This window comes from Camponotus vicinus, unplaced genomic scaffold (genome assembly GCF_025532165.1).
Source record: "Camponotus vicinus isolate PSW18456_S1 unplaced genomic scaffold, iyCamVici1.0 SCAF_3, whole genome shotgun sequence".
Lineage (NCBI taxonomy): Eukaryota > Metazoa > Arthropoda > Insecta > Hymenoptera > Formicidae > Camponotus > Camponotus vicinus.
In genome coordinates, this window is record NW_028141967.1 from 7,980,307 (window position 1) to 8,268,664 (window position 288,358).

Sequence of the window (288,358 nt, forward strand, 5' to 3'; positions counted from 1 at the left end):
TACGAATACATCGATTCCGTTGACAAGTTGCAAGATACGTGTTTACCACCGCGCGAATCATTTTACAGTTCCTTGACCGGTGACACTGTATCCGAGAGCGATTACGCGCACGCAGAGAACATCTGGACGCGATTCTCCATTCGGACGCTAGGCGAATATAGCGACTTGTACCTCAAAATTGATGTCTTGTTATTAACCGACATTTTCGAAAACTTTCGAGATAAATGTATCGAAAGTTACGGACTCGACCCCGCGTATTACTATACTCTCCCCGGATACACGTGGGATGCTATGTTGAAGCATACGAAAATTACGTTCGAGTTGCTTACAGATATCGACATGGTTATGTTCATCGAACGTGGTATACGCGGCGGTCTGAGTCAATGTTCCAACAGATACGCTCGTGCTAATAACAAGTACATGGAGTCGTACGATCCGTCGAAACCATCATCGTACTTGATGTACTTTGATGTAAATAATTTGTACGGATGGGCAATGTGTCAACCGTTGCCTTACGCCGATTTTCGATGGGTCGATGACGTGACCAATTTTGACGTATCATCAATCGCGCTAGATTCGCCTACAGGCTATGTTCTTGAAGTCAATCTCGAGTACCCGCAACATCTTCACGATGCGCACACTGACCTACCGTTTTGCCCGACACGCGACAAACCATCTGACAAGCGAGAGCTCAAACTGCTCGCAACGCTATACGATAAGAAGCGTTACGTGATACACTATCGCAACCTGCAGCAGTGTATACGTCACGGTCTTCGCGTTACAAAAATACACCGAATTTTACAGTTTTTTCAATCTCCATGGCTTCGAAATTACATAGAATTAAATACACATTTTAGAACATTGGCTAAAAATGATTTCGAAAAAAATTTATACGAATTGATGAACAATACAACAATTGATGAAAAATACCAGTATTTGGCAAAACAATGAAAAATGTGCGGAATCGTGTAGATGTAAAATTACTAACACACTGGGACGGGCGGTACGGCGCAGAGGCAATGATCGCAAAGCCAAATTTCCACAGCAGAAGCGTCTTTTCAGAAAATTTAATAGCTGTGGAATTGCGCAAACTCGAGGTGAAATTCTACAAACCGATTTACGTGGGTATGTGTATACTCGACATATCCAAGACATGTTTGTACGAATTTCATCACGAGTATATGACGCCAATGTATCGCGACAAATGCCGGGTAATGTACACCGATGCGGATAGTCTCATATATCACATTGAGTGCGCGGATGTGTATGAGAATATGAAGTGTGATATCGTCAGATTCGACACGAGTGATTATGCGGTGGATAATGCGTACGGTATACCGCTTGTAAATAAAAAAGTACCGGGCCTAATGAAGGACGAAAACAACGGCGCCATAATGACCGAATTCGTCGGGCTCAGAGCAAAGATGTACGCGTTACGAGTGAATGGGAAAAAGGATACGAAGAAAGTTAAAGGTATCAAGAGTAACGTTGTCGCGAGAACGATAACGTTTGACGATTACACGCGGTGTTTAAACGAAGAAATTGAAATGACGCGTCAGCAGTCGTGTATACGATCTAAACTGCACCAAGTATACACGATCTGCGAGACAAAAATTGCTCTGAGTCCGTACGACGATAAGCGGTATATCGTACCCGAAACCACCGATACATTACCGTGGGGACATTATAGAATACCATTGTAAATAAATGTATATTTTGTACATAACCATGTATATATTTTTATATTTTATACATTTTATATATTTTTATATTTTAATAAATTTTATATTTTTTATACACATTTTATATATTTTAATATTTATAATACATTATTTTTATGTATCCAAGAGTTGTATGATTTATCCATTCCCAACCATTTCACGTATACGTCATCACCCTTTTCTCGCAAAATTTTTTCCACGAGATATACGTCGGGATTAGCGACGCGTTGTAATTCGTATTCGTAGAATTCTCCAGCGACGGGATCTCCACGCGAATCTTCGAGTATGAATGTCGCGGGATTAGTTTTCTGCACCTCGACAATCTTAAAAACTTCGGTCGTCCAATTAGGTGTGAAACCTTTTTCAAAGATGGTCTTGTATTTGCTCACGCGTACCGAATTGCCTACCTTAAATTTTGTCGGAGCCGCAATTTTTACGTTGCTATACACCGTATTTAAAAGTTTTTCGGCGATCGCTGGAGTTACATCGACAGGTCTCATACCGATGGTGCGATGTTTTCGCGTATTGTACTCTGCAACGAGTCGAGATAGCTCGTCGATCCATTTGTAATTTCCGTTGAGCGTAAACATTTTCCACATATTGTTTTTCAAAGTACGGTTGAATCGTTCCACGACCGAGGCTTTCATAACGGAATATGTCGAGTAATGATTAATGTTGTGTTTCTTCATGAGTTTCTGCACACTCGCGTTGTAAAATTCTTTTCCTCTGTCGGTTTGAAAATTTTTCGGACACCTTTTATCGTCTCCAATAATCTTTGCAATCGTTTCGGACATTTCGTTTCCGCTCTTACTCTTGAGCGGTACGGCCCACGCATACTTGCTCAACACATCGATAACTGTAAGTATGTATTTATGACCCTTGTTGAGTCGAGAATACGAACGCATGTCGACCACGTCCGCCTGCCACAGATCGTCGTATCCGCGTACAATGACGCGTCTTCGTGGAAAATTTCTTCTCGCCGGAGCATGTAGTTCCTCGACTAGTTGTCGCTTTTCGGAGGTGTTTTTCTTCTCTCGCACGTTTGATCGAGGCATAATTAATATTGCGATAGTATGTCTCGTTTACTGTGTCGAGTCAGATGTTGTATATCTCAGCACATTCTTTATCTCATCCATCATTATTCGTAGCGCCTGCACGTGTGTTTCGAGCGCGATAATTTTTTGCTCAATATCTCCCTGTCGATCTCTCAAAAGTTTATCCACGTATCGTTTGTTGACGGCGTCAGTATCAGTTTCCGGTTGCGCTACACGTTGAATCTTGCGCGACCTTGCGTCAGAGCCGGTAGTAGTCTGGCAGAGAGCGTTATCGCGAACGTAATTTCTCAATAATCCATTCCATTGATAGTACAAATTATTCGACGTTCCAAGCGATAATCCAAATTTATTAATCGACATTTCGGTACCGAGAACTTTGACCGAATGACACGTATCGTCGACACATAGTTTAATTTATAATAATGCCGGCCTCGCGAAGTTCTTCGATAATTGACAAGATTTCATTGTCGTGAGCATTGTTGCCGGCTCGACGCGAGGCGTTCAGCAATCGAAAACGATCTACCAATTCGTTGGGATCGTTCCAATGCACATAATCGATCATGTTGTCGCTTAGCGTCATGGTGCGTCTATACCTCTTCCCACCTTTCTATCGGCGAATAATGGTGCAATTATATATTTGTACTTGTATCCTTTATTACTTTTAATAGGATTATTAACTTTGTTGTCACGTTTATGCGCATTTGTTGCTTTTAATATACTCTGATATTTATACAAATCGTCTTGAGTATATTTTTTATGATTGGGAATATTTTTAAAAATCAAATCGTAGATACCTTCGGTTCCCATATATTTTATTCCATCGATAATTATATTATCTTCCATGTCCACATCGAAACGTTTATCACCGAGCATCATTCCTTCGCTGATAAATTTAACACCGTAGACGTAATCCATACTCTTATTTTTATCAACACTCATGATAGCTCCTATATATTTTTGCGCTAGTGGACCAAAATGATCTCGGAACGGAAATGATCTCTTTTTTGACCTTCGGACGTTTCTAATTCATGTCGGACCGATGTTACAAACGAATCGGACGTGGTCTCGTAAATTTCGTCGACGGACAGGGATGGCATTGTTTGACGCGGTTGTACTTTTATCGGAGTAGAAACAGTAGCCATATTAGAAAATTGTTTCCTTCGTTTTGATCGATTCGGTGTCGAATATATCGGCGAATCGTTTATCGGCATATTTATCCGTGCTCGCTTTATTCCTTGCTTTCATTCTTTTATTTTTTCCTCATGCTTCTCTCCGAACGTCAAACTCAATGGCTCGATTTTCAGCGCATCAGATTCCACAGTATTTTCGATAAGCTGTTTTAAAGGTTCGGTAATTGGCTTAAATTGTCTTTCCAATGCAACGTCTTCCTCCATTTTACCAGTTTTCAAAGCGCGATATTTTTTACGAATTGATTCGCTCGTTTTTGCAATCTCTATCGCAATCTTTTCACGATCACCGTTCATGATGCTCGATCGATGTGTCGATGACGACTGATCGCTTTACGGTATCGCGAAATCGTTAAATCCTCTTCTATATCGTCCATTGATCAACATGCTGTCTTTATCAATGACTACGAAGCTATATTTGCGTTGCCAACATTTCTGACACAATGCGCGGAAATCGTCGTAAGACATGTCGGTATTTACATGATCGTTGTACACATGTTTCAAGTTTGTGCCGTCTTGTTTAAATAAAATCAAAAGATTCGCATTGTTGCGTATAAGATGCTTAGGTATCTTGGCATACATTTGACAAAGATAGAAACAGTCGACGCTCGAGTGTCGACCCATTGCAAAGTACTCTCTTATCGTATCTTGCTTGTCGCATGCCACGTCGTCAAAGATAAAGATGGAATTCGGAAGCGCCTCGCTCGGTGGAATGACATCGCTGTTATTAGAGAATGTAAAATAACCAATTTCGTCTATAGGTGCTAATAAATTTTCCAAGTATCTATATTTCGGTTGTTGAAGCGATTTCGAGTATACGTACACGTTCTCGAAACGTACACCGTACAGACTTCCTATCAAACTAATCAATACGTTTGTCTTACCGCAGTTTGAAGGGCCGCAAACGATACCGCGTATAGTAGTCGGTAGCATGTTTCCATGCTTGCTTACTTTTTTCTCCGATATTAGTCTATCGTCGAAATTTGATACTTTGATTATCCGCGCTTGTCGCACGAACCGCATGTTTTCTCTTTCGAATCAATTTTGCGAATGATCACGAGGGGGAGACCTATTTATAGAGGTGTCTCGACTTGAAACTGCTCAGTATCAAAAATGTTTCTCCTTCTGTCGGATAACAGAGACATTCTCTGGCTTACCGCCGAACAACTGCAGTATATCCCAAAGATTGTTTTACTACAAAATTTTGGTGATTACGTGGAACGATTGTGGGACAAGCTTCCAGAATATATAAAGGCTGATTCGGAGGTTCGACAATATCGTTCGTGCATGCGACGTTACAATCAGCCGTGGCAGCGAACGCACATCGACGGTCCGCCACCGTTAATAAAAGATTGCTACGAATGTCAGCGAGAATCGTAAGAGGTAGCGGTCTCTTAAATCGTGCGATAAACGCGCTTCCCATCGAATTACATATTCCCGGTTATCAGTTTTGTGGCCCGGGAACTCGATTAGAGAAACGATTGGCTAGAGGCGATCGAGGCATCAATCCATTGGACGCCGCTTGTCGCGAGCACGACATTGCTTACTCGCGAAGCAACGACCTCGGTCAACGACACGTCGCGGATCGCATACTAGCTGCAAGAGCGCGAGAACGCATTACCGCGAGGGATTCGACTCTTGACGAAAGAGCAGCCGCTACGACTGTTTGGGCGGCAATGAAGGCAGGCCCGTAACCAGCCCGTTATGTTAGAGGGGGCAAATAAAATTCTAGGTGGGGCAGTCTCAAAAACTCTTTTCCAATGCACAAAATACATTATTTTTTATTATTTAAATATCGATGCAATATTTCATAAGAAATACCAATAATATAAAATTACAATCAAGTAAATGTTAAAATATTAAAATAATTGTAATTTTCGAGTTGTCTCGTTATTGAAAATTCTTAAGAAAACATTTTGATCGATTGATTCAGTTTTTTTTTTTCAAAAGGTAATATTGTCAGATTGGCCTCCCGACCAAACAGCATAACTTGTCTGTGTGGCGTTAGTACTCTATTTAGAGTACTAAACGAGGCCTCACAAGTGGCTGAACTACAACCAAAGACTGTAATTGTAGCCAGCAAATTGTACGTGTCTTTAAAAGCAACTTTTTGGTGAAATAATTTTGAAAAATAATCTTTTTTTTTAATATTATTTTCTTGGAAAAACTTTTTTACACAGACAAATTCTTCTTTGCACGGAATTGTAATATTCAATTTTGTAAGTGCCTGTATCTGTAGTTCATTTATGTCATCAAAATCGAAATTATAAATTTTATCTATAACATTAATTAAACTATTATTACTGAAAAATCGAGTATTTATCTCGTTGATGACTAAATCAAATATTTCAAAATAAATTTGTTGATAATTGTTGGTTGATCTGTTACTATATAAACCAGAACTTTCCATTAAAACAAAGTTTGAAAAACGATCATTTAATTTTACTTTTCTTTTTAAAATACGATTATTATCAGCTGTCTCGTCAACATCAGGAAGTAAATCAGTACATTCTTTCATAACTCGTTCAAATATTGTGTCGGAGCGATAATCCTTAATACAAGAATATACGGAATGTATCAGAGGTAGAGCAGTTGCCAGACCATTTTCTCTTGTTTGTAAAAGCTTATCTGCAGGCTCGATCGTTCGCAATAATTTTAATATGGCACATAAAATAAATCTAAACATTCTGGTTTTCATAATTGTTAGTAAACCATTACATTCGACCACTTCATTGCCGTCTAATTCATTACAATTAGTTAGACTGTTGCTTAACGCTTCGATCATTTTACTGTAATTATTATATATTACTTGTACAACATGAAGATGACCTGTCCACCGCTGTTCTAACAGTCGAGTGGTTGTATTACCAGCATAAAATGACTTAAATTTAAAAGTACTAAAAATTTTGTGAACTAATTTACAATAATCAAAAAACTGTTGTACTTCAGAAATACGTGATACGAGAGCAATAATAATTAAATGCAACTGATGATTAAAACAATGAACGTAAGGAATACTGCGATTTAATTTTTGTTGAATTAAAGTTTGTATTCCACCTTTATGACCACTCATTACAGCCGCACCATCATAACACTGACTTAACATATGTTCACAATTTATATTATTTTCTCTTAATACCTGTAAAATTAATTCTGATAAATATTCAGCTTTTAGACTGACAGCTTCCTCAATGCTTAACAGAGACTCTTTCGGAATACCATTTTTAATGTAACGTAATACAATAGAAATTGCTTCTGCATTATTTCTATCCCTTGTTCCATCTACCATAATACAGTAAAATGGAACATCAGCAGTGTTTATTTCTTCTGATATTTGTTCTTTTACGCATTTAGCCATAATATTAATTACGTTATTTTGAATGAGAGGTGATGTGTAAGTAGCATTTTCCGGGATTATTTTAACACATTCTGCCAAGTGTTTATCTTTTTTAACCGTGTACTGAAACAGTGCTTGGAACAAACCCGATTCAGATTTTTCATCTTTTTTATAACTACCGCGTAGAGGTAATTCCTGTATAACTAAGAATTTTATAATATCAAATATAGAAGAAATATAGTAACGATGTTTTTCTAAAACAGATTCATTAACCAAAGTAGAAATTTCTTTATTTTTGCTGCAACGTTGCTGCTGCTCAGTCCATTTACTTATGCATATTTTGTGTGTTTGGGTGGAATCATGTTTATAAAAACCTTTCTGCTTGTCTAATGCTTTTTTCCATTGACAAAAGCCAGTTTTTGTAAAAATGGTCTCTTTACTTTCAGTCGTTCCAAAAACGCGACAAGGATAGCAAAAGCAAACATCTTTTTCAGGACAATATTCAAGCCATTTGAATAAGTCAAACCACTGACTACGAAAATTTCTATCATCAGTTTTTGGATACTTCTTTAAAATGATACGATTAATCTTACTTTCATTAAATTCTGGTATAACTTGTTCAAAAATATTACGTTTATCTGTAAAAATTACACAATCACAGAAAATGGAAAAATATAAGTTTTTGTCGTTAATGTTAAACAATTAAAAGATAATTTAATAAGAATGATACCTGATGCATTATTCAGTGATATATACGATGTACTGGGTGCACATACTGACAATTCTGAAGTACTGGAATTGGACTCTGTACAATTAAAAATAAAAGAACTGCGGGAATCCTTATTTGATGTATCTCCATCATTTTTCGATTTTGCTTTGAAACCTTTTAACCACTTTTCCATAATTTTGAGAAGGGAATTTTTAAAACAACGTTGTCCAAAAGTGGCACACGATGACAGTTTCGCTATCACTACCGCGATTCTATACAGACAATTGCCTATCTAACTGTTAGATAAGCAATTGTTTGCAGTTAGAGTCGCGGTAGTAAGGCCCTGCGCACAATTTCATTTAAGGAAAGTAGGCAGTTAAATAAGGCAAAAAGAAAATCCCTCTTCCTTTAACAGTTTATTAGGCTCATAAAGTATAAACAAATATTACTTTAATTAAAAATATGCATTAAAAATGGAGCTGCAGATGACAGATCAGATATGAATTTTTAAGATGTTTGTTTCTTTTTGCAGTAATTTTTATTAAACGCAAAAAGATATAGTGATCTCCTTGTAAATTTTTCTTCAGAATATATCCGATTTTACACTAAACCTAAAAAAAAATTAATTTGAACAAAATTTTTAAAATAGTGAGCTTGTTTTTTGTCGAAAAAAGTGAGCTGTTTGATTTTTTTCTCAAAAACTAGACTTTTCCCAGACTTTTTAGAAGTTCAGTCCGAAATTATATGTGTTGTGAACATACTCAATTTTTTTCAAGTCGATTCGAACCTCTATATTTGAGTTATCACTACAAAACAAAAAAAATGGGAAACGGAGAAAAACGCATTTAAAGTTTCGAAAGATTTCAAAGTATGATTATCAATACATACCTTGTCTACAAAAAAGAAATAAAACCGCTCTTTTTTAATATGCAATTATATGCATTGTCTTATTCTCCGAAGAATAACTAATAAAAATTCTTGATAAATTCTTGACTAAAAAACATAAAATAACAACCTGCATTCGAGCGAAAACGAATTCGTGCGGCGCTTGATCTTTTTGACTGCTAAATTCGCATTTTATGAATTTTGACATAAATAAAACGGCATTTTACTCAGGAAACATAATAGTTTCTAAAAATGAAAAAAAAATTTTTTTTACTGCCTAGTGGCCTTAAATATGCAGAGCATTAGGAAACAAATAAGATAAAAATTTGCCAGGGGGGGCAAATGAAGTCCCTAGGGGGGGCAATGCCCCCATTTGCCCCCCCCTGATTACGGGCCTGAATGAAGGCAAAGACAAAACTCGGCATGGGGATGAAAAAGCCGTCGACGACAAAGAGGAGGAAAAAACGAATACTTCCAGTAGCGAAACGCGGTGGTATTTTACCACTTTTACCGTTGTTGGGAGTTGTCGGTTCTTTGGCCGGCGGTGCGGCGGGAATCGCAAAGGCGGTAAACGATAGCAAGGCGGCGCAACGTCAGCTGGAAGAGTTGCAGCGTCACAATCGCGCTATGGAAGGTCGCGGACTTTATCTCGCTCCGTACAAGCGTGGACAGGGATTCTCAACAAAGTCTAAGAGAAAAAAAAAACGTCGAAAAAACATTATAAATGCCTACGGGTGCGACAACTAACGTGCAATTGGAACAATTGGCGAAACGTATGCACATACCGTTCTTTAGAGGTGTTTTCATGCGCAATAATTTACCAATAAGCGGTGTACGACGAAACGAGAGCGGTATCGTCAATTTGGATGACGTTGATGGTCCCGGTACTCATTGGGTAGCGTATGCAAAAAGGGGAGATCGTGTCGTATATTTCGACAGTTTTGGAAATCTTCGACCACCCAAGGAACTTGTGCGATATTTCGGACGAGTGAAAATTGAATACAATTACGCATCTGATCAAAGTTACAATCAGAGCATCTGTGGACAGTTGTGTTTAAAATTTCTTCAAACAGTCGATGATCAATTTAAAGCCTAACAATCCATCGTCACGACTCAGTATTCGTTCGACATGTCACTGACACTTACGTTGACTGGCAAGAGCAGCGTTCTCGCTGTAAGCTATTTTCCCGCTATAGATTTGACCGATGCCGATTACGAGCTCGGATTAACGGATTTTGAAACTTATCATACGATTCCGAACGTGAGTTTTTCGAATAATAAATTTTACTTTGGCAACGATGACAAAGAAATTACGATTCCCGAAGGATCGTACGAATTGCACGCTATAAATGACTATCTCAAACGCGCAATTTTGCAAGATGAACACCTTTCCAGAGATGTTGAAAACGATTATGATGAGGAATATCCAATAGCGCTCCGCGTCAATCATAGCACGCTAAAGAGCGAAATCAAATGCGCCTACAGAATAAACTTTACCAAACCCAACAATGTAGGATCCTTGCTTGGATTCTCGTCGAATCGTATATTGCAACCTCGCAAGTGGTACGAATCGGACGAACCGGTTAATATTATAAACGTAAATATTATTCGTATAGAATGTAACGTGACTACTGGTGCGTACAGCAATGGCATGCGCGTACACACGATACATGAATTTTCACCGAGCGTACCGCCAGGATATAAGATATCGGAAACGCCGGCACAGATCATTTATCTGCCGATCATCGTACGGAGCATTACGGATTGAACGATACGTATTGTGGATCAAAGAGGTCGGTTGCTCGATTTTCGAGGAGAGGAAATTACCGTAAGATTGCATATACGATGGCGACAAACATAGTATGCTCGTGCTGAACGAAACGGAGCACGCGAGATACAACACTTTTACGAGGGACAATACTATTGCGGTATCGGGTGATAATAATAAAATAGCCGTTAAGAAGAAGCTGAGCGCGTTGAATCGTGAATTTTTAAAATCATTGGGATTCATCGTACGAAAAGAATGATTGATATTTTGAATATCGGAGGTGAGCCAGTCTTTGACGATCGCATCGTCAAGATTGAGACCACGGTCGTATACACAGGTCTGGAAACTCCGATGGTGGGGGTACGTCGTTTATTGAAGCAGTTTCATTTGCTTTGTCGCCACGAGAGGCATTGCGGTAGGGTAATGCATGTGTAATGCAAGAAAAATCCTTTATGACGGCGGAAAAATTCTACAAAAAATAATCTACGCAAAAATTACAAATTCTATTGGAAATAATTTGTACAAGTTTTTATTTATTCGTAGAAATAGTTATTTATTGGTAGAAATATATCTACGCAATAAATACTAAAAATTATAATATTCTAAAACCCAAAAATTGTTGTAAATAGTATTTCATACAAAATACTATAAAATAATATACTAAATACTACATTTATACTATACTATACTAAAATCTACATTTTTTTTATTCTTTTTAGTTTTGCGTATTTATTTTTATTTTTTTTTTTGTAGAATGTTTTCCGCCAGAGTGGTAAGAAAAATTATTTTGTCTACTTGATATAAGAGATGCTTTATTGATTTGTCAATTTCGATAATTTTTTTTTACGTACAAATTGTTTTTCCATGTTTTGATTTTGTTGATGAGTGTATTGTCTCATGCGTAACCTAATATAATAAACTATTGCGTATGAGAGAATTTCGGAGGCATGTTGTGTACAAGGAAAAGAAAATTTATGTGTAGAAAGTACTTCATCGACAGTTAAGTCAAACACATCGAAACGAGAGCAATACTTCGTAAAGCATGCTTCGACTTGGCGGATAAGATTAAAAAATGTTAAATCAGCGTGAATCAGTTTGCCGCGGGATTTCATGTCGACCAACTGAGACACAGGAGAAGGACTTGTTGATTGGGATTTTATAGCTTCTTCGCAACTCACACAGGACTTATATTTCTTAAGTATCTGTTTGCACAAATACCCTACAAGCACAATACCGTAATGTTAACATGTGATTAAAAAGCTGAAAATATTAGCAAAGGAGCGGACATCTCAATAAAAAATTTTTCATACGTACGTTTTTTAATGAAAAAATTTTTTATCGAGATGTATTTTATATACATTGAATATCTACAAACGGAGCAATGTAAGCAATAAATCACTAAGGTTCGATTGCGAGGGGTGTCTGTAATCATAGTCCCTTCAGTTGACTGGTTAACGGGAGACTCAACGGGCATAGCTCCATCATGATGTACAGAATTGATAACAGGGATCATTAAAGACGATTCAGTTGAGGTTTCATTGTTTGTCTCATCGTTTGAGAATCTTGTTGGTACAGCAAGCTTACTAAGCTGTGGATATTTATATGGGACCTTCAATGAAAGAAAATGTGATATTTACGCTTTCACATACTAGTCATTAAATTTATTTCATTAACGAACCTGTGCAATAACGCGTCCACTCTCGTCTCGTTTAATCCATTCGCGAATAATATATTTATCTTCGAAATGCTTGTCACATATCACGTGCGTCGGCTTCAGTTCGACGATCCCAGGAATGATTTCTATCCATTTTTTTAATCGTTCAATGTCCTTTGGTACGCGAAATACAGAACGTTTCGATTTTTCGCTTCTGTTGCCCGTTTTGCATGTCGGCACAGCACATGGCTTTGTCATCGCCAAATAATAATTTGAAAATAAACTAACTAAACGACGCGGATTGAATGACTGAACGGACTCATCATAATTTGTTGGTTACTTTTGCCAACATTACCCGATCGCAACGATCCTCGTGGCGGCAAAGCGAATAAAATTGCTTCAATAAGCAACGTACCCCCACCACTGAAAATTGGGCGAATTTCCAGACCTGTGTATACGACCGTGATTGAGACTCATACGTCCAATACGACGCTTGGATACAGCGACGAGATACGAATACCTATACAACATCAGGATTTGTACACGTTACCGTGCGAAAGCTTTCTTTACATCGAGGGAAGGTTTAATGTGCGTAAAGCGAATGATGAAATGAAGGTTGTATTGGGAAACAATTGCGTCGCATTCATGTTTGATGAGCTTCGATACGAACTCGACGGAGTAGAGATTGATCGCAACAGAAATGTTGGAATAACTTCGACGCTCAAAAATTATGTCTCTCTAACGCACCAGAAAAGTATAAACTTGAAGAACGCTGCGTGGGATTTGACGTACAACGGTGACAAAAATTATTTCAACTATTGCGTACCGCTCAACATGTTGCTGGGATTTTGCGAAGATTATAAACGCGTTGTGATTAACGCTCGTCACGAATTGATTCTGATACGTTCACGCAACGATAATAATTGTCTATTTGGACATCCATCGTCGGAAGCAGAGATTGAATTACTCAAGATACAGTGGCGTATGCCTCATGTAATATTGAACGAGATTAATAAATTGTCGATGTTGCGAATGTTGGAAAGCGGGCGATACTTGAACATGAGTTTCCGATCTTGGGATCTATACGAATTTCCTCTGCTGCATAGCACGACTAAGCATTCGTGGACCGTGAAACCCGCCTCCCAGTTGGAAAAACCACGATACGTGATCTTTGCACTGCAAACTGGTAAAAAGAATTTAGTGCCACAAGATGTTACATTATTCGATGACTGCAAATTGACCAACGTTAAACTCTATTTAAACTCGGAATTTTATCCCTACGATGATTTAAATTTAGATTTTGAAAAAAATAGATTCACCGTCCTATTCAACATGTACTCTCGTTTTCGCAAATCTTATTATGGATGCGATGATGATGCAACGCTATTAACCATTTCAAAGTTTCTACATTGCGGTCCTCTCGCGGTCATTGATTGCTCGCGACAAAACGAGTCTGTCAAAACTGCTACCGTGGACGTGAGAATAGAGTTTGAATGCAGGGAAAATATACCGGCGAATACTACCGCCTATTGTCTCATCTTGCACGATCGGATTGTCGAATATAATCCATTGACCAATGTGGTCCGCAAAATTACATAAGTCAGCAAATATCCCCTCCATTGCATATGAAAAAAATATAAAAGATTGAGATGTTTGACGATCGACATCAGTCTGCGATCGGATCTTGTCATCATGGCTCCACCAACGTTTGTGGATCTACAAGGATTTATCGTTGGCAAAAATTTTGTCGTGAAGGAAGCTGCGGTTCTGAGAAAGGGATCCGTACTTTCTCATTACATTTTTACATGTCCCGAACCATGGCACATGCTCACAAAATCTGAGAGATGCCAGGTTTTATGGCTGATGAAAAATCACCATGGATTATCGTGGAATGATGGACACGTTTCATATTGAAAATCGAAACGTTTAATTACGACGGCGGTGATGGGTGCAACGGGGGAGGATGATGATGCATCACCTCTCGTGTACGTTAAAGGACACGAAAAACGGCAATGGTTAGCTGATATACTGGACAATGATGCGAGAAACGATGTGATTATCGAAACTTTGGATGCAGACTATGAGGATGTAGCTTCTTTAAATAAGTTAGATATTAAGAATACTGTACGTTGTGAAAATCATGTAAAAAATTGCGCTTTACAATATTTAAGATTTATAATTGGTGGTTGAAATATCATGATAATGATTCATCGAATCCATATTTATAATAAATTGATGATGCAATATACTTTTATCGTCTTTCTTATTCTCTCCTTTCTTTCCTCATCTCTATCTATGTACGTGTGCAGTATCGTGTTTCCGTACGTGACACAGCTGCCGCAGATATTGTATTTCGATACTACATTGTGGTACATGATAAAACATTTAAATATTTGATAATTGAATATAGTTTTACGTTTGATAGTCGTTGATTTCCGTTCATCAGTTGTTCATTTCCGTTCGACGAGCGTTCGTTTCCGTTCGACGGGCGTTCAATTACCGTTCAATTACCGTTTATTTCCGTTCGACGAGCGTTCGTTTCCGTTCGACGACCGTTCGATGACCGTTCAATGGGCGTTCATTTCCGTTCGACGAGCGTTCGTTTCTGTTCGATGACCGTTCGACGGTCGTTCATTTCCGTTCGATGACCGTTCAATTACCGTTCGACGGTCGTTCGTTTCCGTTCATTTCCGTTCGACGAGCGTTCGTTTGCGTTCGACAACCGTTCGATGACCGTTCGACGGTCGTTCGTTTCCGTTCGATGACCGTTCGATAGCCGTTCAATTGCCGTTCGACGGGCGTTCGTTTCCGTTCGACGAGCGTTCAATTGCCGTTCAATTACCGTTCGACGGTCGTTCGTTTCCGTTCGATGACCGTTCGACGAGCGTTCGTTTGCGTTCGACAGTCGTTCGATGACCGTTCGATAGCCGTTCGTTTCCGTTCGACGAGCGTTCGATGACCGTTCAATGGGCGTTCATTTCCGTTCGACGAGCGTTCGTTTCCGTTCGATGACCGTTTGACGGTCGTTCATTTCCGTTCGATGACCGTTCAATTATCGTTCGATAGCCGTTCAATGGGCGTTCATTTCCGTTCGATGACCGTTCGACGAGCGTTCGTTTGCGTTCGACAGTCGTTCGTTTCCGTTCGATGATCGTTCGATGACCGTTCGATAGCCGTTCGACAGGCGTTTGATCAGGATTGACGCATTATATTATAATGTTATATTATATCATGCTAATTTGCATGGGAACATGCATACTTTTGTCTTACGACGCGTTTTTGGTAAAGCGATAATGATATGTCCCTATTCTAAAGTTTCGTGCCGAGACGACTGTCTTCTCACAAAGTAGCGATATGATAATATTAATATTATATTATATACCATGTTGAGTTTCATGGGACCGCGTATACTTTTGTCTTACAACGCGTTTTTGACATGGTGATAATGCCACATCTCTACTATAAAATCTCGTGCCGAGACCTCGTTGCCTTGTCATAAAGTTCTGAACAGTGTGCGAGTAAAGTGTTGAAGTATTAGGTATATTAAGTAAAAGAAGTTAAATTAAAAAAAAAATAATAATAATAATGGATCGTACAAACATCTACCCCCAGTGGAAAAGAACATTTTTTGACATCCTGTGCGTTGTGTTCTTAAAACTAACCTTCCTATGGAATGTAAGTATTGAATGTATTATGATTATTTTATAAAAATTGTTAAAATTGTGTATTTTTAAATAAATATTTTTGATATAGTTCCAGGACGAAGTAGAAATTCCAGGCTTCATGAACATAGAGCGTCGACAATGGGTGCGGACGGTGCGTCGGGCTAGGAGAAGCCACTTTTCATATATGTGGGGCGACACCCCGGAGAGTCACCAGGTCGAAGATATTTTCGACCTGCGGCGGCTCTTCGGGGAAGAGCCCCACGAAGAAATAGAAGAGGAACAATGGATCATAGAAGAAGAGGAGCAGGAAGAGGAAGAGGAAAGAGAAGAGGAGGAGGAAGAGGAAAGAGAAGAGGAGGATGGGGAAAGAGAAGAGGAGAATGAGGAGCAGGAGGAGGAGGAAAGAGGAGTGGAGGAACAGGAATGGATCGATAGATGTAAGTGTTTTTTTATAAATCTTATCGTAATATACTTCTATTAACACATCATTTTTTTTCTGTTGCAGGAGCGGCATCCCCCTAGCGCGGCGCATCGCCTCTTCCCCTATATATATATTTTTTATTTTTTTTTATTTTTATATTTTTTTATATTTTATTATATTTTTAAATTTTATATCTTTTATTATATATTAAGCACATACACACACACACACACACACAAAATTGTATTACACACATTTGAAAATAAATTTTATATTTTAATTTAAAAAAAGAAATGTATTTATTTACGTGCCTCTCCTTGCGCTCCCATCCCTTGCGTCTCTCTTGCGCTAGTTGTAAGTCTCGATATCTTCGTTGCGTTCTCTCTCGCGCGTTAGTTGTAAGTCTCGCGCTCTCTCGTTCTCTCTCGCACGCGTTGTTCTCGCGCTATTATCGTTCTAAGTCTCGCGATATTATAGTTCTCTTTTGTATGCGTTCTCTTTGCGCTATCGTTCTCTCTCATTCATATGCTCGTTGCTATCACCCACTCACTTACCTTTGCGTCATCCTTCTCCCACCTATGCAGCATCTTACAATGCGTCGTCCTTGTTCCACGTTGACGTCATCCTTGTCGTATGTTGATGTCGTCCTTGTCACACATTGATGCCGTCCTTGTTGCACTGTCCTCTTCACACACTTTACACTATCCTTTTCACACAACCGTCTTCTTTCCGCGGATCCCCCTTCCCCGCGCGGACCCCCTCGTCCATCGCACGCGCCGCGGATCCCCGCTACCCGCGCGGACCCCCTCGTCCATCGCTCGCGCCGCGGATCCCCCCTTCCCCGCACGTGACGTCATCGTCCCCCGCACGTGACGTCACCCCCCCGCACGTGACGTCATCATCCCCCCCGCGTGGCGTCACCCCCCCGCGTGACGTCACCCCCCCGCCCCTCACCACCCTGAGTTAGAAACCTCCTAGTATCACTACTAATATAAATTAAACTTACCGATCGCAGATATATTTTGGATTCTTGTGTTTGCTCAATTGCGAGCTCACGAGCCGGGATAAGTTCTTGATCCACGCGAAATGTCCTACGTTGTTGCCGTCTTCCACGTATAGCAGATTCACATGCTTGTCCCGCTTCTGCTGCGAAAGACGTATCGGGACAATGCTGTTCTTGTCTTCGATGCTGTACACATTGATCGAAACGTCATTGGCAAGTTCAAAATTTTTTATTTGGTTCACAGTCACTGGAAACTCAATGTCCCGGAGATTCAGCACTGTCGCGTAATGCGGGTACGATGATTCCCGTTTCGCCTTTCTTTCAGCGGGGTATAGTGCGGTGACCACTGCCCACGCGAAACACGCATTGTCTTTAGATTGCACGTTAATCTCCGCTCTTTTCGTCATAATCTCCCGCGGCAATTTAATGTGGCATCCCGCGCGCATAGGATTATACTTATTTATATTTACAGTTAAATTTAGTATTCGCGACAAAGCCCACCCGCTATCGCGTTCTTGAAATTCTTCCAGCGACGCTAGAGTGGGCTCGATAACGCGCCGTTCGTACCACTCGCGTAAATCGGACGTGCGAAAGAGTTCATAGTTTCTCGTATTGATAATTTTATTGGCACGTTTATCTCCGGTCACGAATTCACCATTAAATATTGTGTTCACTTTCACATTATAATGTTTCTTCATAATGTTCTATCACAATGTCTTAGGCGTCCTCGAGAAATTGACGAGGTTCGATGTGATTATAGTTTATCGCCGCACCAGTCGATACGCGACTCTCGAACGCCGTATCAATCTCACGCCACACAAGTCCATTTTGACGCGCGCTACATCCGGCACCCGCGTGTATGAAACGTCTACGTACCGAATTTTTCAACCCTTCGAGGCGCGCGATCCGAGCAATCAGCGATTGTCGATTTCCGATCGATAATCGCGGTCGCTTGATGCGACTTTGCTCTTCCAACGACTCGATGTACGTATCGCATCGTTGCTCCCACACAATGTAATCTTCCAATGAATTCACCAAAGTGGATTGCTCTCGCAAATTTTGTTCCTCCATATTGTAACACACTTGCGAAATTTAGCGTTTCCAATGACTGTTCTGATGTACTTTTTAGCGAAAATAATGGCGGGGTGTGCCTCTTTATCATGATTTATATCCTGTCTCATACATTGTTTTATCATCGAACATTCTAGAATGATTTCATCTTACAAAAAATTCCCCGGAGTAGCGTGTGCAATTTAACCTTGATAATTTCATGTTTTGTCACGTACATTTGAAAAATCTAACGTGATTGCATCAGGAGCAGCCGTAAATCGGCGCTCGATTTTAGCGCATTCAGCTAAATCTTTGTCTAGGGGTGATGCGCATTTCAACCTTGGCGGTTATTTTTTTCGCGACTTGTCACGTACATTTGAAAAATCTAACGTGATTGCATCAGGAGCAGCAGTACATCGGCGCTTGATTTTAGCGCATTCAGCTAAATCTTTGTTCTGATGCGCAATTTAACCTTGAAAATTTCGCGATTTGTCACCTATAATTCGCATCGGGAGCAGCCGTACATCGGCGCTTGAAAATTTTTGTTATATTCAGCTAAATCTTTGTTCTGAGGATGATGTCATCGCAGCCGTACATCGGCGCGACAAAATTTTAGAGGAAATTAAAATGATGCGTCGGCAATAATCCCCTCTACATCGCAATTTGAGATACTATTTGAATTGATATTAATTCTAATACGATCAGTATTACATCAATCGCGCGTGTAAAAGGTTCACTGCTGAAGAAATCAACATGAATTTTTACGTTCCGATTCGAAACGGTGAAACTCCACCGTGTAAGAAGCAAAAATATGACACGTAAGTTTCGATCGTTTAAAAATTTTGTTATTTATTAAAATTTTCTTAAATATTGGTCTAATTTATATATATTTTTATAGCATTCAGCTTCGTCGTGCGGCTCGCATACTTGGAAGAAGATACGCTCTAACCCCGACGTCGTATAAATATTTGGACATTGGAATAAGCGTTGGAGCTGTATCGTACGTGGAGCTGATTCTCGGCGATAATCGAGGCAATCAAATAGTGTTGCCTTTTTCAACGTGGAATTTGTTGATGCAGAAACAAGCAGACATTGACTGTTTTCTACAATCGACTGCTCTCCCATTAAGGATTGGAGATCTAACGATCGAAATGCATCAATCGAAAATTGTAAAACTCACATTATGTGACAATTCTTTGTATATGAAACCACAAACATTATTACATTTATTTAATTTTGAAAATTTTATCGATCATATGCACAATTGGTTATGCGAGAATCCTATCTCGTAAATGAAAAATTTAAACAATTTGAAACTGTATTACAACGTAACAATATTACTACTGTATGCGATGCTGTAAAAACGATACGCGAGAGTGATGTCTTTAACAGCGAATCATTAATTGATTGTGAATTATTAACATGTGCTGTAAATGATATTCTTTACGATGCGTGCAATAAATAATTATTTTTATTCCATCTGTGATTTTAATTCTTTCCTTCCATATAAATAAGAATAGTTGATACTTTTCTCAACACGCTCCGCTAAAGATGTAGAGAAATGCTGAGGTAGATGAGACGTGATGCTCTAGTTGGAATAAGATAAAAGATATTAAAAGATATATAATGAAGAGGAATCTGCAGCATTAGAATATTATTTCTTTCGTTGTTCTTTGCGTTTCATTAGTCTTGTGTTCTTCTGTGTCTCGTTGGTCTTGTGTTTTGCTGGTCACGTATAATGGCTGAAGAAGACGTTATTATAATCGATGATGATACGGATGATGATGATTATTGGATGGAGAGAGAGACAGAGAGAGGAGAGAAATGGAGAGAGAGAGAGAGGAGAAAGAAATGGATGAGATGGAGAGAGAGAGAGAGAGAGGAGAGAGAAATGGAGGAGGAATCATCCGATGGGGAACCTGATTTCCGTTTTCGGATTAGTCAAGATGAAAAATTACTTCGATTAGAGCGGGAACAACTTTCAAAGAAGAATCTGGAAACTTCAATCGTTCAGTTTATAAGAAAGCAAGAGCTCGGCTTGGAAAAACCTTGCACAAATTCGTTGAGGACATTTCTCCTAGCTCGAGAAATATGTGCGCGAGAATTTGTAAAATATCATGGATGTAAATGTTTCAATATAGAACCTAATCATTCTAAAGTAAAATGTATTGGAAACAAACTGCGCGTGAAAATCTCGAATTAATAGAAGATTTTGAAAAACTGGAAGAAGATGAGCATGAGAATATACTACGGCGGAAATTGGAAACGTTGAAGGTAAAATATTTTTGTCGATATGTAATAAATTTAAAACACCAAATTAATATGTTTGATTTTAGAGTTTACGCGATGATATGAATGGCCGACGAGAGGATAAACAGATATGTGAATCCAAACCTGCATCAAAATATAAATTGTGCGTATTGTATAACGATGAATGGAAAATGCCATGGAAAGTATTGTAAGTAACTTTCAATTTATAATATATCAGAAAGTATCTTAAAATAAATAATTAAATAATTTAAAAAATAATGAAATGTATTTCTGTTTTAGGAGCGGCATCCCTCAGTCCGGCGCATCGCCCCCTCCCCTATATTAAATTTTAATTATTTTTATATTTTTATTATTATTACTTTTATATTTTATATTATTATTATTATATTTTTTTATTATTATTCTTAATTTTAAGTACACACACACACACACACAAATTGTATAGTACATGCACACATTTTAAAATAAATTTTATATATTTATATTTTGTAATTTATAAAAAAATTGCAGTTATTTACGCGCCTTTCCCTTGCGCTCCCATCCCTTGCGCTATCTCTCTCGCGCGTTAGTTGTAAGTCTCGCGATATCTTCGTTGCGTTCTCTCTCGCGCGTTAATCTTAAGTTCTCTCTATCTTCGTCACTGTTCTTTCGCGCTATCTCTTGCTCTCGCGCTTAGATAGAATAAGTAATCTCTCTCGTACTCGCTATGACACAAAAAAAATGTACACACTTGTGGGCCCGGGGGCCAAGAGGGCCATCGGTCGTAGAGCGGCGGAGTGGGTCCTCGTGGACTGGCAACGGCAATTAGCCGGGCCGGCCCACGAGAGTCAAAGAGTGGTGGAGGCCGTTCTCCCTGTATTCAGGGAGTGGATGGGGAGGACCTGGGGGCGCATCATCTTCCGGGTGGCGCAGGTGATGACCGGGCATGGTTGCTTCGGTTGTTACCTGTGCCGCATCGGGAGGGAAGCGACCCCTGGGTACCACCACTGCAGTGGGGACCGGGACACGGCACAGCACACTCTCGAGGCCTGTCCGGCATGGGAGGTGCAGCGCCGTGCCCTGGTTGCGGTGGTGGGGGAGGATCTCTCCTTCTGCGCCGTGGTGCGGGCTATGGTGCGGGGGGAGGAGCAGTGGCGGGCAGTGGCCTCTTTCTGTGAAGAGGTCATGCGGAGTAAGGAGGAGGCGGAGAGGGACCGGCGGATGATGCCCCCCTCGGCGGGGACGCGAGGAGAGGCGGCTGCAGCCAGGAGGACCCGGCGAGGGAGGAGGAGGCTTCTTGGGCCTCTGGCCCCCCCGCGGGATGTGACCTGAGTGGGGGAGGAGCCTCTTTTGAGGCTATTCTCCCCCCTCACTGCAAAGAACGAGGAGGTAAGCGGGGCGTACATGGGGGGAGGTTTCTGGGGCTGCGGGAGGTCCTGTGACCTATTCGTGCGGCCCCCCTCCTCCCCCCCGCCCCGCCCAGCAGTGGAAGAGGCCCCGTGTCTGAGGACTACGGCGAGGGGTACCCGGGGGAGCGGGGAATCTCCTACCGGGACAGACCCCAGGAGGCGGTGCCGGGAGGTGGACGGGTGCCCTCCCTCCCGGCTACAACGAGGGAACGCGGTGGGGGGGTCGCGGAAGAGTGCCGGTGGCGTACCCGTGGCCCCCCCGTGTCACCGCCGTGGAGGACACCCGCAGGGGTTTTAGCCGGTAAGAGTCCGGCATAATCCCCTCTCCCTCCCCAGGGAGAGGGGGTATCCATGAGGATTTCCCCTGCGTACAAAAAAAAAAGAAACCTAGTATACCTACTACATTATACAAATATTAAGATATCAAAGGCGTATAAGAGCCAAACGCGGGTGATCGTGTGACAGTTTCACAGAAAATTAATTTTTCTGTGAAACTAATATTTGTGCACAGGGCACGGATTTATCTTGGTTAAACCAAGTAAAATTTATAATCTCAATTCGAGATTCTTATAATACCCCTCTTACCCCCCAAAGAAGTTATAGGCGAGAAAAATATCACCCGCGTTTGGCTCTTATACGCCTTTGATATCTTAATATTTGTATATTTGCAATTTAGAGCCTTACTAACTACCCTTCTTAATTATTTCCTATAGATTAATTTAGTTGAAATAGATTTAATAATTAAATTTAAATTATAGCGTATAAAGAAAGCTATTTCCACTAGTTATGATTCTGTAAATGAATTTTAAGTAAAGCATTTCAAAGCATAACATACAGCACACAAAGATTGCATACACATTGCAGCAATCTTTCACCGCAATATTGTAACGTTGCAAATTCACTGCAAAATGTTGCTGCACCATTATTGTGGGATTGCAGCAACGTTAAAATGTCCGCTTTTAGGAATATTGCAATGTAAGATTGTGGCAATGTTACGGTGCAACGTATTTGTAATATTAAAACGCGTTTTGCTACAAATGCAGACACCGTTTTAAATTTAATAAATAAACTTTGTAAATATAAAAAAATGTTTAAGAAAGATAGGAAAAAATGCCTTTAAAAAAACATCTATTAGTGCTTTTTATTAGATGTTTCTTAAATATTTATCTCAATATATACATACAATTATTTTACATACATTCGACACCAGAATATTTTAATTCGTGCAATAAATGAACTATTTCCTATTTACCCATTCAATTGAGAAAAATCTGTTTAATATTCTGAAACCCAATGAGAGATCCAGATTATTAAACAAATTATTTGTTTAATAATCTAGATCCCTCATTAGGATTCAGAATATTAAATAAACCAAGTCAGTTTATCAGAAATTAAACTGACACAAGACAAGAAATATAATTACATTAGTCCTTTGTAGACCTTATATCCACTTTAGATGACTTCGAATACGAGTTAGTTAAATTTGGTGTCGCCGCGTAGCTGCAAGTAAACCCTGGCGAAAATAAAATGTAAACCGAGCGTTAACAAAGCATGAATTGGAGAGTAAATCTAATGTAACGGAAAAGTGACGGAAGCGTAAACGAAGCTATTAAAAGGCGTATATTGAATCATCGGAACGTAAAGAAAGCGGCTATTAAATGTTAGAAAAGCGTTAACGAAGTGTCATCAAACTCTCCGACAAGCGTGAACGAAATATCCTTCAAATATAAACGGAGCGTCATCAAACTCCTTAAGGAACGTAAACGAAACGTTATCGAACTCTCCGACAAACATGAATGAAATATCTAATATAATTTTTAAAGAACGTAAATGAAATGTCATCAACCTTATTGGCGAATACGAATGAAATGTTTATACTCTACTATATTTATACTGTATCGTTAATATTGCACTTTACATTTTAAATAGGTAATAAACGGATTATTTTCGTTTATTCACCAGACATTTACTTGTCCGACTTATAAAATCAATTTAATATCTGAAGCTCCTGCATCGAGATCAGAAATTAAATTGAAGTATATCTTTAATCTTATTTGTTACTCTTTGTAAACTTTATATAATTCTCATAACTAAACTTAAATACGAGAAAGATGGCGCATCGCACGTCGCGTAGTGGTAAACGAACGAACTAACAGATCCTTGCGTGCTCGCGCGAAACTTTGACGTCCTTAAAAATATTTCTTTAAATTGTTAAAGTGTATGGAAAGTATTTCATACATGTTTTGTGCAGTGTTTAAGCGTTGAAGAAATGTGGATGAAGAGTTTCTAAGTTAATCAATCATTGAAGTGTATAGGAAGCGTATTGGAGTGCTTCGTTCACATTTTATGGAGCGTTTAGGAAGTGTAAATGAAGAGTTCCTAAAATGTCAATCATTGAAGTGTGCGGGAAGCGTATTGGAGTGCTTCGTTCACATTTTATGGAGCGTTTGGGAAACGTAAAGGAAAACATGAAATATTAAAGTGTAAGGGAAGCGTAACAGAATGCTTCGTATACACTTTATGGAGCGTTCGAGAAATATGCACGAAGATTTAAAATCGCGAGGAGTTAATGGGAAGTCAATGAAGCTTCTAAGGCTGCGATTTCATTACCTATCTGACGCTAGCGTCTAGTCGATCACGTGACCTCTTTTTGGACGCTAGCGTCAAAAGAAAAAAGCTGGATTTGTTCAGCTTCAAGCGTCAAGCAGTGCCTCAAAAATGTCTGTAGAAAACGTAAGTAATATTGTTATTATTTATTTATTTATTACTCATTACATTTTAATAATAACAATAAATTTGCATGAATATATTTATGATAATTTCACGACGTAATCAGTTAAGTATTTTTTTTTAAATGAGTAGAAAATTCAAAATACATTTTTAATGAAATAAATATTTAATTGATCTATGAATTGATATATGAATTGATCTACTAACTTTTATGTAAATCATTAATATTAAATAGCAATATTTATAATAGTTTAATTTGAGTTATAATTCCAAAGACCTAACCTAATCATATAAATTACTTCCAAACATTATGTCCAAAAATTTCTTATTTTAACTATTAACATCAGAACATGTAATATTGTAATTTACTTGTAATAATAAAGTGTATAAAATAATATCTATTATATTTTAATATTCAATAGGAATTTGAAATGGTGCAAACATGTGGGCTTTGCGAAATGGTCATTCCCATTGAAAATATTAATACTCATCCTTGCTTAGAAGGATATTCTAAATATTATGTTGATAATTCAACATTATACTTTTATCCAATGACAGGTACATATAACAATCATAATGACAGTGCCTGAGGATTATGCAAATTATTTCTATATGACGCTTTGTTACAGATGACGGACAAAACATAATAAGAAAAAGTTTAATTGAGAATGATGAAATAGTAGTAATAGAGGCAAAAGAAAACAATAAAAAAAATTTATATAATAATTCTAATAAGGAAAATTTGTCAAGTAAGAAATATAAATTGTAATCACTTAAAAATAAGATGTAATATTAAATATATAATTTTATTTTATTTTTGCAGATAATATTCAACATTTAAAAAGGAAGCTCCCAATGACAACCAATATTCCAGAACCAAAAAGAAAATTCAAAACAGGTTTGTCATTCGACGAAGAAGAGCTGTTGATTCTGGAAGTACAAAAACGAGAAGCGTTATGGAATTTCCAATTAGATATTAAACAAAGAAATCCGAAAGAAAGAAATAAATTGTGGCAGGAAGTTTCTGACGCATTAAATGGTAAAAATAAAAAAGAGAGTCTTGTTTTTTAAAAAGCTTTATATATTTCTTCCAATGTTTTTTTAACATTTTATATCTAAGATGTCATTACATTTTTTTAGGTGTAATTAGTCCAGAAACAGCTAAAAATAAATTTAAATCTTTACATGATACTTATCGTAAAATTATTCAATCTGAACAAAAGGCAAGTGGATCTGCAACACCAAATACTACTCGCTTGTGGCAACATTATAATAATATGGAATTTTTGCGTGACTCTTGTTTGGTCAAAACGTAAGTTTTGCTTTCGTATTTATTAAAAGAGTGCATATGTAAAACAAATATTTAAAATTTTCTATTAATTTTGATATTATTAAAGAATATTCAAATTAAATTTGAATTATGAAATTTAAAAAATTTACATGTGTGTACCTAATAAATTATATACATATTTAATTATTCATTGATACATTTTAGCACAGCATCAAATATTCCTAGAACAAGAGCATCGTTCAATGATTCGGATCAGTCATCAGAAGAAACTAGGAATGTTCGGTCAGGTATATAACATTTATATGAAAATTTATATTTGTCTTTTATATATGATTGAGATTGAAAAAAATATTTATAAATGTGATTTACCTATTGTAATCTATTGTATACACGTACAATACATTATACGCACACGCACATATATATATATATATATATATATATATATATATATATAATTATTAATCTTTATTACTTTACAGCTAAAAAAACAGATAATCTCAAAGAAAACAGTGCTATTGAGAGAATTGCTAATGCTTTTGCGATACTTCCAACGATGAAATTATTTTACCGCCTCCACCTCAGCCTGATGACATCGACTCTTTTTTAAATTTGTTGGGGTCTCGAATTCGTCGTTTATCCGAAGAGCAAAAACAGGAAGCATTTCAAAGACACTTACAGTTGTCATATGATATGCTAAAAGAAAATAGTATATAAAATCAAATTCTAACTGTTATTATGAAACTAAATTATCACAACTATTGTTTTGTTTGCTACATTTTATTGAATAAAGTAATATAATAATGTTCTTTATAATAATGTTCCTAATAATGTAAAATTTTTTATTAAAAAGTTACAAATAAAAGATTCAATATAATTAACTTATACTTAATATTTATTTATATATTAATACCTATTTACGCAATTAATACTTATTTACACAATTAATACTTATTGACATTATTAATTATTTTATTTCTTTATTCTTAATATTTTAACAGTGCTCGAATTGCCAGGGAACTGCTCCTTCGCTATTAAAATAGTGACAAAATGTATCTCTTATCATCATGGCTTTACGTGAACCTAAATTAGAATCACATTGAGTTATATTTCGCAAAGCACCTTCATCAGTTATATCTGAGCTCAAAGTATCAGATATAAAACTGTATGAATTGTCTTGATCAATTAGATTGGATGGTATATATTCGTTATGATCAATATCTTTAATTCGCAGCCAATTGTGTAAACAGATAACAATTTTCCTGAACAATTTTCATACATGTATCAACTGTAGTGTCAATGGGACGCCTTAATATCCGCCATTGGCTACATAAAATTCCAAAAGAACTTTCGATCATTCTTCTTGCTCTACTTAGTCGATAGTTGTAGATTTTTCGTTCTTGATTTAAACCTCCTCTTCCAGGATACGGTCGAAGTAAATATTCTGATAAAGGAAAAGCTTCATCACCCACGATTACGAATGGTAGAGGTATTTCATCAGCTAATATAGCTTGTGGTTCTGGTAAATTCATTTCCTCATTATGAAATTTTTGTCCCATTAAAGAAGATCGAAAAATGCCACCATCACTACGTCGACCATATGCTCCAATGTCCACAAAAGTAAACATATAATTTGCATTACATATTGCCAGAAGTACTATGCTGTGAGAATTCTTGTAATTATAATATGAAGAACCTGCGTTATTAGGACACTGAAAAAAAGTATTTCAATTGGTGTAAAAAAAAAACAGTTTTTAAGAAAAAATATGTAATTTGCAATTAACAATTCCATATTTTTTCTTAAAAACAACTGTATGTTTTCTTTACACCAATTGATTACTCTCATTATTTTGTACATAAAAGTATTAAGGTAAGATAGTCGAAAAATGAATATTTTACTAGATATTTTACGGTTTATATAAAATTAAGAAATTATTTCAAGCCTCATAACTCGAAAAGTACTCAATGAAGAAATACTTTATTATAGTGTTTTGGAAAGCTCTCGAGATAAGCTACAAGAATAAGTAATAAAAAATAGGGGGTCCCGTTTAAAAAATTCTAGGTGACCTTGCTCTGACCTTGGCGACGCCACCCAAGGTTAAACTCATAGCACCAGTAAATAGTTCTTTTGAAATCCTACAACTTTGGTTCGAAACATTTTTCTCAGAAACGTTTCGTTTTCGAGATATTTGACCGTTTCCAGACTTTTCTAACACCCTGTATATGTATATATTAAAATTAAAATTAATAATAGTATAATTGATAATAATAAGTAAAATTGAATTATAAGTAATAGAATTGAATATTCATTCTTATTCCATAGATATAGTAAAGAAATAAGATGGGTAAGTGAATCGCAACTAAATCTAGGAATTTTAAGATGGCGGGACGTCACATATGGTTACTTCAGAAAAATGGCTGTGACGGTTTGGTCAATGACGTCTAGTAAACTATCCCAGGTCGGGTCAAACTCGACTATTCGAAAACGCCATTATGGCGTTTTCAAGTGATCGGATTTAATCGCTCCGGGCTAGTTTACTAGATGTCATTGACCAATCACAACCATTCCTCAGAAGAATATAACCCATTCTTCAGAAAAATAGTTGTGATTGGTCAGTAATGTCTAGTAAACTATCCCGGAACGATTAAACCCGACCACTCGAAAATACCATTAGATTCACGAATTTTATAACAGTTGCAAAGTGACTTTTTCTGCTGAACCATTGGCCGCATTCAGCGGACTCAACTGCTAAGTAGCAATCGAATATGATTGGTTTCTAAGGTTTATTTTTTATTCCTGCACTAAACTGAACTAGAACTGAACTTGTACTGAATCAGTGCAAGCGAGAATTGAAAGAATAGGCGGGAATAAAAAACGCTCGAAGTGCAAGAGTAACATGGCGTCATATATTAAATAAAATAAAATAAATAAATAAAATAATATTAATAATATTATGTATTATATTATTATTTATTATTTATATATTATATATTATTATTTATTATATTATAAATTATGAAAATGTTTATATTATAAATTTGAAAAAATTTTAATTTTTATAATTTTTTAATAATTTTTTATAAATTTTTAACCTATTACATTTTAAATATTATAAAATTTTTCAAATATTATAAAATCTTTTTTATTTTAACCTTTAAGGGGATCCTGTACTGAACGGCGAACTCTTACACGATTACAGCGCCCTCATCTAATCCTCATCCCGTATCTCTCTCTATCACGTTATTTATAAAGAAGATGCACTGCTTTTTCCACTCTACTTTAGCGATATTTCAGGTACATACGGATTGAAATTTTCGGAAGAATGCCATTTATTAATTAGGCAATTAAATTCAGTTTTTATAGTTCGACAATCTTCTACGGTGTAGTACACAATCGTAAAAACTACTGTTTTATGCATAAAAGCTATAAAACTTTTATAAGAAGCTAATATTTGTACAAGTTGACAGTTCTGATGCCATGTTGCTTTAACATGTCGATAAATAAAAATGTAATTTTATACTTATTTTTTTTCTCAATATAAAATCTCGTACTATATAGAGTTTTCACGTGTCCGTTTGCGTGTATACTTCAATTCTGAAGAAGGATTTTTAATTCTATACAGGCAATAAAAAATGGCACACTTCCGAAAATTACGGTGTTTTCGTCGATAATACAGGCGACTCCAGCATCCTCTTACAGTTCTGGAATAAAAAACGCTTTAAGTGTACACTTTTTGAACTAGTTCAGTCAGTGCAGGAATAAAAAACAAACCTCTCTTTCAGATCTGGTCAATCATAAATGGTCTGTTCTTTATAGTTGAACTGGCTGCACTGGGCTGCACTTCAGAGGTTATTCTTTTTACTCTACATTGAGAGGACATTAGTGCGGCCCAGTGCAGCCAGTTCAGCTATAAAGAACAGACCCATTGGCCGTATTCAGCAGACTCATGGCCATCACACATAAAATTCCATAAGCACGTAAGTCCCGATCAGGGCCACTAAACTTCCATGTAATTTTACGTGACCAGCATTTGTGACGCCCTCTGAGATATGTTCCCTGGTAAAATGGAACTAAATATCAATATGGCGTCCATATATATAACATTGGACGCCATATTTGATGTATATATGTATATAATTACTATTTTACAGTGCTTTAATTTAAATAAAATTAATATTAGACAAAATTTTTTTTTCTATTATAATACTTTATTAAAATATATATAAAATAATGTATATATAAAATATATGTGATGTACATATACATATACGTATACATATATGGGATGTACTAAACCAGCGCACTTCCTCTGTATATCTTTTACAATGGAAATTTATAATTTTGATAATTTTGCATTATATTTAATTTAACAAAAATAAGCAGGATTTATTTTTTTTTCTTAGAATGTTTTAAATACATTCTCCTAGCCTGATTATAAATAAAATTATCGCATACTTCTTCTATTTTTTCAGATAATATTTTATTGATAAACTTGCACCATTGTAAAATAAATATTTTTGCAGTTACATCTATGATAATATTCTTTACAATAGAACAATGTATCATGGACAATGAGAATGCTTCAGTCAGAATATTTTTTAATTTTTCTATTATATGTATTTCATGACAAAACTGAGGAAACTGTAATTCTGCAAGATCTAATGCATGCTGAACACTTTCTAAAATACAATTGTTTTATAATTTTAAAACATATTTCACATTCCATTACAGGGTTTTTTTTCTCAATCATTATTAATATTTTTTGTGCATCTACAAACATATTTTTAGTTATTACTTCCGGTATAGCCGCTTCAACACATTCAATATCATCATCATTTTTATCTATTTCTAACTCTATTTCATTAGCACGACATATTTTTAATAATGCTAATGATGTGCCTTCGTTACTTTCCTCACAATTTGATGATATACAATGATTTGATGTCAAATTTGTGGTTACAATTGTTTTAAACGAACCAGTAAACTGAAAGACTGATGGATTAATATTTCTATGCCCGTTATCTCTAATTTGACTGAAGCAATTCTCTAGCACATCTTGATTAATATGTTTTAAGTTAAATGAGGAAAATTCAGCTGTTTTGAGCACATACCATAAATATGTTGCGCTCTAAATAGTCCACATCCAATTTATTAAACATTTTGGTGGATTTCTTCGGATTACTTTATGAGTCTTTTTCTCAACAAATTCCATCTGGCGAAGTTTATTGTATGCTTCTTTCCAAAATTTTATATGATTACTTGTATTATTTATAATACTAGTAAGTCCTTGTTCTTTCTTCCCATTAAAAGAATCGAAAAGCTCATCAAAAAATAATATCGTGTCTGATGTTGCGACAGCATTTTGTGATAAATGCATCTCGCCCTTTTTTGTATTCATAACACCTGCAATAAAATTCACACAATATTTGGATATCATGTATAATAATATTTATTTTCATCATTTAAGTATTTTATTATTTATTAATATATAAGTAATATATTTTACCTTGATTAAAAGTCAACACCACGTCCATAAAATTTGCTACTGTATGACTAATAACTTGTGTAGCATATTTAACCTTCATTTTAGGTATCATATTTAAGAAAATATGCTTATCATTAAGTTTAGGCATCTGCCGTTGCTTCAAAAATGAATATTTGTCCATTTCGTATATTGTAATAATATCATCCCACGATGCGAATTGTTCACTATCCTTTTTTATATTTTTATTAATAAGCAAATCCTTTGTTAATAAATTATTACGTATTCCTTTTTGCAAATATACGTAATCATAAAACGGAATAATTTCTTGTTTCGCTATAAGGAACGTATTTTCTACAAACATAGAAATAATATTTATATTAAATATTGTGCAATTATAAAAAAATTATTATAATGAAAATTTATAATTAAGAGATTATATACATTAGATTTACTTACTGGGATTCTTATGTGTCATGCGTCGTAAACGGTTGGCTTCTTCAATTAATAAATTAATAGCTGCTACATTTGTAGCTCCTTGATCGCATACGGTTGCTACTGGTCTGAAGCCACACTTCATAAGTATTGTTAACCACTTTTTGATGCACCTTACAAGCTGTATTGTATTTGTTGTGCTTTGACAAAATCCATATCCAATAGGCATGTGATTACCCGATACAAGACACCTCATATAAAACATTATTGCATGATCTGCAAATTTTCTTGTTCGTTTCATACCCCAATCTTCAAAGCCAATAATTTTATCTTTTTTCGAATCGTAATAAATGGCAGGTTGTATAGACATTTCATCCCAAATTAACAAAGAATATAATTCTTTATCTTTGACTTCTTTTGCAACTAGTTGGAGATATTTAAAAATGATATTGTTGCATCCAGAATTTAAAGGAATATGTCTGAGTTGTGTGTCTAAAGTAGTAGCAGAAGGACATAATAAATATTTTGAGAGAAAGTTATATGAAGAACGAGATCTACGATAAATCCCTATGCAAAACATTTTTTCTCCATTGTATAACGTCTCGCCTATTATTGAAAAAGAAGATAATATTTACAAAAACAAGATAATATTTACAAATAATTTTTATAATACAATAATTTGTAAAATAATATTGACAAAAATGGAAATGGAAATAAAAAAATTTGTAAATGAAAAAAGATGGACATAATAAAAGGAAATTGGGGGGATTAATAAATTCTCATTAAACTAGATTGTAATTATTTTGCACATTATTTTGGATTTAAGCTAGACTTTAATATGTATCTATTTTCATCTCTCTCTTTTTTTCTAAATAAGGACAGATACATATTTAAGTCTCGCTTAAAGTCAAAATAACAGCAATCAGGTCTTAAACTTTAAAGTTATACCTGTGGTGCTACATTACTGTTCCGTAAAATCATGTTTATAAATTGCTGTTGTATATTTGCAGTTTTATTAATTCGGCCTTTTTTATTTGTACATCGTTTTACTTTTATTTTTGATGTACTTTGTTTCATTTCATTAATGCGTCTCTTTAGACGTCTTTTCTCTTTTTTCAATTGTACCGTCTTTTCATAAAATTTTCTGGCTTTTGGGGTTAATAAATTTTTTCTGCTTATTTCTTCAAGATCAGGTCTTGTATACGATTTTAGGTTTTGTTGAAAGTGCGTAGTAATTTTATCTTTTAACTGCTCAATTTCTTCTCCTTGCTGCTTTAATAATTGTTGTTGTTGTATTATATGTTCTTCATGCTGTTGTAATATTAATTCTTGCTGTTGCTCTCTCAATGCTTGCTACTGCTCTTTCAATTGTTGCTCTTCAACAAATACATTATAATCATTTTGATTTTGCAAAATGAGTTGTCTTTGTTCTTGTAACTGAGATTCCAATTCTTAGTATTGTGCTTCAGAACAATTCTTGTGTATTCCTTTGTTATTTGAACTCACTGAACTTGAATTTGCTGTAATTATACTTTTTTCTATTGATAGTATATGTATTGATGGAATCGCAGTACTTTTTAAGACTCGTCTAGTTGGAGAACAACTATAATCATCATCAAGAAAATGTTTGTAGCATACTCGCAGCTTTTGCATTTCAAGTTCTTCTACTGACTTTATATTTAAACTTTCTAGCCATAATTTGCGACGTTCGATATTTTTTGGAAATAAATGGGATGGTACATTTTTTCCAGAATGACAATCAAAAACACAACACGATCTTACCATTTTTTATAAAATGATATTGGTTGTGATGTACGTAATATTAAAGTAAACTGAATTTTATCTATAATGCAATATAACGTTATGAACCTGTTGTATAAGCGATTTCCTATTTTTAATAATAATTTGTCTTATGTCACTACTTACATGAACAAATTGGATGCAATCAAACCAAGTATTTATACTGAACCACGTGTTACATTACGCAGAAAATTTTAAGAGGTTAGTTATGTCTAATGGCGGAATACTCACACGTACTCACTCACACATCCATATTTAGTTCATATGCTGAGGATCATATCATAGAGGCGCCACTAATGCTGGTACAAGGAGTTTAGTGGCCCTGGTCCCGATTTACAGTAGATAATTTAAGCCCTAAGCCTTAAGAAATTGACCAATCACAGCCGAGTATTCTCTTCATACTTGACTGTGATTGGTCAATCTCTTAAGGCTTAAGGCTTAAATTACCTATTGTAGACCCGGCCTAAGACGTAAACGTAAGGAAATCGACCAATTACGGTCGAGTATTGGCCTCTTGGAGGGGCCAATACTCGACTGTAATTGGTCGATTTTCTTACGCTTACGTCTTACGTGCTTAAGCGGTGTCTACAATGAGATTTTAAGGAGACTTAAGGCGTAAGATTTAAGAAATTGACCAATAAAAACCAAGTATTAAGAGAATACTCGACTGTGATTGGTCAATTTCTTAAATTTTACGCCTTAAGTCTCCTTAAAATCTCATTGTAGATGCCGCATTAAGGCGTAAGACTTAAGTCTCCTTAAAATCTCATTGTAGACGCCGCATTAGTCCCGATCTACAATAGGTAATTTAAGCCCTAAGCCTTAAGTAATTGACCAATCACAGTCGAGTATTCTCTTCATACTTGACTGTGATTGATCAATCTCTTAAGGCTTAAGGCTTAAATTGCCTATTGTAGACCCGGCCTTATGGAATTTTATGGGTCTGTTCTTTTTAGCTACACTGCTGTACTAGTGCAATAAGTTAGAAAGAGACAAACTTACTTTCTTTCACTCTAACTAATTGCACTAGTGCAGTAGTGCAGCTAAAAAGATCAGACCCTATGTGTGATGGCCATGAACAGATCTAAGATTTGTTCGCGTCGCATGCTCCAATGTACACCAGAGAACACTTGGATCACAGGTAAGATGGCGGTTAGAGCAGATGAGTTTATGTGTACCAACTCTTGGTGACACGAACGGACTTGAGGCATTTCCCTTTCCTTTTTTGCTTCCAACCAATCGCACATTACAATCGGCCATCCATCAATTCATATTTTATATATTACGCATGCGCGCACATTTGCCCCAACTGCACCACCTTCGAAGGTGAGGCAAATGGAGCATCCTAATTGCTCCATAGAGTATGTTCTATCGCGACGCGAACACCTAGTCGCCATATTAGTTCCGGTGACGCGAACGTATTGGAGCGCATTGGAGTGAGTAGGAGTATGTTGGGGCAGAGAGAAGCCTGAGAGGGGCCATGCCGTCGTTTTTCGTGTGACGATTTCACTAAGCCGCGCAGTGGCGCCCCGTAGATCCATTTTAGAGCGGACGAAACTACATGGCCAGATCCACTTTTCGATGCCATGATAAAACCATCGATTGGTGCGTGTCCGGACTAGATCCATAATTGTGGATCAAAAGTATGAGAATATATTATGGGTTTATTAATTGTTTTATTACATATTATTAACTGCGTGTAATCTCTATTGTTTTAATACATATTATAAATTCGAATAATTGATCATATTAGAAAAAACTATTTCACACTAAAAATATTTATTTATCATAAAATTTTGCGAGACATCTTTATACATATATGTGTGTCGTCACGCACATATAAAGACGTTTCGCAAAATTTTATGATAAACATTTTCAGTGTGTGAAATAATTTTTTTTCTCATGTAATCAATTATTATTCGAATTCATAATATGTATTAAAACAAAAGAGATTACGCACAGCTAATAGTATGTAATATATATATGTGTGTGTGTGTGTGTGTGTGTGTGTTGTGTGTGTGTATGGTATGTACGTATGTATGTGCGTATGTATGTATAAAAGCGATGCGAGAGTTACATGAGGAAGCGAGAAGGACGAATGAAATAACAATAAGAGCGAACGAGATAGAAATAGCACGAGCAACGAGGACTCGAGCCTCGAGCTCGAGAATCGGATTTTTCTTGCGCGCTATTATTTTGCTCTCGCTCGCTCCTATTATTGTTTCGCTCGTTCTTGTTACTGTTTCGCTCGCTCTCGATTCTTGGGTCCGCTTATCTTTCCGAGCTGTCTATCACGATTGTCAAGTGTGACAGAGAAAGTAAGACCATGAGTAGAGAGCGAGGGAGATGACCTATCATCAAAGAGTTCCGAAAGTACTCTTACAATCGGTTTCTTCGCATCCTCTATTCATTCGCAATTCACGAAAATGTAAACATCTTATAAAATAAAAATTAAAACTTTTATTTTTAATTTCATCGGTTTGAAAGTAATTTTAATGAATTAAAGAGATTTTTGCGATTAAAATATCAAACACGACGTAAATCGGATAATTTTTAATTAGTCTGATAATAAAAATTTTATAATTATATATTTAACTAAATTTATGCGATTTATATCGCGTTTGATATTATTTTAATCGCAAAATTCTCATTATTCTATTAAAATTACTTTCAAATGAATAAAAAATGCATTTCATTTTTTGACATATATTCGTGAATATTATAAATGAAGTCTCATGTAAGAAACTTCGGAATCTGCGACATCGGGAATTTTTTCGTTATTTATAATAATATACGACTTTAAATGACCATAAAATAAAAATTAAAGCTTTTATATTTTATCTTTTATATTTGATCTTTTTGATTAAAAGGGATTAATGAAATTTTTGCGTTTAAAATGACATCGAACACAATATAATTCGGATAACTTTTATTTATTGTTATATAAGTAAAAGTTGTTATATAAGTAAAAGAATGTATCTAATTGAAAATTATTCTAATAAAATATTGGGTTTAATGTGATTTCAGTCGTAAAAGTATTAATTCTAAAGTTATGTTCAGTAAGATAAATTAAGTAATGTAAAAATTTTACTAAATAACTGTGTTATAAGATCGACACTTGACTCGTATTGCCATTAAAACTAATTTGTTTAATTTTTATATTTCGAGTCTTATATTTTTAATAATTGTAAAAATTTTAGTTTCTAATACATTTTCAATGTTATCAATTGTAGTGTTTACATGACGTCTCCTGGTCTAAATATGGTCAATATAATTAATATTAAATGGTCTATATATTGTGCAGTGAAACAAATTATTTTAATTTATTATATATATTAAAATAATTTATATATTTCTTTCACATATTTAAATGTAAAATGTTTTGCATCTTATTTTCTTATTTGAAATATATTATAGACAAATTTGTAATGAAATAGTAATTTTTGTTTTTACAAATAAGTACACACACATACAACATATATATACTAAATAATTTATACAATGCATTAAAGTGTTATTTTCACAATTGCAGTTTAAATCAGATTATTAAAATTTATTAAAATAAAATTGTAAATATAACATAAAATTAAGATTATTATAATCCCGGGTGAAAATTAAGATTATTATAATCCCGGGTGTCCCATGGGATTGTGTTGAAACTGTAGAGTTGGTACGCTCCTCCGTGACTTCAGATAGGGTCTTACAGTTAACGATCGACTATTTGAAGGTTCGCAATTTTATTTTGGCTGTGGTAGAAGCAAGTTCGAGCGTCAAAATGAATAATTTAACTACGGAAGAAAAGGTTTACCTCATCGAGTGCTTCTTTTCTAGAGGAAAAATATATAGCAGTGCTTTTAAGGGGTTTCGTTCTAAGTACGGATCGCATAAAGTTACGAGCGAAACGACACTTAAGAGGTTAGAATTGATCATTTATTTAAATTTATGCGTTACATTACTTCATTTTTCGGCAATAAATTTCCATTAAAATCAATTTTTGTGTTGTTTTTGACAGAATTATCGATAATTTCATGCAATATGGAACAATTCAAGACCGTAGACATGATCTGCCAGGCCCGTCTGCATCTATTGCCGTAGAAAAATGTATTGACAAGGCTAAGAATTATTTCGAACAAAATCCAAATGCATCCATTCGGAAAGGTGCTCAAGCGCTTAAAATATCGAAAACAACGTTGCACAGGATTTTAAAACATTTCCTGAATAAGCATCCGTATAAAATAACCTCGCATCAATTGCTAACCAAACGCGCTATGGCAAAACGAGTCGAATTTTGCAAAACAATAAATGGAATGTTTGAGGATGGAGAACTATGCAAACATTCTGTTCAATTCAATTTATACCCATTCAAAATCGCAGACTTTCCTTTTTTCAACGCAGCTTTAGCCATGTCAATGACTACGTTTACACGACTCGATTTACGCCGAAGTTCTAACATTGATGTTATAACTACTGACGTTAGATGCCGTGTAAACGCTCGTTTACGATGAAGTTATTACATCGATGTAGTAACTCAGTCGTTTGGCGAAAAGGCTTAGCGTTACTACATCGACGTAAAAAGATCGTGTAAATGGCCGCAGTGTAACGATGGCAATGATGCCAACCGTCAAAATTAAACATCTTAACTCTTTCTTGTTTGCAAAATTGGTATTACGCCATAGAACGTACAGAAGAGCATATTAAAGAAAGTAAAAAAATGGAAACCAAAAAACGGGAAAATTGGGAAATCGAGGAAACTCGATATTTTCTCAAATTAATGAGAGAACGACAAATAATGAATAGTTTAGACGGAAAAAGATTTCGGGCAGATGATATTTTTAAATATTTAGAATCGCCCATGAAGGAAAAAGATTATAACAAAACGTCAAAGCAAATGCAAACTAGATTTCGAACTCTGAGGCGTAAGTAAAAATATATTCTATGGGAAGTAAATACATGTAATGTAGTTGATAATTTTTTTGATTTATTGAACAATAATTTCATATTGTAACGTTATTTGCAATTTAAATAATAGTTCAATATAATTGTTTTGATAAATTGTGAATTCGGATCAAAGTTTCGAGAGAAACACAATGTGCCAAGAGATTGAGGGATCTTATATTCAATTGACATAAGCTGATATGCAGTCTAATTTATTAAGATCACAGTGATGTAACAGTTAATTAATTACAAATCAGTCATAAGAAGTAGATGGCGAAACACAACGAATGATCGCGTTAACGTAAACTGAAAAGAGCATTTCGGAGCACGAGATTGCCGCAATAATGGCGCAGAAAGTCTAGTCGTTGCCACGTGTTCGAAAGTCTAAGAAAAGAGCGGAAATTAAGTATTTTAATGAGAATACCTGTTTCTAGTAACGGGCACGAGAGTTGTAACGCTTTGTTAGCATTCACTTCAAAAATTTGGATACAGATCAGTCAGTTATATTCGCACAAGAGTGTTTAGCTATTTCACAGAAGATCGCTCTTTTACAAAGAAGGCTCGAAACGTTCTGGCTCATTGCTAGAAAGACTTCGTCACGTAAGGCTAATTTCGACTGTCAATTGCGCGTAATTGCGTACTGATGGAGCCATCGACTCGTACGTGGATCAATCGATTCGATCATTTTGCGTGTGACTTATCGACACGTATATTTCAAGTTTAGTCATTCTGTTCGGCGTTATATGAATAACCAAACATACCGCCCGCCTCGGATAATTTATCCGATCGTCGTGAGTATATACCGCCCGCCGTGCTTAAGACTGTTATCGTATCGGAGAGTGAGGTCTTATAACTAATAACAAAAATGATAAACGAATGTAATTTACAAGGAATATATAATGATGTAGAGAAAAACTCGAATTGAACATTAACTTAATCATTGAGAACAAGATTCATAAGAAATCGAAAGGAACAAAACTTAAGTCTAATTAGCTTATCCTATTGATCATTAAACAATTTTAGTTTAAATGAAACGGAGTTTACGATCACTGACCGTCATCCATTTTAGATTGATCTGCTTGATTGTTTACATCAACCAGTAGAAAACACAATTTTGCTATTGATCGTTTGTAAGTTGAACGTGCCGTTTTAATTGTTACTACCCGAATCAATCCATCATTGCCGGGTTGACAATCAACAATACGTCCCATTTCCCAATTACTCGGAGGCGTTAATGAATTTCGCAGAAGAACTAAGCGTCCTACCTGAGCTAAGCTTTGGACTTCGCGCCACTTTGGGCGTTGGTGTAAAGTATGGAGATAGTCGTTGGACCAAGCCTTCCAAAATCCATCACGCATTTGATTAAGTAACTGCCATCGAGTTAGACGAGTTTCCTTTTCGTCAAGAAGTGAACAGTTAGGGATTGTATAGAGAGCAGTACCAATCAAAAAATGGCCTGGTGTCAAAGCGGAGTAATCGTCGTAATTATCAGAGAATTGACCGAGAGGTCGAGAGTTTAAACATGCTTCGATTTTGCAGAGTAAAGTATTCATTTCCTCGCACGTTAAAGTATGAGAACCGATTACACGTTTAGTGTGATATTTCACGCTCTTAACACTAGCTTCCCACAATCCACCAAAATGTGGAGAAGCGGGAGGGATGAAGTTCCATTGAACCCCTCGTTCAACCAATTGATTAATTACGTTCGGATCTCGGGTGGCGTTGTGCCATGCATTGATTAACTCGCGTTGAGCTCCTTGAAAGTTAGTCGCGTTGTCTGTATAGACGTGAGATGGAGTCCCGCGGCGTGCACAAAAACGATCGAAAGATGCGAGGAACGCTGCGGTTGAAAGGTCGCTCACTAGTTCTAAGTGTATGGCTTTGACTGTCATGCAAACAAATACGGCGATATACGCCTTACGCGAAGTGTGTCCTCGGCCTGGGTTCGATCGGACTTGAATTGGTCCGGCATAGTCAATTCCGCAATGCAGGAAGGCTCGAATTGAAGGACGAACTCGACATTCTGGTAAATCTCCCATCAATTCGTTTTGAATTTGAGCCCTTTCTCTTGCACATACAACACAACGGTAAAGCGTTGCTCGTATTGTTTGTCGAGCGCGCAAAATCCAGAATTCTTCTCGCAGTAGGAATAATGTTAATTGTGGTCCTGAATGCAACGCGCGTAAATGCGTGGCTTGGATAAGTAAGGAAACAAGTGGATGGGCTCCTAAAACTATCGGAGTTTTCGTTTTTGCTGGTAGATCAGCATTTTGGAGTCGGCCACGTATCCGAATCAAACCTTGTTCGTCGATAAACGGATTCAAAGAGTTGAGTTTGCTATTCTTTTGAATGTTAACCTTTTTTGACAATGAAGAATATTCCTTCGGAAAAACCTGTTGTTGAATGGTTCTTATCCAAAATTCGCGAGCGTGTTGGATGTCGCTCGGAAGCAAGAATAAAGATGAACTGTTGAATGTCTTGTTCTTTATATCCCTTTTTGAACTGGATCGAACATGTTTTCGAAGTTGTTGCGTAAACTTAATTACATAAGCTGTTACGCGTAGTAATTTTGGCCACGAAGAAAATTTCATTGCTAGATCCCAATCATTGATGTATTGAGTAACATGCATTGGCAATTTGTTGCGATCTTCTAAGCATGATTCAGCTGATTTAACTTGAGGCGTTTGAGGCCATTGGTCTGAAGATAATTTGAGCCAAGCGGGGCCTTCTCACCATAGGGCTTGGGTCTTGAGATTAGAGGGTTTAACTCCTCGTGAGGCTAAGTCCGCCGGATTTTCCTTTGACGGGACGTAATGCCAAATTGCATAAGGCAGTTGAGTCTGGACATAGTGGACGCGATTCGCGACAAAGATCTTCCATCGTGACGAAGATTGATTTAGCCAAGTCAAGGCAACAGTCGAGTCTGTCCAACAATGACAGTTTGCTTGTTTGAGATCAAGAGTGGTTTGAGTAAATGTTAATGTGCGAGCTAGTAACACAGTTGCACATAGCTCTAGTCGGGGGATGCTCATTGGTTTAAGTGGAGCCACCTTTGATTTGGCTGTTAAAAGTGTGATGTCAGTTGATCCATCGATTTTAATAAGTTTTAAATACACGACAGCTCCATACGCTGAAGTGGACGCATCAGCGAAGCCATGTAATTCAATGGCAATGGTGTCTGAACCATGCCCTGTCCATCTGGGAATGGAGAAGTCTCGAAGGCATTCGAGTTCAGAATAATAGTCTTGCCATTTTATTCGGATGTCATCGTCTATGATGTCATCCCAGTTATAGCGATGCAACCATAATTGTTGCATGATAATTTTTGCTAAAATAACAACCGGAGTCAATAGCCCAAGGGGGTCGAAAAATTTCGCGATTGTTGACAAGATAGAACGTTTTGTGGTCGGAAATGAATCTGGAAGCGTGACTTCAAATTGAAAAGCATCGTTACTTGGATTCCATTTGATGCCTAAAACTTTGACGTGATCGTCAACTTGAAGAGTTTTTTGAGAAGCTAAACCGTGATCAGTAGGATCGATACCTTCGAGGAGAACCGGTGTATTACTTGCCCATTTGCGAAGTTGAAACCCAGCTTTGCTAAGTAACGATGTTAATTGCTCTTTTGTACTTAATGCCAATGGTATATCATCAGCACCAAAGACGCAGTCATCGACGTATGTGTGCTGTCGTAGAATAGGAACGGCTAAAGGAAATTCGGAACCTTCGTCCGTTGCAAGTTGTTGCAATACACGCAAAGCTAAATAAGGAGCACTTGCTGTCCCGTAAGTCACGGTAAGAAGTTTGTAATCTTGCACTGACGAATCTACAGATGGGCGCCATACGATTCTCTGATAATCGTTGTCGAATGGGTGAACAAGAATTTGCCTGTACATTTTTGTAATGTCAGCAATGTAGACATAGCGAAACAGACGCCATCGCATTAAGATTGAAGGTAATTCTACTTGTAATTTCGGACCGATGAGAAGATGGTCGTTCAGGGACTGGCCATTTGACGTGGGGTGTGACCCATTAAAGACTACCCGAAGGTGTGTCGTAGTACTGCTATCGCGGATAACAGCGTGATGCGGAAGGTAGATACTCTGATCTTTAGACTTGTTTTGAGTTTGAACCTTAGCCATATGGCCTAAGCGTTCATATTCAGCTAGGAATGCGTTGTACTCTTCATATCTGTGTGATTGAGATTTTAAACGCGATTCGAGTCGCAATTGCATCGCGAGAACTGATGGCTTGGATTCGCCTATGTTAAGAGGAGGATTGGTCTTGAAGGGCAATCGAACTATGTATTGACCCGTTGAGGAACGAGAATGTGTTGACAAGAAGTGTTCTTCACATCGTTTCTCTTTAAGTGAGAGATGTGTTTGATGAGGGACATCTTCGATTTCCCAAAAACGTTTTAATTGGTTATTAAAATCCTCGTTCACTGTGCAGTGATGAATCGGAATCGAAGCTACGACCGATGGAATATTCGAACTTATGGGTCCGGATAAGAGCCAACCAAATATAGAATTTTGAGCAAGAGGTTCATGTTGCGATCGCTTGTGCACTCCGGGTAATAAGATCGAGCTATATAAGTCCGCTCCGACAATGATGTCTATGGGATCTGAACTCGTTGGATCAGGATCGGCTAATTCAAGATTGCGAAGGTACGTTAAATTCGTAAGACAGTGCGATCGAGACGGTGCGTAACTAGTGAGTGATTTCAATACCAACGCGTTTACGGAAAGGACTGGGCCTTTAACGATGCGCGATGTTATGTTAATTTGTGTTGCGTGTCGCGCTTGTGACACTGTTTCATCGACTCCGACGATGGAAACTGAGACATGAGTGCGAGATAAGCGTAAGCGTTGCGCTAATCGTTCAGTTATTATTGTAGTAACTGAACCTTGATCTAACAAGGCGCGAACGGTAGTTTGTCGACCGCTTGATCCGCTGACTTGAATCCATGCAGTTGCGAGCAAGATTCCGCATTTTGAAAAACTTGTGTTAGCAAGTAAATGTGAATTGACAGTTTCGATGTCTTCGCATTTTGTTGTTTTGACAGTGTTTGACTTATCAGTGTTCGAATTAGTATTTTGATTAAGATGAAGCAACGTGTGATGATTTTGTTGACAATGGCGGCAAGTGTGTTTGCTTTTACAATCGTTTCGTTGATGACGTGAACTTAGACAATTGAAACAGCAATGTAATTGTTTAACCAATTCACGTCTTTGATCACCAGTTTTTCTTTGGAATTCTGGGCAAGCGGAGAGATAATGCGTCTTTTGACACAGGGGACATTTAATGGTCTTAGTGTTTGCAAGGTGACTTTGAAGCGAGACGGTATTCCTTTTGGATTTGGTTCCCGTTGGAGCAAGATTCTCAAGAGCGCGTATTCGCGATGCTAGAAACTGTTCAAGTATTTCGTACGACGGATATTGATCAGTATCACCGAGTTGAAGTTCCCAAGCCTTTCGCGTTGTTTTATCGAATTTTTGTACGATAAGGTATACCAATATATCATCCCATGTGTCAACAGATCGCCCGAGGTTTTTTAACGCTAGTACAGCTATTTTAGATTTATCACGCAATGCAGTAAGCGATACTGCCGAGTCCGAGCTTGCTTGGGGAAGCGTAATTAAGACATGTATGTGTTCGTGAACTAATCTGCGTTGATTGTCGTACCGACTCTTCAACAGAGTCCAAGCTACTTTGAAATTCGAATCAGTTAAAGTGAGATTTCGAATGACATCGCTAGCTTCTCCTTTAACGCAGGATATCAGGTATTGTAACCGATTGACATCAAGGAGATCTGCATTATTAATTATTAAAGAAGTAAATTGATCGCGAAAAGCTTCCCACTCGCTAAACTCGCCCGAAAACTTTGGAAGATTGATCCGCGGAAGTTGGAAGGTTGATCTTGTTGTAGTGGGCTGATCGGGTTGGCTGCTGATTGCTGATTGCGGGTGCGTGGTTGCCTTAGACTCCAGTTTGGTTTGCCACTCGGCCATGTAGTCGGAAGATGCCAGGAACGTCTCTTCACAGACCGAAAATCGGTCTTGTGTGAAGTAGCTGTGTGTTTCACGAGCTTCCTTTGTTGCGATCGCCATGATCCTGCCGTGTAGGTTTTGACATTGTGAGAATGAATCCTGCATTTGCTGCAATCAATTCCGAATTATACTCAGTGTAAAATTGGACTTTCCAACTTTTTTTAAATTGTCCAGCGAGCGTTCAACAAAACGCATTACGACATTTTGCTGATTTAACAGTTCTTCCATTTTGTTATTATTGTGAGATGATTGTCCAGGCAGTCAATTGAACCTTTAGATGAGGTTGATTTCTGTTGACGAAGCCGAGCTTTGCTTGTCACTGCGTTGTACGGAGCCGAGCGTTGAGTATCGCTGCTTGGTACGGAGCCGAGCGATGAGTGTAACTGCGTTGCACGGAACCGAGCGTTGAGTGTCACTGCGTTGTACGGAGCCGAGCGTTGAGTGTCACTGCGTTGTACGGAGCCGAGCGTTGAGTGTCACTGCGTTGCACGGAGCCGTATAATGAACATCATTTTACACCGATTTGTTAATTAAATGTTAGTTGGCACATCAATCCGGCTCGAAGGACCAAAATGTTTTGATAAATTGTGAATTCGGATCAAAGTTTCGAGAGAAACACAATGTGCCAAGAGATTGAGGGATCTTATATTCAATTGACATAAGCTGATATGCAGTCTAATTTATTAAGATCACAGTGATGTAACAGTTAATTAATTACAAATCAGTCATAAGAAGTAGATGGCGAAAGACAACGAATGATCGCGTTAACGTAAACTGAAAAGAGCATTTCGGAGCACGAGATTGCCGCAATAATGGCGCAGAAAGTCTAGTCGTTGCCACGTGTTCGAAAGTCTAAGAAAAGAGCGGAAATTAAGTATTTTAATGAGAATACCTGTTTCTAGTAACGGGCACGAGAGTTGTAACGCTTTGTTAGCATTCACTTCAAAAATTTGGATACAGATCAGTCAGTTATATTCGCACAAGAGTGTTTAGCTATTTCACAGAAGATCGCTCTTTTACAAAGAAGGCTCGAAACGTTCTGGCTCATTGCTAGAAAGACTTCGTCACGTAAGGCTAATTCGACTATCAGTTGCGCGTAATTGCGTACTGATGGAGCCATCGACTCGTATGTGGATCAATCGATTCGATCATTTTGCGTGTGACTTATCGACACGTATATTTCAAGTTTAGTCATTCTGTTCGGCGTTATATGAATAACCAAACAATAATAAAATTCGAAGACAAATGGGAAAAAGTGGATCTGGCAATTGCATGTCTTCATTTCCATATGCCGAAGAAGTAAGCCAACTTTTGGATTCCCGTCCCATTGCTAGAGGGAATGTTATAGACAGCACACCATTACAAGATTTTTCTGAGAGCAATGACAATAGTTGTAAGTGATTTTGTTATATACATAATTTTTATAAAGTATAGTACGTAAAAATCTAATGAAAGCATATACAGGGTGTATCTTTTTAAGTGATGCACAGCTGAAAAAAAAATATATATATATATACAGGGTGAGTTTTATTGCTTGTGTCAATCTTTTTATCATGCGGGAGATTACCGATTGCATAATAAATTGATCGGTACATAAATGTCAATTATTTGGATCGACCGTATCGAAGGCCCAAATATAATATGTATAATAATAATAATAATAATAATAATAATAATAATAACAATAAATATGTAGCTTTAATAATAATAATACTAATAAATCCATACTACATAATTTCAGCTTTTAACTTGCTTTAATTGTACACATTATATTCGAGTCTTCGATACGGTTGATCCAAATAATTGACATTTATGTACCGATCAATTTATTATGCAGTCGGTAATCTCCCGCCTGATAAAAAGATTGACACAAGCAATAAATCTCACCACAGTATATACAGTAGCGCAACTCCCTGTCGGCACCTTTGAAGTTTGTGTAGCATAAAATGAAATGCGCATGCGCGAAGTCAGCGAGTATACTAGTACTGCCATCTGTACTTTCCTCTCATTCTCTCCTTTGGTTTTCGTTCTCTTTCTAACACATTATAATATGTAATATAAATTAAATTCAATAAAACTTGAATATATGTACATAAAGAAATTGTAAAAAATATAATACAAAATATATAATGCAAATATATATAAAAAATAGTATATATGACATGATGTGAATATTAATTAACCATTTTATATGTCATATATAACTGATAGCAGAAAAGATATATACTCATAATACTCATATATAATTTATAATATATTTACATATTAATACTTATATATATAATTTTTAATATATTTATATATTAATTGTACATACGTATATTTTATATATATATTCAAAAACTTAAAATTAAAAAAAAAACATTTAGATTGAGACTACAATCACTTAAATTTTATTATATAAAATATATATATTTATGAGCAAAATGAATAAAAAAACAAGAAATATATATTTGTTAATAATATATATTTATTTATAAACAGTTGTATTTCGTTAAAAATATTTATTTCACAAACAGACATAATCTTGAAACTAAACCTTTTCTCTCTCAAATCATCTGACCATACCTCAGCTACTCGGTCCACCTCAGCATGAATCAGAAAGAGAGAATGAGAGAGTAGAAGAAGAGAAACAAGAAAGTGTTTTACATTCAATTAAAATACAAATGTGTGAAATACGTTATAACATATATGTCATATAAACGTTTGATGTTTACATCATATAAACATAATCGAGAGCGAGCGAAACAGTAACAAGAACGAGCGAGACAATAATAGGAGCGAGCGAGACAGTAATAGGAGCGAGCGAGACAGTAATAGGAGCGAGCGAGAGCAAAATAATAGCACGCAAGAAAAATCCGATTCTCGAGCTCGAGGCTCGAGTCCTCGTTGCTCGTGCTATTTCTATCTCGTTCGCTCTTGTTGTTATTTCATTCGTCCTTCTCGCTTCCTCATGTAACTCTCGCATCGCTTTTATACATACATACGCACATACATACGTACCCAGTAAGCAAAATGTTAACAAATTGCGTGCAAATTGGCAGCAAATTTAATCAAAATTCCACACCAAATCCATAGCCGTCTGTGTCCGCATTAAGCTCGTGTTTTGCTAGCAAACCTTGCTGACATAACCTGACAGCAGATTGGTGACAAAACCCGAGCAAAGCTTGCTGACATGTTGACATCAAATTGTCGGCGAAAACCGAGCAAGATCTGCGCGCGCGCAATCTGACAACATATTGACGGTAGAAACCGAGCATGATCTGCTTTTGACCAAAGTGCAATAAAATTTAATATTACAGAATAAGTTTTATTGGTAAATTATAATTTTCTTTTCATAAATAACTATGAAATGTAATGTTATATCATAGTTATATCTCACGTAGCAAATTCTATTTCAACTTAATTAAATTAATAATAAAGTAAATTGTGAAAATAATTAAATTTAATTTATAAAATTGAGACATAATTTATATGATAATTAAACTCTTGCTTTATGCTTCAAATAGGATATTTTCCATTTATCCTGTTGATTCTAATCAGTTTAATATTCTCATTAGGCTTGTATGAGATATCATAAATTAAACCAATAGAAATATACTTTTGATCTTTTATTAATAGCCACTAGCAGGCTTTATATCTACTTCTAACAGAAATTTGATTGCGAGAAAGCGTGCATCGCGTAGCGGAAAGCAAAGGAACTATTGAATCAAGGCATCTAAATACCGATTATGCAGGTTCTGCTCGGTTTCTGCCACCAATCTGCCGTCAAATTATGCGCGCAGATCTTGCTCGGTTCTTGCTGCCAATTTGACGTCAAGTCATGCAGCAAGCTTTGCTTGCTTTTTGCTGACAATTTGTCATCAGACTTTCCTGCACAGATTTTGCTCGGGTTTTGCCGCCAACTTGACGTCAAATTTTGTGCGCGCAGATCTTGTTTGGTTTTTGCCGCCAATTTGACGTCAAGTAATGCAGCAAGTTTCGCTTACTTTTTGCCGCCAGTTTGTTGTCGGATTTTGTCAGCAAGCTTTGCTCGGTTTTTGCCACCAATCTGCCAGCTCAATCAGGTAATAACAACTCTTGTAGTAAAATTGTAGCCTTTTTGCTGATGTGACGTCCCGTCATCTTAAACTTACTAGATTTAGTCGCGATTAGCTTACCCATCTTGTTCCTTTACTATACCCATGGAATAAGAATGAATATTCAATTCTATTACTTATAATTCAATTTTACTCACTATTATTAATCATATTACTATTAATTTTAATTTTAATATATGCATATACGAATTCTAACACTTAATATATTGATTATAACAATTGCTTACCGTTCTTATTCTATACGGTTATTTAACCTGCTAATTAAATATGTACTCCCTCAATTAATATATAATGAGGACTTTATATGCACGCTAAAGTTTAAATTTAGACTTTAACCAAATGCGATCGAAAATAAATAATTTAGGTAATAACAAGTAAAGCATTTCAAGGGAATTGTTGAATTGACCTTAAATACGAATAACTACGAATATATTTAATACTTTGAAATACTTTATTTAAAAATTCATTATGGAATCATAACCAGTGGAAATGACTTTCTTTATACGATATAACTTAAATTTAACTATTAAATCGATTCTAACTAAATTGAGCCGTAAATTTCTGAACCTTTTTCTAAAATATAAAGGATGATTCTGTAATCCTAACACCGCTAATGATAGATATTAAATACTAAATTAAGAGCGCATAGTTTGACGCGTGAGGTGATCTAAGAGGAAGTCATAAATATATCAAGCATTGATTTACCAGAGATGTCAACAGACACCTCCGATGAATTCACATACTACTCTTTGATCATCGCCGTGCTTTTATGAAAGAGATATGTCAAAACAATTGATAAGTAATTCGGTGGTGCTTCCGAGAATGACGTAGCCCGACGTAGGGATCATCTTACTCAAGGATTCCTACGGCTAAAAGATCACACAAGGAACAAAGAAATCACCAGTATATAAACCCCGGATTTTAAGCGCGAGCGTTCATTCATTCATTACTAACTAGCCAGTAAGACAGACTCGCTGTTAATCGTTATTTTTGTAATCACTTTGTCACTCTTCTTTACTATTCGTTAACCACTCGTTATAATTAAAAATCAACACTTTGTCCAGTAAAATTCAAATAAAGAAGTTATAATTGTGCAAATTCACTGTGTCAATTCTTGAAGACTCCCAGACCTTGCGTAAACGAAGGCGAACGAGACCAGCAGAAATCGACATCTGAGTGGTGAGTACAAGATTCTTTTACGCCTGTATATTCAATATCCGTAGGATAATATTCACCTCCCTCGCATTCACAACATTTCCTGAAACAAGACATCGAGGATTAAATAAATAATTATACTGTCAAGCACTAGCACGTCACTGGCAGTATTCCTTCCTGTTACTCCAGCATAAGATTTATTATAATTCATTGTTTTATTCTGACAAGCGTCAAGCCAAATATTAATTAGAATTCCACATATCGCCTTCATCAATTGAGCGTCGTTTCTTTCCTTCTCTGAAGATTCCCCTATCTCCGGGCATCCTCTGTTATGCCGGAGACATCCACACCCTCCTACTTTTATTCCTAAAATTCATTACCACATTTTAGCCAAACCCAGGTCTCCATCGTCTCCGGGCATCCACTGTCATGCCGGAGGCATCCGACATCCTAATTCAATTCGCTTAACCGACGTTTCGTTGAATATATCAAGCGATATTTGGATCTGCATGAGTTTTCTAACGTTATTATCAGCATAAATGTCTTTCCTTATACCGGAGTATAGCATCTTAGCGGTGCCGTACTAAGACATTATTATCCATTTCCCCATTCTTCCGTCGCTGCCGGGCATCCACTGTTATGCCGGAAGCATCCCAAGTTCCTTGCCCTTATACGCAAATTCCGCTATTATAACTTTATTCTGCCCTCAAGTTCCATCGTCTCCGGGCATCCACTGTCATGCCGGAGACATCCACATATCCTTATAATTAACTCCTTCATTGACGTTTTAGTTAAACTAAAATTACAGAATAAATGTATAATGTGTTAATGTACATTGACGCTGATTCAGTCAATAATAATAATAAAAATAAATCAAATACCAATTTTCCTAACCAATACTATATTCTACCTGCCTGAAGGAATATATATATATATATATATATATATATATTTCCCTTAATATTACCTCCTTAAATGGTAAAACCACAATCAGAATTTAAAAGGAAAAAGCATAGAGCAGGGAAAATAACCCGTGAATATCGTGACGCTTCCCGATTCCGTCGAATCAAGAGATTAGAATTTAACTCAAGACATAATCTCGTCAAATCAGATAAAAGGGTTTTCCTTCCAGAAAGTTTTATCTCAGCTTTAAAGAATAAGGCTAAATTCCTCTTTTACTTACCGGAAAATTTTACTTCACAGAAATTTCGCCAAGTAGTTACCTCAAACATAGAATTTGACTCTTTCTACAACTACTATTTGGAAATTATACAATATAAGGATACGATCGAAAACCCTTCATTAAAATCAATAGATCTGATAACCCAATTAAAATCTCAGTCACCGGGAAATCAGCGTGAAATAGAGAATTACTTACAGACTCTTCAATGAAACCTTCTTGTAACGATAAAGATTTTTTCGCCTTAACAGACGACGAGCAAGCTCGAATTCTTGAAATACTCTTAGAATTCATAGATCAATATATCGCAGGTAATATCGATATCGACCAGTTAATAGATTTGATAGAAAATATCGAAATTCCATTTTAATAGATACCTTTTACATATATATATATTTCAAGAGTCACGATTTATTTAACATCATCCCATTATAGAGTTTCGCGGTTTTCTTATATTTTCCGTAATCGATAAGTCAGATCCTCGCTCTCGGCATCCCCAAGGTATAGCCGGTGTAAGTAGGTTGCCTTGAAAATAAAGAGAGCGCACTTTACTCTAGAACTGAGGTATCTAGGGGAAAAGTTCGTCACTGAGACGTGACACTGACAACAATTTTTAGCAAGCACTTGGCGAAATCTGTTCGAGCAGACTTGGCTAACTGAGTACATACCATACACACACAACACACACACACACACACACACACACACATATATATATATATATATATATATATATACAGGGTGATTCTAAATAACTTTATGCTTTTGCAAAAACATAATCTTGACCGAATTCTAAGACGATTTTTCCTTTGGCAAAATTACGTCCGAAGCTTAGTTTTTGAATTATTAAAGGAAGTAGTTAACGTATGACAGGTCGAATACAAGAGGCAGGCAAGGGTGGCGCGATTCACCGTCAGACGCGGGTGCTTACGCGGGGCGCCTGCTGCGATCAGCTGGTCGCTATACACATACAGACACACATGCGAACACATACATTCTCTCTCTGTCTGTCTGTCTCCGTCTCTCTCTCTCTCTCTCTCTCATTCGCTCACTCACCTGTAATTTTTTTTTTTTTTTTACGAGAGAGGGGAAAATGCATTTTATGCATACCCACCGGTCGATCCAGTGAGTTATGCGGGACTCGAGTACCAAGTCGAATTACCAACTCGGTACTCCCTACCCACTAAAAACCCCTCTCTTTTCACGAATTTCCTTTGACACACTGTCCCTCTGACTTCCCGAGATCTGTTTTCACATAACGTCAAAAAATAGTTATTATTACCTTGTTCGATGACTTTTGATGTATTGCTGTAATTGCTTGAAGGAGAAATGAATTTTCCAATAGATCGTACGTTCTCAAATTTAACGTAGATATCACGTTGCAAAAGACAAGAAATCCACACTAAATTATTAACTGAAAGTTTTTCTTCTTTCATGAACTGTATTCTTTTATAAACTTTAACGTAATCACATTTATTTACTCACTCGATGAGACGAGAAATTTACTAATGACTCTATCACTAATCACTATTAATCACTGTCAAATAATAACTGTTGGCGATTAAAAATCACTCGATGAAAGAAACACGCGCGGACACGTTACTACACGACGCGACGACGCGACAATGCGACGATAATTACTCGGCGACTGCAAGCAGTTTTTTGTCATGGTAGGTTGCGGTAGGTTAAGGTACTACTGGCGCAATCGAACGCGATCATGTGTTCGATTGAAGAATGCGGTAAACATAATAAACATTTAACATATTAATATTATTATTATCATGAATGTGTGTGATATCCATACATCGTATGATATCTATTTAAAAATTAATTAGATTAAATAAGTGTTTTTAAAATATTTATTACTTTTACTATTATCATATAAAATATTAATATTAAATATTTATTTAAGATAATAGTAAAAGTAATAAATATTTTAAAAAGACATTTAATCTAATTAATTTTTAAATAGATATCATAGATGTATGGATATCACACATTCATGATAATAATAATATTAATATGTTAAATGTTTATTATGTTTACCGCATTCTTCAATCGAACACATGATCGCGTTCGATAGCGCCAGTAGTACCTTAACCTACCGCAACCTACCATGACAAAAAACTGCTTGCAGTCGCCGAGTAATTATCGTCGCATTGTCGCGTCGTCGCGTCGTGTAGTAACGTGTCCGCGCGTGTTTCTTTCATCGAGTGATTTTTAATCGCCAACAGTTATTATTTGACAGTGATTAATAGTGATTAGTGATAGAGTCATTAGTAAATTTCTCGTCTCATCGAGTGAGTAAATAAATGTGATTACGTTAAAGTTTATAAAAGAATACAGTTCATGAAAGAAGAAAAACTTTCAGTTAATAATTTAGTGTGGATTTCTTGTCTTTTGCAACGTGATATCTACGTTAAATTTGAGAACGTACGATTCATTGGAAAATTCATTTCTCCTTCAAGCAATTACAGCAATACATCAAAAGTCATCGAACAAGGTAATAATAACTATTTTTTGACGTTATGTGAAAATAGATCTCGGGAAGTCAGAGGGACAGTGTGTCAAAGGAAATTCGTGAAAAGAGAGGGGTTTTTAGTGGGTAGGGAGTACCGAGTTGGTAATTCGACTTGGTACTCGAATCCCACATAACTCACTGGATCGACCGGTGGGTATGCATAAAATGCATTTTCCCCTCTCTCGTACAAAAAAAAAATTACAGGTGAGTGAGCGAATGAGAGAGAGAGAGAGAGAGAGAGACAGACAGACAGACAGACAGAGAGAGAATGTATGTGTTCGCATGTGTGTCTGTATGTGTATAGCGACCAGCTGATCACAGCAGGCGCCCCGCGTAAGCACCCGCGTCTGACGGTGAAACGCGCCACCCTTGCCTGCCTCTTGTATTCGACCCGTCATACGTTAACTACTTCCTTTAATAATTCAAAAACTAAGCTTCGGACGAAATTTTGCCAAAGGAAAAATCGTCTTAGAATTCGGTCAAGATTATGTTTTTGCAAAAGCATAAAGTTATTTAGAATCACCCTGTATATATATATTACATACTATTAGCAGTGCGTAATCTCTTTTGTTTTAATACATATTATAGTCCATATTTTGAATCCTCTTTTAACGATAAAAGTGCCTCTAAAAGTGGCGTATAAGCCTTTTGATTGGCTATGAGCTACTTTTAGAGGCACTTTTATCGATAAAAGAGGATTCAGAATATGGGCCTATGAATACGAATAATTGATTATATGAGAAAAAAAATTATTTCACACACTGAAAATGTTTATCATAAAATTTTGCGAGACGTCTTTATACAGAGAGAAGAATGAGAGGTGTCACGGCCCGCTTTTAGGTGATCCCTGAAAACGGTACGCCCTCTGTGGACCTTGAAAACGTGCACCTAAACTACGAAGCCAAGGTGCACGAATGTTCTCAGAGGGTAACATATAAGGTGCACAATTTCTGGTTCTGTTCCGTGCTATGTGCACAAAATGTCGGTAGCACCAGTGCTGTATAGCAAGGTGCTCACGTATATCAAATAAATTTTAATATAAATGAGAAATGACGAATTTGCGATCCTCTCTCTCTCTCTCTCTCTCTCTCTCTCTCTATATATATATATATATATATATATATATATTTTTTTTTTTTTTTTAATTATATGAATGCAATGAGCAGCGACATATTGTTTAAGAACAATCATGTTTTCTTTACATTAACTGATTCCTCTTATTATTCTGTGCATAAAATTATTCAAGTAAAATAATTGAAAAATGAACATTTTATCAGATATTTTATAATTTATATAAAATTATGTCAACTTAAAGAATCAAATATCTCGTTAACTATTCATGTGCGTGCGTGCGTGCGTGCGTGCGTGCGTGCGTGCGTGCGTGCGTGCGTGCGTGCGTGCGTGCGTGCGTGCGTGCGTGCGTGCGTGCGTGCGTGCGTGCGTGCGTGCGTGCGTGCGTGCGTGCGTGCGTGCGTGCGTGCGTGCGTGCGTGCGTGCGTGCGTGCGTGCGTGCGTGCGTGCGTGCGTGCGTGCGTGCGTGCGTGCGTGCGTGCGTGCGTGCGTGCGTGCGTGCGTGCGTGCGTGCGTGCGTGCGTGCGTGCGTGCGTGCGTGCGTGCGTGCGTGCGTGCGTGCGTGCGTGCGTGCGTGCGTGCGTGCGTGCGTGCGTGCGTGCGTGCGTGCGTGCGTGCGTGCGTGCGTGCGTGCGTGCGTGCGTGCGTGCGTGCGTGCGTGCGTGCGTGCGTGCGTGCGTGCGTGCGTGCGTGCGTGCGTGCGTGCGTGCGTGCGTGCGTGCGTGCGTGCGTGCGTGCGTGCGTGCGTGCGTGCGTGCGTGCGTGCGTGCGTGCGTGCGTGCGTGCGTGCGTGCGTGCGTGCGTGCGTGCGTGCGTGCGTGCGTGCGTGCGTGCGTGCGTGCGTGCGTGCGTGCGTGCGTGCGTGCGTGCGTGCGTGCGTGCGTGCGTGCGTGCGTGCGTGCGTGCGTGCGTGCGTGCGTGCGTGCGTGCGTGCGTGCGTGCGTGCGTGCGTGCGTGCGTGCGTGCGTGCGTGCGTGCGTGCGTGCGTGCGTGCGTGCGTGCGTGCGTGCGTGCGTGCGTGCGTGCGTGCGTGCGTGCGTGCGTGCGTGCGTGCGTGCGTGCGTGCGTGCGTGCGTGCGTGCGTGCGTGCGTGCGTGCGTGCGTGCGTGCGTGCGTGCGTGCGTGCGTGCGTGCGTGCGTGCGTGCGTGCGTGCGTGCGTGCGTGCGTGCGTGCGTGCGTGCGTGCGTGCGTGCGTGCGTGCGTGCGTGCGTGCGTGCGTGCGTGCGTGCGTGCGTGCGTGCGTGCGTGCGTGCGTGCGTGCGTGCGTGCGTGCGTGCGTGCGTGCGTGCGTGCGTGCGTGCGTGCGTGCGTGCGTGCGTGCGTGCGTGCGTGCGTGCGTGCGTGCGTGCGTGCGTGCGTGCGTGCGTGCGTGCGTGCGTGCGTGCGTGCGTGCGTGCGTGCGTGCGTGCGTGCGTGCGTGCGTGCGTGCGTGCGTGCGTGCGTGCGTGCGTGCGTGCGTGCGTGCGTGCGTGCGTGCGTGCGTGCGTGCGTGCGTGCGTGCGTGCGTGCGTGCGTGCGTGCGTGCGTGCGTGCGTGCGTGCGTGCGTGCGTGCGTGCGTGCGTGCGTGCGTGCGTGCGTGCGTGCGTGCGTGCGTGCGTGCGTGCGTGCGTGCGTGCGTGCGTGCGTGCGTGCGTGCGTGCGTGCGTGCGTGCGTGCGTGCGTGCGTGCGTGCGTGCGTGCGTGCGTGCGTGCGTGCGTGCGTGCGTGCGTGCGTGCGTGCGTGCGTGCGTGCGTGCGTGCGTGCGTGCGTGCGTGCGTGCGTGCGTGCGTGCGTGCGTGCGTGCGTGCGTGCGTGCGTGCGTGCGTGCGTGCGTGCGTGCGTGCGTGCGTGCGTGCGTGCGTGCGTGCGTGCGTGCGTGCGTGCGTGCGTGCGTGCGTGCGTGCGTGCGTGCGTGCGTGCGTGCGTGCGTGCGTGCGTGCGTGCGTGCGTGCGTGCGTGCGTGCGTGCGTGCGTGCGTGCGTGCGTGCGTGCGTGCGTGCGTGCGTGCGTGCGTGCGTGCGTGCGTGCGTGCGTGCGTGCGTGCGTGCGTGCGTGCGTGCGTGCGTGCGTGCGTGCGTGCGTGCGTGCGTGCGTGCGTGCGTGCGTGCGTGCGTGCGTGCGTGCGTGCGTGCGTGCGTGCGTGCGTGCGTGCGTGCGTGCGTGCGTGCGTGCGTGCGTGCGTGCGTGCGTGCGTGCGTGCGTGCGTGCGTGCGTGCGTGCGTGCGTGCGTGCGTGCGTGCGTGCGTGCGTGCGTGCGTGCGTGCGTGCGTGCGTGCGTGCGTGCGTGCGTGCGTGCGTGCGTGCGTGCGTGCGTGCGTGCGTGCGTGCGTGCGTGCGTGCGTGCGTGCGTGCGTGCGTGCGTGCGTGCGTGCGTGCGTGCGTGCGTGCGTGCGTGCGTGCGTGCGTGCGTGCGTGCGTGCGTGCGTGCGTGCGTGCGTGCGTGCGTGCGTGCGTGCGTGCGTGCGTGCGTGCGTGCGTGCGTGCGTGCGTGCGTGCGTGCGTGCGTGCGTGCGTGCGTGCGTGCGTGCGTGCGTGCGTGCGTGCGTGCGTGCGTGCGTGCGTGCGTGCGTGCGTGCGTGCGTGCGTGCGTGCGTGCGTGCGTGCGTGCGTGCGTGCGTGCGTGCGTGCGTGCGTGCGTGCGTGCGTGCGTGCGTGCGTGCGTGCGTGCGTGCGTGCGTGCGTGCGTGCGTGCGTGCGTGCGTGCGTGCGTGCGTGCGTGCGTGCGTGCGTGCGTGCGTGCGTGCGTGCGTGCGTGCGTGCGTGCGTGCGTGCGTGCGTGCGTGCGTGCGTGCGTGCGTGCGTGCGTGCGTGCGTGCGTGCGTGCGTGCGTGCGTGCGTGCGTGCGTGCGTGCGTGCGTGCGTGCGTGCGTGCGTGCGTGCGTGCGTGCGTGCGTGCGTGCGTGCGTGCGTGCGTGCGTGCGTGCGTGCGTGCGTGCGTGCGTGCGTGCGTGCGTGCGTGCGTGCGTGCGTGCGTGCGTGCGTGCGTGCGTGCGTGCGTGCGTGCGTGCGTGCGTGCGTGCGTGCGTGCGTGCGTGCGTGCGTGCGTGCGTGCGTGCGTGCGTGCGTGCGTGCGTGCGTGCGTGCGTGCGTGCGTGCGTGCGTGCGTGCGTGCGTGCGTGCGTGCGTGCGTGCGTGCGTGCGTGCGTGCGTGCGTGCGTGCGTGCGTGCGTGCGTGCGTGCGTGCGTGCGTGCGTGCGTGCGTGCGTGCGTGCGTGCGTGCGTGCGTGCGTGCGTGCGTGCGTGCGTGCGTGCGTGCGTGCGTGCGTGCGTGCGTGCGTGCGTGCGTGCGTGCGTGCGTGCGTGCGTGCGTGCGTGCGTGCGTGCGTGCGTGCGTGCGTGCGTGCGTGCGTGCGTGCGTGCGTGCGTGCGTGCGTGCGTGCGTGCGTGCGTGCGTGCGTGCGTGCGTGCGTGCGTGCGTGCGTGCGTGCGTGCGTGCGTGCGTGCGTGCGTGCGTGCGTGCGTGCGTAGCGTACACGGGAGTTATGTGAGCAAACGAGAAGGTAATAAGAGAGAGCAAAATGGCAATAAGAGTGAGCGAGATAGCAATAGCACGAGCAACGAAGACTCGGAAATCGAGTGTTTCTTGCATCCTGACATACTATTTCTCTCTCGCTCGCTCCTATTACTATCTCGCTCGCTTCTGTTATTGTTTCACTCGCTCTTACGTACTCATGTATTGTCATGCTCATCTCGTTATCAAATCTGCCGCTGGCAAGCGGACTCGGCTTCCTCGCGAATGTAAACATCTTATAAAATAAAAACTGAAACTTTTATTTTTTATTTTATCGATATGAAAGTAATTTTAATGAATTATTGAGATTTTTGCGATTAAAATGATATCAAACACGACGTAAATCGGATAACTTTTAATTAGTCTGATAATAAAAATTTTGAATATATATTTAACTACATTTATCCGGTTGATACCGTGTTTGATGTTATTTTAATCGCAAAATTTTCATTATCCCATTAAAATTACTCGCATACCCTTATAAATATATCTTAAAATGATTAACTTATTTATTTGTCACAATTTGTCATCGGCCGCTTGCCAGCGGCAGGCTTGATAACGAGATGAACATGACAGTATATGAGTACGTAAGAGCGAGTGAAACAATAACAGAAGTGAGCGAGATAGTAATAGGAGCGAGCGAGATAGTAATAGGAGCGAGCGAGAGAGAAATAGTATGCCAGGCTACAAAGACTCGATTTTCGAGTCTTCGTTGCTCACATAACTCCCGTGTACGCTACACACACACACACGCGCGCGCGCGCGCGCACACGCACACGCACACACACACACACACATTGAATAGTTAACGAGATATTTGATTCTTTAAGTTGACATAATTTTATATAAATTATAAAATATCTGATAAAATGTTCATTTTTCAATTATTTTACTTTAATAATTTTATGCACAGAATAATAAGAGGAATCAGTTAATGTAAAGAAAACATGATTGTTCTTAAACAATATGTCGCTGCTCATTGCATTCATATAATAAAAAAAAAAAAAATATATATATATATATATATATATATATATATATATATATAGAGAGAGAGAGAGAGAGAGAGAGAGAGAGAGAGAGAGAGAGAGAGAGAGGATCGCAAATTCGTCATTTCTCATTTATATTAAAATTTATTTGATATACGTGAGTACCTTGCTATACAGCACTGGTGCTACCGACATTTTGTGCACATAGCACGGAACAGAACCAGAAATTGTGCACCTTATATGTTACCCTCTGAGAACATTCGTGCACCTTGGCTTCGTAGTTTAGGTGCACGTTTTCAAGGTCCACAGAGGGCGTATCGCTTTCAGGGATCACCTAAAAGCGGGCCGTGACACCTCTCATTCTTCTCTCTGCTTTATATGTGCGTGACGACACACATATATGTATAAAGATGTCTCGCAAAATTTTATGATAAATAAATATTTTTAGTGTGAAATAGTTTTTTCTCATATGATCAATTATTCGAATTTATAATATGTATTAAAACAAAAGAGATTACGCGCAGTTAATAATATGTAATAAAACAATTAATAAACTCATAATATGTTCTCATACTTTTGATCCACAATTATGGATCTAATCCGGACACGCACCAATCGATGGTTTTACCATGGCATCGAAAAGTGGTTCTGGCCATGTAGTTCCGTCGGCTCTGAAATGGATCTACGGGGCGCCACTGCGCGGCTTAGTGAAACCGTCACACGAAAAATGACGGCATGGCCCCTCTCAGGCTTCTCTCTGGTTGCGGCATGCGACACGAACGAACCTCTATGAAACATATATTGTGATGGATAATAATACGGATGAGAAAATACAAATTACAGTATTATTTTTTGCAAAAGCACGTGAACTAACTGGAAATAAGGAATGTCAAATTTATATTCCGAGAAAATTATCCGCTGTTGATCTTCTTGATCAAATTATTTATACTTTTCAATTAGAAACAATACGTAACCAATTAATATTAGCTGTGAACGAGGAATTTGTCATTCCAAATAGTATTCTCACGTTATCAGAAAAAGATAAAATTGCAATTATTCCACCACTCAGTGGAGGTTCGTATAATAATATTAATGTCAAATTTAACCCGCTCCTTAAAAAAATAAAAAAAGACCAATAATAATATATACTATAATTATAATAAATGTACTTTTAACAAAATTTAAGTGGAGCAGATTAAATATGACAATAAAAATGATAAAATTTTATTATATTATTTAAATTTTTTTAGGATAATATGGAAACGTCAAAAAATTTTGTCAAATTACAGCAAGATGAATTAAATATTGCAGAAATCATAGATCTAGTAACATTTCCTAACTGTGGAGCGATATCTAATTTTATTGGGATCACTCGAGATAATTTTGAAAATAAAAAGGTAAAATATATTACACGCAGAAAATAATGTAAAATTTTAAATATTTGTTTATAATGAACTTTATATATGTATATAAATTTTAATATATTTATAATTTATCTGCTTAGTGTAAAGTTACATGTGCCTTATTTTCAATCTCTTTTATATCTTAATTTAGTAGAAATTTTATTCTGTTAGGATTTTACAGATTAGTTTTATCAGAAAAAAGCAATATAAAAAAGTACAAATTAATGTTGTGATCTTAAAATCAATTTCGATTTTTTAGGTAATTAAGCTAGAATATGAAGCCTATGAATCAATGGCTTTGAAGGAAATGATGAATATTTGTACCAAAATTCGTGCAAAATGGAATATAGAAAGCATTGCTATATATCATCGTATTGGAGAAGTACCAATATCTAAAGCAAGCGTTGTAATAGCAGTTTCCTCTCCTCATAGAACAGAATCATTGAAAGCAGTGGAATATGCTATTAATGAATTAAAAGCTTCGGTGCCTATTTGGAAAAAAGAAGTATATGAAACAGGAGAAACACAATGGAAAGAAAATAAAGAGTGTACATGGATAAATAGTAAATAATTTTTTTATTATGTTTGAACTTTTCCGAAATATGTATATCTTTTAAAATGCATGCAACTATATTTTCTGAGTTATATTTATATTATATAAATAGAAAAAGACTAGAGTTTACAGCAATAATATTGTATCATCTATATTTGTACTAATTCTTGTTTACTTTTATTTAAATTTTTCCTACAATGTGTGCTTGTATGCAAATTTTACTTTTATTTATCAATCTCTTTTTATATAGGTATATCTCGTTATAAAAATCGTATCTATGTTATAAAGATATTTTTCCTTTTTATTTAAAACCTTTAAAATTTATTTTTTTCACAGATTTTCTATTTTTAGCATTTTAGTAAATTATTTCTTTAAAAAAAGATTTTATCAATTTTTGAAAAAATAAATTTTTAATATTTATTGCATATATGAATATTTGCGTTTGTTTATAATAGTCTGTTTAATTATTAAGAATTATTTGCATCTTGACCTTCCTTAATTGAATATAACTTTAATTAAAGATGTAACATGTTATTATTTTGTGTAATCTAAAGCTTTTAATAACTCACTAACAGCATATTGAAATAAAATGTCAAAAGTGAAAAATCATATAACTTCCTGCAAAATATATTGAAATAAATTAGTTTTTTATATGCTATTATATATATATATATATATTAGATAATATGAATTAATAAAATACACTAAAAAACTTTTTAGTTCGTCAATTAATAATTAATTCTAATCTTAATCATCATAAATTACCATAAGTTTAATTTTGTTGGAAATGTTAGATATGTGCAGATAAGTTATATATGTGCATTTACTAATGCAAAATGACGGAAGTTTCTGGAAGTTTTATTAATCCATATATATATATAAATAGGATACAAAAAATTTAATTAATATCAACATATTTTGCAAAAAAATTCATATAATTTAGCTTCTGATCAAAATTCAATATTATTATAATAATGTCACAGAAGTCTTAAAAGTGATGTAATATAACATGTAACATAATATTAGATGAAATATGTTACATGTGTGTAAAGTTAAATGTAATATACTTTTATTAGTATTGTTTAATAATAATATATTAAAGAAAATATTATATGATCTATAGCTGTGAAGAATGAACATGTTAAGGCGACTGCAAGTATAAATGAAGAAGTAGATAAAATTGTTATTGATCCAAATCTTGTACAAATTCAAGCGGACTCAGAGGAATTGAATCGTAGGATAAAATCATTCATTGAACGAAAACGTCAGCAAGTAAATACTTTAAATGTGCAAGAGTTTTGTTGCCACAGGTTCGTTCATTATTATTATTGACATGCGAAAATTGCATGTATAACTAATAATCATGTGAACTAAACAGTGTAAAAGAATTCATAATTTTATCATTATTTCAAAAATAATATCGACTATAAAAATATATGATAAAAGATATGAATTTTAATTGATAAATTCTAAAATGATCTTGATATGAACTTAAATTTCAAACCAAAATCAAACTAAAAATTTATTTTTGCTTTTGAAAACTAAGAATATCTTGTTTTCCTGTTATTATTTAACTGAAATTTGATGTTTGCTATTTAAAATATATTAAAATATATTTATGTAAATTTACTATAACTAAATTAAGTATAATTGTTATAACTAGTTACTACTTTAACAATAAATTAATTAATTAAATATTCACAGTGAAAAAAATGATAATGAAAATTCTTGTGCAAGAGTAGATGCTGTTCTTGTCCGATGCAAAGATTCCAAAAGTCATGTGAGAGGTAATATAAAATTACTTGATGATTTTGATATTTATTTGATATATATTATGATATTTACTTAGTATATATTTTATTTCTATTCTTTTTAATTTTTTTATTACTTTTATTTTTTATTAGTTTTTACTAGATATATTTTAATTTTTACTAGTTTCTACAGATATATTTTTATTTTTTATTCATTTCTACAGATATACAGTTTTGTTTAATGCTAATTCATTAGTTGTTATAAATATAATTTAATTTATAATTTAATGTTAATATAATTTTTTTTTAAATTTTTATATAAGTCTAGATTGTATCAAATTAAATTAATTAAATTTTTTTCTCATTATATATAAAAATTATTTACAATAATTAAATTCTATAATTATAGTTACGTCTTAATGTTTTAAAAATATTAATATCTGTTTCTTCTTTTTCTTTCTTTTTTTGTATGTCAAAGATAAAAGCATGTGTAAATGCTCAATGAATAATTCTGTATTATACATATTCATAATAATAATAATAATAATAATAATAATAATAATAATAATAAATATATATATACAGGGTTTAGCAAAAGTGTGGAAACCCCTCAATATTTCGAAAAATACGCATTTAAAAAAAAAATGTTTCATACAGAAGTTATAGGGTTTTATGTGGCGCATTACACAGCAACATTATTATGACCTCGAATAGCGTTGTCAAGGTTATGTGAAGGTCACCTCCAACTTTTTAAATGGGACACCCTATATGCTTTTGCATATTCTTGTAGCTTATCTCGAGAGCTTTCCAAAACACTATAATTAAGTTAGTTTTCATTAAGTACTTTCCGAGTTATGAGGCTTGAAATCATTTCTTCTTAATTTTACATAAACCGTAAAATATCTTGTAAAATATTCATTTTTCGATTATCTTACCTTAATACTTTTACGTACAAAATAACGAGAGGAATCAATTGGTGTAAAGAAAACACATAGTTGTTTTGAAGAAAAAATATGTAATTTGCAATTAACAATTCCATATTTTTTTCTCAAAAACAACTATGTGTTTTCTTTACACCAATTGATTCCTCTCATTATTTTGTACGTAAAAGTATTAAGGTAAGATAATCGAAAAATGAATATTTTACAAGATATTTTACGGTTTATGTAAAATTAAGAAATTATTTCAAGCCTCATAACTCAAAAAGTACTTAACGAAAAGGTACTTAATTATAGTGTTTTGGAAAGCTCTCGAGATAAGCTACAAGAGTGTGCAAAAATATATAGGGTGTTCCATTTAAAAAAATTGAAGTGACCTTCACGTGACCTTCAAATGACTCTTCAGTGTCAAACCAATGATACCATCCTATGGCCCCCTCGAAACCATAAAACTTTTGTCTGAAACATTTTTCTCTAAAATGCTTTGTTTCCGAAATTATTGCGTGCGTTAATTAAAATGGCTCACCCTGTAAATATATATATATATATATATATATATACAGGGTGTCCTAGACCACCCGTACTACACCCCTTTTCTTTCAAAAACTAAGCATTTTAGAGAAAAACGTTTTCGACAAAAGTTGTATGATTTCGAGGGGGCCATAAGATGGTACCATTGGTTTGACCTTGAAGAGTCATTTGAAGGTCACGTGAAGGTCACTTCAATTTTTTTAAATAGAACATCCTATATATTTTTGTACATTCTTGTAGCTTATCTCGAGAGCTTTCCAAAACATTATAATTAAGTACCTTTTCGTTAAGTACTTTTTGAGTTATGAGGCTTGAAATAATTTCTTAATTTTACATAAACCGTAAAATATCTTGTAAAATATTCATTTTTCGATTATCTTACCTTAATACTTTTATGTACAAAATAATGAGAGGAATCAATTGGTGTAAAGAAAATACATAGTTGTTTTTAAGAAAAAATATGGAATTGTTAATTGCAAATTACATATTTTTTCTTCGAAACAACTATGTGTTTTCTTTACACCAATTGATTCCTCTCATTATTTTGTACGTAAAAGTATTAAGATAAGATAATCGAAAAATGAATATTTTACAAGATATTTTACGGTTTATGTAAAATTAAGAAATTATTTCAAGCCTCATAACTCAAAAAGTACTTAACGAAAAGGTACTTAATTATAATGTTTTGGAAAGCTCTCGAGATAAGCTACAAGAATGTACAAAAATATATAGGATGTTCTATTTAAAAAAATTGAAGTGACCTTCACGTGACCTTCAAATGACTCTTCAAGGTCAAACCAATGCTACCATCTTATGGCCCCCTCGAAACCATACAACTTTTGTCGAAAACGTTTTTCTCTAAAATGCTTAGTTTTTGAAAGAAAAGAGGTGTAGTACGGGTGGTCTAGGACACCCTGTATATATTTATTTATTTATTTATTTATAATTTTTTTGTAATTACTTTCAGTTCACAGAGTATTAAACACATGGGGACCTCAAACAATTGATCAATCAATTTTACCCAAAGCAACTATAAATAATACTACTTATAATAATAATAACAGTAATTGCTGTTCTGTATTGGATGATAGAATGTCCACAATAGAAAGTATAACAAGGATTAATAAACCTGTGCCTAAAGATATTTACAAGAGATTAAAAAATATTGAAGATAGAATATTATATTTAGAAAGTATATCACCAGAATACAAGGAATTTTGGGTATTATAAGAAATTTTATCTTGCATATTTTAATTCACAGTTATATATATTCCAAAAGACAATCTATACATATATTTTACATACATTTTATGTGTGTGTGTGTGTGTGTATTAGTATGTATAATATCATCACCATCAACACCATCATCATTTGTGATGGTGATGTTGATGATGATGGTGCTACAGCCCTTGGTGAACCTTGATCTTTTTTAATCGTCCATTCTTGCAACGTGTGCCAACTACTCAAGTCTTCGGGATTTTATAAATCTTATTACGTTTTTTCTTATTCCCTCTATTAATTGATCAATCTCATAGTGTATTATGTATGTGTGCCATCTGTTTCTCTGTTCTCTTCACAGATTCAATATCTTCCTTATTGTTTTCCTCTCAAAAGTCAATAATACTCTATTATTCAAAGAGATCATCCTCTACATTGTACACAGCTACTGGTCATATTAGCATTTTATATATTATTCTAATCTTATATAAATTAGTTTTGCTCTTTCTTCTTTCCAGCAATTTGGATGTGAGAAATCCTTTGAAGATATAATAGCATCTATTCTCTACCTATAATCTTTCCTTTATTTCCTTGTTTTTGTTTATGATTGTTCCAAGATATTTGAAATTGTCAGTCATTTGTTTTCAAATCTGTATCTTTCTATTTTTATATTATTCACATTTGTTTTCTTTCTTGCAAGTTTTATATATCTTATCTTATTTATTCTCAATTCCATTTCTTCAATCCTCTCCTCCAACTTTAGGAATAATTCTTTTAGTTTCATCTCGTCCCTTGAGATTATCGCTATTATCGCTGTCATCCACATATACACATATTTATGTGATTTTGTGTATAATGCTTCTTTTGTCTAACTCTCCTATAATCTTCTGTAACACCAAAAAGCAACATTAACAATATATCCCCCGTTTAAGTCTAGCATCTATCTTGAAATGCTCTGACATTTTTGTAAGGCTACTTTACCTTTGTGGCCTATATATGTCATTCTAACTTGGATAGTTTTGCTAATTCCCATCCTTGTCATAGATTCTTGGTAGGTTTATGCTATCAATGCTATCAAATGCTTAAATAAAATCGATAAATAGATAACGTATGTCTATATTTTTCTCATAGTATTTCTCTAGTATTTACCTTAACACAAAGCATTGATCAATTGTGGATTGATTTTTTTCTGAATCTACATTGATACTCGCTTGTTAGTTTTTTGCATGTTTCTCCACTCTTGTATGTATTATTTTTACTAATATCTTTATACAGTATTCTTAAGAAGGTAATATCTCTCAAAGTTGAAACGTTATTTCAGAAAAATAACGCGTTACCGTTACCGTTACTTTTCGTAAAAAGTTACCGTTACCGTTACTAAGAAAGTAACAATCCATTATTTTTTCGTTACTTTTTATAATAGTAAAATTAAATATGTAATTTATTTTAAAATATAATTATTATTCTTACTATATTTGATAATTAAATTATTCTCCATATTGAATTCCAAAATATTTTTTATATTGAATTTTCCATTTGTAATTTAGAAATTTTAGATTTATTAGTACAGAAAAACGCATATATAATTTTCCAAAATATTTGCAAGATATTTTGCAATAGGAATAAATTTTTCAATTAGAGAGATTTTTCTTTTCCAAGATATCAAGAATTACAAAATTATGATTGAGTTGATTAATGTCATAGGTATATTTTATTTATAGCGACTAGATAGACATATTTTATTTATAGTGATTAAATAGCAATAAAATTTGATTAATCTTTGTTTAATCACTTAGTAAACGGTCGTGCCACTGAATACATTCACATTGTTACAACTAATCGTTGATTTCTATCATTGATCATGTAGAATCAAAACATCGATAAGCACTTACTATGTAACTATGTATATTCAATATTACAACTGCTCATGCTGATTTATTAAACAGATATAACTAAAATAGCGGTTAAATTCGTTAATGTAACGATATCGTTATAGACAGAAAAAATAACGATCGTTCCCAAAAAAAGTAACGATAACGACGTTACAAGTAACGCATTACTTCCCAACTCTAATATCTCTGTTGTTGTTGCAATCCCGTTTGTCTTCTTTTTTGTATATTGGACATATGATACCATGATACATATGTTTCATTCCTCTGGCATCCGTTTCTTTCTTTATATTCTACATAAGATGTTATGTATTGTTTTCCAATTTATGTATTGTTTTGTTGCTGCTCCTCTATATTTTATCTTTGCTTCTTTAGCTATTGTCTTCTCCTGGAGCTTTCTTTTGCTTCTTTATTGTGTAGTTTAACTAATATGTTAATTCAACTTCGATCTCACTATCGCTTGGCCTATCGTCTTCTTCATAAATTTGTGGATCTTCATTCTTTTTATTTCTTAGTGTTTTTTTTCCTTTTTAGTAGTTTCTAGAAGTATTCCGCCTATCTTTCGATAACTTGTTTTTCATTTGTTATGACTTTGCCTTCTGTTCTTGTATATACATACGGCTCATATTCTGAGTCCTCTTTTATTGATAAAAGTGTCTCTAAAAGTGGCTTATAAGCTTTCTGATTGGCTACGAACCACTTTTAGAGGCACGTTTGTCGATAAAAGAGAACTCGGGATATGGGCCATAAATTATAGGTTTAAATTCTATATTTTACTCTTTTTATTCCTAAATAAAAGTCTTTTATATTTCTAATTCTAGTTTTTCTATTTCTATCATTTTTTGGCGGCATCCTTTTTTTGCAGATCTTATGGTCCATATTCTGAATCTTTTTTTATCGATAAAAGAGGATTCAGAATATGGACTTATGTATCTTCTTCATATTTCCAGTAATTGAGTCTTTCCATACAACACAGAACGTTGCAATATTGCGGCAATATTGCAATGTTGCTGCAATGTTACAACAATAATAATAATATTGCTGCAATATTCTGTGCTGTATGGGTTCTTTTTGTCTTGCTTCTTCTATCAATAGTGATTATTTTTTATCAAACCAGTCTTCATCTCTCTTGTTCTCCCTCTCTCTATCACCTCTATCGCTTTGGCCATTACTCTGCTGACAAGAGGAACACCAGGCAGTAGAATCGATTTCGTTCAACTTGAAATATATTATAGTTTCATCCTTACACTAATTCGTCGTAAGATAATACGACCCTCATAATACACCTCTCAAGTATTCACAAGAAAAACGTGTATAAAAATTTACTTGCTTGTTATGTACCGAACGGAAAAGATATATTTTAGATTTAGGTAACGGCGTAACGTAGCATGAGGCGCATGACTAATACGCCGCATACCACGAACGACGGTTCGAATCTTTTAAGATTTTGACTTTTGAAATTTTTTTTCTTTAATCTACATTGAAGCGAATTATTATATTACATATTTTTATTATTTTAATATACAAATTAATGTTTTAATTATAAAATTATTATATTTAAAACTCATTGAGATTTTATTTATAATTTATATAAATCCATACTTTATTTAAACCTTAATACATGTACTCTTGTGAATCTGATATATTTAAAACTCATTGAGAGAGAGATTTTATTTACAATTTGTTTAAACCCTAAAACGTGTACTCTTGTGAATCTGATTGATTAAATGCTTTCATGAATAATATATTTTAATTATTAAAAATAAAAGTCTTTTTTATATACAATGAGTTTTATGAAAAGAGATATAAATTTTCTTATTGATTTCCTGTCTACTTTCCTTTTTGTAAAATGTTTATTGCATAAAAATAAAATTGATTAATAATAATTATTATTTATAATTCTCATTGCATAGCAAATAAATAAAAAGATGAGTTTTAAATATAATTTTATAATTAAAACATTAATTTATATGTTAAAATAATAAAAATATATAATACAATAATTCGTTTCAATGTAGATTAAAAAAAATTTCAAAAGTCAAAATCTCAAAAGATTTGAACCAGCAATACTCAAGATGTTAGTTATGCGCCTCATGCACTACGCTACATCGCTTCCTGAAAATTTGTCTTTTTCGTTTGGTACATAACAATCGTGTAATTTTTAAACATTTTTCTCGCGAATATTTGAGAGGTGGGTCGTATTATTTTACGACGAATTAGTGAAGGATGGAACTATAATATATTTCAGTTTGTGCGAAATCGATGATTCCACTGCCTAGTGTTCTTTTTGTGAGTTGTTTCCATTCCTGTTCAACATTTTCCATTTGGAACAGAGTGCTATTTAATGCTTTCTGGTATCATTCCTTCGTATTCATATATTAGTTTTTGTGTAGCCCATTTGCTTCTTTTTTGTCTTTTCTTCCCTTGCATATTGAGTATTTTAAATCTGAAAATAATTCTCACTATAAAGTTCCTAAAGTCCATTAAAATTCCGAATCCGCTCCTCTGTATGTCCTCACATCTAGTATCGACGTAGTGTGTCGTTTGTCGATTAGTATGTGGTCTATTTGTGGTTTACCTGCTTTCCAGGATTTTCCATATTCCTTATATATTGGTGGCTCTGTGTTGATAACTTCAGCTTTTTTTAAATCTTTAATCCGTAGTGCTCATTCTCGTTACTAGTTGACATAATCTTATTCCATTTTTGCTTGTTTTATTACGAAGCGAGTATTTCCCCGCTACTTTCCTTATCTATTCTTCTCTTCCCTTTTTCACATTGAAGTTATCCGCTAAGATGAATGTATCGTGTTTGCTTATCCTCCTATAGAGTTCCACTAATATTTGTTGTAAAATTCATCTTTGTCCTCTTTTGTGCTACCTATACAATTGTATTTTTATTAAATTTTAATCTTATTAAATCTTATTAACTTTTAATTTTATTAAATTTTCCCCTCATTCTTAGTTTTACTAATTTTTCGCTTACTGGTTCAAACTCCAATTCTGCTTTTCTTGTCTTACTATTTACATAGAATCATACTCTGTGTAGTTCTCTATTGTCTTTATAACCACTGTATACTATACTATATTATACTATAGTATACTATATTATCTTCTTTCTATTGTCCCGGCGCCTTCCCATGTGAGATGGGAAAAAGTGAGTTTTTGTATTATAGCTATATCCCCCCCTCTCCATTTTATATTTTATTAATTCATTTACTATTTGTTACATCTTGCCAGTTTGACTCTGATTGTTTTAACCTTTCTTTCCATGTTGCTATTGTCGCATGTCTTTTAAGTATTTTTTTGGTCGCGGTATATTACATCCGTCTCGTATCCGAAGCATATCCTTCAGTTTCATAACAGTTTTTCTTTCGGAACCATGTTGTTAGCCCAAAGCCCAATCTTTCACAAAAGAATTGAATCCTCTATTCCTTCTTTTCCTTCGTCTTTATTGATGTTTTCATCTAGTCTGCGCAAAGGGTTAATAGTGTCATCTCATGAAGATAGAATAGGCAATTGAGAAAGAGAGGTATGATGCTTTATCTCCTTGCATCTGCAATTCAAACTTTATTCTCCTGGCATCATATATACAAGGTGCTTCATTTTAATCACCTTAGACTGTTATCTCGTAAAATAAGCAAGATAGTGAAAAATGTTGCAAACAAAAGTTTAAAGATTTCAAGAGGAATATAAAATAATATCATTGGTTTGATTTTGGATGCCAAGGTCATATGAAGGTCAACTCTCTCTCTCTCTCTCTCTCTCTCTCTCTCTCTCTCTCTCTCTCTCTCTCTCTCTCTCTCTCTCTCTCTCTCTCTCTCTCTCTCTCTCTCTCTCTCTCTCTCTCTCTCTCTCTCTCTCTCCCTCTCCCTCTCCCTCTCTCTCTCTCTCTCTCTCTCTCTCTCTCAAAATAGAACTTGCTTTTCATTGTATATTTTTGTAGTTTACCTCGAGAGGTATTCAAAACACTCCAATTTAGTATTTTTATTAAGTACTTTTCGAGTTATAAGACTTGAAATGATTTCTTAATTTTATATAATAAATTATAAAACATCTCGTAAAATATGCAATTTTTTCAATTTTACCTTAATGTTTTTATACACAAAATAATGAGAGGAATCAATTGATATAAAGAAAACATTGTTGTTTTTGAAAAAATATGTAATTTACAATTAACATGTAAAAAAGTAGGTAATTTACAATCACATATTTTTTCTTAAAAATAGATGTTTTTTTATACCAATTGATTCCTGTCATTATTTGTGCATAAGAGTATTCATATAAAATAATTGAAAAATGAATATTTTACGGGATATTTTATAGTTTACATAAAATTAAGAAATTATTTCAAGTCGAATATATAATTCGAAAGATACTTAATAAAAAATATTTTATTATAATAATAGTTTTGAAAAACTTTCGAAACTAGAAGATTATGTAATGGAGAATAAGGGATTTTACTTAAAAAACATTGTCGACATCCATACCTTTGCAAGTTCACTCAAAGTCAAACCAATGGTACCATCTTTTGTCCCCCCTCGAAACTTTTATATGCAACATTTTTGGCTATCTTACTTATTTTATGAGATAACAGTCTGAAGTGATTAAAATAAAATCTTGTGTGCGCGCGCGCGCGCGCGCGCGTGTGTGTGTGTATGTGTGTGTGTTGTGCATACACACAATATTTTAGAAATCCTTTAATAAGAGTCTGGACATTGGCGCCTTTGTGTTGATTGATGAAAAGATTATAAGAACGAAAATAACGGAACTCTAGTAAGAAGTTGTTAAATATTTGGCATTATCATTTAAAATATTTAATAATAACATTAATAAATAATAAAAATTTTTTATAAATTTAAGAAGTTTGGGTAATTATACGGAAAGAAGACAATGTATGACTCATTGTATGACTCATGTATGACTTTAACCTTGACATATATTATCAAGGACATGATCCTGAGTAACTTTTCCTTATAACTTAATAGGCGGTCTCTTATAATTTCTAAGATATTTAAAGTTAAAGTTGGATTCGAAACAAAAATTTGGTGTTATATAATGTAACCCAAAGCAAATTTTAGTTTTAAATCAGAAATAGGTTTGGGTTAGGTTATATCTTTCGAAAGAGAAGCCCTCCCGTAGGGGGGGGGGGGGCGGAACCCACTGCGTCCACGCATACAATTTTCCACCCATACATGAATTGTGGGATGAACTTCGCTTCGCGTTGTAAAGTATATGCGTGAACGGAGTGGGTTCCGCCCCTTCCCCCCTACGGGGGCTCCACTTCCGGAAGATATAACCTAATCCAAACCTATTTCTGATTTAAAACTAAAATTTGGTTTGGATTACGTTATATAATACAAACAAAATTTTTGTTTCGAATCCAACTTTAATTTTAAATATCATTATTTGGTGAGTAAGCCCCGTTCATCGCTTCGCGGCGCGCCTAGTATCAAGTTACAGTGGGATGATGGCTTTTCTCATCGCACGTTTCTACTCACGCAGATTGGCCGATCTTCTTTAATTAATTTCTTACTAATTATTGCGAAGATCGCGAAACAGTAGAGGACTTTTCTTCATAATTTGAGCCAACCTTCATATTTCGAATGTGCAAAAAATTATTGGACACCCTGTATATACAGGGTATTTGATAAAGATTGGATCAACATTGGGCGGTAAAGCACAGTAAACTGAATAGAAAAATTCTTTATCATTTTGCAATTTTTACAATAATTATCAAAATATTAATTAAAAAGGATTAGTGAATTACCGCGCGTTCTACGCGCCTAAATTATAAGATGTGTTCTCTAGATATATCAATGGCGAGTGTCATAAAGTTTCGTCGTGCATTTCTTTTTTCACTGCCGTTCGACACTCGCTGTTGCCACGCCTAGAATACACATTTCATCGTCTAGCTGCACGGAACGTGCATTTATTTGCCAATCCTTTTTAATTATCATTTCAATAATTATTGCAAAAATTGCAAAATGATAAAGAATAAACTTTTTTGTTCAGTTTACTGCGCTCTACCCACTCACGAGCGTCGGTTCATTCTTTAACAAGTTAATTAATTATATTATTATTAATAATATAATTAATTAATATTAATTATCATTATTAATAATATAATTAATTAATATTAATTATCATTCATATTAACTTTACCTCTTTATTATTTTTTCAATTCTTAATAAATGGAATTCTTAATAAAAGGAATAAAATTAATCTTTTGAAATTATTTTTTTCGAAATATATGTATAAAAATATTAAATATATGTAAAATTATTAACAAAAACATTTTTATATTTTATATTAATTAAAAAAGACCCCACGCATTTTATATGAAAAAAGTAGCTTCGGTTAAATTAATGTGGTACGGATGGATTCTGTCGCTGATCAAATGGGCGTATAGACACGTCTGACCTCCTCCCACATACATCCATATCTTTTCTGGAGACTTGCCACGGCCCTATTTAGGGTCCATCCGCCACTGTTATTGGCACAGTGGGGATATTAGTATTTACTAGAGGGATCTTGGGGGATGTGGTCACTCTACGGCGTTGTGCTCGTCGGTGCCGTTTCTTACGGAAGGCCAGTCGGAAGCCAGCATGCAGTGCACGCGAATACCCCCACCGGCACTTATTTGGTCAGCGAGCGACCTTTCAAGGATCCTCCATGGCAATCGGCATTGTATCCATCGAGTGAGATACCAACATCGCTCTGGAGTCGCTGTGTTAAAAAGCAGCATTAGGTGTAAGGTCTGGATAGCTCAGTGGTCTAGAGCAGTTGCCCGGAAAGCGAAAGACTCGGGTTCGATTCCCGATCCAGTCACTTGCACCTCACATATTTTTCTAGTCCGCGAATATTGTTTTCTAACAATTATTCGTTAAGCTGAAAAGTGTGTGAATGCTCTCTCCACAGGATATGCGTCGATGCCATTGCCACGGATGGATTCTGTCGCTCGTTGACCAAATGGGCGTATAGACACGTCTGACTTCCTCCCACATACATCCCTATCTTTTCTGGCTAAAATAATGTGAGGAATCAGTTGGTGTAAAGAAAAAACATAGAGAGTTGTTTTTGAGAGAAAATATGTAATTGTTAATTGCAAATTACATATTTTTTCTCCGAAACAATTATGTGTTTTCTCCAATCGATTCCTCATTATTTTGTGCATAAAAGTATTAAGGTAAGATAATCGAAAAATGAATATTTTACTAAATATTTTATGGTTTATATAAAATTAAGAAATTATTTCAAGCCTTATAACTCGAAAAGTACTTGATAAAAAAATACTTTATTATAGTGTTTTGGAAAGCTCTCGACATAAGCTATAAGAATATGCAATAAAAAATAGGTGGTTCCATTTAAAAAATTCAAAGTGATCTTGCCCTGACCTTGACAACGCCACCCAAACCAAAGTCAAACCAATGGTACCATCTTATGTCCCCCTTCGAACCATATAACTTATGTCTGAAACATTTTTCGATTTAACGCAGTATTTCTGAGATGGTAATTATTTACTTATACGGACCACCTCCCGATTTCAGTAATTCTCACATATGTTATCAAGATCACTCTCAATAATGTGTGAAGGTTTTAATCGGCGGTCATTGTTTATTAAAAAGATATAAACAAAAGAAGTTTCATAAGTTCATTAATACATTTATCGAAAGAAAAGTCAATTGTTGCATAATTTCACATAAATTTGTAACTTTCTATGCAAAGTGAAGTGTATCCCGCATCACAAACACGGGTTGGGTTAGGTTATATCTTCCAAAAGTGGAGCCCCCCGCAGGAGGGCGGAACATACTGTACCTACGCATGTACTTCCTAAGATGAAGCAAAATTTACACTTAATGGCGGTCAAAATTAAGTGAACTTTGCTTCATCTTAGAAAGTACATACGTGGACAGTGTGTTCCGCCCTCCTGCGGGGGGCTTCACTTTTTCAGAAGATATAACCTAACGCAACCCGTGTTTGTGATGCGGGATACACTTCACTTTGCATAGAAAGTTACAAATTTAACATTTTTCGCGCACAAATAGTTTAATAACTCATTATATTTTGTTGTTAAAGCGAGAAACTCGTAGAATTTCATATTAACTGTACAACAATCTGTCTTGTACTAACTCACTTTTTCTTAAATATTTTCAAAGTCATAAGAAATATCAAAAACATAGAAGCCTATCATTGTTCCACTATCTGATTTCAACATAAGAAAGGTAAACAATGTCAAACGACAACATAGTTTATATATGGTGTCATAAAATTACATATTATTCATTAGACATTTTTTGTTTATAACTTTTTAATAAACAGTGACTAAAACCGCCGACTAAAACCTTCACAACATTACTCGGAGCGATAACCTTGATAACATATGTGAGGATTATTGAAATCGGGAGGTGGTCCATATAAGTAAATAATTACCCTAAACTGCAACATATTTCAATTTCAGCCAATTTGATCGAAGCCACTTTTTTCATATAAAATTTGCGGGGTCTTTTACATTATTGTCGAAATTTAAAAAAAAATAACATTTTATTTCATATTTTTGACACATCAAACAAATTCTGAGGAACAAAATTAAAAACAAATTAGCCGCCATTTTTTTAGTATTCAGAGAGAGACTCTTATTAAAAGAGGTCTTTAATATATACATAATTTTTGACAACCAAAAGAATATGCGCGCGTATTCTCTTTATCAAATATCATAAAGTTATTCAATTAAAATTGTTTCTTTTAGAAATTTTAATTATAAATTGTAGTATAATACAATCTTTTAAATTTGTTATAGGCAACTGAAGATAATTTACAGAATATTTCAACACGTATCCAAAAAAGAGTAAGTGTTATAAATATTGAGTACAACATACCCACACGGAAAAATTTATCTAATAGATATCTAATAAATGTCTAAATGTCTATATGAGGTCCATATCCTCTATAGATAACTAGTAGATGTATATATAACATCCACATATCTATATCCACTAAGTAGCTACCAGAAATATCCACTGGATGTACACATATTATCCATATATCTACATTCACACACAAAAAATACGGGCCACTAAATTTTAGCACAATTTTTTAACATCTTTCAATAACAATAAATCAGCGAAAAAATCATCGTATTAAGATGAAACAAAATTCAAATTAAAGTCTGAACATTTCTTTTAAAAAGCAAAAACATAAATTTGAGTTACAAAAAATATTTTACAAAAAATATTTTAAAATAACGGGCGTTGAAGATAGACTTTGAGAAATGAGAAACAAATTCTTTTTTAATTGGTACAAAAATTTTACAAAAATTTTTGCTTCCTGGTACAAAAGTGTATGGGTTTTTAAGCTCATTTATTTCCTAATAAATTCATATTTTAATCAATTTTCTACGATCTTTTTTGATATAGTTATATCGTTTTGAGGAAAGAATTTGAATCTGACTGTCTATCTCTATGAAGCATCTTGGATCGAGTTACACTTTAATTTCTTTTTTAAAAAAGTTTTCCATGATAATTTGTTTCTGAATTGCAGATTTTACAACGATAGTTTCATTTCGTAACATTTTCTTCAAAACGGTGTAACTATCAAAAAAGGTAGAAAATTTATTAAAATATGGATTTGTTAAGAAATAAATAAGCTTAAAAACATTTTTGTACCAGGGAGCTGATTTTCCTGAGCTATGCAGCGGTTTAAAAAAAAATTTGTTTTCTATTTCTCAAAGTCTATCTTCATTCAGCATTTGTCATTTTGTAAAACATTTTTTGTAACTCAAATTTTGTTTTTTTAATTTTTAAGAGGACTGTTTAATTTGAGCTTTATTTCATATTAATACGGTTATTTTTTGCTGATTTGTTGCCATTAAAAGATGTTAAAATATTTTACTAAAATTTAGTAGTCCGTTTTTTTGAGTGTATATTCACCAGGAGGCTACCAAAGATATCCAACAGATATTCATACATTTCCACGAGTTTCACGCCTTGCTGCTAGGTGGCGAAAAGGAAAACGTCTAACCCGAAAGTGAGATCCATCTAAGACAGTATATGAGGCCGCGGCACTGGTCCCGCGAGTCATGGCTTATCGGTCGAAGAGCGCATTAGCTCGAAGACTGTTATAGCCGTATCTCTTCTTTTGTGAGAAGAGCCCCAGAGCTCCAAAAATTAAGCAGGCGATTAATTTTTTTTGATGGCGAATTCCGCCATATATGTATCATAGAAGATAGAATAAATATCCATGCAAAAAATAAATATCAATACATAATAGTAAATGTATCTACACTACTCAAAAAAATTAAAGGAACAAAAAATTTTTAAAATTTTTTGGGTCATTTTTGAAGCGCTGTAACTTCTAGACAAATGATCGTACAGAAACGAAAAAAAAGCATTTTGAAGCTTGAAATCTCTAGTTTATAACCCTTACATTGAAAATTTTTTTGGAGCTTCCGTCGGAGAGCAAACAAGAGAAATATGCCGATACAAAAATTTTCGAAATTTTGTTTCAATTTTAAAGGCATCCACGGACTTGAAAAAATTTTTTTGGACTTTTTCAATACCAGGGTCAGAAAGCCTGATCATTTAGTTTCCACGTGGTACGCTGTAGGTAATGCTAATGGTGGCGGTCAAATTTGATAAAAAAATGAAAAAAAAATTAGAAAAATTTTTCTTTTTTTTTTTCGAAATTTCACAAGTGATGAATGTGAAATCGTAGAGGAAAAACAGGAAAAAAAAAGTTTTTTCCATGTCGATAATCATTAATTGATGTTTTAGGGTGATAAACGTGTTCCTTTAATTTTTTTCAAAAGTTTGATCATTCGGGAAAGAAAAACGAATCAACCGATCGCTTTGAAATTTTACAGGGCTATTGGGGATACATTAAGCTTAAAAAAAACCTGAAAACATTAGCCTTTTTGTGATTATTTGCAAAAGTGCAGTAGCTTCACTGAAAAAGCAAAAAAAGTCTCTTTTTTGTACTTTTTTCAAACCAATGTGAGAGGTGAAAAAAATTTTTTTTTTTCAAACGCAATGAACAGTTCTTTTAGAGAATTTATTCAAGTTTTCAAAACCGTCCTTAGATTTCCTGTAGCGTTATTGGTTCATGAGATATCAGAGATTAAAGACAAAATGGTCACTTTTCACTCAATCGTCGATATCTCCGGAACAAATGGTCGTACAGAGTTCATTCAAAAAGCAAATTAAAGCTAAATGATCAGGCTTTCTGACCCTGGTATTGAAAAAGTCCAAAAAAATTTTTTCAAGTCCGTGGATGCCTTTAAAGTTGAAACAAAATTTCGAAAATTTTTGTTTCGGCATATTTCTTTTGTTTGCTCTCCGACGGAAGCTCCAAAAAAATTTTCAATGTAAGGGTTGTAAACTAGAGATTTCAAGCTTCAAAATGCTTTTTCTTTCGTTTTTGTACGATCATTTGTCTAGAAGTTACAGCGCTTCAAAAATGACCCAAAAAATTTTTAAAATTTTTTGGTCCTTTAATTTTTTTGAGTAGTGTATATTAATAATAAATGTATCTATATAAATATCCATTAAATGTTGTACGAATATCTACAAGATATTGATTTACATATCCTGTAGATACCCAGTAAGCAAAATGTTAACAAATTGCGTGCAAATTGGCAGCAAATTTAATCAAAATTCCACACCAAATCCATAGCCATCTGTGTCCGCATTAAGCTCGTGTTTTGCTAGCAAACTTTGCTGACATAACCTGACAGCAAATTGGTGACAAAACCCGAGCAAAGCTTGCTGACATGTTGACGTCAAATTGTCGGCAAAAACCGAGCAAGATCTGCACGCGCGCAATCTGACAGCATATTGACGGTAGAAACCGAGCATGATCTGCTTTTGACCAAAGTGCAATAAAATTTAATATTACAGAATAAGTTTTATTGGTAAATTATAATTTTCTTTTCATAAATAACTATGAAATGTAATGTTATATCGTAGTTATATCTCACGTAGCAAATTCTATTTCAACTTAATTAAATTAATAATAAAGTAAATTGTGAAAATAATTAAATTTAATTTATAAAATTGAGACATAATTTATATGATAATTAAACTCTTGCTTTATGCTTCAAATAGGATATTTTCCATTTATCCTGTTGATTCTAATCAGTTTAATATTCTCATTAGGCTTGTATGAGATATCAAAAATTAAACCAATAGAAATATACTTTTGATCTTTTATTAATAGCCACTAGCAGGCTTTATATCTACTTCTAACAGAAATTTGATTGCGAGAAAGCGTGCATCGCGTAGCGGAAAGCGAAGGAACTATTGAATCAAGGCACTTAAATACTGATTATGCAGGTTCTGCTCGGTTTCTGCCACCAATCTGCCGTCAAATTATGCGCGCAGATCTTGTTCGGTTTTTGCTGCCAATTTCAAGTCATGCAGCAAGCTTTGCTTGCTTTTTGCTGACAATTTGTCATCAGACTTTCCTGCGCAGATTTTGCTCGGGTTTTGCCGCCAACTTGACGTCAAATTTTGTGCGCGCAGGTGTTGCTTGGTTTTGCCGCCAATTTGACGTCAAGTAATGCAGCAAGTTTCGCTTGCTTTTTGCCGCCAATTTGTTGTCGGATTTTGTCAGCAAGCTTTGCTCGGTTTTTGCCGCCAATCTGCCAGCTTAATCAGGTAATAACAACTCTTGTAGCAAAATTGTAATCTTTTTGCTGACGACAATTTTTAGCAAGCACTTGACGAAATCTGTTCGAGCAGACTTGGCTAACTGGGTATCTATGAAACTTCGAATTGCGGACATTTGGATATCTATAGCATCTCTAATGACTATTTTTCGTATATTCATGGATATCCTTAGTGCCCATGAAGGATATCTACTGGATATCTAATACCAATTATTTTCCGTATGGGTATATATATATTATATTGTATGTTATTGTAAATTGAATGGTTGTATGAACGCCACAAATTATTCTTCTCGTTTTTATTATAAATCTTTAATTGTGGCTATTATATTATATTGATATATATATATATATATATATATATATATATATACATATATATACAGGGTGTCCTAGACCACCCGTACACCCCTTTTCTTTCAAAAACTAAGCATTTTAGAGAAAAACGTTTTCGACAAAAATTGTATGGTTTTGAGGGGAACATAAGATGGTGTCATTGGTTTGACCTTGAATGGCATCGTTAAGGTGAGGTCAAGGACACCTTTAATTTCTTAAATGGAACCACCTATTTTTTATTGCATATTCTTATAGCTTATGTCGAGAGCTTTCCAAAACACTATAATAAAGTATTTTTTTATCAAGTACTTTTCGAGTTATAAGGCTTGAAATAATTTCTTAATTTTACATAAACCATAAAATATCTAGTAAAATATTCATTTTTCGATTATCTTACCTTAATACTTTTATGTACAAAATAATGAGAGGAATCAATTGGTGTAAAGAAAACACAAAATTGTTTCGAAAACACAAATTTGTTTCGAAAAAAAAAAATGTAAGAGGTTAATTTGCAAAAACAGGAAGAGTTAATTTGCAATTAAGAATTACATTTTTTTTTTCGAAACAATTATGTGTTTTCTTTACACCAATCGATTCCTCTCATTATTTTGTACATAAAAGTATTAAGGTAAGATAATCGAAAAATGAATATTTTACTAGATATTTTATGGTTTATGTAAAATTAAGAACTTATTTCAAGTCTTATAACTCGAAAAGTACTTGATGAAAAAATACTTTATTATAGTGTTTTGGAAAGCTCTCGACATAAGCTATAAGAATATGCAATAAAAAATAGGTAGTTCCATTTAAGAAATTAAAGGTGTCCTTGATCTCACCTTAACGATGCCATCCAAGATCAAACCAATGACACCATCTTATGTTCCCCTCAAAACCATACAATTTTTGTCGAAAACGTTTTTCTCTAAAATGCTTAGTTTTTGAAAGAAAAGGGGTGTACGGGTGGTCTAGGACACCCTGTATATATATATATATATATATATATATATATATATATATATATATATATATATACAGGGTGAGCCATTTTAATTAACGCACGCAATTATTTCGGAAACAAAGCATTTTAGAGAAAAATGTTTCAGACAAAAGTTTTATGGATTCGAGGGGGCCATAAGATGGTATCATTGGTTTGACTTTGAAGAGTTATTTGAAGGTCACGTGAAGGTCACTTCAATTTTTTTAAATGGAACACCCTATATATTTTTGCACACTCTTGTAGCTTATCTCGAGAGCTTTCCAAAACACTATAATTAAGTACCTTTTCGTTAAGTACTTCTTGAGTTATGAGGCTTGAAATAATTTCTTAATTTTACATAAACCGTAAAATATCTTGTAAAATATTCATTTTTCGATTATCTTACCTTAATACTTTTACGTACAAAATAATGAGAGGAATCAATTGGTGTAAAGAAAACACATAGTTGTTTTTAAGAAAAAATATGGAATTGTTAATTGCAAATTACATATTTTTTCTTCAAAACAACTATGTTTTCTTTAGACCAATTGATTCCTCTCATTATTTTGTACGTAAAAGTATTAAGGTAAGATAATCGAAAAATGAATATTTTACAAGATATTTTACGGTTTATGTAAAATTAAGAAATTATTTCAAGCCTCATAACTCAAAAAGTACTTAACGAAAAGGTACTTAATTATAGTGCTTTGGAAAGCTCTCGAGATAAGCTACAAGAATATGCAATGACAAATAGTAGGTTCCATTTAAGAAATTGAAGGTGACCTTCATGTGACCTTCAAATAACTTTTCAAGGTCAAACGAATGATACCATCTTATGGCCCCCTCGAAACCATAAAACTTTTGTCTGAAACATTTTTCTCTAAAATGCTTTGTTTCCGAAATAATTGCGTGCGTTAATTAAAATGGCTTACCCTGTATATATATATATATGGTATTTATATATATATTTATATATATTATATATATACAGGGTGTCCCTGAGCATTACCTCACGCATTTGTGAGGAGGTAGAGCGTAGTAAATTAAATAAAAAAATCCTATTCCATGTAACGATTTTTGCAATAATAATAGAAACATTAATTATTGAAATCGGACGAATGAGAGAAGCGCTCGACCGCTCTAGCTATAGCACGGCCCACCGTGTCAGACATTGCCTGCTGGCGTGCGGCGAGGGGAGGGACAGCGCGCTGCTACCCGTGGTTACCGCCATCGCCATTATCACGTTTTGCCACGCGCCGCCAGACAATGTCTGATACGGTGGGCCGTGCTATAGCTCGAGCGGTCGAGCGCTTTTCTCATTCGTCCGAGTTCAATTATTAATATTTCTATTATTATTGCAAAAATCATTACATGGAATAGGACTTCTTTATTTAATTTACTGCGCTCTACCTCCTCACAAGTGCGTGAGGTAGTGCTCAGGGGCACCCTGTATATATAAAATATATATAAATTTATATATATATATATATATGGTCATATATAATCATTGACGAACATATTTCAGACATATTCCATGGCAGAACTTGACTTTAAATTATATGAATTAGAAGACAAATATGCTAAGAAGATAAAATAAGAGTTATGTATTATAGTTATGTAAATATATATAGTTATGCAAGTACACATAATTTTATACATATGCGAAAATATAGTTAAATCTAAAAATTAAATCTAAAAAATTTTTCTCATTAAATTTCTTTGTTACGTCCAGCCGACTCCACGATCCTTTCTTTCACGAAGTTGTGGCAACGATCGTTCGATTAGCGATAAGCAAAATCATTGATCAAATAGAACCTCTCGTGCCTCATAATAATCTATATTTGTCATCTAATGTCTATGAGTAATCACGAAAAAACACACAAGAAATGCTAACAATGAAGCAACACCGATCTCTTTAACAAATAATTACCTGATGTTCATGAATTAATGATAGTTTATTTCTTTTCGTTTTATTTTATAATTTTGTGATTCGAGTTTGGCGCTCAATTCCTGCCAGAACGAGGGAGCGCTAGTATCGTATAGAGGGCGCGACAATAGTTAGTTAAGGAAAACGACTGTATTACACGCAATTGTATCGGACGAGGGAGAAGAATTTCGTCTTTACTCGAGAACAATAAAAGTTTATATTTGCCTAACCGTGTCGTGATTCATTAGCTCAAACAAATATTCAATCAACACGTGCATTTCACCGGTCCTCAGTTGAGGACACTTACATATATTTTGGTCCTTCGAGCCGGATCCTTCCGGGATATAAAAAAAAGGCTATTCTCGCTAGCATCGTTACAGTGCGACGCCGGGATAGTTGTCTTGCGTGCGGGTACCGTGAGTGAACATTGAGCATCGACAACGGGCCGCATCGCCATATATTCGAAAAACGAGCTAACGTGCGAGCGTCGGTGAGCTGCGAAAACGCCGAAAAAGAAAAAAAGAGTGCGGTGTCTATGTGATACAGCGATCGTAATCGAACGATCGAGATCGGTCCGTACACTCAAGCGCTTCGGATTCTCACATGCGTGAAACAAAGCTATGGGAGAAAGACGTTAACATCTCGAACTATTCGGGCATTTGTTGCATTCGTGGCATATCGTAACGCGAGTGGCCCGAGTTTCGAGCATTCGTGGTTTGTCACAGTGTGACTGTCCGCCATTTTCTCCGCTTCGGGAAGACAGGCAATCGAGAGCGCACGCGCACGGTTAACGGGACGCACGCGCGGGAACGTGAGATACGGTCGAGGCTACGCTGCTTTACCGACCATTGTTTCGGCAGACGCGAGAGTGATATATACGAGATTCGGGCGGCGGCCGCGAGATACCGTCGTTACGTAATCGACGATAAACAGAAGGAAAATCAACATGGCTGAACAAGCGTCAATTCTCAGAACGCTGAAATCAAATCGTACTACGATCAAAAAGACATGCACGAGGTACGTATTTGACCGCGTTAAACGAACCGGTAACAACGATTGTCGAGTTACGTCAACGGTTGCAAAGATTCGTCGGCATTTGGGACAGCTTTAACGAAGCTCAGTCAGGTATCGAAGCAATTGAAAGTGCCGATGAATTCGAGCGAATTCACCAACAGGAAAGAGAATCATTTGAGGCGAAGTATTTCGAGATAACCGTCAATCTGGAAACGCTAATCGAGAAAGAACAAGAAATGCGATACAAGCCTGAGCAACATGGGACAGCTTCTCCACAATTAAGAGGTGGAAATCCGAGCACGATGAGTAATAACGTTGCAAATGATCATTTGAAATTACCTCGCGTTACGATGCCAACATTTTCCGGAAAATATGAAGAGTGGATTCCGTTTCGAAATATTTTTCTGAGCATGATTCATCAAAATCCCACGCTTCCGAGTATTCAAAAGATGCAGTATCTTCTATCAGTTTTGAGAGGCGAAGCACACGATGTCGTCAGCTCTCTTGAAACCTCCGAAGAAAATTATGCCGAAGCGTGGAAGGTGCTCAAAGACAGATATGATGATGACAATCTGATCATTCAAAAGCACGTTAGAGTGTTATTTGAGCAGCCCGTTCTCCACAAGGAAAATCACGTGGCTTTACGTCATATGCTGGACACAGTGTTAAAACATGTACGAGCGCTAAAAGCTCTGAAACGGCCTACTGATCAATGGGACGATCTCTTGATGTATCTAGTCATTAGTCGGCTAGATCAAACGACGAACAAAGAGTGGGAAACGTCGGTAAAAAAAGATGAGATACCAAAATTCGATCAATTAATAGATTTTCTAGGTCAGCGTTGTCGAGCATTGGAAGCATCCTCGCGCCCACAAAAATGCGCAACGGGTACTTCACATCAAGGCAAACTGGAGCACAGTAAAAATACAACGGCTCACGTAGCTACGACAAACGTGATGTGCGCATTCTGTGGTAAAGAAGACCACCCGATATACAAGTGCAATGAGTTCAAGCAGCTTGAGGTAGATCATCGAATAAAAGAGGTGAGATCGCGTAAACTGTGCTTGAATTGTTTGAAGGCTGCATCTCATCAGGCGAAGCAGTGTGGAGCGGGAGCGTGCCGCAAGTGCAATAAACGTCATAATACGTTGCTCCATTTGGAGCAAACTCCAAAAAGGCAAGACGAGACTGACTCAGCGAGCACTATTGGCACAATTGGCGAAAAGTCAGTGGCATCGAGCGTAAATCTTGCGTCGGTTCGTCAAGAAAGACAAGTGCTTCTCGCAACGGCGATCGTCAATGTCTTGGACTTCAGAGGTAAGCCTACACCGTGTCGAGCTCTTCTCGACTGTGGGTCTCAATCTTGTTTCGTGACGACTAATTGCATGGAAAAACTCGGAATTAAGCCAATTCCTACGAACATTCCGGTCTCTGGCCTTGGAGAATTGTCAACGCAAACTCACAGATTAGCGAAAGTAATGATACGATCGAGAATAAACGGATATCAAGCCAGTCTCGTGATTCAAAAAATTACTCAGTTTCTTTCAGCGAATCAACTCGACCTTGACGAGTTACAAATCCCGGACGGTATTACGTTGGCGGATCCTGAATTCGATCAGCCGTCAGCAGTAGATCTACTGATCGGAGCGGAGATATTCTTCGATTTATTATGCATCGGAAAAATTAAGATTGCAGAGGATCAACCTATCTGGCAGAAAACAGTACTCGGCTGGATTGTTTCCGGAGCGTTTATGATGCGAGATCGATCAAGAAAGAGTACATGGTGTCATTTGGCTATCAACGACGAGCTCAACGCAAATCTCTCACGATTTTGGCAAATCGAGCATAACGGGCGACAAAACACTCGAATTCCGGTGGAACGTTTCTGCGAGGAGCATTTTGAACGGACGTACAAACGCAATTTAGAGGGTAGATTTATAGTAACTCTCCCGACAAGGAACGAGCAGCTCCAAAAATTGGGAGACTCGAGAGACATAGCGCTGCAACGATTCAAGACTTTGGAACGCAAATTGGAACAAAAACCTCGACTAAGGAAAGAGTACAGTGAGTTCATGCACGAGTACGAGAATTTGCAGCACATGAGAGAACTTTGCAGAGACCATCCATCGTGGGACGTACGACCGCACTTTTATCTTCCACATCATTGCGTGATAAAAGAACGAGCACTACAACAAAGTTGAGAGTAGTATTCGACGCATCGAGTAAGACAACGAGCGGTATTTCACTCAACGACACATTGATGGTTGGGCCTGTTCTTCAACAAGACTTATTCTTAATATTACTTAGATTTCGGAGCTTCGAATATGCCTTGACTGCTGACATCGCTAAGATGTATAGACAGGTACTACTGGACGAGACTCAAATACCGCTGCAACGTATTCTCTGGCGCGATCAAGCGACCGATGACATTAAAACGTACGAATTGGTCACGTTGATGTATGGAACAGTATCAGCTTCGTTTTTGGTGACCAAGGTCATTCAACGACTGGCTGATTTGGAGGAAAATGAATTCCCGATCGGATCATCGATAGCACGAAGAGATTTTTATGTAGACGACTTGATCACAGGCGCAAACTCCATAGAAGACGCGCTGATGATTCGTGATCAAACCACAGCATTACTCAAAAAAGGAGGATTTGTGCTTCGACAATGGGCTTCAAATAGCCAAGAGTTGCTGAAAGACATAAGAGGATCACCTATCACGAATGCGGTTCGCGAATTGGACAAGGATGGAACTTCTAAGACTCTGGGAGTCAAATGGAATCCATCAAAAGACGTATTGCAGTACGCAATTTCAATAGAGTTGACAGGAGCACACTCTCACACGAAAAGATCAATTCTATCCGGTATCGCCCGAATATTTGACCCGTTGGGTCTACTGGGTCCCGTGGTAGTAGTCGCGAAAATCTTGATTCAGAAGCTTTGGAAACTCCAAATCGACTGGGACGAATCTCTTCCCTCAGATATCCATACGGAGTGGTCAGATTACGTCATGAAGATTCAAGCCCTGAATGATTTCAGCGTACAACGAAAAGTCATTGCTAGTGGCACAGATGTGCGCCTGGAACTTCATGGTTATTGTGATGCGAGCGAACGGGCCTACGGAGCCTGCGTTTATATACGTAGCAGCAAGTCTAACGAGTTTCTTCAGGTGCAATTATTGTGCTCAAAATCGCGTGTCGCTCCTCTGAAGGCAATATCTATACCACGATTGAAGTTGTGCAGTGCTCAGCTGCTAGCCCAGCTGATGGTCCAGGTAAAGAACGCACTGGAGTTGACGATAACCAAGACGTATTATTGGACAGATTCATCTATCGTCCTCCATTGGATTAAGGCGACTAACAAAAAATTACCGGTCTTCGTTGCTCATCGCATCGGCGAGATTCAGGAATTGACATCGATGGACGAGTGGAATCATGTGGGAACTAAAGAAAATCCTGCCGATCTGGTATCTCGAGGTATTACTCCGAATGAATTAAAAATTTCTCAGCTGTGGTGGAGCGGGCCTCAATGGCTACAAGACGACGACGTCATCAAATGTTACCCGGAATTACCAAAAGTCGACGAGAGTCAACTTTACGAGTCTGTCGGATCAACGGTGATTGCGATATCCGTGCAAAGGGATATAGACTCTTTCGATAAATTCTCAAAGCTCAGCAAGCTCATTCGAGTAGCAGCAACGTGCATACGATTTGCGCAAATCTGCAAAAAGGAGTTTCAACAAAAGTTTTCCGGTCCATTATCAGTCGATGAATTGGAGCGTGCGAGAAAATGCCTTATAAAAAAAAGCAAAAATCGGTGTTTTTCGAAGAATTGATGGCTCTAGAAAAAGGGTGCGATATTTCGAAGAAAAGCCGTTTGAGGGACTTGAATCCGTTTATCGACGAGAACGGTTTGTTACGTGTCGGCGGCAGATTGCAGCATTCAGAACTTCAGCATGATGCAAAACATCCCGTGATATTACCTCATCGTTCGCATCTCACCGAGCTCATCATAGAACACGAGCATCGCAAAAATCTGCATACTGGACCTGATGCAACTCTAGCTGCGGTTCGGCAGATGTATTGGCCTATCAGGGCGCGCGGTATCGTCAAACAATTGTGTCGCAAATGCGTTATCTGCTTCAAATCGAAACCTCGCATTTCGGAGCAACTTATGGGAAATCTCCCGGCTCATCGAGTGATTCCATCGAGACCCTTCAACAACACTGGAGTCGACTTTTGCGGGCCTATTTACATACGGGATGGTAAAAGAAGAAACAGCAAGCACGTGAAAGCATACGTTGCCGTTTTCGTTTGCATGGCGACAAAAGCTGTGCACTTGGAAGTTGTATCAGATATGACAACAGATGCATTTCTCAACGCCTTTAAGCGATTTATCAGCCGTCGAGGAAAACTAGCTGATGTATTCTCTGACAATGGTACGAATTTTATCGGAGCCTATCGTGAATTGGAAGAGCTGAGAAACCTTTTCTCACAAGAAGAGTATAAGGATAAGATCATCAACAAAACAGCATCAGATCGAATTCGATGGCATTTTATACCGCCACGAGCTCCGCACTTCGGCGGTCTATGGGAGGCAGCAGTTAAGTCTTTCAAGAGACATTTTTACAAGGTCGCCTCCGACGCGGCATTGACGTTTGAGGAAGCCTCAACGCTCATAACGCAAATTGAATCGATTCTAAACTCGAGACCCTTGACCGCAATGTCATCGGATCCGAACGACTTAAACTATCTTTCTGCAGGTCATTTTCTGATTGGCAGCACGATAACGTCTTACCCAGAGCCTGAAATCACTCATCTCAAAATCAATCGATTGTCGAGATGGCAGCGCTTGGAGCACATTCGACAACACTTCTGGAAGCGTTGGTCATCAGAGTATTTGTTGCAGCTTCAAAGGCGAACCAAATGGCAAACGAACCAAGGTGTACAGCTTCAAATAGGACAATTGGTGGTCTGTCGAGAGGATGGGCTGCCGCCTTTAAAATGGTTGCTTGGACGGGTTCAAGAGATCTGTCTGGGAAGCGACAAGGTTGTTAGAGCAGCTGTTGTCAAAACAGCTACCGGAGTTTTCAAGAGACCAGCGGTGAAACTATGTATTTTGCCCCTCGACACTTCTACAAACGATGCCAAAGTTTAATCTTATTATTCAGTTTGTTATTTTATGCATACGCGCATTTGTTACGCACCGCGTTAAGTTGTATATGATTACTTATGTTTCGAGTCTGTTAGTTGCGCCAAAGGTTCAGATTTTTCGATATTTAATTTTGAGTTGTTTTGTTTTGCTTGTCTCAAAAAGGGTGCGAAATTGACAACCAAGGGTTATCAAGGCGCGCGGTATGTTCGTGAATTAATGATAGTTTATTTCTTTTCGTTTTATTTTATAATTTTGTGATTCGAGTTTGGCGCTCAATTCCTGCCAGAACGAGGGAGCGCTAGTATCGTATAGAGGGCGCGACAATAGTTAGTTAAGAAAAACGACTGTATTACACGCAATTGTATCGGACGAGGGAGAAGAATTTCGTCTTTACTCGAGAACAATAAAAGTTTATATTTGCCTAACCGTGTCGTGATTCATTAGCTCAAACAAATATTCAATCAACACGTGCATTTCACCGGTCCTCAGTTGAGGACACTTAGGCTGAGTTTCCACTGAGCGCGTCACGCGTCGCGTCATCCAGCGCGAGCCAATCAAAACATCCCATTGTAATAACACGGAAAACATGTTATTATAATGGGATGTTTTGATTGACTCACGCTGGTTGACGCGACGCGTGACGCGCTCAGTGGAAACTCAGCCTTACACCTGAAGATAAAGATACAGGCAGAGCAATAGAGAAATATATCGACGATAAAACAACATAGATAAAACAACATCTCCCTCTGTAAATAGAAATAGTAACATTTCAAAACTTATCAGGGAGGAAAATAAGAAATCGATGACGAATTTAGCCGACCTAAACCGACAAATCTAATCAACAATAGCTAGATAAATCTTACAAAAATTCGAAACCTTAGACACCTGAACAAATTTTGTGAATCTAAAATTTAATCGAAGGATAAGATACGTACCGGAAAAGTAAACCGAATCGGGTAAAAAACAAAAACAAAAAAGTAAATAATAAAAAACAAGAATTTAACAAATATTTAATAATAAAAAATGTAAGATTAAAAAAGTTTGAAATAACATTTATATCTATTTGTAAGTACTAATTATTAATAATTAACTTCAAATTAATATTAAATATTACATTTAAAAAATTATACATGAGGGAAGTAATAATTATTATTATTTCAATTTATTCATATTTGAATTTACTCTTTCCACATATAATTTATTATTATTAATTCCACATTTTACAAGAGCAGTCGGGAGACGCCGCGTTAAAGCTCTAAAACATATTTAAAGTTTGTCAAAATTGGTGATCGCACTACCTGATACTCCTCTTGTAAGTGTGTTCCGTATGTGTGCATGAGTGTATGCATGTATGTGCGTATGTTTTAAATCTAGCGCAGCGTCTCCCGACTGCTCTTGTAAAATGTGGAATTAATAATAATAAATTATATGTGGAAAGAGTAAATTCAAATATGAATAAATTGAAATAATAATAATAATTACTTCCCTCATGTATAATTTTTTAAATGTAATATTTAATATTAATTTGAAGTTAATTATTAATAATTAGTACTTACAAATAGATATAAATGTTATTTCAAACTTTTTTAATCTTACATTTTTTATTATTAAATATTTGTTAAATTCTTGTTTTTTATTATTTACTTTTTTGTTTTTGTTTTTATTTTATTCCTTTTTATTTACTTTTTCGTTCTGTCTTTATTTTTTTATATAATTTTTCTTTTAATTTATTTAATTTTTTATTTTTTATTTTAGATTTTTTGTTTATTTTTGTTTTTTTTTTATCTTATACTTTTTGTTGGCAGCAGTCGGGAGTACTTTTTTTTCTAAAAAACTTTTTTTATTTCATTCTTTTAAAAGCTGTAGTTTATTTACTTCTTTACTTGTTTTTATTTTATTATTTTTTTAATTAATTTTTTTTATTATTTTAAATTATTTGTTTTTTATTTTATACTTTTTTTTAATTTATTATTTTATTTATCATTATTATTATTTTTGTTTTTTCTATTTTATACTTTTGTTATTTATTATTTATATATATTATTATTACTTTTTTATTATTTCACAATTATATTTTTTACATTTTGCTTTTGTTATTAAATAATATGCATGTAATAATTTGTATCTAATAATGTAACATAATGCGAGACAGAATCTTCTACATAGTCACATAATTATAATTATAATATATAATTATGATTATATATTATATATGCTACGCAGATTTTTTCTCACATTATGTTATATTATTGTTGTATTATTTATTAATAATAATTATGTTTATTTGCAGCATAGTCATAATAATAAATAATACAACAATAACATAATGTGCGAGAGAATCTTCTGCGTAGCCACATAATTATGATTATATAGTATTTCTGCAATCATAGAAGTTATATATTTGCTGCGTAGCCAAGAATGATTGTAGAAATATATAATCATAATTATATGGCTACGCAGAAGATTATTTTCTCTCATTATGTTATATTATATTATTTATTATTATGACTTTGCTGTAAATAAAAGTAATTATTATTATTAATAATAGAAAGAGAGAAAAGTTTACCTGTTTAGGAACACTTGCTTCAGATATATCCATATTATCCATGCTGATTTTTTAATAACTTTACAATTTTTATCATTAATCAACAATAATAATTTGACATGTAGGGTTATGTCAATTATTATTGCCGCCACTACTTCGAGATGTCTCCAACTATATTTCCCTATACGGATGCTTAGAACGAATCTGATTGGTGAATCATTTTTGCCTCTTAGTTCCGCTCACAGCCAATGAGAGAACGTATAGACGAAATAATATTGTTTTTCCGATTTTTATTAATAGAATATAGAATGATAATTATATGTTCTAAACCATCCTTGGTTAATAAAAAACTGATGTGCAAAAGATGACATCGATAATTATGTTATTGTTATCGAGAAAAGTGGTAACAACCGATCCGAGCTCGGTGAAACGCATACTCCCTCCGTCTTTTTGCCAACCGTAGGTTGGCAGCAGTCGGGAGTAATAAAAAGAGAAGCTGTCAAGGAGCATCGGTCACTTCAGTCAGTCACTTCAGTCGGTCATTTCAGGCAGTCACTTCAGTTAGTTTAGTTCGTCATTGGTTTTTAACAGTCCATACTCAGTTTGCGTGATGCGGACACACACTTTCGATCATCGAACAAGCGCCACAAGCATCCCATCATCCTCGATGCTAAAGACCAGGAGTCTACTAGGAGTCGCAGCTCAACCACCACTAACGTCTTTTATTGCAAAACTGTAAGTCAATCTGATCTTTAATTTATTTTTTTTCCCTTTTCTTTGCTTATAATTTTTATATTTTAAAATCTGACGTCGACACTCTCAATGAAATCCTCCTTCTTTCCCTCCATCTTCTACACACATCCACAATTAATTATGATTTGTTATTCAAGGTGAACGAAAATTATTGTAACCTCCAGTCGAGCATAAAGATAAAAATAGCATCCCCCCTTAATCTGCTCGACTGATGACCTCCGCACTCATGTAACACCCGCGAGAAAACACACATACAGTGTTGCCAACTCAGTGCGTTAGCCACTAAATCTGGTGTATTGAAATTCAATTTAGTGCTTAAAATTTCAATTTTTGCACTTAGTGCAGAATTTAGTGGATTCATTACTCTGTTTTATTTCATCTAATCAGCGCAGCTAGTAAGGTCATAAAAAAACTGACAAATCATAGTTGAGTATTCTTCTTGCGATAAAAGGATAATCAACTGTGATTGGTCAGTTTTCTTACGGCCTTACGTCGAATTATATCTAGTAATGTAAATTACTAGATCCAACTGTTGAATGCAGAATGCAGCCATTTATCATATACAGGGTGTTCCATTTTAAAAGTTCCACCCTCATAACTTTTCAGGATCAACGTTTGAAGGAAAACGACTCGGATAAAAGTTGTAGGAAACAAAGGGGGCTATCTAATAGTGACCTTGGATTCGACATTAAAGGTCATTTTCAAGGTCATTTGAAGGTCAACTTCCGTTTTTTAAATGGGAACCCCTATTTTTTATTACTTATTCTTGTAACTTATCTCGAGAGCTTTCCAAAACACTATAATTAAGTTAGTTTTCATTAAGTACTTTTCGAGTTATGAGGCTTAAAATAATTTCTTAATTTTATATAAACCATAAAATATTTAGTAAAATATTCATTTTTCGATTATCTTACCTTAATACTTTTATGTACAAAATAATGAGAGGAATCAATTGGTGTAAAGAAAACATAAAGTTGTTTTAAGAAAAAATATGGAATTGTTAATTGCAAATTCCATATTTTTTTTAAAAACAACTATGTTTTTTCTTTACACCAATTGATTCCTCTCATTATTTTGTACATAAAAGTATTAAGGTAAGATAATCGAAAAAGGAATATTTTAATAGATATTTTATGGCTTACATAAAATTAAGAAATTATTTTAAGCCTCATAACTCGAAAAGTACTTAATGAAAACTAACTTAATTATAGTGTTTTGGAAAGCTCTCGAGATAAGCTACAAGAATAAGTAATAAAAAATAGGGGTTCCCATTTAAAAAACGGAAGTTGACCTTCAAATGACCTTGAAAATGACCTTTAATGTCGAATCCAAGGTCACTATTAGATAGCCCCCTTTGTTCCCTACAACTTTTATCCGAGTCGTTTTCCTTCAAACGTTGATCCTGAAAAGTTATGAGGGTGGAACTTTTAAAATGGGACACCCTGTATATTCATCAAAATATATGCTATGAAGATCCTTTTTTGTTTTCAAACTTTTTAACCAAAAGCAGTGGTTGTATTCTTTGTGATTTTGCGTAGCTGTGGATTAATGATATAATTGCATATAACCTATAATCTATATATAATAGCTTAATTAAAAATTCTGAATGTTTATTATAGTTTAATATATATAATTTCTTTAAAATTAATAACTATTTTAATTATTGATTTGACCAAAACTATTTTTGTTATAAGAAGTTCAAGGTAAAAAACTTTATTAATGCCTAATTTTATATGTATGTATAATGATTTTATATATCATATGTTAATTTTTTTACATTTAGATGCCTAAACTGCAATATGAACAAAAATTTAGAGATGTTTGGCTTAAAGATAAAGATTTAAAAGATTGGCTTATTTCAGTGCCTAGCACCGCAGGTAATCAATCTAAATGCAAGATATGTCATGCATTTTTAAATAATCATTACAGTGATCTTAAAAGACACAAGAACTCAAAGAAACATAAAACAAATGAAAATATTGTATTTAGGAAATGCCAACAAAAAATTGCCTATAGGAATATTGAATCATTAGAAGAGAAGCATGCAGAAGCTAACCCGCAAAACACTATTATATATATGTTACATCAATGTTATAAAACCGATTGTTACACATAATGTTACCGATATGTTACTGTAACATAATTATTTCCCACTCATAAATGTAACATGTTATATAACATTTGTTACATAACAATTACATATTAAAATTATATTTTGGTTATATTATTATAATTGTTATATGTATATAACTAATACTTATAATTAAACATGGTTTCTTTTTTCAATACAAATATTCATTTTATGCATGTTAAAATATGTTTTATTTAATTTTTTGTATATTTTACAAAGACTACATAATACTGATAAATGACGCATATTATTAGAATAAAAGCATGTTAAATATACGCATATGTTTTTAAAAACATAATTTTATAATATATAACTAAACATTTTATATAGTAATATGTAAACACATTTAAAATATATATTATAAACAGAACTAAACAGATATAATCATTTAAAAATTTAAATCATTTAATACTTTATTATAAAGTTTTAAATTATAGAAATAAAAATAATTAATTTTTGTATATTTTTTTATATTATTTATTCTATATAGTAATTTGTACTTTATTTGGATCCTTTAAGCTATTTAAGAGAAACTAACAAAAAAGTACATTAATTTTATAATAATCGATATTATAAACAAAAAAAGGTAGCATATTGAAGAGCTATCCACATAAAATAATATAAATAAAGGTTGCATAATGAACAAAAAATATTGTTAAAAAATTTTTCATGAAACGACAGTGTTTGATAAAATGTTTAAAAATAGTATTTAATTATTTCAAAATAAACCTTTATCAACTTTATATAAAACATTTAATAATTAGAATATACTTACAATTAACTTCTTTAAACATTTTTAATTAGTTTACTTTCAAAAACGTTTAAAAAATTAATTTTATGCCAATTTTAAACTTAAACTTTTACTTGGAAATAACTTTATTTTATAATTGTACGTAATCTATTATATGAATCTATATACTTATTAATTAGATCAGCTCCACATTGAAACACAGCTTAAGAAACAGTCTTTATTATACTCTAAAAAATTTTTAATGTGAATATTAACTTGAATTCGTTACTTTCTATTTGCAGAACTTAGTATTTTAAAAATAATATTGCTATATGTATATATATATATATATATATATATATATATATATATATACATATATATATATATATATATATATATAATACTGTTTTTTAAGTAATATTATATGCAAACTAAATTAATTCAAAAATAATTATTTGAGAAATTATCAAAAATTTTTTATTATAAAAGTTATAAACTTTGTTTTCTTTTTATTCAATATCAAGATGAAAATTAAATGTGATTAGAAAATATTGGTTTAATATTTTTTACAAAAAATTGCACTTGAATTGTGTGTAAAAAAAGGATAATTATATTGTGTGTGTGTGCGTGTGTGTGTATGTGTGCGCGTGTGTGTGTGTGGCGCGTGAGCGTGTGTAAAAATTATATATATAATAATCATTTTTTGCACACAATTGAAATGCAATTTTATATAAAAAAATATAATCTACTCATATATTGTTTCTTTTTGCTTTGTTTCTCTTGTGAATCTTTGTTTTGCAAAACGCAACCAATCACTTGCAGCTTCATCAAATTCTTTTTGGGTATAATTTGTGTGCATACCTAACACTACTTCTCTCATATGTTTTATGAGATATAAAGAAGCAACTCCAAAATTTTCCTTACGATCCTTCCACGAACATAACAAAGCACATTCATTTGTAAGAACTTGTGATAATGTATTTCTAATAATTTCACGCGCAGTATGACCACCAATTTTTCGGACAAAAGTTTTATATTCGCTAATAAATATTTCTCCTTCATTTTTTAATTTTTCTTCCATCTGAAGAATTTCATTAATAGTTTTTAAAGGTAAGCACTTCGTTATTCGATCTGTAGAAACTGGTAATACTCCGCCTGGCGTAATATCGTCAATACGTTGTTGAAGATTTGTAAAGTGAATGTCAGATGCTGCAACCATTCTCTTTAATGTCTGAACGTTTTCTGAAATCAAAAATGTATAATAAATAAAATTTTTATAATGAAATTATAAATAAAACATTGCTAATGTCCTATAATATTAATTTTGCAAGTTTCAAAGATATTTATCTCATCAGAAATACATAAATGTTTAAATCGACAAAGTAAATTTACATCCTACTAGATAATTTTGACATCCTTTTACCTTGTGTTTGTAGAACTGTTGACATTATGTCATCTCTTATTTTGCGCATTTCCCGTTTCACTTTATGTATCTCCTCTTTAATTTGTTGCATATTATATGCTACATTTTTTAATTCATTGATCTTAATTTGTGACGATGAAATTGATGAACGTTCAACAGTATCTCTTCTAGAATAACTTTCTCTTTCGGCTTCTATATAAATATATTATATATGTATAAATGTATAAATATAATGAATAACTATAATTAGTATAAAGAATTAATTTTTAATTTTTTAACTATATTTACCATAATCATTATTTTCATCAGAAGTTGATAGAATTGACTGTGATGATAATTCTGGCTGATCGATTCTCTGATAATCAGTATTTGGCCATTGAGGTAGTTCAGATTTCTTTTTTTTTTCAATTTCTTGGGTATTATTATTATTATCCGAACCGCTGCTATTTGCATGTATATCTCGGGTAGACTTTTTTTTTATGACTTTTGATTTGACCTTTTTACGCTCGTCTTCTTTATCTTCTTCAGAATCGTGATCAGAATTGATTTGTTTATTAGAAATTCTCGTTCTGAAACCTTTTCCTAATTGGGATTCTTCGCAAGAAGTATAATTTTTATCTTCTGCCACTTTTCGCGCTTTTTCAACAGTAGCTAAACAGTTGGAACAAAAATAATTAAATAAATGGAATAATTGACTTGCAAAAGTAGGAACTAACAGAATTATAATGGATGTTTTCCTTTTACCGACACAAGTTGACACAAGCTGACACAATCATCATTCTGTCTTTTTTCAACATTCAGGCGTAATAAAAGATAGAATGATACTTATGTCAGCTTGTGTCAACTTGTGTCGCTAAAAGGAAAGCGTACAATATTATCAAATTACTAATATCTGGCTACGTTCCAAAATGTCATTCGGATGCATTTCCTCTCTTTCTATATATCACTCAACACTGATAAAAAATGAATAAAAAAAGTTCTTACCACAGTATTTTTCTACATTTACTGGAACTAACTGCCATGTCTGAACATCAGGATTGATACGTTTGGATATTAGAGATGGTACATTTTTCATATTATTTGGTGGCCACCAACACAAATAATTATTGCCAACATCTTTTTGAAGCCAATTTGTAGGTACTTCAGATACCAGTTCATCATCACAAAATGAAACAACTGCATAAGCCATTATTCTAAATGTAGAAAAATTATTGTATTTACAATTAGTATGGATTACACACACACATTAAAAAATTATTCCAATATTATTGTTGTTTGTTTTAATATTTTAATATAAAATATAATAATTATGTAAAATAATGTTTTATAATAATGAAATCTTTAATATTTTATCAAAGTAAAAATATGTAAATGATAGGATAGGTTATGAAATTAGGTTATGAAATACATTAACATTAGGCGATTTTTGGCGTCCTTCTGGTATAACAACCAATGTGTACCAGAGTGTCTTACACATTGATAAAACATACGTACGTATATATGTTTTATCAATGTGTAAGACATTCTGGTACACATTGGTTGCTATACCAAAAGCACGCCAAAAATCATCTATTATTTTTAAGTTTTTCGAGATTCATTCAATAAAATTAAACTAACTGATAGTTTTATGTAATAAAATGGTCAAGATATACATATTATTAATATTTACAAAATAGTAAATAACAAATAACAAAATTAAATAATAAATTTTAAATAATAAATAACAAAATTATACCTGTCGTATATTCACTTCTCGTAAACCTCGTGAGACAAAAGAGAACGATGTACACACGCAGTATATATAGCGACACCACTAAAAATATATTTAAAAAGGCGGCAGATTTAAAGTAATAAAACAATATATACATTTTATTTGTGTTATTTATGTTAAATTTATGTTAAGTATTTTATTTATGTTAAATATAATACGTTGTTGAATTCGTGAATATATAAGCAAAAATAATTAATTTTTATTGTTTCAAATATATAAAAATATAATACATAAACCATATTACGAAAAACTTATTAAAAAAATACTTCCATAAACGATATAAATTATATATAATATAAATTTATATTATTATATAATATAAAAAAATTTTTATTATAATTATTAATTTAATATTTTGAATAATTTAATGTTATTTTATAAATAAAACAAGGTAAAAATATAAAAGAATTAAATAGAATGATGTATTAGAGGAATTATGATTTGTTTGTTAGAATGCGTTAACTTAAAACATTTTCCTTGTACTTGTGAAGAAGGAATTATTACATTATTTCCAATGCCGGAGTCATTAATTATAGAAATATTCAAATTTTTAGAATTACATGGTTTTATAAATAATGGTTCCGTTATCATAAATTTATCACCACAAAAATTTAAAGTTTTATTTGACATAAATATTTTTTTTACTATTAAAATTGAATTATCTTTTAGCAAACATACATTGTTTGGTTCTTTAAAAGAAATTTTAAATTCTTGAAACTCTACTAAAATAATTCTAGATTTAAGTTTAGAAAAATGAATAATTGGATATAATTTATTAAATTCTTTTACATTTGGACATTGATTTTCTTCATTAATTCGATTAACTAATTGTTCAAGAGGTTTAGGTGAATTTTGAATTTTAAGTTTTAAAATTCTTAAATAGTTCTCAAATTGAAAACAACTAAATTTATCTAAACAGCCAAAAGTCTTTACCTCATTAGCTAAATGTGATAAATTATGAACATTATATGACATATATTGTCGACCATATAACTCCTCATAATGAGAAACAAAATAAATTAATAAATTATGAGCGTATTCATTTAATGTAAAACATAATTCCGGATGACATAAAATTCTTATGGCTACACTTAAAGTAAGAAAATGTTCATAATATTCTGCAGACATCACTGACTTTAAAATTACAGGGCCAATATATAATAAAAATAATCTTAATTCCGTAGCTTTCCATTTGTCCACTTCGTGTAAACTGCGTGGCAGTCGCGAAAATTCACATGAAATGGATGTTCTCAACGCTAATAATATTTTAGAAAGATAATTTTGATGATCTTTAGAAAAGCGTACATTTTTAAATCCTTTAGTCCAAAACTGAAGGAGTTTTTTCATTATTCCTAAACACACTAAATGCATGTAATCTAATGCAACTTGTGAAATCATATTAATTTTTAGTGATTCTAAAATAGATGTCCCAACATGATGCTCTTCTTGTTGTTTTTTTCGAAATGATTCATCTGTTCTCAACAGGCAATTAAATTCAGGGAAAATAATAGAATTAATATATTCTCCTTCTTGCACACATTTACTGCAGCCAAAGTAACCTGAATGATTTTTTGTACAAGTTACAAATGCTCTTGCTGGAGCATCACAAACAATTCCTTTAACTAAAACTTTGCAAGTTTTTCCATTATAATTAATACCATGTTCCTCAAGTAAAATTAATTCACTAATTAATGAATTTAAATATTGATTTGCATCCTTCGGTTTTGACATACCATAATACACGCCAGCGACAAATGGTTTTGTACGGATATTAAAAATAGAAATTAAAATGGGCCAAAATTGACTCGTTGAACTATTCGATATTGATAAGCCATCAACATTAATTAATATATCAATAGTGCTTGGACATACCTTGAAGTATTTTGTTATTGATCGTAGAAGACCATCCACTACTCCAAAGTGTATATAAGAACCACCTGCTATTTTCTTGATTTCTCGTGTAGCCTTTTTTGGAGTCTGCATTAAAGTCCGAGCATATCTCGAGGTAATGTGTCATCGTTACCACAATCACGTAGTATTTGCAGCAATTTATTAACAGACTTTTGTGTTATATTTTCTTCCATCACCCATAAAGAAAGTCTGTCACGTAAATTAGAAGCACTGCTTTCATCAAATGTCTGTGATTCATCATTATTGACTTCAATTAAATTTAAGTTATTAGTATCACTCAAATTTAATTTTCCTCTATTTCATTATCTGTAGTTTTTACTGAATCTTGTAAATTTGAAGAAATATCCATTGGAAAATTGCATGTAAGATGATCTTCGATTAAGGATGTAGAAGTGACTGTAATATTGTTTTCTAGATTATTTTTTGATATTTCATTCCCCAAGGCACAAGTATTTTCAACATCGCCAGAATTGTGAATACTATAAAACTGTATTCGTGAGCGAATAAGTTGATTCTTTCTGCGTTTTGATATAAAACGTATATCTTTTGGCATTTTTATTTTTATAATTTAATTATTCAAATCTGAAAAACATGTTATGATACTTTAATTAAAGATCATGCACAGTAAAAAATATAATTCTGTAAAATAATTATAAAAAAAATTTTAAAAGTGAGGTTAGAATATATATATTATTGTAATATAATATATATATTTAATTTGTTGAGTATTATAAAAATCTTTATTACTGTATAAGAATAATTATTATTTAAAATTAAAAAATTGTTTAATTATATACGTAATTTAAAAATATATAATAATAATATAATTACCTGAACACGTACGACACGCACGAAACAGATCACAATAATCATCAATTTCTTCTTTTATACATATATACTTTTATTAAATTGTTATTATATATGGTCAAAAGAGAGAGCGCCCAGGTTTAATAAATAATTTTGACCGGTCGCAGATAAAACAAATGCAAATTCACAAATTCACAATAATATAATACAACCAGCATTGGTAAAGCCAGTGAGTCGAGTAATTTCACGCATGCGCAGTACATATACGCGGCATGTGTTGCATCCATGTTACACGAATTTATTGCAGAAATATATTCTGAATGTAACATCTGTAATATTACATTTAACTTATATGTTATATAACTTATATGTAATTTTATCGTAACTTGTTATATTATTTTTGAATAACAATTTACATTACACATAATTATATTGGACAAACGTAAAAAATGTTATATTACGTGTTACTTCAGAGATACATAATTGTTATATTGAACAAACGTAACAATTATAATATTACTTGTTACTTCAGAAATACATAACTATTATATTTAGTGTTTAGTGGGAAATTAGCACTCTATGTAGCTTGTCATACATCTATAAATGCGGTAGATCACCTAAACGACGTGTGCAAAGTAGCCTTCCATGGAAATTCACTAACGGCAAATCTTCGTCTTCATAGAAGCAAATGCACTTGTATTTTGAATAACGTGCTAGCACCATATTTTCAACATAATTTAATTACAGATATTGGAAATTCTTTCTTTAGTATAATTATCGATGAATCTAAAGATATTTCGATCCAAAAATTTTTAGGCATAATTATTATATATTTTAGTGAATCTCAAAATCAGATTGTGACGACATTTTTAGATATGCCTCAATTATTCGATTTCTCGGCCAGCGCCATCGTTGAAGTTATAAAAAAAACTACATAAATATAATCTTAAATTAAATAATCTCATTGGTATAGGAACTGATAATGCGTCTGTGATGACTGGGGTAAACAATGGAGTTTACGTTAAATTAAAAGAAGAAATTCCTAATTTAATTCTAATTAGATGTATTTGTCATTTACTTCAACTAGCTGTTTCAGCAGGATCTGATTTGTGCTTGCCTAGAAATTTGGAATATCTAATAAGAGAAACTTATGATTGGTTTTCAAAATCATGCTCCAGACAAAATACATATAAAAATTTATATAAAGCCATAAATAACAATGAGGAACCACTTAAAATAATATCGGCTTGTAAGACAAGATGGTTGTCAATAGAAAGAGCTGTTTCTAGAATATTAGATCAATGGCTTGAATTAAAAACGCACTTTTCTATTTCACGCAATGTCGAAAAATGTTATATTGCAGAGACGCTTTACTGCATGTATTCTGATGATAAAAATTATGCTTTTTTATCTTTTCTTAAAACGATACTGCTGGAAGTTCAAAGAGTCAATAAACTCTTTGAATCTACTTCTACTGATCCTACTAAATTAATGAAGGAGCTGAATCAATTAATAACAATTTTAACAAACAAAATTGTTTTACCCAGTCACCATCAGTTAGATATTTTTAAACATAAAATTGAGGATATGTTGATTGGAATTGTTATTTGGGTTTTAAATGTGAAAATATTATACGAAATTTAAGAGATAACAAATATTTACCGCAAGACGAAGAATATGTTTTTAGAAAACGAGTGATAACTTTTATCATAGCTCTAATAGAAGAGCTCAAAAACCGTCTTCCTGAAAATCTAGATATAATGAACAAAATATCAAATTTAAGTTTTGATGTAGCTCTAAATCATAACAAGTCCTCACTGGTATCCATACTAAAATATTTTGGCAAGAAAGATGATGAAATTGACATAATTGAAAATAAGTGGCGCATCCTTCATTTAATTAATTGGAATGCTACTAAAGATACTAAACAATTTTGGTATGAAGTATATAATTTTAAAGATGCTAGTAATGAGAATCCTTTTAAGTCATTAGCGTCATTTGCTATTATGCTATTAACATTGCCTATATCTAATGCAGAAGTTGAAAGGCTGTTTAGTCAATTAAATTTAATAAAAGCTAAAATTCGAAATAAATTGAGTGTCACAACCACGAATTCTATTCTTAGAATTCGATATAGCTTAAAACAATAACAAATGTTGTCATAATTATGATATTCCAAATGATATCATAAAAAACATTAAAACAAATGAAACTTATAAAAAGGAACCAGATGAGGATTATGATTTAGATTTATGTTTATAAATATTTTTTATAAACGAGAGAGAATAGAGACTAAATATTTTTAATTAATATTGATAATATTAATAATATAATAGATCTCAATTATGTTGGTGCCGTTCCATTTTCTCATATCCTTGACTTCTATTAGTGTTTAGTTAAATAAAAGTTAAATAAAATAAATCTACTATTACATTTCATCATTCACATTATGTCCTTGCTTGATATTTCATTGAGAATAAAATAAAATAATGTTGATACCATTACCACACACACACAGACAGTACAAAATGTAGTTTGCATATGTTTTTGCATGCGATTAAAAAAATCCTTTTTCAAAAATTTTAAATTTAAAAATTAAAAATTAATTTGTATTAATAGGATTGATAAAGAAAGAATTTTTAACTGTGTAAAGATTAAATCTTAAATTTAAAACATTTTATAAATATAAATATACCATAAATATAAGAAGAATAATTTTTCAAGTACTAAAAGTCTGTTCTTTATAGCTGAACTAGTGCAGCCAGTTCAGCTATAAAGAACAGACCTAAAGTCACAATTCATATATGTATAAAAATTTATACAAATCTAGTGCTTTCTGGTGTATTAAAAGAAGAAATCTGGAGTATTACTGCCTTGAATTGTTGGCAACACTGCACACATACATCCACACTCACACACTGTCATCACACAAGATATAGCGCATTTAATTATAAAAAAGTTTTTATATCATTCTTTTTTTATGTCTAAATTTAATCAATTATTTTTATATAAATAAATATAAAAATTTTGTAACTAAATTTCTCTATTAATTAATTACCCTACACTCATTCCTAGTCATTAAAGATCGCGCATTGGCCCCGTGTAAAAGAGATTCCCTTATCGAAAAGGGGATCACCGAGCGAACGCTCGAAACGGAGTAATAGCGACTCAATGAGAGTCGTTTACCTGTTTTCGAGCCTCGAAGTTCGTTCGACCCGAGTCGCTTACCTCCTACTGCGACTTCGGGAAAAAACATCTGTGCTACGTCCTTCCTTCGACCCATTCTTTTTCGAGCCTGGACACAACATCTTAATTAATTTAAAAATGAATTATAAAAATTGTATCTATGTAATTTCTACATAAAACTTTCTTTCTTGTACTTCAATACAAGATTTTTCATGTTTGGATAACTGAAAAAATACCAGAATTGTATAAAAATTTTGTATTTAAATTAAAACGCATATTCATGCTTATACTCATTTTTAGCATCAAAAGACATCACAGATTGACTAAAAATTTATAATAAATTTCATCGATCATCCACATTATGCGCAATAGCACATATTAAAGACTGCTATTATATTCCAAGTAACACACAGTTTATTTTATATACGTTTTTAAAAGTATCCATGTTTTTAACTGTAAAACATTAATAAAAAATGTAAAAAATACTTTATTATAGTGCTTTGGAAAGCTCTGGAGAAAGGCTATAAGAATACGCAATAAAATAATAGGGGTTCCATTTAAAAAAATTCAAGATGACCTTGACGACGCCATCCAAGATCAAACTGATACGATCAATAAATAAATCTTTTCAAACCCCACACTTTAAATCCTAATTTTTATCTGAAACAATTTTCTATAAAACTTATCCCAGATAGACAGATATGCTGAACATACCATGCAAACATTTTATGTATACTTTGTGATGCAATTAGAACAGCATAAAATTACAAATAACTTTAAATGTAGGTATTATGATGTCATATTGTTATCATATATTTTGTGTATTTCACGATATAGCAATATGTTGCACTTTGCTATAAATGCACAACTGCAATCATTATAAGAAATGTTTCTGATATAAAATTATGTTGTAATTGTATTATTTGTAGGAGCAATAATTGAAGCAAGCTATTTGACGAATGTTAATTATTGCACGTTCACACATTATGTGTGAGCTTCGCGCGTCGCCACTAGGTGGCGAAAAGGAAAACACCTAACCCGAGAGTGGGACTCCATCTAAAGCAGTATATAAGGCCGCGGCACAGGTCCCACGAGTCACGACTTATCAGTCAAAGAGTGCGGACTATTATAGCTGCACCTCCTCTAGCTTTTGCGCGGAGCTCCAGAGCTCCATAAATTTACCACAGACGGTTAATTTTTTTTTGATGACGAATTTCGTCATATATTAGAAACTGATCTATATCCAATGTAAAAATATTTGAGTATGTATAATTAGCCAATCTTGGTTAAAGATGAAAATAAATATATTCGTCCAATATTACAATTCAATATTGGCTCAAAATGAAATCGCTACTTTGCAATATTGGACCAATATTGGAAATATTGGATATATATTGTTAGTCAATATTGCTCCAATAAAGTGTGCTACTAGGGCTTACTATTCATTTATTATGATTTTAGTGAATATATTCATTTCTTATTGCTCCAATAATGTCGGATTAATTGCGTTCTATTTCTAGCAAAATAAGCAGCATATTGTCGGAATTTTTACAGCATCAGAAGATCTCTTTCACTTGCTGATAACACTCATGTCATATGAGGACGCATCTTTCAATGTTCATGCAAGCATTTTCAATTTTAAAATTTTGTCATTATGGCAGGCAATATGCTGACATATGTCTATCTGGGATATTTTTCGAGATATACCCAGATAGCAAAGTCTGTAGAAAGCAAATCATGCTAAGTGTCTGCTATCAACTAATGTTAGCAAAAAGGCTACAAATTTACTGAAGCTGTTATTACCGATTAAATTGACAAATTGATGTCAAAAATCGAGCAGAGCCTGCTCACAGAATCTGACGCAGATTGGTGGCAGAAACCAAGCAAGATCTGCGTGCGCGTAATTTGATTGCAGATTGACGGCAGAAGTGGGACAGGGTTTGCATGCGTGATCTGATGGCAACAATCTGCATTTGATTCGATAGTTCCGCACACGGAACAAAAATCTCTAATGGATGTCCAGTAGACGTCCGTCATGGAGATTCGAAACCTCTCTCTCATTAGACGTCCATGCAATCTCCTATAGACATCTATTAGAGATCCACAGTTCCGCATTTCTTACTTCCATTCGACATCCACTAAACGTATTCATAGATGCCACTTGGACGTCATATAAACATTAACTAGAGGTTATAAAAATTCGTTTCTGAACATCATATGGATATCATATAGACATTAACTAGAGCCCCAGGTAGCACATATTCATTTTAAAAACGTCTCACAAATGTTTCTTTGAAACGTTTCATAACCGATTCTTGAAAACGTTTCTGATTGGTTAAAATGTTCACTAGAAAAATGTTAACAGATACGTTTCTTTTCTGATAAAAAACGATTTCTGATTTAAAAAATGTTTAAAATATGCTTAAAATACGGTTTCCTCTTTTATTGGTTAAACGTTTGCTTTCTCATGAAATTAATAAAATAATGCATTCATACACACTCTCTAAAAGAATCAGAGTATTATCTAAGTGAATCAGTATATTATTAGTGAAAACAGTAAATAAAGTCACTATACAGCAGTTATAAATTATTATAGCTAACTGTAAATTGATAATATTTCACTGAAAGTATTAGTAATATTGATTATTTTAATCAATAATATTAGAATATAATTTATCTACTGCGTATAAAATTAAAAATTTTATTTATATTTCGTTCATATTGAACATGCATCTTAAATAGGTGATGATTTATTTTACTTAAATAGATAATGAACAGATCATTTTCGTTTATTGGCCGGTCATTTACTTGTCCAACTTATAAAATCGATTTAATATCTGAAGTTCCTCTATTGAGATTGTATCAAAAATTAGATCGAAATAATACTTTTAATTTTATCTGTCGCGCTTTACAAGCTTTATATAATTCTCATGACTAAAACTCAAATACGAGAAAAAGAGCGCACCATAGCGGTAAATGAACAAACTAGCGATTACTGATTTTACAGTGAAATTTTACTTCCACTGACTATAAGTAGTGAAATATAAGATAAAGTAACAAAAAATAAGCGTTTCTTCTGAAGATCAATGAAATACTGATTCTTAGTGATCTTGTTCATGTATTTGTAAACAGAAATTAATATAGTTTTGTAATAATTATACACACACACACACACACACACACACACACATATATATATACACACACATACACAAGGTGTTTCATTTTAATTTCCCCAGGCAAATATTTCGGAAAATAATGAAAATTCGAAAAAATGTTCCAGACAAAAGTTGTATGATTTCGAGGGGGACATAAGATGGTGCCATTAGTTTGACCTTGAAGAGTCACCTGAATGTCACGTGAAGGTCACCTCCAACTTTTTAAATGGAACTGCCTACTTTTTATTGCATATTCTTGCAGCTCATCTCGAGAGCTTTCCAAAACACTATAATTAAGTTAGTTTTCATTAAGTACTTTCCAAGTTATGAGGCTTGAAATCATTTCTTAATTTCACATAAACTGCAAAATATCTTGTAAAATATTCATTTTTCGATTATCTTACCTTAATACCTTTATGTACAAAATAATGAGAGGAATCAATTGGTGTAAAGAAAACACATAGTTGTTTCGAAGAAAAAATATGTAATTTGCAATTAACAATTACATATTTTTTCTTAAAAATAACTGTTTTCTTTACACCAATTGATTCCTCTCATTATTTTGTACATAAAAGTATTAAGGTAAGGTAATCGAAAAATGAATATTTTACTAGATATTTTACAGTTTATGTAAAATTAAGAAATTATTTCAAGCCTCATAACTCGGAAAGTACTTAATGAAAACTAACTTAATTATAGTGTTTTGGAAAGTTCTCGAGATAAGCTACAAGAATATGCAAAAGCATATAGGGTGTCCCACTTAAAAAGTTGGAGGTGACCTTCACATAACCTTGACAACGCTATTCGAGGTCATAATAATGTTGCTGTGTAATGCGCCACATAAAACCCTATAACTTTTGTATGAAACATTTTTTTTAAAAATGCGTATTTTTCGAAATATTAAGGGGTTTTCACACTTTTGGTAAACCCTGTATACAGGATAGGCCATTTTAATCTACAGGATAGGCCATTTTAATCGCACTGAAATATCTCAAAATCCATAAGTTTAAGACAAGAATGTTTCAGACAAAAGTTGTATGGTTTCGAGGGGGCCATAAGAGGGTACCATTGGTTTGACCTTGAAGAGTTATTTGAAGGTCACGTGAAGATCACCTCCAACTTTTTAAATGGAACCGCCTATTTTTTATTACATATTCTTGTAGCTTATCTCGAGAGCTTTCCAAAACACTATAATTAAGAGAATGCCGGACCTTCCTTTTTTATCGATAAAATAAATAGACCGAAAACTTTTTATTAGTTGCACAGAATAATAAATGTTTCTCCACGATTAAAGTACATATAAAAATAACCCCGGAAGTTCCCGGTTTTATATAAAAAAATCAAGACAATTGCAAAATTACAGTTTTTTTATCGGCTTCTAGCGTTAAGTCGGAAAAAGATTTCGGTCTATTAGACTTTCGTGCATATGTGTGTGTGTGCGAAATCGAGGCACGTGAGTAAAGCAGTCCTGTAAATTAGTTGCTCGCTATCGCGACAGACGGCGCTGTAATCGGTTTGTGTGACAAGGAGAGTCAATCTCGTACCGTCCTTCTCTTTCATTTTGCGTGTAATAGTATACGTCAGTATACATGTACGCGCACACTAAAGCATTACACTCTTGCGTTTTCTTTCTTGAATTTCGCGTCATAGATACTCGCTGTCACGCAGTGGCGTAACAATCGTACGCGTAACAAGCTGCGGAAAAACAGTGTTACAACGTGTTCCGTAGAAAATATTCTGTGTAAGTTATACATATACACAATATATATATATATATATATATATATATATATATATATATATATATATATATATAGCTCAACGAGCGCTTATGCCTTTGTGTCCGAAAATGGTGGGGATACAAATCGTGCCGCCGCTGGACGCAGCGTATGCAATCTGGTAGCCTTGACGAGGACTCGAACTCGAGAATCGGATCTTTCTTTCACACTATTATTTTCCTCTCGCTCGCATCTAGTACTGTCTCGCTCGCTCCTATTATTGTCTCGCTCGCATCTATTACTGTTTCGCTCGCTTCTATTATTGTCTCGCTCGCATCTATTACTGTCTCACTCGCTCTCGATTCTCGGGTCTGCTTATCTTTTCGAGCTGTTTATCACGATTGTCAAGTGTGACGGAGAAATCAAGACCATGAGTAAAGAGCGAGCGAGATGACCTATCATCAAAGAGTTCCGAAGTCTCTTACAATCGGTTTCTAGGCTTCCTTTATCCATTCCGAATTCATGAAAATGTAAACATCTTATAAAATAAAAATTGAAACTTTTATTTTTAATTTCATCGGTTTGAAAATAATTTTAATGAATTAATAAGATTTTTGCGATTAAAATGATATCAAACACGGCGTAAATCGGGTAATTTTTAATTAGTCTGATAATACAAATTTTATAATTATATATTTAACTAAAGGGCCTAGGGGGATAAGCATGTAAAAGTTGCCCCCGCCCGTATCAAGTCGAGATTGGCATCATAGATTGGCATCTATGTGTCTAAAAAAATCCTGTAAATATCAACCTTAAAATTGCATTTTTGTAGGAGTTATGGAGAGGGAAAGCAAAATCAAAAAAGTGATTTTTCTCGAAAACGACTGAACCGATTTTGATGAAAAAAATATATGTTATGAACATCAACAAGACTATTTTAAGAATAAATTAAAAAAAAAATTCTGACCAAAAATACGAGTAAAAAAAATTTTTGAATTTTTCAAAATTTTTTTTGAGGTTATGTTTTTGAGATACACCTCCAATTTTTTTTTTTTTTTAAATCTTAAAATGTCTGCTTTAACATCTATTTTTTCCAAATTTTTCGTAGAGGTACTTCATGGCGAAAAATGATGAAAATCATGCATGCGGCGCGGTACCACGCTTTCACAGCACACTCTCGCTCCAGGCGCGTATATCGAATGTTCTAGTCTGGTTAGTATGCTGGATTCTTGAATTATTTTACGACAAAGTTAGTAAAAATTTAGATTTTATTTTTACTTGTACGTTTATTTTAAGCGCCTTTCGAAAAAGTTAAGTTTTAGTGAAATTATGATTTCTGTAACAATACCTACGTGATTCATCAGATCAGATGAAATAATTGAAAATCTATTTCGTGAAAAACGGTTAAAAAGAATGTTAACATTTTATGTATATAAAGTATTTAAATAAGGATCGTCAGTGCGTCAGATCTGCAGTTAGTCTATAAAAATAAGTGTCCAGAATTCACTATGAAAAGGATGCAGTACGGTTTTAAACTCTTTATCGGAGTGCTTTGTTAGTGTGAGTCCCCTCGCCTCTCAGAAAACCGGGTACTTTTTATAGGAGTTGAGATTATTATTTTTTTAATCTTCATCACTATCACTCTCAATTACTGGAATGTAATTGTATTTCTTGAATACTTCGCTGAGTATTTCGGCCGGTTTGAAAATTTTTGATAAATACCTAGCATGAGATAAATAATACACCACTGCAGCAATATGGGAGCAACAACCAACAGACCGTTTGCCATTGGCACATTCACATGTGTAATGTGTCAAACCAGAAACACCAACACTGTTAGGTTTATATCTTAAGAAGCATCGATATGCTGTTCGACAAATATGACGAGATGGAACTTTCAATTTGAGTACATTTGACTGATCTTTAACATACTCAATTTTTAGTTTACCATCTTTGTCAACCATTTCTGCCAAATATGATATGGCTTGACCGAGTTGGTATGAACCGGTGAATAAGATTTTCAAATCTCTTTCTGTCATTTCTACTAACTTTGTCGTAAAATAATTCAAGAATCCAGCATACTAACCAGACTAGAACATTCGATATACGCGCCTGGAGCGAGAGTGTGCTGTGAAAGCGTGGTACCGCGCCGCATGCATGATTTTCATCATTTTTCGCCATGAAGTACCTCTACGAAAAATTTGGAAAAAATAGATGTTAAAGCAGACATTTTAAGATTTAAAAAAAAAAAAAAATTGGAGGTGTATCTCTAAAACATAACCTCAAAAAAAATTTTGAAAAATTCAAAAATTTTTTTTACTCGTATTTTTGGTCAGAATTTTTTTTTTAATTTATTCTTAAAATAGTCTTGTTGATGTTCATAACATATATTTTTTTCATCAAAATCGGTTCAGTCGTTTTCGAGAAAAATCACTTTTTTGATTTTGCTTTCCCTCTCCATAACTCCTACAAAAATGCAATTTTAAGGTTGATATTTACAGGATTTTTTTAGACACATAGATGCCAATCTATGATGCCAATCTCGACTTGATACGGGCGGGGGCAACTTTTACATGCTTATCCCCCTAGGCCCTTTATGCCACTTATATCGTGTTTGATATTATTTTAATTGTAACATTCTCATTATTCTATTAAAATTATTTTCAAATGAATAAAAAATGCATTTTATTTTCTGACATATATTCGTGAATATTATAAATAAAGTCTCATGTAAGAGACTTCGCAATGTTCGACATCGGAAACTTTTTCGTTATTTATAATAATTCATAATAATTTATAATATAATAATTTACGACTTTAAATTGCCATAAAATAAAAACTAAAACTTTTATATTTTATTTGATCTTTTTTGATAAAAAGGGATTAACGAAATTTTTGCGTTTAAAATGACATCGAACACAATATAATTCGGATAACTTTTACTTATTGTTATATAAGTAAAAGAATGTATCTAATTGAAAATTATTCGAATAAAATGTTGGGTTGTTTAATGTGATTTTAGTCGTAAAAATCATATTAATTCTAAAATTATATTCAGTAAGGTAAATTAAGTAATGTAAAAATTTTCCCATACAGCACCGAAAGATTGCAGAAACGTTGCATAGACCTAACACGGAAACATTGTAACATTGCATGGAAGTTGCGAAATGTTTCTGCAACATTACTGCAAGGTTGCAGCAACGTTGAAATGTCCGCCCAAGGAAACATTGCAATGAAACATTGCAGCAACATTGAAATGTGTGCTCTCAGAAACATTGCAATAAAACATTGCAGCAACATTGAAATGTGTAGCCTCAGGAACATTGCAATAAAATATCAACATTGCAGTGAAAGATAGTAATTTCACACATTACCACCGACATGTCATATACTAGATACTTCAAATTTCTATGTATAAATAATATTGTGAATACATATAGATGACATATCATCTATATATATTCATAATATTATTTATACGTTGAAATTTGAAGTATCTAATATACAGGGTGTCCGATTCCTGAGTGACCAAACGAAAAGTGGTGATAGATTGGGTCAAACTGAAAAGAAAATTCCTCTACCATATTGCAAAATTCGCAATAATTATTAAGTTATAGGCAAAAATGTCTCAGAGTATAAGAAGCGGTAGACAGATCGCTTCTCATGCGCTGAGACATTTTTGCCTATATCTTAATCATTATTGCGAATTTTGCAAAATGGTAGAGAACTTGTCTTTCCAGTTTGACCCAATCTACCACCACTTTTCGTTTGATCACTCATTAATCGGACCCTGCGAGCGATCTACCGCTTCTCATGCGCCGAAACATTTTTGCTTATTTCTTAATAATTATTGCGAATTTTGCAAAATAGTAGAGGACTTTTCTTCTCAATTTGATCCAATCTACCACTACTTTTCGTTTGGTCACTCAGGAATCGAACACCCTGTATGACATGTCGATGGTAATGTGTGAAATTACTATCTTTCACTATAATTATATATTATTATATTAAAAAAATAAAAGCAATTTAATAAGAAATATAAGTTTTATTGTTTCTAACATACATTTATTTTATATTTAATAATAAACATATATATGATATTTATATGAGCTATATATATATATATATATATATATATATATATATATTTAAAATAACATTTTAAATATTTTAATATTTTTTAACATCATATTTTAACATCATATACTATATTTATATATTCGAAATAACATATTTTAAAATATTTTAAGATTTTTTAACATAATATTTCAATATTTTAATATTTTTCTTTAATATTATTATATTTTCTTTAGTCATTGTCATTTGAGGTTGCACACGTATGCCTAGAAATGAATAAATAATCATATTAATTATACTTAATTTAAATAAAAAGTAATAAATTCGGTTTAAAACACTAATATGCACTGATACACATAAAGGTTATCGTACACAAATTTACAATAGCATAAATAATTTAAAAAATAAAATAACTAATACTAAAAATATTTATTGTTGTTTAATAGGAATAATGATAAGAGTAATTTACTATTATAGTTATCTTAATGTTTTAATTATTTATTTTTTAATTTAAGTATAACCTTTATGTGCACACTAGTGCTTGCCAATCAGATTGGCTATAAGAAATAATTTATGATTTTCGGTTATAAATAATAAACATACCTTTCTCTTTGAACTCTTAGAGTACCTTGAGTAAGCCATTTGGATATTGAATTACTGATTTCAGCGTCAGTAGTTTGCTTATAAACTGTACGAACAGCTTCTATAATACAAAAAAAAGTATATGATTCAAAATATATTAAAATATCAATTATACAATTATATTATAAAGTGAACTTACGTGTGATTACATTTGCTAGTCTCAGCTAGTTATATAATTACTAAATTACACACTCCGTTAATTGTTTTCAATACTCTGCTAACCTAGAACATATAATTGGATTTTCAATGACATTTTAGATAAAACAATTCGATTAAAATAAAAACTTTTAACGTAAAATAATAATGAGAAATAAGCTAACTTAATCAAAAGCTCGTGTTGTGTGATTATCATAGAATGCATGTACATACATGCATTCTATGTATAACCTATGTATTCTACACAATAGCTTTTGATTAAGTTAGCTTATTAGACGTTACAGCTATAATTTAACCTAAAACGTAATTGGATCTTCAAACAATGAAAAAATTTTATAAAATAAAGATAAAAGGATAATAAGTGATATTGTTACTTACTTTTTTTATAGCTTTTTTATTCGTTCCACACTATTGAAATTCTTAAAATATATAAATTGCTTTTAAATGTTGATTAATATTGATTAAACTTGATTAACTGAACCGATCAACAGTTACAAAACTCACAAGAAATATATTTTTTCTCTACTATAATTCAATATTATTAATTCGCTCTTAGACACGTGTTGCGCAGTCGGTGGTCGACCATTGTCTCTCGGATCGTTGTCCCGTGCTCAGCGAGAGAAGGGTCCCGACATGCGAGTCACGTGATGCCGTTTAAGCCAATCAATGGCAACGTGTCATGCGCAACGGTCTAATGCGTAACACACTATACTTGCAGGCCAATCAACGGCGAGGCAGCCGTGACGCGCGCGACTCGGATATTATAAAATTACTTCCGCGCAACACAGTTCACGCAGACTCACAGAAAGATTATGTTCCTGCAATATTGCTGGGACATTTCGATGAAACATTACAATTGCATGTCTCTGAAACATCTCTGCAAGATTACATTGCAACTTGAAATGTTGCAACGTTCCTGCAATCTAACTGGAAGCTTTTGTGCTGTATGGGTTAGTTTCTAATACATTTTCAATGTTATCAATTGTGGTGTTCACATGACGTCTCCTGGTCTAAATATGGTCGATATAATTAATATTAAATGATCTATATATTGTGCAGTGAAACAAATTATCTTAATTTATTATACATATTAAAATAATTTATTTCTTTCACATATTTAAATGTACCAGAAGATGTCATGTGAACATCACAATTGATAACATTGAAAATGTATTAGAAACTACAATTTTTACATTACTTAATTTATCTTACTGAACATAATTTTATAATTAATATGGTTTTTACGATTAAAATCACATTAAACAACCCAACATTTTATTAGAATAATTTTCAATTAGATACATTCTTTTACTTATATAACAATAAGTAAAAGTTATCCGAATTATATTGTGTTCGATGTCATTTTAAACGCAAAAATTTCATTAATCCCTTTTTATCAAAAAAGATCAAATAAAAAAGTTTTACTTTTTATTTTATGGAAATTTAAAGTCGTAAATTATTATAAATAAAAAACGAAAAAGTTCCCGATGTCGAACATTGCGAAGTCTCTTACATGAGACTTTATTTATAATATTCACGAATATATGTCAGAAAATAAAATGCATTTTTTATTCATTTGAAAGTAATTTTAATAGATAATGAGAATGTGTGTGTTGCGATTAAAATAATATCAAACACGATATAAATCGCATAAATTTAGTTAAATATATAATTATAAAACTTATATTATCAGACTAATTAAAAATTACCCGACTTACGCCGTGTTTGATATCATTTTAATCGCAAAAATCTCATTAATTTATTAAAATTATTTTCAAACTGATGAAATTAAAAATAAAAGTTTCAATTTTTCCAATAAATTAAGACAGGAGTAAAAGGCATTTACGAGCAGACACGAGTTATTAGGTGTGTTAATACAATTTAATATAATTCAATAATATTTGTGAACGTTTCGGTTCTTCCTTTGAACCATCTTCAACACAATAGAGAAAATTAAAAAATTCTAAAAGTTACATCTATTATAGTTCGGTCCATACAATGTTATAAGAACGGTCAAGAAGTACAGTAAAAAGAAGGACAAAAGAACCGTTATCTGGCAATATAAAATATTACTGAAAACTGATGCATGTATGTAACATCCAAGCCTGAATTTTAAGCCAATTTCGGTCCTAGTCCATTGATTCATCCTCAAATATCTCTCCAATTTATCCCTCGTTGTTCGACAAGGAAAGTTGAAAGATATCCTGGTTGATGTCCAGATCCTTGACAGTGAATGTTAAATACAACACGAATTCAACAAACCGAGCACAAGATGTAGGAAAAATAATGAAAATGAAAATTTAACTTTATAACGTACCGAAATCGCAAATACAGTAAAACATTTTTACAACAAAGATCTAAAGTATCGAGGATGACAAACATTAATCTCGTATAGGTCGAGATAATGTCTTATATACCCCGACGAGTATGCTATTTATTATTGTGTTTTTCCGATAGTTTGTCTATAGCTGTAACGTATATTTCGTTTAAACTCTCAGTATCCGTCTGCAAGTTAATTGTAAAATCACGCTTTTTAATATGTAACATCTCTGAAACAAGACGTTTATAATAAAACTTTTCTTTATCAAGAATCTTAACACTATCCCAATCAAAAGCATGATTATAATCGACGCAATGGTCCGCTATAACATACTGTCCCCTTGTATTATTATTAAGACATCTACGATGTTCAGCGATTCTCGTTTTTAAATTACGTTTCGTTTGTCCAATGTACATTGCCTCACATTCTGAACATTTGATTCCATAAACAACATTCCTATTGTCTAATTTAGGTATGGGATCTTTATGTGGTTTTATGAACATATTAAGCTTGTTCTTGCTAAAATACGATACTTTTACATTAGTATCCCTAGTGATTTTATTAAACCTATCGCTGATATTCATATAAAAAGGGAGTACAAAATATGAAGACCCCTCCTCACTATCCTGGGTATTTTTAACTAGATTTGAGATGTTGTTTTTATTTTTCATAATTAGCTGTCTGACACGCTGATTAATTACCTTGAAAATAGTTGTTAGTGGATAGTTATTCTTCAACAACGTTTCAACAATTAATTCGATATTTTTCTTATGGAAAACTGGATCAGACAGTAAAAAAGCCTTTCAATTTTTCAGCTTTTCAATTTTTATTTTATAAGTTGTTTACATTTTCATGAATTCGGAATGGATAGAAGAAGCGAAGAAACCGATTGTAAGAGACTTCGGAACTCTTTGATGATAGGTCATCTCGCTCGCTCTCTACTCATGGTCTTGCTTTCTCCGTCACACTTGACAATCGTGATAGACAGCTCGAAAAGATAAGTGGATCCAAGAATCGAGAGCGAGTGAGACAGTAATAGATGCGAGCGAGACAATAATAGGAGCGAGCGAGACAGTAATAGATGCGAGCGAGAGGAAAATAATAGTGTGAAAGAAAGATCCGATTCTCGAGCTCGAGTCCTCGTTGCTTGTGCTATTTCTATCTCGTTCGCTCTTGTTGTTATTTCGCTCGTTCTTATTACCTCGCTTCCTCATGTAACTCTCGCATCACTTTTATACATACATACGTCCATACATACACACACCCACACTCACACCCACCCACACACACACACACGCACACACACATATATATATACACGTACAGATTATATATTTTACTAGATGCGGTTTGCATGTGCGCTCTAGTTATTAATTAAAAAATACTTTTTAAAAAATATTTATCCCAGAGACGATTTATTCGTGGACTGGTGGTTTTTAGAAATATTTCATACCAGATGCGGTTTGCGTGTGCGCTCTGGTTATTAAAATATTTATTTCAGAGGCGATCTATTCGTGAGCTGATTATTAAAAAAAACTCCAGAGGCGATCTAATTCGTATGCTGGTTTAAGAAAAACCCAGAGGTGATTTAATTTTGATGCTGGCTATTCGAAAAGTATTCCAGAGGCGATTTAATTCGTGTGCTGGTTATTCAAAAAAAATCTAGAGTCGATCTAATTTGTATGTTGATTATTCAAAAAAAAATTTGAGAAGCGATCTTAATTTGTGTGCTGGTTACTTTCAAAAATGTTTTACATCAGATACGATTTGCATGTGCATTCTGAAAGCGAAATTTAAACGAAATTTAATTCAGAGATCATAAAGACACTGCCTCAACTAAAAGGCATATTTGATAAGAATAAAAATCCAGATAAAATGAATCATTGAACCGATTTTTACACGTTATAAGAGGATTCTTATTTTGAAAGTGTGCTATATATTGCGATAATTCTTATATAATTGTAGCATGTCATATAGCGACAAAAATTAACAAATTATTGGAGGAAATTATACTGATCGCTGGCGATTTTTTTTTATGACACCAAGCTTCGAATGTACGATAGCCTACCCGGCTATGTGGTGTCTATTGGTGCCTAAAAAAAAATTACTTTCATTGCCGTTGCCTACAAATAATATAATATTTGAAAAGCTTCGACTTGATAGCATATGCTGTGAAATTTATGCTGCGGCTTTCACTATACTACTATAAACTATAAACTATAGCCTTAGAAGGAAATCCTTGTAAGGAAAAATATTTCAATAATGTGAAATGTACAAAGTAACATTTTTTTTAAATTATAGCAGAAAGTAAATTGTCTTTTCCAAAGTGATAAATTATTCATATATCTTACATTTATCATATCTGATCACGATATTCCAATGAATATCGTTAGAAAAAGACGCCTCAGTACAAATATCTCATTTGCATATATCGGAGAGACGAAAAAAATATATATTATGGTTGCGTCTGGAAATGGACGATGAAACCTGTTATATTATCGATATAAATCTATCATTTCGATGTTTTTGAAACAAAGAGTGTATTATGAAGATATTTATATTATTTATAAATTTTACGGCATTACATCAATTTGCATAAAACATTTTATATTGTTAGCTTTTGATTATATCGATTTAACAAATGTCGTGCATAAATTGTAATTTGTAGATAGTTATATGCAAATATCTTTTTTATTGTATATACAGAATGTCGCAGAGTACTATACATATATAAGCGCTTGTGAGGAGCGCAGTAAATTGAAGAAACAAGTCCCATAGCATTTTACGATTTTCGCAATAATAGAAATTATAAAATAAATAAATTATATAATAATATTAAATAAAATCGAACGAATGTGTATCTACGTGTGTGTTTGTGTGTTTGTGAGAGAGAGAGAGAGAGAGAGAGAGAGAGAGAGAGAGAGAGAGAGAGAGAGAGAGAGAGAGAGAGAGAGAGAGAGAGAGAGAGAGAAGCGCTCGGCCGTTCGAGCTATCGCATGATCCAGTGTGTTTGGCATTTTATCGGCGCGCGGCAAGGGGAGGGACAGCAGGGCACGCCGCTACTACCCAGACAGCACACAAATATCCGAAGGACATCCATAAGATGATCATTAAGGATATTGAGGATATCCACAGATGATCCGTTTTACGTTCTTCGGACATTCAGTGGACGTCCGTGGTATATCTGTTTATGAAATTGGTGGATATGCTTTAATCCCTAAATAATAATATAATTTATCTATTTCATATAAAATTTTACATAAAAATTTCATATAAAAATTTTATTTATAATTTATACTCGCATATTGCACTTTACATTTTAAATAAGTAATGAACGGATTATTTTCGTTTATTTGCCGGACATTTACTTGTCCGACTTATAAAATCAATTTAATATCTGAAACTCTTGCATTGAGATCAGAAATTAAATTGAACAGTATATTTTTAATCTTATTTGTTACTCTTTGCAAACTTTATATAATCCCAGATAGCACAGAACATTCTATGGACGTTCATTTTATGTCCATTTTACATCTGCACGTCCATGGACATGAAATGAACGTTTATCGTACATCCGATTCCAGACATCCGTTAATGGCCAATATTTGGACGTCCACAAGATGTCCAATCTTGGATATCAAAGTTTCGCACGACCACACAAGGATGTATTAGTTCGTTCGTTTACCGCTACGCGACGTGCGATGCGCAATCTTTCTCGTATTTAAGTTTTAATTATGAGAATTATATAAAGTTTGCAAAGGGTAATAAATAAAATTTGAGATATATTGTTCAATTTAATTTCTGATCTCATTGCAAGAGCTTCAGATATTAAATTGATTTTATAAATCGGACAAGTAAATGTCCGGCGAATAAACGAAAATAATCCGGTACCTATTTAAACTTGGTTATTGCACTTTACATATTTAAATTACCTAATTAAAATGTAGAGTGCAATAAGCAAATATAAATATAAATAAAATTTTTACATGAATTTTATGTAAAGTTTTATATGAAATAGATAAATTATATTATTTTATTATATTATTTAATTTTGTTGGGCCAAAAAGTTTATGTTTTATATGTTATGAAGGATGCATAATGCGATTTATTTATGTATAATAAAGAATAATTTTTTATATATGATTAAATTAGGTCAAAATCCATACATAATTATATCTACACAATTATACATAATTAAATATAAACTTTTTTCTGAGTTTATGAATTTTTGATGTTTATTTCAACAATAATCTGGAAGAGTAGGGCACTGAAAATGACGTCCATTTTAGGTCATTTTTTGAGTATTATTTTGAACGTCCGAAGTTGTGACAAACCGACGCCTTATGGGCGTTCAATAGATGTCCGTCAAACTTAATTCACACGTCTTTTGGATGTCCCAATGTCCGAACTCGGACATCCACTGGACGTCAATGGAACGTCCATGTGCTATCTGGGATTCTCATAACTAAAACTTAAATACGAGAAAGATAGCGCATCGCACGTCGCATAGCGGTAAACGAACGAACTAACACATCCTTGCGTGCTCGCGCGAAACTTTGACGTCCAAGATCGGACATTTTGTGGACGTCCAAATATTGGCCGTTAACGGATGTCCCGAATCGGATGTACGATGAACGGTCATTTCATGTCCATGGACGTGCGGACGTAAAATGGACATAAAATGAATGTCCATAGAATGTCCTGTGCTGTCTGGGTATCGGTTACACCGTCATCGTTGCGCCGCGCTGTCCTTCCCCTCGCCGCGCGCCGACAAAATGTCTATCATGCTAGACCGTGCGATAGCTCGAATGGCCGAGCGTTTCTCTCTCTCTCTCTCTCTCTCTCTCTCTTCTTCAGACACACACGCAGAGATACACATTCGTCCGATTTTATTAATATTTCTATTATTGCGAAAATCGTATAATGCTATGGGACTTTTTTCAATTTACTGCGCTTTCTTCACAAGCGCTTATACATACAGGGTGAGCCATTTTAATTAACGCACGCAATTATTTCGGAAATAAAGCATTTTAGAGAAAAATGTTTCAGACAAAAGTTTTATGGTTTCGAGGGGGCCATAAGATGGTATCATTGGTTTGACACTGAAGAGTCATTTGAAGGTCACGTGAAGGTCACTTCAATTTTTTTAAACGGAACACCCTATATATTTTTGCACAATCTTGTAGCTTATCTCGAGAGCTTTCCAAAACACTATAATTAAGTACCTTTTCGTTAAGTACTTTTTGAGTTATGAGGCTTGAAATAATTTCTTAATTTTACATAAACCGTAAAATATCTTGTAAAATATTCATTTTTCGATTATCTTACCTTAATACTTTTACGTACAAAATAATGAGAGGAATCAATTGGTGTAAAGAAAACACATAGTTGTTTTTAAGAAAAAATATGGAATTGTTAATTGCAAATTACATATTTTTTCTTCAAAACAACTATGTGTTTTCTTTAGACCAATTGATTCCTCTCATTATTTTGTACGTAAAAGTATTAAGGTAAGATAATCGAAAAATGAATATTTTACAAGATATTTTACGGTTTATGTAAAATTAAGAAATTATTTCAAGCCTCATAACTCAAAAAGTACTTAACGAAAAGGTACTTAATTATAGTGTTTTGGAAAGCTCTCTAGATAAGCTACAAGAGTGTGCAAAAATATATAGGGTGTTCCATTTAAAAAAATTGAAGTGACCTTCACGTGACCTTCAAATGACTCTTCAGTGTCAAACCAATGATACCATCCATACCTTATGGCCCCCTCGAAACCATAAAACTTTTATCTGAAACATTTTTCTCTAAAATGCTTTGTTTCCGAAATAATTGCGTGCGTTAATTAAAATGGCTCACCCTGTATATAGTATTCTGCGATACTCTGTATGTACAATAAAAAGGATATTTGCATATAACTTTCTACAAATTACAATTTATGCACGACGTTTGTTAAATCGATATAATCAAAAGCTAACAATATAAAATTATACTAATTGTTTCCCAAAGAGAAATGACAAGTCGGATAGACGTTTGTTAGACGTCTAAGATGTCTAATAAACGTCTATTGGACATCTATTAAACGTCTTAGACGTCTATTCGACTTATCATTTCTCACTGGGTTGAGATGTAATATTGTATATTTATAAAACTTATAAGTAATATTTATTATATTTTCATAAAATTTATAAGGAACATTTATTATTTTTTCATTTCTTTTTATTATATATATAAAAAGAAAGACATAACTAATGAGAGCAATAATAGAATTGTTTATATATATACGCAATAAAGATCTATGCTCTAAAATCGTTGCTTGTACGAGACGATAGAGCAGTAAAAATGCAATATATTTTTTGCTTCAATAAACAATTAAACACAATACAAAGGAAAGCTTTCACATTGCTCTTCCTAAATAAAATATGCATGTCTTTTTATTCTAGACAATACTGTCGGTAACATAACTATAAGTGTTGGTAATATACCGACACTTTTAGTTACGTTAAAATGAGGGCGCCTACCCGTCGGAGTTCGGCTGCGACTCCGGCATCCTCTTAATACATATTGCAAATCAATCAGGAGATTTTAAATTTTCTTACCGTCAGAATATCTGGGAGAAGAGTAGGACCGATAACTCTATCGTCCAAAATTGCTGCCCAATAATTTAGCTTCCATCTATGCTGAAAGCTGCATGTACATGTCACGTGTGGGTTAATGACATCATAATAATGAAAATTGTGACAATTAAATGTACCCGTGCGCGTAAATAATGACTCGTCGGTCCACATAATATTTGCCAAAAAATTTTCTTCAACTTCATTATTATATAAAAGCCAACGACAGAAATTTTCTCTGGCACAGTGATCTCTCACATTTAATTCTTGCACTCGTGTACGATGGAACGGATATAATAGTTCATTTTTTAATACTTTGTGGACTGTCATATGACCAATATTTAGTTCGCGACTTATCGCACGTGTACTAATTGTAGGATTCTGATCAACTATTCCTATAATCCTCTCTTCCATTTCGATCGTTCTTACTCGACGATTACGACCAGCATCAACTTTTGATTTCGGCATTAAACAATTACTATTCCGAATCCTGCGGTCTAAACACTCGAAAGTTTTGCGATCGGGATGCATACGATTTGGATAACGCTCCACATACAGTCTTTCCGCACGCGCACTTGCACAATGTGTTTCACCATAAATTAAATACATATCGGCATATTCGTTATTACTATAACGATACATTCTTCTTTCGCAAAAAGTTTTATCCGAAATACTCAGATGATGTAGCGAAAGAAAACTATGCTAAGTGCAATGTTTTTTTATTTGTTTCATTTATTTTTTGTTTTTCTTTTGTTTGTTTTATTTGATTCGTTTTTTATTTTTTTCATTTGTTTAAATGAATGTTTTTGTTCGAAAACCGAAATATCATTTCGCTTAAAAATTATTCGCAAGTAAAATCCGCATTTTTCAATATGTTATAAATTCGCAAATTCGAATTTAACGGGCGTCGAGAAACTTCTCGAGATATCTATTTTTCAGAAAAACTCGATCGTTCGTATTATCTCCAATTTTTTTGGGGCATAAGAAACGCGTGTCATAAACAGTGACAACAACAACGTCAACCGTCGACAAAATCAGCGCGACGCACGGGCATGCGCGCCCATACGTCACGAACAGCTGATTGCCAATCAGCTGTTCTAAAAAGACTGCGCGCATGGCAACCGCGAAAAAGCCGACGTCAGACCTCATCGGCGGCCAATTACGCGCGGCGCCATGAGGTCACCGCTAAACAATTAAATTTATTGGGCCACGTCGCAACGGGCCCAAAATTCCGCTCGCCTTATAACGGGCACCGCACGCGAGCAAGCCGAAGTCTCGCACTTTTTGTCAAACCGCTTAGTTAAAACCGCTCCGCATAGTAAAACCGCTTATAACGACCGCTTATTCTCTTGGACTTTCGCAATCTCTGTATCAAACCGCTGATTAACCGCATTACACGACCGCTTACGACTTTGGACAACGCATTTTTCTCGCTCTTGTTTCTCTACACCGCTCGCGATACCGCTCGCGAAACCGCGCTCACTTTGTTACACCGCTGTTTCGCTAATCGAAATCACTGCACTAAACACCTGTCTTTTAATTTTGACTCCAATAAACGTCAGTCTTTTGTGTGAACGAGGCGCACTTTTTTCGCTTTACGACCTTCCGGTCCTATCAACGCACTGTCGGATTCGCTCGCGAACAGTTTTATTAGTAGCATCATTTAAGAATTTCACATAAAAATAATTTTTTGAGAAAGAAGAATGTATCGAAACATGATATGTTTAGCTTACTGAAGAACAAATTGCATAAATACGCGTGTATAGATTGCATGCGAAGCGTTATCCAAGTTTCCATCCCGATCGAAAAACTTTTGAGCATTAGATTGAAGATTTCGGAATAGTGATAGACAAACTATGTTGACGCTAGTCGTGATCGTCGAATAAGAATGATAGAAACGAAAGAGACGATTTTAAAAATGATTGAGGACCTTACAATTAATACATGTGCGACAGGCTGCGAGATATTAGTCATGTAATAGTCTATGTATAAGATACTGAAAAGTGAACTGTTATTTCCGTTCCATCATACACAGGTTTAAATATAAGAGATTATCATGCCAATAAGAATATCTATTGTTGGCTTCTAAATAAAAATGAAGCCGATAAAAATTTACAAATATTATGTATCATTATTTATACGCACGGCTACATATTATTGACATAATAAACATTATTATGAAATTATTAATTTATGTATGACATGCATGTGTAGCTTTCAACATAGAGGAGGCTAAACTATTAGACATTTTAGGGTAAGAGTTATCGACTCTTCTACTAGATATTTTGATGGTAAAAATATTAAAAATCACCTGCAATGTATTTGCAATACGTCGATATGTATGAAAGATGCTTATTTTATAGGAGATAAATTATGCAGATTTCTTAACACATGGCTCCTAGAACTTTTGGAAGAAATCCTTTCATACAAAGAAGAAATATGTTTTTCTAGTAACACAGGGCACCGCCGCATGCATATCGAAAAATAACGAATTTTTTAAATGAACGTTTTTCCCGTCGTTGGATAGTTCAACACGAACCAATTAGATAGCCCGCGCGGTATAAGAAGCTTTTAATTTAGAAAGATAAGAGAAGAAGAAAAATGTAGAAAAAAATACTTTAATATTTTTCATATTAATTTTTAATAGTTCACCGGATCTGACACCAATGGATTTTTTTTTTAGGGCCATCTGAAACAAAAATGTACATTCAACGGAGCCACATCCGAAGAAGTCATTGCAAGAATGCAAGTGACTGTCAAAATTGTTGATGGAGCAATGCTGCAACGGATACGTGAGAACCTAGTTTTCCACGCAAAACCATTCATTGAGACTCTGGAGGTTACATCGAAAACTTATTTATAATAACAAATCCTTTCAAATAATTTCGATATACTTTTAATTCAGTAATAAAAGTAGTAATTTGTTTTAGAGAATTATTTTTTAAGAATTTTATATTAGAAAAAGTATTATCCTATTAAATCCTATTAAAGTATTATCCTATTAGTCTATTATCCTATTAAAAAATGAAACAACTCGTCTTAAAATTTTGTTCAATATTATGAATAAAAGATAATTGTTTTTATTAAGAAAGGAATTTTTCTCTATTTTTTAAACATTTTACATATTTTTCTTTTATTTTGAGCATAAACTTACTAGGATATGTAATTGTTATAATAAATTTAAAAAAATGCATTATTTCAGAGTAATTGGACAAAACTATTTGCAAGAAGATTCATTAAATAATTAATCAGATTTAAGTATTAAAAAGATTTCTGAAAAGATGAATTGTTTAAAAATTAACACAAGACAGTTTATTTTTTTGCTTATCCAAATCTTCATATGTTGATAACAAGGAAGTTTGTCTTGTTTTCTGTTTTATATTACATACCTTTTTAATAATCCTACATTTTCTACAGTAGAAACTGTTTAAGAAATGGATTTTTAAAGTAATAAAGTCATCTGTAATAGGTAATAACAGAGAACAAATTTTATGGGAGAATTGCTGAAAAGATAATTTAAGATAAAATTCAATTAAGAATAAGTATCAAGATAGAGTAAGAAAAAGATAATGTGTTTATTCTTTATGTAAAAAGGACAAAGTTTCGAATTTACAAAAAACAATTTGTAAGCGAAAAGATTGAAGTTTTTTTCATGTAAGTACACGTTCTCCGACAATAGTTCTACTCCTTGTCGAAATTTTCTTTAAGGAAAGAGCTTTTGACGAGAGAAATGTGACATTTTTAATGCAAAATAAAGTTTTTCGCATTATTACGACGCGTAAGGATATTGCACGATAGCAATGGCATGGCATAGCGCCGTAGCGGCGGAGCGCTCACGCATATTACCAGGCGCGCGGCTCACTGACGTACGCCCGGCTAAAAGTCGGTGCTGATTGGCGCGACTTTACTCATTAATTACTGCTTTATTAAGCATTATGGAAAAAAATGGTTCAGGACTTTTCGACTCGGTTTTTAATCAGGAATAACGCTATTTGCTTACAAGTAACACTACTCAAGTGCCATTCGCCGATATTCTTGAAACTTTGCACACACGTAGTACATCGAAAAACATTAAACACGTGTTTTTTTATTTTGGCTAACAAGGCGTTTTAAGGTTAGAAAACGCATTCGAAAGTTTAACACCATTTAGCACAATGCTAACTAACGCTACTCATGAGTGTCATTCTCTTACAGCTTTTACGACATTTCTCTATCATAATTTCATTGTCTGCGTGTTTTTGAGATCGCTAATGACGATTTTGACATTAGTTTAACGAGATTCAGAATGGCAAATACAAAATGGTGGATAAAATCGCAGAAGTTTCAAAAACTTTATTTAACGCCACTTGCGAAGTTTATTAGATACATGATTACGATTTTGGCAACAGTTATATCAATCTAGAGGTGGCGGATGAAAAATTCAATATGACGCATCCAAATGGCGGAAACTGAAGGCAATGGGAAGGTCTATCCAGCCAGTGAAGGCAAGATAGTGGTACTACCCTGGCGAAAATAAATATCGGAGCGTAAGTCGAATGTAAGGAAAGAGTAACAGAAGTGTAAACGAAGCTTCTAGGAGGCGTAAATTGAAACAACGAAACGTAAATGAAGCGTTAACACTTCGTTTATGTTTCGTTGTTTCAATTTACGCCTCCTAGAAGCTTCGTTTACACTTCTGTTACTCTTTCCTTATATTCGACTTATGCCCCGATAATTATTTTCGCCAGGGTGTACCCGACCAGTGAAGGCAAGATAGTGGTACTACCCGACCAATGAAGGCAAGATAGTGGTACTATACCCGACCAGTGAAGGCAAGATAGTGGTACTATACCCGATCAGTGAAGGCAAGATAATGGTACTACCCGACCAGTGAAGGCAAGATAGTGGTACTACTCGACCAGTGAAGGCAAGATAGAGATTTGACCCGGCCACTGAAGACAAGGTGCGGCCTTCTCCATATACTTGAATTTTAATTCCCCATATCTTGCTGAAAAGAAAAGGATGGAATTAAAAATATTGCCTTCATTTCACGTATCTTTTGTAGTAGTGAGGAGAAACATTATAGTCTGGAGCAAAAAAGTGTTGTATACATAAAGATTCGTTGCACCAAGCGCATTTTATGATGGAAATGTTTGTGCAAAACCTACAGTGTGTACCACAATTCTCGAAGCAGTATTCCACAGGTGTTGCACATTTTTCTGGTTTTTCTGAAGTATACCTGCTTTTCCACCAAGCGTATTTGAATAAATTTACAAATCTTGGTGATGAGAACTGGTTATGAATCAATGACTGAATCTTTAAGATGTTATTCCTCAAATGTAAATTGATGTCGTAGTTATATAGTATGATTAAGTCCGAGAAATGTTTAAGAAAGTTCTTCCATGGTCTGAATGTTTAAACATCTAATGGCTGGATCATACCAGTTGTCCCTGCGGGAATAGTTAAAATTTTGACTCTTTTACCACGCTTATCTATAACATCGAACTTTTCTTCCGTTTGTCCAGTCCAAGAGTCTAAACATAGAGCCGATGCTTCATTAACATTAAGCAAAAAAGCATCGACAAACCATTTTACAGTAAGATCTGATGAAAGTTTGCTAGATTTCGAAGCAAGCACAAGAATATTTTCAACTTTATAAATATTGTTTCTGACGATCGGACCAAATTTACCTTGTGTCTCTTGTAACACTATTAGCAAAGGTGACTTTAAGACCCCACTTGCAGATATAAAAGGCTGTATAGTGTAGCTGTGAGTCAGTGAATTTATAGATTGAGCCAAGCATTCAACTTTCAAAGTACCTTTAAATGACAATGTACGCCCTGCATGTGAGTCTAAATTAAAGCCTGATTGATCAGAATTGAATACATTATCTTCTCCTATAGATAATATTTCTGATCTCACTGTTGCAACGAATTCATTACTCTTCTGCACGAGAGTTTCTTTACTCATTATCTGGGTTTTCGTAACAAACTTGTTAATCTTTCTAGATACTATTCCATGTCTCACTTTGAAAGTATGGATCCATTTGGAAGAAGCAGAGAAGAGTTTATTTGATAGTTTAACATCATCCCTTGCTTTCAAAGCCCATCTTTTCAACTCTAAATCATGAACAGGTGATTTTTCCATAGCATTTTTGAATTGATCTAAAACATATGTACTGATACGAAACAATTTCTCATTCCTTGTGCCTCCCTCCGCTACTTGTGCTTCTCACTTGTACAACGTTTTTTTATCTGGAACCTTCTTAAATCTACTTTTTACCGTACTAAAGTTCATGTTACCATTTTTAGCAGATCGCCAAAACTTGACCGCTCTGTTTCTATAATCAACGTCTATCTCAACTTTCAGTTTTTTATCATCTTGAACAACACATTCAAAGTCATCTTCAAAATCGTCATCGACTTCAACAGCATCAGGTATTACGCTGTCATCATTATAACACAATGTTTCGTAAGTTTCAGTGAACACGTTGGAACCAACAGAAGATTTAATGAGATCTTCCAAATAAGCTGCAAATGATCTTTCATCTTCTGTCACAATCGATTCAACATCATACTGCGAATCACTGAAACTATGTGTTAGTAAATGAAGAATATTTTTTGGATTCATAGACATGTTTTGATGAATTTTTTCGAGAAAAACGCAGAGAAAGAATAGTACTTAACGTTATTACAATTAATAACAAATAGTAGACGTGGAAACAGCTGATGAAAACCTATTTGTTGTAAATTGTATTCAAAGAGATACACAATGTAGAAAATATTAAAGCCGTGCTGTGAAAACGGCCGATGAAAAACTATAATTGTTATCAATTGTAGTTCGAAAATACGCAATGAAAAAAGATAATACTTCGTGAATATAACTTATTGTAATCAGAAGCCTGTCGTATTGCTCCCTGATTTCAACCTTTAAAAACGATTGATGAAACCTTATTCGTTATGAATGGTATTAGCAAAAGTTGCAATAATGATAATGAAATGCGGTAAAAATATAATTCATTTTGACAATATATGTGCAAATTGTGGTATCGTAAGCATGTTAGACGAAACTTGAACATATAAGTTACCATCGGCCGTTCTGATTACTATATGTCAGATTGTATAATTGGAAACATTAGAAAGACCTAATAATCCTGTCTTCATAAGGTTCAATTTCTTAAAATTTCGTGATTTGCTTATTGTTTGGTCATTTGAAAGAAGGATGTTAAGAAATTTGCCCACCGATATTTGCCCAGTCACATTTTGACATCCTTCGTAAAACTACTATTAAATTTGCCATTTTTCATCAGCCTCTACATTGATATAACTGATGTCAAAATCGTCATTAGCGATCTCAAAAACACGCAGACAATGAAATTATGATAGAGAAATGTCGTAAAAGCTGTAAGAGAATGACACTCATGAGTAGCGTTAGTTAGCATTGTGCTAAATGGTGTTAAACTTTCGAATGCGTTTTCTAACCTTAAAACGCCTTGTTAGCCAAAATAAAAAAACACGTGTTTAATGTTTTTCGATGTACTACGTGTGTGCAAAGTTTCAAGAATATCGTCACTTGAGTAGTGTTACTTGTCAGTAACGTATTAGGTGTCGTCAGGCCCGTCACGAGAAAGAAATTAAGATATATTATGAAAAAAAATAGTCTAAAGATATGTATGAAATAAATAATACGACGTTTAATAACAACGCGAACGAACTCCTAACTGGATGTTATATTTTTATTTATAATAAACATATTAATAACATAAAAAACATTTTGACTAATGTTTCTAAAATATTTTATTAATATTTTAAGAGGGATGTTATTAAATAACATTTTTAAAATATTTATAAATTATAAATTAAAATATTTTTTAAATGTTATTAATATGTTTATTAGAATATTTTATTAAATATTTTTAAAATATTTATAAAACATAAATTAAAATATTTTTTTAAATGTTATTAATACATTTATTAAAATATTTTTAAAATATTTATAAAACATTATATCATAATGTTTCGAAAATTTATATAAAATCAACATTTTAAAATGTTGATCAAATGTTTCTTGCTTACTGGGATAGTACTCTGCGACACTCTGTACATATACAATAAAAAGGATATTTGCATATAACTTTCTACAAATTACAATTTATGCACGACATTTGTTAAATCGATATAATCAAAAGCTAACAAAATGTTTTATGCAAATTGTTTGATGTAATATCATATTCGTAAAATTTATAAGTATATAATATTTATAAATATTTTCACAATATATTTTTATTATATATATAAAGAGACATAGCTAAATGAGAGCAATGATATTAGAATTATGTTTAATATGTACGCAATAAAGACAGATCTATGCTCTAAAATCGTTGCTTGTGCGAGATGATAGAGCAGTGAAAATGCAACATATTTTTTGTTCCAATAAACACAATTAAACACAATGTAAAGAAAAGCTTTTACATTACTCTTTCTAAAATATGCATGTCTTTTTATTCTAGACAATACTGTCGGTAACATAACTATAAGTGTTGGTAATGTACCGACACTTTTAGTTATGTTAAAATGAGGGCGCCTACCCGTCGGAGTTCGGCTGCGACTCCGGCATCCTCTTAAGTTAGTTTTCATTAAGTACCTTCCGAGTTATGAGGCTTGAAATAATTTCTTAATTTTACATGAACCATAAAATATCTAGAAAAATATTCATTCTTCGATTATCTTACCTTAATACTTTTATGTACAAAATAATGAGAGGAATCAATTGGTGTAAAGAAAACACACAGTTGTTTTTAAGAAAAAATATGTAATTGTTAATTGCAAATTACATATTTTTTCTTCGAAACAATTATGTGTTTTCTTTACACTAGGGTTGTGCACACAAAACGCATAATCGATTAATCGACTTTTCGATTATGCGGAACTGGATAATCGATTATATCGATTAATCGGTCTGCTATAATCGATTATAATCGATTATAGTCGAATATTCCCCTAATTATGAAAGAAGTGAGAATACGCATATCAAGTCTTTGGAATAAAGAAAAAAATGAGTATTATTAGATAAGGCGAAGAGGATTGCTTGAATAAAAATCCTTAATATAATGAAACAAATATGTATGACTAGAAAATCATTTTATTTATATATATTGATATAACTTTCTTATCTAAAGTAACTTACAAATACATTTTATATTACTCAAATGTATCATATCACATTAATATAACATTATTTTCTAAGACTAGAAACTGTTTAAAATACTCACTTAAATCACATGTTACATCAGATAATTAAACAAAAAACAAATCTTTCGTTATGAATAAATAAAATAATTTAGTTTTTACTAAACTTTGAACCAACACTCTTCGTCAATTGACCTTAAAAAAACTAATTCATCCAAGCGCTTTCCTAGCAGCCTGCTACGGAATTGGCTCAAAATGATACCAGCGTGAGAGAACAGTCTCTCGCAAGGTGTTGATGTAGCAACAATGGGAAGAACATCACAAGCAACTTGATGGACAAGAGGATATGTTCCTTTAATGGACTCCAATTCAATTATAGGATTCGACACTTTTCTGCGATCACAGTTGGGTAAATCCAAATAGCGTGATAGTTCACTAGGCGTTCCAGCGGGTGGAGGTCAACTTTGACGTGCTTGTCGGTTGGCACGCACTTCAGTGTCTAAGCTGTTCCACAAGTCATCGTCATTCATTGAAGATTCAGGTGAAGGCAAAGCAGCAGCGTTCTCGCACATCTCATTAGCAGCATTCGCTCCCATTTTCACCCTCATTAATTCGCCTGAAAATGCATGTGGAGTTGTAGTCGAAATTTTATTTGGAATGCATAAATATATAATTAAATAAAATAGAATGTTCACAAATAATTAGTTATAATTTTACAGTTTATCACTCACTTGTGTATGAAACAGCATCAGCAACAGCACGAATATGAGAGAACGGAAGTTTCTTGAATCTCGGATCTATCAAGGTTGCCACCGCATAAGTCTTTACGAACTCAATCTTGCCAAAGTGATGTCTTATATCTAGGAGAAGTTGCTCTTTTAAATTGAATCCAATAGGGCTTGCAGCGGAGAAATTTTGAATTTTCTATGGAAAGAGGAATTTTCTGTTTGAGAAACAAAATAAATGAGTATAATTTGCTCACTCAGTGGTACCGATAATGTCAAGCTGATACATTATCAATAAATATGAATGAGCTAAATATGAATCAAGAAAATTAATTTTATAAGACCACCTAATCAAATACTCGAAATGATAATCTCGCGCACATATTCAGAATATGAGTTTACATCGGAATCTTTCAAACATAAATACAGGAAGCGAAAATTGATCTCAGTACCTTCTTCATCAGATTTACGAGTGGAATAACTTTGCTGATTGAAACGGTTTTTTCCGTACTAACTTCGGCAGTAGCTTGAGCTAGAGGTTTTAAGAGGTCCCGCACCTCTATTAACGTTTCGAGTTCCTCGATAGTTAGCATGTTGGGAGGTTTTTTTCTTGCTGATTTTTCTCTCTGTACCTTCATAATTGCTCGAGCGACGAAGTCATAAAGTTGAAGGAAACGTTCAACCATCTCATATGCAGAGTTCCAGCGCGTGCGACACTCTTGAATCAATTTCAGAGCTTTATTTTCTTTCTCATTGGCACCCTCCATTTGAATCTTCATTAATTCAGAAGTGGCTATTTCGCTATGTTTAAAGAAAGTGACAATTTTCTTAACTTTTCTCAAGAGGTCTGCGAGCAATACCCCTAATTAATAAGAGATCTTATATTATTTTATTTTATATTATTTAAATTATTCATTTTTAAAAATTATCAGTATAAAAAATATTGAAAAATCTTTATTTTATGGTAATGTGCTACGTGTACAGCGGAAATACCTGAGATATTATTGCAAGAACCAGATGTTTGCATTCCTCTCGCCTCCACTGTGATGTCTTCTTCATCATCAATGTCTGACTCCCGCTCGGGTACATCAGGATCCACTTCAGAATCTTCAATTTCTGATGGACGAGTTTTTTTATCATACAGACCAATAGCTTTAGTTCCTATTAAGTTCAGTATATGACCGAAACACGAGATGTGTTTGGTCTCCCCAAAAACGGCTTTGACAGCACCTTTTATGTTATGCCCTCCATCGGTTACAGCTGCTATAACTTTTTTAGAATTCATATTCCATTCGTTGCAGCAGCTTTCAATTACCTCTTTTAGATTTTCTATTGTCTTCCGTCCTGTCAAGAGCTTTGCCGTCAATTCAATGGAACGCATTTGGGATTCTGAAATACAAAAAATAAGAATAAAAATTGCGCGAGAAAAAAATTTAAACTGGTGGCAGCTAACCTTCTACAAAATAAAGCCAATACATTTGAGGAGAAGAACTAACCTTTCATAAAATGAGCTGTAATTCCCAAAAAACTTTGGACAGTATGCTTATTCGTCCAAATATCGAGAGTCAAGGTGACATTTTCAGTCTTTCCCAATTCTTCTTTGATAAGATCGCGAAGTTTCAGATACTTTTTATGTAGTGCTTTTGTTGTTGTATTTTCACAAGGCACGCGATAACGAGGATTCAGGCGCTTGCAGAACACACGGAAACCCGTTCTTTCAGGAGTTCGAAGCGGCATGTTATCGTGAGCAATCATAAATAACATAGCGTCTGTAACCTCTTTATATCTCGTTCCACCTTCTGAAATAAATAAGGAAAAATCTTACAACCATAAAATGGTGCCAGTATTCAGTACTTTGAACTCAACAATCATCACGAAACACACATGCGCGCGCAAACACATGCACTTACATACATATTTACACACACACGCACACGTGCGTGCAGACAAAAGTTTACTAGATGTTTGCAAATAACCTTGGAAAGAATTCATTTCATTCCAACTATCCTCGAGTGTCCCATGACGTGCCATGCATTTATCTGATTGAGGTTTACTAGTAGAAGCAGATTGCGTATCACTCTGATACATCCCGCCGGCATTCTATTAACAATGATAAGCAAGAGATGCATTTTAAATTCAAGAATGTGGCCGAGCAAAACTTCGACTCGTCATCAAATCGATCAAATTTCCTGACTATACAGCCCAAGATTTGAGACTCGATGTCAAATTATTATATTAAAAACGAGCATAGACATAGACGCAACTTACTTTGTTTACATCAACAAGAGGAGAATCATCAAGGTTACTTCCATCTTCTGATTGATCTCGCTTTCGCTTGACACTTTTAGATGTCAATTTCGGTATCGAAATCTTGTGCAATTTCTCTAAATGGGTAATGAGTGTTGATGTGCTACCCAAGAATGAGAAGCTTTTTTTGCAGATATTGCACGTTGCTTCTTGAGAACCCCTATTCTTCGTACAATATAGCCAAACGGCACTGCTTGGCGCCATTCCGATACTAACCACGATACTGAAATTGCTAAAACGAACGCTATCACAAATAGTACTCGATGAATGTTGATCTAGTATTCACAAGAAGCTTTCTCATTTCTCACTGACCAGCCAGCCGCCTGTTCATGTTCATGCATGCACCGCGCGAAACTTTCGTTGGCATTTGTTCGACACGTGACTAGCCGGTAGCGCAACAGTGCTGCCATATCCCGCGAGTTGCCGCACTGCGCCTGACTGATGTAAAAATAACCAGACATCAATAGATGTCTCTGCTACCGCGCAATAATATTAGCCATTTTTCCTACAATTCTGTTTTTAATCAACCTGGAATTTTATCAAAATAATCGAAAATCGACAAGCAATAATCGACTTTTCGATTATAGTTGAGATGCAATCGTCGATTACAAAATAATCGAAGTCGAAAGGTCATAATCGATTATAACCGGTTAATCGAAATCGACGTGCACAACCCTACTTTACACCAATTGATTCCTCTCATTATTTTGTACATAAAAGTATTAAGGTAAGATAATCGAAAAATGAATATTTTACAAGATATTTTACGGTTTATGTAAAATGAAGAAATGATTTCAAGCCTCATAACTCGGAAGGTACTTAATGAAAACTAATTTAATTATAGTGTTTTGGAAAGCTCTCGAGATAAGCTACAAGAATATGTAATAAAAAGTAGGCGGTTCTATTTAAAAAGTTGGAAGTGATCTTCACGTGACCTTCAGGTGACTCTTCAAGGTCAAAGTAATGGCATCCTCTTATGGCCCCCTCGAAACCATACAACTTTTGTCTGAAACATTTTTGTCTTAACCTTATGGATTTTGAGATATTTCAGTGCGTAGATTAAAATGACCTACTGTATACAGGGTGTCATTTTAAGTGATGCAGCTGAATATCTCTTAAAGTAAAAGAGATTGGGAAAAATGTTTCAGACAATAGTTTTATAGTTCCGAGGGGAGCAGAAGTTGGTCATATCAATTTAATTGTAGGTGGCGCCACTTTCGAGATTTCTGCATGGCGGCCATTTTTTTAAATGGCAATCGATTTTTTTGTTCTAGTGAATGTTGTAGCTGGCATTGAGACGAATACAACGGTTTTTTATTTTTTGAAATTGGATCATTTTTCACTGAGTTACAGTGTTCCAAAGTTAATAATTAAAGTAAAAAGCTTCCACCCCCATACAGTGTGCGTATTTCGTGACTTCAAACCGCCCTTCACCTCTCTCTCTCTTTCTCTCTCTCTCTCTTTCTGTTTGCGTGTGTATTGTTTCTATCCGTTGTTTGGACTGATTCTGTTTGATGGTCAACCAGCTCCAGACTACTTGACACGCATTTTTCTATGCTTAGCATTACCCAGGATGAACGACGTGGACGTGGCGGGTTTTTCATCCCTTTGGGGTGCTTGATTTACGTGAGTTCTCTTGCCTCTCACGATTCGGGGTGCTCGATTTACGTGAGTCCCATTGCCTCTCACGATTCGGGGTGCTTGATTTACAGGGTGTGTGTGTGTGTGTGTGTATGACGGATACCAGGCTTAGAAGCGCTAACTTTTAAATTTATCCATTTAATAAATGTTCGAATACACTACCGTTCTGTTGTAAACATAAACGGAGCCGTTTCTGAAAATTTGTAACGGTAGATAATAAAACTTGCCGAGAAATAATATTGCAGGCTCTTTTTATTCTGTTTTTCATATCCTCTCGAGTAGTCGGAGCTTCTTTGTACACTACATTTTTCAAATAACCCCACAAGTAAAAATCTGGTGAAGTTAAATCTGGAGAACGTGGAGGCCACTTTGTAGGACCAAACCTGCCTATCCATTTTTCATGGTACACTTGATTAAGATAAGCGGTGACTATTCCAGCCGAGTGAGGTGGTGCTCCATCTTGTTGCCACCACATTCTTTGACGAGTATCGATATCAATCTCTTCTAAAAGACCTGATAATTCATTTTGCAAAAATGCAAGGTATCTTACACTGTTTAAATTGTCTTCAAAAAAGTAAGGTCCTATCAAGTAACCGTTAATTATTCCACACCATACATGAAGAGTCCACCTGTGTTGATTGTCAACCATGCGAGTCCAATGAGGATTTATACCATATAGCCAAATAATTACACAATTCACATTATTGGTCGCCTATAAATCCTAGATAGGATACTTTTTTTAAGACAATTTAAACAGTGCAAAATAACGGAACATTTTCTAAAATATGGCTTATTACAGTTCCAACGAAGTTGTAGATATTTTACTCTCACTTGGCGAGTCTCGTCAAAATTATTGTCAAGCAGCTGCATTGTATTGTCAAAAATTTCCCAACAGACGTCATCCTACTTGTCAACAAATAAGACGCATCGAATTGCGAGAACGACGAGTGGTTCGAAAAAGAGTCAGAAGACATCGAACTGCTGATAACGATCATGACGATCCTCGAGTTCAACGTGTGCTCACTGCAGTTGGATTAGATCCTCATATTTCTACTCGCCAAATTGAAAGATTGTCAGGGTTGCCACATAAAACTGTATGGAGAATTTTAAAGAGGCATAGATTTCATCCGTATCATATTACCCATACTCAACAGTTAAGTGAAAATGATATGGTGTTGAGAATTCAATTTTGTGAGTGGGCTTTGGAAAAGATAAGGTTAAATCCAAATTCTTTTTACTTTGTAATGTTTACCGATGAAAGTATGTTCCATCATAACGGTCAATTAAATAGGCACAATTCACATTATTGGTCGCCTATAAATCCTCATTGGACTGGCATGGTTAACACAGGTGGATTCTTCATGTATGGTGTGGAATAATTAATGGTTACTTGATAGAACCTTACTTTTTTTAAGACAATTTAAACAGTGTAAGATACCTTGCATTTGTGCAAAATGATTACCAGGTCTTTTAGAAGAGGTTGATATCGATACTCGTCAAAGAATGTGGTGGCAACAAGATGAAGCACCACCTCACTCGGCTGGAATAGTCACCGCTTATCTTAATCAAGTGTACCATGAAAAATGGATAGGCAGATTTGGTCCTACAAAGTGGCCTCCACGTTCTCCAGATTTAACTTCACCAGATTTTTACTTGTGGGGTTTTTTGAAAGATGTAGTGTACAAAGAAGCTCCGACTACTCGAGAGGATATGAAAAACAGAATAAAAAGAGCCTGCAATAATATTCCTCGGCGAGTTTTGTTATCTACCGTTACAAACTTTCAGAAACGGCTCCGTTTATGTTTACAACAGAACGGTAGTGTATTCGAGCATTTATTAAATGGATAAATTTAAAAGTTAGCGCTTCTAAGGCTGGTATCCGTCACACACGCACACACACACACACACACACACACACACGCGTAAATCAAGCACCCCGAATCGTGAGAGGCAAGGGGACTCACGTAAATCAAGCACCTTAAAGGGATGAAAACCCCGCCACGTCCACGTCGTTCATCCTGGGTAATGCTAAGCACAGGAAAATGCGTGTCAAGTAGTCTGGAGCTGGTTGACCATCAAACAGAATCAGTCCAAATAACGGATAGAAACAACACACACGCACACAGAGAGAAAGAGAAAGAGAGAGAGAGGTGAAGGGCGGTTTGGAGTCACGAAATACGCACACTGTATGAGGGTGGAAGCTTTTTACTTTAATTATTAACTTTGGAACACTGTAACTCAGTGAAAAATGATCCAATTTCAAAAAATAAAAAACCATTGTATTCGTCTCAATGCCAGCTACAACATTTACTAGAACAAAAAAATCGATTGCCATTTAAAAAAATGGCCGCCATGCAGAAATCTCGAAAGTGGCGCCACCTACAATTAAATTGATATGACCAACTTCTGCTCCCCTCGGAACCATAAAACTATTGTCTGAAACATTTTTCCCAATCTCTTTTACTTTAAGAGATATTCAGCTGCATCTCTTAATATGACACACCCTGTATATCCCAGATAGCACAGTGAATTCGCAAAGTATTCTCCAACTTTTCTTCTTTTCTAAATTGTAATTTTTTAGGAATTCATAGAAGAATACAATAAGAATGTCGGGACACAACTTTAGACAGTAAGCCAATCGACCAGTCACAGTCGAGATCCAAAAATGATTTTGATTAATATTAATTTGCTTATTGTTTATCGATTGATTATGATTGGTTAATTCGCTTACTGTATAACAATAAGTTTATATTATTATAGATTTTGCAGGTTTCAGAGAGGATATGCATAAAAACGCAATCGACTACATCCATAATTATAATAATAAATTATAATAAAATGTAATATATCGTTGTTTAAATTTTTCAAATTCCGCGCAAATTGCAGATCAACCATTCATCTGTATTAATAAAAATTTTTTTATTTTATGAAATTTTTATTGACTCAGATTCGTGTGTGTTCATTATGTTCATTATTGAAAATGTTTTGTTATATCGTTTTATATTTGCATTTATTTTTTTATTGGTTTTGCAATAAATATAAGTTTTACATAATTTTTTATTTGTGTATGTTCATGTAAAGTTACTTCCCTTTTACTATTAAGATAAAATTTTATAAATAAAACCGAAAAAATATTTATTTTTATAAAAATTATATATTTATAGGAAAAATAATTAAGATAAAAAATATAATTTGTTCATATAAGAATTTTTCAATGTATTTTATTTATTTTTTTAAAAATAATAAATATAATTATATTAACAAGAGCTACTATAATTTTATGAAATACAATTATGTATAATAAATTCAGCTATCTTTAGTTTTAATAAAAAGATTAAAGATTTTCTATTTTCTAATATAATAATTAACATATATTATAAATTATGTAAAAAATTTTATCATTAAAGAAAATCTTTTTAATATTAAAATTTTGTTAATTATAGAAATATTTAGAGTTTATTAAAAGTTTTTAATAAAAATTTAAATTTTTTGTGTAAAAATTTTAAAAATACTAAAAATAAAATATAGAATACTACAAATATCAAATATAGAATACTACAAATTTTAAATATACTCTCAAAATACTAGGTGAGAATTTTAAATAATACTTAGAAATTACATTTTTAGTTTATGTTAAGAGAAATGTGTATACATCTATCATACATCCATAACCGACGTCTAATGAACATCCATGATGGATTTACAGACGACATCTACCGTGGAAATAATATGGATTTCTATTAGAAATCCATCGAACATCCACCGTGGAGATAGAGATTGCATGGAGGTATGGAGATTATATGGACCTTCAATGGATGTCATGTGTGGGTCCTTCGCTTACTGCTATGTGATGTACTTTCTCGCAATTTCTGTCAGAAATATATATAAAGTCGCGATTATTAAAAGATTAAAAGTATAGTAACTATTTCTATCACTTTAATTTCTGATATCTGATACAAGCAGACGAGATTCAAAATATTAAACTGATTGAAATCAATAGAATAAATGGAAAATTATTCATTTACTGTCTATTTGAAGCATAAAGGAAGAATTTAATTCTACATAAATTATATCTCAAGTTTTATAAGTTAAATTTAATTACTTTCACCATTTACTTTATTATTAATTTAATTAAATTGAACTAGTCCTTCACTATGTGAGATATAATTACGATATAATGGGTGACACCCGATTGGCCACGTCGTCAATTGGCCAATTCAAAATAAGACTCTCTGATTGGTCAATCGTTGCTGGTTACCCTAGGCACAGGTCGATATAATTGGCTGTGATCAATCGCAACGTGATCAAACGAGGCACTCCCGATATAACATATATTACATATTATATGTTATGTTAGAAGAAAATTGTAATTAATCGATAACTCATCGATAATAGTCTTATTTAGCATCTGTAATAATCAATAACAATTTTGTTGCATTCATATTATATATTTATATGAATGATTAGAAGCTACAGATTCTGCTCGGGATCTGCTGCCAATCCGCTATCAGATTACGCGTGCCCAGATCTTGCTCGGTTTCTGCCGCCAATTTGACGTCAAGTCATGTTAGCAGATTCTGCTCGATTTGCTGACAATCTGCTGTCAGATTCCGTGAGCAGGTTTTGCTAGCAAATCGTGAGCCTATTGTGGACATAACGGATGCCAATCTGCTAGCAACTTTTGTGGAAATCTGTCGCCAATCTGTTGGCAAATTGCGTGCATTTTGCTTACCGGGTATATTTCGAGGTTTCGATCATTTTTCCTCTGTATGTTAAAACAAAACAACTATGACTCAATATCTTGTCTTGTCTTTTTATTTGATTGGCAAGGAGCGGGTGAGTTCTGCTCATGCTGTCATAGTTAGGTATAGAGTAGAGTAAGTTATTCTTTCGACAAGAGAAGAATAATGGGGCGGCCGTACCGAGATTCGATCCCGGGATCCATGATTCAGTAGGTAATTACTTTGCCATCTAACAATAAGCCACTCGCCACCCCTAACATTATCTGTATTCTTTTTTCTAATCTGTGCCGTTCCCCACTATGCCTAAACAATAAGACCATTTCAGTAGTTTAATTTATATCGTTTGAAATTCGCATCAAGTTGTACATTTGAGCTAATCAATCAATCAAAAATTTATCCAATCTAACCAATCTAAACTAATATTTATCAAACTATTGGTTAAACTAAATATATATCATCAACATAGAGCATGGACTGTGCCATCTATAAAAGTGGGAAAAATGCGTCAAAAATGAGAAGAATAAAACATGAAGACGGCCAATCTTTCCTTCTTTAATTTTAGTGGTTAACGCTGACTCCTTAAGATAGGAGTCTGAACAATCCGACCATAAACGAAGAGCATATTAAAGAAAGTAAAAAAATGGAAACCAAAAAACGGGAAAATTGGGAAATCGAGGAAACTCGATATTTTCTCAAATTAATGAGAGAACGACAAATAATGAATAGTTTAGACGGAAAAAGATTTCGGGCAGATGATATTTTTAAATACTTAGAATTGCCCATGAAGGAAAAAGGTTATAACAAAACGTCAAAGCAAATGCAAACTAGATTTCGAACTCTGAGGCGTAAGTAAAAATATATTCTATGGGAAGTAAATACATGTAATGTGGTTGATAATTTTTTTTATTTATTGAACAAAAATTTCATATTGTAACGTTATTTGCAATTTAAATAATAGTTCAATATAATAAAATTCGAAGACAAATGGGAAAAAGTGGATCTGGCAATTGCATGTCTTCATTTCCATATGCCGAAGAAATAAGCCAACTTTTGGATTCCCGTCCCATTGCTATAAGGAATGTTATAGACAGCACACTATTACAAAATTTTTCTGAGAGCAATGACAATAGTTGTAAGTGATTTTGTTATATATATAATTTTTATAAAGTATAGTACGTAAAAATCTAATGAAAGCATATACAGGGTGTATCTTTTTAAGTGATGCACAGCTGAAAAAAAAATATATATATATATACAGGGTGAGTTTTATTGCTTGTGTCAATCTTTTTAAATAATTGACAATTATGTACCGATCAATTTATTATGCAGTCGGTAATCTCCCGCCTGATAAAAAGATTGACACAAGCAATAAATCTCACCCTGATGTGTATATATATATATATATATATATATATATATATATATATATATATATATATTATATATTAGATTCAAGCAACACGATCTATGAAGATGAACCAGATCCACGAGACGGCGCAGTTCCAGGATGTTCATCGACATCTGACAATGACTCAACAACAACATACTGCGTGTTACAAGAAGATTTGTCAAGCAACTCGAATACCATGAATCTAAGTACGATTAATAGTGATATAAGTACGGTGAATAGTGATATTCGTATAAAAAAACGTAAAGTGAGCAGATCAAATGAAGCTATCACTTTGAGATACGCGGCCAAATTAAAAGAAAATTATGAAGAAGTTCAAAACAAGATTATGACAGAGAATCGATGCTTCATTGAACTGTTAATGGAATGTGAACAACATTTTGAAAAAGAAATAATTAACAATATGTTTGAAAGTCAAAGAAGTATATTAAAAGAAACAACTAATCAATTGTTAGTTGGCTTGCAAAATATTTTTGTTCCTAAAGTTCCGTCTCAACTATCCACAGTTTCAGTTCCTACAGTCAATTCAATCGCTCAAAGTTCCTTTGTAATTTCCCCAGATCATTATTCTTCTCCATTTTCATCATCTAATCTTGAATCGCAAGCTTTTCATTCTTCAAACCCTTTTCGAGTGTGTCCGAGTACTCAGAATATGTTACAGTTTAAAAAAAACTAAGAATTCTGATGAAATTTAAAAATTATTTAATGCCATCAAACCTCATTTGTGTTAGTTTATGTTATGACCAAAGTGCAATTAATTTAATTTAAAGTGTTATTATTTAATTAATTTAAAGTATTTATATATATTTAAAGTATTTATATTTATTTAATTTAAAGTATTATTTTTTAAATTGTACTGTGATTATTATAATAAATTGTACCATGTGATAGTTGTATTATCTGTGCCATGTAATTATAATAACTAATTGTAAGTAATAAATAAGAGAGTTGTATACTAACTGTGACTACTTTAATAACAATATAATCATCGAAATGAATTAATAATTAATAATTCGTGAAGAGCACAAGTTATTTTTATATTATGTTACAAATGTTCTTCGAAGCTCAAAAGTTTCAGTCAAATAATTTTTCAGAGTATCCCTTATCTGATTAGCATTAAAATTATCTAAATTTCGAGCTCTTGTTAATTCTGGTTGCTGAATTTCGGCTTGTTCCTCTATTATTGCATGTTCCCACGCAGGTAAATATTTTTCGTTTCGCGTCTCAACTATGTTATGTACAATACAAGCGGCTGATATTATATGTAGTATATAAGTATAGTGTATATCAATACGTTTAAGTACTCGTCGCCAGCGAGCTTTGAGTCTTCCAAAAGCTATTTCAACACATACGCGGGCAGAATTCAGATATACATTGAAAGATTCTTCCTCAGGAGTAAAGCGAACAGTTTTAGTGTATCCTTTAATGAGCCATTCCAGTAACGGATAAGCAGGATCTCCTATTATAAGATAAGGCACTTCTATATTTAATACTGTTTTCGTTTCCTGAAATATAAGTTCTATATAAATTTCATGAAGTTATAATATAAACGTTATTCAAAGAATGAAACATTTTTTACTAACTTTGGGAATTAATAAATTATGGTTTGTGTACAATTTTGAAGTTTGGAAGACCGCAGCATCATGACACGATCCTGATGAACCACAGTAAATATTACGAAACCTGAGAAATAATGACGTTAACCACTCATTATATTAAAGACAAAAACAGTGAAATAAACAAATTTTATATTTGTACCTGTAGTTATTATCTACAACTGCTTGCAATATCATAGAAGGCCATCCTTTTCGATTAATGTAGTCTCTATATCCATTACTAGGAGGAAGAATAGGAATATGCGTCCCATCAATTGCTCCAATTAATTGTGGAATATGCGTTTTTTTTTCGAAAGCTGCAGCTATTTTACGACACTCATTATTGTCAGGCATGGATATCCACAAACTCATTAATTCCGTATTAATTGCATCACTTACTCTATGAATACATTTCCACACAGTTGTCTTATGAATTCCAAAATTATTTCCGATTATGCGATATTCACAGCAGCTAGATAAGAAGTATAGACAAACAGCAACTTGCTTTTCCACTGATACTGGTTCTCGGGTTCCTATCTGATTTAAATTTGGAGCAAGTTTTTCTCGTAATTGATCACATAACCAGAGAAAAGTTGTTTTTGTCATTCGAAATGTTTCTAACCAGTCTTCCTCTTTAAAGTGATCGTTAACAATTCGATCCCACCAATCAGTACTTCGTTTTTTCATCCATATTTTCCTTTTTCGTGAAAATTGTAATATAGGTCCGAGATCAAGCAAATAATTTGGTAATGTTGAATTTGATAAGTGTTGCGATATAATTTCTTTCAGATGTCTTCGTCGTTTAATTAAAATATTTCGGATGTATACTGTACATTGCATAATCATGTTTTCTATAATTTTCAAGTATACGGCAACAAACAAGCGAGCGATTTCCATGTTCTTTTCCATATTCTTTCCGCTTAATTCAAAATTGAAATAATCTAAAATTTTAATTTCACGTGTTAATTATATATTACATTTTAGTTGAATAAATAAATATTTAATAATTTCCAAATTCATAATGTAACCTACCTAAAATTCACTTTGTTTGTTGACTCACTTACACATCACTTGACTTCTTTCAAATCACAATCCTACCATAAACAAGCATCTAATTTTTCGACATTTTATATTGATACTACTGAAAATCTTGGACTCACTTCATTCGAAAGTTATTAAGTTATTTTAGCTTGGTGGGGATAGGATAAGCTTGAACGTATAAACGCAACTCACTTTAAATAGGAGTTATAACATCAGCGTTATTAAATCGATGTTAGAAGCCGTGTAAACGTAGTCAATAACTACATGCATTTGCAAATGACAGCTGATTAGTTTCAACACAATCCCATGGGACACCCTGTATATACAATGTGTACATGTATATAATAAAACTCTTAATTTCTCATAATTATAATTTTATTTTAATAAATTAATAGTCTAATTTAAACTATAATTTCAAAAATAAGATTCTACATTGTATAAATTATTACATTGTATAAATTGTTGCACTGCAAAACATTTTGCATTTAAATATGTGAAAGAAATATATAAATTATTTTAATATATATAATAAATTAAAATAATTTGTTTTACTGCACAATATATATAGACCATTTAATATTAATTATATTGACCATATTTAGACCAGGAGACGTCATGTGAACACTACAATTGATAACATTGAAAATGTATTAGAAACTAAAATTTTTACAATTATTAAAAATATAAGACTCGAAATATAAAAATTAAACAAATTAGTTTTAATGGCAATACGAATCAAGTGTCGATCTTATAACACAGTTATTTAGTAAAATTTTTACATTACTTAATTTATCTTACTGAACATAACTTTAGAATTAATATGATTTTTACGACTGAAATCACATTAAACCCAATATTTTATTAGAATAATTTTCAATTAGATACATTCTTTTACTTATATAACAACTTTTACTTATATAACAATAAATAAAAGTTATCCGAATTATATTGTGTTCGATGTCATTTCAAACGCAAAAATTTCATTAATCCCTTTTAATCAAAAAGATCAAATATAAAAGATAAAATATTTAATTTTAATTTAATTTTAAATATTTAAAGATAAAAGCTTTAATTTTTATTTTATGGTAATTTAAAGTCGTATATTATTATAAATAACGAAAAAATTCCCGATGTCGCAGATTCCGAAGTTTCTTACATGAGACTTCATTTATAATATTCACGAATATATGTCAAAAAATGAAAGGCATTTTTTATTCATTTGAAAGTAATTTTAATAGAATAATGAGAATTTTGCGATTAAAATAATATCAAACACGATATAAATCGCATAAATTTAGTTAAATATATAATTATAAAATTTTTATTATCAGACTAATTAAAAATTATCCGATTTACGTCGTGTTTGATATCATTTTAATCGCAAAAATCTCTTTAATTCATTAGAATTACTTTCAAACCGATGAAATTAAAAATAAAAGTTTCAATTTTTATTTTATAAGATGTTTACATTTTCGTGAATTGCGAATGAATAGAGGATGCGAAGAAACCGATTGTAAGAGTACTTCGGAACTCTTTGATGATAGGTCATCTCCCTCGCTCTCTACTCATGGTCTTACTTTCTCTGTCACACTTGACAATCGTGATAGACAGCTCGGAAAGATAAGCTGACCCAAGAATCGAGAGCGAGCGAAACAGTAACAAGAACGAGCGAGACAATAATAGGAGCGAGCGAGATAGTAATAGGAGCGAGCGAGACAGTAATAGGAGCGAGCGAGAGCAAAATAATAGCGCGCAAGAAAAATCCGATTCTGGAGCTCGAGGCTCGAGTCCTCGTTGCTCGTGCTATTTCTATCTCGTTCGCTCTTATTGTTATTTCATTCGTCCTTCTCGCTTCCTCATGTAACTCTCGCATCGCTTTTATACATACATACGCACATACATACGTACATACCATACACACACAACATACACACACACACATACACACACACACACACACACACACACACACATATATATATATATATATTTTACATACTATTAGCTGTGCGTAATCTCTTTTGTTTTAATACATATTATGAATTCGAATAATTGATTATATGAGAAAAAAAATTATTTCACTCATTGAAAATGTTTATCATAAAATTTTGCGAGACGTCTTTATATGTGCGTGACGACACACATATATGTATAAAGATGTCTCGCAAAATTTTATGATAAATAAATATTTTTAGTGTGAAATAGTTTTTTCTCATATGATCAATTATTCGAATTTATAATATGTATTAAAACAAAAGAGATTACGCGCAGTTAATAATATGTAATAAAACAATTAATAAGCCCATAATATGTTCTCATACTTTTGATCCACAATTATGGATCTAGTCCGGACACGCACCAATCGATGGTTTTACCATGGCATCGAAAAGTGGATCTGGCCATGTAGTTCCGTCGGTTCTAAAATGGATCTACGGGGCGCCACTGCGCGGCTTAGTGTGGCGGTAGAAACCGTCACACGAAAAACGACGGCATGGCCCCTCTCAGGCTTCTCTCTGCTAAAGGAAGTTAACCATAATACCGAGAGGGTTGCTTCGACTCACACTTCTTTAAAATGGGATAGTAGACCTTACTAAGGAGCTCTGTATCCTCCTGTCTATTCAACCCTTTCACTTGCTGCTGTATATGAACCATCTCCGAAACCATCCTCCTCTTAAACATCGGCTCTCTATCCATTGTTAAAGCTAGAAACCCGTAGAACTTCATGTTAACTGTACAACAATCTGTCTTGTACTAACTCACCTTTTCTTAAATATTTTCAAAGTCATAAGAAATATCAAAAACAGAAGCCTATCATTGTTCCACTACCTGATTTCAATATAAGAAAGGTAAATAATGTCAAACGACAACATAGTTTATATGCGGTGTCATAAAATTACATATTATTCATTAGACATTTTTTGTTTATAACTTTTTAATAAACAATGACACATACGTTCTCCTAATCGAATTTATGTCCCTCTAATCGATGTTCAGAAATTGCAGTTAACGACGAAGAAGGTCTATTAATGTTAAGGCGATGCTCCTTGATTCTCGTCATGAGTTGCCTGCTGATTTGCCCCACATAAGACGCATCACATTCCTTGCAATTAATTTTGTAAACTACGTTATTGCAATTGTAAGTAGGTATTGGATCATTGTGTTTTTAATGATTTTATTTAGCTTATTTGGGATCACGTACCATTGATTTATTTGCCCATCTTGCCCAAGGAGAGAACTTGTCTGTAATATTTTTTATATAAGTAATAATAATAATAATAAATTTATATAATTCCTTATTTGCCGGGACATTCATCCTATCCTATTTTTTTTGAATCCTTCTTCCTTTTCCCAACCTTGTAATCCTTCCGTTGTGACTCCTAAGAGTGATTGGTTTTTAAACTTGTCTTCGATAAAAGTGATATAATACAGGGGCTGTTACAACTGGGTGAGAATTTTGGTCTACCTATAACCACGAATAAAAATCAGTATGTGTATAAGATGATCAAACACATGGAAAAAAATATTTTCAATGAAAAATATTTTGTAGATCCGGTTGTTGCTAATGATATTAGAAACCATTCTCTCCCTATATTTGAAAAATTATTATCTTCTTCTCCTTCCACTTCGCACATTGAATCTATAATTGTCAAGGCGTTGAAACATACGAAAAACTTTTTAAAATTACATCGGATTTGGTTATTACCAAAGCCGATAAGGGAAGTGTGACAGTTGTCCTACGCATGTACTTCCTAAGATGAAGCAAAATTTACTCTTAATAGAGGTCAAGATTAAGTGAACTTTGCTTCATCTTGGAAAGTACATGCGTGGACAATGTGTTCCGCCCTTCTGCGGGGGGCTCCACTTTTTCAGAAGATATAACCTAACCCAACCCGTGTTTGTGATACGGGATACACTTCACTTTGCATAGAAAGTTACAAATGTAACATTTTTCGCGCACAAATAGTTTAATAACTCATTATATTTTGTTGTTAAAGCTAGAAACCCGTAGAACTTCATGTTAACTGTACAACAATCTGTCTTGTACTAACTCACCTTTTCTTAAATATTTTCAAAGTCATAAGAAATATCAAAAACAGAAGCCTATCATTGTTCCACTACCTGATTTCAATATAAGAAAGGTAAATAATGTCAAACGACAACATAGTTTATATGCGGTGTCATAAAATTACATATTATTCATTAGAAATTTTTTGTTTATAACTTTTTAATAAACAATGACCGCCGACTAAAACCTTCACAACATTACTTGATAACATGATCTTGATAACATATGTGAGGATTATTGAAATCGGGAGGTGGTCCGTATAAGTAAATAATAAATTATTAATATTTTTATTAAATATATTTTATAAAAAAAATTATTTCTGTTAAAAATTAATAAATTTTTGCATAAAATAATGATTTAAATACATATATTTTTATTATATTTTTCAACAAATTTTTAATTAAAGAAATTTTGTTTCATTGATAGATTTTGTTTATAATAAATGAACCATATAATATAATATAATATAATATAATATATATATATATATATACCCACACGGAACAAAAACCTCTAATGGATGTCCACTAGACGTCTACCATGGAGATTCGAAACCTCCATTAGATGTCCATGAAACGTCCCGTAAACATCTACTAGACATCCACAGTTCCGCATTTTATACCTCCATTCGACATCCATTAGACGTATTCATAGATGTCATATGTACGTTATACGGAGTAATTATAGATATTGAATGAAGCGTTCATGGATGTCATATGTATGTTATATGGAGTAATTATAGATATTTTGTGGAGCTCTTATGGATGTCAGTTATACGTTATATGGAGTAATTATAGATATTTTGTCGAGCTTTCATGGATGTCATATGTACGTTATATGGAGTAACTATAGATATTTTGTGGAGCTCTTACCCGACAAAAGCAGTACGTGAAATCCACGTTATTACCACGTAGATTAATATCGTTGAATCCACGTGGATATTCGAGTGGATAATCCGCTCAAAAACGGTACTAGAATCTACGTGGAATCTATGTGAAAATTTCATGAACTTTCGAGACATATTACTTTTTTCATTTTTGATAAGTGAATATCTTGGACATTTATAAAAGTATATAAATACACTCGGCCGTAAGAATAATTTTAGTTTTATTTATATTTTATTTTTAATATACGCAATATAAATAGGCTATCCCATTTATCCATTTAATTTCAAATAATCTGTTCCATATTCTGAATCCCAACAAGCGATCCAGATAATTAAGAGTCAAAATTAGTGAAATCGGACACTAAAAATGGACCTATTGAATCCCAATCAGTTTAGTGCACACTTACGTTGCTATATGTGTAGAGAATACTCAGAAAAATTTTTGTCAAAAAATTCGCATTTTTGGCGATGTTATAAACAAATTAATTTATAAACGACTTTTTTTTCAAATTGATATATCTCCGGAAGTACTCGATGAAATTTGATGAAATTTTGAGGGTAGATTCGTGAAAAATAATTTAAAAGAAATAAAAAATAAAATTTATGAAAATTTAAAATTTGTTTTTAAATAATTAATTTTTAAATAAACAATTAAAAAATTAATTTACTTCTCGTAGGTTTAGAAAAAAAAGCTTTGAAGCATAATATTCCTTATGCTTTAAGCTATATTTACGCGAAAGAAAATTACTGTATTTCCAAATAGAATAAGAGTTATGAATATTTTAATGTGAAATGTACGAACGAGATATTTGTCACAGAAGACTCGCATCGAGTTATCTACCTTACAGACTCGCTTTCTATCATTGCAACTTTTGAAATTATTAATCTTATTTAACTGTGACTTGAAAAATGTTTATTATTTAACATTAGTATTCAAATAAATAACAAATACGTTCGTTGGTATATTACTATAAAAAAAAAAAAAAAACAGATCGCAATCTACTGTATCGATATCATTGGTTGAAAAACAAGCAAGAATCGACACGGCGTGTTGTGTTTTGTTTTGTTTTTTTTTTCTTCGAGCAGACGCATTGTCGTTCAGTAAGTCTATTGTCTAAGTTGTAATGACACCTCCGCCAAAATGCTGCAATCCTTTCCAAAAGAAAGGTCACAAGTGCTACCGGATAAATTTAGTGTTTTTGACAAGTGCATGTGACGAAAAATTTCGCAATTGGCAAGGTCAGTACATTTGCCAATCATGTAGAACGCAGCTATATAAGAAAAAAGATCATTTAATAACAGTAAGTAATGTCGCGGAAAAACGAATGGATAAGACTACAGAAGAAGTAGATACGCAAGAGAAAGAAGAAGATATGGATATTGATGTATCGTCCAAGGATCCAGATTATAAGTGTCAAAAAATAGATAAAGAAATAAAACGAATAAAATTAGTTTCCGTTTTAGAAAAAGCTGTCATGGAATCACCTGACGGCAAATTAGATTTTAATTTGTTAGAAAATAATGAAGAGTTTATTCGTAAATCAATTATTAGTCCGAATTCAAGTTTAAATAATGAAGAAAATCATGATAACTGGATCGTGGATTTAAAATCAGCATTATTACAAGCAGCTAATCGAAAAGAGAAAATTTTTTTACTTACAACCATGCCGGTCGAATGGTCTATTCGGAGAACCGCGAAAGAATTTTCAGTGAGCAAACACGTGGTGATAATGGCTCGAAAATTGAAGAAAGAAAATGGTTACGGTACTTATCCCGATAAAAAGAAAGGCAACTCTATGAATATAGACATAATAAATAAAGTGCGAGATTTTTTTCTTTCCGATAATGTGAGTCGAGTTATGCCAGGGATGAAAGATTATAAATCTGTTATTGTTAACGGGAAACGTCGTCATGAAACGGTAATTTAAAATAGAAAATATTATCAACAAATTTATCAATTATTCAATATTATTATAAAAACATTAATTTTGATTTTGATTGTAAATTTACGTTTTTAAATTAAATTTCAAAATTGTTTTCAGAAACGTTTGTTGTTGGGAAATCTATCAGAGTTGCATGCTGATTTTTTAAACAATTGTCCCGATTTAAAAATTTCTTTGTCAGTATTCAGAACATTGAGGCCACCTCAATGTATACTAGCTGGTCCCAAAAATACGCACAACTTCTGCGTCTGCAAAACACACGGAAATATTAGACTAAAATTAAGAGGTCTTCAACACGAATTCGATAGGAAAAAAATCACTTTTGGGACAGACTATAAGCAGTACTTTAACGATATTATTTGTTCAGTCTCAAATGCAAATTGTTTCTGGGAAATTGTAAAAACTGCCCTGGTTTTGATAGAATTATGAAAGAACTACAGTCGATTTTTAAAAAATATGCTATTTCAGAAATAACGTATAATCAGTGGCTCACGACTGATAGGTAATCGTATTCATTTCGTTTTTTCAGTATATCGAAATTTTTATGTTTTGTTTACAATCAAAATTTTGTTTCTAGATGTCAGCTTCTTAGTCAAACAGAAAATCAAAATATTTTTTTGAAAAATCTCAGTACAGATTTATCGATTCTTTTAAAACATGATTTTATTGCGAAATCTCAAGGAAAATATTTACAAGAATTGAAAGACTCGATAGGTGACGGTGAATTCATAGTTACTTTAGATTTTTCAGAAAATTATTCTTTCCATGTCCAAGATGCGATACAATCGCAGCACTGGTCAAAAGACCAAGCCACATTACATGTATATGTAATATATTACAAAAAAAATGGTGTAAAACAACATGTTAACTTCGTAGTCTTCTCTGAATATATAAATCACGATGCTGCTGGTGTACATTTGTACAATTCTAGAATGATAAGTTTTTTAAAAAAAAAATTTGGCGCGAAGAACATCAAGAAAATTATTTATTTCTCCGATGGAGCAGGCTCTCAATATAAAAACAAATATAATTCACGCCGGCGGAAGATGGCGTTATTCTTCAATTTAATATATAATTGTAGGCGACCGAGAAGTATCGAGTTGAAGGGTCTGAATAGCTCAGTGGTAAGAGCAGTCGCCCGGCAAGCGAAAGACTCGGGTTCGATTCCCGATTCAGCGACTTTCGGCCCGATATTTTTCTCGCCTACAACATTACAGGGGGGAAAGAGGGATAATAATTAAATAAATTCTCGAATTGAGAATTATTTAAAATTTGCTTGGTATCGTACCAAGAAAATTTGTGCCCTGTGCACACAAATAAGTTTCAACGAAAAACTTATTTTCTCGTTGAACTTACGCACTATCATCCGCGTTTAGCTCTTATGGCCTTTAAATTTAAGTTTATGTTTTAATACACAGAGCCTAATTTCTTATAGTTATTTAAATATAATTTTATAAATTTATTGAATCACGAGAAGGATTTTAAAATTGAAGCCGAATGGCACTTTTTTGCAACCGCGCACGGTAAAGGGGCTTGTGACAGCATTGGTGGGTGCATTAAAAGAAATGCATATCGTGCAAGCTTACAAAATAAAAACGACAAGCAAATAACAACGACAAAAAAATTGTGCGAATGGGCAAAAAACTTTTTTAAAAAAATATTTTTTGATTTTACTTCTTTGATAGAATACGAGAAACATAAGAAAAAATTGGAAGCGCGTTTCTCCACAGCAAAAAGTATCCCAGGAACGCGACAATTTCACTGTTATAAAATAGTTAATTCAACTACTATGGAATGTAAAATTTTTTCAAAACATACCGAAAGCGTAAAAGTGAATATATAAATATAAACATGTACTTATGGATATATATGATGTATAAAACGCACACGTATTTGTTATTTATTTGAATACTAATGTTAAATAATAAACATTTTTCAAGTCACAGTTAAATAAGATTAATAATTTCAAAAGTTGCAATGATAGAAAGCGAGTCTGTAAGGTAGATAACCCGATGCGAGTCTTCTGTGACAGATATCTCGTTCGTACATTTCACATTAAAATATTCATAACTCTTATTCTATTTGGAAATACAGTAATTTTCTTTCGCGTAAATATAGCTTAAAGCATAAGGAATATTATGCTTCAAAGCTTTTTTTTCTAAACCTACGAGAAGTAGATTAATTTTTTAATTGTTTATTTAAAAATTAATTATTTAAAAACAAATTTTAAATTTTCATAAATTTTATTTTTTATTTCTTTTAAATTATTTTTCACGAATCTACCCTCAAAATTTCATCAAATTTCATCGAGTACTTCCGGAGATATATCAATTTGAAAAAAAAGTCGTTTATAAATTAATTTGTTTATAACATCGCCAAAAATGCGAATTTTTTGACAAAAATTTTTCTGAGTATTCTCTACACATATAGCAACGTAAGTGTGCACTAAACTGATTGGGATTCAATAGGTCCATTTTTAGTGTCCGATTTCACTAATTTTGACTCAATATATTATAATTATATATTTTTGTTTATATATTTAATGTCTTAACAAGATATATTGTGTGTGTGAATATGACAATTTGTAGTGAAAAAGGTAAAAATTTTATGAATGTGAAAAATGCTTATTTTACAAAAGTTGTTCAATTTTTTTCGGTATATTTACAAATCTAACACTTGAAACTTATAATTTTCTGTTTTTCCTTCGTAGAAATTGAAAAACATATACAAATATAGAAAATATGTACAATAATAAACTTATTTTAGAAAATCGTACTAAAAAAATCTTTAGGATATTCTCTCTTTTTACCTAAAATTTTTAACAAAAATATCTAAAAGATCAGAGAGAGACTGTTCAACAAATTTTTTATAAGATTCGAAATAGACATTCTGTGATATGTATCTTCAATTTTCATTTTCATAGATTGTATTCTCAACAACCGTCATTCGGTCCTGCTTGCCGTTTGGCAAAACGATGGTTATCAGCACAATTGTTAGATGACACTCACGTATCGGAAGTTGTAATTGAATTGCTTATGGCGTCAATATATTTAATGCCAGAACCTTATAAATTAGCTCAGATGCCGCAAGTGGCATTTCTACGATTTCTAGAAGTTGTTGCAAGATCTCATTGGAATACTGATCCTGTCATCATTAATTTCAATGGTGAAATGACTAAGTTTTGATATATTTCCAATTTTTCATTACTGTAAAAATTTTTGCAAATGAATCATTATAAAATAATTACTTAAATAATTAATTAAATTACTGAAATAATTGATAAATTTTTCTCTTTTTCTTTTTTTACCCGGAAAATTTATTATATATTCTATTTATTATTCTATTATTTATTATATATATTCAGATATATAAAAAGATAAACAGAAATGCAATCTCTTTTATTCCAAATTTATCTATGTGTAATTGCTTTTGAGCTTATTTACATAATATATATATATTAATATATTACATTAATTTGTTTTCCAGATGAAATCTCCGCCGTAGAAACATTATTTGATACAACTCGCACTTCGTTACCACCCTTATTCATATCTACCTCTTATGATCAACAGAAATCCTTGCGGACAAGGAGAGCGCCACCTCAGTTGATTTTAAATCGTATGAGTGCACTCGCGAAGGTATCATTAAGATTATTTCACAATCTATTGTTCGATAATATAGATATAAAACCTATATTTCGTCCTTCATTGCAGGAATATGATTGTTTGTTATATCTGAAGTCAAATATGAATCCTAGAAAACTGCAGGCGGTCGATGTATCCAATAATGTGGAAATAATTGATCTGCATCCGTATAAAGCGCATTCACTTAAAAAAATTCCAGTCATAGACTTTGATCCTGTGCAATGTTTTCTGAAAGATCTAAGAGTTAGTATTTGAAATAATTAACAAGCGATTGTATTGTTAAATTGTATGAATGGGTTTATACACGCTTTAAAAACAAAAAAAGAAAAAAAATTATATATTTGTATTATCATGATTGACGCTACTGCTATATCTAAATCATTTTTTGTATTCTACATTTATTTTTCTTTTATTTCTCCAGGATTACAATGATTATGCCTTATTCTTCCATGACACTTATAGTGGTATAGTGATTGGAGTTCTGTTGAAACCCGATGTTTTCGAGCGTGAGGATTTTAAAGTGGCAGATATTGTAGAAAACTCGACAGCAATAGTAAACTTGTTTTAAATATATCGGCATGTGAATAATATTTCTTTCTAACACAATTAATATTGATTTGTAGTTGCTTTAAAAGGAAGAGTCGCGTTACAAATGGGTAGTAACGAATTGCTGATAACAGAGCTGGTTCTCAAAAATGTGTTAACAGTTTTACAATCAGCAGAAATAGTAGCGCTGCTATCAGCACTGATCTTTCAACAACACAGATTTAGAATCTACACTCACACCGAATCTCGCTAATGTACGTATCATCAATTATCTTTTTTTTTAATAATTAATAAAGTTTAAAGAAAATTACATATCAAATAATTAAGAGCATCGGAAAGCTAAAACAATGTTCTTTTTAAATTATAAAATATAAAAGAGTAATTTTCTATTCATTTTGTAATGTTCTTCCATAAAATCTGACATTTTTAAAATATGAGCTAAAGGATAGGATTTCTATTGACATGCGCTTTTAGTATTATAATTATTTTTTTTACTAGATAAATATATAACCAATAAATGTATCTATTTAATAATATTTAATATTTTTGTGTTAAATACAAAATATTATTTTATAAAATATTCAGTTGTATGTATATAGTTCTTAGTTATACTGTAAGATAAGGGAGATAAAAAAAAATAAATAGAAATCTTCTAATAATATGAAAAGTGCATGTCAATAGAAATCCTATCCTTTAGTTCATATTTTAAAAATGTCAGATTTTATGGAAGAACATTACAAAATGAATAGAAAATTACTCTTTTATATTTTATAATGTAAAAAGAACATTGTTTTAGCTTTCTGATGCTCTTAATTATTTGATATGTAATTTTCTTTAAACTTTATTAATTATTAAAAAAAAAGATAATTGATAAATTACATATTATATTACTATAAATAAACAAAAAATATTATAATTATATTATTATTTATTTATACAATAAATAATATATTATATTATTATAAATAAAAATATTATATAAAATATAATAATATTATTTATTTATTTATATTTTTTATTTATATTATTTACATTAATTCTCAATTCCGATCACTTCACTTTTGACTTTTTTTGCATAATTCAAGTCCTCGTTTGTTGTGTGTAATTATTCGATAAATTATATGTATGTGAAACGCTAAAAGAAAAGATAATGTATTTAATGTATTTACATTAATTCATCGTTCTATCAATATTCAAGTTTTCTCTTTCTTTTAAAAATAATAATGAAATCTTGAATGTATAAAATTTATTGAGTTATGCGGTAAGCTTCACGAAATGATGTGTTTTGTTATGTGATATGACAGTTTGTGTTATATTGTACGAGGTTAAAAAAAGTGTTGCGCTTTAAAACTTCTGCAAATTTATACAAGAGTAAGTGTGTAGAATATTAAATTAAAATTAATATTTTTTATTGTTAAATTAAAATTAATTTTTATTTCTATTGTTAACTAATAAAAAAATACAAATTAACTTTTATATATTACAACTTATATGTACAACTTTTTTCATTAAATACATTAGATAATTAAATACGTGTTAAAAATTAAATATTAAGAATGTAGCATACAATTTCTATTATAAAATCTTTAATTATAATATTAAATTTCTTCACGCACAGGCAAGAAGCACAATTGCAAAAAAGAAAAAAAGTATATCATGTATACCATATCCGTTCTAATCTGACACACGCCAGTATCAAGAAAGTATATAACGCCTCGATCGATCTCGGTCGATTGCAACTATCAACAATTTTTGCCTTCGTGAGAGCAACCGCATCCCGTTTCATCATACGCACGAGTTAAAATCGACGCGACTAAGCTCGACTAGGCTCGACTCATCTTGGCAGCGCGAAGCAAGTATACTAATACAGATGCTCGGCTCAGTAGTAAACACGAAAAATAAAAGAAAAGTTAAATTTTTATCATTATCTTAAGTCCCCCTTGAAACCATACAATTTTTATTTGAAACATTTTTCGTATGTTTTATGTTTTTCAAGATATTTGCTTGCGGAAATTAGAATGGGACACTGCAATGTATACAGGGTGGTGAGTCATTTTAAGTTACCCACCCCAATAACTTTTTTATTTTTGATCGTACAAAAAAATGTTTCAAATAAAAGTTGTTTGACTTAAAGGGGGACAATGATGGCAAAAATTTGACCTTGGATAGTCATTTGAGAGTTACATAAAGGTCACCTTCAATTTCTTAATTATAAATTCCCATTTTTTATCGCATATTCTTGTAACTTATCTCGAGAGCTTTCCAAAACACTATAAGAAAGTATTTTTCTCTCAAATATTTTTTAAGTTATAAAGTTTGAAGTTAATAATTTTTTGACATAAAATATAAAATATCTTGTAAAATATTCAGTTTTTAGTAATCTTACCTTATACTTTTATGCTTGGAATAATAAGACCAATCAATTGGTATAAAGAAAACACATAGTTACTTTTTTAAGAAAAATTACGCAGCTGTATGTTTCAAATTACATATTTTTTTTAAGCAACTATATGTTTTCTTTGCATCAATTGATTAATCCCATTATTCCATGCATAAAAGTATTAAGGTAACATTACTGAAAACTGAATATTTTACAAGATATTTTACAATTTTATGTCAAAAAATTGTTAACTTTAAACTTTATAACTTAAAAAATATTTAAGAGAAAAATACTTTCTTATAGTATTTTGGAAAGCTCTTGAGATAAGCTACAAGAATGTGCATTAAAAAATATGCATTTCCATTTAAGAAATTGAAGGAGACTTTGTAATCTTCAAACGACTGTCTAAAGTCAAACCAATAATTTTATCTTATGTTCCTCTCGAAGTTAAAAAATTTGTATGAAACATTTTTTCGTATCTTTCATACTTTCTAAAATATTTAAATGGATAAATTAAAATAAGCCACCTTGTATATGTATATAAGATGTTTCATTTATCTCTTACACCTTAAATAATTTTTTTATTTTTGATTGTATAACAAAATGTTTCAAATAAAAATTGTTTGACTTGAAGAGGAACAGAAGATGTCGCTACTAATATTTTTTTAAAAGATCAATGTTAATTATGTTTATTTAAATAAAATTACTATATTTTTATATATAAATTGATTCTACGTAACATTCTGTGTAAAAAGTTATAAGGGTAAAATGACTAAAAAATGAATAGTTTACGAGATATTTTATATTTTAATTTGACATAATCTTACGTAAATTATGAAATATCTCATAAAATATTCATTTTCCAATCTTATCTTTTAATACTTTTATGCACAAAATAACGAGAGGAATCGATTGGTGCAAAGAAAACACATAGTTGTTTTAAAAAAATATATAATTTATACATAACCATCAACTACATATTTTTTTTTAATAACTATAGATGATTTTTTTACATCAATCGATTTCTCTCATTATTTTGTGTATAAAAGTATTAAGGTGAAATAATAGGAAAATGAATATTTTACGAGATATTGCATAATTTACGTAAAATTATGTCTAAAGTATCTCGTAAACTATTCACTTTTTGGCCATTCTGCTCCTATAACTTTTATACAAAATATTGCTTAAAATTGATTTATATTAAAAAAATATAGTAGTCTCATTTAAAAAAACATAAATAACCTTTAAATCACTTTGAAAAAAAGCCTTTTGAAAAAATGTCAGTAGTGGCGTCTTTTATCCCCTTTCAAATCAAATAATTTTTATTTAAAATATTTTGTTGTACAATTAAAAATAAAATAGTTAATATTTGAAGTGTAAGAGTTAAATAAAATATCCTATATATGTATATATATATATATGTATATTTGTATACAAAGGATGTCCCAAAAGTCTGAAAACAGTCGAATATTTCATAAACTATATACATGTTAGAAAAAATCTTTCAGACATAACTTGTAGGGCTTTAAATGGCACATTATATAGTAATATTAATGTAACCTTGAATAGCACCATCAAGATCACGAAAAAATTGCTTTGAATTTTTTTAATGAAAATCCCCTGTACTTTTATTTGCATATTCTTGTAGCTTATCTCGAGAGCTTTCTAAAAACTATAATAAAATATTTTTCTCTTAAGTATTTTTTGAGTTATAAGATTTGAAGTTTACAGTATTTTGATATAAAATATAAAATATTTAGTTTTTTGTAATCTTACCTTAATACTTTTATGCATAGAATAACGAAACCAATCAAATGATGTAAAGAAAATATAATTGCTTTAAAAAAAAAATTACATAATTTGCAACATATTTTTTTTTTAATCAATTATGTATTTTCTTCACACCAATTAATTGATCTTATTATTCTGTACATAAAAGTATTAAGGTAAGATTACCAAAAACTAAATATTTTATATTTTATGTCAAAATACTGTAAACTTCAAGTACTATAACTCAAAAAGTACTTACTTAAGATAAAAATATACTACTCAAAAAAATTAGGGGAGCACTTTAAAAATTGCAAAATTTGATGATTTTCAAGAAGTCATATCTCTGCTTAGGGAGGTCGTAGGACAATGTTCCTAGGCGCATTTTAATAGGTGAAGCCTCTACTTTAAAGAGAGTAAGGTCGCATTATTCGTTTCATCGAACTATGTTTCGTGTGAGCTCCAAAATCAGATCGTGAAAAAATTCTGAAAATTTCATGACTTTATAGTCGTCCACGGATAAAACAAGGATGGAAACCAAAAATGCCACTACATTAGCTTTAAAGTAGGAAGCTTTTCCTTTAAAATGTCGTCAAGAACATTGTTCTATTGTAGTTAGGAGCCGAGTTATAACGCGAATGTCGGCGGTATTGCTCAAAATTATGCAAAACGCAAGGTTATTTGAAAACGCGATAACTCGGCTCCTAGATATGATAGAACAATGTTCTTAGCAGCATTTTAAAGGGAAAGCTTCCCACTTTAAAGCTAATGTGGTGATATTTTTGGTTTCATCCCTGCTACAAAGACGACTACAAAGTCATGAAATTTTCAGAATTTTTTCACGATCTGATTTTGGAGTTCACACGAAACATAGTTCGATGAGATGAATAATGCGATCTTACCCTCTTTAAAGTAGAGGCTTCATCCATTAAAATACGCCCAAGAATATTGTTCTACGACCTCCCTAAGCGAAGATATGACTTCTTGAAAATCATCAACTTTTGCAATTTTTAAAGTGTTCCCCTAATTTTTTTGAGTAATGTATTATAGTGTTTTGGAAAGCTCTCAAGATAAGCTACAAAAATATGCAATAAAATATAGGGGTTTCCATTTAAAAAATTCAAAATAATTTTTTCGTGATCTTGATGGTGCTATTCAAGATTATATTAATATTACTATGTAATGCGCCATTTAAAGCTCTACAAGTTATGTCTGAAAGATTTTTTTCTAACATGCATAGTTTATGAAATATTCAACTGTTTTCAGACTTTTGGAATACTCTATATGTATACAGGATGTCCCATTTTAAAAGTTCCACCCTCATAACTCATCAGGATCAACGTTTGAAGGAACACGACTTGGATAAAAGTTGTAGGGAACAAAGGAGGCTATCTAATAGTGACCTTGGATTCGACATTAAAGGTCATTTTCAAGGTCATTTGAAGGTAACATTTAATTTTTTAAATGGAACTCCCTATTTTTTACTTATTCCTGTAGCTTATGTCGAAAGCTTTCCAAAACACTATAATTTAGTTTTCATTAAGTACTTTCCAAGTTATGAGGCTTGAAATCATTTCTTAATTTTACATAAACCGTAAAATATCTTGTAAAATATTTATTTTTTGATTATCTTACCTTAATACTTTTATGTACAAGATAATGAGAGGAATCAATTGGTGTAAAGAAAATACACAGTTGTTACGAAGAAAAAATATGTAATTGTTAATTGCAAATTACATATTTTTTCTTCGAAACAACTGTGTGTTTTCTTTACACCAATTGATTCCTCTCATTATTTTGTACATAAAAGTATTAAGGTAAGAATCGAAAAATGAATATTTTACTAGATATTTTATGGTTTATGTAAAATTTAGAAATTATTTCAAGTCTCATAACTCAAAAAGCACTCAATGAAGAAATACTTTATTATAGTGTTTTGGAAAGCTCTCAAGATAAGCTACAGGAATAAGTAAGAAAAAATAGGGGGTTCCATTTAAAAAATTGAAGGTGACCTTCAAATGACCTTGGAAATGACCTTTAATGTCGAATCCAAGGTCACAATTAGATAGCCCCCTTTGTTCCCTACAACTTTTATCCGAGTCGTTTTCCTTCAAACGTTGCTCCTGAAAAGTTATGAGGGTGGAACTTTTAAAATGGGACACCCTGTATATGTATGTATACATACATATATATATATCAGGGTGTCTCCTGCGTCGAGGTCAATCGCTCAGGAGATGAATGGGAATCCAAAAACAAGAAGCGTCGTCTACAATAGGTGGAATAAGCTTGACGTAAGAAGTAAGAGTAAGCGTAAGATATAAAAATAATGCATTTCGCCCTTACTTCAGTTCTCTTAAACCGAAAATAGTTCTCTTACTCTTAAGAGAACTATTTCCGATTTAAGAGAGCTGGAATAAGGGCGTAAGCGAAATGAATTATTTTTATTTCTTACGCCTACTCTTATTTCTTACACCAAGCTTACTCTACTTATTATAGACGACGCTAGAAAGATAGTTGATATTGTTAAATATAGATCCAGAAATGTGTTGTTTTCGAGTTATTGCCATTCTTACGTTGAAATTTGAAATTGCTTTGTTTTCGAATTTTTTTTATCAAAATTGAAATAAAAGATAGTTTTTATGTTTTATAACATATAATTAATTTAATTATGTTATGAAATTCATTAAAACCATCTCTTGTTTTAATTTTGACAAAATAAGATTGAAACATTTTTTAATACATTATGTTCAATACTCATAATGGAGATTATAAATTTCCAATGAAATTTATCTAATATCTATATATTTAAACATATAAATATTTACTTTTTGCAGTTTAAAGAGAAATAAAAAGAGAGAGAGAAGAAAGAGAGAGAGAGAGAGAGAAAGAACAAAAGAAAGTGAAAAAAAAGAAAAGTAAAAAAAAAAGAAAAAAGTAGAGACACAAAAAGGTTTGTATATATTTTTTAAAATTATTTTAATATATCCAATTCTCTTTTTACATGATTTTTATATTTTTTTTAAGTAATTCTTTTTACACGATTTTTTTAAATAATTAGATTTTTTAAATTATTTTATAATTTTTTATGTATACAGGGTGACCCATTTTAACTTAGGCAGCCAAATAACTCGAAAAATAAGCAAGATAGAGAAAAATGTTTTAGACAAAAGTTGTATGGTTTCGAGGGGGCCATAAGATGGTATCATTGGTTTGACCTTGAAGAGTCATTTGAAGGTCACGTGAAGGTCACTTCAATTTTTTTAAATGGAACATCCTATATATTTTTGTACATTCTTGTAGCTCATTTCGAGAGCTTTCCAAAACACTATAATTAAGTACATTTTCGTTAAGTACTTTTTGAGTTATGAGGCTTGAAATAATTTCTTAATTTTACATAAACCGTAAAATATCTTGTAAAATATTCATTTTTCGATTACCTTACCTTAATAGTTTTATGTACAAAATAATGAGAGGAATCAATTGGTGTAAAGAAAACACATAGTTGTTTCGAAGAAAAAATATGTAATTTGCAATTAACAATTCCATATTTTTTCTTAAAAACAACTATGTGTTTTCTTTACACCAATTGATTCCTCTCATTATTTTGTACATAAAAGTATTAAGGTAAGATAATCGAAAAATGAATATTTTACAAGATATTTTACGGTTTATGTAAAATTAAGAAATTATTTCAAGCATCATAACTCAAAAAGTACTTAACGGAAAGGTACTTAATTATAGTGTTTTGGAAAGCTCTCGAAATAAGCTACAAGAATGTACAAAAATATATAGGGTATTCCATTTAAAAAAATTGAAGTGACCTTCACGTGACCTTCAAATGACTCTTCAAGGTCAAACCAATGATACCATCTTATGGCCCCCTCGAAACCATACAACTTTTGTCTAAAACATTTTTCTCTATCTTGCTTATTTTTCGAGTTATTTGGCTGCCTAAGTTAAAATGGGTCACCCTGTATATACAAATCTTATAATATTGTAAAAGTAGAAAAAAAATTAAATTATTTACATAATTATTAATATTTAATATTTTCTTTTTCAGAGATCCAACGGAATAAGTTAAAAGTAGAAAATAAGCTAATCATAATATTGAATTGAATTTTATTTTTATTTATTTAATTATTTAATTAAAATTGGCTTTAACTTGAATTAAAATTAATTTTGATTTAATTTGAAATTGACCTTAATTTGAATTGAAATTGGCTTTGACTTGAATTAAAATTGGATTTGACTTGGATTGAAATTGGCTTTGATTTGATTTAAAATTGGCTTTGACTTGATTTGAAATTGGCTTTGACTCGATTTGAAATTGGCTTTGACTTGATTTGAAATTGGATTCGATTTGATTTGAAATTGGCTTTGGCTTGATTTGAAATTAGCTTTAGCTTGATTTGAAATTGGTTTTGACTTGATTTGAAATTGGCTTTGACTTGATTTAAAATTGACTTTGACTTAAGTTGAAATTGGCTTTGATTTAATTTAAAATTGGCTTTAATTTGGATTATTAAATTGAAATTGATTTTGACTTAAATTGTTGAAATAAATTTAAAATTAATTTTTATAAAATTATTGTATTCAATTATTTTTGATTTTTAAATTAATGTCAAGTTGAAATATAATTAAACTAATTTGATAATAATTATATAAACGAAATTAATATTAAATTAAATTATTATTAAATTAAATTATTATATTAATGTATATTTATATTGTGATATTAAATTGAAATTTTAATTATTTTAATTATACTTTTATTATTTAATTATTTGATTATTTCATTATCTTATTATTTATTACTTATAAGTTGAATTTTATGTACAAAAAATTAAATAAAAGATTTATTATCATTTTTATTTGAAATTTATATATATTTTATTATATTTTATTATATTATTAATTTGAATTGATATTATCTAAATAATAATTATGCCTCGAAGAAAGATAGTTCGATCTGTTGAAGAAGAAGAGAAATATCAACGTAACAAACGAGAAAGAAAGGCAAAATGTCAAGCTGAAAGACGAGAAGCAAAGCGAAAAACGCTTATGAAAAATTCTCAATCTTTGTCAAATGATGAAATTTGCTCAAATATAACACAAACTTCTGTAAATTTTTCAAAAAATATAGTAGTAGATTCTCAAACTTCTACTTTACTTACAGAAGAAATATATTCAGCAAATGAAACAGTTACTACTGCGTCACAAGCAATTAACACATCAATCATAACAAATGTTCCTATGATAAAAAATAATAATGAAGTTAGTATAATAAATAATAACATAAAGTTATTTAACATTAACGATGATATTAATATAATTAGAAATGTTCATAACTTAAATATAGAAACTCCAATAAATAGCAATACTATTTGTTCAATACCTAACACATCAAATAGATTAATAAACTTAGATGATAATAGGATTGCAAATTATATTAATTTACAGGAAATAACATCACAAAATGATATAATAAATGATAATAATAAAAGTAAACAAATAAGATGGTACGAAAAAAATCGAGCTTTAAAAAAAGGATATACGGATATTAATCATCACATTATTCAATTAGAAAATATTGTAGAACATTATATAGGAGAAATGAATTTATATTGCGAACATTGTGGTGCGAAACATTTTAATTCTGAAAAAGTAGTTAATAAAGAAAGCTCATTTAACGATTGTTGTAGCCATGGGACTATTGAATTAAATCCTTTACCTCAACCTCCGTATGAACTTTATAAATTATTTACTGGAAATCATCCAAAATCAAATCATTTTTATAATCGTATTCGTGGTTACAATAATACATTTTCATTCGCATCGTTTAATGCAAATATAGCAGATTTTAGTGCACAAAGATATGGACCTTATTGTTTTAAAATTCAAGGACAAATCTATCAAATTATCAAATTAATACCACGTTATATCCGGCACCTAACGAAATACCAAGTTATGGACAACTCTTTATTGTGGATAGTAATGAAGCAACAGAGTGTCGATTACATCAAAATTCGAATCTTGATCAAGAAATTTTATATTCAATAGATAATATAATGCGTACAAATAACATTTTTGCACAATCTTATCGAATGATGCACGAAGAAATTCAAATGCAACAGCAAACATCTGATAACAATATACGTGAATTGCAATTAGGATTTTTAACTAAAAAAGGCATCGATCGTGGCCGATACAATGTACATAAGATAAATGAAGTTGCAGCAGTTTTTTCTACTACAGCAGATGGTGAAATTCCTGAAACCTATGTAACAATTTATAATAAAATTACTAAAACATTAAAACAAGTCAGTACGATGGATCCAAATGTAGAACCATGGATTTATCCATTGTATTACCCATACGGTAATCAAGGTTGGCATGATAATTTACAACGTAAGAATAGTAATAAACGAGTAAGTAGAGCTGCATACGTAAAATATCGAATAGCTATACGTGATAATTTTAATATTTTCATTATGGGAAGACGATTATTTCAACAATGGCTTGTAGATAGTTATATAAAAATTGAAAAAGACCGAATTAATTATTGTAAACAGAATCAAAAACAATTGCGAGCTGAGACTTATCAAGGATTAATTGATTATTTAGCAAACACCGCCAATAATAACGATGCTCACATTGGAAAAATGATTATACTTCCATCGACATTTGTGGGTTCACCGCGTAATATGTTGCAACATTATCAAGATGCGATGGCTATTGTTCGGAAATATGAAAAACCAGATATCTTTGTTACTATGACTTGTAATCCAAATTGGCGCGAAATTAAAGAAAATTTACTTCCAAATCAACAACCTGCAGATAGGCCAGATATATGTGCTCGAGTATTTAATATAAAAAAAAATTATTTAATCGATGTTATCGTTAGACAAAAATTTTTTGGTGAAGTTTTAGCATACGTTTATGTAATAGAATTTCAAAAACGTGGATTACCACATATACATTTATTGATTACATTAAAACAGAATTGTAAAATATCAAATTCTGAAATAGTTGATAAATTTATTTCTGCAGAAATTCCTGATCCTAATGAAAATGAAAGTTTACATAATGTTGTAATGAAACATATGATTCATGGACCATGTGGAAATTGGTGTTTAATAAATGATAAATGTTCAAAACATTTTCCAAAACCATTTCCTGACCTGAAACAACTATGGATGAAGATGGTTATCCACAATATCGTCGAAGAAATAATGGATTGCTGTACGAAAGACCTAGACGATATGTTGTTGATAATAGATATGTTGTTCCATATAATCCAATACTCTTACTTTTATTTAATAGTCATATTAATGTTGAAATAGTTTCGAGTACAAAATCTGTAAAATATTTATATAAATATATTTATAAGGGTCACGATGCTGCGTCTATAATTATTGGAGAAAATATAGATAAAACAATAATATATGATGAAATTCAAGATTTTATCGAAGCTCGATATGTTGGACCCGTAGAAGCGTGTTGGCGCATTTTAAGTAAACCTTTACAAGAAAAAAGTCACGCTATATTTCGTTTACCAGTTCATTTACCAAACGAACATAATATTATAATCGATGATAATATTAATAATGATGCGATAAGATTTGCTGTAGAACGAGTAACAATTATTGGATTATTTTCAGTTAAATGCTCGAGATGAGGAAGCAAAACAATATTTATACAGTGATATTCCATCTCATTATGTATTTAAAAAAATTACAATTAACGGCAGAACTATTAATCGCTGGGAGAAACGTCAAAGATATTTTAATTGTATTGGTCGTATGTATTCCGTTAGCCCATCTCAAATAGAATTGTTTCATTTACGTATACTTTTACTACATGTTAAAGGAGCTACAAGTTTTCAACAATTAAGAACAGTTAATAACGAGATACATCAAACTTTTACTGCTGCATGTTTAGCATTAGGACTCATAGAAGATGATGAAGAATGGTATCGCGCAATGAATGAAGCAAAAATTTGGATGATGCCAAGACGACTTCGTAATTTATTCGTACGAATTTTTATTCATTGTCAACCAGTTCATCCGAAAAAGTTATGGGATGAGTTTAAAAAAGATATGTCAGAAGATTATATAAGACGATTTGGACCTATAATAGGAATAAAGAAGGTTTATAATTATATTATTAATTTACTTCAAAAAGAAGGATCAAATATTGCTAATTTTCTTGAAATTGAACAAGAGATAGAAGAACAAGAAATAAACGACGAAGAACAAATTGAAGAAGATATATCGATAGGTATGCGACAATATGAACAATTAAATATAGAACAAAAAGAAATTGTTGATACTATTTTAATAGCAACAAGTAACAATAGTAATAACTGTTTTTATATTGATGGTCCAGGTGGATCTGGTAAAACTTTCATTTATACAACCTTGTATTATCTACTTAAAAGTAGAGGAAAAATAATTAATACGATGGCATTTACTGGTATTGCTGCAACATTACTTCCAAATGGGAAAACAATACATAAAGTTTTTGGATTACCTGTACCTCTTTTCGCTGATTCTACATCAAACATTAAAGTTCAATCTAAAGAGGCTGAAAATTTAAAACTTGTAGATATTTTTATTATAGACGAAGCTCCTATGGCACCACGCTATGTATTAGAAATAATGGATCGAACATTACGTGATATAATGCAAAATGATTTATATTTTATTGGTAAAATCGTTCTTCTTGGTGGAGATTTTAGACAATTATTACCTGTAAAAGAAAGAGCTACGCGTTGTGAAATTATAAATTTATCGATAAAATTTAGTATTCTATGGAAGCAATTTAAAATATTTTCATTGACACAAAATATGAGAACTTTACCACAGGAAAAAGAATTTGCACAATTTTTACTAAATTTAGGTAATGGTTCTTTAAATGATCATTCAGATAATATTCATATTCCAAAAAAATGTATAGCAAACGCAAATTTGGATATGGTTAAAGACATGTACGGAGACATTATAAAACATAAACAATATAAAACTATGGCTAATTACGTTATATTATCTGCAAGAAATGTCGATGTTAATGAAATAAATGAAAAAGTAGTAAATTTGTTGGATGAAACGACGGAAAGAGTTTATACAAGTATAGATACTCTTGAAACGACTGGAGATAATCAAGATATATATGAAACAATTCCGATAGAATATCTCAACTCTTTAAATCCAATGTGTCTTCCACCTTATCAATTATGCTTAAGAAAATATACTATTGTCATGCTTATTAGAAATCTTAGTATCAGCGAAGGTTTATGCAATGGTACAAGATTATTGATTTTAGATTTAAGTAATAACTTATTACGCTGTGAAATTTTAACAGGTAATAAGATTGGAGAAATAGTTTTTCTTAATCGTATCACTTTATATTGCGAAAATGTATATCCATTTACTTTTAAAAGAAGACAATTTCTAGTGAAATTGGCATATGCTATGACAATAAATAAATCACAAGGACAAACTTTCGAAAAAATTGCAATAGATCTTCGAAAAAATATTTTCAATCATGGACAACTGTATGTAGCATTTTCACGAGTTCGTTCTTGGGATTCATTAAAAGTTTATTTAAAGGATGATAATTTATCCAGAAAAATAAAAAACTATGTTTATAAAGAAATATTTGATTAGTAAAACATAACAAACGAAAAAGTGATATATAATTATGTTATAATAATGTCAAAGATAAGAAAGTAAATAAAAATTAAAAGAATTTTTGTTTTAAATATTTGTATGTGTAATTTAATTAAAAAATAATAATTATCGTTTTATAACATTTTAATTGCATTTAGAATAAAAATTAAAAAATAAAAAACAAATAAAAAATTTTAATATTAATTTTAATTTTTTTAAATTAACGAATGAAACTTATATTTTAATTGAATTTTAAAATTAATAAAATTTATTTAAAATTAATTTATGAATTCATTTAATTTATAATAATTAAAATAAATCATCATTAATTATTAATTACTTATTAATCATTTGATTATATTTAATTTTTTACATTATTTAAGTAATGACCAAAAATGGCGCGCGCGTTAGCGCGCGCTGCGTGCTAGTCTACTATAAAAAAAGTCATTTGTACCCTGAAGTGCCTGTTATATCGTTCGTATTGTTGCCGCTTTTCCGCGTATGTGATTGGCGGTCGATTCGAGGTACGAGGCGAACTTGATCGCGGTTATGATAATGACAGTTCGTATCGTGTCAGTTTAACAGTGATAAAGGTTAAATGTTGTGGTGATCGCGGTGTTAATATCTCTTAAGAGCTTGTGTCGTGTCACGCAATGATGATTAAATCATCATTAATTATTAATTACTTATTAATCATTTGATTATATTTAATTTTTTATATTATTTAAGTAATGACCAAAAATGGCGCGCGCGTTAGCGCGCGCTGCGTGCTAGTCCCTTTCTAAAAAAGGCATGTTAAGTCGATTCTCGAAAGTCTCGAATGTATTGTTGCCTCTTTTCCGCGATGCTGATTGGTTCTTTCATTACGCTCAATTCGTGTTGTGAGTAGCTGTCATTTGTGTTGTGGTTATTACAAATTTTGACAGCTCGTGTGACGGTTTGTCAAAGAAAGTTAAAAGGTTATTAAAGAGCACCAAGAAGGGAGAAAGAAGAAGAGAAATAAACACAGGTATGTATATTGCATAAATTTAATTATTATATTATATTATAGAGAGAGAGAGAGAGGAGAGGAGAGGAATATATTTATATGTATAGATATGTATGTATGTATGTTTGAGGAAATATCTTTTGTATGTATGATAAGGATGAAAGAGAGAGAGAGAAAGAATAAAATAATAAGAAAAGATTGAAAATTAATTATTAACAATTTTGTTTTTCATTTAGAGAGTTAAAATTGTTAACAAAGTAAACGAAACAGAGAGATAGAGATAAAGATAGAAAGAGAGAGAGAGAGGGGGGGAAAAGAGAAGAGAAGGGAGAGAAAGGAATGTCTAAAAGGAAGAGAATATACAGAAAGGAGAAAGAAGAAGATTGAGAGAGGTAGAAGAATACGTCATTATCCGTCATTATTTGTATATACCCAGGTAGCAAGATGACTTCTCCAGACGTCTTAATGACGTACAATGACGTCATTAAAACATTATTAAGATGTCATTTGACGTCACTCTGCTACCTGGGTACATGTGCTTTATAAATGTATTAGTTTAAATGTGAGATTGCAACTCGATATACATACATATATATATATATATATATATATATATATATATAAAATATATAAGTATATACGTACGTATGTATGTAAAGAGAGAGAGAGATAGGGAGAGAGAGAATGAAATAGAAATAGAAAGAGAATAGAAGTAAGAGATAAAAAAGAAAGAGAGAGAATTTTAAGAAAGAGGAGAGAGATAATAGAAAATAAAATAATAAAAGAGAGAGAGGTAGAGAGAGATTGAGAGATTAGAAAAAGAAAAAAGAAAAATATTGAAAATATTAAATATTGTTAATAAATATTATTAATGTTTTTACTTTTTCTTTAGAGTTAAAGAAGCCTAAAATAGAGAGAAAAAGAAAGAGAAAGAAGAAAAAAAGATTCATGAAAGAAGAAGATTGAAAGAAGTAGGTTAAGAGAGAGAAAAGACACAGAAGAGAAAAAGAAGAAAGAGAAACAAATAGAAAAATGTGCGTATTTATATGTTTAGATATGTATATGTATAATACGCGTTAATAATTTGTTCCGTTTCTCTAGCAAAGGTTGGTAATATCTATTCTTTGTTAATCCAAAGGATTCTTATACATTAGTAAAGAATAGATATTACCAATCCTCGTTAGGGAAACGGAACGAATCATTGACGCGTACTATATATGTCTATGTTTATATATATATATATATATATATATATATATGTATGTGTGTATATAATTGTTTATAAATATATGTATAAGAAGCATTGAAAGACAGAGAAAGAAAGAGAGAGAGAGAGAGAGAGAGAGAAATAATGAGAAAAGGGTAGAGTATTTATATGTTTAGATACCCATATGTACAGTACACGTCAATAATTCATTCCGTTTCTCTAGCGTAGGTTGATAATATCTATCTTTTGCTAATCCATAAAATTCTTATACATTAATAAAGGATAGATTATTTATAGTTAAAGAAGTTAAATACTAAATATTGTTAATAAATATTGTAAATGTTTTTACTTTTTATTTATAGTTAAAGAAGCCTAAAAAAAAGAGAAAGGAAAAAGAAGAGAAAGAGAAAAAGAAGGAAAAAAAAATTCCTGAAAGAAGAAGATTGAAAAAGAAAGATTGATAAAAGCAGGTTAAGAAAGAGAAAGAGAAAAAAGACACAGAAGAGAAAAAGAAGAAAGAGAAACAAAGAGAAATGTACGTATTTATATGTTTAGATACGTATATGTACAGTACGCGTTAATAATTCGTCCCGTTTCTCGAGCAAAGGTTTAGAAATCTATCTTTTGCTAATCCATAGAATTTTTATACATTAGTAAAGGATAGATATTACAAACCTTCGCTAGGAAAACGGAACGAATCATTAACGTGTACTATACATCTCTATGTTTATATTTGTATATATGTATGTGTGTATATAATTGTATATAAATGTATGTATGTATTAGAATTGAGTATGAATTAGAATCACATTGAGAGAGAAAGAGGCAGACAGACAGAGAGAGTGAGAGAGAGAGAGAGAGAGAGAGAGAGAGAGAGAGGGAGAGAGAGAGAGAGAGACAGACAGAGAGAGAAGAATAAAATGTGGAAAACAAATTTAATTTTTTTAAGTGTATTTTTTATTTAACAATTATATATGTTATAGAGAGTTAATAGAAATACAGGGTGTCTCTGAACTCATTGCCAAAATTGATACAGCAACTTTAGGATATGAAAACAAGTCGAAAATGTTAATAAACATATGTCCGATTTCGAACGGTTTGGAAGTTATAATGTAATAAAATTGCTTTCTTAAGACAACATAAATTGAAATAAATGTTGTTTAATGTTCTTTATTTTGTTTAAAGCTTTACTAAAGATGATTAAAAATTCTTAAATAACATATATTTTTAGTTCTAAGAAGTAAAAATATATTTAAAGGAGCCTACTGTGTATGCGCGTGTGTGTATGCGTATGTGTGTATGCGTGCGTACGTGCGTGTTTGCATGGAGGCAGTCAAAGTCAAAACGGCGATGTCGCTAACGTTTAATAGATATACATTTGTAATAGTTTGGAACACTAAATAATCCGCCTGCAGCAATATAGACAAAGAAATATTAATTGTATTGAAAAGAATAAAAATTAAATTATACAATATTTCTAAAAAAGTCATTAGAGCTAAAAGTAAAAATTATTTATATATAATTTTAAAAATTTTTGTTATAGAATTAGAGTCAGTTATTAGTTTTTATTAAAATCGTGTAATTGAGATAAATTTTATTTTTTTTAATGTAACCACTGTAATTTTTTTATATAAATCGGTTGCAATATTTGCAATATTTAGCACAAAGAGTTATAAGAATAAGATGATCAAAACTATAAAATATCTCGTAAAATATTCATTTTTCGATGATTTTACCTCAATATTTTTATGTACAAAATAATGAGAGGAAACAATTAGTGTAAATAAAACTCTTAGTTGTTTTTAAGGAAAAATATGTAATTTGCAACTAGCAGCTACACTAATTGATTTCTCTCATTTTGTGCATAAAAGTATTGAGATAAAATTATAGGAAATTTGACATAATCTTACATAAACTATGAATATTTTACGAGATATTTTATAGCTTGTGTAAGATTATGTCAAATTAAAGTATAAAATATCTCTTAAATTAATTCACTTTTTGACCATCCTACCTATCTTTATAATTTTTTATGTCGAATACTTTGAAAAATCTATTTATATAAAAAAATATGGTGATTTCATTTAAAAGATTCAAGATGACCTTAATATAACTTTAGTAATGTTCTAAACCGTTCAAATCTCTAAATAAGTTTTTTTATATTAAAATTTTGGTCTGAAACGTTTTGTTTATAAAATGCACATTATGTATGTATAGTATAGGTAAAATTAAAAGATTTTATATATATATATAATATTAACATTTATTATAATTGTTTGTTTCAGATACGCGTTTAAGGTGGTCTTTAGGCAAGCGTTCAAGAAGACATTAATTACTTATTATTAATTACTTATTAAATTTAAATTACTTATTATTAATTACTTATTAAATTTAATTAATATTAAATTACTTATTATTAATTATATAAATATTAATATTTAAAATTAATACAGTTTTTATTATTAAATAATTATTATATGTTATATAGAATTATATATATTATGTTAGTAAATGTTAAATTACTAAAAATTTAAAATTAGTATAGTTTATATAATAAATAGTTATTAAATTAGAATATAGAATTATTATATGTTAGTAAGTGTTACGTTATATTATTTGTTAACTTTAAAATATTGTATTAGTGTATAAAAAAATATTATTAAATAAAAGTTATAAAAGTTAAATCAAATATATCTTTGATGTAATAAGAATTGACGATAATGATAATGATGATAATGATGATAATGATGATAATGATGATGATGATAATGATGATGATAATGATAATGATGATAATGATAATGATGATGATGATGATGATGATGATATTGACGATGATAATGATGATGATAATAATAATTATTGCAATAATAATGATAGTAATAATAGTGTGATTATAATTATTATTAATTATTACAAATTTTTATTATTAAAATAAATTAGTAAAATTATTTATTATTATTGCTTGTTATATTAATTTATTTAATATAAAAAAGAAATTAATAAAAACATTTATTAATAAAATAATTAGTTACTTTAATAATTTATTAAATAATTAGTTAATCAATATTTGATAACATTTTGTTTATTTATTGCTGTTATATTAATATAATTAATATAATACATATATAATAGATAAATATTAAAATTTAAATAATATTTAATCTATATTAAATTTTTATTAATGTAAGATATATTTATATTTTTAAATAAGCTATTAATACTATTTATTTTTAAATAAGATATCTCTATTGATAAAATATGAATTGAATTATCTAATAGTTAAATTATATATCTTATAATTAAAGTATATATATATATATATATATATATATATATATGTGTATATATATATATATATATATATATATATATACACATATATATTACTATATATATATATAACAGCTTTAATACATTTGTATGAATTTATTTTAATAATGCCACGTCGTAAAATAGAACGTTCTCTTGAGGAACAAGAAAAATTTCAACGACAACGTCGTAAAAGAAAAGCAGATAATCAACGTCAACGTAATGAAATTATAAAATCTTTAGATAAATCAAGACCTTATACTGTTTCATGTGGTCATGGTATAATACGAGATAATCGTGAAATAAATCTAAGCGGTGAAGTAAGTGAAGGAAATTCCATGAATACAACAGAATGCCATCAACATGCCGATTATCAATCTTATTATCGATCACGTATAAGAAAACAACCACATTTAAATATTAATAATACAATGTTTATAAACGATATAGTAGAATATTATATCGGTTCCATGGATGTGCTTTGTATCCATTGTAATGCAAAACATTTTGCAGCTGAAAAAATATCAAATAAGGGAGATTCATTTCATGATTGTTGTAATCATGGTGCGGTACATTTGGAATCTTTACCTCAACTTCCACAATTCCTGTGCAGTTTATTCGATGGTAGTCACGCAAAATCTAATGAATTTTTTAAACATATTCGTAGTTATAATAGTTCATTTTCGTTTGCGTCATTTAACGCTAATTTAGTTAATTTTCAAAATAGACGATCAGGTCCGTATTGTTTCAAAATTCAAGGACAAATTTATTATCAAATAAATACAGCATTATATGCTGCTCAAAGTGAAAATCCGACTAATGGTCAGCTTTTTATTATAGATTCTAATGAAGCAATAAATTATCGTCTTATTGAAAATTCAGATTTAGATTTTGAAATCACGCAAAATCTTGAACATATAATGCGGGAATTGAATATATTTGCTCAATCTTATCATATGATGGGTGAAGAATTAGAAGATCAACGACGATTAGAAATAGAATCTGGAGAAGTATTACCAGAATTACAATTATTATTTACATTAAAACCAGGTATGGATCGACGTCGATATAATGCTCAAAGAACTAATGAAGTTGCTGCTGTTTTTCGTACAACTGCTGATGGAGAAATTCCAGAATCATATGTAACAATACGTAATAGAAATACTAAAACTTTACAAAGTATTAGTACTATGGATCCAAATGTTGAACCATGGGTATATCCATTATTTTATCCACATGGAACTCAAGGATGGCATTGTAATTTAAGAAAATTAAATAGTAATAAACGAGTGACCAGATGCCAGTATATTAAATATCGCATGGCTATTCGTGATGAATTTAAGGCCTTTTTATTAGGCCGTCGTTTATTTCAACAGTGGCTTGTAGACAGTTATGTAAAAATTGAAAAGGACAGAATAAATTATTGTAAAAATCATCAAAAAGAATTACGTTCCGAAACATACCAAGGTTTAAGAGATTATTTACAAACTACGGCGAATAACTTAAATGGACGTATTGGAAAAATGGTTGTACTTCCTTCCACATTTATTGGATCGCCGCGTAATATGTTACAAAATAATCAAGATGCAATGGCAATTGTTAGTAAATTTGGTAAACCAGATCTTTTCATTACAATGACTTGTAATCCAAAATGGCGCGAAATTGAAGAAAATCTTTTGCCTGGACAACGAGCTTCTGATAGACCTGATATTTGTGCACGTGTTTTTAATCTTAAAAAAGATTATTTAATTGATTTGATTGTTAAGCAAAAATTTTTTGGAGAAGTAGTAGCCTTTGTATATGTAATTGAATTTCAAAAACGCGGTTTACCACATGTCCACATGTTAGTTACTTTAAATTATAATTTCAAAATAACAACTCCACAAATCGTTGACAAATATATATCTGCTGAAATTCCTGATCCTTGTGAAAATCATGCTTTATACGACATAATTATGAGACATATGATTCATGGACCTTGTGGTGATTGGTGTTTGGTAGATAGAAAATGTTCGAAACATTATCCTAAACCATATCATGAAGAGACCAGAATGGATGAAAATGCTTATCCTTATTATCGTCGACGAAATAATGGGAAAAGTTTTGAACGTCCTGGTGGATATATAGTTGATAATCGTTATGTAGTTCCGTATTATCCTATTTTATCGATTATATTTAATTGTCATATTAATGTCGAAGTTGTTTCAAGTATTAAATCGGTTAAATATCTGTATAAATATATTTACAAAGGACATGATGCTGCTGCTATTACAATTGAACCAATAACAGAAAATATAATTATAAATCATGATGAAATACACAATTTTATAGAAGCTCGTTATGTTGGACCTGTAGAAGCGAGCTGGCGTATTCTTGAGAAAAAATTACAAGATAAAAGCCATACTATTGTACGTTTACCTGTCCATCTTCCTAATGAACAAAATATTATAATTGAGAACGAAGCAATTGAAAAAGCTATGACTTCTGCTTTAGATCAAGTTACAATGTTAATAGATTATTTTGCATTGAATTTTCGCGACGAAGAAGCAAAACAATATTTATATATAGAAATTCCACGTTATTATACGTTTAAAAAAGAAAAAATTAATGGTAGAAATATATCGCATTGGAGTAAACGCAAGAGTCATTATAATTGCATAGGACGAATGTATTCTGTTAGTCCAACACAAACTGAACTATATCATTTACGACTATTATTACTCACAGTAAAGGGAGCTACAAGTTTTAATAAATTAAAAACTGTAAATGGAGAAGTTTGTCAATCATTTTTAGCAGCATGTTTAGCTTTAGGTTTGATTGAAGATGATGATGAATGGAAACGAGCTATGAACGAAGCTGTTGGATGGATGATGCCAAGACAGCTTCGTAGATTATTTGTACGTATATTATTACATTGTCAGCCACAACATCCGGACGAATTATGGGAAAATTTTAAAGTAGCAATGTCTGAGGATTACGTTCGACATTTTAGTATATTACAAGGACAAAATAAAGCTTATGTGCAAATTAATAGTATGCTGCGTGCTGAAGGTAAAAGTCTTGCTGATTTTCCACAAATGGAACAATTAATAGAAAATAGCGGAGAAGAGAATTATATGACACTTGAAGAAGCTATGGAAATAGGCACTAAACAATATAGACAATTAAATGAGAAGCAAAAAGAGATAGTCGATATTTTATTAGATAGATTAGACAATGATAATAATCATAATAATTGTTTTTATATTGATGGTCCAGGTGGATCAGGTAAAACATTTATATATACAACTATCTATCATTTAGCTAGAATTAGAAATAAACGCGTGTGTACAATGGCTTTTACGGGTATTGCAGCGACATTATTACCTACTGGAAAAACAGTTCATAAGACATTTGGATTACCAGTTCCATTATTTGCTGATTCATCATCTTCTATTAAAATACAGTCAAAAGAAGGTCAATATTTGAAAGAAACTGATATTTATATTTGGGATGAAGCACCAATGGCTCCACGATATGCTTTAGAAATTATGGATAGAACATTGTGTGATATTATGAATAATGATTTTCCCTTTGGCGGAAAAATTGTTTTATTAGGTGGTGATTTCAGACAACTCTTGCCTATTAAATTACATGCTACTCGAAGTGAAATTGTGAATCTTTCTATTAAATTTAGTTCTACTTGGAAACATTTCCTAAAATTTTCTTTAATACAAAATATGCGAGTTTTCCCAGAGGAAATTGAATTTGCAAAGTTTTTATTGGATATGGGAGATGGTATATTAAATGATTTAAATGATAATATACAAATTCCTGAATGTTGTATAGCGCCTATTAATGCTGATATTGTTGAAGATATATATGGTGATTTAATACGTAAAAAGGAGTTTAACAAAGTAGCTAAATGTGCGATACTTTCTGCAAGAAATGTTGATGTAGATGAAATTAATAAAAAAGTTGTTGAATTATTAGATATAGCTGATGAACGAATTTATACAAGTGTAGACAGTGCTGTAAATGATGACAATGGTGACATTGGTGAAGCTTTGTTACCAGAATATTTAAATAGTTTATCTCCATCATCTCTTCCTCCTCATGAATTGCGTTTAAGACCAAATTGTATCATTATGTTAATTAGAAATCTTAGTATCAATGAAGGGCTTTGCAATGGAACAAGATTAATGGTTATAGAGCTTGGAGATCATTTATTGAAATGTAAGATTTTAACAGGTGATAAAGCAGAAGACATTGTATTTTTGAATCGTGTAACATTATATTGTGAAAATATATATCCTTTTACTTTTTCAAGAAGACAATTTCCAATAAAATTAGCTTTTGCTATGACAATTAATAAATCACAAGGACAAACGTTTGATAGAATCGGTATAGATCTTCGTAAAGATATTTTTAATCATGGGCAACTTTATGTTGCTTTTTCACGAGTTCGTAATTGGCAATCATTAAGAGTTTATCTTGGTAATCATCGAAATAATAAATATGTAAAAAATTATGTATATAAGGAAATATATATGTAATTTTGTATTTTTTAAATAAATTTGATAAATCTATTAAAGAATAATTTATGTTAAAATAACGTAATTTATTATTAAGTAAAAATAATTTAATTTAATTTAATTTAAAAAATAAATATATCTTATTAATATATAAAATATCATATTAATGCTTGTTATGTAATATTAAAAGTGATTATGGTTTATTATTTTAATTAATTATAATTATTTTTATATGTATTTACACATTTTATATTTTGTTATATTTCTCTTATGGCTTTATATATGAATAAACAAGTCAAAACTAAAAGGTTTTATAGGAATTTTGTTTAGAATTATTATGAAATTTTTTAAGAATTATATTATTAACAAATTCAACATTATATCTTTGTTTACGCTTGTAAAGTTGGCCTTTTTCTTTAATTATTATTACCAAATTATATAATTAATAAAAAAAAAAAATATTTTAAAAAGAATAATTATTTATTTATATTTTTATTAATTATTATTTATTTTTTGTGGCTTCTATCATATATAATCAAATCAAAAGCAATATCGCTAATTTTCAAATAAGATTCGACAAATATCATTATCGACATAAAAATATTAAGATGCAACAAGGTTCTTGTTGGAGTGAGGTTACTCTTAACGAAGAGATACGTAAAATAATATGGATATATTATAGCTTTATATATGGATACAAAGAAAGGCTTAATATACACGACAAACAATAGTAAAAAAGGCGGGTAACGACGACAGACTATCACAGCGTGAGAGCGCGGGAAACCGCAGACTGTTGGTAATGCCATCTATTTTAAAAACACAGAAAACTTAGATTATAACGGAACACATAAATTTCCAACAGTTCTTCATAATAATTTCCGTATTATTGTATAATTCAATAGGAGTGCTAAAAGAAATAATATATTATTTTAATATAATCTCTAAAGTGTAATTTTTTAAAATCATTTTGTACAAATGTATCATTTAAAATAATTTGTTTCTTAAAACCTTTTTCGGGGATAGTAACTATAAAATATATAAAAGAATATATAAAAAATAATATACAAATAATATAAATAAATATATATATTTATTTATTTATATATATATAAATAATATATAAGTTTTACATGTTTTTATTATAACTTCTCTATCTTTAATATTTTATTATTATAAAAACCGATACTTTATGTTATATTTCATTTTCAGTTTTAATAAAAAAGGTTTAAATAACAAAAATAGAAAAAAGTCAAATTAAAAGATTATGTTAAAATTAATAAAATTAATTGTTAAAGAAAGAAACTGCCAGTGGAAGTCAAGTTTTCACAGACGATGTTTACGTGTATCGGCCATACGTTTTACGTTTATTTATATTTTACACAGTAATATATTATTTTAATGTCTTTTTAATGTTTGAAAATTTTAATAACTTACTATATAGTAACTTTACTATTTACTGACCCTTATATTAATTTAATATTATTTGATTATTATTATTTAATAGAAACGAAATTTATATTATAGAGGAAATGCGATAAAGAGACTGCCAGTGATTATTTCTAATTTATGAACTTATAAATAATAATTTTAACTAAACTTTATTCTAAGCATAGATCACTTATCTTATAATATAAAAATTATCTATATAACAGAACAAAGAGATATATATTTTTGTATAATAATATGGGTAATTAAGACAATAGAAGTTGTAGAGTTGTTTTATAAAGGGGTATAATGAATGTGTGATACAAACAAATTAGCTATTTGGTGGGCAATTGCTACCATTTCATTTTCAGTCCTGTGATGTGATCACTAGCGGATCCTGACGTCGATAATGGGGGGGGGGGTTTGCAAAATTATTTGATTTAATATTTTTGGTTTCATGCTTAGCTTTTTTTTATTCCAAGATCAACGACGAAGACGTGATGAAACTTCTGATCCCATTTTTATTTAAAAAAATTTTTATTGTTTATTTTTAAATTTTTTTCTGTTTCTTTTAATTTGCAAAGGGGCGGAGTTTACCCCCCCCCCCCCCCCCAGGATCCGCCAATGGATGTGACCAAATTCCAAGTATTCTAACTTCTACATTAACGGCACACGTATGTATGTACATACATACATAAATATAATGAAAAGTATTTTGCTCACTGTATACAGGATACCAAAACTCATAATCAATCTTTCAAAGACAGATTCCTGGGATCATTTGGAGACGATTTTTCCTCAGCGAAAATGTCGATGAAGGCCATCATTTTTGCATGTTCCTGATTTTTATCATCATATATCTTTGCAATTAAGCCTTAAATTAAAACTCAACTAAAGTAAACTCTATTTAAAATTAATCGAAGAATGTGGTTTTGTTAATATTTTATTTCTACAAAGCTTAGTTTACGAAAAACCCCTTATTTCCAATCACTTATAATTCGAAAATTATTAGTGCCTCGACATTTTCGTTGAGGAAAAATCGTCTTCAGATGATCCCAAGAATCTGTCTCTGAAAGATTATGAGTTTTGAGACACCCTGTATATATAACTTTTCACTTTTTCACATTTCTTTTATTTTTACACAGTCATTTTATCTTTATATATGAATTGAATTCAAATTCATTGCGTACATACGTGCAGTTACTAGAAGTAAAGAAAATTAAGACAAATTAAAGAAATAAAGAAATTAAGGAAGAAAGGAAGGAAGGAAAGGAAGAAGGAAAACTAGAAAGAAAGAATTTGTAGAAAGAAGAAAGAAAAGAAAAGAAGAAAGATAGAAAAAAGGAATACAGGAAAGGAAGGAAGAATAAGAAAGAAAGAATTTACACAAACACAAAGATTTGTTCGCAGTTATTAATTTCAGGTAAATTATATAATATAAAAAATATATAAATATATTTATTATTATATTATTTTACAAAAATGATTTTTCTTATTTGAAATATGTGAATATTCTTCAAATTACATTTGTTTTGATATCATTAATATAAAATGATATTTGATATCATATATTTCTTACAAATATTTCTTCTCTTCAATTAGAAAAAAAACATTAATATCAAAAAACATTAATATTAAAGGTTCAAAAAATATGCAATGTTACTTTTACCTTCTTTCTATGATTAAATTTTGTGAAAATTTATTTTATTAGCTAATTAGTTAATAACTTAATTATAACAATAATAACATATGTTCCTTTATATATATTTATGATGTATTCATTTTGTCATTAAGCTTAATATTTATGGACATTGTATATTTAATGCAAAAATTTATAATTATTTATCGAGGTTTTTATAACTATTACTTTACTCGGATATGAAGAATTATTTAACTGCATTATTAATTAAAGATTCTTTGATTTTATATGTATAAATACATTTCTTTTATTATATTCTATAAAAATGATTTTACTTAAACGAGTTGTTTGATATAATTAACATGGTTTAAATGATATTATTTGATATAATTTTTTATAAATATTCTTCTTTTTAATTAAAAAAATATGTTAACATCAAAGATTCAAAAAATGAAACTTATCCAATATTACACTTATCTTTTTTCTGCGATTAAATTTTAAAAGTTTATTTTGTTAGATTTATTAGTTAACAATTTCCATTTCTAAAAAAGATAAAATGTGTGTGTGTGTGTGTGTGTGTGTGTGTGTGTGTGTGTGTGTGTGTGTATATATATATATATATATATATATATATATATATATATACAGGGTGATTCAAAATAACCCCTGTGTCCCTGAAATGACATATTCTTGAATCAATTCTAAGACGATTTTTCCTTCGGCAAAATTTCGTCCGAAGCTTAGTTTTTGAATTATTAAAGGAAGTAGTTAACGTATGACGGGTCGAATACAAGAGGCAGGCAAGGGTGGCGCGATTCACCGTCAGACGCGGGAGCTTACGCGGGGCGCCTGCTGCGATCAGCTGATCGCTATACACAGACACACATGCGAACACATACATTCTCTCTCTGTCTGTCTGTCTGTCTGTCTGTCTGTCTGTCTGTCTGTCTCTCTCTCTCTCTCTCTCACTCTCTCTCTCATTCGCTCACTCACCTGTACATTTTTTTTTTTTTTTTTTTTTTTACGAGAGAGGGGAAAATGCATTTTATGCATACCCACCGGTCGATCCAGTGAGTTATGTGGGACTCGAGTACCAAGTCGAATTACCAACTCGGTACTCCCTACCCACTAAAAACCCCTCTCTTTTCACGAATTTCCTTTAACACACTGTCCCTCTGACTTCCCGAGATCTGTTTTCACATAACGTCAAAAAATAGTTATTATTACCTTGTTCGATGACTTTTGATGTATTGCTGTAATTGCTTGAAGGAGAAATGAATTTTCCGATAGATCGTACGTTCTCAAATTTAACGTAGATATCACGTTGCAAAAGACAAGAAATCCACACTAAATTATTAACTGAAAGTTTTTCTTCTTTCATGAACTGTATTCTTTTATTAAACTTTAACGTAATCACATTTATTTACTCACTCGATGAGACGAGAAATTTACTAATGACTCTATCACTAATCACTATTAATCACTGTCGAATAATAATTGTTGGCGATTAAAAATCATTCGATGAAAGAAACACGCGCGGACACGTTATTACACGACGCGACGACGCGACTACGCGACAATGCGACGATAATTACGACTCGGCGACTGCAAGCAGTTTTTTGTCATGGTAGGTTGCGGTAGGTTAAGGTACTACTGGCGCTATCGAACGCGATCATGTGTTCGATTGAAGAATGCGGTAAACATAATAAACATTTAACATATTAATATTATTATTATCATGAATGTGTGTGATATCCATACATCGTATGATATCTATTTAAAAATTAATTAGATTAAATAAGTGTTTTTAAAATATTTATTACATTTACTATTATCATATAAAATATTAATATTAAATATTTATTTAACTATTTTATCTATTTATTTATCTATTGCACCTATTTATTTTTAACTATTTATTATCAATGATCGAAAATCGGTCATTGATAATAAATAGTTAAAAATAAATAGATGAAATAGATAAATGAAAACATATTAATTAATCGCGTTTTATTCTCTCTCTCTTTTTCTTGTGTTTTTAATTGCAAAATAAGATACTCCATACGTTAAAAAATTGGTCGCTCTGAAAAGAGCGGATTGTTTTTGATCGCCTTAAAAAGGGCGGATTAATTTTGAACATTTATAATAAATGTTCGAAGTGGCCCCCATCCATTCTAACGCAAGCTCTCATGCGTTTCAATAAATTTTGTTGAATATTTTCCATTACGTCTTCTTCTATGGACCATATGGAATATCGCAATCTTGTTTCTAAATCTTCTACATCTTCAGGGAGCGTTTTGTAGATCGTTTCTTTGCAGTATCCCCAAAGAAAAAAATCCAATGGATTTAAATCCGGGGATCTTGCAGGCCAACGTATCGGACCATATCGGCCCATCCAACGTCCAGGAAACTTGTTGTTTAGAAAATTTGTCACAATCCTGGCATTGTGTGGACCAGCACCGTCTTGTTGAAATATAATTTCTTCTCTTTCCAATAGCGGCACTTCTTCTAGGAAATCTGGTAAATTATTCTCCAATAATTCCAGATATGCTCCGCTGGTTAAAATATCCGGGAGGATAACAGGGCCCAGTATTTCTGTTCCCATAATTCCAGTCCAGACATTGAGCTTCCAACGAGTCTGAAAATTTCTGACTCGTGTAGCTCTGGGATTTTCTTCGCTCCACAAATGCATGTTATGTGGATTAAATATTCCTTCTCGTGTAAATAGCGATTCATCGCTAAATATTATACGAGAAGGGAATCTAGGATCTCTATCCACGCTCCTAAGAAAATTTTCGCAGAATGTTCTTCTCAGAGGATAATCTTCTGGTCTTAAATGTTGCACGCGGGTATAATGATAAGCGTGCAACTTTTCTTCTCGTAATATCCTCTGTACCGTTGAATATGAGAGATTGTGCTCTCGAGCAATAGTCCGAATACTTGTCTCAGGCTCTTGCTCGACAGCACGAATCACTTCTTCGGTATTCCGCAAATTTCTTGCGGTTCGGTTTCTTCCAACGTTGTGTTTATTCAGGAGAACATTGCCCGTTTCGAATAATCTTTGGGCTGCTCCGAGTATAACATCAGGCATTGGATGTCTCGCCCGATTTGGGTATAATTCGGCGTATCGTCTTGCAGCAACGTAATGCTGCCCGTCGGATGCACCGAGTGACATTATCATGTCGTAATATTCTTCAATCGTATAGCTTGCCATGTTCTCTTAACTCTTCTTCTAATAATCGAGCGATTATTGATTTCAATATCGATCGTCTCTCCGTATTTATACGATCCTCGCGGGGGTCCATGCCCCCTCCGCGCCTCCCGCGACGAATCCGCGACCCGCGTGTCGCGGGTCGCGTGTCGCGTGTCGCGGGTCGCGGATTCGTCGCGGGAGGCGCGGAGGGGGCATGGACCCCCGCGAGGATCGTATAAATACGGAGAGACGATCGATATTGAAATCAATAATCGCTCGATTATTAGAAGAAGAGTTAAGAGAACATGGCAAGCTATACGATTGAAGAATATTACGACATGATAATGTCACTCGGTGCATCCGACGGGCAGCATTACGTTGCTGCAAGACGATACGCCGAATTATACCCAAATCGGGCGAGACATCCAATGCCTGATGTTATACTCGGAGCAGCCCAAAGATTATTCGAAACGGGCAATGTTCTCCCGAATAAACACAACGTTGGAAGAAACCGAACCGCAAGAAATTTGCGGAATACCGAAGAAGTGATTCGTGCTGTCGAGCAAGAGCCTAAGACAAGTATTCGGACTGTTGCTCGAGAGCACAATCTCTCATATTCAACGGTACAGAGGATATTACGAGAAGAAAAGTTGCACGCTTATCATTATACCCGCGTGCAACATTTAAGACCAGAAGATTATCCTCTGAGAAGAACATTCTGCGAAAATTTTCTTAGGAGCGTGGATAGAGATCCTAGATTCCCTTCTCGTATAATATTTAGCGATGAATCGCTATTTACACGAGAAGGAATATTTAATCCACATAACATGCATTTGTGGAGCGAAGAAAATCCCAGAGCTACACGAGTCAGAAATTTTCAGACTCGTTGGAAGCTCAATGTCTGGACTGGAATTATGGGAACAGAAATACTGGGCCCTGTTATCCTCCCGGATATTTTAACCAGCGGAGCATATCTGGAATTATTGGAGAATAATTTACCAGATTTCCTAGAAGAAGTGCCGCTATTGGAAAGAGAAGAAATTATATTTCAACAAGACGGTGCTGGTCCACACAATGCCAGGATTGTGACAAATTTTCTAAACAACAAGTTTCCTGGACGTTGGATGGGCCGATATGGTCCGATACGTTGGCCTGCAAGATCCCCGGATTTAAATCCATTGGATTTTTTTCTTTGGGGATACTGCAAAGAAACGATCTACAAAACGCTCCCTGAAGATGTAGAAGATTTAGAAACAAGATTGCGATATTCCATATGGTCCATAGAAGAAGACGTAATGGAAAATATTCAACAAAATTTATTGAAACGCATGAGAGCTTGCGTTAGAATGGATGGGGGCCACTTCGAACATTTATTATAAATGTTCAAAATTAATCCGCCCTTTTTAAGGCGATCAAAAACAATCCGCTCTTTTCAGAGCGACCAATTTTTTAACGTATGGAGTATCTTATTTTGCAATTAAAAACACAAGAAAAAGAGAGAGAGAATAAAACGCGATTAATTAATATGTTTTCATTTATCTATTTCATCTATTTATTTTTAACTATTTATTATCAATGACCGATTTTCGATCATTGATAATAAATAGTTAAAAATAAATAGGTGCAATAGATAAATAAATAGATAAAATAGTTAAATAAATATTTAATATTAATATTTTATATGATAATAGTAAATGTAATAAATATTTTAAAAACACTTATTTAATCTAATTAATTTTTAAATAGATATCATACGATGTATGGATATCACACACATTCATGATAATAATAATATTAATATGTTAAATGTTTATTATGTTTACCGCATTCTTCAATCGAACACATGATCGCGTTCGATAGCGCCAGTAGTACCTTAACCTACCGCAACCTACCATGACAAAAAACTGCTTGCAGTCGCCGAGTCGTAATTATCGTCGCATTGTCGCGTAGTCGCGTCGTCGCGTCGTGTAATAACGTGTCCGCGCGTGTTTCTTTCATCGAATGATTTTTAATCGCCAACAATTATTATTCGACAGTGATTAATAGTGATTAGTGATAGAGTCATTAGTAAATTTCTCGTCTCATCGAGTGAGTAAATAAATGTGATTACGTTAAAGTTTAATAAAAGAATACAGTTCATGAAAGAAGAAAAACTTTCAGTTAATAATTTAGTGTGGATTTCTTGTCTTTTGCAACGTGATATCTACGTTAAATTTGAGAACGTACGATCTATCGGAAAATTCATTTCTCCTTCAAGCAATTACAGCAATACATCAAAAGTCATCGAACAAGGTAATAATAACTATTTTTTGACGTTATGTGAAAACAGATCTCGGGAAGTCAGAGGGACAGTGTGTTAAAGGAAATTCGTGAAAAGAGAGGGGTTTTTAGTGGGTAGGGAGTACCGAGTTGGTAATTCGACTTGGTACTCGAGTCCCACATAACTCACTGGATCGACCGGTGGGTATGCATAAAATGCATTTTCCCCTCTCTCGTAAAAAAAAAAAAAAAAAAAAAAATGTACAGGTGAGTGAGCGAATGAGAGAGAGAGTGAGAGAGAGAGAGAGAGAGACAGACAGACAGACAGACAGACAGACAGACAGACAGACAGAGAGAGAATGTATGTGTTCGCATGTGTGTCTGTGTATAGCGATCAGCTGATCGCAGCAGGCGCCCCGCGTAAGCTCCCGCGTCTGACGGTGAATCGCGCCACCCTTGCCTGCCTCTTGTATTCGACCCGTCATACGTTAACTACTTCCTTTAATAATTCAAAAACTAAGCTTCGGACGAAATTTTGTCGAAGGAAAAATCGTCTTAGAATTGATTCAAGAATATGTCATTTCAGGGACACAGGGGTTATTTTGAATCACCCTGTATATATATATATATATAATGTCATCTTTGCCATTAACTTTAATATTGAAATATAAAGAAAAAAAAGAAGAAAGAAGGAAAACTAAGAAAGAGTTTATAGAGAGAAGAAAGATAGAAAGAAGGAATAGAGGAAAGGAAGGAAGAATAAGAAAGAGAAAATTTAAACGAACACAGATTCTGTTTGCTTATTCAGGTATATAATTTTAAAAATATATTTTTTTATTATTGTATTAATCTATAAAAATTATTTTTCTTATTTGACATATGCGCATATTCTTCAAAATATATTTATTTTGATACAATTAAATTTTTGATACAATTTTTTACAAATTATCCTTCTCTTCAGTTAGAAAAAGTATGTTAACAACAAAAGTCCAAAATATATCCGATATTCTTATCTTCTTTCCAAGATCAAATTTTATAAAGTTTAATTTTATTAAATTATTAGTTGACTTAATTAAAATAATAATTACTATGTTCCTTTGTGATATATTTATGTCATTAATTTTATATATACATTCCGCGTAATTAAAATGTTTCAATATTGCTACATTATGCGCTACATATTTAGTCTCATTACTTTTGTGACAAACCATGTATATATTTTAAAAGAATATTAATTTGAAACCCGATTTCATGTAATAATATTTGTTTTGATATAATTAAAATTAACACGTTTAAAGAAAATTAATTTAATTAATTAATTAAAGCACTATTAATATTTGATATTTTATTATATTATTAAATTTTATCGTTGTCATTATCTAAATTTGAACACAAAATTTTTAAACAATTGAATAATTTATTTGATAATATAATTCTATTCTATATTTTCTTCTCCCATAATACTTTTTTTATTTAAATTCCTCTTATTTTATTTTCTATTTGTTTAAATGTTTTTTATTCTGCAAACATAAAAAATTTCTTCTTGTATTTAAAACATGTATTAAAAAGTTAAGTAAATATCTTTTATGTAAGTATATATTTATTATTTAATATAACACTATTTCCGAAAATAATTTTAATTTTCCTAATCTTATTAAATATGATTTTTATAGTAAATACTTATAGATAATAAATATTAAAAATAGGAATAAATAGTAATAATGATATTATTATAATTAATATTTATAAAAATCATTGTTAAAAGAAAATAACTTTGTATTGAAAAGAAATTTATTTTTGTAAGAAGAGAAATTTTGAAAAAATTAAATAAAAATGTTTACCGATGAACAAATACACGAAATTAAAGATGTAAATCCGAATGAATTGTTTACCAAAAATGAAGAAATTGACGCAATTCGATTATATGATTCGACAGTGTGAGTAGTAAAAATAAAATAAAAATATTACAGTTATAATTATTTTATAAAAAATATTTGTTTCAAATATATGATATGTTTTAAATATATTTTAATAAGCATGTTATACTTCACATAGAGAAATTATTGGCTTCGTGGATGGCATTGAAGCTCCACGATTAATAGGAAATAATAAACAGTATAATTTTTTTAAATTTTATCTTAACAATGGTAATGGAAAACGAATACAAATAGTAGCATGGAATGAAAATGTAGATATTGTGGAAAAGTACATACAATCAAATTATGTAAGTTAGCTTATATCTTTTATAATTTTATATTTTATATTTTAATTTATGTTTTTATTTTAATTTATATTATAATATTATAATTCATACAGAATAGATTATTTTAGTACAAAATTTATTTTATTTTTATTTATTTTTTTATTTTTATAATCTTTTTTATTTCATTTTTTTTTATTTTTTAGTATAAAAATATTGTAATATTATACCGCGTAATACAAAATTAAAAAATAATGTTTAATATTTATTTTTATATATTTACCTCCATTATTCCTTATTTCAATAGACAAGCTAACTCTGTGGATTTTATTTTTACAAGAGATTATATTATAATATAGTATAGTAATATATAGTTGTAATAATGTATGTGTTTATTCTTTTAATAAACTAAAAAAAATCTTTAATTCTATTATAATTATGTATTCAATTATAAATACTGATTCTGAAATATTTTTATTACTATATATTACTTCGAAGTAGTTTACAGCAATTAATAAATGCGTATGGAATAAAATAATTGTAAATTGTATGTCGATAGATTATATACTTAGATGGTTTACAAGCAAGACCACCAAAATTTTCACATTACAATAACGGTAGTGTACCTTTTGAATTACAAGTTCAAAGCAGTACAGTTGTTTCCACTTTGGGAAAATATGAATCTGTATCATCTTTAGATACAAAACCCGATGAAGTAAAATTGAGCGAAGTGTTTACTACATCGAATCGCATTAGTAAGTTTTATGCATTTTTCTTATATTTTTCTATATTATATTTTATATTATATACTATATTATATATTTCTTATATTTTTAATTTTTTATATTTTTAATTTTATTAAAAAATTTTATGTTTAGTATTATAATCTTATTTATACATTTTTAAATATAATAAATAAATAATAATATATATAATAAATGATAATAAATTTGCAGTATTACAAGGATATATAAAAACGAATTTTAGTAGCGTTTATAATAATAAATTAAACAAAAAAATTGGTTGTGGATCAATCACAGATGGTACATTAAAATTGGAGATTCACATTATAAATTTTGTAGATGACAATTATTTTGAAAATGATATACGGAAAGGAGACAAAATTGAAGTTATAGGAATAATGAACAATGCAGGTACATATAAATGTTTAATTATCGCTTTAATAAAGGGTGTCCCAGAATTCGCGGATACAAAATGCACAGCGTGATTTTCCGTGCTAAAAGAAAACTTTTTCTTCTGACAAAATTGCGTCTGAACACTATTTTTTAATTCATGCATAATCTGGAGCGCTCATTCGTTTCCTTTAAATTGTTCTCATTTAGAAAATAATGCTCAGACGCAATTTTGTTAGAGGAAAATATTGTTTCTTTTGGCACGGTCAATTACTCTGTGCATTCCGTATTCACGAATTCTAGGACACCCTGTATAAAATTATGTTCTATGGTTAAAATTAAACAACGTTAGATGTATAGTTACTATTACGATAAGTATTGAAAAGTTAAATATACATGCACAAGTACAAATATTATAAACATCTGTGTATATACGTGCGTGTGCATGCATGCGTGAGTGCGTGCGTGCGTGCGTGCGTGGGTGCGTGCGTGCGTGAGCGTGTGCGCGTGTGCGCGTGTGCGTGCGTGCGTGCGTGCGTGCGTGCGTGTGCGTGTGTGTGTGTGTGTGTGTGTGTGTGTGTGTGTGTGTGTGTGTGTGTGTGTGTGTGTGTGCGTGCGTGCGTGCGTGCGTGCGTGCATGCGTGCATTGTATACATATACTAATAAATATAAAATAAGTCTTTATATATATATTAACACAAATGTTTGTAATGTAATGGAAACAAACTCATAATTTTATATATTTTTTTACTTCATTATAGAACCTCCATATTTAATAGTCAATTCAATAAAAGATATACGTAAGCTTGATGGGCATATGTCGATGCTACAATTATTGAAAGGAGTACATACTCCAAAAAAAAGAAAAATTAATGAAGATGAATCAATAAATAAAATTTCACAAGTAAATAAAAATTTATATTTGTTTTCTATTTTATAATTCAACTATAATAAAAATTTAAATAAAATAAAAATATTATATATAATACATATATTAATATTATATAATAGATATTTACGGAATACATATTTTAAATATAAAAAAAAATATATATCTTTGTGTTTGCAGAATAAAAAAAATATGTAATAATGGAACTTAAATGAACAAAAAAAGACAGAAGTTATTATTATTTTAATCAAATTGTTTATTGTTGCATATTATTAAAAAAAGTTAATTAATGTTATTAGATTTGTTGTTTATTGTTTAATTTGAAATAATATTAAATATATATTTTATTTAATTTAAATGTAGAATTTTAATAATCTAATAAATTTGACATAATTACAAGTTACTATAATTATTCTTTGTATACGTATATATGTATATGTTGTATATTACTGTTAGGGTCATTCCACAATAGGTTGCAAGTGCCCCGGCTGTCAGTTGACAGTTGCGGATTGACCAAAAGCAAAGCAACTTGTCAGCTGATTGGACCTATTGTGGAATGGCCTTTATGTTGTGTGTATGTGTGTGTATCTTTCAAAATAACATTTAAGAAATTAGTTAATTATATTAATATTGTGTATTGATGCATATATATTTATTTAAATTATTGATAGAAAGCTAAATGGCGCGCGCGTAGCGCGCGCCTGTGTTGTTCTAGTTATAGTTAAATCATGCACATATTGCATTAAACTTTTTTTTATTTAAAACTTATTTAAAAATTATACATTAAATATATACGTTTACACACACACACACACACACACACACACACACACACACACACACACACACACACAAAGAAAAGTCATTAAAATAATTCAATCATTTCCATATAAAAATGGAATATCTTAAACTTTAGATGATTTATGTGTGTATAAATATTAAAAGTTTTATTAAAAACATAATATAAACAAAAATATAAATGTCATCAATTTATTTTTTATTAGTTATAAATATTATTTAAAAACTAATATAGTTAATTTGTTTAACTTAGATTTAAAAGTCTATATGCTGTGTATTTCGTATTTAAAGTAGTTATAATGTTCAGTCTTAAATTTTCATTAGTTCATTTAAAATGTTAATTAATTTTTTAAATGAATTAATGAGAAATTTAATTATAAAATTATAATAACAGTTCAAGGAATTAAAATTCTTTATATAAATATGGTTCTTTATTTGATTCTTTATTTTATAAAATTAACTTTCAAACGATCATAAGAGCCAAACGTAAATAGTGGTACGTAAGTTTCAATGAGAATTAGGTTTTTGTTAAAATTAAACTTCTATTTTGTCTCCGTCCATTAGTCGTAAGTCTAAGTAATCTTTATAATTAAAATTGATGATGTGAATTTCTAATTTGTATTTTCCATCTGTAATTGAACCACACCCTATAATTTGGTTCATTTTGCGCATCTCCGCAAAATTAGTTTTAATATATCATTTTAATACTACAATTAGAAATAGTGTAACATTAGAACATAGTAGAAAAAAATTTTCTAGAAAAATATAAAAATATTACATTATAATTAGAAAATTATAATAAATACTCGGATTAATATGTACAACTCAGATTATAAATACTCAGATTAATATGTACAGAAAAATAAATTTATAAAAATGAATATTTAAATAAATTTATATAATATAAATTATTTTATATGATATATATCATGTATTTTTCTAATTTCATAAAGAAAAAAACAAAGTAAGAAAATATAAAATAAAAATTAAATTATTACTTTATAATTACTAATAATTAAGGGAACTGTAAATAAAATATTGTAAATAAATAAAAATATTGTAAAATAAATAATTGACTAATAAATATGTAAATAAATTTATAAATAATAAATATATAAATAATTTTAATAATATATTTATAAATAATAAATATATTTAATAAATTTATAAATAATAAATAAATATAATATGTATTCTTGATTTTACAACAAAGAAATTAATAAAGTAATTGAAAAAAAAACTGACTTACTCATATGATCTGTAGAATTATTTAACACATCACATAATTCTGTAGGTTTTAATTTTACATTTTGTGTGTTTATAAGCCCCTATTTTCCTAAATTTGTTATAGTTGTATTTTTATGTATATGTAATTCAAACGGTATATTGCCGTTATTATACTGTGCCATTTTTGGTGCTTTGGTTTGCACACCATCCAAATGTATTATCTATTAAAATGTATTAAAATGTACTGTAATGTATACATATAAATTTAAAAAATTCTAATTGTTATTAAATTTTTTTAACTAAATTATTAATTTTTTATAAGCTATAGCTAATAAGGAAACTTACGTAATTTGTTTTTATTTTATGTTCTGTATTATCAATATCGTCGTTTCACGCTAAAATTTGGATAGGTCGTCCATTACCGTTGTTCAAGAAAAATTTAAAAATTTTATATTGTTGATTAGTGCCAATATAACGAGGTGATTCAATTTCATCAACATAACCAATCATTTCACTGTAAAATTTATAACTTAATAGGGATAATCAATAATTATATTCAAATATAATGCAATAATAAAGTTTTTAGAGAATTTTTATATAAAATTTATAGAAAGATAATAAAAATTTAGATTTAATTTTTTAATACAAGAAAATGATATCAATGTACATAAATTATTTAAAACTGTCTCTAATAATTATTTATGCATTTATACTGTTTGCGATGATAAAATTTAGGAAATATGTTAAGAGGATGCCGGAGTTGCAGCCGAACTGTGATGGGAAGACTCCCTCACTTGAACATAACTAAAAGCGTCGGTACATTAGCAACACTTATAGTTATGTTACCGACAATATTATCTAGAATAAAAAGACATGCATATATTTTAGAAAGAGCATGTGAAAGCTTTTCTTTATATTGTGTTTAATTGTGTTTATTGACACAAATATGTTGCATTTTCACTGCTCAATAGAGCAGTGAAAATGCAACATACAGGGTGTTCTAAAAAGGTATGTCAAAAAAACGTTGACGCATCGATTTACGAACACGTTCAAAAATGCCACCAGTGCGGGATATTCAAGATCTTCGTGACCGTATCACTGCAGGTTGCGAGACAATCCGCTGTACGCCAGACATTTTTGAACGTGTCCGTGAATCGATGCGTCGACGTGTCACTGCTTGTATTCAGGAAAATGGTGAACATTTTCAACATTTATTATAACATACTCAAGGTCACATTAAAACCAAATATAAATAAGCCTAATTAAACGATTGTCGTCTACAATAATCTACATTAGTCCCAGTCTACATTAATCCTAAATTTTTCCTTGTGTAAGTAATACAGCTAACAGTATTTTCAACATAACTCCTGAAATAAGCATTTCCGCATTTATGTCCATATAACATTTCTTCATCCTTCAGGTGTGAGGAATATCTCCTTAAATTTTTGACATACCTTTTTAGAACACCCTGTATATATATTCTCCAGAAAAGATAGGGATGTATGTGGGAGGAGGTCGGACGTCTATACGCCCATTTGATCAACGAGCGACAGAATCCATCCGTGGCAACGGCATCGACGCATATCCTGTGGAGAGAGTATTCACACATTTTTCAGCCCAACGAATAATTGCTAGAAAACAATATTCGCGGACTAGAAAAATATGTGAGGCCGGAAGTGGCTGGATCGGGAATCGAACCCGAGTCTTTCGCTTTCCGGGCAACTGCTCTAGACAACTGAGCTATCCAGACCTCACACCTAATCCTGCTTTTTAACACAGTGATATGCGACTCCAGAGCGATGTTGATATCTTGCTCGATGGATGCCAATTGCCATGGAGGATCCTTGAAAAGGTCGCTCGCTGACCAAATAAGTGCCGGTGGAGGTATTCGTGTGCACTGCATGCTGGCTTCCGACTGGCCTTCCGTAAGAAAACGGCACCGACGAGCACAATGCCGTAGAGTGACCACATCCCCCAAGATCCTTCTAGTACATACTAAAATCCCCACTGTACCAAATAGCAGTGGCGAATGGACCCTAAAATAGGGCCGTGGCAAGCCTCCAGAAAACTCCATAATGTTTTTTTTTTTTAAACAAACTACGCGTGCGGATCCGATCGCGTGCGATTTAATCGCATTTTTTAAATATTGGAGCGACTTAGCTGTGTCTGTGGAGACCGGCTGAAGCGGCCGACTCCGTCGCTGTCGTTTCCGTTGACGGCTCGGGTTGCTCACGCCTCCTCCTTTTCGCAGCTATTGTCGCCATCGCTTACGCTCTCTCTATCCTGGACGAGTCCCCAAAATGTTGCGCCCGGGGCGAGGACTTCAAGATATATCGAAGACGCACACTAAGAAGGACGGTCGTCGCGGATCGCGTTAAATAAATAAACACTTTTAGAGAACACAAGAACTTTAATAAGCAACACAGAACACACACGAACAATAGATTAATAACACAACGGATTAATAATGGCTCGTATATAAAGACGCGGATAGCTTGACAGCTATTTTCCGACTCAGCTGACCATCGTTGTTTATAAACAATCTTCTTGACTACGGGATCCGGAGAACGGCAGAGCCGTAACGACTCGGGCGCGTAACAATATATAATAAAAATATATTGTGAAAATATTTATAAATATTATATACTTATAAATTTTACAAATATACGATATTACATCAAACAATTTGCATAAAACATTTTATATTGTTAGCTTTTGGCACCAAAAGGGGAGTGATGTGTAATTCAATGACTAATCTACGGAAATGATGTCTCACACCTCTCGCTTCCAATCTCCTATGCCTAACCTTCACGTAGTGGTGCTGTCAACCCAGAATTTGAGACCGGGAAACAATCCCGGTGGATACGAAGGGATCTGATTAGGCAGGTGAGAGGTCCTCCCTTTAGAGGTTGGCCGTGAGGTTAACAACCTAACGCCGGAAAAACTCAATTGTTATGAAAGTGCAATACGAGCCTCAGATAGGATATGAATCAAAACGATCACGACACAAGCGAAGTCTAAGGGATCACGATTTACTCATTGGATTCTGGAATGTCCGGACCTTACTTCAACCTGGAAAAATGGCTGAGGTGGCGGGAGAAATGGAGAGATATGGATTATGTGTGGCCGCGCTTCAGGAAACTAGATGGAAGGGACAGGGAGAGCTGAGGAAAAGAAAATACTCAATATTCAATAGTGGCGGAGAGAAACCTGGCCAGGGGGGCACAGGCTTCTACGTAAATGAGAAAATAAGAAAGAGCGTCTTACTAGTAGTAGTAGTAGTAGTAACGCTTCATTGATCCCCTTAAGGTTACAATCTTCTTACACTTTTCTTAACCTACGATTCTTAACCTAACTCTTAACCTAACTTAGTACTAAGTAAGCTGCCGTGAGTCACCTACTCACGCCAACTTTTGCACACACCACACGTCTTGCCGCGGACTTCCGTTTCCTCTTGCTTATTTATTTATTTATTTTTTTTATACCTAAATTTCATTTTTTTCACAACTCGACTACGCCCCCTCTTCTCTCCTTTCTCTCTCTCCTTTTTCTCTCTCTCACTCTCTCCCTCTCTCTCTCTTCCCCTTTCCCCCTCTCCCTCTCTCTCTCATCCTCTCACTCACTCTTCTCCTCCCTTACTTCCCCTACACCCCCTTCTCGTCTTACTCTTTCTAACTCCCTCATCCACCCCTCCCCCTCTCCTTCCTCTCCTAATATCCAACTCATCGCTTCCTGCCAATTACCCTCTCCCTCTGCCCATTCTCTACACTTCCCATACATGTTCCCACGTCTCCCCTTCCCCCCGCATAACCTATATGTCCTTTTCTCCTCTTCCTTCCAGTATTTTGCTTCCCTCATTTCATTTCCCAGCCTAAATCTCGCCACCCTCTGCCATCTGCTTTCCCCCCAGCCCTTCTTTAAGTATTCCGGTATCCCCTCCTCTTTCACCTTTCCATAGCACTTGCTATACCTTGAATCTCTTATTTTCCCCTATCTCTGTTTCTCTTTATCATTTCTCTGTTTCTCTTTATCATTGCCCTCCAGTTCCCCATACCATCCCTCTCCCTCCCCTCTTCTTCTTTCCACTTCCTCCATTTCCATCCCTCTGTTCTCAAAGAATGCCCTCCTCTCCTTCTCCCACTCCGAATCTCCCCTCCCCGTCCAACCCTCTTCCCTCATTTTCTCCCAGCACCTTCTAGCCAGCACACTCCTCTTACCTTCCTCCAATTTTTTCTCAAATCCCCATGCCCGTCTCCCTGCTCTTCCCCTTAACTTTTCTCTTTGCAGTTCCTCTCTTACTAAGTATCCTGGCGTTCTTCTGTCCACTCCTAACACCCATCTTCTCTCCTACTTTATATCCCCTTTCTCCTCCTCCTTGCCTTCCCCCTGCTCTATTCCCCTCATGTTCCCTCTTTCGTCTTTCAACACCTCCTCCTTCTCATCCCATCTCCACCAATATCCATCAATTTTTACTCTCCCATTTCTAACCCACACTCTCTTCCCTTTTTTCCCTCTATCCTCGCAAAATCCTTCAGTCTCCATCTTAGTCTTCTCTTCTCCCATGTCAAGTCCTCCATTATCCTTTCTCTCTTCCCTTTTAGAAGCAACTTCTTTCCTAGGACCTCCCACCTCTGCTCCTCATTTTCTAACTTAACCAAGACCATCTCTCTTCCCTTTTCCTTATCCCCTCCTATTCTAAATTACTTGTCTTACCACCACTCTCGCTCCAATCATCCCCAATATTTCCTCCACTGTTTCCCTCCTTTTTTTCTCCTTTATTTTCAATCCCCTTATTATTATGTTATTCCTTCTTTCCTCTTTTTCATTTCTTTCTAATAATTTCTCTATCTCTTTTAATCTACTCTCTACTCCTTTCTTTTCCCTTTTTTTCCCCTTCTCTTCCTTCCTTTACTCTCCCCTCTAGCATTTCTATCCTTTTTTCCATTTTTTCTATATCCTTCCTTATGCTTTCCCTCTCCTTTTTCCCTTTCTCCATCTCTTCTTTTCTTGTCTTCTCCATCTCTTCCTTCCACATCCTCCCTTGCTCCTTGAAACCTTCCTTCATCTCCTCCAATTCCTCTCTTAACTTTCTCCCCTGTTCTTTTACTTCCTCCTTCATCTCCTCCATCCTTCTATTAAACTCCTCTATTATTCTTTTAATCCCCCTTTCCATTCCCTCTCTTCTTCTCCCCCTTCTTCTCCTGGCGATCGAAATGCTTTTTTACTTGATTTAAAAGCTGCCTCCTCTTCCTCTCTGCTCCTTTCCATTTCCTCCCTTTTCCTTTTCCACATCTCCACTATATTATCCACACTTTCACTCCGTTCCCTTCCTTTCCTTCCCTTCTTTCCCCATGTCCCTAAATTTCCCTCCATACCGTACAACTCGCAATCACTCCTTCTACTCGAGTTTCCTCTCTATCTACTCTCTACCCCATGCCTAACCGCTAGGCCGCTCACTACCGCGCGCTACCTGTCTACACAATCTATACTCCGCGCGCTACCTGTCTACACAATCTATACTCCGCGCGCTACCTCTCTACACTATCTATACTCCGCACCTAGCCCGTCACTGTAAAATATGAAGGCGGTAATATTATGGTATGGGGATGCTTTACATGGTCTGGTATTGGTAATTTGGCTCGAATTGAAGGCATTATGACGGCAGAAGGATATATTGATGTATTGTGCGAGAATTTGGAAGAATCTCTTTTGAAATTGGGTTTAGAAAACAACTTTGTCTTCCAGCAAGATAATGAGCATAAGGCCCTAAGCATAAGGCAAAGAAAACCACTGCATTTTTCAAATCTAATAAGGTAAAATTGCTCGAACGCTACAATCACCAGATTTAAACCCAATTGAAAATTTGTGGGCTTATTTGGACGTGAATAAAACGAACATGAGTGACAAGACATCGTACTATGCAATACTCCAGAAGGCCTGGGAGGAAATTGATCCTGAATACTTAAAGAAATTAGTCGAGAGTATGCTTCGCCGACTTGAAGCGGCATTGAAAGCCAAAGGTGGCCATACCAAGTACTAATCACCATTAGAATTAACTTTATTTATTTGTTGACTATTACTTCTAAAAGTGTATGATTTATTTTGTCCAGGGCAAAATATAACAATATTGAATAATAAATTTTTTACAAAAGAATTGAGCATAATTTTTATTATTTCATATTTTCTTTATTTAAATACTTTGAAATGCTTCGACTTTCCTGTATCTAAATCTATTTACTTGTTAAAAGAATAGTTATACTAACAAATTCAATTTGTTGAAAGGTGTATGATTTATTTTGTCCAGTACTGTATCTCGGGTGTGAGACAGGGGGACGCGCTCTCAACACTAGTATTCAATCTAGTGCTGCATTCAGTACTGAAAGAAGTAGTCCCAGAAGAAGCCTCCATCGCTACTAAGTCTATACAGATTTGTGCGTATGCAGATGATGTAACAATTATTTCTGGTAATGTGCAAGAACTGAAGAATATCTTCCTAAAGATGGAATTACTAGCCAACAAAGTAGGCCTGAGGGTAAATACCGATAAAACAAAATATCTGGCAAAAACAAAATCAAGCAAAGGAACGAGAGACATTGTGATTGGAGATTACCGCTTTGAAGCGGTCTCTCAATTTAATTACCTTGGGGTAATTCTCTCGTCATCAGCAGACACCGGAGCTGCGATGCGAGAAAGAATAAAAATGGCGTCAAAGTGCTACTATGCACATAGGAATCTTTTAAAATCCAATTTACTCACCAGAACGGTGAAACTCAAGATCTATAAGACGTTGATCAGACCCGTACTAACATATGGCTGTGCTGAAGCTTGGACCCTGAGGAATGAAGATTGCCAGCATATAGCCACTTTTGAAAGAAGGATTCTAAGGAGAATATTTGGCCCAAATAAAGAGGAAGATGGATCATATAGAAGCAGATATAATACTGAACTAGAAGCTCTAGCGAATGGCGAAACGGTGATTCGCTTTGTTAAATCTCAAAGGTTGAGATGGCTAGGACACCTAATTCGAATACCTGAGGACAGAGCAGTAAAAAAGATATTTCAGCTTAAAATGTTTGGTACCAGAAGGAGGAAGACCCAGGGAAAGATGGCTGGACTCAATGGTCGCTGACCTGAGAAAGATGAACATCAATAATTGGAGAAGTCGGGCAAAAGATCGGAAGGGTTGGCAGGAAATTGTTGCACAAGCTTTGGTCCACACCGGACTGTAATGCTATGGAAGAAGAAGATTGTTAGCTTTTGATTATATCGATTTAATAAATGTCGTGCATAATTTGTAATTTGTAGAAAGTTATATGCAAATATCCTTTTTATTGTATATACAGAGTGTCGCAGAGTACTATACAGGGTATCTGAAAACTTTTCGCAGTCCCGAAGTGTGAAGGTAGATTGGCTCAAATTAAAAAGGAAGATCCTCTATTGTTTTGCGATATTCGCAATAATTAACGAAAAATTAATTAAAGAAAATCAGCCAATGCGCGTGGCTAAAAGCGCGCGGCGGTGAAGGCGGTCTCACTGTAACATAATGGCGGTGCGCGGCGAAGCAGTGATTAGAGAGGGAAGGAGCGATGAGGAGCGTATGTAGGAGCGCGGCGAAGGCTCCTCTCCTCCCCAATCACCACTTAGCCAATCAGCGATAGCTCGAACGGCCGAGCACTTCTCTCTCTTTTTCTCTTTCTCTCTCTCTCTCTCTCTCTCTCTCTCACACACACAAACACACACGCAGATACACATTCGTCCGATTTTATTTAATATTTCAATTATTATTGGGAAAATCGTAAAATGCTGTGGGACTTTTTTGTTCAATTTACTTCTCCTCACAAGCGCTTACATATAGTACTGTGCGACACTCTGTATATACAATAAAAAGGATATTTGCATATAACTGTCTACAAATTATAAAATTTGTGTTTGTTAAATCGACGTTAAATCGACGTTTGTTAAATCGATATAATCAAAAGCTAACAATATAAAATGTTTTATGCAAATTGTTTGATGTAATGTCGTAAAATTTATAAATAATATTTATAAATATTTTCACAATACATTCTTTGCCTCAAAAGCATCGAAATAATAGATTTATATCGATAATATAATAGGCCCCTTTATCGCCCATTTCCATGAGACGCAACCATAATATGTATTTTCTTCATTTCTCCGATATATGCAAACGAGATATTTGCACTGAGGTATCTTTTTCTAACGATATTCATTGGAATATCGTGATCAGATATGATAAATGTAAGATATGATATATGAATAATTTACTACTTTAGAAAAGGCAATTTACTTTCTGCTATAATTTAAAAAAAATGTTGCTTCATACATTTCACATTATTGAAATATTTCTCCTTACAAGGATTTCCTTCTAAGGCTATAACTTATAGTAGTGTAGCGAAAGTTGCAGCATAAATTTCACAGCATATGGTATCAAGTTGTTGAAGCTTTCCAAATATTATATTATTTATAGGCAACGGCGATGAAATTAATTTTTTAGGCACCAATTTATCATATGTACAGCCGGGTAGGCTATTGTACATTCAAAGCTTGGTGTCATAAAAAAAAATCGCTAGCGATCACTATTTGCTCCAATAATTTGTTAGCTTTTGTCGCTATATGACATGCTACAATTATATGAGAATTATCGAAATATAGCACACTTTAAAATAAGTATGATCTTTTATGACGCTTAAAAATCGGTCCAATGATTCATCTTATCTGGATTTATATTTTTATCAAACATGCCTTTTAGTTGAGGCAGTGTTTTTATGATCTCTGAATTAAATTTCGCTACCAGAATGCACATGCAAATCGTATCTAATGTAAAATATTTTTGAAAATAACCTGCACACAAATTAAGATCACCTATGGATTTTTTTTTAATAACCAGCACCCGAATTAAATCGCCTCTGGATTTTGTTTAAACTAGCACACGAATTAGATCGCCTCTGGATTTTTTTTGAATAATCAGCTCACGAATAGACCGCCTCTGAAATAAATATTTTAATAACCAGAGCGCATGCAAACCGCATCTGGTATGAAATATTTCTAAAAATAACCAGCTCACGAATAAATCGCCTCTGGATTTTTTTTTGAATAATCAGCTCACGAATAGATCGCTTCTGAAATACATAAATATTTTAATAACCAGAGCACACATGCAAACCACATCTGTTTCTCTAATTGTTAATTGCAAATTACATTTTTTTCGAAACAATTATGTGTTTTCTTCACACCAATTGATTCCTCTCATTATTTTGTACATAAAAGTATTAAGGTAAGATAGTCGAAAAATGAATATTTTACAAGATATTTTACAGTTTATGTAAAATTAAGAAATGATTTTAAGCCTCATAACTCGGAAAGTACTTCTTGAAAACTAACTTAATTATAGTATTTTAAAAAGCTCTTGAGATGAGCTACAAGAATATGCAAAAGCATATAGGGTGTCCCATTTAAAAAGTTGGAGGTGACCTTCACGTGACCTTCAGGTGACGTGACCTTCAAGGTCAAACTAATGGCACCATCTTATGTCCCCCTCCAAAACCATACAACTTTTGTCTGAAACATTTTTTCGTATCTTTTAGACTTTACGAGATATTTCGATGGCAAAGTTAAAATGGAACACCCTGTATATGTGTATATATATATATATATATATATACATATATATATGTACAAGGTGTCCCTGAACACTCCATCACGTACGTGTGAGGAGGTAGAGCGCGATAAATTAAATAAAGAAGTCTTATACCGTTTGATTTTCGCAATAATAATAGAAATATTAATTATTAAAATCGGACGAATGAGAGAAACGCTCGACCGCTCGAGCTATAGCACGGCCCACCGTGTCAGACATTGCCTGCCGGCGCGCGGCGAAACGTGAAAATGGCGATGGCGGTATTATCGGCCTGAAACGCTGAGCTCACATCCTCGTTACCCTGTCCACGACGTGTTGCTTGCGGCGGAAATCTGGCAGCTTTACGTTAGACATATAAAGGAGGCGACAGCCACGATTGCGGCTGCATTAGTCGTCTTAATACAGAGAGTTAATGGTGCGGATGCAGAGACACATATGGAAGAGTTCAGAGAGAGGATCAGATTCGAACTCGAAAACGCGAGGCTCAGAAGGGCATTCGAAGATATAATAGAAAGGGAGAGCATTAAATAAGAAAGACCGATGAATCTCCTGATAGAAGAGACGCTGAGAGGAGAAATCCTTGATCCTCTCTCCCCGAATATGATCCAAGAGGGAGGGGAACCCGCAAGAGAGGGACCACCGAGAGCCACACAACCATCCAAGGATGGCTCTCGATAGTCAGAAGGAGGGACACACGAGCTCCCCACTTCCACCCAGGGGGAGGTACCTCGCAAGGGATAGGCCACAGAAGACCTCACTTTCATCCTAAGATAAGGGGGCCTTAGGTGGCCAAGCTAGGATAGGAGAAAGAGAAATGGATACAAAAGGAAAGGCTGGCATCACCAAAAGTGTTGGCAAAACTCAACTAAAGGTCCTATCCAAAGCCCTAGCTAAAGTGAAGAGCAATAAAGTAATTGCACTTCCGAGTGAGAAAATGCTCGCCACAAGGGAAGTGGAAAAACTGGAGCTTAAGGAAGCTGCGCTGTTGAGGCAAATAGAGGAGGTGAAGAGAACCAGAGAGGAAATGAGGACTGGAGCTAAAACCACGCAGCAAAAAGGGGACAAGCCTCAAACTAAGGGGAAGAAAGGAAAAGAGACTGGAAAGCCTCAAGCAAAGGTCCAAATCTCAGCAAACAAGATACAAGCTGCCAAACTAAAGGCCACCCAACAAGTGGCGGAGGAGAGGCAGTTTGCTTCAACTGCTCAGATGGAGACCTTCGCGGAGGTTGTTAAAAGGAAAACAAAGGGGAAGGCGATAAAGGAAGGGAAAACCCTAACCCCTATCTCAAAGAAGAGAAAGAAGAGGAAAGTGGCACTGTCCACTTCCTCCACAACTCAGAAGAAGGGGAAGAAGGAGCCAAGATCGGTGGCTGTTCTTTTCACGTGTCCGGATAGGACATATAAAAAAACATTAAAGAATGCCAGGACTCACATAAACTTTTTTTTTATGTCGCAGGAGAAATGCTTTATGCATACCCTCGCTCTCGGGGGAGAGAAGAGTGTTATGTTGGACTCCGGGCAGTAACACCCGTATACCAACTAAAACTCCTGCGGTGGCCTTTCGCGCGTATGGAGGGGCAGGCGGGAACCCGGGACTCGCTAATGCACTACATCGGCATCCCCGGCTGTTGTTCCCCTCCACGCTTAGGACCCGGCGGTTTTGTGTGTTTGCCGCCAGGTCTCCTTCCCGGGGAGGGCAATTAATACTCTCCCCTTCTTCCTTATGTGGGCAGACGGGGCCACACCATCTGCCCACCTTCCTCGTGGACCTGCTGTCACCTTGGGCCCCCGCCCGCGGTGACCAGGTCCAGAGGGAATCGCACCGAGGCCGTCTACGGACGACCCGTGCTATCCAGACGGGGGAGCTTTCCTCCCCCCTATATCCTTCTCTGCCCTCTTTGAGAGGCTTGAGGGAGCCTCAGCTCCCTCTCCTCTCCCTGCGCCGGTTCGACGCCGCAAGGAGAGGGAGGGGGTTCCCCCTGCCCTACTCCTTGCCATCCCGCTTGTTGTGCGTGAGAGAGATTGGGAGGGGAGGTATCATTGTGGGAGAGCACTCCCGCGCGTATGTTTTACTTCCCCCCTAGTCTCATCTCCCCGCTGAGGGGGATGGGGTCCCCCTCACGCGCATACCTCGTATCCTCCGGCTCCTCCGGATGTGGATCGGGGTGATTGAGGGGGTGTTGAATCATCCCCTCCACTATCTTCCTCCGTCCCTCCTTCTTCGTCGTTTCCTGTGACTGCCGCCGCCGCCTCTGCTGGTAGTAGGAGGGCTATGTTGGTTCTAACTCAATTAATTCTAAAAATAGATTTTCCCAGCGCGAGGCTGGGGAACCGCGCGGCGCATGCGCCGCGCGGGGGGGGAATTTCTCTCTATCCACTATGTTGGTAATAAAAATGCAAAATTCTACGTAGCCGTCGGGTGGGTAAACGCCGTGACGTCGCGCGCGAGAGGACGACGGGCGCGCCTCTCTCGCTCGCGCCGCCCGGACGCAACCCGTCCAACATCGTCGTGGTTGTCGCCTAAGAAAAAAAGTGAAATTTTACGTAGCCGACGGGTACGGGCGAACGGTTCGCGCGAGAGGACGGGCGCGCGGCGAAGGGTGGGGCAAGGGGGAGACGACGAGCGGCGAGTTCCCGCCGCCGCCGGTTCGTTAGCGCGTCCGAGAGAGACCTCTGTAAGAGGAAGGAAGAGAGAGAGAGAGACGGAAGCCGATAACAATACGGCGTATTTATTCGACAATAAGTATATTTTTTAGGTCTTAGATACGAATCGTGCGTATTATATTTTTTTATGCGCGTTGAGAGCGGGAGAGAGATGGAAGCGGACAATAATAATACGAGAAGAATGACGAATTTCGAGTAAAATATTTTTTTATTTTTTATTATTTTATTAGATCAATGCTCGCTTTATCTTTCGATTTCTTAGCTATTTAATACGGTTCTTGGAAAAAAGTGCGGATCGCTAATTCGCATAGCGTGTTTGTCGAATAAAGACGTCTTTTCACGTTGTCCTGAATGACGATTGAACGATGTTGCGGTACCATCTTTCCCAATTTGTAGCGTAACCTCGCGTACGCATGAGTACGATCTCCACGTTTAGCAGCTTCCGCCAAGCGTTCCATATATCTCGTTGTAAGATTGTGGGTAAAGTATTGATATCCGAATCGTCCAAAACAATGCGGTTCTTGAAAAAAGCGTGGATCGCTAATTCGCACAGCGTGTTTAATGGTTGAAAACGTCTTTTCCACACCATTTGATTCGTCGTCCAATCTATCCACGGTTCGTCGTCGCTGTCGATATCCGCGTCTAAACACTCCATATGAGTATCTACAGTTTTAGTTAATAAACGACATTGCGTGCGTAATCTACCTTTTTTATAATAATGCGTTACTTTACCTTTCCGTACTTTTTTTTCGCTTATATATACGGACGATCTATCATTAGCACGAAGTTGTAATTCGCCATTCTCGCGTGCGCACTTACGCTCGTCTCGAGTATTCGTTCGATCGTTATGTTGCGACGGTCCCAGTATCGGCGATGCGGGTAATACTTCGTCACATTGCAACTTTTTTTCTTCGCACAGCACGATTTGATTCGTCGTCCAATCTATCCACGGTTCGTCGTCGCTGTCGATGTCCGCATCTAAACACTCTATATGAGTATTTACAGTTTTAGTTAATTTTATAATAATGCGCTACTTTACCTGTGTGATTTTCACGATCGACGTTTAAATTTTTATACAGCTTTTCCTGTTGTCCCGCTGGCACGACAACCATGCGCCGTCCTCGTACTCCGGTAGATACGGAATTTCGGCATTTTCGTATTTTTTCTCGCTTATATACGGACGATCTATCAATAGCATGAAGTTGTAATTCGCCGCTCTCGCGTGCGTGCTTATGCACGTTTCGAGTATCCGTTCGGTCGTTATGTTGCGACGATCTTGATATTGACGATGCAGGTAATATTTCGTTACATTGCAAATTTTCTTCGGTACTATTAATCTCTCGAGAGGACGACATGCTGTTTTCGTGGAACAAGACTCCATTAATTTTTTACCTATCGCGTTTTTGCTTAAATCGGTTAATGGAAATTTCGTCGTATGCATACGCGTACAATGTTCGTCGAACGGGTCTTCTTCGGAATCCGTCTCAGAAGTAATTGACATGCCTTTAATAGTAGTGGCACTTTTCGTTATTCGTATGTTACTAATTAGAAATTATTATCGCTAAGCTTTATATATAGCTTATTCTTAGTAATATCATATCGCGTATGCATCTTACATCCTGAAATTCACCGTTTGTTTTTTTTCCTCGAGATACGCGTGCGTGCGCGATAACGAGTGAATCCCGGACGAATGCGGTATCGTCGATAGATTAGTCGTTTTCCCTTGGATACGTAGTGCTGATTTATTCCGTTTTTTTTTTCGCGGTTCCGAGTGATTTGTTCCGTTTTTTTTTCGCGGTTTCGAGTGTCATCTTTGTCGTTCGAACGAACGTATAAAATAAACGCGACGATTTTTGCGGGAGAGGACGCAGCCATGCGCGAAGAAGAACGTCGAGTGCTCGAGAGCGTGCGCGAAGTCGCTATGGCGGACGATTATCGCGCGTGGGTGAGACGATGTGACGAGTGTCTCGCGACATTGCGCGAGAGATGTCGAGATGCGCGACGGCGAGTTTCGACGGGAGCGATTTTTTCCTTGGTCGCTCGAATTCTACGAGTGATCGGTGCGAGGAATCATTTGCGGAGACGCTTCGAGCGCGAGGGCGCGGGTGTCGAGAGACGCGAGAGCGAGGACGGGGATGGCGGTGAAGTCGAGTCGCGCGCGGGATTCACGTGGACCGAAGTCGATACGGCTTTCAAGAGACGCGTGTTGACCGGCGCGGTGATTAATCTAGATTATATTGAACCTTTACGATTTCTCGAGGACGCTAGGGATACCGTGCTTCGTCGCGTGCGAGACGTTATGGGTCGATGTCATAGCGTTAAAGTGAATACGATTTTTAACGGAGAATTCGTATCGGGTGATGAGATCGCCGTTAAGACTATCGCCACGAGAAATCATTCGCTTTTGCCCGCGACGGATTTGCGCGAGTGGTACGACAATCGCGTCATCGACGATATTATGACGTCTTTGGAGGAATTTCAAGAACGCGATAGCGGATGGGCCTTGTCGCGCATACTCGATTTAACGGTGAACGTGAATAGATATAATCCTATGCGCGCGGGTTGTTACGTGCGAGTTCCGCGGGAAATTCAGATGAAGAGAGCGGTGGTTAACGTCCGAACTAACGATGAGGCGTGTTTCGCGTGGTCGGTGATCGCCGCTTTGTATCCCGTTAATCGAAATAGTGAGAGAAGTTCGCGATATCCGCATTATTCCACGGTGTTGAAACTGGAGGATTGCGAGTTACCTATGACTTTAAATGGAATCGGACGATTTGAACGATTGAACGAGATATCGGTGAACGTGTATACCGTCGGAGAGAGAAGACGCGGGAAGAACGGTGACAGCAGAATTTGTATCGTTCCTCTTCGTTTGACGAATCGAAAGAGGGAGAGACACGTTAATCTGCTGTATTTGAGCGATACGACGCGCGAAGACAATGAGATTGGACATTTCACTTGCGTTAAGAATCTCTCTCGTTTAGTCGGCGCGCAAGTGAGCAGACGACGAAACAAGACGTACGTGTGCGATAGGTGAGTTTTTTGATTGTAAAAAATAGTTCGGTAATGAAATATCGATCTAATGTCTATTTCATTGTATTTTTTTCTTTCGTAGGTGCATGCATTATTTTTACACGAACGAGAAGTTGATTGCGCATAGCGCGGACTGCGAGAAACTGAACGATTGCGCGATCGTTCTTCCCAGCGAGGACGATAAGTGGTTGACGTTCGATAATTTTTCGAGAAAGGAACGAATTCCGTTCGTGGTGTATGCCGATTTGGAATGCGTGCTGGAGAAGAAAGATGGAAGTGAGAGGAGGAGAACCGCGAACACGATTATCGCTCAACATCATAAAGTTCACAGCGTAGGTTATTACACGCGCTGCTCCTTCGATAATGCCGCGTCGGCGTACAGATCTTATCGCGGCGAGAGATGCGTCGCGTGGTTCGTGCGCGAGTTGCACGAATTGGCGCAGCGCGCGAAGATCATTCTCGATACCGCGGTACCGATGGTGGATCTTACGCCCGAAGAATGCGAGAGATTCGCGAGCGCGACACGCTGTCACGTGTGCGATAGATCGTTTGAGGTGGGAGACATTCGCGTGCGCGATCATTGTCATTTGACCGGCCGTTTCAGAGGTCCGGCGCATTCTAATTGTAATTTGAATTACAAGGATTCTCACGTTATACCCGTGTTTTTTCATAATCTGTCGGGTTACGACGCGCATTTTATTATTAGAGATGTGGCTAATGCTTATCCCGGTAGCGTCGAGTTGTTGCCGGTAACGAAGGAATCGTATATAGCTTTCACGAAGAACGTTCAAGATACCGCGACGACGACCGATAAGCGAAGCGACGGAAGCTCTATACGTTCTAGATGCGTTAAATTACGATTTGTGGATTCGTTCAAATTTTTAGACGCTAGTCTCGAAAAACTAACGTCGTATCTCGACGAGAGTAAGTTGACGATCACGCGAGGCGAATTTCACCGTCTCGTCGACGACGACTTTAAACTTCTCACGCGCAAGGGCGTGTTTCCGTACGAGTATATCGATAGCATCGAGAGATTGCGAGAGACGCGTCTTCCGCCGCGCGATTCCTTCTACAGCTCGTTGATTGACAACATTGTATCTGAAAACGATTATGCCCACGCGATTCGCGTTTGGGAGCGATTTCGCATCGAAACGTTGGGCGATTACAGCGATCTCTATCTAAAGACCGATGTTCTTTTACTCGCAGACGTGTTCGAAAATTTTCACGCCGCTTGTCTGGAGAGTTACGGTTTAGATCCCGCGTATTATTTCACGTTGCCGGGATACACGTGGGATGCGATGCTGAAATACAGCGGAATCCGTTTCGAGCTACTCACCGATATTGACATGATGATGTTTGTGGAGCGCGGAATACGCGGCGGTCTCAGTCAGTGTTCGAATAGGTACGCTCGCGCGAACAACAAATACATGAGCGCGTTCGATTTGTCGCAACCGTCGATCTATCTGATGTATTTAGATATTAATAATTTGTACGGTTGGGCGATGTGTCAATCGTTACCCTATAAGCAATTCGAGTGGGTTAGAGATTTTGAGAATCTCGATGTAAACTCTATAGCGGAGGATTCGCCCGTTGGTTATATTCTGGAGGTCGATCTAGATTATCCGACTAATGCGCACGACACCCACGCCGATTTACCGTTTTGTCCGATACGCGACACGCCGCCCGGAAAGCGGCGGAGCAAGCTTCTAGCTACGCTATACGATAAGCGTCGATACGTCACGCATTATCGTAATTTGCAGCAGTGCATTCGTCACGGTCTGCATTTGACAAAGATTCATCGAGCGTTGCGTTTTTTACAGTCGCCGTGGTTACGCGGATACGTGGAATTTAATACGCGTTTACGTACTAATGCGAGTAACGATTTTGAGAAAAATTTATACAAGTTGATGAACAACGCCGTCTTCGGTAAAACTATGGAGAACGTGCGTAATCGCGTGGATGTTAGACTTGTGACTAAATGGGATGGGCGATATGGAGCCGAAGCGTTGATCTCTAAACCGAATTTTCACAGTAGAAGCGTATTCTCGGAGACTCTCATGGCCGTGGAATTGCGTAAATTGGAAGCGAAAATTAACAAACCGATTTACGTCGGCATGTCTATTCTCGATATATCTAAGATTCGCTTGTATGCTTTTCACTACGAATACATGTTGCCGCTCTACGGCGATAAGTGTAGAATATTATATACCGATACGGATAGTTTCGTGTATAGTATCGAATGCGAAGACGCGTACGAACAAATGAGATACGACATTGATAAATTCGATACGAGCGATTATGTCGACGACAATCCTTACGGTATGCCGCGCGCGAATAAGAAGGTTCTCGGTTTGATGAAAGATGAGAATAACGGCGCTCTCATGTTAGAATTCGTAGGACTCAGAGCGAAAATGTATGCGTTGCGAGTCGAGGGTAAAAGCGATACTAAAAAGAGTAAAGGAGTGAAGAGAGGCGTCGTTGCGAAAACGTTGACATTTGACGATTATACGCGCTGTTTGAAACGCGAGATCGAAATGATTCGCGAACAGTCGTGTTTGAGATCGAAATTACACGAGATGTATACTGTCCGCGAGACGAAAATTGCGCTCAGCCCGTATGACGATAAACGTTATGTTATACCCGATTCAGTCGACACTTTACCGTGGGGACATTATAAGATACCTCTGTAAGAAAAAAAATGATCGCGAGCGAGCGAGCGAGCGAGCGAGTTGATAGTTTGTAAATATATACACAATGTATCTTTTTTCTTTTATTTCACTATTTGCACATAAAGTATATTTATTATTATAACGTATTACAATATATTAGTTTTATTTATCCAAGAATTAAGCGATTTGTCCATTCCCAACCACTTTACGAGCGCCATATTACCCTTCTGACGTAATATTCTCTCGACGAGATACACGTCGGGATCGGAGACTCGTTGCAATTCGTACTCGTAGAATCCTCCGGCTATCGGTTCGCCGCGTGAATCTGTCAGCATGTACGTCACGGGATTCGTCTTTCGAACTTCAGCTACGCGAAAGATCTCCGTGGTCCAGTTCGGCGTGTATCCCTTCTCGAAAAGTGTTTTGTACTTGCTCACGCGCACGGGATCGTTCGGTCGAAATTTTCCCGGAGCGGCGATCTTCGGGCGGCTGTACACCGTCGATAGGAGTTTCGACACTCGAGCGGGCGTCACGTCGATTGGACGCATCCCAATAGTTCGATGTTTACGAGCGTTGTACTCAGATATTAGATGCGGTAGCGCGTCGAGCCACTTGTACGTTCCGTTCAACGTGAAATACTTCCACATGGAATTTTTGAGTGTGCGATTGAAACGTTCGACGATCGAGGCTTTTAGCACCGAATACGTTGAGTAGTGATTGATTCCATGTTTTTCTACGAATCCGCGCATCTCAGCGTTATAGAACTCCTTTCCTTTGTCAGTTTGCAGGTTTCTCGGATAGCGTTTGGAAGCACGTGTTACACTTGAGAGAGCTCGAGTAACTTCGATGCCGCTTTTTTTCTTAAGTGGTATCGCCCACGCATATTTACTTAGAACGTCGATAATAGTGAGTATGTAATTGTAACCTCTATTGTGTCTAGCGTAAGGACGCATTTCAACGACATCCGCTTGCCACAAATCATCGTATCCGCGTACGATGACGCGTCGGTGGGGGAAGTTCTTTCTCGCAGGTGCGTGCAGTTCATTTACGAGTTTTCGTTTCGCGGCACTCATTTCATTAACTCTCTCTCTCTCTTTTTTTGTTACCCTTTTTTAGACTGTTGACCTTTATTCGTAATGTTATCATCCTCTTTAATAACTATCGCGCTTGATTTGCTCGTTTTAGGAATCGTCGTCGTAGTTATTTTTCGCGCTAATTCGTTTATGTTTTTCTTTAGATGCAATACTTCGTTCCGTACCATTTGCGTCGTCGAAATCTTCAGATCCTGCGATGCTTTATTTAACGAGTTTTTAGTTGTCTCGACAAACTTTTCTAAATCGCTTATTCGCTTAGCGACCTCGATTTTCGTCGCGACGAGCGCCTGCAAATTCTCGAGCGTTTGTAGTCGACTCTCGAGAGCGTTCTCTTTCGTGAAAATTTGAGAAATTTCGTTTTTCAGAGAACGTGTACTTTCATTCGCGGCATTCTGAACAGTGTCGATCTTCGCGTACAGATCCTTCGTTGACGAGTTCGCGCTGTTCTCTAGTTTCGTTATTAGAGATCTTATATTCTCGCGCTGTTTTCCTTCTTCCGTTTGCGCGTCGCGTATAATACGCGCGACGTATTTCTTGCTCGTCACGTCGTCGTCATCGATCGGCCAGGCTACTCGCTGTATCTTGAAATTTCGAGCGTCGTAATGCGTGGAGGAAGAGGCGTCGTTGTTGGAAATGCTCAGACACAGCGCGTTATTGCGCACGTAATTTCGTAGAGATTCTACACTCGCGCGTAATTTACCTCTATAACCGTGTTTGCGTTTTCTTTGTAATGATACGCCGAATTTGTTTACAGGCATCGCGCGGTCGAATAACGCGTGCGCGCTTGCCGCTGTCTCGACGTGATATCTCACAGTATCGCGTCCGCTTCGCGAAGCTCCTCGATTATCGATAAGATTTCGTTGTCGTGAGCGTTGTTGCCAGCTCGACGAGAAGCGTCTAGCAATCGAAGACGATCCACCAATTCATTCGGATTGTCCCAATGAACATAATCCACGGTATCGTTGGTCACGCGCATGACGGATGGTACGCGACCTCCGCCGATTCTTTTTCTCGGATTGTCCATTTGTAAAATCGGCGCTATAACATGCTTGTATTTGTATCCCTTATTTCCTAATACCGGCAAACGAGTATTATGTTCGCGTCTATGAGCATTAGTTTGCAGCAGTATACTCTTATACGCCGCTTTGTCTCTCTCTGTATACTTGAGATCGTCGGGAATTCTCTTGAAGATCAATTCGAACAGACCAGGAGTACCGATTTGACTCCATCTATAAATATCGCATCGTCCGCGCCTACGTCGAATCGTTTATTTCCAAGCATAGTGCCGGTGTCGGAAAAGTAAACCCCGTAAACGTGATCGAATTCGCTCGATATACCGCTGAGAAGCGTACCTACGTATCTTCGCGCCAACGGACCTAATTGACTGCGTAAGAGATCCCGTCCTCGAGGAGATCGCAGAGACTGTCTGATTGACGTTTCGAATACTGCGGGGGGTGAATCGAAGACGTCGTCGCTCGTCTCGAACGTCTCTTCGACGAGCGGCTCCGCGAAAGATTCTTCTCCTGCGAACTTAAGCCGTTTTGCAGGCGATATATTTGACGCTCCTGCGGGTGTGGAAGTCGCCACAGGCGAATCCGACGTACCGCCCAAACGTTGAAATCGTTTAGCCTTCAAATTTTTCGCGGATAGCAACGGTAATGCGTCTCTCTCCGTTTCTTCTTCGTTCTCCTCTTCCTCTCGCATCGTCGTTTTCCCGACACTTCGCGCAAATGCGTCATCGTCATATTCGCCATTGTCGTTATCAATCTCGTTCTTCCTCACAATTTCGCGTTTCACCAATTCCTTTCGCGCGGAATCGTCTCCCATACGCTCGGCGATATGACGCAACGGTTCGACAATCGGTTTGAATCGCGTTTCTAAAGCCGTCTCACTCTCCATTTTACCGGTCTTCAATGCTCTGTGCTTCTTGCGAATTGACGCGCGCGTTCTCGCTATCTCTTTCGCGGTTTTCTCACGCCTATCCACATCCGTCATCGCGCGTTGTTCGTCAACGTCTCGCCTTCTTTCTCTCTCTTTCCCTTTCCCTTTCCCTCTCTATGATAGCCGCGACGACAACGGCGATAATTATAACGTCTTACGGCACGATGTAATCATTGAATCCTCGCCTGTATCTACCGTTACGTAACGCGCTATCTTTGTCGATCACTAGAAAACCGTATCGGTATTTCCAACACGCGCGACACAGCGCGTAAAAATCATCATACGACATATCGGTATTTACGTGATCGTTATATATGTGTTTAAGATTAGTGCCATCTTGTTTAAAAAGTATTAACAGATTCGCGTTATCGCGTATTAAATGTTTCGGTATTTTAGCATACGACTGGCACAGATAGAAACAATCAACGTTGGCATGTCGCCCCATAGCAAAGTATTCCCTTACAGCGTCCTGTTTATCACAAGCCACGTCGTCGAACACGAATATCGAATTCGGTAGCGCCTCGCTCGGTAAAATGACGTCGGTATTGTTCGAATACGTAAAATAACCGATATCTTCCATCGGTTTCAATAATTTTTCTAAATATCGATACTTGGGCTGATGTAACGATTTTGAGTAAACATATACATTCTCGAATCTCACGCCGTGAGGACTCTCCAGAAGACTTATCAACACGTTTGTTTTACCGCAATTAGACGGACCGCAGATTACGCAACGAATTGCGGTTGGTAATAAATAACCGTGTTTCCGTTGTTTCTCATTCATCGAACTCGTTTTACCGTCGATATTCGACACTCTTATCGCGATCGATTGACGCACGAAACGCATCGTTTCTCTCTCTTTTTTACGATTTTTCATCCGTTGTCGCGAGCGACTCCAGTGCGCAGACTCGCGCGCGCACAACGGATAAAAAAGAGAGAAGAACGGTCGCGTTGTTAGTTCGATTGATGACGGCAGCGATGACGTGATAAAATCGCGTACTTTTGACGTCCGCGCTCGACGAATTGTGAAACGGTATACTAACGGTATATAGATTTATTCGTTATCTGCGCACAACGAATCGATATGTTTATTCTATTGGTGAACGATTCCGATATTCTCGGACTCAGTGTCGATCAGTTACAATACGTTCCGAAAAAACTCTTACTAGACAAATATGGCCGCTTCGTCGATCAATTGTGGGAAAAATTGCCCGTACATTTGAAGAACGATCCCGATATGGAGCAATATCGGCTTTGTCATAAACATCATAATCAACCGTGGCAACGAGATCACATTGATGGTCCGCCACCGATGATTAAAGATTGTTACGCGTGCATAGAAAATAAGACGACGATCGTATGAATTACGCGAAGGACATCGGTGGTAGAGGTTTACTCAATAAAGCTATAAATACTCTTCCATTCGAACTACATATACCTGGATATCAGTTTTGCGGTCCCGGTACTCGTCTCGCGAAGCGGCTCGCGCGAGGCGATCGAGGGATTAATCCGTTGGACGCGGCTTGTCGCGAGCACGATATCGCTTATTCGCAAAGCGACGATCTTGCCGATCGGCACATCGCGGATCGAACGCTCGGAGCGAGAGCGTTCGAGCGTATCCGAGCCGGAGATTCGACTTTCGGAGAAAGATTAGCGGCATCGGCCGTATGGGCAGCTATGAAGGCGAAAACGAAATTAGGAATGGGTATGACTGGAACGCGAAGAAGTGGCGGCAAGAGGAAAACGAGTACGAGAAAGAGAACGAGGAGCCGAATTCTCCCTAGCGAAACGCGGCGGCTTCTTACCGCTGTTACCCGCACTCGGGGCGTTAGGATCGTTAATCGGTGGAGCGGCCGGTGTGGCGAAAATGGTGAGCGACGGCAAAGCGTCGCGTCGACAATTGGAGGAGCTGCAACGACACAATCGAGCAATGGAAGGTCGCGGTTTATATCTCGCGCCTTACAAGCTTGGCGGAAGCGTCACGAGAAAGAGAAAACGCGTGGTTAAGAAAAAAAAAAATCGCGTAAACATTGAGTAACGTTGTAATTCCAATTGGCATTACGACGAATGAACAATTGAATCGCGCGGCCTTGCGCGTTCGTGTGCGTCACTTCAGAGGTGTATTTATGCGTGACGCACTGCCCGCGCGAGTTCGTCGCAATGAGAGCGGTATTGTGAATCTGGACGACACTTCGGGACCAGGTACGCATTGGGTGGCGTATGCTAAAGGGAAAAGGGGCGATCTACTTCGACGCTTTCGGCAATCTTCGACCGCCGCGAGAACTAGAACGTTATCTCGGATGCGATACGCGTATCGCATATAATCGTGACTCTCAACAAACTTATGATCAGAGTGTTTGCGGACAATTGTGCCTGCGTTTTTTCCGACAAATCGATTGGAGGGGAGAAAAAAAACCTTTCGGTATCTAATTATAATAATAACGTGCGTCACTATGTCGTTGATTCTTACATTAACTGGGAGAAGCAGCGTTCTCACGGCGAACTACTTTCCACCTTTAGATTTGAGCGACAACGATTACGAGCTCGGTTTAACTAATTTTGAAACCTACAATACAATACCGAATGTGAATGTCTCGAATAATAAATTTTATTTCGACGATAACGACGAAATGATCCGATTCCCGTAGGATCATACGAGTTGCGCGACATAGGCGCGTATTTGAAAGCGGCAACTCTTCACAAACGACGACGACGACGACCGGAAGATAAATCTAAGAGAAAAAACGACAGCGACAGCGAATATCTGTATGATATTGAGTACGAAGAGGAGAATGAGAGTGTCGACGGTAGCGATGGCGGCGGAAGCGAGCGCATTTTCTCGCTACGCGGTAACGACAATACCATGAGAAGTGAAATTAAATGCGCGTATCGAGTTAATTTCGACAAACCGAATAATATCGGCTCGTTATTAGGTTTTTCCTCGTCTCGCGTATTACAGCCGAATAAATGGTACGCGTCCGATAAGCCTGTGAGCATTATTGCGGTTAACACGATTCGCGTTGAATGCAACTTGACGACGGGCGCGTATGTAAATGGAAAATCTGCGCATACGATACACGAATTCGCGCCGAACGTTCCACCGGGATATAAAATGTCGGAGATTCCAACGCAGATCATTTATCTACCGGTTATCGCGCGACTCGTAACCGATATATCGTTGCGTGTCGTCGATCAGAATGATCGATTGATCGATTTTCGCGGTGAAGAGATCACGATTCGTCTGCACGTACGGCGCAGACGATAAAACGAACGCGAGCGAGTAAGATGTGAAAACGGAAAGGAGGGGAGAGAGAGAGACATAACGATTCGCGCGATGCTCGTCGTGAGTGAATTTAATGCTGTGAAGACGCGTCGCGGCATCGGCAACCATAATCGTATCGTCGAAACTCGAATCGAACGTTCGGGGGGGGAGAAGAATGTTAAAGGATTGTCCGCCTCCAATATCGCTTTTCTACGATTTATGGGTTTCGTTGTACCGAAAATCGCGCGATAGTTCGACATTATGCGTGACATTTTGAATATCGGCGGAGAACCCATCTTCGACGATCGCATCGTGAAGATTGAGAGTCACACGTATAATCCGTACGCCAACACCACTTTCGGATACAGTGACGAGATACGAATACTCATTCAACAACAGGATCTGTATACGTTGCCGTGCGAGAGTTTTCTCTATATTGAGGGCAGACTACTAACGAAAAATGCTCCATCGGATCGACAACTGCCGGCATCGGGTAAATCGGTCACCCCCTCGATACCGCCACGGTTGGTAAACAACTGCGTGGCCTTTATGTTCGAAGAAATACGCTACGAACTCGACGGCGTGGAAATTGACAGTAGTCGCAATGTCGGAATAACAAGTACAATTAAGAATTACGTGTCATTGACAAGCGAACGAGGAAATATCTTGAAGAATGCCGGATGGGATTTCGCAATCGGATCAAGCGGCGTCGCAGCAACGGACGACTTCAACTTCTGTGTTCCTCTCAACACGCTATTAGGTTTCTGCGAGGATTACAAACGTATTGTTATTAATGCGCGTCACGAATTGATTTTGATACGAGCGCGAAATGACCACAATTATCTGATATCGCACGAGGAAAACGAGCCAAGAGTGGAACTGACGAAGATACAATGGCGTATGCCGCACGTAGTGTTAAATGACATTAATAAATTGTCGTTATTGCGCACATTAGATAGCGGTCGATATCTAAGTATGCCTTTTCGCTCGTGGGATCTTTACGAATTTCCGCTATTGCAAAGCACGACCAAACACTCGTGGGCCGTAAAAGCGGCTACGCAACTCGAAAAACCGCGTTACGTCATTTTCGCGTTACAAACCGGAAAGAAAAATATTCTATCGCAGGACATTTCCAGATTTGACGCGTGCAATCTAACTAATGTAAAATTGTATCTTAATTCCGATTTCTATCCATACGACGATATGAATTTGGATTTCGATAAAAATAGAATCGCAATACTATATGACGCGTATACGCGATTTCGACGAACATATTACGGATCCAAAAACGACGGGACAATCCTAACTATGAATAAATTTTTATATTGCGGCCCGCTCGCAGTAATAGATTGTTCTCGTCAAAACGAGGCGATTAAGAGCGCCACGTTCGTCTAGAATTCGACTGCAAAGAAAATGTTCCACCCAACACCACGGCGTATTGTCTCATCATTCACGATCGCGTGGTGGAATATAATCCGCTGACGAATGTTGTGCGTAAAATTCTATAAAACGACGCGTAAACTGTCGTTGAATTGAAAGAGAGAGAGGGGATAATGAGATGGAAGCGGTGAAACGAATAAAAACCGCGGTCTTTATATATAAGACTGTGGAATAAATAAACGTTGATATCTCTTTCGACCATGGCAGCGGCGACGACGGTTATGAGTAATATCGCGATACCAATTTTCATCGATCTGCAAGGTTTTATCATCAACGAACGATTCGTGACGAAAGAAGTGGCGATACTCGCGAACGGTAGAGATCTAACGCATCACGTCTTTCGCGCTCCGATGTCATGGAATTTATTGACGAAAGGTGAAAAATCGCAAGCCTGTTGGTTAACTTTGAATCATCACGGATTCCATTGGACCGACGGATACGTGGAATATAAATGTGTTAGACAGATCATCCGCGATGCGATATGTCGCGCGTCGAAGGATCTTAACGCGGACACTACTACGACAATTTATGTCAAGGGTCATGAAAAGAAGAAATGGTTGGTCGACATTGCGGGAGAAGTTGCGGAGCAACGCGATATAACAATCGAAACTATCGACGCCGATTACGAGGACATCGAACCTTTACGAATGCTGGCCACGTCACACGCCTATCGTTGCGCTTACCACACGAAAAATTGCGCCTTAGAAAACGTCTGTAAACTACATAATTGGTGGTTGGAGAGACGTAGTCAATTACACGATAAATAACGATATATATTTATATACAATATTTTTTTATATCGGCAATTAATCTTTAATGTATTATTCTTTCTACATTAACTAAATAGTTAAATATATAATATTTACTCATCTAACGTATTACGATTAAGCGTTCATACGCACATCGTCCTTCTTCAAACGCGTTTATCTTTAGTATATAATATTCTTTCCACATTAACTAAATAATTAAATATAATATTTACTCATCTAACGCATTATCTTTAACTTGGCGTATATGTGTTACGATTAAGCGTTCATTCCTCGATCGCTAGTTTAATACGTCGACTATCAAGGATTTCAGCCACCGGCTGACTCCAATTCATAATTCCAATCAAATGTATTATGTTATAATAAAAAATTGTACAATTAAACGTGATTCTCACGCACCCATATATGCACGTCGCCCTTCTCTTTCTCCCCCTCCTTTTTCCTCTCTCATCGATCGATCGATCGATGCTCCATCGCGCTTTCGCGAATTCGAGCGACTCGCTTCTGTGCGCGCGCTCGCGAAAGTCATGACGCGCGTCGCGATATCGTTCGTGTTATCGTTCGCGCTATCGACACTTCCGTTTGTCGCCGCTACGTCGCTGACCGATAGCGATATCGCGGAAGCGTTTCATTATCTGCGAATTTACGGCTATCTGGAGAACGATGAAAATCAACAATCGTTGGATAACGCAACCCTTCTGAACGATGCATTGACATTATTTCAAGAGTACTACGGTCTATCTGGAAATGGAATTCTAAACGTGGAAACAATTCGCGTAATGCGCAAACCGCGATGCGGCGTCGCGGACATTCACAATCACAGCCCATTAACGCGAAAGTGGCCGAAGACGCATCTCACGTGGAATTTTAAACTAGCAAATAGAGAAACTCTACGCACGACTCAAATGGCGTTCGCTCTATGGTCCGAGCATTCTTCGCTAACGTTTTCGCGCGACACGTTACGGCCCGATATACTGATATCGTATCAATCTGGCGCACACGCGTATGAGAACGATAAGAATGGAGACTCGTGCCCCTCACCGTTCACGGGTCCGGGGGCGGCCGTCGCTCACGCATTCTTTCCAACGGGAACGATCGATTACGTAACCGAGGTACACGTCGATGAATCGGAACCGTGGCACACGCTAACGAGATCTCCGTCGAATAGATTGTATCTCTTTCAGACGCTGACGCATGAAATCGGTCACACTTTAGGTCTAACTCACAGTCTGAGAGAAGATTCAGTCATGTACGCTTATACGCCTACGGAAGACAAACAATTTCCGCTCAGATTGAGCATAGAGGATATCATAAGTATACGAAATCTCTACGGATCGTGGAAAACTTCGACTCCATCAACAACGACAACGACAACGACAACTACAACTACAGTAGCACCGACAACTACAATAACGCCAACGACCGTGAGGACGACAACGACGGCTCCTACCAATACCATTGATCTATGCGCCATGAAGCGTATAGACGGAGCATTAATTATGAATCATCGCTTATACGTCGCGCGTAAACGCAACGTATGGTCGATCGATATAAAGAGAAAATGTTACGGCTCGCCCTTCTCATTCGCCGACTATTTTAAATTTTTCCCTCGCGATATCGCACGTATATCAACCGTGTATCAGAAACCCTCGGGAGACATCGTGATATTCGCGAACGGCTCTGTTTATCTCACCGATTCGAATTTTCAACTCAAAATAGGATGGCCGAGATCTATCGAGCACATCGGATTTCCGCACGAGGCTAAAATAAACGCTGCGATAAACACACACGCGGGGCGCAGTTACGTTATATATAACGATGATAAGATAGCCGAGATGAACGATTGCGCGACGACAATTATGAGACACGGCTCTCTATGGGATACGTTTTCCGGGATACCGTCCGCGATAACGGCGGCTTTTCGTCACATTGACGGTAATCTCTATTTCCTCAAAAAACACGATTATTACGCGTACAACGAATTCATCGACGCGATAACCTCAGCCGGTCCTTTCGATCTCAATATACTCGGAATAAAATGTCCCGCTGAAGGCATTCTAGATCAATTACAGGAACTCGTTTCCAAGATATATCGTCTAAAATACGTATCCGTCAACAGACCGGAGAATGATAATGATAATGATGACGATAATGATGACGATGACGATAATGATGACTACAACGACAATTATGCGGGAAACTTTGACACTTAATGTTTTAAGATTATTATATCTTTCGCGTCGTTCTAAACCGCTTCCTCGTCTGAAATGCGCATCAGCCTAGAAATTGAAAATTGCTATATTTAACGCATCGTTTCCAAACCGCACTTCCGTTAATCGAAAAAAAACAATGAGTATATAAGGCGCATCTCGATCGCGACGAGCAACATTTTTCGCAGTGCTCGAGATTAACGCGCATCTCTCAACGTCGAGGTGTTTCCAACGAGCATCGAATCCTTCTTCGCGAGACCGATCATGTTCGCGGGAATCGGACAGGAATATCGCCGAGTCCTCGGGGATCAAAATCAATCGGCGCCGCAAACGACGACGACGACGATGACGACATCAGCAGCAATGTCCAATCCCTTCGTCGCGCCTTTGCGTCGAGACGAGGACGATACCCAAGACCGCTGCGACACTCCGCCCGCGGAAAAAAAAGCCAAATTGTACACCGAAAACGAGTAAGTGTACACCTCGCGAATCATTTCACGGGAACGTTTTCGATTATCTCTCTCTAATTTTTTTTCAACAGATGGATGAAAAATTGGATGTTTAAACGCGAGATCAATTTCGCGAAACATCCGATTCGCATATTAGGAAGACGATACGCGCTGACTAAAACGTCTTACAAGTACATCGACATCGCTATCGTCGTAAAGCGAGAATCATACGTCGATATCGCTCTAGGAGACTGTCACGGAAAAGAGATCTCGTTGACGGCAGATATGTGGAGAGATCTGCTCGCTCTACGCAACGATATACTACGGTACTTCGAGAACGACTCCGAAGATCCGCATGCTCCAACGTTCGCGATAATCGGAACCACTACGATTCGAATCGGGAAAGAATCGCATATCCATGTCACAAGCCACGATAAAAGCGCTGTTCGATCTCGAATTATGCGTGAATCGCATCGTCGCGACGCTAACCGGCGTGCTCGAAACCGTCGACAACAAACTATCGAATTTCATCGATATCGCGACGCAAATCGATCACCCGAATGATATTCCGGAAGGAATTCGTCAACACGAACACTTCGACGCGAACGATTTAATCGATTGCGAATTACACGCTCTCCTTTTCGGACTCTACTACAGTTTGTAAAAAATTTTCGTAACAAAAAGATATATATCGTTATCGACAATTTATGTATCCACGCATATAAATTCGAATGAAAAAAAATATGCGTCGCTAACGCAATCCCATTAACGACTTATGTACTCACATACACACACACATGTAACGTTAATCGAATAAATAATAAAATATTTTACACGAAATTCGTCATCTCTCCTCCTCCTCCTCCTTAAAGACGAACACCTCTACGCGCGACATATTCTCCCGATACATCGAGTTTTCATTCATTCATTCATTCATTCATAAATGGGAAAAAAATACCGCTTAGATTAAAACGAGGAAATACGGAGCGGAAATCCGTTCGCGACCGCTTATCGCTCTCCCCTTAATCTAACCGCGCTAATGCGTTAATGCGCGATGCTTTCAGGAGGATATATATTAATCCTGCGATTAAATCGTTCTCCAGTTTCATTCGAGTTTTATTCGAGAGAGAAAGAACGTACGTTTCGTATAACAAACCGAAATGAATAACATTAACAATAATCTCTACTCTCTATGAAAGAAAGACTTCGTGAATCTATTGTTTTGCATCGTAGCAAAAGTGATGTTCTTCTGGAAGGTAAATAATGTTTTTTTGTACGAAAAAAAATATACGCGCGTATATAATATATATCATTTTTTTAAAGTCCTCCGTCGACGTTGAAATTCCAAAATTCGTGAATATCAAACATCGGCGCGAAATACGAGCGGAGCGATGGAACGCGCGACACGATCTCGAGGAGGAATGGGGCGACACTCCGGAAAGCCGCCGAGATAACGAGATAAACGGATGGAAGTACCACGACATCTTCAATCTACGAGGCCTCTTCGAGATGCGAGATCTGTACGAGGAAATATTAGAAATAGAGAACATTCAATACGAGGAGAGACGAAGGAGAGAGGAAGAAGAGGAAAGAAGAATAATAGCGGAACTCGTGGAACAAAGAAGACTACGAGAGGAAGAACTGTTGAGACGGTTACGATTGCACGTAAAGGCTCCGGGAGGCTGACACTCGTACATATTATTATACGCACGATTCGTATTTAAGACCTGAAATATACTTATTATCAAAATTTTTCGAATTAGCGATCCGCACTTTTTTTCAAGAACCGTATTAAATAGCTAAGAAACCGAAAGATAAAGCGAGCATTGATCTAATAAAATAATAAAAAATAAAAAAATATTTTACTCGAAATTCGTCATTCTTCTCGTATTATTATTGTCCGCTTCCATCTCTCTCCCGCTCTCAACGCGCATAAAAAAATATAATACGCACGATTCGTATCTAAGACCTAAAAAATATACTTATTGTCGAATAAATACGCCGTATTGTTATCGGCTTCCGTCTCTCTCTCTCTCCCTTCCTCTTACAGAGGTCTCTCTCGCACGCGCTAACGAACCGGCGGCGGCGGGAACTCGCCGCTCGTCGTCTCCCCCTCGCCCCACCCTTCGCCGCGCGCCCGTCCTCTCGCGCGAACCGTTCGCCCGTACCCGCCGGCTACGTAAAATTTCACTTTTTTTCTTAGGCGACAACCACGACGATGTTGGACGGGTTGCGTCCGGGCGGCGCGAGCGAGAGAGGCGCGCCCGTCGTCCTCTCGCGCGCGACGTCACGGCGTTTACCCACCCGACGGCTACGTAGAATTTTGCATTTTTATTACCAACATAGTGGATAGAGAGAAATTCCCCCCCCGCGCGGCGCATGCGCCGCGCGGTTCCCCAGCCTCGCGCTGGGAAAATCTATTTTTAGAATTAATTGAGTTAGAACCAACATAGCCCCCCTACTGCTGGTGCTGCTACTTCCCGACGGCGGATTCTCTCCGTCGTTTCTTTCAGCAGCATCATCTCCTCGCAGAAGGCGACGACGGCCCTCCACGCCTTCTCGCTACCGGCCATATGCGTAACTAGAACCGGTAGTGAGAGGTCCTCCCCGACGGCTCCCGTCAGTGCGCGGCGCTGCGCACTCTATGCCGCGCAGTCGGCGAGTGTGTGCTGTGCCGTGTCGCACAGCACATCATAGTGGTGGCACGCTCTCGACCTATACGACGCAGGTACTCTCCGAAACACACGTGCCCCGTCAGTACCTGCGCCAGCCGGAACGTTACCTCCCCCTGAGCCCTGTCTACCCACTCCAATAGACAGGGCCGGACGGCCCCGACGGTCCTACAACCCGCGGTGCGCGGGTCAGAGAGATGGGCATCCCATCTCTCTAGCATTGACCGCCGGGCTTGGATCCGGATGATCTTTTTTGCTCTCGTGGGCAGCTTACTTCCTGTGGTCCCCCGGATTTTCGCTCTCGCCAATATACTTCGGCGTCATTGCGGCGAGCAATTCCAGGGGCGGCCATCCGGCCAGGACGGTGACCGCAGCGTGCGACACCGTCCTATAGGCCCTGACCACTCTAGCGGCCATGCAGCGTTGGATGCGGCGAAACATGTCCTTCGCGCGTCGCATGGCCGCCAGATTGGCTGCCCACATGGGTGCGCCATACAGCGCCACCGAATTGACGGTGGCCATGTATAATCGGCGCACCCGACCATCCGGACTCTCAAGGTTCGGGAGGAATTAGTCCACTTACCGTCCAATAGGAGACCGAGATACATGATTCGGTCTTCTACCAGAATGGAGGTACCTCCTACACCGATATGAGTCGGTGGCGGCACCCCCGAGGCTCTTCTGTAGAAGTAAACTGCTTCGGTTTGCCGCCACTTTAAGTCCCATATCGGTGATTCCCCGTACCACGCGTGCCACCGCTGTCTCAGCCTTGGCCGCGGTGCTTTCCCAACTGTCCCCCGCGGCCACCACGAGTGTATCATCTGCATAGCAGATAGCGTGGCAGCCGCTGGGGAGAGGCAGCCGAAGTATTTCATCATACGCGAAGTCCCATAAGAGGGGTCCTAGAACGGACCCTTGCGGGACCCCGCAGCGGATACTCCTTTTGTGCCGTCGACTGTCCTGGCCGATATACACCAACTCCCGGAAGTATTCCCGGATGACCCCCACGAGGTAGTGGAGGACCCCGCGGTTTCGCAGGGCGTCCCCCACTCGATCCCAGGGCAGGGTGTTGAAGGCATTTTTAATATCCAAGGATATTGCCATGACCACCCTGCCCTCCGATATCGCGGCCTCCACGAGAGGTCTGACGCACTTGACTGCGTCAATAGTCGATTTCCCTTCGTGGAAGCCATACTGCTCCTCGTGGAGGTCTCCGTTCCGGGATATGTGCTGGATAAGGCGGGTCGCGAGAATCCTATCGAAGATCTTGCCCACCTCATCCAGCAAGCATATCGGCCGATACGCCGATGGAGTACCCGCTACTCCGCCTACCTTTGGAAGAAGTACCAGCTTGGACCTCTTCCATTGTTGGGGAAATACCCCTTGTCTGAGGCACTTGGTGAAAAGCTGCCTCAAACGTTCGCCCAGGAAGTCTAGGGCACGGACTCATATATTTCCCGGTATGCCGTCCGGTCCGGGGACCTTACGCGGCCCAATTCTCCGGACGGCTCGGGAAAGTTCGTCTCTGGATACCTCTTGGTCCTCGGTTAGTTCGTGGGGTCTATCTAAATCAGGGCCCCACTCAAGGGTGGACCCCTCTATCCAGCGTGGGAAGAGAGTGTCCACTATTTCTCCGAGGACCTGAGGTTCCAGGGTCTTCGTGGCGGGGGGCGTCCAAGCTCTGTGCCTCTTGAGCACAATCTTGTAAGAATGCCCTCATGGGTCCGTGTTAAGGGACGATAACATTTCGTCCCAACATTTCTCCCTACACCTCCTGATAGCGCGGCTAAGAGCGCATCGGGCTTCCCTTAGTGCGGCCAGGGCTTTTTCTTTCTCTTCTTCGTTCCCGCTTAGCGGGAATCGGGAGAGAGCCCGCCGAGCGTGGACGGACGAGCGCCGTAACTCGGCTAACTCGTCCGTCCACCAATACGTCGCTCGGCCAAGGCTACCAGATTGCATACGCTGCGTCCAGCGGCGGCACGATTTGTATCCCCACCACTTTCGCGCACTAAGGCATAAGCTCTCATCCGTGTACGCTCGACGTTCGACTACTTTCGGTTACTTTCGGTTACCTTTGACAGAGAAAGACGGATAGATTAGCTTCTATCTCCTTCTCTCTTGAGAAGGTCTATTGTATCCATTGGATCCATGAAATCTCGAGCTGACGAATTGACGGTAACATGTGCGATACTTATTATCACACATAATATTTTCCTATTGATTTTTTTTTATGAAAGTTTATATGTTGTTTAAAAAAGATAATATAACATATACAAAAACAAATTTCATATATTTTTATCTAAATTTTTCCATTCTTGGCTAATATGTATGCTTTTTTATTAAAAAAAAGTTTCTTTAAAGAAATAATTGTAATAAAATAATATTTAAATTTATTTTAATAGAATTGTATTTTGTTATTATTATTTTGTATTAATGTATGACGTACATCTTGTTGCTCAACGGAAACCGCGAGAAGGTGGTGGTCTCTTCCGTTAAAAAGGAAATGTAAAAAATTTAATAAATGAATAATAATAAAAATAAAATAAAAATATTATATATATATATATATAATAACATATATATAATATTATACATTTATAATTGAAGAGAAATCTTTAACCAAAGAAAAATATGCTTTTCTTAATTTTAGCCGTATATGATTAATACAAAATTAATTATTTAAAAAATTAATATAATACAGTTACACAATATAGTTATCTTTTACACTTAACACCATAATGACAAAAAATGAATACATGTATTTACAACACTATTTAGTATATGTATTTGTGTATATATATATTAAATGTGTATATATATATTAAATGTTATAAATATTCATATTAATATTTTATTCATCATGATATAAAACACAAAATAAAGATAATTATATGTTCAATATGTAATTGTTTGTATTCAAATATTAAATAATTTATTTGTACATATTTATTATATAGAGATAAAAATACGTAAAGTATATAACACTAGGTGTATGTATATACATATAAACGTATAATGCCAGTACACGTTAGATCGCCCCTGGCTTTATTAGTATATAAAATATATAATATTAAATATATTTATATTAATATAAAATATTTTTAAAAATATTTCATATATAGAATGGGCCCCATCCATCGCCCATTCTCGTAAGACGCAACCATTATATTTTCGTCTTTCCGATTTGCACACCAAGTGTATAAATAATATAGCATTCTTTTTATGCGAATGAGGGACGCATTGAATATTATTATATTAAACAAATGCTATTTATTTTGGTGCAACAAACATTTATTGTGAAGGGAACGGTGACAGCTTGTTAGTTTCTATTATATTCATAAAATGACGTCTCATGCGCTCTACGTCATTAGAATATTTATCCTCACAAGGATTTCTTCCTAAAACTACAGATGTAGCAAAAGCAGCTGCATAAATTCCGCAACATATGCTATCTGGTTGTTTTTGGACTTTTTCAAATATTATATTGCTTATTACATTTATTCTTGGATAACGTTCGCGAATATAATCTTTCTCTTTTTCTGCCAATTTTTTATATGTACAGCCAGGTAAGCTGTCATATATATGCAGTTTGGAGCCATCACAGAAAATGCATCGCCAGTGATCAGTACAGTTGCCTCCAATTATTTGTAAACTGTTGTCGCTCTCACTGACTGTTATCAGATCCGGAAACTCCAAATACAGAACGCTTTGCGTTTCGAAACAAGAAGTTTCTCTAACAACACGCAAGAATCTATCTAACGATTCATCGTTCAGTTTGCTCTGTACAGGCAGAACGTTCTCTCTCACCAAAGGAAGAGGAGCAATTATATCATCTAAAACTTTCTTACGTTTTGCTATTTCATCTTTAGTCAGATTTTGTTTAATCTTTGAATAACTGACTAAGATGCAATCGCTATCTTGCTCTGTATCCGAAACAGTAGCAATATTCGCCAAGTCTGTTTGCATCAAGTTCAGTTTTAATCGTTTGTTTTCTTGCTTGTTATCTACATTATTTTGTTGCGCAGTTTTGCGGATAATTTTTCTTTCAGATGCTTTTTTTGAGCATCTTTTACATATTGCGGGTCTCTAATTAACATATGCCTGTTATGACGGCTATCCAAGATTTCTGGAAGCATACAGTCATGATAGAAGCGTTTTAGAAAAGGCAGCATTTGATTTTCCCAAAAGTCATTGTCTCTATTGATTACCACAACTTTTAAACTTTTGGGAGTCCATATAGCGAATATGCAATAGTTTCGCTGCGTTATGTTCAACTGCCCTTGAACTTGATAAAAGAATTGATGATTTCGATTCATTTTATCATTATTTTTTCTGTCAAATATTCCTTTCAGTAAAGGCAATTTTTGTACAGCCTCATCAGCTGTTAAATTCTCTGCTGATAGAGGACATTTAATCTCTACCAAACCATCTTCATCGATAAGTCCATCGGGAGAAGCACCCAAAAGTGGATTCTTATAATCAATGAACAATCCACATGGTTCAATTTTTTTATTTAATTTTGTAGCCAACTCTTTTCTGGCGACTTCCTCCCTATCGCGACCATATTTCATGGCTGCTGTGTCAATTTGTGGAGGATATAAAATGCTTTTTACAGTCGCTGCAAGACGTTGTTGGTCTCATGCGACATACAGTTCCAAAATTGGATGCTGTTAGCATTTTACGCCTTAATGAATGCCATAGTTCACATTCATTTTGATCTCTTGTATTCCGTTCAATTTTTTCCCTGTTTTCTGCATTTTCTGACAACTTTTCTATATGATTTATTTCAAGTTGTTTGTATACGTCAGGTGGAAAATCTGGCTTTTGTGATTGTGGGCCATAATATCGATCTGTTCCTGCCTCTCGTTTAAATTTTTTAGATCTGCCATCCTCTTCTCAAGATTTTTTGGTTATCGCAACCTTTATTTGTCGTCGTTTTTCTAAATTTTTGACAGTCGGGGGAACATCCTTACACATGCTTTTGTGTACTTGCGTAAGCACTTGTTGAGTATTATATTGCACAACAGCTCCCGCAATTCTAGCATTGTAAGAACCTCGTAAACCAAAATTAAGGCGCTTTCCACCAATTTCTTTGCAGATTATCGAATTAAACGCTTCTGCAGGATTGTTTGTCAAATTTAACAACAAACTATCGGAATAAGCACTCAAATACCTGACAGCACTTTCAATTTTGTCATATAAACCGTGGAATTTTAAATACGGCACATAATTTTGTATTTTCTCACGGTTTTCTTCGCATGTACGGCCACGTTCATTACATCTTTTATGCTCACCAAAAATATGGCTAGGAATATTTAAAATATCTTTTTGTAATTCCGTAGCTTTGTCATGGTGAGGTAATTTTTCCACTTTTCGTAAAGCGGCAGCTTCTAGTACTTCTTTCCGTATTTTTAAAATGTTGTTTTTTACAACATTTCGTAACTGTACAAAGCCACGTTTTCTGTGCTCTTTTAGTTGAACTGTACCTGCAACGACTTTCAACTTTTTGCACAAGTTGCGAAGCAAATGATTAGTGCATTCTACTTTTTTTACGGTCACCATTTGTTCGCGATACGGTGCGTTATTTAGTATGGCCTGATATACACTGCTGTCGCCATCAACAATAATTGTTTTATATATCAGTTCATGCATTTCAAGGCTATTTTTAAAGCCTTCTACAATGGCGTCACTTTCCATACTTACTGTAGAGCTAGCGTTGCGGTCAAAATTTTTATAACATTTGTGACTGCGTGACTCAAGTCCATTTCGCTCCGCGCTGTCACACACTGTACAAAATTTGTTGCGGATACCAATGAAGAGAACTTTTTTTGTGCGGTAACCAATTATGGCATCAACACCGGAAAGTAAATCGTAAGCGTTGCCGTACGACCTCTTCATCCAACTACCATCCGCTACAACGGTTATGTATGGAATGCCATTTATAGTTTCATTCCTCTCGAGGGCGAGTTGTTTTTCTACTTCGCCTGCCATTTTCATACTTTCTATAGCTGTTTTTTGAAAATCATCGACTAGATTTTCGCGATGTTTTATGTCTTTTCAGACATGCAAGGAATATTTACACCTGCACAGAACTCTTCCAGTTGGCATAACCATTTCCAACTGTTATAGTTGTAGCTACAGCAGCTTGGTTGAGATCCAACTTTTCAGGTTCTGTAGGTTCTGACCATATGTTGTCTTCATAGTTGCACATTTGGCATTTGAAGAACAACTGCGTCATTAACCCACAGCGATGAGAATTTACGAGTTTCCAATCTTTAAATTGGCACTCTACTCCTCGCGCATAGTTATCAAATGTTCTGTGGATTTCATTCCACATAAAAGAAATGTCGACAATGCGACGGTCTTCGGGCATGCTTTCCTGAATATGATTTGCATCCAGAGGGCCGTTATCGATAACAAAACTATCGTCATCGCAAAGTTTGACATTTTTATAATACATACCTGTATTTGAAGGTGACTCCAGGCATTGCATTATTTGGGTACTAACGTTAAAATCCATCGTATTCAGAACATTCTATCGATTTCTGAAAATCGATGGATTTGTTGTTAATACTCTTTATGCTCCTAGAGTCATTTGTCCCTTTCTTCATCAGCTTCAATAACTGTCGCCTGAAAAAATGAATGGTTTAATATTGTGTAAAATATTATTACAAAAATAACATATATTTCATACACTTTATCTTTTTCTATAATTTTGGAAGAAATAAAATCTCTTTAAAATAAGTGTAATCCTTTGTTTACAAAATTTTACATAATTATCACTGCAAATTATATAACTATGGAAAAATATATCATATTAAAACAAAATAAATATCAATCTTTTTTAGTAAACTAAAGCACGTATGCAAATCATATCTGGTATAATTATTTTTCAAAGTAACCAGCACACGAATAAATCGCCTCTGGGATTATTTTTTACAACCAGCACACGAATAGATCGCCTCTGGGATTATTTTCTACAACCAGCACACGAACAGATCGCCTCTGGGATTTTTTTTTACAACCAGCACACGAACAGATCGCCTCTGGGATTTTTTTTACAACCAGCACACGAATAGATCGCCTCTGGGATTTTTTTTTACAACCAGCACACACGAACAGATCGCCTCTGGGATTTTTTTTTACAACCAGCACACGAATAGATCGCCTCTGGGATTATTTTCTACAACCAGCACACGAACAGATCGCCTCTGGGATTTTTTTTACAACACACGAGTAGATAGTGTCCGGGATAAATATTATTTTGTGACCAGAGCGCTCATGCAAACCGCATCTGATATAAAATATTTTTTTAAATAGCCAGCTCACGAATAGGCCGCCTCTGGCACTAACTACTATAGAAAGTATAATAAGCAATTTTGAATTACATATAAAGGTAAACAAAGGATTACATTCTTATCTTTCTGAGATAATCTATCATGATTATTTGTGTATGTGATGCTAAGTATTGTTAAATGGATAATGTGTACACACACATACGATTATAATTTTACACATAGGATGTCCTATTTTAAGTGATGCACTGGAATATCCGGTCAGGAAAGCATTTTAGAGAAAAAGATTTCAGATAAAAGTTGTTTGGTTCGAAGAGGGATATAAGATGCTGCCATTGATTTGACCTTGGATAGTCATTGGAGGTTACACGAAGGTGACTTCCAATTTCTTAAATGAGAACTCCTATTTTTCATTACACATTGTTATAGCTTTTTTTTAGAGCTTTTTAAAACACTATAAAATATTTTGTATTAAGTACTTTGTGAGTTATGAGGCTAAGAATAAATTTCTTAATCGTCTTAATTTTATATAAACAATAAAATATCTCATAAAATATTTACTTTTTTATTACATTACCTGAGTATTTTTATGCAATACAAAATAATGAGAGAAATCAATTGGTGTACAGAAAACATACAATTGATTTTAAGAAGAAAGTAATTTGCAATACAAATAATTGCAATTACAATTCAAAATATTTTTTCTTAAAATCTATTAAATAGATTTTTCAATGTATAAGTCGCCTTCGTGTGACCTCCAATGATTATCCAAGGCCAAATCAATAGCAGCATCGTATATTCCTCTTCGAACCAAACAAATTTTATTTGAAATCTTTTTCTCTAAAATACTGTTCTGAGAAGATATTGTAGCATCATTTAAAATGGGACACCTTGAATATATTAGGTTGATGCTAAAGTTCGTCCCGTGTTTTCTTAAATTTTTTGTGTAATTTTTCTTCAATTAAAAAAAATAACGGAACCTAATAAATATTGTTATAAATATTATTTTTACAAACAAAGAAACAATGATTATCTATTTATGCACATACTTATGTGAACATAATGAATAAATTAACAGAAAGATAATTATAAAAAAAAGAACAAACAATAAGAGAAAAAAGAAGAGAAAGATAATAAGTGAATGTCTTTATATTATCAATACCATAAAGCAATATATTAATTAATCATTCGAAATTAGTATCATCACCGAATACTGAGCAAAAAGCATCGATAACAAAATATTACTTTTTCCTTTTTTTACCATCGTCAACGTTTAGAGACATTCATGAAGATGTAAAAGATTCCCCCCATTTCTCTCTCTTTCTCCTTCTCTCTTTCGGTTTCTTTATCCTTTTATGTCTACCATTTTTTTATTACATATTTGCCGTATGTATATGCATCATATACAAATAATCTGTGTTCATTTGTGTATTTAAGTCATAACAAATTCATGACAATACTATTTTTGCTAAATGTTGGAAATATATGTCAATAAATATAAAAAATGTTATAATTATAAACATAAATTAATTTTAAATACAATCTTTTTCATGCAGGTATATCAATTATAATACGTATATGTTCGAAAACCGAAATATCATTTCGCTTAAAAATTATTCGTAAGTAAAATCCGCATTTTTCAATATGTTATAAATTCGCAAATTCGAATTTAACGAGCGTCGAGAAACTTCTCGAGATATCTATTTTTCAGAAAAACTCGATCGTTCGTATTATCTCCAATTTTTTTTGGGGCATAAGAAACGCGTGTCATAAACAGTGACAACAACAACGTCAACCGTCGACAAAATCAGCGCGACGCACGGGCATGCGCGCCCATACGTCACGAACAGCTGATTGCCAATCAGCTGTTCTAAAAAGACTGCGCGCATGGCAACCGCGAAAAAGCCGACGTCAGACCTCATCGGCGGCCAATTACGCGCGGCGCCATGAGGTCACCGCTAAACAATTAAATTTATTGGGCCACGTCGCAACGGGCCCAAAATTCCGCTCGCCTTATAACGGGCACCGCACGCGAGCAAGCCGAAGTCTCGCACTTTTTGTCAAACCGCTTAGTTAAAACCGCTCCGCATAGTAAAACCGCTTATAACGACCGCTTATTCTCTTGGACTTTCGCAATCTCTGTATCAAACCGCTGATTAACCGCATTACACGACCGCTTACGACTTTGGACAACGCATTTTTCTCGCTCTTGTTTCTCTACACCGCTCGCGATACCGCTCGCGAAACCGCGCTCACTTTGTTACACCGCTGTTTCGCTAATCGAAATCACTGCACTAAACACTTGTCTTTTAATTTTGACTCCAATAAACGTCAGTCTTTTGTGTGAACGAGGCGCACTTTTTTCGCTTTACGACCTTCCGGTCCTATCATCGCACTGTCGGATTCGCTCGCGAACATTTCTGGTCCTTCGAGCCGGATTAACATCCGCTTCCGCAGTTCGTGGGTGAAATTCACGTGTGTCGTCCAGTGCGCGAACCTGAACAGAAAGACAATTAGTGAAGATGAGTGCCGATTTGAAGGCGTTGCTGGAGGCGCAGAATGATGTCCACGGGCGAATGTCTCGCTCCGTGGACAATCTGCGCAAGATGGGCGTCTCAAACATCACCGCCGAAGCCATCCAAGCTCGCCTCCACCTCCTCGAGACGCTGTGGAACAAGTTCGAGGCTCAGCACGAACTCATCAGGACTGCGCTGAAAGAGAAATATCTCGACAGTGAGTACGCAAAAGCTGATTTTATTGACATTGCGGAGTCAACTTACGTGACACAGCGGAGCACGTTAGTCGGGTACGCGAACAAACTCAAAAGCGAGCCGCCCAGCGTGCCGAAGACCGAGGCTTACCAGGAGCACGCGCTCAAGACATCGTTGCCGCGGATAAAGCTCCAGACGTTCTCTGGCGCGTACGGAGACTGGCCAGCGTTTCGCGACATCTTCCTGTCCATTATAGGAGACAATCCGTCTATCTCTAACGTGGAAAAGCTCCACTACCTCCGTACCAGCTTACAAGGTCCTGCGGAAAAATTAATCCGGTCATTACCGATTGTCGGGGGCAATTATGAGCGGGCGTGGACGATTCTGAGCTCGCATTACGAAAACAAACGGGAACTCATTCGCGCCAACTTCGCCGCTTATACCGCCGTGCCAAAAATGAAAGCCGCAACCGCCGACGAGCTAAGTCGCCTTTATAACGCCGCCACGACTGCCATCAACGCTCAGGAGAGCATCGATAGGCCCATTGCCACGCACGGGATGGACCTTTTCAATCACCTGCTCGTCGATCGATTCGATCCGCAAACTCGGATGGAATGGGAGTCCTCCATACGCGGTTCCGTCGATCCGCCGAGTAATGCCGTCCTGATGGGTTTCATGTCCGAGCAGATCCTCACACTCAACGCCGTGCAGCCGAACTCCGTTGCGAAATCCGGAGGAACTTCCAAATCCGCGAAATCGCATTTCGTGAAACGCACATCCGACACCTCGACGTGCGTCGCATGCAAGGGCAAGCACTCCCTCATGCAATGCGCAGAGTTTAAGTCAAAACCCGCGAGCGACCGAAAGAATTTCGTAGAAACAAACAGACTGTGCTTCAACTGCCTTGGCAATCACTTCCTCGCCAAGTGTCAGTCGGTGAAGACTTGCTTCACGTGCAAGTCACGACACCATACGCTACTCCACGACGCATACGCACCAGCCGACGGAGCGAGCTCATTGTCGGCCAAACGAGTCGCGTCAGACCGCAAGGCGATCCTCCTCGCCACCGCACGCGTCACTGTTACGGATCACCTGGGGAGGCCTCAAGACGTTCGCGCGCTGATGGACCAGGGATCGGAAGTCTCTCTGGTCTCCGAGACCTTGGCGCAACGCTTGCGTCTGCCGCGGATCCGATCCTCGATGATCATCGCCAGGGTTGGAGGAGCATCCGGAGCTACTCGCGGAAGGCTATCTCTAAGCCTCGCCTCTGGAGTGACAGGGGCCACGCTTCCAGTCATGGCGTACGTCCTTCCGCGCCTATCGACATACCAGGGTCCCATCGTGAGAAGTACCATCACCTGGCCACACATTCGCGGTCTTTCTCTGGCGGACCCGCAGTACCTCGACCGAGATCCCATCGAGTTACTGCTCGGCGCGGACGTGTACTCCGCCATTCTTCAAGACGGTCTTCGCAAGGGGCGCAGGGACGAGCCCATCGCGCAGCAAACCTCACTCGGCTGGATCCTGTCAGGAGGTAACAGGGCTACGACCCAAGGCAACCAAAATACCCACCAATGTTCGGTCGATCACCACCTAAACGACCTGGTGCAGCTATTTTGGGAGCAGGAAAGAGAGCCTGCCGCTCCCGTCGCTCTCACCGCCGAAGAGAAGAGGTGCGAAGACCTCTTCACCCGCGAGCACGCACGCACCAGCACCGGACGGTACGTTGTGAGACTGCCGTTCGCTGGAGCACCGCCCTCTCTCACCGAGACCCGCAAGCCGACCGAACGTCTGCTCAACGCCATGGAGCGCCGCTGCTCCAAGGACGCTCGATTCGGCGATCTTTACCGCAGCTTCATGCAGGAGTATGAAGACCTGCAACACATGGAGACAATCAACACCTCATCCGAACAAGAAGGCACCGCTAAGTGCTACCTACCGCATCACGGAGTGCTGCGGGAAACGAGCACAACGACAAAGCTCAGGGTCGTGTTCAACGGCTCACAGCTCACGACCTCGGGCACCTCTCTCAACGCTAATCTGCTGACGGGCGCCAACCTCCTGCCAGTTCTTGCCGACGTGCTCCTCCGTTGGCGCTGGCACCGCCATGTCTTCGTAACGGACATGGAGAAAATGTACCGCCAAATCCTCATCCACCCGGAGGACCGCGACTGTCAACGGATTCTCTGGCGGCACCGTACCGCCGACGACGTCCGTGAATACCGCCTACGAACGGTCACGTATGGCTTGGCTTGCGCGCCATTTCTCGCCATACGGACCTTACGCCAGCTCGCCGACGACGAGGGTCTGCGATATCCGCGTGGAGCTGTCGCGCTGCGCCGCGATACTTACGTGGACGACATCCTCACCGGAGCGTGCACCATCCCGGAGGCCACCACATTGCAGCAGGAGCTACGTAGTCTCTGCACGGCGGGCGGGTTTCCACTTCGGAAGTGGGCAGCCAACAACACCAGCATTCTGGATGGAGTCCCGCACGAACACTGGCTCCCCAGCTCACCGCACTCGTGGTCTCAGGAAAGCCACGCGACACTGGGTCTTCACTGGCACCCGGCCAGTGATCACTTCACTTTCTCGGTACAGGCGCGTCACTTCACGGAACTCACAAAAAGACGCGTCCTGTCCGAAACCGCACGATTGTTCGATCCACTAGGGTGGCTCACTCCAGTAACAATGCGAGCCAAAATCCTAATTCAGTCCGCCTGGTTGAAGAAGTTGGACTGGGACGCTCCTCTTCCGTCAGCAGACGCCCTGTCCTGGAGGAATCTTCTCACTGACCTTCCGCGGCTGAACGAGGTCTCAGGGTCTCTCGTTGGTTGGGCAGCGACGGACCGCACGCACGGATCGAACTCCACGGGTTCGCCGACGCCTCGGAGCGAGGATACGCCGCGGTGGTGTACCTCCGCTCCACCACTGAAGATGACACCGCACTTCACTTGCTGGCTGCCAAGGGCAAGGTCGCTCCGGTGAAGCCAGTGTCATTGCCGCGACTCGAGTTGTGCGCGGCCACCCTACTAACGAACCTCACTCTTCACACGCGCACTCTGCTAGATTTGTCCACAGCACCGGTCTTCCTGTGGTCTGACTCCAGGGTAACGCTGCACTGGATACAAGGACACGCCTCCCGCTGGAAGACCTACGTGGCCAACAGGGTGTCGCAAATCCAGGTCCAGCTACCCGAGGCTCAATGGCGCCACGTGCCGGGACGAGACAATCCTGCCGACTGCGCCTCCCGAGGAGTCCAGCCAAGTGACATGGTTAGTCATCCACTATGGTGGACGGGACCATCCTGACTGCTGGGAAGCAAGGCACTTTGGCCAAGCAACGATTACGTCTTGCCAGACGCGGAACTGCCAGAGCAACGAGCCGTCAGCTCGCTCAACGCCGTCGGCAAGGCCGTTACTGAGCCAGACGTTCTTCTCCGCTTTTCTTCGCTGCACCGGCTGCTCAGGGTGACGGCTTGGTGTCTGCGATGGCGTCAAAAAACCGTCAAGAGGACGCACAACTCCGTTGACACCGCACACAATCTCGAGCCACACGAGATCGAAGACGCACTTCTGCGATGGGTTCGAACATCACAAGCACTGCACTACCACACTGAAGTCTCATCACTGAGCAAGGAACGTGCATTGTCACCACGCAGCTCGCTCACCAGGCTGAGTCCTCGCCTTGACGACAGCGGCGTAATGCGCGTCGGAGGCCGACTCAAACACGCCATCCTGTCTCACGATGAACGGCACCCGATCATCGTTCCGCCGGACTCCTGGATGACAAGGCTCCTGGTGGATTCCTGCCACCGCAGAACACTACACGGCGGAGTGCAGCTCACCCTCGGGTTGCTCCGCCAACGATTCTGGATCCCGCGAGGAAGAGCCATAGTCAAGCGCCAGATCCATCGATGCATCGTGTGTACGCGATGGCGAGCCACTGTACCGCAGCCACTGATGGGCAACCTTCCTCAGGAGCGAGTGACTCCAGCGCGTCCATTCCTACGTACCGGGGTGGACTACGCCGGTCCGATCCTCATCCGGACCAGCAAGGGACGAGGCCATCGAACAAACAAAGGTTTTATCTCTGTTTTTGTCTGCCTTAGCTCCAAGGCAGTTCATCTAGAAGTGGTCTCCGACTACACGGCTGAGGCGTTCCTGGCTGCCTTCCGTCGCTTCGTTTCCAGACGGGGACTCTGCCATGAGGTGTTCTCGGACTGCGGCACTAACTTCATCGGAGCAAGCCGAGAACTCCGAGAAATGTTTCGCGCCTCAACTGCCGACGGCCGTCGCATCGCACAGGCAGCAGCTTCAGACGGCATAAGGTGGCGGTTTAATCCGCCCGCAGCTCCTCACTTTGGCGGACTTTGGGAGACAGCCGTCAAGTCAACGAAACATCACCTTCGAAGGATCATCGGCGAGGCAACGCTCACCTTTGAGGAGATGACGACTCTTCTCACACAGGTGGAGGCGTGCCTCAATTCGCGCCCGCTTCAACCACTGACCGACGATCCGGACGACTTGGCGGCACTCACACCCGGTCACTTCCTGATCGGAGCTCCCCTTCTGGCCGTCCCCGAGCCGTCGCTTGCCACCGAGAGAGAGAACACGCTGTCACGATGGCAGCTTCTTCAAAAAATGCGCGATCACTTTTGGGAACGGTGGTCGCGCGAATATCTCCAGACGCTGGCTTACAGACCGAAATGGCAGAGGAGCGAGACCGACCCAAGCGTCGACCTGTGCCTCCTGCGGGCGGAGACAACACCTCCAACCCGGTGGCCACTCGCCCGAATCACGGCACTGCACCCGGGAGACGACGGCGTAACACGCGTGGTCACCGTGCGCACAGCATCCTCGGAGTTCGTTCGGCCACTCGCGAAGATCATCCTCTTGCCAGGAGCCGACACCGCAGCCTCTCCAACGCACTCGGATTCGTGAGCTCTTCTAAACTCCGAATTTTCTCAAATGTTTCACCCGCATTGTATAATATTCACTCACATTATGTTTCACGGTATCATGTTTCCGAGAATCGTACCGCGCTTAATTACATGTAATTATATCCAGGCACATTCAATATTATGCGAGATCCGCGAGCCGCGTCATCAGTCTCTTTTTTTTCTGATTTCTCTGTTCTCTCTTTTGCGCCACAATTTCACGTTCACGTTTACATTTCACTGCACTCGCGAAATTATTCACAAATTCACTGTACATTTTCTCATCATTCATCACTGTATAAATCTCTTTACTTCACACGATACTATTCTCGCGAAAGACACGAATAAACTGAACAACACGTGTCTTTGTACTACGTCACGCATTCCATTCATGATCACTATCACCAACTCATCAATCGGACCGTTCGCGACACCTGCCCGCGCCCGAACACATTCGCAAATTTCGTCACGTACTGACGAGGCGGGCGGGATGTTCGAAAACCGAAATATCATTTCGCTTAAAAATTATTCGCAAGTAAAATCCGCATTTTTCAATATGTTATAAATTCGCAAATTCGAATTTAACGGGCGTCGAGAAACTTCTCGAGATATCTATTTTTCAGAAAAACTCGATCGATATATGCACCTTTGTTTATAAGAATGTCATTTAATTTTTCACATGAAAAAATATATCGATATTTTCTTACAACTGATAAATGTATAATATATTTATCAGTTAAAAAATATATTAAATAGATTAAGGCCCTACGCACAATAGGAAAAATATTAAATATTAAATATTAAATTTATAGAACGAGAGAAAGAGAAAGGAACTCTTCTCTTCTCTTTTTCTCTTTCTATAAATTTAATATTTAATATTTAATATTTTTCCTATTGTGCGCAGGGCCTAATATTTATCAGTTAAAAAATATGTGTATAATATAAAAAGCTATAAGGGAAAAACATTTAACGCTGTCGCACGCATTGAGATATCGAGAAGCGAGCAGTGTCGCGCGTCGCCCGTCTTTCGTTGCCAGCTTGGTAGGAAAAAGACAGAAGACTGTATTCTGTCCTCTTCTACTATCCGAAGCTAGCCGAAGCGCCGAGCTCACACGTACGCTTACGCTTACATCCTCATTACCCCCTCCACGCCGTGTTGCATGTTGCTTGCGGCGGAGATCTGGCAGCTTTGATCCGTAATAAGATTCGCGAAAACGAGAGCACATGTCGAATAGGACGGCGAATCTATTTTTTTCAAAATCTAAATTTAAATCATCATAGGGATAAAATTCCGAGTTTAAATAGAGTTTAACGTTGGTCAATTTGCAGTCATCGAATAATGTAACATCTTGTGACACTGAATTCTTTTTACCAGTTTGCAGTGCAAAGATCACGTATTGTGGTTTCTCTAGCTGGGAGGTGGCTTTTACGGTCCACGAATGCTTAGTCGTGCTATGCAGCAGAGGAAATTCGTATAGATCCCAAGATCGGAAACTCATGTTCAAGTATCGTCCGCTTTCCAACATTCGCAACATCGACAATTTATTAATCTCGTTCAATATTACATGAGGCATACGCCACTGTATCTTGGGTAATTCAATCTCTGCTTCCGACGATGGATGTCCGAATAGACAATTATTATCGTTGCCCGAACGTATCAAAATCAATTCGTGACGAGCGTTAATCACAACGCGTTTATAATCTTCGCAAAATCCCAGCAACATGTTGAGCGGTACGCAATAGTTGAAATAATTTTTGTCACCGTTGTAGGTCAAATCCCACGCAGCGTTCTTCAAGTTTATACTTTTCTGGTGTGTTAGAGAGACATAATTTTTGAGCGTCGAAGTTATTTCAACATTTCTGTTGCGATCAATCTCTACTCCATCGAGTTCGTATCGAAGCTCATCAAACATGAATGCGGCGCAATTGTTTCCCAATACAACCTTCATTTCGTCATTCACTTTACGCACATTAAACCTTACAACGTACAAATCCTGATGTTGTATAGGTATTCGTATCTCGTCGCTGTATCCAAGCGTCGTATTGGCGTACGGATTGTACGTATGAGTCTCAATCTTGACGATGCGATCGTCAAAGACTGGCTCACCTCCGATATTCAAAATATCAATCATTCTTTTCGTACGATGAATCCCAATGATTTTAAAAATTCACGATTCAACGCGTTCAGCTTCTTCTTAACGGCTATCTTATTATTGTCACCCGATACCGCAATAGTATTGTCCCTCGTAAAAGTATTGTCTCTCGCATACTATGTTTGTCGCCGTATATGCAATCTTACGGTAATTTCCTCTCCTCGAAAATCGAGCAATCGACCTCTTTGATCCACAATACGTATCGTTAAATCAGTAATGCTCTGTACGATGATCGGCAGATAAATGATCTGTGCCGGCGTTTCCGATCTTATATCCTGGCGGTATGCTCGGTGAAAATTCATGTATCGTGTGTACGCGCATGCCATTGCTGTACGCACCAGTAGTCACGTTACATTCTATACGAATAATATTTACGTTTATAATATTAACCGGTTCGTCCGATTCGTACCACTTGCGAGGTTGCAATATACGATTCGATGAGAATCCAAGCAAGGATCCTACATTGTCGGGTTTGGTAAAGTTTATTCTGTAGGCGCATTTGACTTCGCTCTTTAGTGTGCTATGATTGGCGCGGAGTGCTATTGGATATTCCTCATCGTAATCGTTTTCAACATCTCTGGAAAGGTGTTCATCTTGCAAAATTGCGCGTTTGAGATAGTCATTTATAGCATGCAATTCGTACGATCCTTCGGGAATCGTAATTTCCTTGTCGTCGTTGCCAAAGTAAAATTTATTATTCGAAAAATTTACTTTCGGAATCGTATGATAAGTTTCAAAATCAGTTAATCCAAGCTCGTAATCGGCATCGGTCAAATCTATAGCGGGAAAATAGCTTACAGCGAGAACGCTGCTTCTGCCAGTCAACGTAAGTGTCAGTGACATGTCGAACGAATACTGAGTCGTGACGATGGATTGTTAGGCTTTAAATTGATCGTCGACTGTTTGAAGAAATTTTAAACACAACTGTCCACAGATGCTCTGATTGTAACTTTGATAAGATGCGTAATTGTATTCAATTTTCACTCGTCCGAAATATCGCACAAGTTCCTTGGGTGGTCGAAGATTTCCAAAACTGTCGAAATATACGACACGATCTCCCCTCTTTGCGTACGCTACCCAATGCCGGGACTATCAACGTCATCCAAATTGATGATACCGCTCTCGTTTCGTCGTACACCGTTTATCGGTAAATTATTGCGCATGAAAACACCTCTAAAGAAAGATATGTGCATACGTTTCGCCAATTGTTCCAATTGCACGTTAGTTGTCGCACCCGTAGGCATTTTTAATGTTTTTTCGACGTTTTTTTTTCTCTTAGACTGTTGAGAATCCCTGTCCACGCTTGTACGGAGCGAGATAAAGTCCGCGACCTTCCATAGCGCGATTGTGACGTTGCAACTCTTCCAGCTGACGTTGCGCCGCCTTGCTATCGTTTACCGCCTTTGCGATTCCCGCCGCACCGCCGGCCAAAGAACCGACAACTCCCAACAGCGGTAAAAGTGGTAAAATACCACCGCGTTTCGCTATTGGAAGTATTCGTTTTTTCCTCCTCTTTGTCGTCGATGGCTTTTTCATCCCCATGCCGAGTTTTGTCTTTGCCTTCATTGCCGCCCAAACAGTCGTAGCGGCTGCTCTTTTGCCAAGAGTCGAATCCTTCGCGGTAATGCGTTCTCGCGCTCTTGCAGCTAGTATGCGATCCGCGACGTGTCGTTGACCGAGGTCGTTGCTTCGCGAGTAAGCAATGTCGTGCTCGCGACAAGCGGCGTCCAATGGATTGATGCCTCGATCGCCTCTAGCTAATCGTTTCTCTAATCGAGTTCCCGGGCCGCAAAACTGATAACCGGGAATATGTAATTCGATGGGAAGCGCGTTTATCACACGATTTAAGAGACCTCTACCTTTTACGATTCTCGCTGACATTCGTAGCAATCTTTTATTAACGGTGGCGGACCGTCGATGTGTGTTCGCTGCCACGGCTGATTGTAATGTCGCATGCACGAACGATATTGTCGAACCTCCGAATCAGCCTTTATATATTCTGAAAGCTTGTCCCACAATCGTTCCACGTAATCACCAAAATTTTGCAGTAAAACAATCTTTGGGATATACTGCAGTTGTTCAGCGGTAAGCCAGAGAATGTCTCTGTTATCCGACAGAAGGAGAAACATTTTTGATACTGAGCGGTTTTGAGTTGAGACCTCTATAAATAGGTCTCCCCCCTCGTGATCATTCGCAAAATTGATTCGAAAGAGAAAACATGCGGTTCGTGCGACAAGCGCGGATAATCAAAGTATCAAATTTCGACGATAGACTAATATCGGAGAAAAAAGTACGCAAGCATGGAAACATGCTACCGACTACTATACGCGGTATCGTTTGCGGCCTTTCAAACTGCGGTAAGACAAACGTGTTGATTAGTTTGATAGGAAGTCCGTACGGTGTACGTTTCGAGAACGTGTACGTATACTCGAAATCGCTTCAACAACCGAAATATAGATACTTGGAAAATTTATTAGCACCTATAGACGAAATTGGTTATTTTACATTCTCTAATAACAGCGATGTCATTCCACCGAGCGAGGCGCTTCCGAATTCCATCTTTATCTTTGATGACGTGGCATGTGACAAGCAAGATACGATAAGAGAGTACTTTGCAATGGGTCGACACTCGAGCGTCGACTGTTTCTATCTTTGTCAAACGTACGCCAAGATACCTAAGCATCTTATACGCGACAATGCGAATCTTTTGATTTTATTTAAACAAGACGGCACAAACTTGAAACATGTGTACAACGATCATGTAAATACCGACATGTCTTACGACGATTTCCGCGCATTGTGTCAGAAATGTTGGCAACGCAAATATGGCTTCGTAGTCATTGATAAAGACAGCATGTTGATCAATGGACGATATAGAAGAGGATTTAATGATTTCGCGATACCGTAAAGCGATCAGTCGTCATCGACACATCGATCGAGCATCATGAACGGTGATCGTGAAAAGATTGCGAGAGAGATTGCAAAAACGAGCGAATCAATTCGCAAAAAATATCGCGCTTTGAAAACTGGTAAAATGGAGGAAGACGTTGCATTGGAAAGACAATTTAAGCCAATTACCGAACCTTTAAAACAGCTTATCGAAAATACTGTGGAATCTGATGCGCCGAAAATCGAACCATTGAGTTTGACGTTTGGAGAGAAGCACGAGGAAAAAATAAAAGAGTCAAAACAAGGAATAAAGCGAGCACGGATAAATATGCCGATAAACGATTCGCCGATATATTCGACACCGAATCGATCAAAACGAAGGAAACAATTTTCTAATATGGCTACTGTTTCTACTCCGATAAAAGTACAACCGCGTCAAACAATGCCATCCCCATCCGTCGAAGAAATTTACGAGACCACGCCCGATTCGTTTGTAACATCGGTCCGACATGAATTAGAAACGTCCGAAGGTCAGAAAACGTTCCGAGATCATTTTGGTCCACTAGCGCAAAAATATATAGGAGCTATCATGAGTGTTGATAAAAATAAGAGTATAGATTACGTCTACGGTGTTAAATTTACCAGCGAAGAAATGATGCTCGGTGATAAATGTTTCGATGTGGACATGGAAGATAATATAATTATCGATGGAATAAAATATACGGGAACCGAAGGTATCTACGATTTGATTTTTAGAAATATTCCCAATCATAAAAAATACACTCAAGACGATTTGTATAAATATCAAAGTATATTAAAAGCAACAAATGCGCATAAACGTGACAACAAAGTTAATAATCCTATTAAAAGTAATAAAGGATACAAGTACAAATATATAATTGCACCATTATTCCCCGACAGAAAGGTGGGAAGAGGTATAGACGCGCCGCGCACCATGACGCTAAGCGACAAGATGATCGATTACGTGCATTGGAACGATCCCAACGAATTGGTAGATCGTTTGCGATTGCTGGACGCCTCACGTCGAGCCGGCAACAATGCTCACGACAATGAAATCTTGTCAATTATCGAAGAACTTCGCGAGGCTGGCATTATTATAAATTAAACTATGCGTCGACGATACGTGTCATTCGGTCAATGTTCTCGGTACCGAAATGTCAATTAATAAATTTGGATTATCGCTCGGAACGTCGAATAATTTGTACTATCAATGGAATGGATTATTGAGAAATTACGTTCGCGATAACGCTCTCTGCCAGACTACTACCGGCTTTGATGCAAGGTCGCGCAAGATTCAACGCGTAGCGCAACCGGAAACTGATACTGACGCCGTCAACAAACGATACGTGGATAAACTTTTGAGAGATCGACAGGGAGAAATTGAGCAAAAAATTATCGCGCTCGAAACAAACGTGCAGGCTACGAATAATGATGGACGAGATAAAGAATGTGCTGAGATATGCAACATCTGACTCGACACAGTAAACAAGACATACTAATATCGCAATATTAATTATACCTCGATCAAACGTGCGAAAGAAGAAAAACACCTCCGAAAAGCGGCAACTAGTCGAGGAATTACATGCTCCGGCGAGAAGAAATTTTCCACGAAGACGCGTCATTGTACGCGGATACGACGATCTGTGGCAGGCGGACGTGGTCGACATGCGTTCGTACTCTCGACTCAACAAGGGTCATAAATATATACTCACAGTTATCGATGTGTTGAGCAAGTATGCGTGGGCCGTACCGCTCAAGAGTAAGAGCGGAAACGAAATGTCCGAAACGATCGCAAAGATTATTGGAGATGATAAAAGGTGTCCGAAAAATTTTCAAACCGACAGAGGAAAAGAATTTTACAACGCGAGTGTGCAGAAACTCATGAAGAAACACAACATTAATCATTACTCGACATATTCCGTTATGAAAGCCTCGGTCGTGGAACGATTCAATCGTACTTTGAAAAACAATATGTGGAAAATGTTTACGCTCAACGGAAATTACAAATGGATCGACGAGCTATCTCGACTCGTTGCAGAGTACAATACGCGAAAACATCGCACCATCGGTATGAGACCTGCCGACGTCACTCCAGCGATCGCCGAAAAACTTTTAAATACGGTGTATAGCAACGTAAAAAGTGCGGCTCCGACAAAATTTAAAGTAGGTGATTCTGTACGCGTGAGCAAATACAAGACCATCTTTGAAAAAGGTTTCACACCTAATTGGACGACCGAAGTTTTTAAGATTGTCGAGGTGCAGAAAACTAATCCCGCGACATTCATACTCGAAGATTCGCGTGGAGATCCCGTCACTGGAGGATTCTACGAATACGAACTACAACGCGTCGCTAATCCCGACGTATATCTCGTGGAAAAAATTTTGCGGGAAAAGGGTGATGACGTATACGTGAAATGGTTGGGAATGGATAAATCATACAACTCTTGGATACATAAAAATAATGTATTATAAATATTTATTAAAATATATAAAATATGTGTATAAAAAATATAAAATTTATTAAAATATAAAAATATATAAAATGTATAAAATATAAAAATATATACATGGTTATGTACAAAATATACAATTAATAATAAACAAAATATACATTTATTTACAATAGTATTCTATAATGTCCCCACGGTAACGTATCGGTGGTTTCGGGTACGATATACCGCTTATCGTCGTACGGACTCAGAGCAATTTTCGTCTCGCAGATCGTGTATACTTGATGTAATTTAGATCGTATACACGACTGCTGACGCGTCATTTCAATTTCTTCGTTTAAACACCGCGTGTAATCGTCAAACGTTATCGTTCTCGCGACAACGTTACTCTTGACACCTTTAACTTCTTTGTGTCCTTTTTCCCATTCACTCGTAACGCGTACATCTTTGCTCTGAGCCCGACGAAATCGGTCATTATGGTACCGTTGTTTTCGTCCTTCATCTCAGGCCTGGTACCTTTTTATTTACAAGCGGTATACCCTACACATTATCCACCGCATAATCGCTCGTGTCGAATCTGATGATATCACACTTCATATTCTCATACACATCCGCGCACTCAATGTGATATATGAGACTGTCCGTATCGGTGTACATTACCCGGCATTTGTCGCGATACATTGGCGTCATATACTCGTGATGAAACTCGTACAAACATGTCTTGGATATGTCGAGTATGCACATACCCACGTAAATCGGTTTGTAAAATTTCACCTCGAGTTTACGCAATTCCACAGCGATTAAGTTTTCTGAAAAAACGCTTCTGCTGTGGAAATTTGGTTTCGCGATCATTGCCTCTGCGCCGTACCGACCATCCCACTTTGTTAATAATTTAACACACGGTTGCGCACATTTTCCATCGTTTTACCAAACACCGCATTGTTCATTAATTTATATAAATTCTTTTCGAAATCATTTTTAGCCAATGTTCTAAAATGTGTATTTAGTTCTATGTAATTTCGAAGCCAGGAAGATTGTGAAAACTGTAAAATTCGATGTATTTTTGTTACACGAAGACCGTGACGCGTACACTGCTGCAGGTTGCGGTAGTGTATCACGTAACGCTTCTTATCGTATAATGTTGCAAGCAGTTTGAATTCCCGCTTGCCAGGTGGTTTGTCGCGTGTCGGGCAAAACGGTAGGTCAGTGTGCGCATCGTGAAGATGTTGCGGGTACTCGAGGTCCACTTCGAGGACATAGCCTGTAGGCGAATCTAGCGCGATGGATGATACGTTAAAATTGGTCACGTCATCGACCCATTGAAAATCGGCGTAAGGCAACGGTTGACACATTGCCCATCCGTACAAATTATTTACATCAAAGTACGTCAAGTACGATGATGGTTTCGATGGATTGTACGACTCCATGTATTTGTTATTAGCGCGAGCGTATCTACCCGAACATTGACTCAGACCGCCGCGTATACCACGTTCGATGAACATAACCATGTCGATGTCAGTAAGCAACTCGAACGTGATCTTGGTATGCTTCAACATGGTGTCCCACGTGTATCCGGGGAGAGTATAGTAATACGCGGGGTCGAGTCCGTAACTTTCGATACATTTATCTCGAAAGTTTTCAAAAATGTCGGTTAATAACAAGACATCAATTTTGAGGTACAAGTCGCTAGCGTCCGAATGGAGAATCGCGTCCAGATGTTCTCGGCGTGCGCGTAATCGGTTTCGGATACAGTGTCACCGGTCAAGGAACTGTAAAACGATTCGCGCGGCGGTAAACACGTATCTTGCAACCTATCTACAGAGTCGATGTATTCGTATGGAAATACACCTTTCTGCGTTAACAAATTGAAATTTTCTGTTGATAGATTTTGAAATTCTGATTTTAAAATTTTGAGTTTGTCTTTGTCCAAAAATGATGCCAATTTATCGAGACTCGATGCGAGAAATTTGTATGAATCGATGAAACGTAATTTTACATGAGTTTTTGATTCTTCTTCCATACAAACATTTTTAGTAAACGAAATATATTTCTCTTTTGTTATCGGAAGTAACTCGATTTTCCCTTCGAACGATGTGGCTATTTCCTCGATAATAAAGTGTGAATCATAATCGGATAAATTTTGAAAAACTATCGGAATACAAAAAGATTCCTTATAATTTAAATTACAATTTGAGTGTGCTGGACCTCTGTACCGTCCGGTCAGATGGCAATGATCGCGTACACGTGTATCGTCTTCCGCGAACGGTTTTTTACATATATGACATTGAGTGGCGCTATGGAATTTTTCCCACTCTTCGGACGTCAAATTTACCATGGGGACATTTGTTTTTAAAATACTTTTTACACGTAACGCTAAATTTTTGAGGTCTTCGGCGAACCATGCTATACAATCGGCGCTACGACGCGAATGGTACGCCGATAAAGATTCGTCGAACGAACAATGTACATAGTAAGCTATACTAAATACTTGGTGATGTTGACGCAAATTTCGCTGTTCTTCATCTATCTTGGCCAGAACGCATTCCAGGTCGGCGTAGACCACAAATGGAAGCCGCTCCTTCCGATTAAAGTTGTTGAACGATAACCACTTGTCCTTATCGCTCGGCAATCGGACAGCGCAATCGTTCATCTTTCCGCAGTCGACCGTATGCGACTGCAACTTGGTGTCCGAATTAAAATAATGCAGGCATCTGTAAAAGAAAAAATTTTTTAAAGATTTATATAACAAAGTGTATAACCTATGATTATTCAAATAATATAAATTAAACTTACCGATCGCAGATATATTTCTTGTGGTCCTTTTTGCTCAGTTGCGAGCTTACTAGCCGGGATAAATTCTTAATCCATGCAAAATGTCCGACGCTGTTGTCGTCTTCCACGTATAGCAAGTTGACATGCTTATCCCGCTTCTGCTGCGAAAGACGCATCGGGACAATGCTGTTCTTGTCTTCGATGTTGTAGACGTTGATCGAAATGTCATTGGCGAGTTCAAAATTTTTTATTTGGTTCACAGTCACTGGAAACTCAATGTCCCGGAGATTCAGCACTGTCGCGTAATGCGGATACGATGATTCCCGTTCCGCCTTTCTTTCGGCGGGGTATAGTGCGGCGACCACTGCCCACGCGAAACATGCATTGTCCTTTGATTGTACATTAATCACCGCTCTTTTCATCATAATCTCCCGCGGTAATTTGATGTAACATCCCGCACGCATAGGATTATACTTATTTATATTTACAGTTAAATTTAGTATTCGCGACAAAGCCCACCCGCTATCGCGTTCCTGAAACTCTTCCAGCGATGCTAGGGTGGGTTCGATAACGCGCCGTTCGTACCACTCGCGTAAATCGGATGTGCGAAAGAGTTCATAGTTTCTCGTATTGATACTTTTGTTGGCGCGTTTATCCCCAGCCACGAATTCACCATTAAATATAGTGTTCACTTTCACATTATAATGTTTTTTCATAACGTCCTGCACATGTTCTATCACAATGTCTTTGGCGTCATCGAGAAATTGGCGAGGTTCGATGTGATTATAGTTTATCACCGCACCAGTCGATACGCGACTCTCGAACGCCGTATCAATCTCACGCCACACAAGTCCATTTTGATGCGCGCTACATCCGGCACCCGTGTGTACGAAACGTCCACGTACCAAATTTTTCAACCCTTCGAGGCGCGCGATCCGAGCAATCAGCGATTGTCGATTTCCGATCGATAATCGCGGTCGCTTGATTCGACTTTGCTCTTCCAACGACTCGATGTATTAGTCGCATCGTTGCTCCCACACAATGTAGTCTTCCAGCGAATCAATCAATGTGGATTGCTCTCGCAAATTTTGTTCCTCCATATTGTATCAGACTTGCGAAAAGCGCTTCCCAATGATAGTTCCGGATGTACTTTAGCGAAAATACTGGCAGGGTGTGCCTCTTTATCATGATTTATATACTGTCTCCTGCATATCATCGAACATTCTAGAATGATTTCATCTTAAAAAATTCCCCGGAATAGCGTGTGCAATTTAACCTTGATAATTTCGCGTTTTGTCACGTACATTTGAAAAATCTAACGTGATTGCATCAGGAGCAGCCGTACATCGGCGCTCGATTTTAACGCATTCAGCTAAATCTTTGTCTAGGGGTGATGTGCGTTTTAACCTTGACGGTTAATCTTTGTTCCAATGCGCATCTTAACCTTGAAAATTTCGCGTTTTGTCACGTACATTTGAAAAATCTAACGTGATTACATCAGGAGCAGCCGTACATCGGCGCTCGATTTTAGCGCATTCAGCTAAATCTTTGTTCCGATGTGCAATTTAACCTTGAAAATTTTACGTTTTGTCACGTACATTTGAAAAATCTAACGTGATTGCATCAGGAGCAGCCGTACATCGGCGCTCGATTTTAGCGAATTCAGCTAATTCTTTGTTCTGGGAATGATGTCATCGCAGCCGTACATCGGCGCGACAAAATTTTAGAGGAAATTAAAATGTCGTGTCAGCAATAATCCCCTCTACATTGCAATTTGCGATACTATTTGAATTGATATTAATTCTAATACGATCAGTATTTCATCAATCGCGCGTGTAAAAGATTCACTGCTGAAGAAATCAACATGAATTTTTACGTTCCGATTCGAAACGGTGAAACTCCACCGTGTAAGAAGCAAAAATGTGACACGTAAGTTTCGATCGTTTAAAAATTTTATTTATTAATTTTTTTTAAATATTGATCTAATTTATATATATATATATTTTTATAGCATTCAGCTTCATCGTCCGACTCATATACTTGGAAGAAGATACGCTCTAACCCCAACGTCGTACAAGTATTTGGACATTGGAATAAGCGTTAGAGCTGTATCGTACGTGGAACTGATTCTCGGCGATAATCGAGGCAATCAAATAGTATTGCCTTTTTCAATGTGGAATTTGTTGATGCAGAAGCAAGCAGACGTTGAACAATTTCTACAATCGACTGCTCTCCCATTAAGGATTGGAGATTTATCGATCGAAATGTATCAATCGAAAATTGTAAAACTCACATTATGTGAAAATTCTTTGTACATGAAACCACAAACATTATTACATTTATTTAATTTTGAAAATTGTATCGATCATATGCATAATTGGTTATGCGAGAATACCTATCTCGTGAATGAAAAATTTAAACAATTTGAAACTGTATTACAACGTAACAATATTACTACTGTATGCGATGCTGTAAAAACGATACGCGATAGTGATGTCTTTAACAGCGAATCATTAATCGATTGCGAATTACTAACATGCGCTGTAAATGATATTCTTTACGATGCTTGCAATAAATAATTATTTTTATTCCATCTATGATTTTAATTCTTTCCTTCCATATGAATAAGAATAGTTATACTTTTCTCAACACGCTCCGCTAAAGATGTAGAGAAATGCTGAGGTAGATGAGACGTGATGCTCTAGTTGGAATGAGACAAAAGATATTAAAAGATATATAATGAAGAGGAGTCTGCGACATTAGAATATTATTTCTTTCGTTAGTCTTGTGTTACGTTAGTGCAATGGCTGAAGAAGAGATTTATCATCGATGACGAAGATGTTATTATCATCGACGAGGACATTGAAGAGGTTGTTATCGTCGAAGATGGCAACCAAATGGATGTTGATAATCTAGACGAATCAGACGAGGATGGCTCTGAGGAAGAATCCGAGGAAGAAATATCATCTTTAGTGGATTCAGATTATGCTAGTGATAATGATGAAGAATTAAGACTGAAAAAGTATAAACATTTAAACGCGATGGAAATAAATAATCTGGATATTACCATAAAAATGTGTCGCATCAAATACTATTATTATGATGCGGAAGAAGGAACTAAGTATTGTTTAGACTGTTTTCTGAGATTGGCATCGTTGTTTCGAAACGTATACTCCGTCCGGAAACACAAAACGGATTATTGTGCTCTATTAATAGGCAGTTATTGCAAAGAGTGCAGGAAAAATTTGCACCAAATAATACCATGCAATATGTGTCCCATTTGCACAAATTAAAATATATGGATATCATTGTAAGTAACTTTCAATTTATATTACATCAAAAGTATCTTACAATAAATTATTAAAAACTAATGAAACGTCTCTTTTTCTGTTCCAGAAGCGGCCTCCCCCTTAGCCCGGCGCATCCCCCTCCCCATATATATTTTCATTTTTTATTATATACTTCTTATATTTTTATTATGTTATTATTATATTATTATTATATTATTATTATTATTATTCTTATTATTATATTATTTTATTACACACACACAAACACACACACACACGCAAATTGTATAGTACACGCACACACATTTTAAAATAAATTTTATATATTTTAATTTAAAAAAATGTACTTATTTACGCGCCTCTCCTTGCGCTCCCATCCCTTGCGTTCTCTCTCGCGCGTTAGTTGTAAGTCTCGCGATATCTTCGTTCTCTTTCGTATGCGTTCTCTTCGCGCTATCGTTCTCTCTCGCACGCGTTGTTCTCGCGCTATTATCGTTCTAAGTCTCGCGATATTATAGTTCTCTTTCGTATGCGTTCTCTTCGCGCTATCATTCTCTCTTGCACGCGTTGCTCTTGCAATATCGTTCTCTTTCGTACGCGTTGTTCGCGATATTATCATTCTCTCTCTTTCATATGCTCGTCGCTATCACTCACTCACTTACCTTTGCGTCGTCCTTCTCCCACCTATGCAGCATCTTACAATGCGTCATCCTTGTCCCACGTTGACACCATCCTTGTCCCACGTTGACATCATCCTTGTCGCACGTTGATGCCATCCTTGTCGCACTGTCCTCTTCACACACTTAGCGCTATCCTTTTCCTACACGTAGCGCTATCCTTCTCATACCACCGTCTTCTTTCCGCGGATCCCCCCCTACCCGCGCGGACCCCCTCGTCCATCGCTCGCGCCGCGGATCCCCCCTATCCGCGCGGATCCCCTCGTCCATCGCTCGCGCCGCGGATCCCCCCCTACCCGCGCGGACCCCCTCGTCCATCGCTCGCGCCGCAGATCCCCCTTCCCCGCACGTGACGTCACCCCCCGCACGTGACGTCACCCCCCTCCCGCGTGACGTCACCCCCCCGCACGTGACGTCACCCCCCGCCGCGGTTCCCCCTCGCCCCTCACCCCCCCTCGGAGCCCCTGGGTTAGAACCGGCCTAGTATCACTACTCGTATGTATATGTATGTATATGCATAAAAGTGTATGCGAGAGTTACGTAAGGAAACGAGAAGACAATAAGAGCGAACGAGATAGAAATAGCACGAGCAGCGAAGACTCGAAGATCGGATCTTCCTTCCCGCTACTATTTCCCTCTCGCTCGCTCCTATTACTATCTCGCTCACTCCTATTATTGTCTCGCTTGCTCTTGTTACTGTTTCGCTCGCTCTCGATTTTTCGGGTCCGTTTATCTTTTCGAGATGTCTATCACGATTGTCAAGTGTGACAAAAAGCAAGACTACGAGTAAAGAGCGAGCGAGATGACCTTTATTATCAAAGAGTTCCGAAGTCCCTTACAGTCGGTTTCCTCGCTTCCTCTATCCATTCGTAATTCACGAATATGTAAACATCTTATAAAATAAAAACTGAAACTGTAATTTTTTATTTTATCAGTTAGAAAGTAATTTTAATGAATTAATGACATTTTTGCGATTAAAATGACATCAAACATGACATAAATCAGAATTTTTAATTAATCTGAAAATAAAAATTTTGATTATATATTTAACTAAATTTAAACGACTTTCGTCGTGTCTAATATTATTTTAATAGCAAAATTCTCATTATTTTATTAAAATTTTTTTCAAATGAATAAAACGCATTTTATTTTCTGATATACATATACTCGTGAATATTATAAATGATCTCGTGTAAGAGACTTCGGAATCTTCGACGTCGCCATAATAAATAAATATAAATTGCCATAAAATAGAAACTCAAACTTTTATATTTTATTTGATCTCTTTCTTTAAAATGGATTAATGAAATGTAAAAATGTAACAATTTTAGATTCTAATACATTTTCAATGTTATGAAATATGATATTCACGTGGCGTCCTTGGTCTAAATATGATCAATATAATTAATGTCAAATGATCTATATATTGTGCAGTGAAACTAATTATTTTAATTTTTTAAAATTTTTTTATGTTGTATTCAATCATGATTTTTATTTAAACGTAAAATTTCATTAATCTATTTTAAACAAAGAGATCAAATGAAATATAAAAGTTTGAGTTTCTATTTTATGGCAATTTATTTATTATGGCGACGTCGAAGATTCCGAAGTCTCTTACACGAGACATCATTTATAATATTCACGAGTATATGTATATCAGAAAATAAAATGCGTTTTATTCATTTGAAAATAATTTTAATAAAGTAATGAGAATTTTGCGATTAAAATAATATTAGACACGACAAAAGTCGTTAAAATTTAGTTAAATATATAATCGAAATTTTTATTTTCAGATTAATTAAAAGTTATCTGATTTATGTCGTGTTTGATGTCATTTTAATCGCAAAAATGTCATTAATTCATTAAAACTACTTTCTAACTGATAAAATAAAAAATTACAGTTTCAGTTTTTATTTTATAAGATGTTTACATATTCGTGAATTACGAATGGATAGAGAAAGCGAGGAAGCCGACTGTAAGGGACTTCGGAACTCTTTGGTAATAGAGGTCATCTCGCTCGCTCTTTACTCGTAGTCTTGCTTTTTGTCACACTTGACAATCGTGATAGACATCTCGAAAAGATAAACGGACCCGAAAAATTGAGAGCGAACGAAACAGTAACAAGAGCAAGCGAAACAGTAATAGGAGCGAGCGAGAGGGAAATAGTAGCGGGAAGGAAGATCCGATCCTCGAGTCTTCGCTGCTCGTGCTATTCCTATCTCGTTCGCTCTTATTGTCTTCTCGTTTCCTTACGTAACTTTCGCATACACTTTTATGCATATACATACATATACATACGTATATGTTTATGTACATATACATATGTGTATATAATAAAAACAAAAGTTTAATTATATATATATATATATATATATATATATATATATATATACATTATTAGCATACTTTTACTAATACATTTTTTTTAAATAAAAAAAAAATCGTGCAATTGTTCCTTTACGGATCTAATTCGGACTTGAACCGAGTGTGTGGTACGACGACAAAGCCTGCGACGTGCATGACGTAGAATGTATGGCTACTGTCGTATCGATAACTACTCTATGAATATTATTATTTATGTTACAATTATGTACAAGAGAGCTATTTTGCTAAATACCATTCGTGTGGCTTTCTTTTTCTGTAGTCCTTCACGTGTGTAAATAAGGTTTAACGTTACTGTAAAAAATAAAATTTATGTGTTTTACATTCTATCTGAAAATAATTTTGACGACTGAGGTTCTTCCGATTAAAGTAACAATGGCACGATATAATCGTGTTAATTGTAATTATAAATCGGATAATTTTTAATCATTATATAATTAAAATTATGATTATTACTTTGTTTAAAATTATCCGATTGTTATCGAGTTTGGTGCTATAGCTCGGGAAAAAAAGAGACACGAATACGGTTGCCTTTGGCTGCGATCAAGACTGCACTATGAATGCTCCGAAACATCATTTTATCTTTATTTTCATGGAATGTAGAACAAAGATAGAATGATGTTTCAAAGCATCCAGAGCGTCTTCCCGACCGCAGCCTTTATGCACTGCAGAGGCAGCGTCTTTCGACTGTTCGATCCACGTATCGATCACAAGCCACGAGCGTGAGAAGTCGCGAGCTGCTGCCGTTGTCTGCCGACACAATGCCAAGACGTAAGTATTTTATATATATATATATATATATATATATATATATATATAAATTTATCAACTAATTATTTCAATGTTATTAAATATGAATGTTATTAAAATTTATGTAAGTCGTATATATTACGTTACACAAATTATAATAATGTTATTGTAACCTCTTGCTCTTGTTCTCATTCTCTGTATTACTATTAGAAATGTAAGACAAAGAACGTTTAATTCAATATATTTTTTAGCACGAAGCAATGGCACACCATCCAAGTTGCCGGAAAGGCAACAGCGACGGTGACGACGACACCGACGACAAAAAGATCGACGATATCCACGGCGACGTCGCCAGGGTCACTGTCCACGACGATGTCGCGAAGGTCAGTGGCCACGGCGACGTCGCCAAGATCAGTGGCCACGTCGCCGAGAACAGTGACGACGGCGGTGCTGCAGCCGGCAAATAGACATATAAGAAACGTAAGTGTTTCCATTGTGCAAAGAAAACACTTAGATCGGTACGAGCAAACGAAATACAGATTAGGTAATTCCGTACAGATCTTAATAACGTGTATATGATGTACAATAAATAACTATTTTTACAGAGACACATAATTATTACATACACATATCACATATTAAATTAACATGGGAATTGTAAATAATAATAATATAATGAATTAGACATTAGTATATATGTGCATGTGTATGTAATAATTATGTATCTCTGCAAAATTACTTATTTATTGTATATCGTATACATACATTATTAAGATCTGCACGGATTTATTTGTGTTTGCTCGCGCTGATCTTTTAATATATATACACACATTTTATAAATGTTAAGGGTGCTTTCCCTTTAGCGACACAAGTCGACGCAGGCATCATTGTCTTTTTTTCAACATGTATGAAGAACAAAGATAGAATGACACTTGTGTCGACTTGTGTCGCTAAAGGGAAAGCACCCTAAGATGTGTGTGTGTGTGTGTGTAAATTGCAAATGATTTATTGAAGTATACAGGGTGATTCAAAATAACCCCTGTGTCCCTGAAATGACATATTCTTGAATCAATTCTAAGACGATTTTTCCTTCGGCAAAATTTCGTCCGAAGCTTAGTTTTTGAATTATTAAAGGAAATAGTTAACGTATGACGGGTCGAATACAAGAGGCAGGCAAGGGTGGCGCGATTCACCGTCAGACGCGGGTGCTTACGCGGGGCGCCTGCTGCGATCAGCTGGTCGCTATACACATACAGACACGCATGCGAACACATACATTCTCTGTCTGTCTGTCTGTCAGTCAGTCTGTCTGTCTGTCTCTCTCTCTCTCTCTCATTCGCTCACTCACCTGTAATTTTTTTTTTTTTTTTTACGAGAGAGGGGAAAATGCATTTTATGCATACCCACCGGTCGATCCAGTGAGTTATGTGGGACTCGAGTACCAAGTCGAATTACCAACTCGGTACTCCCTACCCACTAAAAACCCCTCTCTTTTCACGAATTTCCTTTGACACACTGTCCCTCTGACTTCCCGAGATCTGTTTTCACATAACGTCAAAAAATAGTTATTATTACCTTGTTCGATGACTTTTGATGTATTGCTGTAATTGCTTGAAGGAGAAATGAATTTTCCAATAGATCGTACGTTCTCAAATTTAACGTAGATATCACGTTGCAAAAGACAAGAAATCCACACTAAATTATTAACTGAAAGTTTTTCTTCTTTCATGAACTGTATTCTTTTATAAACTTTAACGTAATCACATTTATTTACTCACTCGATGAGATGAGAAATTTACTAATGACTCTATCACTGATCACTATTAATCACTGTCGAATAATAACTGTTGGCGATTAAAAATCACTCGATGAAAGAAACACGCGCGGACACGTTACTACACGACGCGACGACGCGACAATGCGACGATAATTATTCGGCGACTGCAAGCAGTTTTTTGTCATGGTAGGTTGCGGTAGGTTAAGGTACTACTGGCGCTATCGAACACGATCATGTGTTCGATTGAAGAATGCGGTAAACATAATAAACATTTAACATATTAATATTATTATTATCATGAATGTGTGTGATATCCATACATCGTATGATATCTATTTAAAAATTAATTAGATTAAATAAGTGTTTTTAAAATATTTATTACTTTTACTATTATCATATAAAATATTAATATTAAATATTTATTTAAGATAATAGTAAAAGTAATAAATATTTTAAAAACACTTATTTAATCTAATTAATTTTTAAATAGATATCATACGATGTATGGATATCACACACATTTATGATAATAATAATATTAATATGTTAAATGTTTATTATGTTTACCGCATTCTTCAATCGAACACATGATCGCGTTCGATAGCGCCAGTAGTACCTTAACCTACCGCAACCTACCATGACAAAAAACTGCTTGCAGTCGCCGAATAATTATCGTCGCATTGTCGCGTCGTCGCGTCGTGTAGTAACGTGTCCGCGCGTGTTTCTTTCATCGAGTGATTTTTAATCGCCAACAGTTATTATTCGACAGTGATTAATAGTGATCAGTGATAGAGTCATTAGTAAATTTCTCATCTCATCGAGTGAGTAAATAAATGTGATTACGTTAAAGTTTATAAAAGAATACAGTTCATGAAAGAAGAAAAACTTTCAGTTAATAATTTAGTGTGGATTTCTTGTCTTTTGCAACGTGATATCTACGTTAAATTTGAGAACGTACGATCTATCGGAAAATTCATTTCTCCTTCAAGCAATTACAGCAATACATCAAAAGTCATCGAACAAGGTAATGATAACTATTTTTTGACGTTATGTAAAAACAGATCTCGGGAACTCAGAGAGACAGTGTGTCAAAGGAAATTCGTGAAAAGAGAGGGGTTTTTAGTGGGTAGGGAGTATCGAGTTGGTAATTCGACTTGGTACTCGAGTCCCACATAACTCACTGGATCGACCGGTGGGTATGCATAAAATGCATTTTCCCCTCTCTCGTAAAAAAAAAAAAAAAAAATTACAGGTGAGTGAGCGAATGAGAGAGAGAGAGAGAGAGAGAGAGAGAGAGAGAGAGAGAGAGAGAGAGAGAGAGAGAGAGAGAGAGAGAGAGAGAGAGAGAGAGACAGACAGACAGACAGACAGAGAGAGAATGTATGTGTTCGCATGTGTGTCTGTATGTGTATAGCGACCAGCTGATCGCAGCAGGCGCCCCGCGTAAGCACCCGCGTCTGACGGTGAATCGCGCCACCCTTGCCTGCCTCTTGTATTCGACCCGTCATACGTTAACTACTTCCTTTAATAATTCAAAAACTACGCTTCAAATTAAATTTTGGTAAAGGAAAAATTGTCTTAGAATGGTGTCAGGAATACGTCATTTTATAGACGGATCGTTTTTCGGGATCGCCCTGTATATACAGGGTGTCCTAGACCACCCGTACACCCCTTTTATTTCAAAAACTAAGCATTTTAGAGAAAAACGTTTTCGACAAAAATTGTATGGTTTTGAGGGGAACATAAGATGGTGTCATTAGTTTGACCTTGAAGAGTCACCTGAAGGTCACATGAAGGTCACCTCCAACTTTTTAAATGGAACACCCTATATGCTTTTGCATATTCTTGTAGCTTATCTCGAGAGCTTTCCAAAACACTATAACTAAGTTAGTTTTCATTAAGTACTTTTCGAGTTATGAAGCTTGAAATCATTTCTTAATTTTACATAAACCGTAAAATATCTTGTAAAATACTCATTTTTCGATTATCTTACCTTAATACTTTTATGTACAAAATAATGAGAGGAATCAATTGGTGTAAAGAAAACACATAGTTGTTTCGAAGAAAAAATATGTAATTATTAATTGCAAATTACATTTTTTTTCTTCGAAACAACTATGTGTTTTCTTTACACCAATTGATTCCTCTCATTATTTTGTACATAAAAGTATTAAGGTAAGATAATCGAAAAATGAATATTTTACTAGATATTTTACAGTTTATGTAAAATTAAGAAATGATTTCAAGCTTCATAACTCGAAAAGTACTTAATGAAAATTAACTTAATTATAGTGTTTTGGAAAGCTCTCGAGATACGCTACAAGAATATGCAAAAGCATATAGGGTGTCCCATTTAAAAAGTTGGAGGTGACCTTCATATGACCTTCAGGTGACTCTTCAAGGTCAAACTAATGACACCATCTTATGTTCTCCTCAAAATCATACAATTTTTGTCGAAAACGTTTTTCTCTAAAATGCTTAGTTTTTGAAAGAAAAGGGGTGTACGGGTGGTCTAGGACACCCTGTGTATATATATATATATATATATATATATATATATATATATATACACATACGTATACATATATACATATATACAGGATGTTTGGTCTATCATCTGCCAAAAAGAACCATAAGTAGATTTCGTTAAATCGAATTAAAAAGTCCTATACCATTTTGCACAAAACGACGTAAAATTTCGAGATATTAATTAAGAAAGATCTGTCAATTCGTATAATATTCATGATTTCGTTATGTATTCGTTTTTTTTTCTTATATGCATATTTTATCGTACATCGTACATATGGTGATTGATTAATATTAACAAATTATAAATAATAAATATACATAAAATACTTAACTATTTTTTAAATAAAAATTTAAATAATTGTTTAAATATTATATTTAAATTGAATTATAAAATTTAATATTTTCGCATATTTGAAAAATGAGATATATTTCTTTTCAATTAAAGAAATATTTGTAGAAATTAATGTATTATCATTATAAAATAAAATAAAATAATAAAATCAGCTGTACAGTAAAAATTAATATCACGTGACATAAAAAAATCAATAATAGAGGATAAAAATCGATACGTGTAAATGTACTTACGGACTTGAACGCGCGAATTCTATGCGATATCATTGGCAAACTTTGATCACTTAGAAATAAAAAACTATTATATCTTCAACATTTATTAGGATTTTTGTGACTATATTTTATCTCTATACGCTATTAAAGTATTGTATGGAAACATCTTGTATTTATATGAACATATACATATAATACATTGTATTATATGTACATATACATATAATACTTTGCTTTTTTTCTGGAAATAGTTGATCCACCATATTTAATTGTAAACAATTTGGCGGATATTATAAAAATCGAAGGACATATGGCATTATCAAAATTGCTAAAAGCAATACGTACACCTAAAAAACGAATTTTGCAAGAAAATTCACAAGAGGTAAATTTATAAAAATAATTTTTTTACAATTTTAAAAACATTAAATTACAGAAAAGTATTAAAGAAAAAGAATAATCATAAATATTTCTCGCACAAAAATTAAATTAACTTAATTAAGTAAATTAATAAGTAAATTAATTATTTAATTTAATAAAGAATTAATAAATATATACTTTAATATATAATTTTTGAAAGTGATCCAAAAATTTTAATTTGCAAAAAAGTATTGAAAAATTTTTATTACTTTATCTTTATCTTTATTAATTTCTTTTTTTGTAATAAAGATTTTTCAATACTTTTTCGCAAATTAAGATTTTTCCTGTTATTAATATAAAGCGTTTTGTCATTTTAAAGATTTTTTCATAAAACGAATTGTTTAAGATCAATAGTATTTATTAAAAATCTCTTGTTTAGCTCCTTTTTCCTCATTTTTTAAAAATTGCACTTATTTTATTTTAAAGCAATAATAAAAATTAAAAATTCTAGGGCCAATAATACGAGCTAATTACTAAGGTCTAAATAAAATAAATACATATAATAATAAATTCGTTTAATAAAAACAAAAACGTTTCGACTTTACTTAGTCTTCTTCAGTAAGAAATATAATATAATAAAATCAGCGAAGTGAAATGATCCGTAAAACAAACGTTAGAGCGCTATAAATAAATAAAAAGAAGCCAATAGAAACCCATGTAATAGAGCATGTTGCGACAGCACAAAAAATGATTAACCCGGAGTGACATTTGGCCTCCTATTCAAACAACTTGGGCCTATTCAAACTTCGTTGGGAAGCGAGAAGCTCCTAATTTGAAACCGGCCATGACCAGCTGTGTCCGAGTCCATCACCTTCATGCTAATTGTATTATTACCATCCAAAAATTGTTATTGAAAATTAATTGAGATTGAATCAGAAAAAAGAGAAAATGAGTTAATTTAATAAACAATAATGAATTAATAAGCACTAAAATGATAAATATTATTCGTGATAAAATAAAAACTAATTAAAACGGTCAAGAAAAAATTAAAACTGCTTACATAAATTTATACACATGTCTCTACAAGTCTCAAGATATTCTTAAAGGCTTCCTATCATCTCGGAGTCAAGAACATAACTGTTAGCAAATGTCATGATAACAGTTAAATGTCAATAATATGTGTGTGTAGCTGACAAAAAATGAACACAAACTAACAATCATCCGTTGGACAACTCATTTAAAATATCATCATATGCGCTATCGAGTAATTCGGTGTCTGTATTATAATTAATTCCATGTTTTTGTTCTTTAATATGTATCATTTCGGAGATGAGTCTCTTCCTGTAATTAGACTCTATGTCCAATATTTTAACATCTTCCCAATCCATGGTATATTGTGTATTGAGAATATGTTCTGAATTATTAAATTAACTCATTTTCACTTTTTTCTGATTCAATCTCAATTAATTTTCAATAACAATTTTTGGATGGTAATAATACAATTACAGCATGAAGGTGATGGACTCGGACACAGCTGGTCATGGCCGGTTTCAAATTAGGAGCTTCTCGCTTCCCAACGAAGAAGTTGTTTGAATAGGAGGCCAAATGTCACTCCGGGTTAATCATTTTTTGTGCTGTCGCAACATGCTCTATTACATGGGTTTCTATTGGCTTCTTTTTATTTATTTATAGCGCTCTAACGTTTGTTTTACGGATCATTTCACTTCGCTGATTTTATTATATTATATTTCTTACTGAAGAAGACTAAGTAAAGTCGAAACGTTTTTGTTTTTATTAAACGAATTTATTATTATATGTATTTATTTTATTTAGACCTTAGTAATTAGCTCGTATTATTGGCCCTAGAATTTTTAATTTTTATTATTGCTTTGCAACACACGAGCAGTATTAATATTATTATTGTTTAATTTTCGTTTTATGTTTATACGCTGGCCTGAGAATGCGTTACAATAACCTTCCGTTCAAATATCATCGGTTTAATTTTAAATTTATTTATCACTCATTTGGAGATCAAACAACAGGTCAATTAAAACAATGGATAGATACGAATTACAGAATTGTTAGAGCGAGATCTAAGTTGAATTTTTTAAAACAATGTAAATCTTATTGCGTGTTTCCTAGTCACATGTATGGTGTTTGTACTACCAAGTTTATTTTGCATCGCTTCAAATCAGAGAAAAAACTAGAAGGTTTGCTATTTAAATTCAGAAATGGAATTTTAAATATTGAAATTGGGGACTTATACAGACTAATTGAGTCCTTACAAAGAAAACTCTTAGATAACACAAGAATCGTATCCTGTAGTCTTCCTAATTACATATGGAGAGAAATTTGGAAACATCATTTTATCTCTTTTAAGAATTTTCAAAAAAAGCTATATTATACCCATAAAAACAAATGTTTATGGTTACTTCAAAAAAAGGAAGATGACTACATGAACAATATTGAGCCGATTAGGCTTCGTCATCCTATTAAGGACAATAACATGCCACAAATCTTGATATCCACGAATAACAAACATTTCACAGATTCAAATAGCACTAACACTAACAATTTAATTTTTCCCAATCATATTCAGACAAATCCATCTAATCCGTTAAACTGCACAAATAACAAATGGTTCATCAATCTAACTAACACTGAGATACCAACTAAGGTATCTAATTTATTACAACTAGGGAGCAAATTTAGCCTTCTTATTAATAATAATAAAAAGTTGGCCATTCACGAATTTATCAAGGACTTAGAAGGTAACTCGAAACGGTCGAATATTAAGAATTTAATGACAGTGCGCAACATTATAGTCCCTCAATTTTCCCGTTTTCTACATAATAGAAAGAAAATGGACCGGACACAGGGAGAACTTTTTAAATTGCATAAATTCACAACTAAGTTTTATCATGACAATCCAAATATCCTTTTCACAAGGGCTGACAAGGGCAATGTCACTGTTGCAATGACCAAGGAGTATTACATTAGCAAGGTGGAGGATCTACTAAATGATAGCAATACATACTCTATTATCAAAAAAAATCCATCCTTAAAGATAGAAAGGGAGTTAAATAATACTCTTAAGAGGTGGTTAAAAAAGGATTACATCTCTAAAAAATATTACTACTTTTTAAGATCCAGCGATTCTCTCCTTCCTAAAGCGTATGGCCTTCCGAAAATTCATAAAGAAAATATTCCTTTCAGAATTATCATTTTCTCTGTTAACACTGCATTATATTCCATTGCCACTTATCTACACAAAACTCTATCAATTAGTATTCCTCAAGCCAAAAGTAATGTAAATAATAGTTTTGAATTATATGGCACACTTTCTGGTAAAACAACAGATGCGTCGAGTATATTGATATCTTTAGATGTCGTATCGCTATTTACTAACATTCCTGCAAATCTTGCAATTGACAGTATTAATAACAGGTGGAATTTTATTGAAATACACACGACAATTCCAAAAAGTGAGTTTATTTTGATGGTTACGTTCATATTGTCTTCCACATATTTTACTTTTAATGACAATATTTATAAACAATCTCATGAGACTCCTATGGGCTCGCCATTATCTCCTATTATAGCGAATATTGTAATGCAAGATTTGGAGGAATCGATACTCAACACTTTGGATTTGGGTATTTCAATTTACCACCGCTATGTTGATGACATCATTTTAGTTGCACCCGTTAGTGAAGTCACCAACATTTTGAACAAATTTAACGGTTATCACGAAAGATTACAACTTACAGTGGAGCATGAGGTGGATCGTAGCATTAGTTTTCTAGATTTAAATATTAAGATTATCAACAACATTATTTACATTGACTGGTTCCACAAAAAAACTTTTTCAGGGAGATTATTATCTTTCTTTTCCAACCATCCCAATTGCCATAAAATTGGAACGATTTATAACCTCGTTGATAGAGCAATGCTGCTATCTCACCCCGTATTCCACAAGAAAAATATAGAGATTTGCATAGACATTCTGTTAAGCAATGGTTACCCTATACATTTAATTTTTAATGAAATCAATCGCAGAATAAAAATGATTTACAACAAAAAATTAACTCAGACAATTAATACCACGGAGAATGAGAACAATAACAATTATTTTGTCATTCCTTACATTAATAACATTTCAGATATGGTTGCATCTAACATTAAAAGGTCGGATTTTTTAGTGGGGTATCGTTGTCTCAACAGACTTGATAGAATTATTAAAGTCCAAAAAGACAAGAACAATCATTCATCTAAGTCCAGTGTCATTTATAGAATCAATTGCAAAAACTGCGAAGCCTCATATGTGGGCCAAACAAAAAGACAATTAGGCACTAGACTGAGGGAGCACGCAAAGAATATTAGGTTAGAATCTTCGAGGCATTCGGTGGTCTCAGAACATATTCTCAATACACAACATACCATGGATTGGGAAGATGTTAAAATATTGGACATAGAGTCTAATTACAGGAAAAGACTCATCTCCGAAATGATACATATTAAAGAACAAAAACATGGAATTAATTATAATACAGACACCGAATTACTCGATAGCGCATATGATGATATTTTAAATGAGTTGTCCAACGGATGATTGTTAGTTTGTGTTCATTTTTTGTCAGCTACACACATATTATTGACATTTAACTGTTATCATGACATTTGCTAACAGTTATGTTCTTGACTCCGAGATGATAGGAAGCCTTTAAGAATATCTTGAGACTTGTAGAGACATGTGTATAAATTTATGTAAGCAGTTTTAATTTTTTCTTGACCGTTTTAATTAGTTTTTATTTTATCACGAATAATATTTATCATTTTAGTGCTTATTAATTCATTATTGTTTATTAAATTAACTCATTTTCTCTTTTTTCTGATTCAATCTCAATTAATTTTCAATAACAATTTTTGGATGGTAATAATACAATTAGAATGAAGGTGATGGACTCGGACACAGCTGGTCATGGCCGGTTTCAAATTAGGAGCTTCTCGCTTCCCAACGAAGTTTGAATAGGCCCAAGTTGTTTGAATAGGAGGCCAAATGTCACTCCGGGTTAATCATTTTTTGTGCTGTCGCAACATGCTCTATTACATGGGTTTCTATTGGCTTCTTTTTATTTATTTATAGCGCTCTAACGTTTGTTTTACGGATCATTTCACTTCGCTGATTTTATTATATTATATTTCTTACTGAAGAAGACTAAAGTCGAAACGTTTTTGTTTTTATTAAACGAATTTATTATTATATGTATTTATTTTATTTAGACCTTAGTAATTAGCTCGTATTATTGGCCCTAGAATTTTTAATTTTTATTATTGCTTTGCAACACACGAGCAGTATTAATATTATTATTGTTTAATTTTCGTTTTATATTTTATTTTATTTTATTTTTTTTTGGTTTTTAATTTTTCCATTCTTTTAGAATATTTTTAAATTTTTAGTTTAAATTTTTTACATATTACATATATACATATATACAGGGTGGATCAATAACTATTACTACCTTAAATATCTTCAAATTTGTAAGATGTAAAGGAAAATGTTTCAAACATAAATTATATAATATGAAGGGAGCTATCATATGGCGATAAGTATGTTTGTCTAGGTGGAAGCGCTTCGGAGATATCAAGGTCAACTTTATTTTTATAAATGGAATACCCTATTTTTCATTGCAAATTCTTGTAACTTATCTCAAGAGCTTTCCCAAACATTATAATAAAATATTTTTTCATTCAGTTGAAATATTTTCCTTTACACCTTATAAATTATAAGATATTTAAGGTGGTAATAGTTATTGAATCAATTTGTATTTAAATACATTTTTAAATTGATTTGATTATTAAAATTAAATATTAAAATACTTTCTTTTAGTTACAGAATAAGAAGAGTTGTAGTTCTCAAGTCGAAAAAAATGTTTAAGAATAATTCTATTTTTACATTATATAATTTATATTATATAAGTTACATTATTATAATTGTTAAAATGTATGTGTTAAATATAATTAATGTTAAATAATAAAATGTAATTATTATTAAAAATTATAATTCTTAATTATATTTATATTTTAATAACATATTAAATTAATTTAAATAATATTAAAAAATCTGAAATTTCGTTCTCTAAAAAAATACATGTATACATGTATGTAATACAGATATATACTACATATATATGTGCTACATATATATATACTACATATATATGTACTACATATTCATATTTATACATTATTAAATCTTAGCCGATAAAATATCAATTTGAATATTATTATTTTTAAATAGCATTTTATCCGCTAAAGAGAATTGATGTTTAATCAATAAACAAATAAAACTTATTTAAAAACAAAATATATATATATATATATATATATATATATATATATAGAGAGAGAGAGAGAGAGAGAGGATAATAAAGGCGATACAGATGAAAAAGTGTATTTATATATAGATATGTATATATTTGTATATATATATATATATATATATATATATATATGTGTAAGTATATACAGGGTGTACTTGAATTCGCGATAAATATTTTCCATTTTTAAAAAAGGTGTGTTATGTCGAGACTCAAAAGTATCGAAGTATTGTTGTTTATAGGAAAAGGAAAAAAATGGCGCGCGCGAAGCGCGCGCAATGTTGTGTTCTAATGATAATAAAAAATACGTACTGAAAAAAACATAAATATATATTATACAGGGTGACCCATTTTAACTTAGGCAGCCAAATAACTCGAAAAATAAGCAAGATAGAGAAAAATGTTTTAGACAAAAGTTGTATGGTTTCGAGGGGGCCATAAGATGGTATCATTGGTTTGACCTTGAAGAGTCATTTGAAGGTCACGTGAAGGTCACTTCAATTTTTTTAAATGGAATACCCTATATATTTTTGTACATTCTTGTAGCTTATTTCGAGAGCTTTCCAAAACACTATAATTAAGTACCATTCCGTTAAGTACTTTTTGAGTTATGATGCTTGAAATAATTTCTTAATTTTACATAAACCGTAAAATATCTTGTAAAATATTCATTTTTCGATTATCTTACCTTAATACTTTTATGTACAAAATAATGAGAGGAATCAATTGGTGTAAAGAAAACACATAGTTGTTTTTAAGAAAAAATATGGAATTGTTAATTGCAAATTACATATTTTTTCTTCGAAACAACTATGTGTTTTCTTTACACCAATTGATTCCTCTCATTATTTTGTACATAAAACTATTAAGGTAAGGTAATCGAAAAATGAATATTTTACAAGATATTTTACGGTTTATGTAAAATTAAGAAATTATTTCAAGCCTCATAACTCAAAAAGTACTTAACGGAAAGGTACTTAATTATAGTGTTTTGGAAAGCTCTCGAAATAAGCTACAAGAATGTACAAAAATATATAGGGTATTCCATTTAAAAAAATTGAAGTGACCTTCACGTGACCTTCAAATGACTCTTCAAGGTCAAACCAATGATACCATCTTATGGCCCCCTCGAAACCATACAACTTTTGTCTAAAACATTTTTCTCTATCTTGCTTATTTTTCGAGTTATTTGGCTGCCTAAGTTAAAATGGGTCACCCTGTATATGTTTTGAAAATACATACTAATAAATTAATATAGAAATTATATTATGATTTAATTTAGCATTCATTTTTTTGTTCTGCCAGCGAGAAAAAATGAGTATAAAACTAGAATACATGAAAACATGGCTAATAAATTAAATTCTTTTTTATTCCTAAAATGTACCAAATACAAAACTATATTCATATGTATTTGGTCCATTATGGGGACATTCATTCCACAGATTTTATGTCCTCGAATGTTACCAATCATAAAATCTGTTATTTTAAGGACGGTTCTCAAAATGTACCATATGGAAAAAAAATTATGAGGTCGGTCCTGAAAAGTACCAAATGTCCTCGAAATATACCTTATGTGACACGAAATGTCCTTCAAATGTACCAAATATATATATATATACAGGGTGTCCCATGACTGAAGGTCCATACTTTAAGGGCGTGTTACTGATACCATTTAGAGTAAAAAAAGTCTAATAAACATATGTCCGCAAATGCCCCCTAACAGAAATAGAACTATTGAAAGTTAATATGAATATGTGAAACATTTTCTATTAGTCTGTTATTGTTTACATTTTTATCAGCCTGGTATTGTTTACATTTTCTGTCGGTCTGATTTTGTTTACATTTCAATCAGAAATTCTCCTGGTGGAGCAAGCTGTTAGATCACTTTTACGCAGGGCAAGACTGTATTGAATCTGCAGGATGTCATTTTGAATAGAATTTGTAAATGAACAAATTAAATTAAATGTCTTTCTTTTCCTTTATAAATGTCTTTCTTTTTTTAAATATTCAACTTTCAATACTTGTATTTGTGTTAGGAAGTATTTGCGGACATATGTTTATTAGACTTTTTTTACTCTAAATGGCATTAGCAACACGTCCTTAAAGTATGGACCTTCAGTCATGGGACACCCTGTATATATTTTTACACACTTATTTTTTAAGTGATGTAATATAAAAAATAAATAAAAATAAAGTAATATATAAAAATTTATTTTAAAATTATTTATCGTAGGAAGGGCCTGCTACGTCAGCATCCGCATGGACTTTTAAATTGTTTTTATTAGCGGCATATAATTTATCCGCCGACATAAGAGATAAATAGTTTTCATTAATGAGCATATTTAAAGCTGTTTCTCCTCTTGTTTTTAATGCGGACTTAAACACACAAATAGCATTAACGGAAACCGTTGAAAAGCTATTACGTGTTTTCGTTTTTAAATTGTTCAAAAGAGAAAACATTTTCTCAGGATCGGCATTAGAATTCGGAAACGTTCGAATAGTATTTATAATATTCGTTAAATTGGAATATTTAGGAACATTATTCGTGTGCCGACGTTGTAAAATTGCTTTCCACATATTGTCAAAATTTAATTTAGAAAAATTTTGTTTTTCTTCCACTGTAAGATCTGATGCTAATGCAATGCATTCTTTTTTTAAAGCATCTTCATCAAAACCGCCGAGAGTTTTAGCTACGATAGAAACATCATCAAATGATGTTTGTCTATTATTATCGAATAAACTTACAGATGGTTGAAAAACTTGTAACTTTAATAAAAATTCATTATTTATAGGTAACCTTTTACAAATTTCTTCTGCAGCAGTCACATAAAATGTTAAACAGTTCTCTCGAACAATTTTAACTATGTTTATGTGATCTTTCAACGTTAATTCGTTCAGATATTCCTCACATTCTGATCCCAAAATAATTTCATTAATAGGTTATTGATTTTCTTTTAATGAGAATATAATGTTTGAAGAAAATGGTTTTAAATATTCTTCTTTTATAAAATTTCGACAGATTTGGAAAAGAAAGTTTTTAGATTTTGGCTGCAATAAATGGATTCTTGTTTCTGACACTTGAAAGAATGCATTAAATGCGTTAAAAAAATTTAAAACATATTTAAAAAAAAGAAAATAAGCTTTTATCTCTGTTGTTCATCATCAGATAATAAATATTTTCCAGAATTTGTTTTTTCACGCAACCATTTCAGTAATAAAATATTTAATTGTATCCCAAGATTCAAGAAGTCGTTCGATGCATAAATAATGAGAAAGCCAGCGTGTGTCACATAATTTTAATATTTTGTGATTTGTTTCTTGGAAACATTCACAAAATTCGCGAAAAATAGCCGTACGTTTGGGACTGCTATTTAAATATTTAGCAATTTTTTTAAGAAAATTCATCGCAATATGCAAGTATTTTAGAACAAGCAGTATGCGCTGCTAATGCGGAGGAATGACATGGGCATGAAAATGTTAATAAATGTGGGCATATTTCTTCCAATTTTTTTTTAAACGATAAATGTTTCCCTGTCATAACAGAATGCATTGTCGCACGACAAGGCAATAATATTTAAAAATGGTATCTGTAATTTCCACATTTCACTTTTAAATGCATTGAACAACTTTTCTGCGCTTGAATCTTTGGCATCAATATTTATTAATTTAACTAATTGCGAGCGAACATCTAATGTCTCCGGATCAACGTATCGGACAAAAAAATCATCCATTTATTATTAATGAGATCAGATGTTTCATCGATAAATGTCGAAAATTTTGTGTTTTGAATAATATTTACAACACGATTAGTCTCAACCGGGCATACAACGTTTGTAATAATATTTGTACATTTTGTTCGGCCCATACTCATACTCAACACATAGGATCTTTTCCTATATGTTGGAAAAAATTAAGAATTTCTTTTGCCGTTTGTTAGGGAATATTTTTCTCAATAATTAATGCGGCATATCTGATTTCCGCTGATTTCTTACGCTCATCAAAAGATAAAAGTGATTCATTAATTTGTATATTTGAATCCTCATTCGAAACTCTTGTTTCAATATAATTTTTTTCTTTATTTATATGAATATTAGATTCTGCGTGACGATAGATTTGTGATAAACCGCCAGCGATAGATTTATCACAAATCGAACAAAAAAATAAGCTTGCATCATGTGGCACTTCATGTAACCAACATTTAAGGGGATGCTGGAGTCGCCTGTATTATCGACGAAAACACCGTAATTTTCGGAAGTGTGCCATTTTTTATTGCCTGTATAGAATTAAAAATCCTTCTCCAGAATTGAAGTACACACGCAAACGGACACGTGAAAACTCTATATAGTACGAGATTTTGTATTGAGAAAGAAAATAAGTATAAAATTACATTTTTATTTATCGACATGTTAAAGCAACATGGCGTCAGAGCTGTCAACTTGTACAAATATTAGCTTCTTATAAAAGTTTTATAGCTTTTATGCATAAAACAGTAGTTTTCACGATTGTATACTACACCGTAGAAGATTGTCGAACTATAAAAACTGAATTTAATTGCCTAATTAATAAATGGCATTCTTCCGAAAATTTCAGTCCGTATGTACCTGAAATATCGGTAAAGTAGAGTGAAAAAAGCAGTGCATCTTCTTTATAAATAACGTGATAGAGAGAGATACGGGGTGAGAATTAGATGAGGGCGTTGTAATCGTGTAAGAGTTCGCCGTTCAGTACAGGATCCCCTTAAATTGCTGAATTTCTAACCATTTTTGTTGAAATTTTGATTTACGCAATTTTTTTATTGGCGAATCAACATTATTATTATCAGTTAGCGTATTTACCTTAATATTATTTTTGTGACACGTAGAATCCGCATGTCTTGATAGTGTTGAATTGCACGAATAATTATTATTGCATATACTACAATAATAAAGACTATCGTCGGATAATACTTTGCGTATCCAAGATTTGGTAAATATACCGAATAGGGGACCTAGCCCCAATAACCTTGACCTTGACATATGTTGTCACTATCCTGAGTAACGTGCAGGAGGTTTTAGCCGTCGCTCGTTGTTTATTAAAGTTATTAACAAAAGAAGTTTTATAAATGGAACTTAATTTTCGGACACCATGTACAATAACAAACCTCTTGTCACGTTGAAAGTTATAAACGTGAATAAACGTAAAGAAAAACGCAAAAAAGGCAAATTAAAGGTAAATAAAAAAAAGATAAACAATTTAAATTTATATAGAATTTAATACAATTTAATACAATTAAAAAATATCACAAATGTATGTGTACACACACACACACACACACACACGGGGGGGGGCCTTCGACCCCCTCTCCCGCAACCACCCCGCCGGTAGGCAAGGTGGACCTCGCTTTACAACTTACAGCAGTGCTGGGATTTACTTGCAACTTTCGGCCAGATTTCTTAGCTTACGCCTACTGTCCCCCTCTTACCGCTCGCGCCGCTCGTAACTAAGGAGCGTTCAAGAACGCTGTGCTGTATTTTCTCTTGCCTACTTTAGCTTCATCAAGTTCAACAATTTTACCTTCCCCACCAAGTGGTGCTTGTCTAGTTAAAATCCATTGTTGAAGTAGCTAAAATTATATGACATTATAGTTGAAAGCACTTATGAACAATAACTATAATATTGCTCACCTCTCGACAAAAATTCGTCCAATCAACAACAGAATTATTATTCATTTTCAGTTCATTCATTAAGAATCTTTGTCGCGGTGGCGACATTATGACAAAGTAGGCAATGAAACGACAAATTTTAGTGAGATCCATATGTGCTCGTTCGAACCATGTTCCATGATATGCATTAACTTTAAAATTGCATGTTATTCTTTTCCGTTTTCGACAGTTGATAACTTTATAATACTTGTTTGTACAATGAAAAATATGATTTTCCGAAACGTTCAACAGTTGTATTTCATTTTTACACTTTGGACATAATATTTTGCTATGGACGACTTTCTTTTCGCACAAATAATTCCACAAGACATCGAAATTGTATGTTATGTTAATAAATTCATACAAATGCATTATTAAATTTTGTGTTACGATGTTTGTCTCGAGAAGTAACTGTGGAAACGGAGTAGTTGTGCGAGACAGTAATAATACATACCTATTTCGAATCTTATGTTTATAAAATTGGAGAAAAGAAATCAAAATAGAAACATCATGTCACATACATCAATGTAAATATTTCTATGTAGAATGTATATATGTACAACATATGTCTTGATTTCCACTCAAGAAGTACAGATTTAACGTACATGGTGTTTGAAAATTAAGTTCCATTTATAAAACTTCTTTTGTTAATAACTTTTTAATATACAACGAGCGACGGCTAAAACCTCCTGCACGTTACTCAGGATAGTGACAACATATGTCAAGGTGAAGGTTATTGGGGCTGGGTCCCCTATTCGGTATATTTACCCAAGATTTATATCGATCATCACTAAGCCAAGCTTCTAAAAAATTTCGCTTACGTTTTTTAGTTAATTGATCACACATTTTGATTATCACCAATCTTTTGTCGATTGCTTTGAACTATCATTTGACTGGGTCACGAACGTATTCGCAAGGCGAGCACAGTCAACAGTCAACAATCAACAATTAGTCGATAACAGTCGACATGAGTCGAGAAAAAAGTCTGAGTGTCCCAGACTACCCGTACATCCCTTTTAAAATGAAAATAAATGGTTTATCAAAAATCGCGGACAATTTTTAAGTAAATTGAGTACGCTCTATCAAATGGTGATATTTTCAACTTTTGATTCCGACCGGAAATACGCCATCCGGATCGGAAGTTGAATTTTTTTAGAGGAACATGGTACTTTTTATTACAAATTCGAATTGTACATGAAAAAATAAGAAACTTTTGTATCAAACGTTTTTTCTGAAAGTGCCTCTGTCAATCTTACAGTTTCAGTCTTACAGTTATTTTCAAGGTCAATTTTAAGATTGACAGAGGCACTTTCAGAAAAAACGTTTCATACAAAAGTTTCTTATTTTTTCATGTACGATTCGAATCTGTAATAAAAAGTACCATGTTCCCCTAAAAAAATTCAACTTCCGATCCGGATGGCGTATTTCCGGTCGGAATCGAAAGTTGAAAATATCACCATTTGATAGAGCGTACCCAATTTACTTAAAAATTGTTCGCGATTTTTGATAAAAGCCATTCATTTTCATTTTAAAAAGGGTGTATGGGTGGTCTGGGATACTCGGTATATTTCATTTTTATACTTCTATTTTTGTAATATAACATTTATCTTTTTATGTAAAAATTTATTTATTATTATTTATTAATGTTATAAATTTTTTTATACAATATATAAAGTTTAAAAAAAAAGAATTAATAGGGAAAGATTATGTGATAATAAACGTCACACATGTTGCATCGCCAACTCGCCAGCTCGAGATTTCGAGGATCACATAGCTATTGTATTCAGAGAGATAGGTAAGATACAATAGACCTCTCAGGAGAGAAGGGAACAGAAGCTAATCTATCCGTCTTCCTCTATAAACCGAAGATAACCGAAAGTGGCCGAACGTCGAGCGTACACGGATGAGAGTTCATGTCTTAGTGTGCGAAAGTGGTGAGAATACAAATCGTGCCGCCGCTGGACGCAGCGTATGCAATCTGGTAGCCTTGCGCTCGATGAGGAGGGTGGGACTAGACTCGGGGCATCGCGTCATCACAAACGCATGTTATCCCTGAGCCAATCCACCTCCTGATGGATGTCCTATCCTGTCTCTCCCTCCTGGAGGCCCCATGAGATCGCCATGAGTGCGGTCTCTAGCTTTTCTCTATCGAGCTTCGTGAGGGCCCATCTCTTGTCGCCCCCCCCCCGGTGGACGGGCGAAGCACCGGCCGACGCGTGGTCCCCATGACCACTTCGATATAGCGTTGGTTAGAGAGGGTTTCGCTCCTCATATCTACGACCATGCGCCAGCCGCTCACCTTGTGCGCGGCACTCGGGGAAGCCATCGTAACGTCCACGGATGGCCCCCCCCGCCATCGCACGCATGTGTTGGCACGACCCTCGTTTAGTATTTCGAGGTCGTGCCTGCCCGTCCACTCCAATAGGAATATTCCCCTGTCGTCTCGGCGCGTTTCGCCCCATGCCGGAAACTTAGCATTAAAGTCTCCGGCAACTATTATCTGAGCATCCGGGGTGTCGCTCCGGATGTCATCCGCGATCAACCCCACTCGCTCCAAGAACAGGTTAAACGCGCCGAGATCCCATCTGAGAGGGGCATAGCACGAAATAATGCTGTAGGGCCCCCACTTGGCCGCGGCATACCCCGCTCCTCTCTCTATGAGTTGGAGAGGAGGGGAGAGATCTGCCGCTACCCTCACAACTGCCGCCGAGCCGCTGTCGTCCCCTATCCAATTAGGATTGTCTTCGGGGACTCTATACGGCTCGGCGACAATCGCCAACCCTACACCACGCTCTGTCAGGTTCTGCATGAGCAGATGTTGGGCCTGACAGACAGGCGTGGTTCAGGTTGGCTTGGAGGAACCGTACAACCATGTTTAGTTATGGCTGCACGGCTCTCCCTGTGCCACCTCCATCGGGGTGCTCACCACCTCGCTGGGTGGAGAGCATTCCACGGGCGTACTGCCTGCCTTTATCCTTTGCTCTCTTTGCGGGAGAGGGAGAGGCTCGCACTCCATTCCCTCTCCACTTGTGGAGGGAATGGTGGCATCTACCGCTTCCCTCGCGGGAGGGGGATACTTTTGCCTTCCCCCGCGAGGGGGCGGATCTGCGCTGGCAGCGTTTCCCGCTCCTCCTTTCCCCACCTTCGGCGCGTTGCAGGCTTTAGAGCCTGCTCTATGCGCGGCCGGGCGACCGAGATCGGCGCAGACCGGACCGAATTGACCGGCCGCGCAATCTCGTGCGACGTGTCCAGGCTGACCGTACCTGTAGCACTGTGCCGTGCGGTCAGCAGTGCTTTGGCATTGGGCCCGTACATGGCCCTTGCCCATACACTTATAGCACTGGAGGGGCCTAGCCTCTAGTGCTTCTATTCGGGCGCTGATCCACCCGACCTTCAGTCTCCTGGCAGCGACCAGCTGATTGGCCACTGCCAGAGGACACCGCACCCAGGCGGTGCCGAAGCCTCTGCTGGTTGACCTTATCGGGCCCACCTTGACAAGGTCGAGTCCGCACTTGCCGGCAGAGGCAATCGCCTTGCCTACGTCCTCCTCGTCGACCGCGTCGCAGAGGTCCCTGAGTTCTGCTGTCGGGGAGGGGCGTGACACACTCACCCCCTCCTTGTCTCCCAGAACCTCCCTGATCTCCCCCGTGAACTCCACCTTGCCGTGGTGGGGGAGCTTATGGTGTCCTGGTCGTCTGGGGCGTCTTGAGAGGACAGAGTCCTCTCTTGGCGACTTGGGCGGGCGGAGCACCGAACTAAGCGAGTCCATTGCACTCCCTCATTCCTCTCGTCATGAGGGCGGACCAAGGCTACCAGATTGCATACGCTGCGCCCAGCGGCGGCACGATTTGTATCCCCACCACTTTCGGACACAAAGGCATCTAGCGCTCAACGAGCGCTTATGCCTTTGTGTCCGAAAATGGTGGGGATACAAATCGTGCCGCCGCTGGACGCAGCGTATGCAATCTGGTAGCCTTGGGGCGGACAAGTTTCGCTTATCGCGGGGCGAGGAATGGGAAGAGGCTTTCGGTGGCCTCAGGCGTATGGCCCATCACCGATAGAGGTCTGGCGCCCCTGACAGTATGCGCCCGGCTGCACGGAGCCGATAGGGGAGGACTTTTACCCTCCCCACCGTGCGAAAGAGTCCGGGAGCTGCTGCTCCCAGTGGGGGATGGGGTGAAGGGGGGCCTTGTGTCTGGGGGCGACGCCCTTTTCAGGGCGTGCGTTCTGGCATGGGATTCTTCGGATTTAGTTAGGGGGATGTGGTTGGTTGCGGGGTGTTTCTGTGTCCGGGGAGGCGTCCTGGGACATCGACTCGGCGCAGTACGTCTTCTCAGCGTTCCACAATGGACCGCGGGGAGCCGGCTGGGCTTGCCCAGTCGGATGGGCCCACGGTCCGGGGGGGATGTGGGTGCCGGTCCTCCCTGTGCTCGGGTGGCGTCCATAGTTGGGCGTACCCCGGCACGGGGTGGAAGCGGCGTCCCACGAGGGGGAGGGCTTCCACCGCCTGGCAAACGGCTTGGAACGTGGTTCCAGGATACGCGCCAGGTAGGAGAGGGGAATCCCCCCCACTAGTCCCCCGCCGCTGCCAGCCGCCAGACCCACTCGGACGTATTCCGAGGTCGAGGCAAAGCTGCCAGATCTCCGCCGCAAGCAACATGCAACACGGCGTACTAATCAGGCGCCTTACCCACTGCGCTACGCTGTTAGTTGACAATTCATTCTTTCCGCTCGACAGTGTTCCGATTAGGGATTCCGTGCGCGCGCATGTGCGGTTCTGCGCATGAGCAATCGTGACGTCACAGTTGACTACAGTAACGTAATAAGCAATATAAGCATATGTGTGATAACGTGTACAGTTTTGGCGGGACGCTATCGCCATGACAGGAGCAGGACAAGAAAGATCAATAGGAGGATCGATAAGAAGATAAATAGGATCATATAAGGTAAGTATTTATTATTATAAATGTAAGATGGACGATTTTATACGAAAAGGAGCTAAAAAATCGAGAGTTAGACATTTCCAATCATCATGGTTAGATGAAAATATTTTTAAAGGATGGTTAGCTCGCCATCCTACGGAAGATTTAGCTTTATGTCTTGCATGCAATAAAACCATCACATGTTTTAAAGCAAATTTAATTCGTCATTCACAATCGGTCTCACATTTAGAACAATTAAATATAAATAAAGAAAATTTAAATGTCAATGTTTTAGACAGTAATAATAGAGTCGTTTTGTCACATACGGAAAAAGTGAAACGCGCAGAGATAAAATTAGCAGCATATTTTGCTGAACATAATATTTCTTTTTATTCCGCGGATCATTTAATTCCACTGTTGAAAGATATCTGTGCAGAGCCTGAAGTTGTGTCAGATCTTTCACTAGCTCGAGATAAATGTACAAACATTGTTACCAAAGTAATTGCAAAACGCGAAGTGCAAGAACTTATTAAATATATTCAAAATTCAAAATTTTCCATTTTAATAGACGAAAGTACCGATATTTCCGAAACTAAAGTTATGTGTGTTCTTGTACAATATGTTTCACCTTTAACAAAAAGAGTAACAACGCAATTATTAGATCTATTAGCATTAGATGCAACAGATTGTTCCGCGAACAAAATTTTTGAAATTTTTAAAAGTATGCTTGATAAAAATAAAATTCCTTTACAAAATATTGTTGGAATGGCAAGTGATAATGCCTCTGTAATGATTGGATGCAACAATTCTTTTATGTCGCGTTTAAAATTAGAAATTCCGAGTCTTGTTGTATTAAATTGTATTTGCCATTCATCCGCGCTTATAGCAAGTAGAGCTTGTGAAAAACTTCCCGAATCTTGTGAAAATTTGCTTCGAGGAATTGCTAATTATATCTCAGGTAGTGCAAAGAGATGCGCAATTTTAGGTGAATTTCAGGATTATTTCAACGTGGAAAGAAATAAAATTTTAAAATTGTCGAATACTCGGTGGTTAGTATTACATAAATGTATTGTTAGATTATTAAATAATTGGGATGTTTTAAAAAATTATTTTATTTTGGCTGTGGTAGAAGATAAATTAAAATCTGCGGAAATAATTTTAAGTCAATTGAATGACCATTTTATTAAAGCGTATTTATTATTTTTAAAATATTCGTTAAATTTTTTAAATAACTTTAATGCTCTTTTTCAATCGCGTAAAGTGTTGATCCATACTTTGTTCGAAAACAGCCATCGATTAATTCGCGAAATAGCGTCAAATGTTGTTATCCCAAAAGTTTTAGAAAATATTGTTGATTTTAATGTAGAAGATGAAAATAATTTTCGAAATATTAATGATATTAATGTTGGACCCGAATGTGAAAGTTTTTTACAAACATTACCTTCAGAATGCGCGCAAGAAATTAAATTAACTTGTTTACAGTTTTATATAACTGCCATTCGCGAAATGTTAAAACGTTTGCCATACAATGATATTGTTTTTCAACAATTAATGTTTTTACAGCCGAAAATTGCGCTTTACGATGAAAGTAGAATCCAATTTAAAGACTTAACTTTAATAGCAACGCGTATAGGGCACATTGATGTGACACAATTAGCTTTCGAGTGGACAATTTTACCATCCGTTTTTAATAATGAAGAAAAAAAAGAATTAGAGTCTTTTGAAATAGATTTAATGTGGAAAAAAATATTAGAATTTAAAAATTTTAACGACGAGAAAATGTTTCCAAATTTAGAGTCATTAGTCGAAACAGTCCTTTCTTTTCCACACTCAAATGCAGAAGCCGAACGAATTTTTTCTATTGTTAATGATGTTAAAAATAAAAAAAGAAATCGATTATCAAACAAGACTGTTTCCGCGATATGTACAATAAGATCAAGTTTTCAAGCTAAAGGCATTAATTGTACTAATTTTGATGTAGATTCCGAACATTTAAAACTACACAATCCGCAAAATTTATATGCAAAACCAGGCAATTCATGTGATGGTTCTTAATATACCTTTATTTTTATATTATGTTTTTTATATAATTTTTTTCATATAATTAATTTTATACATCTAACCATAATGACTCTCATGCTGTTATGTTTTCAGATTTTATTTTATTTTGTTGTATTAGACTTACGTTAGATATTAGATTCAGATTTTATTTTATTTTTTATTATTAACAATATGATAACATGTTTATTTTAACTGTAATATTTTAACTGTGATATTATTTGTGTTTTAGTACCTGCTATTTGTGCAATTTTTTTTTATTAGACTTACGTTAGATATTAGATTCAGGTTTTATTTTATTTTTTATTATTAGCAATATGATGAAATGTTTATTTTAACTGTGATATTATATTTGTGTTTTAGTACCTAATATTTGTGCAATTTTTAGTTTTAATTTCAGATTTTAATTTTATATTTATATTTTATTATTGTCAGTATTATTTATTAATTAAGAAATTTTTTGTTGTTATATGAATACTGGTAAGGTTTTTGGCAGTTTTCCTTACCCTTGCAACAAATGTTGGTATTCTTTGAGATGTCTGCCAAATAAAATATTTTTGTTTTATTTTGTAAATAGTGTTTTATTTAAAGAATATATAACCTTTTCCTCTTTCCTTTTATCCTTTATAATAATTAATATGTATAAAATAATTAAATTATATATATATATATATATAACGTCTTTATACACACATACATATTTTTATCTATAATTTTTTCAAACGTTTTTATATAGCTGGGTAACGGTGCCCTTTTTTATTAGTATAAGGTACTTCACTGACAGCGTATTGCCGCACATGCGCGTAGAGAGAATCCCTAATCGGAACACTGCCGCTCGATTCATAACGAGCATATAAATTTTCGACGCTGCTTGCGTCTCGATATCTCGATACGTATGACAGCGTTAAACGTTTTTCTTTTTTAGCTTGTTATATTAGATATTTTTATAACTGGTAAATATATTATATATATTTGCTAATCGTAAGAAAATATTATGATATATCTTTTCATATTAAAAAATCAAATCGTATAATTCTTAAAAATGAATATATATACATACATACATACATATATATACAGGGTGATTCAAAATAACCCCTGTGTCCCTGAAATGACATATTCTTGAATCAATTCTAAGACGATTTTTCCTTCGGCAATATTTCGTCCGAAGCTTAGTTTTTGAATTATTAAAGGAAGTAGTTAACGTATGACGGGTCGAATACAAGAGGCAGGCAAGGGTGGCGCGATTCACCGTCAGACGCGGGAGCTTACGCGGGGCGCCTGCTGCGATCAGCTGATCGCTATACACATACAGACACACATGCGAACACATACATTCTCTCTGTGTCTGTCTGTCTGTCTGTCTCTCTCTCTCTCTCTCTCTCTCTCTCTCTCTCTCTCTCTCTCTCTCTCTCTCTCTCATTCGCTCACTCACCTGTAAATTTTTTTTTTTTTTTTTTTTACGAGAGAGGGGAAAATGCATTTTATGCATACCCACCGGTCGATCCAGTGAGTTATGTGGGACTCGAGTACCAAGTCGAATTACCAACTCGGTACTCCCTACCCACTAAAAACCCCTCCCTTTTCACGAATTTCCTTTAACACACTGTCCCTCTGACTTCCCGAGATCTGTTTTCACATAACGTCAAAAAATAGTTATTATTACCTTGTTCGATGACTTTTGATGTATTGCTGTAATTGCTTGAAGGAGAAATGAATTTTCCGATAGATCGTACGTTCTCAAATTTAACGTAGATATCACGTTGCAAAAGACAAGAAATCCACACTAAATTATTAACTGAAAGTTTTTCTTCTTTCATGAACTGTATTTTTTTATAAACTTTAACGTAATCACATTTATTTACTCACTCGATGAGACGAGAAATTTACTAATGACTCTATCACTAATCACTATTAATCACTGTCGAATAATAACTGTTGGCGATTAAAAATCACTCGATGAAAGAAACACGCGCGGACACGTTACTACACGACACGACGACGCGACAATGCGACGATAATTACTCGGCGACTGCAAGCAGTTTTTTGTCATGGTAGGTTGCGGTAGGTTAAGGTACTACTGGCGCTATCGAACGCGATCATGTGTTCGATTGAAGAATGCGGTAAACATAATAAACATTTAACATATTAATATTATTATTATCATGAATGTGTGTGATATCCATACATCGTATGATATCTATTTAAAAATTAATTAGATTAAATAAGTGTTTTTAAAATATTTATTACTTTTACTATTATCATATAAAATATTAATATTAAATATTTATTTAAGATAATAGTAAAAGTAATAAATATTTTAAAAACACTTATTTAATCTAATTAATTTTTAAATAGATATCATACGATGTATGGATATCACACACATTCATGATAATAATAATATTAATATGTTAAATGTTTATTATGTTTACCGCATTCTTCAATCGAACACATGATCGCGTTCGATAGCGCCAGTAGTACCTTAACCTACCGCAACCTACCATGACAAAAAACTGCTTGCAGTCGCCGAATAATTATCGTCGCATTGTCGCGTCGTCGCGTCGTGTAGTAACGTGTCCGCGCGTGTTTCTTTCATCGAGTGATTTTTAATCGCCAACAGTTATTATTCGACAGTGATTAATAGTGATCAGTGATAGAGTCATTAGTAAATTTCTCATCTCATCGAGTGAGTAAATAAATGTGATTACGTTAAAGTTTATAAAAGAATACAGTTCATGAAAGAAGAAAAACTTTCAGTTAATAATTTAGTGTGGATTTCTTGTCTTTTGCAACGTGATATCTACGTTAAATTTGAGAACGTACGATCTATCGGAAAATTCATTTCTCCTTCAAGCAATTACAGCAATACATCAAAAGTCATCGAACAAGGTAATAATAACTATTTTTTGACGTTATGTGAAAACAGATCTCGGGAAGTCAGAGGGACAGTGTGTCAAAGGAAATTCGTGAAAAGAGAGGGGTTTTTAGTGGGTAGGGAGTATCGAGTTGGTAATTCGACTTGATACTCGAGTCCCACATAACTCACTGGATCGACCGGTGGGTATGCATAAAATGCATTTTCCCCTCTCGTAAAAAAAAAAAAATTACAGGTGAGTGAGCGAATGAGAGAGAGAGAGAGAGAGACAGACAGACAGACAGACTGACTGACAGACAGACAGACAGATAGACAGACAGAGAGAGAATGTATATGTTCGCATGTGTGTCTGTATGTGTATAGCGACCAGCTGATCGCAGCAGGCGCCCCGCGTAAGCACCCGCGTCTGACGGTGAATCGCGCCACCCTTGCCTGCCTCTTGTATTCGACATACGTTAGCTACTTCCTTTAATAATTCAAAAACTAAGCCTCGGACGAAATTTTGCCGAAGGAAAAATCGTCTTTGAATTGATTCAAGAATATGTCATTTCAGGGACACAGGGGTTATTTTGAATCACCCTGTATATATATATATATATATACATATATATATATATATATATACACTCACCCGCAAAAAAAGCGGTACACCTAAAATTTGAGAAAATTTCATCAAATTTTAAATGATCATAACTTGGTAAATAATGATGATAAAAATATGTTTAAAAAAACAAAATGAAGGCTGTAATGTCCACTTTAAGAATATTTAAGTGGCAATTATGCTCAGCCATTGTTTTCAAAATGGCGGATAAGGAAGTGAAAGGATGTAAAATTGATTATTAAAGGATCGAGTTTGGGACGGTGCACGGCGTAAATCAGGTAACGCAGCCCAATGAGACCAAATGCTCGTGAAAGTGTGGAGTGTTATCTTTAAAATGTTTTTTTACCGAGCTCGATACGATGATTTTTCGCTGAGTTATTCCGAATTTAATTAAAAACGCTCTTTTTTCTTCTTCAATTTGCAGCTCAGCGAATAATTATCGTATCGAGCTCGGTAAAAAA

General features: G+C 35.2%; 14 protein-coding genes, 4 long non-coding RNA genes and 3 pseudogenes across 29 annotated transcripts; 11 read left to right on the forward strand and 10 right to left on the reverse strand.

The window, feature by feature from the left end:
* Positions 1-24,637: 24,637 nt before the first annotated feature.
* Positions 24,638-27,016, forward strand: LOC145968335 (uncharacterized; annotated as a pseudogene). The gene is made up of 7 exons (XR_014437721.1): positions 24,638-24,847; positions 25,267-25,402; positions 25,474-25,593; positions 25,668-25,883; positions 25,985-26,156; positions 26,340-26,422; positions 26,618-27,016. The product of XR_014437721.1 is annotated as an uncharacterized LOC145968335 (transcript).
* LOC145968409 (uncharacterized) lies at positions 26,795-27,853 on the reverse strand (annotated as a pseudogene).
* An 11,981-nt stretch (positions 27,854-39,834) lies between these two features.
* Positions 39,835-41,418, reverse strand: LOC145968410 (uncharacterized). Its single transcript, XM_083093835.1, has one exon. The coding sequence runs from the start codon at positions 41,416-41,418 to the stop codon at positions 39,835-39,837; it is 1,584 nt and encodes a 527-aa protein (XP_082949961.1).
* Positions 41,419-41,517: 99 nt separating this feature from the next.
* Positions 41,518-44,898, reverse strand: LOC145968411 (uncharacterized). The gene has a single exon (XM_083093836.1). It carries the CDS (start codon positions 44,896-44,898, stop codon positions 41,518-41,520), a length of 3,381 nt encoding a protein of 1,126 aa, XP_082949962.1.
* Positions 44,899-49,524: 4,626 nt separating this feature from the next.
* LOC145969172 (uncharacterized) lies at positions 49,525-93,233 on the reverse strand. 5 transcript variants are annotated; one of them, XR_014437970.1, is made up of 4 exons: positions 92,268-93,233; positions 59,960-60,134; positions 51,651-51,798; positions 49,525-50,889 (listed from the first exon to the last, which is right to left on the reverse strand). It is a non-coding gene; the product is annotated as an uncharacterized LOC145969172 (long non-coding RNA). The 5 variants fall into 5 exon arrangements; XR_014437968.1 differs by lacking the exon at positions 51,651-51,798 and having other exon boundaries at positions 49,525-50,196; XR_014437972.1 differs by lacking the exon at positions 51,651-51,798.
* Mocs2b (Molybdenum cofactor synthesis 2B) lies at positions 60,282-83,297 on the forward strand. The gene is made up of 8 exons (XM_083095055.1): positions 60,282-60,421; positions 60,598-60,744; positions 61,010-61,313; positions 62,427-62,613; positions 63,008-63,090; positions 65,491-65,744; positions 76,428-76,475; positions 83,129-83,297. The coding sequence occupies exons 2-8, from the start codon at positions 60,604-60,606 to the stop codon at positions 83,198-83,200; spliced, it is 1,089 nt and encodes a 362-aa protein (XP_082951181.1). The 5' UTR covers positions 60,282-60,421; positions 60,598-60,603; the 3' UTR covers positions 83,201-83,297.
* LOC145969170 (nucleolar protein 6-like) lies at positions 92,719-168,500 on the forward strand. 4 transcript variants are annotated; one of them, XM_083095060.1, is made up of 10 exons: positions 92,719-92,981; positions 156,094-156,335; positions 156,657-156,808; positions 156,884-157,057; positions 157,236-157,367; positions 157,438-157,614; positions 158,979-159,212; positions 164,342-164,457; positions 165,568-166,781; positions 166,968-167,208. In XM_083095060.1, the coding sequence occupies exons 1-6, from the start codon at positions 92,857-92,859 to the stop codon at positions 157,444-157,446; spliced, it is 834 nt and encodes a 277-aa protein (XP_082951186.1). In that variant the 5' UTR covers positions 92,719-92,856; the 3' UTR covers positions 157,447-157,614; positions 158,979-159,212; positions 164,342-164,457; positions 165,568-166,781; positions 166,968-167,208. The 4 variants fall into 4 exon arrangements, with proteins under 4 accessions (XP_082951186.1, XP_082951184.1, XP_082951182.1 ...); XM_083095058.1 differs by lacking the exons at positions 157,438-157,614; positions 158,979-159,212; positions 164,342-164,457; positions 165,568-166,781; positions 166,968-167,208 and having other exon boundaries at positions 157,236-157,421; XM_083095056.1 differs by lacking the exons at positions 92,719-92,981; positions 156,094-156,335; positions 156,657-156,808; positions 156,884-157,057; positions 157,236-157,367 and having other exon boundaries at positions 157,444-157,614; positions 166,968-168,500.
* On the forward strand, positions 94,418-95,343 carry LOC145969223 (uncharacterized). The gene is made up of 3 exons (XR_014437984.1): positions 94,418-94,702; positions 94,783-94,876; positions 94,989-95,343. It is a non-coding gene; the product is annotated as an uncharacterized LOC145969223 (long non-coding RNA).
* LOC145968481 (uncharacterized) lies at positions 96,262-102,031 on the reverse strand. 4 transcript variants are annotated; one of them, XM_083093971.1, is made up of 6 exons: positions 101,800-102,031; positions 100,930-101,550; positions 99,022-99,099; positions 97,575-97,937; positions 97,287-97,478; positions 96,262-97,105 (listed from the first exon to the last, which is right to left on the reverse strand). In XM_083093971.1, exons 2-6 carry the CDS (start codon positions 101,072-101,074, stop codon positions 96,609-96,611), a joined length of 1,275 nt encoding a protein of 424 aa, XP_082950097.1. In that variant the 5' UTR covers positions 101,075-101,550; positions 101,800-102,031; the 3' UTR covers positions 96,262-96,608. The 4 variants fall into 4 exon arrangements, with proteins under 4 accessions (XP_082950097.1, XP_082950099.1, XP_082950100.1 ...); XM_083093973.1 differs by lacking the exon at positions 101,800-102,031 and adding an exon at positions 98,271-98,479 and having other exon boundaries at positions 96,264-97,105; positions 100,930-100,985; XM_083093974.1 differs by lacking the exons at positions 99,022-99,099; positions 101,800-102,031 and adding an exon at positions 98,271-98,479 and having other exon boundaries at positions 96,264-97,105; positions 100,930-101,067.
* LOC145968206 (uncharacterized) lies at positions 113,863-115,312 on the reverse strand. The gene is made up of 4 exons (XR_014437691.1): positions 115,091-115,312; positions 114,696-114,778; positions 114,518-114,617; positions 113,863-114,180 (listed from the first exon to the last, which is right to left on the reverse strand). It is a non-coding gene; the product is annotated as an uncharacterized LOC145968206 (long non-coding RNA).
* LOC145969171 (zinc finger BED domain-containing protein 4-like) lies at positions 132,901-134,374 on the reverse strand. The gene is made up of 3 exons (XM_083095061.1): positions 133,994-134,374; positions 133,548-133,740; positions 132,901-133,432 (listed from the first exon to the last, which is right to left on the reverse strand). The coding sequence occupies exons 1-3, from the start codon at positions 134,318-134,320 to the stop codon at positions 133,275-133,277; spliced, it is 678 nt and encodes a 225-aa protein (XP_082951187.1). The 5' UTR covers positions 134,321-134,374; the 3' UTR covers positions 132,901-133,274.
* On the reverse strand, positions 134,335-138,138 carry LOC145968266 (uncharacterized). The gene is made up of 7 exons (XM_083093650.1): positions 137,717-138,138; positions 136,161-136,286; positions 135,810-136,080; positions 135,518-135,641; positions 135,038-135,340; positions 134,535-134,930; positions 134,335-134,342 (listed from the first exon to the last, which is right to left on the reverse strand). The coding sequence occupies exons 1-7, from the start codon at positions 138,136-138,138 to the stop codon at positions 134,335-134,337; spliced, it is 1,650 nt and encodes a 549-aa protein (XP_082949776.1).
* Positions 168,501-172,750: 4,250 nt separating the features above from the next.
* On the forward strand, positions 172,751-175,808 carry LOC145968158 (uncharacterized). The gene is made up of 3 exons (XR_014437678.1): positions 172,751-173,200; positions 173,736-173,908; positions 175,659-175,808. It is a non-coding gene; the product is annotated as an uncharacterized LOC145968158 (long non-coding RNA).
* Positions 175,809-177,605: 1,797 nt separating this feature from the next.
* LOC145968412 (ATP-dependent DNA helicase Pif1-like) lies at positions 177,606-181,220 on the forward strand. Its single transcript, XM_083093837.1, has 2 exons — positions 177,606-177,942; positions 179,413-181,220. The coding sequence occupies exons 1-2, from the start codon at positions 177,606-177,608 to the stop codon at positions 181,218-181,220; spliced, it is 2,145 nt and encodes a 714-aa protein (XP_082949963.1).
* A 10,285-nt stretch (positions 181,221-191,505) lies between these two features.
* LOC145968157 (uncharacterized) lies at positions 191,506-194,167 on the forward strand. Its single transcript, XM_083093443.1, has 6 exons — positions 191,506-191,652; positions 191,771-191,939; positions 192,475-192,670; positions 192,872-193,069; positions 193,810-193,952; positions 194,118-194,167. The coding sequence occupies exons 1-6, from the start codon at positions 191,549-191,551 to the stop codon at positions 194,133-194,135; spliced, it is 828 nt and encodes a 275-aa protein (XP_082949569.1). The 5' UTR covers positions 191,506-191,548; the 3' UTR covers positions 194,136-194,167.
* A 15,990-nt stretch (positions 194,168-210,157) lies between these two features.
* Positions 210,158-214,007, forward strand: LOC145968414 (uncharacterized). The gene is made up of 2 exons (XM_083093840.1): positions 210,158-211,317; positions 211,400-214,007. The coding sequence occupies exons 1-2, from the start codon at positions 210,158-210,160 to the stop codon at positions 214,005-214,007; spliced, it is 3,768 nt and encodes a 1,255-aa protein (XP_082949966.1).
* A 6,537-nt stretch (positions 214,008-220,544) lies between these two features.
* On the forward strand, positions 220,545-221,678 carry LOC145968415 (uncharacterized). Its single transcript, XM_083093842.1, has one exon. The coding sequence runs from the start codon at positions 220,545-220,547 to the stop codon at positions 221,676-221,678; it is 1,134 nt and encodes a 377-aa protein (XP_082949968.1).
* Positions 221,679-231,112: 9,434 nt separating this feature from the next.
* LOC145968796 (uncharacterized) lies at positions 231,113-234,194 on the reverse strand (annotated as a pseudogene).
* A 3,444-nt stretch (positions 234,195-237,638) lies between these two features.
* LOC145968426 (uncharacterized) lies at positions 237,639-242,770 on the forward strand. The gene is made up of 3 exons (XM_083093871.1): positions 237,639-240,802; positions 240,937-241,094; positions 241,188-242,770. The coding sequence occupies exons 1-3, from the start codon at positions 237,639-237,641 to the stop codon at positions 242,768-242,770; spliced, it is 4,905 nt and encodes a 1,634-aa protein (XP_082949997.1).
* A 34,466-nt stretch (positions 242,771-277,236) lies between these two features.
* On the reverse strand, positions 277,237-280,247 carry LOC145968427 (uncharacterized). Its single transcript, XM_083093872.1, has 2 exons — positions 279,738-280,247; positions 277,237-277,359 (listed from the first exon to the last, which is right to left on the reverse strand). Exons 1-2 carry the CDS (start codon positions 280,245-280,247, stop codon positions 277,237-277,239), a joined length of 633 nt encoding a protein of 210 aa, XP_082949998.1.
* A 2,164-nt stretch (positions 280,248-282,411) lies between these two features.
* LOC145968428 (zinc finger protein 862-like) lies at positions 282,412-283,946 on the forward strand. Its single transcript, XM_083093873.1, has 2 exons — positions 282,412-283,426; positions 283,924-283,946. The coding sequence occupies exons 1-2, from the start codon at positions 282,412-282,414 to the stop codon at positions 283,944-283,946; spliced, it is 1,038 nt and encodes a 345-aa protein (XP_082949999.1).
* Positions 283,947-288,358: the final 4,412 nt, after the last annotated feature.

What these genes read in the sequence shown, in the direction of transcription:
- LOC145968410 (XM_083093835.1), bottom strand. Translation starts at nt 41,418, where the DNA reads ATGCATGTTACTCAATACATCAATGATTGGGATCTAGCAATGAAATTT.
- LOC145968411 (XM_083093836.1), bottom strand. Translation starts at nt 44,898, where the DNA reads ATGGCGATCGCAACAAAGGAAGCTCGTGAAACACACAGCTACTTCACA.
- Mocs2b (XM_083095055.1), top strand. Translation starts at nt 60,604, where the DNA reads ATGGAAACGTCAAAAAATTTTGTCAAATTACAGCAAGATGAATTAAAT. An exon ending in CAAGAGTTTTGTTGCCACAG is followed by an intron (nt 62,614 to 63,007) that starts GTTCGTTCATTA and finishes AAATATTCACAG; the next exon opens with TGAAAAAAATGATAATGAAA. An exon ending in CAACACGTATCCAAAAAAGA is followed by an intron (nt 76,476 to 83,128) that starts GTAAGTGTTATA and finishes AACATATTTCAG; the next exon opens with ACATATTCCATGGCAGAACT.
- LOC145968481 (XM_083093971.1), bottom strand. Translation starts at nt 101,074, where the DNA reads ATGACACATTACCTCGAGATATGCTCGGACTTTAATGCAGACTCCAAA. An exon ending in GAGAAGTGAATATACGACAG is followed by an intron (nt 97,938 to 99,021) that starts GTATAATTTTGT and finishes CCAACTGTTTAG; the next exon opens with CTACTGTTGAAAAAGCGCGA. An exon ending in TGATGAAAATAATGATTATG is followed by an intron (nt 97,479 to 97,574) that starts GTAAATATAGTT and finishes ATATTTATATAG; the next exon opens with AAGCCGAAAGAGAAAGTTAT.
- LOC145969171 (XM_083095061.1), bottom strand. Translation starts at nt 134,320, where the DNA reads ATGAAGATTCAAATGGAGGGTGCCAATGAGAAAGAAAATAAAGCTCTG. An exon ending in TCGTAAATCTGATGAAGAAG is followed by an intron (nt 133,741 to 133,993) that starts GTACTGAGATCA and finishes CTCTTTCCATAG; the next exon opens with AAAATTCAAAATTTCTCCGC. An exon ending in TGATGCTGTTTCATACACAA is followed by an intron (nt 133,433 to 133,547) that starts GTGAGTGATAAA and finishes ATGCATTTTCAG; the next exon opens with GCGAATTAATGAGGGTGAAA.
- LOC145968266 (XM_083093650.1), bottom strand. Translation starts at nt 138,138, where the DNA reads ATGGTTGACAATCAACACAGGTGGACTCTTCATGTATGGTGTGGAATA. An exon ending in CATGAACAGGCGGCTGGCTG is followed by an intron (nt 136,081 to 136,160) that starts GTCAGTGAGAAA and finishes CGTTCGTTTTAG; the next exon opens with CAATTTCAGTATCGTGGTTA. An exon ending in TGAAATGAATTCTTTCCAAG is followed by an intron (nt 135,341 to 135,517) that starts GTTATTTGCAAA and finishes TATTTATTTCAG; the next exon opens with AAGGTGGAACGAGATATAAA.
- LOC145969170 (XM_083095056.1), top strand. Translation starts at nt 166,452, where the DNA reads ATGCCTCGAAGAAAGATAGTTCGATCTGTTGAAGAAGAAGAGAAATAT. An exon ending in TGATAAAAAATAATAATGAA is followed by an intron (nt 166,782 to 166,967) that starts GTTAGTATAATA and finishes ATTAATTTACAG; the next exon opens with GAAATAACATCACAAAATGA.
- LOC145968412 (XM_083093837.1), top strand. Translation starts at nt 177,606, where the DNA reads ATGCGGGAATTGAATATATTTGCTCAATCTTATCATATGATGGGTGAA. An exon ending in TGGAACTCAAGGATGGCATT is followed by an intron (nt 177,943 to 179,412) that starts GTAATTTAAGAA and finishes TATTACTCACAG; the next exon opens with TAAAGGGAGCTACAAGTTTT.
- LOC145968157 (XM_083093443.1), top strand. Translation starts at nt 191,549, where the DNA reads ATGTTTACCGATGAACAAATACACGAAATTAAAGATGTAAATCCGAAT. An exon ending in CGATTATATGATTCGACAGT is followed by an intron (nt 191,653 to 191,770) that starts GTGAGTAGTAAA and finishes TACTTCACATAG; the next exon opens with AGAAATTATTGGCTTCGTGG. An exon ending in AGGAATAATGAACAATGCAG is followed by an intron (nt 193,070 to 193,809) that starts GTACATATAAAT and finishes ACTTCATTATAG; the next exon opens with AACCTCCATATTTAATAGTC.
- LOC145968414 (XM_083093840.1), top strand. Translation starts at nt 210,158, where the DNA reads ATGCGCGAAGAAGAACGTCGAGTGCTCGAGAGCGTGCGCGAAGTCGCT. An exon ending in AAGACGTACGTGTGCGATAG is followed by an intron (nt 211,318 to 211,399) that starts GTGAGTTTTTTG and finishes TTTCTTTCGTAG; the next exon opens with GTGCATGCATTATTTTTACA.
- LOC145968415 (XM_083093842.1), top strand. Translation starts at nt 220,545, where the DNA reads ATGCGTGACATTTTGAATATCGGCGGAGAACCCATCTTCGACGATCGC.
- LOC145968426 (XM_083093871.1), top strand. Translation starts at nt 237,639, where the DNA reads ATGAGTGCCGATTTGAAGGCGTTGCTGGAGGCGCAGAATGATGTCCAC. An exon ending in TGCTGGCTGCCAAGGGCAAG is followed by an intron (nt 240,803 to 240,936) that starts GTCGCTCCGGTG and finishes GTCTGACTCCAG; the next exon opens with GGTAACGCTGCACTGGATAC. An exon ending in CTCCCGAGGAGTCCAGCCAA is followed by an intron (nt 241,095 to 241,187) that starts GTGACATGGTTA and finishes ACGTCTTGCCAG; the next exon opens with ACGCGGAACTGCCAGAGCAA.
- LOC145968427 (XM_083093872.1), bottom strand. Translation starts at nt 280,247, where the DNA reads ATGCAGAACCTGACAGAGCGTGGTGTAGGGTTGGCGATTGTCGCCGAG. An exon ending in CCCCGAGTGCCGCGCACAAG is followed by an intron (nt 277,360 to 279,737) that starts GTGAGCGGCTGG and finishes ATATAATTTTAG; the next exon opens with CTACTTCAACAATGGATTTT.
- LOC145968428 (XM_083093873.1), top strand. Translation starts at nt 282,412, where the DNA reads ATGGACGATTTTATACGAAAAGGAGCTAAAAAATCGAGAGTTAGACAT. An exon ending in GTGGTTAGTATTACATAAAT is followed by an intron (nt 283,427 to 283,923) that starts GTATTGTTAGAT and finishes ATGTTTTTACAG; the next exon opens with CCGAAAATTGCGCTTTACGA.